Source organism: Aulonocara sp. 'chitande type north' Nkhata Bay, linkage group LG11 (assembly GCF_057382095.1).
Source record: "Aulonocara sp. 'chitande type north' Nkhata Bay isolate Kocher_YH1m ecotype deep benthic linkage group LG11, A_spYH_male_GT1.1, whole genome shotgun sequence".
Lineage (NCBI taxonomy): Eukaryota > Metazoa > Chordata > Actinopteri > Cichliformes > Cichlidae > Aulonocara > Aulonocara sp. 'chitande type north' Nkhata Bay.
Genome location: NC_141354.1, coordinates 29,387,492 through 29,657,978, shown reverse-complemented (window position 1 = coordinate 29,657,978; position 270,487 = coordinate 29,387,492). Strand labels below are relative to the sequence as shown.

The window sequence follows — 270,487 nt, the reverse complement described above, 5'->3', positions numbered from 1 at the left end:
CAGTGGTCAGAAGAGGTGCACCCTGATTCATGGAGTTTGTAGGCAAACCCACCAATTACAGTCTAAGCTGCACTCATGTGTTGTCCCAGTGAGTAATTAATGTTCTTAGCCTCATAACTTAAGCTGGCCTCTGAGTGCAGCCCTTCCTATTTTCCCAGAGGTCCAAAATAGCTCCACCGTTCAGGGCTGAGGTGAACCTCAGGCCTAGTGACCTGTCCTAATCTGTAATTACTCCCTCTGCTGTGCTGCATCACTAAGTGGTTGGCGTGTGGATGTATTGTGCACAAATATAACTATACTTTACTAATGCAAACAGACACACACACACACACACACACACACGAGTATATATGCATATATGCACAAAGAAACAAAAAAAGTAATGAAATTTGTTGCTGATCTGGGTTCTTGGCCCATAATTAGCCAGAGACCTTAACTGCAATTAATCTCCTACTTGGTAAACAATTACTCACTTGCTCTTCCTCCCACAAGATACCAAGGTCAGAGGAAAAGCAGTGTTCAAGAGAAAGCATCTGGCTTGATCAGATCAGTAAATACAGTAAGAAGAAAAGTAAACAAATGAATGTCTGCTGGGTGAAAAAAATAGTTAAAGTTTATGTAAATCTAGCAGGTCAGTGTTATTTATATGATACAGTGTTTGTTTTTTCCCATATCAAGCGGTCAGTTATAACTAACCAGGAGTCCCTTAGCCTCTTAGACAAAAGTTCAGAGTTCAATCAGTAAAAGCCCAGGCACAAAAGCGCAGAGCTAGACCTCAGTGAGCACAAGAGCTGCACTTAAGTACTTCTGAGCTCTATGCACCAAACAATCTAGCTTAAAACAGTGTGGGTGGATTTCTGATGATCAAAACAAAACTGAATGGAAGCGGCAATCACATATCAAATGTCAAGTCTGAAAAAAGGCACTCTCAGGCTGATGATTGGGCCTTCCAGTATTCCCAGGCTAAAGCCATTACCATGATTGGCTTTACACTCTGCAATATATGAGTGTCTAAGCAAAAGCCAGACTGCATTACAGCCCCATAGTATGTCAATAGATTTTTCTGCGTGAAATGAGGCTTATAGAGAGAGTAACATCCAGCTTTCTTTGGTGTTATAGTGAAAAAGAGAGACTTTTAGTCACGCTGTTCAAGGTTTCGGTGCATACATACATGAAGAACGTTGATCGCAGAAGAACTTAGACCGTGATCATGTGTTACTGGATGAGATGGACACCAGGTTATAGATTATCTGAGTGTGATGGTCGGTTGTAGTGATAGTGACACACAGCAGAAAAATTTCCTGTAGATTGTGATTGGATGTCTAAAATCAAGGTCGATAATACAAAGAGGTGGTTGGTTTGTTAGAAGTCATTCTAGATAATGGTTCCACAATATTGTAGAGGTTTGACGGGTAGAGGTCATTGGATCTGAGGTGTGACCAAGCAAACAAGCTCCTGTGCCACTGGGCAAAAGAGAAGGGCAAAAAAACATCCTGGTCTGAGGCTAGTTTAGTACAGTGACTTTTCCCTCTTCTCGCTTCACCTCCTCTACATGACACATCTGCTGTTTGTGTTTACCTTAAGGCGCTGAATGTCCTCATGTGAACCTCCTTAGCTATCTTTTTGAAGTAATGTTTTGGGTTGCAGGCTATGACCCAACACAGCCAGAGACCACATCTAAAAACACCCTAGGACCTGGCGTCCACATATGTGGACATCACATTTTGGGTTATTTAGACCAAAATACTCAATTTTGCTCTACACAAAATTACTATACTATTACTATCACTGTGATCCAAAATACTCAATTTTGCTCTACACAAGGGCCTGATATCCACTTGAGGACATTATACTGCCACTGTTCTAATGAAATTTTAAACAAATATCCTCATATCGTTAGCTTCATAGCATAATTGCCTAAGTCATTTGACTAAGTCAATGACTTAGGCACTTATGCTATGAAGCTAACGATATGTGGCTCTCGTTTTTCTTAGAAACAAAAATAAGGCTAAAAAAAAAAAATCGGGTAATTCTTTGTTTTTATAATTCATCGGGTGCCAATATGCCCAAATATCAAAGAGGAATTAAAAAAGCATGCTTTGGAAGAGTTCGGGTCTTAGGAGGTTAAGGCAGAAATATGAGAGACCCAGAAGGAAAAATAACCCAGGGCTAGTTGCAAGAAAATGTTTTTGAACATTCACCAGGATTTGTGCATTGATTGTACATAAAATCTGATTCAAAATTACAGACAAACAGAGTTTGAAAAAACTAATAAGACAAAGTTTGTGTTTGTGTGACAAACTTTGAAAAAATAATCACTGTGCTCTGTACTAATGACTTCATCAAAACTTTAAAAATAAGATTTGATTTGTGGGCTCCAGATCAGTACCGGCTTAAAACAATATGGTGTATTTAAGCTGATTAGGAACAAAATCAGCTCTCGTAAAAGGTTGGATCACAGTGATAGTAATAGTATAGTAATAAGCTACAAAACCTTTATGAAATTTTGGGGGTTCACCAGTCCTCAATAAGGGAAACTTTCAATACATGGAGAAAATTCAGAACTGCTGCTGCAGCGGGCTCCCTACAAAAATTCCATCTGCAGCACAATGTGGAGTGCCGAAAATAGGTGAAAATAACCTGTGTGCAGCAGAAAAACACCAGCAGCCAACACCTATCAAAGACCATCCAGAAACCATTTGTGGACAGATGGGACAAAAGTTGAAGTTTTTGGCAAAAAAAAGCAAAAAAAAAAAAAAAAGCACAATATGTGTGAAGGAAAAGCGCAACTCTGAAATATGATGAGGAATATGTCACTGGCTGAGGGATGTTTTTCTGCCTGACCCAGTATTTGTTTGTGAGAAAACCCAACTCAGAACCCAACCTTAACCCACCCATGATGATTTAATATGAACTGCAGAGAACTGTTGATCAAGATGTCCTGGAAATGTTGAGAACCAGACACAGTTACATAAGTGTCCAAAATCCCTCCTCCTCTTCCTCCTCAACGTCCAAATCTCACAAACAAAAACATGTGAGGAATGTCGCTGCCGCAATAAGCTGTTTTTTTAGACACAACCCAACACAGTTTGCAGTTACTTGATTAAATGTGCTCAATAAACAGACGAGAAGTACAACTGTTTGTGCATTACTAGTTTAGTCTGATTAGGTTTGCCTAATCCTCATAATTCAGGAGGGTTTATGAACTCTTTTATTTTTTTGCCAAAGGTACTTTTTCACCATTTACACTGAAAATAGCAAAGCTGTCAAAACCTCCCTTTTGCAAATTGTTTACACGAGTAACAGAGGAAAATAAAGTCCAGCTGGCTGTTTTGGACGCAGATGACATCCATAGTGAAACTTATCTTGGCTTTGGACAGAGTCAGAAACATTGCTGCAAGCTGTGCTTGCTCGTTGCTCTGCTACTCTCCCTCTCTTTCTCCCTCCCTCCCTCTCGCTGTCCCTCAGCTCTCTGGTCTATCATTTTGATCGTTTTAGAGATTTACAGTGAAATCTCCCTCCTGACCCCTAGTGCTCTGGAGCTCAATGAGTGATCTGTAAAGTTAATGGGTCAGATCCAATCTTTCCTTGTAACACACTTCACTCCACACGCACATCCGCACACACACATGTGCTCCCTCGCCTCCGCTCATATATCTGTCTCTCTATCTCTTACAATGCAGAACAACATCAGGCTATGGTCTCAGCTTTATGAGCCCTAATCACAGTGGTTATAAAACCTGACTAAAAGATTGAACGGTTGTCTTGGTAACACTGATGTATGCAATACTGGAGGGGACCTGAGACTCTGGATATTGGGTCTACTTAGTGTGTGCTGTTGACTCGGCCCATTCTGCCCCCTCAAAATAACACTAAAATTATGTGGAGACGTTGGGCCCCTAAAGCTTCTACAAACACTCACAGGTATCTGCTTGCCTGGTTAGACCTTTACTCGGGACTGCTTGTCCAAACTGGTTTGGGTTGGAGGCAGTGCAGTTCCTTCTGTTATCATTCATCATGTAGTATCCTGCATAAAACCACCAAAGTGAAGCTTACTATACCAAAAATCCAGAGTAATTGAAAACATGTTGGTGGGGAACATTTCCTCGTGGCCTGCCGTGAACAGTCAGCTTGATCAGTGATAACATAGCAAGCAAGAACGTGATGGACTGTCCCAGCGCAGTGTCTGCAAAACAAGGGTACATGTGCTTCAAACGTCTGCTGCTCTTTTACGGGTATTATGTAGATTAGTCATCCTATAATAAGGGAAAAGTGAAAGGTTTAAAAGTAAATACAACTATAGAACCGCAGATGGAGCCACCACAGATGTAGCTACAACCTACTTTGGTGTAACCTCTGTTTTATTTCAATTAATGTGTGTGCAAAGTTATTTAATAACTTTAATATCCTTGAATACAAAGGTTAGAGAGCCAAAGTTAGAGAGACACAAATATGGGGAGCAGCAGAGAGCTCACACAATCAATGAAGTATTTATGCCCCAAATTCTGACATTAAGCAATTTGACAACTTGTAAAACCTTTACATATAAAATGATAACCTTAATGGAATCTGGTCATTCTGGAACATTCTGTTTAAACCAAGCTCATTTTCCTTCATGATTAATTATCTGAATAAATAAACCTTTGATTTTGTATGTTTCAGTTGCATTTTACTCAAAATTATTACTCCATGTTTACTGGAGTAAACTATTTTTTGAGTGCACACTACCAAGTACACTTTAGTGCACACCATTTGACCTAACTAAATCTATTTCTTTCTGTTTAGGACTAATTGTATGTCTGTTGTGGTACTACACCTGTACGTTTGTATGTGCGGGGATTAGTGTATTACGTTTTTGCACTTTTGTAACTCAGTTTTCAGTCTTTTCCATTAGTTCCTTTTTGTGTGTTTTGTAATACGGACTTTCCCGGCAGAAGAACACAGTGACCAAATTAATTTGTAATCTGGTACTTTCTATATCAACACATAGCCAGTGTGTGTTTTGTAATACGGACTTTCCCGGCAGAAGAACACAGTGACCAAATTCATTTGTAATCTGGTACTTTCTATATCAACACATAGCCAGTATTATCTCTCTGGTGCTTTGCACAAATAGGTGGACTTGCATGGAATCGGATTTTGGGATTGATTTATTATTTTGGTCCAGGCATGACAACACTAACCACATACTTAACTCACAAGTGAAAATGAAATATGAAATGTTTTAGCTTCTGTCTTTGCTCTTGTAAAGTAAATGACTTCTAAGAGGATTTGTTTGTTTGTTTTTTGCCAATTCTCTTAGCTGGCTCCTTCATCGCTCTGCTCAAAGATATTTTAGGCATTGAATTTCTATTTTTTTTTTATGAGCAATGGAGCCCAGTTAAATGATCTGATGTTTCAAATGTTTATGTACAGAATCTGACAACAGCCACTGGGTTTTAGTCAGCTGGATTAAATCACATTTTGGAGTTAAGATCTTAATAAATAATGCCTGCATTTGAAAGCCTCATATGTGATAATAAATATTACAATAGCAAGGTTTTTAGGCATGCAGTTTGAATGATGCGGTGTATAAATCCGGGAGCAACATCAGAGGCAGACACGTCTGTCATATGTGCTGTATTATGCGGGACTTTTTCCGTCATCTTTGACTATTTTACGACCTTGAGCAACCATCTCCCAAGATAAACTTCTATCTTATGAGCCCTGTGTGTGGGTCAGGTACCAGCTGTTGATGAAATTTAGCAGCAGCAGAAGCAGCGGTAACCGTGGCAGCACGAGTTGCAAAGTGAGCCATAAAAGCAGCTACACTGGCAGAGCAGGAGTGTAACCGGGGCTTTTGACAGCTTAAATACACCACCTTATTACAAAGACTCAGTTGGATGTTGCAGCAAATACTGTGTCACATGAGAGTCTGGAAGTGCTGTGCAAATTGTCTGCCTGAACTAGCTTTGTAGGCTTTGCTCCATTTATGCCATTTAGGATTTATTCTTTGTGTATTCTGACAAACATGCTATAGGGAGTGAAAAGCAACCTATTCTAAAATTTTACTGCTATTGCAATAAGTTTTATGATTTGCCAAAAACACCTCTTTCCCAACACACTAAAAACAAGAAGTGAAACGGTATAAAGTGGAAGCAGAATGAACCGCTCATCACTTTTGTAAATATGTATGTATTATGCTTCAGTGAATTATCTCTAACTACAAATGACCAGAAGGACGTTTACTCAGTGTTTAAACTGCAAGTTTGTGAACAGCATATGTTAGAGTGAAAACAACAATAAAAAAAAAAAACTGTGTAAGGCTCTAAGTTGCTTGTGCCTGGCATACATGTTTCATGCACCTAGAGTATTGCAGAGATCTGCGAGCTGTTGAGTAAAACTTCACTTCCTCCACATCTGACCTAATGTGGCCACCCTTCATGTCTTTTAATCACACCGCTCACTCCGTTTCTGTGTTTTTCCCCTCCATTTGACTCCAGAAGCCGTTCCTTCTCAGCACCTACAACATCAAATCCCACTCTGGAACAGAAGTCCTCACAGTAGTGAATATATAATTCATCCCCATGACCACACGCTGCTGAATATTTCACTCTGACAGTCATGTATAATTATGACTCTGTGTCAAGCTGTCACTCTACTGCCCCCTCTCTGGTAGTTTCTCCACACAGCCCTTCAGGCCTCAAAAAAAACCCCCAAAAAACTGTTTCCTTGGCCGTGTGGGCTGCCTTCTCGTCTTTGGGAGGAAGTGGATTGCTCAATTACTGTCAATCGCAGGCTTACAAACCACCATTCATACCTGGTCCTACCGCCAATGAAACACATAAGGAGTCGCAGTTACTTGCAAAAATTATGTGGCACTGAGCAGAAATCCACAGAATGCATACTGTGGTGTTTAGGTAATGAGATAAAGGAAGCTGTAACGACCCTCACGAGGGAAGTAATGAGACTTAATGGGAGTTAATGGGGTTACACTGATCAGGAGAGCAGAGAGACCCCAGGTTAATACCGCTACTAACAGGACAGAGACTGAGTGAGGGGGGTATACACACACACACACACACACACACACACACACACACACACACACACACACACACACACACACCCACCCAATATAAAGGCCTATCTCAGCATTCGCACCTCAGCCTGAAATCATTAGATTGTTATAACACTTCTCAGTTTAAGAATTATACATGAGCCCTCTGGAAGGTTCCAGCTTTGATTTTCTTGTCCTATGCAACTGTTAGGGTTATACAAGCTGTGTGTGTGTGTGTGTCTGTGCACATGTATGTGTGTTTGTGTGCACGTGTGTGTGTTTGAAACAGTGTGCTCTTTCAAGTCTTGCGCGCTTAGCAGCAGTTAATGAGATCAGGGTGAGTGTTACCTGTGTGCAGGGCCTTTGATGAAATATGTTCAGAAAGAGAGAGAGAGGGGGGGTCTCAGAGAATGAGATGGGAAGAGAGAGCTACGAGGAGCAAGGAGGGAAGAAAGTGTCACTGTGTGTGTGCACGCATGTGTGCGCGGAGTGATATATAGAGATAGCTTGAAGAAAATAGAGAGGATATAGAGGGGATAATAGTGAAAAAGAGAGGGAGTGGGTGCAGAAGCAGGGAAAAGTGACAGAGAGCAGAAGGGGAGGCATTCATTTTTAATCGAGAAGAAAAGTCACCGCAAAAAAGAAGAAGAAAGGCAGACGGATGAGACCCATTCACTTATAGCCACTCACAAAGAGACACACTTTATCCACACACCTACAAACACTCAAACATTTTCATGCACACCCAGAGAAAACATGCACAAACCCGCTGACAGCTTTACTTAAAAGCAAATCATGTTTGGTCTGTTTAGCTCTGTTCACTTGAAAGGTGGTATTGCACTGAATTTTTTTTTCTTTTCAATAAGGGAGAGTTTGGATTATTTTTTCCTTCATCATAATCAGACTGAAATCCTCCTTTTTAACTCTAATACTTTAATTCTAATTACTAAACACACGCACAACGAGCTCTAGGCTGGGAGGGTCTTTATCCCTTGGGACAGAAAGAAGGAGAGACTGTAGGAAACAAAGCCAGACGGAGCCAGAAAATGAGAGCGAAAAAAGAAACAGACAGTTGAAAGTGAAAAAATGTGGGGATAAGAGTACTACTTTGCGCTCCACTATTTCATTGAAGGCTGGCTCTGCCATCACGTAATGTCGCATACTGCTGTTTCTGATGTCATTTAAGAAAAAAAAAAAAAAAGAAGGCTGGCTTAAAACCACTTCGATTTATAAATGGCAGGGCCAGCCCACAGCACTCCAACAACGACTTAAAGGTATATTTTATTTGATGAGGTAAATGGCAGCAAAAATACAAATGTGCCATTTAAGAACGAGTAGGTGAGCCCAAAGAAAGGTTCTGTAATATTGAAGAAGTTTTTAATCCGAACCTACCTGGAGACAGTATATATTCAAATGCATTAAAAAAATGATTTCTTGCTGATTTGCAAAGGAGCGCCTAAAGCCAGGTTTTGCCACTGCTTCTGCAGAATTTTTTCTCCTGCTTCACTGATAGTGTTTTTGGTGCGTATGTTCCCGAGAGGGCGTCGTTATATCTGCCAAAGAGCACTTATTTAATAACACAAAAGTCAGTCATGGTCCAAAATGTGGCAGAAAGATGAGAAAAAGCTTCATTTTGGTCAATTGCCTGATTAAAAATGTATTCACCAGCAACTTTATTTAGACTCCCTTTTGCCTTCAGAATTGCCTCAATTCTTCACGTCATAAACATTATCGTTCATGATAACATGAAACATTGTTGCGGATTTCTCGGCAGTGCATCATTGATGTGATTTACCTGTTCCACCACATCCCAAAGGTCCTCTATCAGATTGCAATCTGGTGACCATGGAGGCCATTTGATTACTGTCAATTCATTGTCATGGTCAAGAAACTAGTTTAAGATGATTTGACCTTTTTGACATGGCGTATTATCCTACTGGAAACAGCAATCAGAAGATGGATACGCTGTACAGTGTGGTCATAAAGGTAGGCTGAGTGTCTTACTCTCCTTACCCCCAGCTGGTCACAGCAGATGGCTGCCTCTCCCTAAGCCTGGTTCTCCCAGAGGTTTCTTCCTGTTAAAACTCAGTTTTTCTGTCCCACTTTCGCCAACAGATTGCTCATTCTGTCTGGTTATTGAAGTTTCCTCTGTATTATTGTAGGGTCTTTACCTTACAGTATAAAGTGGCTTGAGGCAAATGTTGGCATCTGTTTATTGCCATAATAAAGAAATTTGAATGGAATTGAATTGATGTGTAAATGCCTAAATGCATTGTATTTCTGCCATTTGATTGGCTGATTAGATATTTGTGTTAATGAGACGTTTAGACATTATATCTACCAAATTAGTCAGTGATTGGTGAATTTAAATGCTGTGCATAATTAAGTCACTGTTCTTTTGGCACTGTTAAAAAACGAGCAGCAGAAGGTTAAAGTGTTCTTATCTGCCAGGCTAACCATTAGGATTGTTTTCTCGCTCTTTTATAAATACAAATGCCTTTCGATTGACCCAAACCTGTCCCAGAATGCACTAAATACCTACCACATTTACAACTATGTCCTTTGTACCTTAAAGCAACAACATTTAAAGGATTATCTGCTGTATTGCCAATCCAAAAGACAGATTCTCTGTGGGATCTAATAACACTTTACTGACCACTGGCCCGATGGGATTTCCGTTCAAACCAGATCTGAACATAAAAACGAAACAGTAAGGCTGTTTCATCTTCCCCCAGGGGGCTATCTCCCTCTTTTAGCTCATTCCCTACTGTTATCTCTCCTCACATTGGCTGCTTTCATCCTGTTTCCAGAACTGAGATGATACACAACACAGGGAGACACACAAAATTAAAATAAATAAATAAATAAATAAAAAACCATACACACAGCAAGAGGAGGAAGCATATAGAAAAGAGAGATGCTCACACACAAACATACACAGACACACACGGTCACTTATATACAGACACAGCGGGCCCTATTTCAGGATGCTGTCAGCAGGGGGACAGAGGCTAGAGGAAACACAGGATGAATTCTCCTTTGCCTCATTCCATCACACTGCCATGACACCCCTATTTACCTCTTCCATCTATCTCCACACTGGCTGTCTACTACCTTGGCTTGTTTGTGTGTGTGTGTGTGTGTGTGTGTGTGTGTGTGTGTGTGTGTGTGTGTGTGTGTGTGTGTGTGTGGGTGCTTGTTGTGTGGGTATAGCTGTACATGTGCCACCCTAAGCACATTCACAGTGATAGAGTGAGTGAGTTGAGTTGAGCTGGATACTGTATATTGTGCACTGCGGTGTTAAAACATGCTGTACAGCCCATCAGCGTTTGTTTCTCAGGCTGAAACACTGACGCTCGCTCTCGCAGGAAGTTTCCTTATCAGCGTTTGCATTGGTACAATTCTGGATGTTTCCCAAGCAATTTCTCCAAATGATGAGCTCTTAATTCTGCTGCAGTACTTTTTTTTTCTTATCAAGTCTTCGAGATGCTTGGGAACCCGGTCGTGATCCAATGCCTTTGCTTCACACCTCATACGTCCTCCTGCGATATGAGAAAGCCCCTTTCATTGGAGGGGTGGAGGAGCGTTCTATCCAATTCCCCAATCTCATTTTTGCTCTGAGAGAAATGTTCCTTTTCTTGATGCCTCTCGCACATGCACGTATACAGACACATTCTCACAAATGGTCTCTACCCTGCTGTTCTTCTATTCCCCAAGGCTACGGTCATGCATTTTCACTTCATATTAATTTTTTTTATTTGTACTTCCTGGCCTTCTGTGATTCATGACCACAAGAAGAGAGAATGAGCAGTGAGGGCAAACAAAATGAATATTAGCGGTACAGACATGCAGGATTGAGCTGTCCAGTGGCCTTATCGCTCACTGAAATATTTGCTTGCACTTCTCAAGGCAAACAAAAATGCTTTCTGAACTTTTGAGTTTTCTCCGTATCGACAGTAACTTACATTTATACTCACATATTTGCACTATAAGATTAGCCGATTTTGAGCGGTAGAAGTAGATTCTTGCACTTGTCACAAGAATTTCTGACTTCAGCATCCTTAGGCTAAATTAGTTTCCGAAGATGCATGTAGTTGAAGTTGACTATTTATTGGTAAATCCCACAGATACAGATACCTGAGAAGAGGTATGCAAATAAATTAGAATTACACTAGTGAAAGCTGGACAGTGCGTGCAAAAGCTCCTGTTACAGGCTTCTTCTTCTTCTTTCAGCTGCTCCTTTCAGGGCACAGCCTCAGGTATCTCCATCTCACTCCATCTCTTGCATCCTTTGCTGTCACGCCAACTGTCTGCATGTCCTCCTTACATCCATGAATCTTTTCTGTGGCCTTCCTCTTTTCCTCCAGCTTTGGCAGCGCCATCTTCAACATCCGATTCGTAGTAAATCCACCATCTCAACCTTGCCTCTTTTATTTAGTCTCCAACTCGCTCAACCTGAGTGGTCACTGATGGGTTTGTCTGGCACAGACCCACCGCTGGAACAAGACAATTCTACTACAATGGCAAAAGCAAGACGCAAGTCACCAAAGTTCTTTGGTAATCATGTGCACGAGGGACAGAACTGTGACGAGTGCTGTTCCTGATGCTCGAACCCCAGTCACTCTCAGTCAGCCCCCCCGTAGCACTGTTGTTTATTGAGGTTACATGAATATGCATAGTCTCATTAAGATATGACATCTTACATAGGTGTACATGTGAACAAAGAGTACCATCTGTGTGTATGTGTAAGTATGCGTGTGTGTGTATGTGGGGGGGGGGGTGACCCCATGAACGAGTCACCTGCTAAACAAAAGGCACTTATACCTAAACGGACATAGATGTGATTCCAGAGCACTCTGGAATGCATACAGTCTTTGCAGACCACTAAGGATCACACATCCTATCACTACACAATCGATTATACACCTCTAAGAATATATGGTTATATATTTCTAAGCATAAATGACAATCCACAATATAAACCTAACAGTCACTCTGATGTACTCTTTTCTAATCACAAAGCAAGCCATACTATTTGTCAGATAATTGTTCAGGTTTAGTGAGTGGAATTAGCAGAGGTGAAGACCAGCATACAGCTACTGTCCACATGTGTTACAAGTGTCAGTCCAGGCTGTCAGACTCTTAATTATACAGCCTTTAAGTAATATAATTTAAACATCTTATAAAAGCTGGGAAACTTGGACACATCATCTCTACCACATTATAACCATGTTTATTTCTGCTGTAAAGTTGCACATTTTAATATGGGAGTCTAATCAAATTCTCATTTGGAGCCAGCTTCAAGTGGCCACTCATGTTAGTGCGGTTTTTGCCACTTTGAGGCTGTTTTAATTTTCCAGACATGGAGGCTGTTGCTTGTACGCACTGCATCTCTATCGAACATGACCTTCGTAAAAGTTAATGAAATTAGACTGCAATGGGCTGGATGCATTAATTCCAATCATGACTTACAGCCATGTGTGACAGTCAGGAAGACTATGCTTATATTTGTATTTGAGAGGGGCACAATGGTGCCAAATATCTTATTCTATGTGTAGTAATGCAACAATGCTCATTCACATTCAACTCTTCAGTGCAGTGAGGAGGCAATCAGTTCACAGCACTGGAGGAGCAGCAGATTGAAGCACAGATACAGTTCTGCATGTACTGATTAATATCATAATTTCCTATCTGCTAACACACTGAGAAAGTTCCTTAAATCTGCTCTAAAGCATGTTTGAAAATCTAGTCCGCTCAGGAGTTACTATTTTTATCATGAAATATTCATTAACATGTGATAGTCAAATACCCCAAGGACGTATGTATGAATATTTGAAGAGTGCTTACTTGCTGTAATGTGGTTTAAGATGTAATTCCTGCTGGGTTTGCAGCAGTTGGTTTGATTAAATTCCATGCACGAACTCAGTTCATAATACTCACACTCTGTTCATTGTGTCAGCTTAAACACAGCAGGGTGACAAATTGTTGCTCATATGAAAAGGCCTGCATATCCATATGCATAAGCAGTTCTTGGATATGCATGCCTACTGGTGGATGCAACAGACTGCAGGTGACCACTGGCAAAAAATATCCTTCCTATCGTTCAAGAGTTGATGGCTGAATATTATTCATGTCTCTCTCCCTCTCTCTCTTTCTTTCTATGTTTTTCTATGTGTGTGTGTGTGTGGGGGGTGGGGGGGGGGGGGGGGGGGTGTGGTTGACAGTCTGCTGATGGACTAACACCTTTTTTCCTCTCACTAGAGCTTTGGAGACCCATTCAGCATAATAAATGTCCCTCAGATCCATCTATCTCTATATTCACAAGCATGCAATTAAGTCTGTAAGTATTCGGACAATCCAAAAATTGTCCTAGTAGTTTTCGTCCTCTGTCCATCACAATGATCAACATGTGATTGAAGTGCAAATTTTCAGCTTAATTCAAGCGGTTTTAACAACATTTTGGGATTAACTGTTTGGGAATTACATACATTTTATACACAGGACCAAATTTTAAATATGAAGATAAATGATGAAAATCATTTTCCCTCGATGCCTGCATAGCCATGAGCCAGTGGACATCACTAAATGCCATGTCCCCTTTGCTGAAATGATTTGGTAGGCTTTTACTGCAGCCGGCTTAAGGTGTTATTTGTTTGTGGGTGTCTCATGCTTTTGTTTTGTCCTTCATAACTGAAAATCATTCTCTGTTGGGTTGACACAAGGTGACTGACTTTTTCATTAAAAATATGCCAATTCTTTGGTTTGACAAACTCTTTGGTTGCTTTTGTAGTATGCTTTGGGTCATTATCCACTTGTCAGTTTTTCAGCATTTGGCTGAATCTGAGCAGAGAGCATAGCCCTGTACGCTTCAGATCCTGCTACTTCCATCTCCACTCACATTATCAATAAAAGCTAGTGACCTGGTTCCACTGGCATCCATACATGCCCATGCGTAACACTGACAATCTTTCCTTCTTGTTCTTAAATGTAACCAGGGGTTTGCATCTTGTTGTAAACCAAAGATGTCAAACTCGTTTCACATCAGGGGGCACACACAGCCCTCTTTGATGGTAAGTGAGTCATTCCAGTGAAACTTTGCTTTCTACAAGTGTGAAGAAGTGTAATTACACATTTGATGTCTGTGATATTTAATATAAGAAGAAGAAAAACAAAGCACACAATTTCAACAGCAAATCTCAATTTTCTTTCAGTGTGATTAAAAAAAATGCTGTCAGTGTGACTCCTGGGGCTTAAAATGCAAGAAATAAAACATAAATGTGAAAAATTACAAAAAAGACTGTCCTTTAAATATAATGCAGGCTGTTAATTTTAATTCACAGGTATTATCATTAATTTTTATTATTATTTTAAATTGTGGGCTCATTGTAAAAACAAATGATATTTTTAGAGAAACGATGAAAGAATTTTAATTTCACTGTTTGTCTATTGCTTGTTTATTTTAGTGTAGCGTAATTGCTAATAGGGGAGGACTTTGTCAGCAGGAAAAGCTGTTAAAATGATCCAAATATAGCTCAAGGTCAACAAATTTTCCAACACTGTCCAGTGGACTAGATTGGAGTCTTTGTCGGGCCCCGGGGCCTCGTTTTTGACACCCCTGTTGTAAACGTTCTGTATTCCATTCAGCAAGAAATCACTTGACAAGCTCTAGACTTTGACAATAATACACTTACCTCCCCCAGATTTTGACAATGATACACCTACCTCCCCCAGAGTGTTCTTGAGTTGGCTAGACATTTAGAGGCTAGAACAGGGGTGGGCAATCTCAGTCCACAAGGGCCGGTGTCCCTGCAGGTTTTAGATCTCACCTTGGGTCAACACACCTGAATCACATGATTAGTTCATTACCAGGCCTCTGGAGAACTTCAGGACATGTTGAGGAGCTAATTTAGCCATTTAAATCAGCTGTGTTGGTTCGAGGACACATCTAAAACCTGCAGAGACACCAGCCCTCGTGGACTGAGATTGCCCACCCCTGGGCTAGAAGATTTTCTTCTTCTTCACCAAGGAAAGAATTTCACGATCATCCACTTTAGTCATATTCTGTGGACCTTAAGGGTTTTTTTTTTTGGTGTTGCTGACCTGGTAAGTGCATTCATTCTTTTTTAAAATGTACCGGATTTTCAATTTGGCCACTTCAAGTTTTTTGCTAGTTCTCTGATTGGTTCATACATGTATCCGTTCTCTTTGACTTATTCTTATCAGGGATGGGGCGTCTAGAGCCTGTCACAGCTACCATAGCGCAAAGGCAGGTTACACCACGGTCCAGGCCTTCATATTAAGAGTTCCAGTGACCAGCTACCAAATGAAAGTTTAATATGCATTTTTTTTATCTGCTTAATTTGTCATAAAATAGAGAAAAAGACTCATCTTTCTGCGAAACTGCTTGTCAGTCAATTGTCTAATTAACTTTGAGATTCTGAAAATGAGGGGATATGTATGAAAATGATTTTAACTCCTAAACAGCTGAGGTGATGCTTTTGTTTACCCCTTGTATTAAAGCTGAAATCATGCACTGCAGTGCTGTACTGAGGCAAAACTACAACAATTGTGTCGCTGTGCAAATACGTGCAAACCTAATTGTGGCGTTTAAGGGAACTTTATTTAACGCTAACCTGAAGAAACACCTTAGCATTCCCAAAGCAAGGTCATGAAAAAGTACTTAATGATACAAGCACAGCCCAAAATAAACCAAAGAGGCACCATCTAGAAATACAAAATTAGCAAGCCGCCAAGCCCAGCCACAAAAGCTGTCCTAGCTGGGATTTCCAGGGGAGTGGGGGTGAGTGATTGAGGGGGTGGGGGAGTGGAGTGTTTCAGTTTGCCATCTTAGGGAGAAATCAACACATGTCCTTTGTATGTCCTTTGTTGCTGACATTTATTGATGAAAACAGTACAAAAAACCAACCATTTGTACACATATTTACAAATAATGATAAAAAGTGAGTGAGTACATTTCAACATTTTCAGCAATCACTCACAATCCTGGCACTGCCACGGTATCTGTCGTCTGCATTTACCACATGTGTACCTGTAGCAGTGAACACATCGCACAGTGGCCTGATTTTTTTTGCATCTGTGTTTGACCTGACACGTGGCCCTTTTTCCAGGGCTCGGTGTGGAGGGTTGTGTCCGAAGCAACTGATCTTTTCTTGCCTTCTTCGCAGCTACATGAGAGCGAGCCAACTCCCTTGCAAGCTCCACCAGGAAGTCCACCCGTCTTTCCTTCGTCCCGGTGCATGCTTGATACAGCACATGTGCATTCAGTGCTGCCGTGTCAATCATGTTATAAAACACGGCGACTGGCCAGCGCCGTGTTCCTTTGCGGACAGTGTACTCCCGAACCATCTGGTCCATCACATCCACGCCACACTTTGTTTTGTTGTAAAGGGTGACAGTGTTTGGCTTCCTTTTGGTAGTGTTATCAGTCTGAACCACGCTGTGCATGCTGCTAAGAATATAGACTGTCTTCTTCCGTTTGGCCGCATATGCCGTCAGCGTGGCAGCAGAGGTTGAAAACACCTAAGAAATAAGAAATTGTTATTTCCATAGCCCTTTTACACACAATGAAACACATAAACATAGAACCACAAAAGACCTGCAACATACCTGAGTGGTGAATTCATTGCGATCTGTCTGTCTAGTGGATTGAGGAATTTCCCTGCGAATCTTGTTGACTGTGCCGAGGATGGTGGTTTTCCGTCCAAGAAGTTTTTGCGCAAGTGAAAGCGATGTGAAGCCAAACACTGTCACCCTTTACAACAAAACAAAGTGTGGCGTGGATGTGATGGACCAGATGGTTCGGGAGTACACTGTCCGCAAAGGAACACGGCGCTGGCCAGTCGCCGTGTTTTATAACATGATTGACATGGCAGCACTGAATGCACATGTGCTGTATCAAGCATGCACCGGGACGAAGGAAAGACGGGTGGACTTCCTGGTGGAGCTTGCAAGGGAGTTGGCTCGCTTCTTGGGCTGATTTAATGCCATTTAATAGTTGTCATACAAAATAATATTTGCAGAGCCAGGGAGAATTCTTGACACTACAGACCCTAATTATTGCCTCTGAAAATAACAACCCAGCCTTAAGCATTCTGCATGGGCTCCCGAAGGCGCTTTTCTCAGCATCTAGCTAGCACTTAGACTCCCGGAGAGCAGTCATTTTGGTTTTCTACCTTAGACCCCCGCGGAGTCATCATTTTGCGTTTCTACCTTTAAAAGCCGGAGAGCAGTCAGTCAAATGCTGGAGTCATTCATATGTATATTAGGTCGTTACCTAGGAATTCTGGAGGGAGGGGAGTGGGGGTGAGTGATTGAGGGGGTGGGGGAGTGGAGTGTTTCAGTTTGCCATCTTAGGGAGAAATCAACACATGTCCTTTGTATGTCCTTTGTTGCTGACATTTATTGATGAAAACAGTACAAAAAACCAACCATTTGTACACATATTTACAAATAACATGGGCTCGCCTTCGGGAGCCCATGCAGAATGCTTAAGGCTGGGTTGTTATTTTCAGAGGCAATAATTAGGGTCTGTAGTGTCAAGAATTCTCCCTGGCTCTGCAAATATTATTTTGTATGACAACTATTAAATGGCATTAAATCAGCCCAAGAAGCATATTAGCTATGTTACTTGGGCATAACTATTTAAACTTGAATATGCATAATGCCGGGTGAAAAGAAGCAGAGCAGAAGGAACGGGCAGCAGATCCAAATGCTAAAAAGAGTTAGAAAGCCTCTTTAAACACTAAGAGCTAGAAGGAAATTGAAATTATGCACAAACAGATGGACGAGTGGGAAAAAGTTGATTGAATTCACTTTCTTCCTTGATATCAATTAGTCATGACCCCCTTAGACTTAATACTAAATTATAAATACCTTTGCTGGAACCTGTCAATTATTACACACATCACTTTTAAATGGAACTAAAGGGCCCTTGAAATAAGTAATTACTGAAGATTATTATATGCTGTCGGAGACATCACCGACCCGTCGACTGACAATTGATGCGTGAGAGCCTGCAGTTTTCTGAGAGACTGGCAGTCTCCTTGTTTTAATCAAAACATGACACATCAATCAATGTCAAGGTCAAATAATACTTGTTAGTGCTGCTCCCATAGATCCACATCATAATCAGCCTGTTACTTTCTCCTCTTTTCACAGTTCAAGGTATCAGCTGACACACAGTTCTCCACACACTTCCTGTGAACATGCATAAATGAATGCACGCTTGCTGAAGTGTGTGGTTTGAGTGCGTGCATGTGTGTCTGTATGAGAATGAGGATGTGAGGATAATTTAATTATGGTCCAGATAGAGTGGGTTACTGGGGTTAATATCCTGCATGCACTCTGTTCCTCTCCGGACACAGTAATTGCTTTAAGCACATTAGGAACTTTATTGACTGTGATGGCCTTTTAAGACATTACATTTCTGCTGCTTAGTGTCAGACAAGCGTCGTCCAGCTCTTACTGTCTCCCACTATCTCGTTTTCTTTCTTTCCCACTCCAAGCCTTCCCTCTCCTACCCCTGTCACTCTCTTCTTTATGCATGTGTCTCCTTGCCTGTATCGGCTTAATTGAGGCTCCATAAATATGATGAGATTTGTATAGCGCCTCATCCGTAGAGGCGGCTTGATGAGGTTTGACTGGCAGGTGATTAACTCCTCTTAACCCACAGAATCATTTGTCCTCCATGGAACAGTTGCACTAATGACACCATAAAAGACTTCTTCATGTGTCAAATTCTGGAGCGGAGCTCTGGAGAGAGAGAATCCAACAACTGCCTGGAAAAAAAAAAGTGCAGCCCCCTCACTTTCTTTTTTTTTTTTTTTTTCTCAGCCGAGATCAATCCTCTCAACACCCCCTCAGTAGATGTCTCCATTTTCACTCAACTAGACCCCTTAATAAGGATGGAGGTGAATGGAAGGAGTTATTAAAAAGTCCTCACCTTCCTCCTGGGACCGCTAAAGAGGAATTATATGAAACTAAGTGCACTTACAGCCCCAGTATGAGTTATTTCATATTTCTGTTCTCATAAATCCACATCCACTGCAGTCATGACAGGAGTGGAAAACCTGTTCTGTTCAAGAAAGAATTTGTTTTTTTCTTCTCTTTAGGACAAGACCTGCGGGAAGATTCCTCGGAGGTTTCAAGTGGAAAAAAAAAAGAAAATTACAGGTTGACGGTGTGGTGGTCCGGGATACGAGACCTGGAGAAAGAGATAGGGATGGGGAGAGAAGTTAAGGAATGATGTCACAGCTGACAGGGAGGAGAGCCAAGCAATATCTACAGCAGATAAGGACAGTGTGCAGAGATAAATGATCTAATATCTGCATGGATCAATGTCTGTACTGTCCCTCTAAAAGGGGCTCTCCTTATAAATTGTGCTATCCCTGTTACCACATGCATACAAACACACACTTTCGCACTGCGTATACTCTTTGATATTACACACTCAACAACTATCTCAATTAGTACGAATTAAGATATATTGCTGTAAAGTTCCGGCGTGTCGAGAGCACTACGTAAATGTCTTCTTCCAGCTGTCCAGTCCCATCACTCTGCAGATGGTAGCAGGGAGGAAATCTATTTGTTAAGATAGCACTATCCAGCTAATGAGAAATCAAGTGGCTTGACTTTTCACATGAATCCCATCATGTCCACTCGTATTATGAAACCAGGATGCCATTAGTTGCACTTAGTGTGACTAATGGCCACACTGAGTACCTTTGCTAACAGACCCACCTTGTGGCAAATGAAATAATTACAATTCAAAGCATCACAGAGTTTGTCAGTAAAGTCTTATTTTCATTTATTAAAGATGAGTGGATGATTGCCTCAGTAGGATATATAACTAACTTTAGCTATGTCTCACACTTATTTAACCACCATTTCTGGATTTGTTCTTGAATTTTTGGCCCAGAGAACAGCACATACGTCGTCTGACAAAACAAGGACCCATTTTCCCCACTTTTCCAAATTTCACATTTTTAAATGCTGAATCATTTCGTTTTCATTGCATCTCATTAGAGACCAACACCTGAAGCCTATACTGCAAATTAACATTCAGCTGACTCATTTACGAAGTTGTCTTTGGGATTACCATGTATTGTATTCACGGCATGAACTGCTGCATCAGTTGCCAGAACAGCAAAAATTACAAACCGTTGCAGAGAGCATAGCCTCAGTACAGAGCTACTTTCATCTACCCCCTTATTCACAAGGGGTCGCCTCTGCAGGTAGTTCAACATATTTGATTTAGCAGATTTTTACACCAGATGTCCTTCCTGACACAACCCCAAAGGGATTTGTGTATCCGTCTGGGATCAAAACAGGGATCTTTCACTTGTTAGGCAAGTGTGTAAACCGCTGCCCTACGTAGTCAAATATAAATCCTTTTAAGTCTAGAGGACCGCTGTAAAACCTCTCAAACTACACGATAACACTAGCACAGCAGTAGGCTCACGAAATATACAACTGTTTATTCTGTTCAGTTGTTGAGCATGTCAGCATTACTGCCAAATGCAAAATACAGCTGAAGACATGATTAGTTTTGTATTTATGTCATTATAAATAGACTGTCAAGATTTTATGGCGTGCATCCATCAGTCTTTAAAATATCTGCATATTTGCAAGACGTTTAAATATCTTGATCCTACGTGCATTCATATTCCGTGCTGCGTGTCCTCATTGGCCTTGATTTATTCAAGCCCAGCAAACTGTGGCTGAACAACTGGGAAATTAGCCAGTAAAGACTCTGCATCATCTGCTTTTAAACATTAAGCAGTTTCCTCAGAGCACTTTGGTGCTGACACAATGAAATCCTATTGATGGCAGTAAGAAAGCTGTAAGAGTGTTTTGTTTTCTAAAGTATTCTTTACACAAGCTGTAACATGAAGAAAATACTCCAGACACGATTTCCAAAGCAGAGTCAGACAGATGTGTGATAAAATATGAGGTAATTCTATGTGAGGTTTTGCTGCAAGCCAGCCCTGCTTTTATTATTTATTTTGAAATGACAAATATCTTTGGTAGAAGACATGGATAAAGTGTGGTGGGTAACATAGCAAAAGCTCTGCAGCTTTTCTGTAGCATGATGAATATTGAATCACTTTGTTTCAAGGGGAAATTTGTCAGTTACTAATTTCAATCCAGGGAGGGAATTAAGGAATCGCTCGTTTTCATTTGGGTGCACTGGGAATAACAATGGAACATATTGATCCTCGGGGTATTAAACGAGTTCCCAGTAGTGAAAGTGAAAGACATTTATTGTCCTTAGTGCACACTATTTAGCTTAATTCTTCATCATGAACATGTAGATTGTGAGAAAAGAAGTACAGGGCTACCAGGGGCAATGTTTTCCTGAATATTAGGAGTTCAGAGCCATATATGGGCATGTGTCTCACAGAGATGATGTCACCAGTGACTGCAGGGGCTCCCCTGCTTGGGTGTGTGCTTCTCTAGGCCAGAAAGGAAGAAGTAGGGCATGCAGATAGTATGGTGTGTGGCCAAAGGAGGGACAAATGAAAAAGAGGAATAGTTGAGCAATAATTGTTACATCCCGATCGAGCTAAAGGGGAAGACTGCAAAAGTTTATGTGAGTTCACGGTAGAATGAGACAGGAAAAACCAAGAAATAAATGCATTAGAAGCACTGTCAGAGTGCCAGCATTACACTGCACTTAAGAAAGAGAAAGTAACAGTGAGAGAGTTGAGTCTGAAAACAGCACAGAGGAGAGGCTGCTTCTAGTTTGCTCTAAGCTTGTTCCTGATCTTACTTGAAGGCTTCCTGTGTCAGCAACATGGGAAAATCAGGTAAGCAGATATTACACCCTGAAGCTTTTGATGTTTATTGTTGGCTGAACTTTGTCCCCATGTAGCTGTACAAAAGCCATGTTTGTTTACTGTCTGCATTTGTGGGCAATGCTCTTTTAAAATTAGAACAGACCACATACAGAAGTCTAAATCTAATTTCTGTCCGATGTCCTTTTCCGTTATTAATTTACTGTCCTCTTTGATGGCACTAAATTGTAAGGTAAGATTAATAGTGGTGCTGCATGCTTTCTCTCAGCCTTGTTGTTTCTGCGGGGCTGTTTCAATGTGCCTATTGTGTGAGTGCTCAAGAGACTGTGAGACTCATGAAAAGCCCCATGAGTGATAGGCACCAGTGGTGGTGGTGGTGGTATGGGGGAGGGGGCTGATCCAGATGATGTTTTCTACTTCATCACCTGTCACCAAGTTGGTACTCGCTATCTGAGGTCACTCAGGCTGTAGGTTTCAGCTTGAGTTTGTATTCTACAACCTTCCCCGAGTCTTCATGTTGCATCATTACGTCTGTTTTGTCAGAGGCTGACTTAGTCTTCCTGTCTGTCCTGTTTGTCTCCCAGCCTCAAAGCAGTTTGCTGAGGAGGTGCTGCGGTGCCACAACGACTACAGGATGAAGCACCAGGCTCCTCCGCTAAAGTTGAGCAGCAAGTTGAGCAAAGAGGCTGCCCGGTGGGTTAATGCACAAACAGATCAAATTAGAAACCTAATTAGCAAGGACTGCACATACTAGTCACTGTCAAACTGCTCCAGATAACAGTGACAGTTCCAGCATAGCCTGTCAGATGCAATAACCACAAATTATAAAAAATATATCTTGGGTGTTTGGTTTGTTTTCATTGTGATTACAGGTTTTGTTGACAATTTGTTGTCACTAATTGCAGCTGCATTAGCATTTTATTCAAATGAAGTTTGAATAAAGCTTCATTTCCACTAGACTCTTAGAGAAGCTCCACAAGAGAGTTAAATCTCTCGAGTATGTCAGCTTGTCCACCGCTGTCAGGAAGGACCGAGGCAGCTGTCATAAAAGTCTTTCTCCATTTTCTTGAACATGTGTGATGGTGCAAAGCAACAATAACATGGCGCTAAAAACCTCTTCAGTTGTGTGATCCCTCACAGGAACATTTGAAGCACAATTAAAATGACAGTATTATTTTAAAAGCCATGTATGAACTTAACTGTAATATCTATCAGTATTCCAATATCAGTATTGGAATTTTGAGATAATCTGATGCTTGCATGGAAAACTCAGTTCACTGGAACTCGACGAATGGGGTCTGTCTCACTCTTTGTGTAAACTGACTGGGCACACAGCTCTTACACGCTGTGTGTCTTGGACATGATTTGTGTATGAAAAACATAAATAAACTAAGTTTAAAGCACAGTTCAGCCAAAATGGATAACAGATCTCACTGCTTCCACAACATATGTTTTTCTTTTCATCCAAAAACCCCAAATGACCTCGACAAGGAAGAATTTAACATGTATTCTGGATCCACAGCACATTGTGTGGGTCAATCAGGCCACTGCACACCTATATGAACAGCTATGCTAACATGTGAAAACTGTAGAAACTACCTTGGAATTGATTATAAATTAGAATAATCTGGACACTACTCCTGAATTATATCACTACAAAGTTCATAGGACAGCAGTTACTCCTATATGTTTGTAGTGAGTTAACTTTATGACTTTACAACATCAAATTAGTCTATGAAAATTTATTTTGACCCCTTGAAATGATCCAAGGGTTGGGCTAACCCAGATTGTTTACAGAGGAAATGGTTTCTGTTTCTGCCCCACAGGTTTAAGGTTGTTGTTCTGTTTCTTGTAGAAGTGGAGAGCAGGATATTGCAGCAAGCTTTAAAAATGTGAAAGCTCTTGAAATTATTCTTGATGAAATATGTCTGTATAAGTTCCCAATCATCCAGGTAGTCCTTTGAGCTTTTCAAAAAGAAAGAAACTAGACTTGTTTAAGAAGAAAACATCTCGTCTAAGACCTTTCATCCAACAGGCTCCTTCAGCTAGGAAGAGACTGATAGTCCAGTCTTGAGATCCCTTACCAGGTGCTTCAACCCCCACTCACACCTTGCCTGACAACGGCCATCTCCAAAATATCTGGAGACTGTTCACTGTTTGTTTTTAGAACTGAAGAAGTCTCTGACATGACAAGCGAAATTTCTTTCCTTTTTTCCTAGCTCTTCAATTTACTGATGAAGACTTGGACTTTTTAAAGTGTGCATCCACACATGCATCACCCAAAGTATAAATGGGAATTAACTCAAGCAGTACACTGTACAATTTTCTTTGTCTCTCTTTACAGTTATGCTGAAAGTCTGGCCAGCACACGGATCCTAAAACACAGCGTGGAGTCCAGTAGAGGGAGCTGTGGCGAAAACCTGGCTTGGGCCTCGTATGACCAGACAGGTTATTTTCTGCATTTGAATTTGTCTAAACTTTACAGTAATTCAGATGTCCTGTACATGTAGGTTTCTGTGAGAATGTGGCAGGAAAATCTAATAAGACACCTTCTTCCACAGATGCATTATTTTAGCCTGTGAAGCCTAAATTAGATCCTCTGTGGTGTCTGCCAAACCCTGCAAGTGAACAGCTGGGATCCATTTCCCTTCCACTTCAGATACTATGACTCAGTGCAGAAATATGTCAGCACAGACCGGTGTATTTCACAAGATACACACACAGTGAGGCACAGCGTGACAAAAAGTGCAGCACTGTAAGCAGGAGCTTAAGGAGGATTTGTAGAGTGCTTTCTGCTTACTGTGTAACACAAGGCTAATTTGATTTTCCTTTAAGTTCAAGCCAGTTGTTTGCATGTGCAGGTAAGGATGTGGCAGACCGCTGGTATGATGAAGTGAAACAGTACAACTTCAACCGTCCCGGTTTCTCCTCTGGCACCGGTGAGATTCATGCACATCTATCTCTAACTGTCTTTTTTCATCTTCTTTTTTTCCAGTTTGTTGTTTTCTCTGTTTCTTTGTCGTTTTTTTGTTTACTCGATGTCAGTTTCTCCCTCTCAGTGTCACATTTATTCAGGCATGGAGAAGGTTGTTGTTATTCTTGTGCTGATGTCACACCTCAGACAACGTGCAACTGCTTGACTGTGACCAGCCAAGGAGAAACTGAGGGGAAATTACAATCCTATGCATCACTTCTAACCCTGCATGTCACATCCACTGTGCCTTAATTCCTCCAGATGGTTTCCCATAGCCTCAGACACCAGTGTACATGAGCTGGTGTAACTTAATCACACATGAAGCAGATCACTAGTAGGCCATCGCAGTGATTCACACTGAGTCATGCAAAGTTCCCTTAAGAAAGGACTAAAGCGGTCGAGGCAAGAGGAGAGATTTCGAAGCGATGAATGAGAGAGGAATTAAAATTCCTGTGTCTGCAAATATTTGGATAAACTGAAGAGCGTGTGAACTTAGCCTCAACTGTTCACTACAGTAAAAGCACGTTTCTCTCTCTCTTACGTGGTCCAGATTTTGCCTTTCTAATTTCTTTCTATTCATCATTTCTCCTTTTATATGTCGCCTAGGCCATTTCACAGCAATGGTGTGGAAGAGCACTAAACAGCTGGGTGTCGGTAAAGCCATTGCATCAGATGGTTCTTCCTTTGTGGTGGCCAGATACTACCCAGCAGGGAACATCACCAACCAGGGACACTTTGAGAATAATGTCCTCCCAGCCAAAAGCAGCTCTTAAAGAGATATTGATCTCCTGGCCTGACTCGGGCCAGAAAAGGTATTTATTCAGTTTTCCAGAAGAGAAGTTGCTGCTCGAACTGCTGTGGAGCACATTGAGGTGATAACCACTTTTTGCTGTACTACAATTTTGGATGAATTTTGATGATACAAAGCAGGCTTTAAGTCCTATGTTTATATTTTGGAAGGAACTGTGTGTGTTCATAATGAAAGATTTACCACTGTTTGATGTTTGCTAACAGTACATTTCCACTGACCATGGTGACTAATCTTATTTTATAGTTGTTGGGGTTTTTCCCCCCCTATGGCATCATTTTCCTTTTAATACGATCACAGACTGAAACAGACATACTGTCCTTCACATCTGCTTTTGATGCTGCTTTTACATGTGGGAGTTAATTCAGTCAAAGGAACAGGCAATACTCATTAACAGTGGTCATTGCTTGTAATTTGATGATTCATCTGGATCAGTGTGCAGGCTTTTTTTTTTTTAACAAAGCACCCAGTAAATGTCAAATGTAGGTAGATCACCCACACTAGCAAGTAGATATTTGTACCAAAAATGTTATGCAACAGAACACTGCACTTTAGTGTCAGTGACACATATACATAGTACGTATTATTTTCCCTTATTTTTTTTATAGTTGTGTTTAAGTTTAAATGATTAACCAGTGATCAGTCATTGTGCTCTTGCCTCTACTTGTCAAAACAGACCCAGCATTTCCTCATCTATGCCTTGTATTTTAACCACTTTTGTACAATAAAAAAAATCATTTGGCATCTCTCTGTGATTGTTTTTTTTTTTTTTTTTTCTTTTTTGTGGCATTGTTATATGTAAGTTGTGAGGGTGAATTTTCAGTTTAGGTCACATACACTTAAGATTGCCTTCCAAAAACATTAAAACAATTACTTGTAATGTTTGTTTAAGATACAACCTGCGGCCAGTTAAATAAAGGTCATCGATATACAATATATTGTGCCAAGCATATTTTATACAGTCTTCATTTATCTCACACATTTAGACCACAAGACAAGACAGTTTTTTGCAGTTTTGCCTTTGTACATGACCACAGCGCATTGGAAATTGACTGATCATAAATATGTATGCGTGCAGACTTTCAGCTGTAATTCAAGGGGTTTTAGAAAAAAACTGCATTAACTATTTTGGAATTAGGGGAGACCGGGGATAGTTGTAACATTTTTGACATTTCTATCTGTAAATTGAAGCTCTTTTAAGATAGTGGATTCAAAATGTAATGCAAAGTATTTACATGTCTCGGCTATTAAATAGTGCAGCTATTTTCTCTGCAGTACAATTACCCATTGCATGGTATGGCCTCAAACACAAAGAGTGAAATGTTACAATTAACCCCATAGTCTGGGTTAGTTGTAACATATCCTGGGGTGAAATGTAACACAATGAAATAAGGGTACTAACAAAACATTAACATGTAATCTTTGTTTATTCAACACATGAATGCACTTAGAGCCATTTATGTAGCTGTGTGTGTGTGTGTGTGTGTGTGTGTGTGTGTGTGTGTGTGTGTGTGTGTGTGTGTGACAGAATACAGAAATCTAACTTTTGAACATATTCCAACCCCCCCAAAAAAGACAAATTATGGAATTTTCTGCAACTGAATATTTCATTAATTTTGGTTGGTCTTCCTTGCGTTTGGCCTCATTGGTCCAGTGGGCATTATAACCTACAACTCTTGCACCAATTTTGAACATAACAATGAAGCTGAAAAAATGTAGTTGTTCACCAGCATCGCAATTCCATTACTTTTTATCATGGCTTACCTTGGTGTGGTTTGCAAAGTGCTTCAGAAAGATGAGGAAATCTGTTTCTTGCACCCATCCTGATTTATTTCCACTACCAGTACTTCTTATTGGTCCATCTCTGACACAGAGGTCTGCATAATGTATGTGTGGGAACACAAACAGTGGAGGAATTGTGTTGCCAATGGCATTAACCGCATATACAAAGGTGACCAGTGAACCTCTCTCTGCTGATGTCGTTGCCCCAACTTGTTTAATATAAGTTAAAGTAATAGTGTGGTAAGTTGTAACATCTGCATTATTGTTACAACTAACCCAGACTCCTATAGCCATGAACTAGCTAACATTACAGCCAACGGCTAAAACATTAGCACTAAAGACCTACACAGAATATATCCCCATAGACATACAAATAACATAATTTAAGTTTGATGAGTTTAACTGCAAAGCAGATAATGCTATTAGAAATTGAAATAAAGTAGAAAAACTTACTTTTTGGCATACAAATTACTTTTTTTCATGTTAAATTGTCTGTGTTTGACAAAATGTGCTGATTTTTTACATGTGATAGCAGAACTGAATTGGGCGTGCACAGGATGAGTCACATCATTTGAAACTTAGCCCTGATTGGAGAAATTGGAAGTGTTACAACTGACCCACGTTACAACTATCCCCGGTCTCCCCTACTGACATTTTTATACATCCACCTCACTCATTTTCATAGGCTCAAATCAATTAACATTAACATGGTTTTTAATATTTGGATAAATTTTGTTTGCGCCCAATGACTGCCTGATATCTAGACCAAATGAAAGTCAATAAATGCTCTGTTCTTCAGAGCCTTTACTGCAACCACCTTCTTTGTGGGTCTTTCTGCATTAAGTTTTATCTTCAATAACTGAAAGGCTGCTCTGCTGAACTAAGATTAGGCAACTGACTTTTTACAGAACATCCCATTTGTTTGCTTCTTGGGCTGCCTTTGCTGTTTGCTTTTGCTTCTTACCTAATCGCTTTGTCTGGGTCAGTCAGAGTACAGCCCTGTACACTGCACAGTTCATCCTGCTGCTTCTATCAGCAGTCACATCATCATTCTCTTCTGTTTTTTTTCTCCATACAGGTGATCCAGGTGTTTTGTTTGTTTTTCTTTTTTTTTCTTTCTCCCCCCCCCCCCCCCCCCCCTTCTCACCATCTCTTCTCCCCTTTGGTTTTCTTTCTCTCCCTCTCTTTCTTTCATTCTTTCTCCCTGTCCTGTCCCCCAGTCATGTCTGTCCCATTTGTAGCAACTGAAAATAAAATAAATTCATAATTATAATAAAGGTCAATCAAATGGACCAATATGGCAAGGCCATGATGATCCACTTGGTAAAATAAATTGCTTGGCATCTTTCTTGGCCTCAAGACAACAATTCTGATGGCTAAAGATCCAAACGGGACACAAAAAGTAAAAAAAAAAAAAAAAGCAGTCACATCATCAATAAACAGGCATTATATCCATATTTGACAGATGATGTGGTATGCTTTGGATCATGAGCTGTTTCTTTCCTTCTTCATACTTATTTCTTCCACCATTCTAGTACTATATATTGGAGATAAAATATCTGAATTCCAGGAGCAGGACCACGACTCCAAACATGCCCCTTCTGGGTCTTATCTATATATGACACCCCCAGTTCTAAGGGCTGTTCGTTCTTATTTCCGTGCCCCACCCTCCTTGCCCTTTTTTCAATTCCTTCACTTCTTCACTTTTCATTAGTTCATGTGCCTTTATTCACCTTTATCTACTAAATAACGCTGCAAAACCTAAACTGAGGATGTGGGCCCAGCTAATGAATCCTCTTTCATCTGTTTTCTGGAAAAGTCTAATTTGGATTTCTTGTTCTTGCTTGTAACTGGTCTTTTGCACCTTGTTGTAAAATGTCTGTATTCATATTTTCTGCATTTGTGACGGCATCTCTTGATTATAGACTTTGGCAATAAACCTTTTCAATATAATTCTTGCCTTAGTTAAATTCTGTGAAGTGGTTTTTCTTAACCATGGAAATAATTCTGCAATCATTTACTTGTCGTCTGTGATCTGTCAGACTCTTTGCTGTTGCTTAGCTGGTCAGCGCATTCTTTCTTTTTAATAATCTAACAAATTGTTGATTTAGTCACTTGGTGGATTTGGTTTTTCAGCCAACTGACGACCTTCCTCACTTGCACTGATATCGTTTAACTTCATATTTTTAAATTACAGTAAAATGCTATAAAACACTGCTTCATTCCTGCTTCATTTGTAATGAAATTACAAGAGACTGAGCCTCAACTGGCTATGAAACTGTTTTCCACTCGATTTTTCTCATTATTTTTGAGCTTTTCAAACATGGGATTTAAAATTGTTTGATTTAAAATCCCCTGTGGTGGTGTACAGATGCAAAACTGCAAGAATGATGTTTTTGTCCAATAAATTAAGGACGTAACTCTAGCATGGAATCGAATAGCACAGATTTTGCTTCCAATAACCAATCAGAAACATTTCGCCTCTTCTTTCATTTAAATATTTTCAACTTCTCCTGAAGTGAAAGTTGGCGTAAAGGATCAATATAGCATGTTTGATTTAATGAATGTGAAAGACTAATCTTTTCAGTAAGATCAGTTTCAGGGTCCAGTCAGAGCCCACGTTGGAACAGACTTTATTTAGCAGATATTGGGGATGCAACATATAGTAGCAGCGATATAGAAGAGTCAGGTGTTTAGGCTTTATAGGCTGGAATAAAGGGGTCAGGAGTTGAATCGTCTTCACCGCTCACATGGTCAGCTCCTGTGGAAATGCAGGGGAGAAAAGTGAAGGTGAGAAAGAGAAAAGGTGGAAAATTGAATTCAAGATAAATGAAAACAACAAAAATACTATCTTCACTTCTACCCAATGAAAAAGATGTGCCACTGTGGAACATATCTCTCTTTGTATATAATTAAAAGGGATACTCATTATGTGAGGCTTCATTTCCCAGTTATCTTAATAGTATTTTATCCTGCATCAAGAAACAAAACATCTGCGTCACTTGAACAGCTCCAGTTCTTATGAGAGCACTTGCTGCCATCTAGTGGCCATGAGACTGTACTGATGACCTACAGAACAGTGGAGGTTATTCAGTTACTGGGGAGAAATTCTACTTGTCATTTGTCCTCTGCTCTTTCATCTCACCCCCTCCCTGCTCACTGGCTGTGACTCATTATTTTATTCACCATCTGCCCTCCCTCCACACTCTCTGTCTTCCCCTCTCTTTCCCGCCTTCAGCCTCATCGTTTCTCACCATGATAGCATTCACAATGTCATTCTTGTTGTGTTTCAGCGCACGGACGGCTTTGGCTCGTGACACATTGGCCTGAGCCATCACCAGCTCAATGTCTCTCTGCTCAAGGCCTCCCTCATCCACCTGATGTATAGAAAGAAAGAAAGAAGCAAGGATAAAGAGAGATTTCAGAACATACGTTTTAACGGTTGTTGAAATAGGTATTCAGAAACAATAGTTCAGAAAATACCTCTTCTTCTTCCTCTTCACTCTCCTCCTTGATGGTGAGGCTGGGTGGGACAGGTGGGGCTAAGGGAGAAGAGGTCACAGGCACCTTGAATTTCTCTGCGGCTGCTTTGTGAGCCTGCTGAGACAGGTCCTCAATCTGAGGAGAGAAAAGGACCGGATAAGTAAGCTAAAACTGAAAGCTGAAACTTGAGTAACCAAATAGACAAACAGTACTCACCTTTGCCTCTCCGAACACAATATAAATGTCTGATACGGGGCTTTTGAATACATCTGGTCTGCTGATGACAAACAAGATGCTCTTGGACTTCCTAATAGTGATTCTGGTCACACCGTGGACTGGCTTCAAACCCAGCTTAGACATGGCCTAAATGCACAATAGAGAAAACAAGAATTAGGGATTGAAATGAAAGAAAAAGAATCGTATCACTTTTAATATTATATTTGACCACTTATTAAGTTTATGTAGTAGCATATAGTAGTCCAACCTTGCGGGCCTTCTTTTCACTACGGCTCTGCTTTGGCCTGTTTAACCCTTCATCCGCAGAGGAGATAGACTAGAGAAAAAACAGTTAAGTTTATGAAATAATCCATTATGCTTTTAATATGCAAATGTTGCTAATATGTTTATGCTAATATACCTAAATATAACTCATGATGCTTCTGTTTTGTTTTGTTTTTTTGCTTTTTGCAATAGCAGCAACATTTTGATTAAAGTTTGCCTTAAAGAGTAGCTGGAAATCAGGGCTGCCACTGCTACTGGCTAAATAGCAAAAAGGCTAACATCTGATGAATATTAGATTTTATGAGTTTAAAATGCAATGCTAGTTGAACAACATGTTAAACAACATGCTTGGCCAGAAGTACATTGTGTAAAATATATATACTATATATATATGTATATATACTATATACTATATACTATACATATACATATATATGGAAAGATGGTCACCTTTAAAATCCCATAGACAAACTCACCTGTGGCTCTGATGGTCTCAGTGGTTCCAGTTCTTCCAGCTCAGGAACTGAACCCTCACTCTCAGACTCATTACATGAAGCCAGCACTGAACCTTCACAAAAACAAATTCAAAGCACACATATATAAAATAAGTCCATAGGAAAACTAGAGTAAAAATAATTTGTCTATCTATCGAATGATCTTCCTAATTAGTACATAATTAGCCTATTTTAATGATAGATAGATTAATTATGTACCAATTATGTACATGAATAATCTATATCTGATATCTAATCAGTACCAGAGACTTTAATTAGCTTATTTTGATTAAAAATATAATAAAAAATCACTATGTGATATTCACGTCTTTTGCAATGTGGCTTCACAATAGTATGTAACACAACGTAGCAGTGTGCTCAACTCCAGCCTGAATAAACATGAAAATGACAGAATGCTGGCACACATTGATAAGTGCACTTTCCTTGCTGGGTAATAACACTTCATCCATAATTTAGGTTACAAACTTTGAAACAGTTTAAAATATCCTCTCTGTCAGTAAACTTATAAATGTAAGATGGAGAGAGCGTTATCACGTTGCATAACCTCAAAGAGAGAATCAAAGAGAAAGAGAAAGAGAAAGAGAGAAGGGTGGGTTGTATAACACATAGCTAAAGAAATTTTGGGGGATTTCAGTGCCCCAGAGGAGGTATGAAACCACTTACAATTGCTCTGGAATGATAGGTCAGTCTCTTCACAAATGTTGTGGCTGTGTTTCATAGGACAGCTGGGCCGCCTGCCTGTAAGTTGGTGGGTAGAGAAGGGCTGAATTTCCCTTTGATTGGCTGAACCAGAGTTTTTCTGTAGTGATCCATTTCTGCTTCCTTGAACTCCTTTGGGCTGGGATGTTTTACCTCCATCGCCCTCACTGTCTGTCTCTTCCTCAGCCAAACTAGGACCTTACAAAACACACAATGATTATCACAGCTTTTATGATAACAGTGTTAGGAAGTGTTTACCTTTTCTTTGACAAACTCGCTAACTCAAATGTTTGGATTAGAGAGGGAATGTTTGGTTTGAGGTAATCATGACTTTACTCACCTTTGCACCTGTCTTGTGTGCTCCATGTGTGACCTTGACTGACTTGTTTGTGAGACTGTACTCTTGCGTTAGCATGAGACTGGGAGTATGACTGAGACTGGGGATGGGAACTAGAGTCTGGAATACAGACTGCATCTAAATTCCCCAGCTCGGGTAAAGATGACTCCTGGGCAGACTGAAACAGACTTAATGGCATGGCAGTGGAGAATAAGGGTGAAGAGACAGTTGTGGCAGACACAGTTGATGTACTGAGGACATCAGTAATCTCTTGGAGGTTAGTGGTAGGAAGGAACTGGGAATTAGGGGTGTTCTGTGTTGTAGGGGAGGTTGACAAACGGACAGGGGTGGTGTGGCACGTGAACAGTGAAGGTTTTTGCCGTTGTTGGGCTGAGAGGTCAGGTTGGGATTCCTGCACTGGTGTGGAAAGATCATGCTCTGGGTCTGTTGAGGCACAAGGTAGAGAGCAGGAGGAAGAGGAAGAGGAAACAGGAGATGCTGAGAAGCAAAGTGGATTCAGAGAGTATGGTATGGTATTGTGGGTAATATCTATGTTGTTATCATTAATGTCCACTGTAAGTCCTCTCTGATTATCAGGTAGCGGTCTATTATCAAGAACTTCCTGCTGTACGTCTTGGTTCATCGCCACAACAATATTTAGGTTGTCTGTTGTGTGTGTGGTAGAGACATCAGGACTCGGATTGTTTTCTACCTGGAGCTGTGAACCAGATTCAACCTTGTCTGTCCCAGGCGTCTTCTGTTGACAATCCAGTGATGAAAACTTGTTGCTTGCATTATGTCCTGTCTTAGATTTGGATGTTTCTGCATTCCCCTTTGACCGTACCCCTGGTGTGTTATTTAAAGGAACAGCAGGTTTCTCTGGATCAACAACAGATTCGGGGCTAGAGGCACCTTGACTGTCTGTCAGAGGTGCCCTCTGTTTCTGCCTTCCTCTCCTTCCTTTCTTTGCATCAAATGATGTATCTGTGCAATGTCCCTCCTTGGGGCTGTCACAGGGAAAGTGCTCTGAGTCATTTTGTGCAGAACGGGATTTCCTTTCCTGTTTCTTCTTCTTATCTTTTTTTGCACCTCTCTCTTTTGCTTTCTCTTCCACTTTGTCTTCTTCATTGTCTTCCCCTGAGTTATAAACAACATGCTGTTGTTCTCTAAAGGCATCTTTAGTCTTTGGTTCATCGACAACTTTGTCCATGAGGGGACTGCCATCACATTTTCTTTGGCTTTCTGTCTGAGACTCCATTATCTCTGTTTCTGACAAAGAACCAGTATTGACCTTTTCTTGACAAGCTTTACTTGGTTTGGAATCATCGGATTTGCATTTAGGAGTGAATGATCCAAAGGAGCCCTGTACCAAAGAAAATGATGTGTCACTCTCTGGAGTGATTGTCTGACACTCTGGGCCTGTATGACTTCTTAAGTTGGTTTCATTTTTTAAATCAAAGTGTTTGTTTGTTGCAGCTGCATCTGAGTGAGTTTCAGTTAATGGCACAGAGATGCTGGAGCCACCTTTCTCGGGGAATGGTGTCTGTGTTGTTTCTGGTGTCTGGTTTATCAAACTATCTGTTGATTTCCTGTCTCCATCAGGAATCATGTCCGAAACCTGAGGTGGCATCTCCTCAAGTGGAATATTAGAGACAGAGTCTCTAATACTGACACTCACACTCTGGTGTCTGACTTCCTCTGACAGAGCATTGAGACTCCCATGAGCAGAGCCAAATGCAGACTCACTGTTATTGTTACAATTCTTCCAAGTGTTTTGTATTTGTGTTTCTGTGTTATCGCCGTCATTGTGTGGATTTAGATTACTGATATCATCCTCCAGGAAGCTGGCGTTCCCGTCTTCTCCCCCTCCTTCTACTGAAATCTCCTCAGTGGACTTACAGCGTGCCAAGTTGGACTCAGAAACTCCCTCTCCAACCAGTTCTTCGGTATCTGTTTGGCGCTTCTCTCCATGCAAACTGTTGTTATCGTCTTCATCTAGCATAGACCCGAGAACATTATCATAATTTCTGCATTCTTCACTGTTCATGTTAGAAACCATGGCCGTCTGCTTGCTTTGGCCTTCTGCATCACACATGAGCAAACTTTCCGCCTCTAACTCATACCTCTTCCCCAGAGACAATGATAGAGATTCCCCTGCTCCCCAGACACCAAACTCAGCCTCTGCTCCTAATCCAAGACTGAACCCCATTCCCACCCTGGTGTCACACCATGCCCCTGCTACAGAACCCATCTCTCTGCTTGTGTCCATTTCTGAATTTTCCCTTTTCGGAGAGATGGCAAAAGGTGAGTGTGGGGAACCAACAGCTCCCAGTACTCCCTCATCAGTACTGAGGGTGTTTTCCCTTAGGTTCTCCTGGGAAGAGTCACCAGGGCAGTGTTCAGGTGTTAGGGCCAGATTGTCAGCTAGTTCTGAGATGACTTCTGGAGAGGTCGAAACAGGGATATTACTGGGATTGGGACTAGGGTCTTTAGGACAAGATAGAAGAGGAACACCTTTATTCAAGTCATTAGTAGCAATGACATTGTTCAGAGACGGACCAGAATCACTGATTCTACACTCCACACTCACTGACTCTGCTGAAGCATTCCCATTCTTCTGGTCAAGGTCAATATCAGACTCACTGTGAATACTGGTTCTGCACATGGCCTCTGCCCCTACAGGCACATCATATTTACTGCAGAAAGACTTTGACAACACACGTCTACTTGCTCCCACAGTCCTTTGGCTTTCAGAGTGATAGTGGCGAGGCTTGATGAGCAATTTGAAAGAATCTCTTTCTGGCCCATTTATGGGCTCAGTTACTGAGTTATCACTGTGTAATTTCAAAGAGTCTCTTTCTGGTTCTTTTTCCACTGTGCCACTATTACTGGGCAATTTGAAATCAACATCTTTGCCCTGGTGATCTTCTTCTGGAAAAACTGAAATGTTCTGGTCTGTTGTTTCCTGCACAGAAGTAGCAGAGGGAGGAATGTGGGACATGTGGGACTCTGTTGCAAAAGAAGGTGACACATGGCTGGTATCAGGAGTGGAGGAAGGGTTAAAAAAGGGACTGGGCTTAGGCCCCTCAAGAGGATTGGAGAAAAAATCAAGATAAGTCATTTCACTCTCATTTGCACTCTTATTCGGGTCGTCGGAGTCTGACAGAGAAGAATTCGCTTCTGCAGGACAGGATAGTTTCTGGTGATCCAGTGGTTTGTCTGTGCTTGCTTGTAGAGGGAAATGTTTTGCCTGACCTGTTTCGCTGGTAGATTCTAGTTCAGGGTCTGATTGGGTCTCAGGGATTTTACATGCATCCACAGGACTGGGATCTACATTGTTTCCTTTAGGGTGGGCAGTGGCTTCAGACAGACAGGTGGTTTTGCAGCGATCCGCTAGTTCATCCATGCTCTGCTGTGAGGGCAAAGGTTCATTTTGTACTGTGTCACTGACAGTTGCCCGTTCAGGTTCTGATTGTATTTGACCTGGATCAGGTCCATCTGCTGATGTGGGCTCTAATGATTGTGCATGCCTCTCAGTGCTGTACAGACGTTCGTCTTCCTCCCCGTTGTAGGAGGCAGAATCTGATGACTCCTCTGTATCGTCTTGGAAACAAAAAGACTCATCCAACCCCTCATTAAGAGAAGTTTCTGAAAGCGAATGAAGGAAGGATGCTGAGCTATCCTCATCTGTGGGATCCTCCACTGCTCTGCTATGACATTCATCATCGTCGTCCTCATCTTCTTCTTCTTCCTCCTCCTCCTCTTCGTCCTCTTCTACCACTTTCACTTCCACCTTAGCTTCCTCGCCTGACTCTTTACGGTCATCACTGCCATCATCTTTATTAGTTTTCTCATATTCATCACAGCTGACAGCACCATTAGCATTACCATCAAAATCATCATCATAATCATAATCGTCATCCTCTTCGTCTTCATCGTCATCTTCTACATCTGCCTCCTCTTCTCCCGCTGCATAGGCATCAACGTCCTTTTCTTCGTTTCTGTCATTAACTTCTATTTCATTCTCTTCTTCAGTGGGGAAGAGAGTGATTTCCATTGAATCAGCCTTAAAGATAAGGCTGGTGTGAAGGGGAAAGGAGATGAGGGAGGCAGGGATCATCCTCTCCTCCTCTGGTATATCATCAGCACAGGCTGCCTGGGATAGTATGAAGGAACTGGGACCAAGCCTATCAAACGCTCCAGGAAAGAAGGCATCCAGGGAGAGGACAGGTGAGTCAGGGCTAAGGCTTGATGAGGCCATGGTCATGTTCTCTGTGTCAGGAGTCAAGGCGGTTGAAGGAGGCTCTTGGTGGACATCCATCTGTCCATAATGTTCCTCTGATACGCATGCCTCAAGTTGCAGTCTCAGTCCCGACTGGATAGGTCTAGACGACTCAGCTCTTTCTATACTGTCCTCATCTAGAGGGCAGAGTGAACTTTCATAACCCCCTCCATCCTCCTGGGAGTCACTACTGCTACTGCTCCTCAGAGGGGATGTGTCCTCAGTTACCCAGCAGGGGCGACAGCTTTCTCTAGAAACACTGACCTCGTCCCCTTTTAAAATTTCTTCCTCCTCAACTATGACTGTGTCTGTTATACCTGTTGGGGAATTCAAAACAAAATCCCCCTCATGGTACAGACAGAAGTCCCCTGCCCTTTCTTCCTCGCGTTCTGGAACTATTCTTCCCTTTTCCTCCCCAACTTCATCTCCAATTTCAGACAAGGACCCCACAAAACAAGCAGGAGCCTCCTGTGTTTCTTCTGTGAGGAGTGGATTTGGAGATGTGGAGGGGGAGGTGGAAGATGTGTAAGAGGAGGTCCAGCTGCCTCCCTCTGCTGTGATGTAAGAGCCAGAAGGAGAAGTGAGAGGGGAACAGAGGTCCTCACTGTCAGAGGGAGAACCAGGGGACAGTGGAGAGACAGGGGAGCCAGGATATGAATGATGTTTCAGGTGTGAAGAGCGAGATGCCATTTTAATTGGGGTAGAAGGAGCAGTGTAGTAAAGGTCAGGGTCAAGACGTGAGGGGACACCCACTCGTAGTGGGTCAACAGCACAGACTGGCTCAGAAAAGGACAAAGCAACTGGACAGGAAGGCTCAGAAAAAGAGTGGGAAGGCACTTCATCTTGAGAGAGGCTTTGACACTCTTCTTTTTTCTCCATCAAGCTGTCATCTGTCGTGAGTGACCCTGGGGAGGTAGAGGGAGGAAGCAGGGGGTTGTGAAAAGGCATAGGGAGAGTCGCTGAGGGGTCTGCACGGTCTTTTTGCTGAGCCTCCTGTTTTGGGGATTGATTTTCCTCTTTTCTTGTTTCCAACTGAGTCTCTTTTGCCTGTGCCTGAGGATCTGAAAAGCTTTGAATATCTGGTAAAGGTACAGCCTGATCACTTGGGGCAGTAAAGGGATTCCCTTTCTTGATCTCTGTTGTTTTCAGCAGTGTTTCTTCACCCATCACCACCCTTGTATCAATAGTTTGTGGCTCCTGGTAGTCACTCTCCACCTCAGAACCAGTTAAGACCTGGGAATAAAACATTTTACATACACAATTACAAATGTTCATAATGGTATCCTAAGTGCTATGAAGCTACAACATGATCAAACACACATACATGCACGCACACACAAGACACGCACCTTGATTCGCTCCATCTTAACAGGGACATGGCGGCCACATGGTCCATGGCCACCTAATTTTCCAGACAGTCTGGGTGTGCTGTTGTTGCGATGATCAGAGCCTTCAGGTTGAGGTCTTGGGGTACCAGAAGAGCTAGGGGACACATGAAATAGTCGTGGTCCAAATGGAGAAGTGCATGCTGGGAGCAGCTTTTGTGGAGTACTGGGAGAGGCACTAGAACCACTGTCACTCGGGGATGAACCACTGTCACTTGGTGTGGAGTCAGTAGATGGGTGTCTGGTCATGTCTGAAAAAGAGAAATGAAAATAAATCAACTTCATAAGTAAAAGAAAAAAAGATCAAAACAAATATTAACCTCCTATGACCCGAACTCTTCCACGACATGCATTTTTAATTTCTCTTTGATATTTGGGCTGACTGGGGCCAGATGAATGTAAAAACAAAGAATTACCAGATTTTTTTTTACCTGATTTTTGTTTCTAAAAAAAATGAGAGACGCATATACGGATATTTGTTTAAAATTTCAATAGCACAGTAGAAGTATAATGTCCTCATAAGTGGATATCAGACCCTTGTTGAGCAAAATTGAATATTTTGGTCTAAATAACCCAAAATGTGATGTCCACATATGTGGACACCAGGTCCTAGGAGGTTAAGAGTTCGGATATTAATACATTTGAACTCTGAGGAATTAACAAAAATATCATATAAGCAAGCTGACTAAATCACCTTAGTACCACGGCACTAGACGTGATGTGGAAAGTCATGCCTCTTTTATTGTATAATATTAGACTTTAGATTTCTGTGTTTGAGTTTCACTTATCTTAGCCCACACATTAGTTCAGAAAGAGCAAAAGAAAATTACACCAAAATGCCAGTCAGTAAACAAATACCCCTCAGCTCTCATGACACAGCAAATGGCTTTCAGTAGAAAAAAAAGAGTACTGAGACTTAAAACAAGACTGTTTTAATGTATTTATTATTATTATTTTTGTAATGCGTGCGGCAATCCTCCAAAAGCTTGGTCTCTATAGATGGAAGTCAGAAACAATGTTTCTTCACATACACAAGAATCTTTACCTCTGCACGTCTCTTTCACAATTAGCACAATTAGCCAGAGGCAAAATAAGCTGTTATTCTATTACAGCGTTCTCTGTCCTCTTGTCCTTCTGGACCTTGTTATCATTTTGTATCCTCACCTGTCATTGGGAATGGAGAAATCACTGAGATGAAATGTCAGGCTGAATGAAGGAAATGAATCAAGAGGGAGTAGAAGAAGTCTTGGGTATGAGTAAGAAAGTAAAAAGCAAGAAGATAAAAAAAATGTAAAATTCTATTTGTCATCTTAAATCAGTTCTTTGATGCTCTTTGATTACTACAATGCAAAATTGTACTTTTTTCAAAATATCCCTCAGAAGATATGCTCTAAGCTCTTTGTCATCCACACACCGAGAACAGAAACCTCATTTAACTGGGCCATTTGTAGGGTGACCTCAATTCACATGCTGATTGGTCATTACAACACACAAGTGGCTCAGCTCAGTGCCAGCCACATATACACCCTCACTGACACATGCACGTGTTTTGTTCTCCATGGAGCATAGATATCACATTCACTTACTGTTATGTAGCTCATTCTTTCTATCACTCCCTTATATTACTCCTTAGCCTTTTCCTAGCTGATCCTCGCTTTGGCTCTGCTTTGTACGCAGATGTATCTAGCAGGGCGTAGTAGTAACTAAGCACATGCTCTTTTCTTCTCCTCCCTCGCTACTGTCCTGCCCTCCCTGGGGAGGTGGCAGATGCAAGCATCAGCACTTAGATGCTCTTCCCGATCACTGCTCCAATATTAAGATGAAGGTGTGTTTGTGTGTGTGCTGAGTCACGCCACATAGACTAAAAGCTGCTGTTAGGTCAGAGAGATGCACAATACATAATACACAAAAGACAACTCTTCTGCTACAGCACAGCCTAGTCTCAACGGAACATAAACAGGCTGATTCTGATTGTCTTCTCCTGCAGGAGCTCAACAAAACCTCACTATGCTACGGTGACAAAGGCTAATATAGCACTGGTTTTCAACAGCATATCTGAGTTCAAGAAAATCAAGCAATATATACCTTGAAAACACATCTAGAAATGCTCTATCGTGCTTTAGTGACAATCATAGGAAGTACATAAAAACTGTTTGGCTAGGCTGCTAAATAAGTCAGTGACATAATACGACTGCCTGGCCTTGGAGCCTGGTCTCAGGGAATGCAGTTAATCTGAGCACCTAGCTTGCTGTATGAAGAACAGGCCGCAGTTGAGCAGACTAAAGCTGCGTCACAGTGGATGCAGTGCTGGATTTGCCACCCCCAAGAGCGAGTCTCTGATCTATCTATCTATCTATCTATCTATCTATCTATCTATCTATCTATCTATCTATCTATCTATCTATCTATCTATCTATCTATACTCTAATAAGATCAAAGTAATTTATAATTATAATATATAACAATATAATGTATAATATAATACAATAGAATGATTATAAAGTTTAAGGTAAAACTTTCACTATAACCTATAACCATATTTAATGATCTTATATAGTAAACAATAAACAACAAAAATAATGAAAGCTCTTGTACCTGTGAGGTTGTGTTTTTGTGTTAAACTGTGCTCTGCCATGCTGCTGTGTCATGTTCCTGTTGAAGCTGGGGGGTAGGGAGGAGCTACGCCACACTGCTCTGCACTTACAGCTTGCATAAAACTGATGTAGAGATGGGGATGCGGATGTGGCATGAACATGGGGCAGTGGGAGGAGTGATAGAGACTACGGGGGCCAGATTTAGGGTGGGGGTAAGAGCACTGGGAATCCGATGAGGACTGAGGCTGGATGCTGGGGGGGGGCAGTTACACAATGAAATTAGTCGGTACATACAATACTGTGGTAGCTGAAAGGAACAGATTGCTAATTTGGATTCTGTAATGGGGAGTAAAAGGAGATGAGGTAAGAGTTGATGTCTAGGGGTGGAATCTCTTGGGAGGCTGCTAATAGCTGCAAGGGGGAAGGAGAGGCAACATGCAGTTTACCGAGGAAGCAAACATGCAACTGAATCACAGCTTACTCAGCCTGCACATGTCAGACACACAGAAATCACCCAGGTCTAAAGTGAGATCTCCCAGGTACTTTTGAGCAGTTAGTGCTTGTCAAATAATCCTTTACCTTTGCTTTTCTTCCTGCTAATACTTCAGTCCTTCCTATCCTATCTGTTAAATACTACTTGCTCAACACAGTCTTGAGCCTTTCTTCTCGATTACGCCCTGGTCTCTGTCTCAATTAGTATCAATGGAAACCCTCTCCTTTCCCAGTGCTCAAGCCCAGTGGTCCTACCTGGTCCAGGGAGCCCTGTTTCCTCAGGTTCCTGCCCTGGATGCTTGTCGCTGGGCACGGATCTGTGAGTGCTCTCCCCCGGCATGCTTCTCGCTGGCTGTCTTTGACTCTGACGCAACGATAAACCATACAGCCAGAACAGACAAGGTGAACGAGGAGAGAGAGTGAGAGTGAGAAAGAAGAAGAAGGGGAGGGGGATATGAATGCTCAGCGACCCAACACTCAGATCTTCCCTGCAGCACGTGTCTGCCTCTATGTGTGTGTGTGTGTGTGTTTGTGTGTGAAAGAGAATGAGGCAAACAGAGAATGAAAGAGGGAGAGTCAGAGATGGGAGTATAGGCTGGTCTCTCTCTGTGGTGCAGCACAGTGATGCTGCTGTTGTGGGCGTGTGCTTCAGAGCCTCATGATCCAGTTCATCGGTGTGTGCGTGGTGTGTGTGTGTGTGTGTGTGTAGAATCTGAGAGGGAGCTGCAGTATTCTCTCTTGATGCCCAGTTCCTGCTTTCCTCCCTCCTCCTCTTCCTCGCATCTTCCATCCTCCGTGTATCTCTCTCCCTCCTCTCCTCCCTGGTCCCCCACCCTTCCCTTCACGCCCATCCAAGCTATGACTGGATCTTTGGAGATGATGTCAGCACATTTCTGCTGATCTCTCAGTGCTGCCCCCAACCTTAAAGGAAAGAAGCGGTACTGCAAAAACAAGAGTGAAATGGATAAATCAAATGGAAAACAAAACAGACAGTGGAAAGAGAAACCTGGAACACAGAGAATCGAATGCGCAGAAATGAATCCTGAAAGTATACTGCTGATTACACCCTCTGCCTCCTGCTCTGATTTGATCCAACAGGAATCAGGAAGGAGATATTTGCCCCAAGGGCCACTAAAACATCTGCTTCTGCCCTCCATCTTCATCTCTCATTAAGACAGCATCATTTAAAAAGCCAATTCAAAGTGCCTTACAAAGACTAAGTGGGTAATAGATGGTGTTAATCTTTGAGCAAAGGATTTTGGGACCTCAAGCTATGCTTATAGCGGCTCACTCTGATAGTTAGATGAGGAACATGCACATGAGTATTCTGTTGGGGTCATTTTGTAGGGCTCTAGGAGCACTCCTCCTGTTCCTCCTCCTACAAAGGCGCAGATACAAGTCCTGCTGCCAGGCTGATTCCCTCCTAAGGCCCTATCCTTGTGTAACAGCCATTCTCCTGGTATCTCTCTTCAGACTCTGCTGGGAGATACAGAAAACCTTCTTGCAAGGAGTTGGTTTAGCTGTAACTTGAATGGGCTGCAGGTACAATATCATACGACATGCAGTGGACACTTGCAACAAGCAAAACTGGAGTAAAATCAGTCAGGGGGGATAAGGAGATAGCAATGACCCGTAGCCACCACCTGCAAAACCATCAATTTTCAGGAGGGTCGTCTTGTTCACCTGGCTTACAGTGGTTTATGCCTCCATTCTGAATGGACTGATATTGCTTAAGTTGAGGTGACTTTGTGTTATACTGTGATGATCAAGTATCACACTCTTTTGAGCTTTTGTACTTTATAATGCTCAAGTAATCTAGTTCTAAGATACCTGATAGACCAAAGTCTGTTGTTGATATGGTTGATGGGCTAATTCTTTTGTATATTTAAGTGATATGCCAAATATTTCTCATCTAAAGGGGAAAAATAAAATAACAGCAGGCCAGAAACAGAGTGGCAATACTGTTTCAGTGAAGCTATAATTGATAATAACAGCCTCAAATTGCAACAAGAAACAAAGTAACAGTAGAACAAAGAAACTCATCAATCAAAACCACAGAAGAAGAATAAAGATTTTCATTGGGACTGAAGCTGCTATAATTAGATCAGATGTGAATAATCATGGAGGTGATTTCATGTGTGTGCAGTTAAAAAAGCTTCTGTTTGTTTGCTTCAGACTCCATAATGACCTAAGAGCTCTCGATACTAGGTTTATTCTTCATGAGAAATGTGTTTAGAGCCAAGACTGCTTAAATGGTAAATGGACTGATTCTTATATAGCGCTTTTCTACTCTCCCAGAGTACTCAAAGCACTGTATACAACATGCCTCATTCACACCCAGTTCTAAACACAAGTGCAAACTAATCTACATTCACACTCTGATGAACACATCAGAGAGCAACTTGGGGTTAGTATCTCGCTCAAGGATACTTGACATGCAGACTGGGGAAGCAAAGGATCGAACCACCAACCTTCCAATCAGTAGCTGATCTACCACCTGAGCCACAGCCACCCCTGCTTATTAACATTACATTAATATACAGCAGCACTTTAGCATAAGCTAATGCTGTGTTACACTCTTGGGGTATTAAAGTATTAAAATAGTTACTCCTGAAAATGAAACCACGAATGAGCTCCTCTTGGCAGGATACGTGACCTTTAATGTCTTTCTTCGAGATAATAGAGCTTGAGCGTGTCATGCAAAGCTGTGATTAAAATTATTCTCAGATAAGATTTTTACCAATGAAAGCATTAAAACCTGGAAAACTCCAAAATGTTGTAGTAGTCTGCTTAGATTTCAGGACTGTGAAAGATAATATCTGTCAGTTTTCCAGTCTGCCCAGAAGTTTTTCTCACCTAAATGGTAGGGATTATACCCATCCCCAGCTACATGGTCATGTTATCTCCCTTTACCCTGCCTTTAGGCCAACTTTGTTACTTGATTGGCTGCTCCTTACAAACAGCAGGACCAAAAAGAAGATAAGTTTATGGCTAGAACCTCTCACATATGCATCTGCACTTTCCTCATTTCATTCAACATGAATATGATCCAACGGTATGCGCAAAGACGATATTAGGACCAATCAGTACCATAAAAGATGTTTTATGTCAATATTTTTTTTAAACAGCCAAACAGCATTCTCAGTGTCATTTTCAATCACTCTGGCTGAAATGTGACCAAAAGGGCATTTGCATTTTCCTTTAGGAAAACATGTTGAGAAAGCTATTTTGAATAACTTGCCTCCAGAAATGCAAATGCCCTTTTGGTCACATTTCAGCCAGAGGATTTAATAATGGGTCTGTATTAAATTAATAATTCAAGAAACAATGGCGTCAAGGTCAGAACAGCAGGTGGATGAATTAAAATGCTCCATTATGTCCTCCAGAGTTTCGACTTTGTTGGCTGTACAGTGTAGCCAGTTCATTTTCTGCACACCTAGAGCAGGAACCCTTGTTCCATTGTTCAACATGGAGCAATTTATGGCCACTGTCATGTTTTCAATTAAAAAATGGTGCAAACTCATTACATTTACTGAGAGATAAGAAGTCAAGGGTAACTGTGTTGGGGATTAGTCAGAGCCCAAGCAGTGATAAACAATAATTTATTCCTGCTGACCGTGTCAAAAAAACTCTTGTTTTTCCTCATTTATGTCAAACTAATGTCTTCTTGTGTCATACTCAATCTGAATGCGTTTTCCTCTTCAGTGGAGCTGCTTCCTGATTTTCAAAAATGTTCTTTTACCTTTTCTCATAAAATTGCAAGAGTAAAAATTTGGTGTCTCATTGATGTAAGTGCCACAGAAAGAACTCTAGCATAACCATTATAACAGCAGAAAACAGCAAACTACTGAAAACACTGAAGCTGTCAGAAAGGCGTTAACAACATTGCTTAAAATATCTTCTTTTTTCCCCAAAAAGAAAACCACCCTGTGGCCTTGAGTGCATGTGTGGGTTCCAACAGCTCGGCTTACCTCAGAAGTCCTCAGCAGTTTTCTCTTTATTGTTGTGAATAAATAAATAAATAAATAAAAATGTGAGACAAAAGATGAAAGCCTCTCAGTGATTTTTGTCAATCATTTGTCTCAGATTATGACTCTTTAAATAATCAACTGCCTATCAATCACTGGGTTTTTTCCCTCCTCTTTTATAGACAACTAGCGAAGGAAATCTAGCCAGAAATAGAAAGCACGAGAGGGGGTGGCAGCAGTGAGCAAAATAAACAGCAGTGGTAGTTTCCATGGCAACCCAAAACTTCCCATGATGGAGTGCCAGCTCAGCACAAGTAATTAATGCTTCACTGGTCCGATAAAGTCTGATAGACTCTGTGCAAAACAGTTTACCTCAACCTTCAAAGCTTAAAAAACTGAAAGAAAAATGTATTTCTGGGTTTTCAGCTCCCAGATTGTCCTCTCAGATTGTGAGTTTCATGTGAAAGTGCTGCTGTGCCCATTAAATCTGCACCTGAAGCCATGTGCTAGGAGCAAAGGGGATTTAAAAAACAAAAGCAAAAAACATATATAACAAATAATATGGCTTGCTTTGTGGTTCAATACACTAACAGCTGGAGCGGGAGAAGCTGACAACAGACAGAATATTTTGGATGAATTTTTCACCAAGCATGTAACGGTTTTTCTTGTCTCTGTGCTGTGCCTGATATCATACTATATAATACTAAATTAATGACTTCTCTTAATCTGCATTTGGACATTGCATCATATATTATGACGTGCTTTGAGGGATGGTGGAAACTCAGCTTTCCCTCATCAGTGACGTGAGGCCAACAGATCTAATCTCATTTTACGTCAGTGCTTGTGTGAAGCTCTGTTAACTTCCTGGTCTTGATGGAGGTTAAAGAGTGGAGCTGAGCAAAATAGAAATGTAGCAGATTTCCAGAGTACATGCTGTCAGCATAGCCATCACCAGTGTTCCCATTACACTTCTTCTGTTCTGTTATTACTCCTTGATTCAGGTACAGAGCTTGAAAATGCCTGCAGTCCTGCCCAAGTCACTGATTGACCATCAGAGAAAGTGTTCTTTAATATCAAGATGCCACACTTTTCCTTATTTGATTTCACTTACTTTAACATCAGCAATCCCACTAAGCAGTCACAGGAAGGTGTTATCAGCTAATTTTGTCAAATCTGCCAATATTTGTGATTAATAACATGCAGAAAGTGGGAGTCAAAAGCGTGGACCATAAACACACATTTAATTTTGTGTATTGTCACAGTGCCACCATAGCTTGTTCATGTGAGACACGCAACACAAAAAGTTACACATTTCATGTTTTTGTTTTTTTACCAGAAATACTGTTCAGGTCATGATTTAACTTTAACCCTATCTTACTTTTATCATGAAATTTAGCTTAACACCACTAAGCTGCAACTTTTAAACAGCAGGAAACAAAGGAGAGAAGAAGCAGCAATCTCAAATCGATTTCTTTGGAAAGTGCATTCGAGTTAAGTAATATTTTCTTTCTTGCTGCCTCATTCTTGGCTCTGGTTTTATCCACGCAGTGCTTTAACCATCGTTAAGTTCTCTCCTCTGCCCTGGTTTGCAGTTGTCAGTCTTCCTTTATACGCCACAACTGAGAGCTGCTGCAGCTGTCCATGATGATGTGTAAGCAGTTTCAAGTGAGCAACGTGTTTTATCAGTGAAGTTTACCCTAGCATGTTTCATCGTGGCAGTACTGCTGGGCTTCAGTAAACATGCACATTAATGCACATGCATATGAAGTTTGGAAAAATTACTTCAAATGCGGTGGAGTTATTTAAGAGATAACGCATTCACAAAATTCATGTTGCCGCTCAATACAGAAAATCTGGGCATCAAATGACTCGTCATTTTATCTGACATAGCAGTGAGAAGATCCACACACACACACACACACACACACACACACACACACACACACACACACACACACACACACACACACACACACACACACACACACACACACACACACACACACACACACACACACACACACACACGATGTGCAAACCAGTTGCGAAACACAGAATTGAGCATCTTGTATCTGAGTGCCACTCAAAGCAAACGAATGCAACAGCATTAAAACACAAAGGGAGGTAAAAGAAAATTAAATAAAACAATTTATTCCATCACAAGATGACACACATTCAGAGATAAGTTATTTCAGTATATTCACACCCTGACGCTGAGCACATTAGGAACAAATTGAAACACAGCCGTGCTGCTTCGGTTTTGCCTTGTCACCACTGATGACTTAGTCCTCGATCATAAAATTTCTGCAGAAGCCTTGTGTTCATTTCAGCCTCTCTCTGGCTCCAAAACTCTATCACTGTCACCATGGAAACAGGGAAAGCCCCACACGTTTCCAAGGGAACCAGATGGAAATTATATGCTTTTTTTTTTTCCTTTTCTTTTTTTCGTGCCAGTATATGAGAGCTTCTCTGCAATGCTGCTCTGTTCTGAGTGTGTGAACGTGGGTGTGTGTATTCCCGGTGGTCCCACATTTGATTGGGAAAGCTCCGATTTAGCTGAGCCTGCAAATGTTGCCCAGTTCACTTGGCCATGTCCTCGGCCACAGCCTTCCCCATTTTATCTTTGAGGTAGGCTAATTTCTGCCACTCTGTCTTGAGCTCCAGCCACTCGTAATACGGCACCTGAAAGAAAATAAAACAGACAAAGCATGTGTTTACAGAGCTGATGACCATCTGTCACCATTAAAGATGTATATTTAAAATAAAATGTTGGTTTTCACTCTTAGATTCATATAGTTGGTCAGTTAATACAGTCTGAAACACTGCAACCCGACAAGCAAGTGAGTATACAGTTGGCTAAGGAGATTGTCCTAGATGAGAGAAGAGACAGAGCTTGGATTGGCCTAGATGAGGCAGAGCTGCGGCTGGAGCTCTATTTATACCACAGACTGCAGCGGGGCCCACCTGACTCTCAGCTCTACAAGTATTAGCTCCATTGTTTGCACACAATCAGCCTGACAGAAACAGCAGCAGCGGCGGTGCTGGTTCTCTGCTTCTTTTCTTTGAAATATTGCTCACGAGCAGAGAACAAAAACAGAAGATCTCTATTTCAGTTGGCTTTAGTGTGTGTTTGAGTTTGGGCAATAAAAAAAACTAATCTAAAGAACAAACAGAGCTGTTCAGCCTATATAGAGAAAATTATTCAGTCACTGTGGGGGGGGGGAAACAACACCATCTCAGGCACTGCTACAACGCTGGCTTCTACTCACCTCTACTGTGATGAAGCCAGCCAACTGAAGATGTTGCTTCATCATGACAAAACGTCCCAGAAGGTCTTTACTCTTTGAGCCAAAGTTGGGAAATTCCCAAGATAGGAAAGCTACCCTAAAAAAAAAAAAAAAAACATATGTGGGGAAACAGGAGGACAAATATATTTAGATTCCTGGAGCAAAAGATGCTGCAACATTAAAAAGCTCAAAATAAATCTTTAAGTACCCAAACCCACATGACTCTTCCCTATGACTCACCGTCGTGCTCCTGTGGGTAAAGCCTGATCTCCTCCTCCGCTTGGTAGATGAGGGGCTTTTATTGTTACCATGTCAACTGGTTTGTTGTCAGCATCCACGACGAGCTCACCATCTGAGAACATAAAAAACAAAACCGCTCTAGTAGTGATGAAGCATGTAATCTCATATTATATCTCCAGGCTTATTATATCTCCTTACCAATAGTCCATCCATACACTGTGTCAACACCAATGCGAAGGGCTTCTGACCTCCCGCCCACAAACTTCAGTAATGTTTCTCTCAGGGTTCTCTGCAGAGGGGACAGGGGGGAGCTGCTGGCCGGGAAAGACGGGACACTCTGAGAGGACAGAGTATCCAAAGAACCAGGATGCTCCAAGCTGAGAGTAGCAGCGATATGCAAGAGCTTCAGTTTGTAGTTCTCTGCTCGAGCTGGACTTCCTTCTATAGTGAGGGAAAAAAAAAAAAACAACACAAAGGAAAGAGAAGGAGTGACGACAACTCACTGGCAACAGGGCTTCCAAAACCCTTACAAGAAGGTTTGAGGAAACAAAGCAATTTTTTGTCTCTACAGGAAAATGGGACTGATGATCAATCTTGTCCAGTCAGAAGTATAGTGGTGTGGTACTGCCATCTGCTGAGCAGGAATGGTATTTAGGTAGTTAACCATAAATGCCCAGAAAGACACTACAACACAACGTTAAAAAAAGAGAAAAAAAGATGGGAATCAGAGAAATCTGAGGTCTTTTATATATATATTTTTTTCTTTTTTTCCTTAAAAGTTTCCTTCCTGTCTTGCTTATATAGCCCAGACAGTTTCGTGGTTAGCATCCCTGCATTGCAGTTACATTGATTCAGTCACTCAGCTCTACTTCACCAGCTACTGTGAGTGGTAAGAGGTCTATACAATTGTCTTTGTTTGTGCACACCAACCACAGTTAGGGCTAAAACCTGTGATTAAGAAAACTACGGGGCCAATTTATTTTCATTTATCTATTCCCTTTATTTAACAAGGAAGTGCCACTGAGATCAAATCTGGTTTTACACGGGAGACCTTGCAAAGGTAGCAACCGAACAAACTCAAAATCTCTCAAAAACTGAACAAATACAACATAAAATGCAAGAGACACTCAGAGAACGCAGACCACCACCAAGGCAGCTCAGTATTTATTTTAAAGGGAACAGTATCATATTTTGTATCTAAATTCCATTTTCTTTTAAATATACTTTAAGAAGTTTGCACTAAAGGTAAAACAAGCATTAGATTATTGTAATGCACATAAAGTCAGAATAAAATGAATCAACTGCACTAAAAAAGTATCCCATGCCAACATGTTCCTGTCAGCTCTTTATTCTGGTATGACTATTTAGTTTACAATCTTTGAGCTGCTTTATGTATCGGTCTCCATGACAACTGTGGTGAACATTTCCTCCATGTTTCAGCTTGTAAAACTTTCAGCCTGTGGTATCACATAGGTGCTGTGTGGGGATTCAGCTCTGAATTGTGGGAGGGATGTTTTTCCAAGTCTTTTATTTTATTTGGCAAAACAATCTTTGTGCTGGTTTTCTGGGTCTGATTGGATGTCCTGCTGTTATCATCTGTTGTTTCTGCCTCAACGCATACCAGGAATTTTGGTAATGTGCTAGGGGCTTCCTTATCAGTTACCTGAAGCACATTCACCAGCCTCTCCTACTTTAAAGGAGCAGGCCGTGTATTTCACCCTGAACGTCTGACAATTTAGAGGAAACCTGATTTACTTGTGTGAGCCTGCTGTGTCACATAAAGCGCATATCTGCAGAACTGAGAATTGAGGATAAACGCACACACAGTACCGATTCTTACCTGAAAGTTTGGAAACATGATTTTGCTGTATGAGGGGAATGAGATAGTGGGGTTTGGCCTGCTGTAGCACACACAGAGACCAAACCACATCCGTTTTCAGAAAGGGTTCCAGGCCTGAGACAGCCTTCTCCAACACAGAGTGCACCTTTAATCAAAACAGCACAGAGAGCAATCGTTTCAGTTAGGAAGAAGAACGAAATGTGCACAATCAACAAAAAGCCTTTAATGACATTAGCACCTTGTTAAAGAACTCTTCTCCTTTGCTGGGCTGAAAGCCCAGTCTGGCAAAAGTCATGAGCAGATTACACAGCTGAGAAGTAGTATACTTGTCGCTGTTTGCTGTGTAGTGCTGATAAAACAAAATGTATAGAGAGAGAATTTGAAATCACAGATGCACAATGTTTTGAAAATGACTTTTATCAGGGGCTGATTACTCACCTCAGCAAAGGCTTCAAATAGAGGCATATGGAGCCATTTGAGAAAACCAAGTGACTTAGCACAGCGTGTGATGTCAGCAGAACTGAGCTCAGGGACTCTGGGTAATAACTCCGAGGCCATTCGCTGAAATACCTGAGAATGGTGGAAACTCAGCTTCCCTAAAAGCAATGATAAAGGTTCTGTTGTTAGCAGCGCAGAGCGTGTGAGCAGACAGTCATATACAAAACACAACAAAACCTCATTCATCAGGTTTATCAAACCTAATATAAAGACTTGTGATGATAACACATACATAGCCTATTATTTATGGTGTTATTACCGTATGCAAAGGCCATGTCCATTATCAAAGGTGTGGTGAACTCTGCCGAGGGTTTCTGGAGAAGGTGGTAGGACAGAGCCCTGAGAAGTGGGACGCTTCTGCGACTCTGAGCTGCCAAAGATACACAGACTTTGCGAATATCTTCTCCTGAAAAGCCCTCTGCAAGCTCCAAAGCCTAAAAGTGGAGAAAGAGGATCCTTCATATGATTTCAATATATGTCAAGTCAAATCAGTGTATTCATATAGCACATTAAACACAACTGATCTTGCCCAGCTGCATAAGCAATTAAAATTAACAAAGAAACAACACAAGTAATTAAAGAAGAATAAAAACAATAATAATAATAATAATTAGGGAATGGAGTAATAATATAAAAATGATAATAGTGAGTTACGGTAGATGAAAACAGTAAAATGATATTAGAATAAATGCACAGAGGAAAATGACAGTAAGCTTAGGTTATATTTATACTCCAAAAGAAGAAGATGACTGTATCGCTGCCTTAAATACTAGGTAAAATCTCTGTACAGAGTTTTATGTATATGGACACAGTGTCTAACTCTAAGTTACTTTCACTGTGCTGCCACTACAGACACAATCATTTTTATCATTTCTAATCAACACATTAATATTTCAACTTTTTCTATAATATATATATAAAATTTCACACGTGCTTTCTCCATTTAGCAATCTCAAGGGATTGCATGTAAATGACTTTAACCCAGTGAGAAGGGCCAAACTTTTAAACACAGAAATCTGCCTAAAACACTGACATTAAAACTTTAAACTTCAAAACTGGAACTTTAACTGTGTTTTAAAGGTGACCGTTGTTTGAAGTCTGTTACCTTGTCCTCCAGTCTGTCCATCAAGCTTGGCGACATGCGTTCTCCTTTGGATATCAGCGCACTGACAGTTTTCGTATCATCAATCTCAGTCCAGCGCAGTTCAAGTTGTTTAAGCATAGCGTTCACTAGTTCCACATCCTGCTGAGCTTTCCTGCCTGCTCCCCAGTCTACCAAGTAGCCCAGCTGTCTGTACGTCAGCCTTCGAATTCTCCACAGGACTTCTGTCTGGACAGAACTGAGCACCGGATCACCGGGGGAAACACCCATAATCCAGAGAGTTCGCAAGACAGACACTAGACTGCTGTTCCACACAGAGGCCACCTTGAATACACAAAGATAAATGAGATATTTATCTCAACAGACAAGCTTAAAGTTCTTTTGAATGTTGATAACTTTAATAGATGAGGGCAGAGCTAGTGCACTTCACTCATGTACCTGCCGAGATAAAGTATTCATCATATCCAGGAGCCTTGAATCCATCATCAGTTCTGGTTGTTGTTCCTTAAACTTTCCCTTGGTTTTTAGTACCAGCTGGGCCCACTTCATGAGGGCGGTGGCAGCTTGATTACCATTACCTCCATACTTTTCCCAAGCAGACAGGATGTCCTCTGGCACTGTTGCCTTGTCCACCGATTCGTCCAGCTGTGTGCGAGTAGGGCTCACTGAATAGTGGTCTTCTTTGGTAACTGCTGTTCTTTCACACATTGACCTCTCTGTGAGCCATGGCCAGCCCTTGGCTCTTTGATACTCTGCAGGCCCAGCAGCAGATAGAGGTAGGCGAGCAGCAGCAGCAGCTGAGGCCTGAGAGGACGACCTGCAGAGCAGACGGGCACATCTGCCCAGGAGGCGGCCAGCCATGGAGTCTGAGAGACAGAGAGTGGCTAAAGACAGGAAAGAAGGGCTTTCTCACGGCTCAGCAGCTGGTGTCACCATCCCACTTTAAACCTGAGGGGGCAGTAAAGAATTCAACATTAAGTGTGGCTATAAGAAAAGGGTCGCCTTTTAAATCTCACTACAAGTTAACACATTTTCAAGTCCGCCAAATGCTTTAGCCATGTTTCATCTTCTACTTGTGATACAGATTTCCTGAACAGCGTCGCTAATGGTGATAAAAGTGGTTGTGTAACCAGTGGTACGCAGTTTTTCTTCGTCAATAATGCATCTAAGCCTAGCTCTGCAGTACATGCCACTGTAACGCTGATTAAAACCCATCTTCTTTACACGGAACCCGGCAGCAAGAGAGAACACGCTGGTCTTGTCATGTAACGTTGAATCCTGACCTTGTAGAGAGGAAGAGGCGCAGTGAAACGCCGGTCTGCCATCTACCTCCCCTCATAATACTCGTGTCTGTGCGTCGGAGAGCAGACTCACTGCACGGTTTCACCGGCTACCCAAATAACCAAAGGCTTACCTTTAATTTACGATCATTTTGGCGAAAGTTGTTCACATGGAAAGTGTCTAGGAGAGGTGGTCGCAGAAAATTGACGTCGTCGGACGCTGTCACGTGATCAGCGGATGTCGCTGTCATTGGCTGGAGTCGCCCGACAAGAATCGAGAGTCCAGGTCGCGTTCAATAGTGTGTGTTTGAATCTATTTTATAATGTAATGCATTTCTATATAAACCAAATCCAAACGTTCGCCAGTTCATGAATGAAATGAAGCTCACATTCAGGGCAAATCTGTCTTATTTGCAAGCTACTTAGTTTACCGTCACAGTTGGTGTGAACGCTCTCATCACACTTGACAGGAGAAAGCACTGTGCAAAACTCTTGAACCACCCATTGCATTACTTTGTTATATTTTGCTTACATTTTTTTTTCTTCTTGAGCAATAGTTCTACAGATTTTCTGAGGGTCAGTCAATCTTTCGACATTGGCTGCTTTTTCATTCGTCAGCACTGTCCTTGTACCTGGCCATTTTCACAGGAATTGGGCTTTCTCTTTTTCTTCTTCTTCTTCTTTTTTTGTTTTTGATCAGCCACTTAACATTGACCAAAGAATCATTAAAAAAGGGGCGAACCAGTGCTGTGTCTACACATAACAGACAACTTAGCAAAGAACTAATTTTAAATTCTATCTTTAGGCACAAAAACCCATCACTAGTTCCCATTTTATTTTCCATATTATTGTAGGTTACCATTTTGACAGGCAAAGTGATTTCCAAAGAGCTACAGCAAAAACAAAAACTTGGGGAAACCAGAGCGGTGGAGGCAGGGCTGGACTGTCTGAATGTGGCATACCTGGATTTAATGGGCCAATGGAAAGTCTAATGAAAGTGGTGAAAAGGTAGAGCTGAAAAGCTGAGAGAGAGAAAAAAACAAACAAACAAACACACAAACACACACACACACACACACACACACACACACAGTACCAGCAAAATCAAACAAAATACAAACCTTTTATGGTGACTTTCTCACAGTCACAGGAGGCTGCTGTTGTTAGCATTAGTCATGGAGAAGTGCAGGAGGCGGGACAGCAGCCCCAACAACAGAGTGAGGAAGAGACAAAGGAGGGGTTAAATTAACTCGGTAAGAAAATAGATGGAGGGACATAATAAGGAAGGGAGAAGTTCAAGGGTTCAGGCAAAATGAATGGCTACTTGACCAGTGAATGGCCACTGCTTATAGTACCAACTGACTAAAACTTGTGTCAGTTTCAATAACAAATATATACTGAGTAATCATGGTGAGCCACCTCGACTAAGAGTTCAGCCCTGGATGGAGGACAAAAGAATAAGTAGCAGCCCAAAACACTATTTACAACAGATGAATAGTATCTGAAAGTCATGTTTTCATGAAATTGGAAACAATTAAGCAAAGTCCTGATACAGAACATGAGATATGCATCTGGACCTTTATTCTACCCATCTACTGTTTGCTTGAGCCTCATCAGAAATGGTCTCTGTGCAAGGTTGGCTGTAATGAAGACATGCTTAAGGAAGAGAAACGGGGAGAAAAGGCTGATATATGTCAAATTACATAAACTGAACAAAAATCAGTGGCGAGAGGTCTGATGGAGCAATATTTAAAAATTTGAAATTTTGCGTTCAAGCCATTGTCAGTATGTATAAATGAGGAAGGGAGAGTGGTTACAACAATGAGTGTCTGCAGACATCTGTAAAAACACGGCAGAGGCTCTGTCATGTTTGGGCCCTGCAGACGACAATCTGAGCAGAGAGTTTCCCCTCACCTATCCACCCTCCAGCACTGCGTTCTTAGAGCTGATAAAAGTACTTTGATTATCTAACCACTGTACAGACTATTATACAGTGTGGTATAATATTGACTCTCACAGCTTATCATACCTGCTATTTATCTTTTTATTTACACAGCATGCAAAGAGTTCTACGTAGGAACAGGTAAGGGACAGTATGACCTTAACTCCGTTTGGTACATAACCACAGGCTATTATAGTTAAAGTATATGTTGATACATAAATCAACTCTGAACTGTCCATTTATTATTTTTAAATGTATTTCTAAAAATTACATATTTTTTCTTCTTTGCGTCTTTCCAATCTAATATCTGATAAGCAAAGTCCAAACTGAGTCAAAACTACTAAACGTTTTGTCCCTCAACACGACGGTCTCTATACAAGCTAAATCTTTTTTTGTACTTATTAACCAAATAGCCTATTCATCATTACAGTTTTTTGATTTGGATTAAATCGATTGATTTGCAATTGCTAATGTTTAAAAATCAAATAGCCAGTAAAGGTGGAGATTCAGAATAAGGTAGAAGGAACTGGTAAAATTAATTTGTAGTTTGGGGTTAATGCTGTAAACGGAGGAGGATATGGGCTTAGACCGAACGAGTATGAGCTGTCACAGTGCCAGTCTCTGCGACACTCAGCTTGCAGCGGGAGGCAAGCGACATCAGTGAACACGCTGACACCATTAACCTTCCTCTGTGGTCGAGGTAACCTGCTCCAGCACCGCGGATAAGCTGAGATTGGCAGCAGGTGTGACAGCTGATTAACACAAGCTGCAGGCAATTTCCCCTCTGATGTTTTTGTTTGTATTTTGCTTTGTGGAGCTGCAGGCCGTCATTGGCTGTCTGGTCCTGTGGCACAGCTGTTAGGGTGTGAATTTTAGTTATGTCTGTTTTTTCACATCTTTTCCATCAGAACTACATTTTATTATATACTTATATAATTAGTAATAATCAGTGAATTATTTTCAATAATTCAGTCAATTAGATGTCTGAATTTATCAGAATCTATCAATGTAAAGTAGATTGTTGTTCAATATTGAGAGGTAGTGGGTGCACTGCAATGTTAAGATTATGTGGTTGGAATGACATTGGTCTCTATTAACCTTCACTGTTCCTTGCTTTTAATTTCATTCAGTTTATCAGGAAAAACATGCTAAGGTTAGATAAGAGATACACAATACAGTTTCACTCGTATCATAAGCTTGTGTGTGTGTGTGTGTGTGTGTGTGTGTGTGTGTGTGTTCCGTGTAACCTGACTAGAGGTGACATTTTACGCAGGCTGCTTGATAAACACGAGTCTGTTTCCAGCAGTGGGAGTGCGCATGTGCAAATTAAAAGGACTTTTTGAGGTATAAAAACCTTTCCCAGAAAATTTGTTGTGTCTCAGACCATTGTGTGTGTGTGTGTAAGATCGCGTGTGTGTGAGAGAGAGAGTGAGAAACAGGGCGCGTGTTCGGGACTGTACCTTAAGTGACAAAATTTCGGGGGCAAAGAAGGACAGAGTGGTGTGGACCTCCATTGATTTGGGAGAACCTTCCCGTGTCACACCTGCAACCATGAAAGTAGGTGACACAGAATATTATGAATTAAGCGTGAAAAAGAGCAGCAGGTCGATCTAATATAAAAATAAAATGGACCTGTTTTGTAGTTTCTGGTATATTTGGGAATGGGTTCAAAAAAGCGTATATGTTTATAGATGTCTATAAATAACTGTGCAGTATACAGAAATGCCTCAGTTGAAATAGCAATACATAATTTCAGATATATACATAAATACATAAGTATTATTTATCTAACTGTACAGTTCATCTGTGGGTTTTGTAATGAAGTGGTAAAAAAATAATTTAACAAAAAACTCATTTAAGAAGCATTTAATGTTAGCAATACAAAGGTCACATTGAAGGGTGCTGTGTATACCAAATGTATGAAATTATTTTTGTTTTGGTCTCTTCACCATCAAAAATATATGGACTTAAGTATTGTTTCCATATCTACCTGCATTCAGGACTCATACGACATGTTCGAAATGAATGGCGACATGGACAAGAAGAAGAAGAAAAAGATGAAGAAGAAGGAAAAGCTGGAGGGCATGAAAAAAGAAATGGATATAGTGAGTGATTTTAAGAAAGCTCTGTTCTTTTATCACCTTTAATCATGTAGAAAGGATTGGGCATTAGTTGAATAAAGGCTCTATCACTTTCCACGTTACTTTTATGACTTATTCCAGCTGCTGTTGAGATCTGACCAAATGCATCAATTTAGATATGAGTACATAACCTTAGCTCACTCCCCTTTGGAAGATTTCTGAATCTGTAATTTTGTCTGTCTCCTTCTGCAGGATGACCATGAAATAACAATTGAAGAGCTTGAAATGAGGTACACCACCAGTGTCGATAAAGTAAGACATTTCTCATCTTTTATTTCAGTCTTGTTTATTTATTCTTTATTATGCAACATTAAACAAGACAAAGGCAGTGCCTCTGTCCTTTTTTAAAGTTCACTTTTTTTCATGTGTCTTGCTCTGTACTCCATCCACAGGGCTTGACCTCCTCATTCGCCCGAGAGGTCTTGGAGAGAGATGGTCTTAATGAGCTGAAGCCTCCTAAAGGAACTCCTGAGTATGTGAAGTTTGCCAGGCAGCTGGCTGGAGGCCTTCAGTGTCTCATGTGGGTTGCCGCTGTTATCTGCTTCATCGCCTTTGGAATTGAACTTGGAAGAGGGAACCTCACAAGCTTTGATGATGTGAGTCAGCACTCTTCCCTTTCTCTTGCTTCTCCTTTAGTGTACAACTGAACCGAATGCATTATGGCTCATGTAAATTGATTTGAGCAGGAAGTATCGGAGAGAACTGGGAGGCAAATGAAGAGAGACTGTGGGAAGGAGGGCAACGACGTCCTATTTTAACATCCTCTGTCTCTCTCTCTCTCACTCCAGCTGTACTTGGCCATTGTCCTTATTGCTGTTGTCGTGGTAACCGGTTGTTTTGGTTACTACCAAGAATTCAAGAGTACTAACATCATTGCCAGCTTCAAAAACCTAGTTCCACAAGTAAGTTGCACAAATGCAGGTGTCAAAATGTTACCAAATGTTGGCCTATATTATTAATGACGTCTGTTATATCTCTCTGGCCTTCATGTTTTAATCCTCTTTCATCTTGTCTAATCTGGCAACCCACTCTCCAACATTAGCAAGCCCTAGTAATCCGTGATGGTCAGAAGAACCAGATCAATGCTAACGAACTAGTGGTGGGGGATCTGGTGGAGATCAAAGGAGGAGACAGAGTCCCTGCTGATATTCGCATCATCACTAGTCAGGGCTGCAAGGTAAAATACACACATACTGCAGTGCACTGTGGACAGGATACTGTCCTATAGCATTGGATACTTTATTAGAAATGTTATAATGCTATGTTATAATGCAGGCCTATGGTCAAAGTTTAAAAAGTAAAATTTCTTTAAATAACACGAGTTGATGATTTGAATAATGGAGGGACACTAAAAGGTTCACATTTACTTGGCTAATGGAATTAAAAACATGAAAGAGCTCGGTCCATTATCGCACACCTCTGTTTCTTATCTCGATTTCAACATGCAGATATGTAGGAAATCTTTTGTAAATATACTTTGTGTGCCAGGTTGACAACTCGTCCTTGACTGGGGAGTCTGAACCACAAACCAGGAGCCCCGAATGTACTCACGAGAATCCCCTGGAGACCAGGAACATTGCTTTCTTCTCCACAACCTGTCTGGAAGGTACATTAGATAACAGGGTTGGCTTTTGTACTCTTTAACACATTATCTTTGCCTAAAATAGGTCTATGATGGCTTCTGCTAATATTTTTCAGTTTGTTGTGAAGCAGAAGCAGTAACTAAACACGGTAAACAAACATACAGTATCTCCTCTCCCCTCCAGGTGTGGCCACTGGCGTGATCATTAACACAGGCGATCGTACTATCATCGGTCGGATTGCCAGCTTAGCAAGTGGTGTAGGAAACGAGAAGACGCCTATCGCTATCGAGATTGAGCATTTTGTGGACATCATTGCTGGTCTTGCGATCTTTTTTGGGTTTACCTTCTTTGTGGTTGCCATGTTTATTGGATATGCCTTCCTGGAAGCCATGATCTTCTTCATGGCTATTGTGGTGGCTTATGTGCCAGAAGGGCTACTTGCTACAGTAACCGTAAGTTTCACATCTACTATAACATCTGTGTGTGTCAAATACCTGTCTGTCTTATAATAAGAGAACCCAGCTTTACAAGTGCTCATTTTGAAGAATCACGTGTTGTGTATTAGTACACAGTTACTCGTTTTCTCTGTGGTTCTTCTTTGTAGTAACACACCAGCCCATAACAAACTGTTTCTTTTGGACAGGTTTGTCTGTCTCTCACTGCTAAGCGACTTGCCAGGAAGAACTGTGTTGTGAAGAACCTGGAGGCCGTGGAGACATTAGGTCAGCATATCAGACTGTTACTCAGCGGAGACAGCTTATTATAAAATCACTTCATGATGAAAGGGATCATTTTATTTATAATTAGATTATTTAAAGTCTCACTGAGTTCAATTGTGGTGATAAAATCATTGCAAGTTTGGCAATATTTAGATATTAGTTAATAATAATGTGCTGAGTGGTTTTCCACAGGCTTGACAGTTTATATCTGTCTGTGTGTTAAATTGTTTTGGGTTTTTTTGGCTGTTTTATTGTCTCAAGTTATAATAAACCTACATTTTTTATGTTTTCTCTTTCATATGAAGCTTATGTAATGAAATGTCTTATGAATAAAAGCTGTCATTGCCATTCATCAAAAAGTTTATCACGTATGCAATTCATAACATCGTAAAAATGTCCTCATAAAATCCAGTCTCTCGTACGTTTAGAAGACGCGTGTGTAACCTTTGACCCTTGTGTGCTTAGGCTCCACTTCAGTGATCTGTTCGGATAAGACGGGCACACTGACCCAGAACAGGATGACTGTAGCTCACCTTTGGTTTGACAACCACGTTCACGCTGCTGATACCACAGAAGATCAGTCTGGTAAATAAGCACATTTAAAGCAGTGCCTTTTGAAATCACCCAGTTGTATTGCTGTAAACAGTTCTATAACAATAATCAAATATGCATAGGTCAAAGTTTCGATCAGTCATCAGAGACATGGCGTTCCCTGGCGAGAGTTGCAGCCCTCTGCAACAGAGCTATATTCAAACCGGACCAGGAAGGAATACCCATTCCTAAGGTACAGGATGATCTCTGGTGTTACTGTCTCATATGTACATAATTACGTGAACTCTGTGCTATTTAATTAAACTTGGTTTGACTTGATTTGGAGTCAGCTTGCATATAGTGCAACTCTGGCCCTGCAAAATGTTGCATTTAGTCTTGCTTTATTATAAACATTATATAAAGTTATAGTAGCTCGGTGGCCCATTATCTAACTCTTTCATGAAAAGATTTGTTCTCATCACATTGCTTTTACCGCCTCTCATAGCGGATTGTGGTTGGAGATGCATCTGAGACCGCTCTGCTCAAGTTCACTGAGCTCACTGTAGGAAACACCATGGACTACCGAAACCGCTTTAAGAAAATTGTGGAAGTGCCTTTCAACTCTACCAACAAGTTTCAGGTAGCAACAGAGATATTTTGTCATGCTTGATGAATCCCTGCATTCTTAATGATAAAAAAAAAGATCATTTTGTGGTCACCTGGAGCTTTACATTACTTAATTGTCTTGTCTGATCCTTAGCTGTCTATCCATGAACTAGAGGATCCGCTGGACCTGCGTTATCTGCTGGTGATGAAGGGAGCACCAGAACGTATTTTGGAACGCTGCTCCACCATTTTGGTAAAAGGCCAGGAGCTGCCGCTGGACGAGCAGTGGAGCGAATCCTTTCAGACGGCTTACATGGACCTGGGAGGGCTGGGAGAAAGAGTACTGGGTTAGAGTGCTTCTCATTAAAATGTTGCTAGAGTTGTTTGTTTTTCCCGCCACACACTGTTGGAGGTTTGAGCAAATCTTTCAAAACATTTTCACTGTAATCAGCTTTGTTTTATGGCCCGTAATAATTGATAGTACATAATTAATTTTGGTGGCGCTTTGGGTTTTGTGTTTTTAACCATCCTTCCCTGCGCTCCCAGGTTTCTGTCACCTTTATCTAAATGAGAAAGAGTTTCCTCGTGGCTATCAATTTGAAACGGATGACATGAATTTCCCCACATCTGGATTGTGCTTTGCTGGCCTCATCTCAATGATTGACCCACCAAGAGCCACTGTACCCGATGCAGTGATGAAATGCCGTACTGCTGGTATCAGGGTGCGTTACTATGGCCACACTTAAACGGCTTGTTTTTTTAGATGGTTTGAGTTCTAAAAAATAGTTTTTACTCACGTAATGCAATTTTTTTTCTCATAACTTTAGGTTATCATGGTAACTGGAGACCATCCAATTACTGCAAAGGCAATAGCAGCTAATGTTGGCATCATCTCAGAAGGCAGTGAAACAGTTGAGGATATTGCCCAGAGGAAGCGCATACCTGTGGAACAAGTCAACAAGAGGTGACTGCATCGCTTCAGACCACAGTTTAAACAATTCCCATTTCAGTGGCTTATACATTTGACTGTCTGTACATTTGAGTCTAATGTTTATTTCTCACAATCATTCAGCATATGTTGTGACAAATAAATAAACGATGTATATGTATGTGTCTGCACAGTGAAGCTCGTGCTTGTGTGATCAGCGGTGGCCAGCTGAAAGACATGAGCAGCGACGAATTGGACGAGGCGCTGCGCAACCATCCTGAGATGGTGTTTGCAAGAACATCCCCTCAGCAGAAACTGATTATTGTGGAGAGCTGTCAGCGTTTGGTAAATACAAATACACTGTGATCTCTCACTACCCTGCCTCCACCTCATAACTCGCGGCCTGACTTTTAAACTTGTTGTGCACATGCTTCATAAAAGCATATGCTAATATCTTACGGTCCCCTTACAGTAAGATATTAGATATTAGACCTTACTATGGCCCCCCTGTGAGGACAGTGAATGAAGAAGCAGCAGGGGAAGAGATTGGTTTGCTCATATCATTTTACCCAGTGTGTTCAGGTTAATGACTGTTTTCATCTTTCACCACCCCAGGGCTCCATTGTGGCTGTGACAGGTGATGGCGTGAACGACTCTCCCGCTCTTAAGAAGGCCGATATTGGCGTCGCCATGGGGATCGCTGGCTCAGATGCTGCGAAGAACGCAGCAGACATGATCTTACTGGACGACAACTTTGCTTCTATTGTCACCGGAGTGGAGCAGGGTGAGACTTGAGAAGAAACTCTGCTGTGTATTAAAAGTGGTCGTATGTAGAGTGAATTTATATTTTCCTATTTAAAGTACTATTGATTTTGAGGTAAAACCTGTGGTAATTATAAACATCCTGCAGTTGCTTGTACTAAGCAATGAACAGTTAAAGCTAAAGCACATTGAGTCCTTTTGTTGTCACACCTGTGTATGTGTGTCTGTAGGCCGTCTTATCTTTGACAACCTGAAGAAGTCTATTGCCTACACGCTAACAAAGAACATTCCTGAGCTGACTCCATATCTGGTCTACATCACCGTCAGCGTGCCTCTTCCTCTCGGCTGCATCACCATCCTGTTCATTGAACTGGCCACTGACATTGTGAGTAACTATGTCATTAGTACCAGTTCCTTAAGGAAGAAAATTGCTTAATTACAGTCATTACGCTGATAATTTGGTTTAACTAGTGATGATTGCTGTTATCCTATATTTGCTTGCACCACTCACACACAGTTTAGCCCTTAACAGTGGGTGATTTAGTGATATTAATATATTCTTCACTCTCATATGTGCTTTGGACTGATATCTCGTATGTTTATTTCTCTCTGGTGTAGTTCCCCTCGGTTTCTCTGGCATACGAGAAAGCAGAGAGTGACATCATGCACCTTAAACCTAGGAACCCCCGGCGTGATCGCCTAGTGAACGAAGCCCTGGCTGTGTATTCGTACTTCCAGATAGGTGTGGCTATAAGTGTTTGTGTCATTAAAATATACATGCAGTACAGTTTTACTATTGGAATTGCTTATCCCAGTTACCCTTAACTGAATGACAAACACAAAACTATCTCAGTCCATCCTGTAAAGTGCAGCAGATGAGATGGTACTGCTAATACTTAGAATATCTATTTTTGTCTCTCTGCATCTACATACTGTTTAGAAACTTCTGACCCTTTTTATTCTATGTATGTTTTAGGAGCCATTCAGTCTTACGCAGGTTTTACTGATTATTTCACCGCCATGGCTCAGGAGGGTTGGTTTCCACTCTTATGCGTTGGCCTGCGGGGTCAGTGGGAAGACGTCAAACTTCAAGACTTACAAGACAGCTATGGACAAGAATGGGTTAGCTTAGACCTTCTGTTTTACTTTCAGTGTTACTATAAGTGTTTTTGGTAATAGGGATATTTGTAATTTCTTTATGGAAGGACTTACTCTCTCATTTCCTCTTCTCTGTGTGCAGACCTACAGTCAGAGGCTGTATCAAGAATATACGTGCTACACCGTGTTTTTCGTCAGTATAGAGATTTGCCAGATCTCAGATGTGCTCATCAGGAAAACACGACGTCTCTCTGCATTCCAGCAAGGCTTCTTCAGGTCAGCAAAGACCCGTCTATACCATGACTTGCTACTAGCTAAATGTGAAGCGGAAACATTTCTAGTTTGTCAATAACTGTGAAACCAGGATAAAGTAGAAAACCAGCATAATTCCTGTCTGAGTGTTTAACTGTTATCCAAGATGGCTAACCCTGCTGATTGTCTTGAAATTAAGCAAAAAGAGCTTAAAGTGCAACACATGAAACTAGAGTCAGAAAAGTGGCAACATTAGATGCTTGTATAGCCACTTTTCTTAAGAGCTACAGCTGACTACAGAGTCTTTGTTAAACACTAATTTTGCAATTCCTAAACACAAAACACAAGTTTGATACATTTATCTGGGAAATTTCCCATGTGTTTGGTCTAATAAGTGACTGTAACAAGATCCAACTGGGAGATTTTATGTTTTCGTGTGCAGGAACCGAGTCCTGGTGTCCGCCATAGTCTTCCAGCTCTGCCTGGGTAATCTGCTTTGCTACTGCCCTGGAATGCCCAACATCTTCAATTTTATGCCCATCAGGTAAAAACACAGGTCCTCATTTACATGGTCACCATCTTAAAATCATAGTTCAGACTGGATTGGAAAACAAATTGTCAGTAATCTACAGAACACATTTTTTATTAAAACATAATATTGAGACAATAGGTAGAAAATGTTTAATATTATACTTACTAACTTACACAATCATTTTTGCTTGTTAAAAACCAAAAGGTTCTTTAAATGTTAACACATTGGGTTATTTTCTCTTCAGGGTTCAGTGGTGGTTTGTTCCAGTTCCATTTGGTATTTTAATCTTTGTCTATGATGAGATCAGGAAGTTGGGAGTGAGAAGACACCCAGGAAGTAAGTTTAAAAATCTTCTTCTTCTTCAATCATCATTAAATTAACCATTCTCATTCCATGACGATGAATCTATCTCTTGCTTTTTCACAGGTTGGTGGGATCAGGAATTATACTACTGAGATCATAGAAGAAATTTCAGCCTTTTGTCCAGTGACATGCATGAAAGCATCCTTTATTCACAGAACATGACAAACCAGGAGAATGTCACCCAATTCAACAATTATCTACATTTCACTGAGATTTATGTATTTAATTTAATTTCAGAAATTTATGAATTTTCAAAACTTCCTAAATGCTTTTGACAAAATAAAAAAGGGTTAATCGCTATTTCAAAACTTCACAGATGTGTGTTTTTGCAAATCTTTGACTGATTGCATTGTATTTATATTAATAATGAATTTTATGACTGTCAAATCAATTACGTGTCTTTTTAATAAAATATGCTTCATGTGTGCTGACCTTTTCCAACCTACAATGTGTTTCACAAATGTTAACACTGCACATGTGATTCAGATTTTGGGTTATCAGTTTTAATGGTTAAGGATAACCTTTTTAAATTAATTTGGCAGAGGTCTTTATAGCTAATATGCAGTGCAACTGTCATAAATACAAACACACACAGATATTTTAGAAATTTGTCAAAAAATTATTTAAACTAAAATTATATCGTTTATTAAACAAATAATAAACAATTTGGATTTTTACACCCAAATTTGAGCTGGCACATTGGACTTCTATTCAAATTAAAATAATTTTTTGATTTAGGATCTTAATCAAAAAACAAAATTAATGATTTTTTGCAAAACAGTACATTTGCAAATTTTTGACTAACAATGATATTTTGGCATTACAAATATAACTTTGATTAAAGACCTTGCACACATTGGTGTATTGACGATTAAAAACATAAAAAAATGATTTTGATAACTACGAATACTGTTAATTTGCAGCAGCTGTGACATAAACCTTACACTGGGAGGTGGTCTAATACATTTGTTAAGCACTGTGTGCAAAAGAATTTCTCCAAGAGAAATTTGATTTCAGTTGTTTTTGAAAAACACCAATAAACTGACAACAATTCCATGTAGAACTGATATTTAAAGGATGGGAAGCATATGAATTAAAGTTTAAAATCACACAATCATGTGGCAGATTGAATCTTTTTACATGTTGTGAATATGCAAAAATTAAAATCTCAAAATGCCATGTTTAAGGGCTTTTTGAGATTAGGGGTTTTTTGTTCTTAGATATCATTTACATTTGAAATATTGGTACAAATGTTTTCCCCTTTTTTAGTCTTCAGCCTTTTCAACTTTGTTGTATTACTATCACAAATGATCTGTGTACAGTAACAGATAATGTGTCTTCAAACATGAGATATGAATTCATTTCCTGTGATATTTTGCTGTTTCATTAAAAAAGAAAAGTGTTGCAGCTCTTTTGAGGACTCCTTTTAGGAGTTTCCACTTTTTCCTTTCACAGAGGTAAACTTTGCATTAAAGTCTATTTTGCCATTATTTAGTGAACGTCACGCTTAAATACGACTTGAGTAACGACTTAAACCATAAATATTTTAGACAAGTGTTTACTGATGGTGTGAATAAATGAGACGTAGGGTCATTTTTCTTCCACACATTCTTTTTTCAGCCAGATGAGTTGCACCCTGCTTTTTCGTTTTCTTTTTTTTTTTACAAAAACAAATGTAATAATAATGCTGGTTTAAGACATGCATTGGCTTTCAGACTAACAAAACTGTTCAAAAATAGTAATTCTAGTAGTTCTTTTATTCTCTTCTTCTTCCATCTCTTTGGATCCTTCTTCTTTTTTGGACTCTATTCGACCTTCCAGATGGCGATCTTGCCGTCACGACACGCAGAGCCACTGAGGACATATCGATCCTCGGCAGAGCAGAGCGTCTGAATGCTGTCTGAATGGGCCTGCAGCTCCTTTGCTACCGTGTGGCTCTCTATGTCCACTACCAACACTTGGCTACTCAGCTGACCATTACACTGACCCCCAGCATCACTCCTTCCAACCCAGATCTAAGAATACAAAAGGACATCAATGAAAGGTTTCATTGGATAAATGAAAATGTTTTGAATGATTAAAACAACTGAATGGTTGACATGTTTGTGTAAACCTCACAAGACATGCTGACAACAATAGTAAAAATATCAATACAAAGCAGCAAACATAAGATCATTTCGTGACCTGACATGCTAATCACAGCTCACCTGGTCTTTGACACGAATCATACATGTGACCCCTGAACTTCCAGGCAGGGAGATTATTTTAAACGGATGCCTGTGATTGTTTGTGTGCCAGAGACACAACTCTACTGAGTCTGCACAGCCTGTCCACAGCTGTCCTCGCTGAAACAAACACACAAAACACATGAACAATCCTGTAACTGTAGGAGTTCAGAGTTAAGAGGTCAAGAGTTAATGTTTCCATTGTAACCCCTCCAGATTTGACAGAGAAACACTCATTTTTAACACTCGATTTTAACTACTATCATTTTACACCTCAGAGTTACATTAAAAGAATGTGACTCTGCTTAGAGTAAAATTAACTCTACTTTTGCAAGAAGACTATTAACACCAAAACATTTAACACTTTTGAATTTGCTGTGTACACTGTGACTGCATGCCACCTACTGACTGAGACATGGATTGACACAATGAATCACCACTAGCGTTCTTAATTAACAGACATATAAGCAAGGATTGTAAAGTCACCTCTGGTATATAAATGAAGCTGCTGAAACTACTGGGCATGCTCTGTAGGTCCTTATGAAGTGTTATCTTTCTTTGTGGTGTCCCACTCTTTTTCACTTCCACAATGCCATCACCACAACCTGCACGAACACACATCCTCAAATCATCATCCAAACACATTTGGCTTAAGGTGGCTTAATGTGTAGACATAATTGATCTACTTAGACCACCAAGAAAAAAATGTTAGGCATTGTCCCAGATACCTCTGGGCAATGTATGTAAGCAATGAGAACAAGTGGACTGTCATGCTCCTGGGCCTCCAGCCCAGTGTTTTGTTTTGTTTTTTCTGCACTTATTATAAACTTCCTTGGATTTAAGAAATATGCAAATTCAAGCTCTGTATTACTGAGTCTGGAGTTCAGTATTCCCTAGTACCACTGCACTTTTGTTATTTATATAGTTAATTCTTGGTTCTTGTTTATGTTAGTTCCCTTTTGTGTCCACTTCACCCTAGTCTCGTCTCCGTGTCTTGTCTCTGTGTTTTGTTACCCTTTTTTCTCCCCGGTCTGGTCTCCCTGTGTCCTGTCTCTGTGGCTGTATGGTTTCCCTGTCTTGCCAAGTTGTTACATCTTAAGCCCTGATCCCCGTGTTTGTCCCATCCTGTCCCTGTAGTCATCTCTCTGTGTTTCATCCTGTGTTCATCCTTTTTGTGTCCCCTTAAAGTCTGTTAAGTCTCTGTTTTTATAAGCCTTTCGTCTTGATCAAGCAGGTATGTCTTAGTCTCTGCCTCAGTGCTTATGCTTCCTGTTTTATTTTGACACTCCGTCGTCTCTTGTGCAATATGTTTGGTTTAACTTGCCATGTCTTTGATTGGCAGCTGTGCTCCCACCTGTTTCCTCTTCACCTGTATGTATTGTCAGCATCGCCCTCATTGTGTGTAAGCTTTTCTCAGTCTGCTTTTGCGTTTGTAAATTACCATCAACTCTGCTCTGTTATTGCCTGTCTCACGCCCGCTCTGTGACATGAAGCTCTTGAGAGAGAACTCATTACTCCGAAACACATAATCAGAAACATTGATTAAATGAGGGAGAAAGAGGAGAGAGCGTGTACTCACAGCACCACAGAGCACTGTTGTGGATCTGTATGGAGGAGAGATAATCACAGCTGAGTAAAAACTGCCGCTTCACTTTAAGACTGGATGAGTCCCATTGCAGGATCATCCCATCGCGGCTGCAGGAGTATGTCAGCAGGCTGGGAAAGAAGGCTCATTTAATACAGCATCACAACATGTTCATTAACACATTGAGACTCACTGTAATAAGACTGCTCTCATTTATGCGCGTGTGTTGGTTTTTGTGCTTTGTACGAACTACAGATTAACACGTCTCTACCTGTTGGCTTGGTTGCTGGAGTCCACTGTGAGGCCAGTCACTTCATGTCTGTGTTCGGTCAGCTGTTTGTTGCTGGACATGCTGTGAGTGTCGATAATGTAGATTACAGAGTCCTGAGAACCAATCCACACCTGCTCCTGGACCAGTCCTATCATACAGTTCTACACAAAGGATAAGATAAGATGTATTTTATTCATCACAAAGCTGCCAAATTTCTATTTTTTACAACAGTTAAGCAGAACAAACAAATAACAAATAGTTTAAATAAGAAGATGAGTATGTAGCTCAATCAAATACACTACATATGTCTAAAGGTAAAAACTAATAAGAAATTAGAGAAGAAACAAATGTTCAAATTAAGTATGAATTTAAATTAGAATCTTAAATAATAATAGATAAAAGTAAAAATGTGATGGGAACTTGATGTATGTAGCTTAATGTAGCTTAATGAAAATCACTATATCTTAGAACACAAAGGCAATACAATGTTGAAATATTGGTATCTGTTTTACTAAACCTGCTCTTTTTGAATAATAAATACAGAGAACAACACAGAGAACAACAATACTGAAAACAACTGAATGTTGCACGAAAGCCCTCGACCAAAACAAATGTGTCCATCGACCACGCTTCCTGTGTCCCTTCACATCCTCTGCATGGTGTGGTAAACATAGACTGTGGATAAACAATTGGATGTAGCCTCTGGGTCTGAAAAGTGAAACTAATGTGGAAATGTCCCAGACCCCCTCTCAGCAGAAGGGACAGACATGACCCAGCTTTACACTTGCCATGTATTTGTAACTCAGCATGATATTTCTGGCTACACCTGTGGTCTAAAAACTGGCAGCTTGTGCGATAATATTGCAAGATGGTCTAAAGTTTGAATCACTGAGTACTGTAACAATCTAGCAATGCAAAAACTTATTGCATTTTCAGTATACGAATAACTAAGTCAAACAGCCATGACACTTTATACACATGTTGTTTGAGATCTATAAGCATGTTTCATTTTCATGGACAAAATCAGTGGAGAGATACATTAAATAGCTCATAGCTCAAATAGTAAAAGCACGCTTCCTCTCACCAGCTGCGACTGTCCAAGCTGGATACAGTCCTGCAGCATTGACCAACTCGCCGCATCAAATACAACCACTTTACCCCCACTGAGAGCCACCCACAGCTTTGGGTTCATATCACCCACTTTGCCAGTACCAGTCAGCTGACCTGAAATGAGAAAGAAATGTGCAAAAAATAAGAAAAAGTGTTCTAAATACATAAAAAAAAGGATAACAGCAGTCAGTTAACACTGATTTTAAATTCATTAATTAACGCTTATTTCACATTTTCCATACATAGTTTTTTTACATAACTATATCACGTGGTAATAGCTGTTTTATATAGTTGTACAAATATCAGATCCTCTTCAAAATAGTGTGTATGGATAACCAATGTTGATATTGACAAAATATAAATAGGTTTAGTGATATTCTGTTGTAAAGGTAAGTAGCCTCCCCCTCATTTCAATGATACCTGGAGTGTAAAGCAGCACATGTACGGTCTGTGGCTCAGCCAGGTCCAATGATGGGTTGATCTTGTGTTTGAGAGTCTCTGAGGTAGTTTTAGGCACTATCATAGGCACTGGCCAGAAACAAGAACACGATAAACAAATATAAACAGCATATACTGAACATACTCTTCTATATTTATTTATTTTTTCTTTTATCAAAATTACACGATTTGACAGAAACAGTCAAAAACAAAACAAAACAACAAACTCTGAGCCCAGACCTTCTTGTCTGATTTTATCAAAGTAAGCCAGCTTTGAAGCAGCAGTGATGGATCTCTGATTCTGCAGGCAGCCTGTGACAGCATCTATTAGCAGAACGTTGGTCAGAGCCTGAGTCATGTACTGAGGGTCCTAGAGACACAAAGTGAGATTAAAAACCTAAAATAATAACAAAAGGATTAAAAGAAGGGGTAAGGCAGGTTGTACTTAAGAACAGAAAAGTTATGGCAAACCAACAGAGTAGCTAAATCAGTAACACTGCAGCAAAAGCTATAAAAATACTGGTGACCAGTGGTACCCATCAGCCTCCTAGTAGATACACCTATGGTATAAATTTTAAAATGTTAGGCGACCTATTTCTTGAGTTGTTACAAGATTTTTAGAAAAGTTTGAGGTCAGCGTCACTGAGATTCAAACTCATGAGAGATTTTTTAGTAGATACAGGTGTGGAATCAAATTCAAAGTCCTACCCCACTTTGTTCTTGAGTTATCAAACTAACAAACTTGGGTGTCCACATCGCCTGCCCACTCACCAGGCATGGTGATGACAATACCCCATCAGCCTTTTATGGCTGACAGGTAAAAAGTATAATTTAGACGCAGCATGCAAGCAGCAGCCAAACGTCTACGGCTGACAACTTGAAGGACAGTAAATCCTCGATCCTCAGCATTACATAGATGTGGACTGGGAAGGTACGTCTAATAAAATCACATCTGTTAAACTGTTTTAAGATCATTTGAGTTTTCTGCACCTTGTGTTGATCTGCCATCTTGCGTCCAGCCCACATCTCTTTGATCACGAGGTTCCAAAGCTCAGTCTCTGTTTTTAGGTTGGCCTCAAACACTTCAGGCCTGCGGGATGTCTGGATACGAAGGGATGGAATACGAACGAGCAGAAAGGGAACTGAGGTAATTTTTACCTCCTGTAAGAGATTGTTTATTTATTAACAGACGAGAATGAGAACACACAAGGCACAATTATCAAAAATAGTCTTAAAGATGCTACTTGACCTGTATATCTCTGAACTTTGTGATTTCCAAGAAACCGGGCCGTCCTTCAGTGAGCAAAAACAGCCGTTTCTGCGTCATGGCGATTTTACCAACGCCGTGGGAAGTCTTGACACAGGAGGACAACTTGTAGACACACTCATTATTGTCAAGTCGGTCAATGACATCAGAGGGCAGGTTGACATCTTGTGCTTCAGCTTCCATCTCTTTCCAGAATGTGTAGAAGACTCTGAAAAGTTCAGGGTCCACCTGCTTTGGCTGACCTCGGACAGAGGGGTGTGCATACGCAACTAGATGCAAACAGACAGAGATATAGAAGACAAAGACACCCAATCTTACAATCTTAAAGTGATCCAAACCAAAATGTCAGTGGTTTTTCCTTTGTCCATTTATCCACAGCTTTACCAAGAGCTGTGGATAAATGAGGCAGACCAAAAACATACCCATGCTAAGGTCCACTGCTTTGGTGCACAGCTGAAAACAGCTGTTCTAAAGACGACCGGCATAATACTACACCATGAGCAATAAATTTTCACACTCAGCACTGAAACAGTTAGCATTTGGAGTCATGTTCTTCCACCACAGAGTGAATTAAAGGCCAATATTTACTGCCCTTTTAGCTATTTTGTTGTTTTTGTTGTTGTTGTTTGCTAGCCCCCTGGGTTTTGCTAGCATTGCTTCTTGCCCAGCATCCAGCTGCCCACAACCCTGAAATCACTAAGCAGTTAAAAAACTGATAAATGGGAAGCTTTGGTTTGTTCACAGAGTTTCTTTTTATATGCATTAGCGTACAGTTTTTAATTTCAGCAGTTGATAAGAGTAAAGAGAATGATCTTAAACTATTAGTCTTGGTTGTACAAACCCAAACTATGGCCTGAAAGACTCAATCTGAGACAGATATGCAAATCAGAAATTATAATTTCTTCGTTAAGCTGTAATCTATAGATAAAGGATTATACTAGATCATCTGATAGCTGCTTAAGTTAATCATAATGGCAACTCTGGAGCGTTAATGGAGAAAATAATTAGTGTAAGTAACTTCTGTGTCCATCTTATCAGGTCATCTAATAAAATGACTTGAAAAATGTCTTGGACATTCACAAGCCAATTGTGCACCGCAGCATTTTAGTGAGTTCCCTTGGCTTGCACTCCTGATTACAAATACACACGTAACAGTTTTAATTCTGAGGGATCTTGAGGTTACACACAGCTCATAAGAGAAAGCTTCAAAAAGTAGAAGACAGCTTTTCTGTTTGACTTACTGTCAGTGAGAGCATCAAATAAACGCTGTATGGTCGCCACATCTCTAACAATCCTACACTCTTGAACGCATCGCATAAACTCCTCCTGATACAGAGGCTTACAGGGAAGCTGAAACTTCTTTACATGGTCATCAGGCTCCACCAGCGGCTTCTCATTGTCTGTCTTAACCTAAGGCAGAAAAAAAAGACAACATCACTGCTTCATCACCAGCAGGTGCAGAACTTCAACCACGATGAAAACGTGCGTGAACCAACCTTGAGGATGAGTCTCTTGAGATCAGGCCGCCTTTGAGCTTGTTGTCTCTCATCTCTTTGCAGCGAGTCTACGAGCCATGTGACCAAGCTAGTGGGAAAAATTGCAGTGTCGGTCTTATTGAGGTTTTGGAAGTCGCTCAGTGCGTCCAGTCGCCGCGAACACAGTGTGTTGATTAAACCACGCAAGTAGTAGTATCTGCAGGAGAAAACTTATTTTATTCATGTCTCAGGTCACTGGTGTCAGCAACAGCACTGAAAAGCTTTATAAAAGAATAAAGCGCAGGGAAAGCTGATTCTAAGCAGCGGGAAGCACATAAATATAGATATAGGTGTATATAATATAATATATAGGTGCGTATAAAGAATAACAAGAGAATACCTGGCCAGCATGGCAGGGTTCTCACTTTGGACAGAGAAAATGGCTTTTCCGAGCTGCTGGATGAGCTCAATGTAATAACTTTGGACAGAGTGGAAGGACAGAGATGCTGGGAAGTCTGGAAGCTTGAACACCTTTATAGGTTTTGGAGTTGTGCTTGGTGCTGGTAGAGACAAAAAACACAAAGGGGAGGAAGGCAGATTAGACAGATTTTCTTTGTCTTGACAGTGTTTCCTTCATTAAATCAGTCAATCAAGTATTATATCTAACTGGGTATTAACCCCTGGGGTCTCACCGGGGTCAGATAGGAGGATCTTGGAGAGCGGTGTGTTTCTTTGGAAGCCGATAATCTTATCTTCTCTCAAGTTAGGGAGACTCATGCCCAGTCTCTTACTCAGCCTCGTCTCTGTGATGGAGCCCTTTCTCCTGGCTTGAATCTGCTGCATGGTGGGTCTGTGTGGGGCTTCAACCATGGCCTTCATCCTAAAGGATGGAGGATAGAGACAAAAGAGTGCTGCAGAAAAAGTGTTCACCTGAACATTTACCAGCAGCGTAGTTGTCATATACCAACATAAGCATATCCATCATAACTTTATATCTGAATATATTTTTACTTTCCGGCTTAACAGGTACATGTAAGTAAAGCTGATACAGCCAAACGCGACATCCCTGTAACAGATCCTAACTTGATGAAGGTTGTGGTGCTTCTGAGTTTTTCCAAGAGCGGTTTGACCACCAGATTTGTGCCTCTTTTAATATTATCAGTTACCTCGAGCTCATTAGGTTAAAAAAATGGACATACTTTTGCATCTCAGAACGAGTGCTGAGCTCCATTCGTGCAAAGCTATCCATTTTCCTGTTGAGACGATCCTTGAGAAATGAATGGAAGATATGCGTCTCCAGCACCTGCAACACAGTCCTGTCAGTTCTTTTTATTATGCGTAACCTCTCCAGCATCAGTGTCTGTTGAAAGATGCCGGCTGATCTGTCGCCCTTCTAAGCAAAGCCGCACCGAGTCAGCCTTTACCTTCTTATAAAAAAGTTGCTCAGCTGGCTCTCTGGTTTTCAGGAACTCTTCACTGTGAAACACTCGATGTTCATAATTCAGATGACTGCTCACATCCCTGTTACACACACACACACACACACATCAGCAAAATATTAACACATATCTAAAAGAAGCATCCCACTAATAGTGGACTGATTAGTAAATTCAGAACCTGAAAATGTTGACAATTAATTCCAGTGCAATCCTCTGGATGTCGTTGTTAAGGCTGCGTTGCCATGTTCGCCTCTGTGCCCGCTGTTCACTGATGTCAGTGCAACTTGCATGGTGGCACTGATCCAAGTCTAAATGTATTCGTAATAACTTACACCTGCAAAATAAATTCAAGTTAAGTGAAAGTACGCCCTCAAACCCTCATCAGGTTCTTATCAAGGTCTACACCATGTTGCTACTTATTTACCTAATCCAGAATGCAGAAGCAGTGTGTGAAAAACTAAGTACACCCTTACTTCTTAAGTAGCAGCCAGTTGCTGCTAATCTAATGCACTTCCAAGATCATCAACAAATATGAGCATCTCTATAAAAGCAGATGTTTTGGCAGTTTGCAGGTCTGGAGTACTCAGCTGTATGTTATTAAAATGCTAAAGGAAAGGCTACAGTAATGATCTTAAAGAAGCGCCTGCTACTACCCATCAGTCACAGAAGGGTTTAAAGCAATTTCCAAACAATTTAAAGTCCATCATCCTACAGGAAGAAAGATTATTTATAAGTGAAAAACTTTCAAGACAGTTGCCAATCTTCTCAGGAGTTGACATCCCAGCAAATTCACCCCATTGTCACATGAGCAGTGCTCAAAGAAAGTGCCAATAACTCAAGCGCTGCATCTCAAACTCAGGTTAGATGTTAAAGTTCATGACAGCAAAATTAGAAAAAGACTGAACAGAGGTTTCAATATAAAGACTCTTTTTCTATTTAGAAAAATAAGGCAGCACAGTCTCCACAAGGTTTCTGGCACAGTGTCCTTTGGACAAATTACCAAAGAGGAAATGTTTGACCATAATGCAGATTAATATTTGATGAAAACCAAATTGAGCATATTAGCACAAACACCCTAAAACAACGATCAAGCACGGTGGTGGAGGGGTGATGCTTTGGGCTTATTTTGCACCCACAGGAACTGAGCATCTTGCAGTCACTGAGCTGAACTCCTCTGTATACCGAAGCATTCGAGCGTCAAATGTGAGGCCAACCTTTAGCTGCCCAATAGCTAAAGATGGTTCTACAAGTTTTTGAATCATAAGGTGTACTTAGCTTTTACTCACTGCTTCTGGATCTTGGCTTAGTTTGTAATAAACGATGACACAGTGTAATATGTTCTTGTTCATCTGAGGTTGTAACTAAATAACTGTAAGACCTACTTAGGATGAGATGATTTGTTTTTTAATGATGTATTTAAATTTAAAGTGTTACAATAAAAAGAGGGTGTACTTTGGTTTTCACATGACTGTAAGACTCTGACTTTTTAATCATTACCTGGTATTACAGCATAGTATTTACTTTAACAGTTTTTTGGCAGTAAAATAAAGTACCTCTGTGTGAAGCAGTGTGCAGCAACTGGAGGAATGTCCGGCAGGTTAACAGTATCAAAAGTAGAAGTGCTGAGACTTCCATTATCAATGTTAATTAAGATCAGATCATCTGTTTCCTGTAGAACACAGTAACATGAACCAGGTTCAAACAATTATAGAACTACTAACTTATATTTGAGCTTGGGGGGTAACTCCATTTCTTAACCTTATCCTTTACAAGAGGTGGGCGAATTAATGGGAAATTTAAAGTAGAAGGTTATGTACTTACAGCTGATACGTCTGCAAAATGACTGAGATGGCAGCCCATAAGAAAGGCTGTAGGAGCCATTAGAAAGTCCAGCATGCCTTTAGCCAGGACAGGAACATATGGGTGCTGCCACAGCAGAGGCTGGAAGAGTTATTAGACAGGCAAGGAAGAAATGAATGGACCAAAGATTAAGGAGCGGATGGCTTTATTGTGGACTGAGGGGGTCCATCGCCCACTAGTGTTGGCACTTTTTAGATATAATAATTTAGGTTTTCTATACAGAAGCTCTAAAGTTTAATATATGTGACTTTTTTAATGCTTAAAGGGAAATTAATAATTGAGTTATCCATTTTTATATCCCTTACTGTAATTTGGTGTAACATTAATACCAATTAACATCCATCATCCAGACACACTCATTTACATAAGAGGAATTTCATTTTGGCAAATTTTATGAAATACCCATATTCCCAAGGTTTCCAGCTGCACCCTTCCTTTTAACTGTGGCACTGACCCTTTAAGACTTTGATTGTAACTCTCAATACTTTTTTTTTTTTAAAGGATGGAATTAATAAGTATTGCATGCTTATACTAACTCTAGACCCTTGAAGATATGCTGTGGATTTTGATCTAACCTGCAGAAACAACAACAAGCTCTCTGCCATCAGCGTGAGTCTTGCCCAGTCAGCAGAAAATAACACCACCCGCTGCTCCTGCAAGAGACAAGACAGCACCTACAGGGCGGGAGACAGAAGAACAGAAACAGAGGGAGGGAAGTGGAAATGAATGTGAGTCTCCACTCGTTCGATTAACACAAACACAAAACAATGTGTGTGTTACCTGCAGCAGCTGCTGTGGCCTGAAGCAAAGGAAGGGCAGGTGGAGGTCTAAATCTATAACCGGGTGGTCCTTGTCTTCTCTGGAGGGCAGTATGATGGTCAGAGGACGTATTGTAAACATCTGTAAAACATGTGGATATGAATGTAGTGCACTGTGCTGGATACACTGGCCTACTCTGAGCTCCAGATTTTGAAGTCTCTTAAAGACAAATTTCAAAGTCTTTATTTAAGCCGATTACAAACACACACAAACCAAGTGCAGCTGTCCAGGAGGTGGAATTGGCACAAGTGTCAGTTTGGCCGCAAACTCCTTCACTCTCTCTTCCATGTCTGACAATCGACAGGTTCTCAGCTGGATTAAAAGACTAGCAAATCAACAGAAAGAGTCAGACGAGAAGAAGGCTCTCTAACCTGCCATAACCACACTTCTGAAAGTCAGATTTCTTACAGCTATTTTTAAACTCAAGAGTCAAAAATGTCACAAAAACCCCTTTTTGATCTTAGCAATTTAATTTGCTGAGTAATTAGGTTCAGTTCTCGGGTTTCTTACCATGAAAGACAGTCTTTGAGTGCAGTGAAGTAAGGATGCTTGGATATGACACAGATGCTGTAGGCACAGAAGAGTTTAGGACACTTTGAAGACCCTCTACCATTTCGATAGAGAGACATCCCTTCCTGTGGAAACACAGATAATCCAACAGGGACTTATTTTCTTTTAAGGGTTTTGTTAGTTTCATGAAACATTACAGTACACTGCACACATGCTGACTGCTTATCTTATTATTATACTATCATATGCAGTATTATGTGTAAGTAATTCGTACCAGTATTGGACGGTAGCACTGCATTACTACTCCATGGGTCTTGTTGCCAAGGATGTCTGTGAAAACCAGGAAGTGGAATTGTTCCTCTTTCTGTTCACTGGTTACTTGGAGGCCACCTGGTTAAAAAATGAAAATGCACATGTGCATTGTGTTTTATGAACACAATGTGTCATTATAGTACCGCTACAGCACACACAGCCAGAAGGCACATGTACAAAATCTCTGAAAAACTCTATAATTAAAATATATTTAAGAGAAGACTGTTGGTGTTTTTTGATGGTATTTAGGTGCAGTATATACAGTACAGTGCAAAAGTCTTGAGCCACCCATATTTCTTCATTCCTTATATTTTGCTAGAAAAACAGGGAACAGGTGCAGAAATATATTGAAACATGCAAACATGAATGGACATACAGTATATAAGGCAAAAACAGAGTTTGCACTATTCTAATGATCTGGTGTTGCATGGTGGCTCAAAATAACATGCAGTTAGAAACAACGAAAGCACCTCCACCATTTTTACCGATGCCTGTAGACACTCACTGTTGTACTTCTCTCCTGTTCTCCTCTGTAGATTCACTCTATCAGGGCGGTTGCCACTGATTTTCGCTCCAGTTCTTGAGTAATTTGACATACTTGAGGCTTTTCTCCCTGTTTCCTTTCCTGAAGAAAGGCTTCATAACAGCCACCCTTCCACGGAGACCATTTCTGATGAGGCTTCAGTGAACAGTAGATGGACCAGCTGAAAGGTCAGATGCATCTCTGAGTCCGTGTGTCAGGTCTTTGGTGGATTTTTTCTTATTTCATAAGGATGTGACTTTCATATGCTGTAGATTGTTTTTAGGTCTACCGCTTCTTTTGTACTCCACTTGTCCATCCATCCAGCCATTCATTCATTCACTTCCACTTATCCTTTTCAGGGTCGCGGGGGGCACTGGAGCCTATCCCAGCTGTCATAGGGCGAGAGGCAGGGTACACCCTGGGTAGGTTCGGTGAGATAGATACCACGGTGGCCTTGTCAGAGGGGTAGGTAAACCCAGAGTTTGCTCCCCCAAAGTCAACGGGGCTCTGTCTGGCAAACACGGTTTCTCAAACCCTCACCACGGTCCATATTTGCATCCAGAAAGCCTCACCCTGGTCAACAGGACTCAGTAGCCCCGAGCGAGCACTCTCGCACGCACGCAGCGGTACCGCCGCCGCCCGAGGGGCTACCTGGTTGATCCTGCCAGTAGCATATGCTCAACACCATATACAAATGTTTGTTGTAAGTTTGCCAATGTCCGCCATCTGAATGTTTCATCCCCATTAAAAGAACCATTACCATGTTCCAGTGGACGTCAGTAACATGAGCTTTCATCGTGCATTGTGCATGTGTACATGTACTATACGTGTGAGTGAGTTGTCTTAGTGTGTCTTTGTGTCTGACGTTGTGTGTGCTATGGAAAACCTTTTACCGGGGAAGCAGAGCTGAGGTAAAGCCATGAGATCGATGTTTTTAGGTACACTGACATCTTCTATTCCTCCTCTTCGACCTGCCTCATCTCCACCTGCAAAAAGGCAGCTGGTTGGAGAGACATAAAAACTCCAAGACACAAAAAATCTATGGTAAGATAGGTAAAATGAAGAAATACGATATTAAAGATCAATAACTGTTTTGTATTTAATAATAAAGTGTTTTTTTCTCATGTTCCAACTGGTGTATTTATGGGTCAAATGTACCAGACCTTGACTGGGTGTTGGTGCAGCTGAAGGAGGCAGTTCTCTCTTTTTCCTGATAAAAGAGCGCCGCAGCTTCCCATGTGATCTCAGCATTTCACTTTCAGCCTGTGTTCTGCTAACAAAAGGTGGCGCCAAGACTGAAAGAACCTCCGGCTCCAACAGGAGGTGTTTGAGAGTTTCATCATCGTTAATGGTCTGAGTGGGGCAGAAGATGGGAAAGATTTAAGAGGGTGGGAAGGGGGAGGAGAGTCCTTTCTCATACTGTACCTAAACTGGAACTTTGCTGATATAACCAGTAAAGGTTTCTGTTTATCATTACCATCACCCTTTTATCAGTTTATAGTAAATTACTTATGTCAAACATTTGTGTATCGGAGTGTATTTTAAGGCAAAAACCTGGCAGATTTCCTGGAGTTTGTCACTGGATGCTCCAACCACCACGCAGGCTTCCAGCAGAGCAGGCAGCAAAGAGTCTGCCATCTCTGAAACCAATCCACGACCTGGGTGAATACACCTGACCAAGGGTCTACTCAGATGTGCTGGATCTAGAGAAATAGAGAGGCAGGCTAGAGTAAAATGAGCCAGAAATTAGATACACATTAGGAGGTAAAGATAGAAGACAAAAAATACACTTAAACTTGTTTGTGTAGTAATAAATCAGACAGTTGTCTAAGCTCTCTGATCGTCATCCTTCTCTTTAAAAACAACACTTCTCAGCTAAATAAAGCTATAACACATGACCGAGCGGCTGTTCCAGCTCATTATTAGAGTCGCTGTTTTTGTTAGCATCATAAGAAAAATGGCTCAGATGAAAACTTCTCAGAAACCAGTGAGACAACACCACGCATTTTATTTGCATAAAACATGCTGAATGATTCTGTTGTGCACTTGTTTTTGCACTTCCCTCCATAGTCGGTTGAAATTAATTCAAAGAGAAAAGTATCGATACAGAGCAAAGCATCTCTTGTTACTCTTGTTAAATGCACAGGGCTTTAACTTCATATAAAATTATATCACAACATTTCTCCCTTTCATACTTTAACATGTGAAACCATCACTGTCTGACTGATTTTACATATTGATACCACTAAAGAATGGTAGGATTTGCCAAATAAAAGCATAATTTTTCCATTTTCGTGACAAAAAACAAAACTCCTGAGACATGGTGTTGACATCATAAGTTTAAAGCTGCTGACTGAGTGCTCAAAGAGCTCTGTGAGAATATAAAATGAACCTCGCCATGATGACTAACAGCCCTCTGGTTGTCACAGCACCGTACATCACTTTGTAAGTGCGTTATAAACACAGTTGATGTGGACAGTCCAAATTTTTCACTACAATTTATTCATCAGCTAAACCTTTAATGTTTGTTGTTTAACTCTCAGACTTGTTAATGAAACAAGCATATTAATATGTTGTGGCCTGTAAAATGAACAACAATAAATGGCCAATAATATTGAGAAAATGTTGCCTTGCAGCTTTAATCTGAAGGCAACCATAAAGCAAATCCAAAGTGAGGCCATACTTTACACGATTACATGTGGAAAGTATGGACAGTATATGTCATTGCACCGCATATATTTCCTGTAGCACAGTTTCCACAATTCTGTCTACGTTGTATTATTATCTTTGGCTGTACAGAGCATTATTATTATTAGTAGTATTAGTAGTAGTAGTATTAGTATTGTAAATCCTATCAATAGGCATCCTATTCCCTTTATCATCTGCTTCTTTTTCCTTAGAGCTTAATCACCACATCACATTTCCCTGATGGTCCAGACAGTCTAGTCTTTTCCTGGAAAATTGGGATCATGTGTGCAGAGGAAGATGGAAACATGCACAGAAAGCAGAGATTACTTAGAAGTAGGCCACAAGTTCTACATGAGGGCTACATGAGTTGATATACTACCAGCTGGCTTTGATATAGTTAAAAGACTAAAAGGACTTTCTTAGAATCTGAGCGGCACGAAAGTACTTTAAATGCTCTCACAGGGACATGAGCACTTCAATCAACTCATTCTAACAATATCTTAACCTTGACCAAGTAACCATGGGAACAGGGTGAGACTCCCCTTGTTTAGTCTAAATTAACAGCTACTGGACAACACCAAGAATGTTAAGAATAAATAAAGTATTATTGCAAAAGCATGCTGCATACACATGCAGACGGCTTCTTTCAGTGATGTGATTATCATTTTATGCAGTACAGTCACATGACCCCTGGAGAAAAAAGGGTAAATTCCATACAAAACCACCACAGCACATATCAAGGCAAGTGTAACATGTTCTGATACCGCCACAACACAATCGTTTACATGAACACTTGTATCTTTGATACAAGTGCTTGATAGCAGCCAGACGTAAACATGATATAAAAAGGAACATTGTGATTTTTACTATCAGTTTAGTGGAAAATGCCCTGAAGTTGCCTGATGCCTAAAATATGATGTCTCCTTTGATCTGCTCCCATACTAATTGTGAAAAGTGCATCAAACAGGGTTCAGCTTGAACAGTGGCACTGTTACCAACGATCGAGATGAGGTTAAAGTGCAGTCAAAACGGCTCACTGAGATCTAACAATGATTCTTTTTACTGTTTTAATTTTTACTGTTCTTTTTATTGTTTTACTGCTGGGGCCATCCTAAGCTGCCTTAAAACTATGCAGCCCCTGAAACATAATGTCCAAGTCAGATCATTGCCACTGTTATGATGGAAGGTAGCATATGCTTTTTTCTGTATAAAGGTCACAATGTATAGTTGTATATCGACACTTGCATTCCTAGAGAACATTAAAGTGCCACACTTTAAGTTTAGCAATAACTGTTGTATAGATGTTGTGACATGTGATTCCGAGTCACACGCTAAACGGGTGAGACGCTTCTTTTTGCACAGCACACACACACACACACACACACACACACACACACACACACACACACACACACACACACACACACACACACAAATGTGTTTTAAAGTTTCTTTGACTTGTCACTAACCTCCTCACTCACAGGCTTCGCAGCTCCTTCTTATTTTTCCGCTCTCACATTAATAACGCCGATGCGGAGCTGAGCAGTGCGCAGCACGGACTGCGCAACCATGTCCTGAGCTGCTGAATGAAACAAACTCATCCCAGATAGTTCCCTTTAACGCGGTCTGTTTCCCGTTTCGCTATTGTAGCGGTTCAACCATGCGCACTGAATATTTGAGGAAGCGCAAAAAGCTTTTATGGACTTCAACACACGTTAGGTTTAAAGAGTGCATAAAGCGTAACTGGGCTCTGTATGAATGACTGGAACAATCTTTAACAATTAACGAAACACGTGTTTATTCTAATGTATTATATTTACAAAACGCTCATATTAAACACAAATACAATCTTGGGACTTACTGTGGTGATTTTTTATTACATGAATTCAATGTAAAAGGTTACACCCATTACAAAGAGCCCTATCTGAGTGGATTAACCGCTCAGGAGATATCTACGTGTCTGACTTTTCACGGAAAATTTATGATTTTCGATAAATAGTAAGTTTCCTTTTTTCAGCATCCTGTCCGCATCTGTCAACGGAATGAGGTCCCCCCCCCCCCCAAAAAAGAAAAAAAATTACTCTCGCAAAGATAAAAAAAAAAAAATACATATCTCTATATAACAAAATGGAGCCCGAAAGGAAAGAAAAAGAAACGTTTCTGCTGTGTGGGATCATTTCGATATTTTAACTGTTTGTCTGTCTTTGTTTCAGTGTAATCTATCAGAATAGAAAAACAACAGTGTGACCTGCAGTGTAAATTATGTTTTTCATTTTATGCAGGTTAAATGTCGCATCTGTTCTGCGGAGCTTTCTTACACAAACAAAAGCACCTCCTCAATGTTTAGGCATTACAGAGCCAAACATGAAAAGGAAGAGACAAACACAGGTAGGCTTATATAGACATTGAGCAGCTTTATCATAATTTTTTTTATTAATTAATATGTTTTATTATTTTGAAATCAAGCATCTAGGAAGACTGTTCTGGGCCAGGCAGTCCTGAATTTTATTATAAAGGCCTGCCAACCCCTTAGTATTGTGGAGAGTGAGGGGTTCAGGGGGCTGGTTCAGGTGATCCATCATACGTTTTGCCAACCAGAAAGGTTTGTATAGACAACGTCTCATCAGGTAGCTGATGTTAAGTACTGCATACTGATTTAATTTTGTTTCATCTTCAGACCATCAAGGAATTGATAGCCAAAAAACATGCGGAGAAACTCGAACGAGTGAAAATGGAAGTAAAGCAAGCTGTGGCAGTGAGTATAACAGCTGACATGTGGACCTCTTTGAACATGGAGGCTTACTTGGCTCTTACCTGTCACTACATTAATGAGAATATGCAGTTGTGTACATCTGTGTTGGGTGTGAAACACTTTCCACAAAGTCACACTGCAGACAATTTGGCCCAATTCAAAACAGGCATGATGGATGACTGGGCCATCACAAATAAGGTAAGATGTCCACTGACCGACAGCACCAAACATGATTGCAGCAACAAGAACTCTCCAAAGTCGACATTCAGTTTGCATTGCACACAAAATAAATTTATTAGTCAAGAAATCATGTGATCAAATCCCTGAACTTTCATCCATAAGAGACAAATCTAGACAAATCGTATCATTCTTCAGATCCAGCACTACAGCCAAAGAAAAGCTTGCCAAAGTGCAGCAGCAGATGGGACGGCCCATCTTGAAACTTATCAACGAGGTACCAACACATTGGAACAGCACATATCAGATGCTGTCACGGCTACATGATGAGAAAGAACCAGTCTGGGTATCTGTTGCTTCTCTTCAACAGATTTAACTCCACTTACGGCTGATGAGTGTAACATCATAAGGGAAGCACTTCTTGTGCTGGCCCCTTTCCATCAGGCCACAGTGGAGTTGTCTGAGGAGAGTTTCAGGATCAAAGATCATCCCGATGATGAAAATGCTTTATTGTGCACTTGACCGGAACTCTTTACATCTACGCACACAAACAGCCACCCATCTCCATGACCAACTTAGGCGTCATGTCACAGACACTGCTTCTAACCTGGAGTCATTAAGTGTGTTGACCCTATCAACCCTTTTAGACCCCAGATTTAAAACACTCGGATTTCGTAGTTCCTCCAAGTGTAGTGAGGCAGTCAGTCGCCTGAAAATGGAGTGTGCTGCAGTCCCGCACAGCATCTGAGCCACAGCCTGGACCTTCATCAGAGCAGTCACCTGTTCCAGACAAGTTCAGTATTATCAGCTTATTCTTACATTTATTTTGATGCTAATGTGTACTAATTTGGGGTAGATGACAAAAACGAAAATGGCCATGCATTTTTTATTATTTCAGAAAACCTGCAGCTCGATGAAGAAGTTGGCAGACAAACCAACAATGCAACAGCGGACTCCATCACTGAGGTCCAGCTACTTGGCAGAGAGAAACATTCCAAGATCAGAGGATCCTTTAACGTACTGGGGGAATAGGAAGACGTCTTATCCGAACCTTTTCCACCTGGCTTTACAGTTTTTGTGTACCCCAGTTTCATCTGTGCCCCGTGAGCGTGTGTTTTCCAAAGCTGGGGAAATGGTGTCAAAAAAACACAATAGACTGAATGGAAAAACATTGGATAAACGTATTTTTCTGAATAGAAATTTATAATAAACGCTGAGTCAATTACATTTAAATGGGTAATATTACATTCACAATACTTTCATTTTAATTTTCACTTAATGTCATTCACAATATATTTTAAAGATGCCTACAATATTTGAAATGTAAAAGATATAAAATGATTCCATGGAAAGTACAATACCTTACAGAGTATACAAGTATGAGTAGGTCATTGAATCAGTGTCTGTTGTGAGTCTCAAGTAAGTTGCCTGCAATGATATTTAAGGTCCAGCAGGTGTCAGTATGGAGCAAAACAACAACACTGTGTCGACATAGTATCGATACAGTTTGGGGAATGTGCTGAAACGCTTCACGAGGCCTCGTCTACCCATCACTAGTAGGATGTTCTCAGATGAGGAGTTTATCAAAGAGTATTTGGTGGACTCTGCCTGGCTAATTAGCCCTGAGATAAAAGAAGTATTTGAAAATATGCAAATAGTAACAAGACAGATCAAGGACACTGTGAAAAATGTGAGGCTTTAGCCAGACAATTTTAACTTTTCACTTCAGTTCGGGATGAGCGCTGTTAGGTCCGCAACACAGCCCAGTTTCTCATCTTTGTACGTGGGATAACAAAAGAGTGTGAGATTACAAAGGAGCTGGCAGAAATGCACTCTATGAAAGGGACTGTGACAGGGAGTTACTTGTTCACGGAGGTAACTGCATGAATTGATAAGCTGGGGGCTAAATTGGGACAAACTGGCAGGTGTTAAAAGCGATGGCTGTCCAAATCTGAAAGGAAAAAACATCTGACTTTTGAATCAGATACAGTATAAAGTGAGAGAAATGAACCTAGAACTGAAATTGGCATTTTTTGCACTATTAAATACACCAGAAGGTGTTGTGTAAGTTACTGCTAAAAATTAACTATGCTGTTGATGTTTCGGCTAAAATAGCTAACTTCATCAGGGTAAGAGCGCTGACTCACTTTGTTACACTTTCACTTGAAGTCAGTGTGACTGCTGGATTTTTATTCTTTTATTCTTCAAAGAGGATAGCCTTCCACACATAAAGAGATGTTTTTTACAAACATTCTCAGTCCTGACATTTAACAAATAAAGATAAACAACCTCTTTCAGCAATGATCACTTGTCTGCTTTCCTTCACATTTTTAACTCTGCCACAGAACCTGATTTTCATGAACTTACTCAAGTTCAAAACAGCCTAGATTTCGTTTGCAGAATTGAAAAACTGAGGATAAAATCTCAATGGTGCGACTAAAAAAAATGCTTTCGTTCAAGTAAACACAAAAAAGTCTCCACAACTCTGAAAGTCTCTGTGTGGTCAACAACAGACACACATTATGCATTATGGAACCTCTCAGATGCCCAAAGAGAATTCCAATTATCTGCCAGAGACAATACTGACAACAACAGTTTTCACAAATGCAACAAACCTTATGCACACATGACAAAATACTGAGTGAGCTAAAGTGACCTATGTCTAAATGACAGAATCCCATTGCATTAAAGCCAGCAACATTAATATCTCAAGGCACTTCAGCAAGAAATTGGAAAATGTTTTCTGCATCTGTATTTAGCCTGCAGGTAATGCAGGAATACACATAATTTTTACAGCATCGTGATTGTCTATTAAGCAGTTATAGAACAGCTTCTATGATGTAAAGTGTCAGACATTACTTTACTCTGCAGCATCAGCATTCAGAAGAGAGACAGAAAGTGCCCTGTGTGCTTCTTAAATCCATTTTTCAATAAAGTTTGTTTCAGTAGTACCATCTAATTTACTTTCAACAGTCACAACAGATAGCTGTCATTTGTCTTTTGGTATTCTAATGGCTTCTTTAAATCTAAGCAGCTGGAAATTTATTTGCATTAGAGCTGAGGTAGTACGACAAATGAAACATATCAAAACTGAAATACTTATTTCTGTTAGTACACAAAGCAAATAATTGTTCCAGCTCAGCTCCACCTTGATATCTTAATATGGACCTAACTTTCCGCCATGTCTTTTTTTTCTTTTTCTGATCTTTCCTTCAGAAAGGTCCAGAATGTAAAATCTGTAAATCAGGTAGATGCATTTGGTAAAAACCTCACATCCTGTGATTTCTGCTTGATGAGCATAATCCTAAGCAAGTCTTTGTATGGTCATGCTCAGGTAGAAGAGTGGTTTTCCATCTTATTCAAACTCTCCGTTTCTGTATCTGTGTTTGTGAGTTTCAGCAGAGCCTGTGTCTGCTCACTGGTATTTTCTGCATTCTGGTCTTCTACTCCAGGAAAACCCACCGAATCCTCGTCCTGCTCTGAGCTGCTGGGCTCCAAATCAGGATAAATGAGAAGGAAACAAGCTGCAAGAAAGCCAAGGAAAGAACCCCCAGAGGCCACAATGGGAATGACACGCACACTGCCAACTGCCTCTACCACAGATCCAAGTGCTGATGCAACCAAAATCTGGCTGATGTAAACCTGAAAGAGGAAATACTGTAACCAGACTATTTACAAAAACTTAAACATGCCGTTTCACTTTTGAACGTTTCTCATTTTGCTCAGTGTAACCTGAATTTATGCATCAGGGTCAGCTTAATTTGGTACAGTACTTACCTGGCAGGTTAAAATAGCGCAATCAATCCCAAAACCTCTTCGAGTGTTTTCTGGGCTGTGGTTAATGTACTGAGAAAAGAAGCATGACAGGAAAGACTGTAACTATACTGAAACGACAGATGTTTCTAATTGAATAAATGGGGAAGAGGCTCAAAACAAATAGTAATTAATTAAAGTGGTTTAATTGAATTATTGCATTAACTGTTTAGAAACTATAAAAACTGGAGCCATTTATAGACACATCAATCATTTTCAAAAGTAATTGGGGATATTAACATAATTTTAAATATAAGGATTGTTTTTAATTTTTGTGATTTGACACTATATAAATAAAACTGAATTGAACTGAATTACAGCACATTTGGTCAAACAACCTCAGACTTGACCATAATGGTTTTAGTATGCACCAGGAACATAAGTGTGATCATACCTCTTTTATTTCATGGTACTGGCCAAGTAATGCATAGGGACAGTAGGAGATACTCATGGAGATGATGCCCATGGTACTGATCATCACCATCGCAACATAAACATTAGGGATGATTGCCATGACTGCAGTACCTAAGATGAGAGGGAATCCAATCCGTAAGTAACTTTACAGAGGCTAACAACATTTATACTCATATTTCAACTATTCTAATAAGTCAGCTCACCTACTGAGAATCCCAGAGTCCCAAGAATGTAGATGACCCTAATGCTGAGATCAAAATGATCCAGATACTTCTGAAGGATGGCTGGGTGGAGAAAAACTGTCATTCACTGAGTAGTTAGCTGAATAGTTCTATAAAAAAATGAAGCTGTTTGAGTTTTACCAGAGCAGACAGCAGCAGTAGCAGCATAAACCACCAGTCCCCAGCAGCCCATCTGTACTCCTTTGTGATAATTTTGTAGCTCTGTGGAATTGGCTGGTGCCTTAAAGAAAAAAGAAAAAAAGTAGAAACACTGACGATTTGACTTCCACTGACATTTTAGTGCCTCATACTCATAAATTGTAAAATGTGCTAAGTCCACTGCACTACTGTGTGGTTTCCAAGGAATACAAAATACCAAATGATGTCAGGTAGTGCTTCAACAACAATACAGATGGGATTTGGAAGGTATCTGTATGTGTGTGCTTGTGTGTATACCTTGGGGTCTCCTTGGAAAATAACCTGCCCCATGAAATCTGTATAAAACACAGCTTCAGCTATAATGGAGAACCATGTGAGCAGGTGACACACACATAATCTCCAGAGCTGACTGGGCATCTAGAGTGAAAGTAATACAGGCAGTATTTATTACTGGAACATCAATCATCTCTGTTGACATAATCCAGTGCTGTAGTAGGAGAATGAAGAAGAAATTCACCTTCAACATGGACAACCACAGCAGCCGTACACTCCCACCCTTGTCTGTTCCTCCCTCACTGCTTGAGCCCTCAGATGACACACTGCTGGCTGAAAGCTGCAACCGTCGTCTGTCTGTATGCCGCTGGATGATGCTTAAATCATTCAAACTTTGGGACGTGGTGATTGGCCGAGGGGTGAAATGTCCTGTGTGTCGCATTCGATGCCGTTGTGCTCCAACTCGACCATAATATGAAAAGGTAAATGAGGGCTGAAGAGAAAAAACCCACCAAAATCAGTTTTTATACATCTGCAAAATAACCTATGTTGTCAATTAAAGATTAAACAATAAATTAAACCATACTTGTCTGTAGTAGGTGGGTCTGCCTGGCCGTGTACTGGATGTATGGTTTCCCGGCTTGGTGCCATGGGTTTTCATAACACTGGGGAACTCAGAACCATTGGCAGGTTTGGCCTGCTAGGACAGAAGAGAGAGGCAGTGTGGTACAAATTACTGAAGGAACACTGTTTGTCTCAAAGTTACCATAAGCTAAAAAACAAACAAAAACCATATTTGATCACAGCAGCCATTTTACCAGTTTCAACTGGGAATCCTCTGAGCCCCAGTTGGTCTGCTGGAAGGACGGATGACCATTTGCTGAATCTTTAAGTTCAGATAAAACTGAACTTATAGGCGTCACGTCGGCCATCCCATCAGGAGGGGGTTGTGGTCCGAAAGAAGGTGGGGCTTCAGCACTGGAATCTGATAGTTTGAAAACATCTTCAAGCTCTTCTTGCATTTCAGGTTGAAAGTGTGTCTCTGGCAAGAAATTTTGTGTGTCTGGGTCAAGGTCTGCATCTAACTCAATTGTAGCATCTGGCATGGCTAAGACTGAATCACTTTTACTCCTTACTCGCTCCACAGCAAGAAAGTCAATTTCCACTTCCTTAGGATCTGATTCAGGGTCGTCTCTGGATCGAGCTCGAGCAGAAGCATCCTCTTCTGTAATTACATCCAGTGTGCGGCCAGCTGGCTTCAAAGATACCTGGCCAGTAGAATCCCCATTTTCTGTGTCTTTAACCTGGTTTGATGGACTGAAGGGCTGCTCAGGGATACTGAACATGTGCAGTGTGACAGAGATAATAAAGACGATGGCTGCAAACATGAAGAGAACCTGCTCCTGTGATTGAAATGCTTGGCCCAGAGCTGTGCCAGTCCAGTCTAGACCTCCAAGCATGTATCCTATTGCTCCACCAAGCCCTAAAGAGACAGGTATAAGGGGATTAGTGTAGCATTATTATTTGTAAATATGTATGGAGGGTTGTGCAACTGTAATCCTAACATTATGCATGTATTCAGATTTGATAATGTTCAGAACATTCGCTTTCTGCATCCATGTGAACATTCAAATTACACGGTCCATGTCTTTCCTCCACTGTGTCAAAGAGGTGAGCCTTCAACTTAAATTTCATTCTGGGAAAGAGGACGAAGTAGCTGTAGTATGCGTGGTGAACTGTGTGTTGGTGTCCAGATATCTAAGAATGTTGACAGTCTGATCCCCGCTGAATGAATTCCTGGTTCACAGTCTTGTGAATGTTGAGAACGAAACCTCCAAAAATCTACATAGACTTACCAGCAGAGAATGCATGAATGTTCAGCGCAATATCTTGCTCATCTGTGTCTGCAACATCCAGCAGATAAGCTCTGATTGGTCCCTCTGAGGCATCAGCGCAGAAGTCCAGCACCACCACGCCCAGCACAGTAAGAACGATGCCGATAGTATGCTTATTGGGAGTGTCGCCGACGGAAAGGCCTGAAGAGAATACCACAAAATATACACAGACCGGATTTGCTGAACTGCATTTTTTATGATTTGTTAGCAGATTATCTCCCTTGAAGCCTTGCACTCACCTATTAATGAACCATTTAAAAACAGTGCCACTCCCAGCAGTACACCTACACAAAGACCCAGAATGAACGGTCTTCTCCTGCCCCATCGCAGGCTACAGCGGTCACTGGCTGTGCCAATCAGAGGTGTGAAGAGGAGACCCAGGATAGGACTGAGAAACCAGGTTAAACTGTAATACTTTTCAGGAAGACCTGGAAAATAAACACAATTGATTCATTCAAGTATTTTCAATTACACTAAAGCTAATATAAGAATTAAAAAACAACCACAGCATAGTGAAGTGTGTATATATATATATATATATATATATATATATATATATATATATATATATATATATATATATATATATATATATATATGCCCACCGATGCCTTCTTGTTCCAGTAGCCCGACATGGTTCACGCCTACTGGCTGAAGAAGCTGACTGCACTCCACGAGCGTCTGGCAGCACAAATGAACCAGCTGCTAGTTAATGAGAGACACCCGGAATGGCTAACCGAAGGTCGGACGGTCCTGATCCCCAAGGACCCCAAGAAGGGAGCGGTCCCCTCCAACTACCGACCAATAACCTGCCTCAGTACTACATGGAAGCTCCTGTCAGGCATCATATCGGCTAAGATGAACAGGCACATGGGTCAATACATGAGCGGGACACAGAAAGGAATTGGCAAGAATACCAGAGGTGCAAAACACCAGCTACTGGTAGACAGAACAATCAGCCGAGACTGCAAGACCAGACTGACCAACCTGTGCACTGCCTGGATTGATTACAAGAAGGCCTATGACTCAATGCCCCACAGCTGGATACTGGAATGCCTAGAATTGTACAAGATCAATGGGACCCTAAGAGCCTTCATCAGGAACTCAATGGGGATGTGGCGTACAACACTAGAGGCCAACTCCAAGCCCATAGCACAAGTTACCATCAAGTGCGGGATCTACCAAGGAGATGCTCTGTCCCCACTGCTGTTCTGCATAGGCCTGAACCCCCTCAGTGAGATCATTAACAAGACTGGCTACGGATACCGACTACGGAACGGAGCAGTTGTCAGCCACCTCCTGTACATGGATGACATCAAGCTGTATGCCAAGAGTGAACGAGACATCGATTCACTGATCCACACTACCAGGCTATACAGCAATGACATTGGAATGTCGTTCGGACTGGAGAAGTGTAGTCGGATGGTAACAAAGAGAGGGAAGGTAGTCAGAACTGAGGGGATTGAACTACCAGAAGGCAACATTGCAGACATAGAGGACAGTTACAAGTACCTGGGGATCCCGCAGGCAAATGGGAACCATGAAGAGGCCGCTAGAAAGGCTGCAACCACCAAGTACCTGCAGAGGGTCAGGCAAGTCCTGAGGAGTCAGCTGAATGGTAAGAACAAGATCCGGGCCATCAACACGTACGCCCTGCCCGTGATCAGGTACCCTGCTGGGGTAATAGGCTGGCCAAAGGAGGAGATAGAAGCCACTGACATAAAGACAAGAAAGCTCCTTACCATGCATGGAGGGTTTCACCCCAAGTCCAGCACCCTGAGGCTGTACGCTAAGCGGAAGGAAGGGGGCCGGGGACTGGTGAGTGTCAGCACCACAGTCCAGGATGAGACAAGGAACATCCAAGAATACATTGGGAAGATGGCCCCAACTGACCGAGTGCTCAGTGAATACCTCAGGCAGCAGAAACCCAAGAAAGAGGAGGGAGACGAGGAACCATCATGGAAGGACAGGCCCCTGCACGGTATGTACCACCGGCAGATAGAGGAGGTGGCTGATATCCAGAAATCCTACCAGTGGCTGGACAAAGCTGGACTGAAAGACAGCACAGAGGCACTAATCATGGCAGCACAAGAACAAGCTCTGAGCACAAGATCCATAGAGGCTGGGGTCTATCACACCAGGCAAGACCCCAGGTGCAGGCTGTGTAAAGATGCCCCAGAGACAATCCAGCACATAACAGCAGGGTGCAAGATGCTAGCAGGCAAGGCATACATGGAACGCCATAACCAAGTGGCCGGCATAGTGTACAGGAACATCTGTGCCGAGTATAACCTAGAAGTCCCGAGGTCAAAATGGGAGATGCCCCCAAGGGTGGTGGAGAATGACCGAGCTAAGATCCTGTGGGACTTCCAGATACAGACGGACAAAATGGTGGTGGCTAACCAACCGGACATAGTGGTGGTAGACAAACAGAAGAAGACGGCCGTAGTGATCGATGTAGCGGTTCCGAATGACAGCAATATCAGGAAGAAGGAACACGAGAAGCTGGAGAAATACCAAGGGCTCAGAGAAGAGCTCGAGAGGATGTGGAGGGTGAAGGTAACGGTGGTCCCCGTGGTAATCGGAGCACTAGGTGCGGTGACTCCCAAGCTAGGCGAGTGGCTCCAGCAGATCCCGGGAATAACATCGGAGATCTCTGTCCAGAAGAGCGCAGTCCTGGGAACAGCTAAGATACTGCGCAGGACCCTCAAGCTCCCAGGCCTCTGGTAGAGGACCCGAGCTTGAAGGATAAACCGCCCGCAGGGGCGCGCTGGGTGTTTTTTTTATATATATATATATATATATATATATATATATATATATATATATATATATATAGAGATAGGCGAGTGGCTCCAGCAGATCCCGGGAACAACATCGGAGATCTCTGTCCAGAAGAGCGCAGTCCTGGGAACAGCTAAGATACTGCGCAGGTCCCTCAAGCTCCCAGGCCTCTGGTAGAGGACCCGAGCTTGAAGGATAAACCGCCTGCAGGGGCGTGCTGGGTGTTTTTTATATATATATATATATATATATATATATATATATATATATATATATATATATATATATATATATATATATATATATGTATATATACACACACACACACTAACACACACACACGCATACATCATCAAATAACATAAAAAAACAAAATAAATGAGACGGAATAGACTGTGTGTTTCCAAGTGATCTAAAAGCCTGTGAAAATAGGTAGGTCTTCAAGTTGAGTTGAAGATTTCCAATGAGAAGGAGAACTATATAAAAGAGGGAAGACTTGCAGAGTCTTGGAGCAGCAACAGAGAAAGCCCTGTCACCTTTAGATTTTAAATGGGAGCATGGGACCCACATAAGTATTTGACTGGAGGACGCAGAGTTGGAGTGGTTAGGTGCAGGCTAAGGAGATCTGAAATGTAACCTGGAGCAAAGCCACAGAGAGCTTTAAAGACAAATTGCAAAACAGCAATCTGATCTGATCTGATCTAAGAGCAAGTGTTTTTGTTTTCTGACAGGCCACAAAACTTAATACTTAATGTATTACAACCAAATGTAAGTAAATGTCTCATATTTGTCATTTTATTTAGGCGGTGGTGGGAATAAAATATACTCTGCAGAATTTAATACCTTTATCTGTTATTTTTATTTTGATGCAAGGCAGTATTTGTCCATTGTCTATTCTTTTAAATATTGAGATCTATCAGGCTTTGGCATTAGATATTTGTATTTTGACTCTTTTGCATTAGATATTTGTATTTTGACTCTTTTGCATTAGATATTTGTATTTTGACTCTTTTGCATTAGATATTTGTATTTTGACTCATTTGCAAACCAGTTTTTAGCTTTCACTAAAATAAAATAAAAATGCTGACAAAAAGCTGATGATTGTTTTGTAATAAGTTACTTATCTACCAGGCTCTGTTTTGAATAAGTTAAGTCAAAGTTAAGCCAAATTTAGATGCAGGAACAGGCACAGAACGTTTTCATTATGATTTCAATACACAAAGGGCAAGTTTTCCCATGTTTTAATAATATCACATGACTTGCATTCCACAGCTGAAGAACCACTAGTGCTTTTCCATTATCAGTGGTTTTTAACTTAGCAGAAGCATTTTTGGTAATATGGCGGCCAGTTACATCAACACAGTCAAAAATATGCTACAAACAGGAAAGTGGTGAAACCTGTAGTTGTGCATGTCGAAGACAAAACTATGTTACAGCATGTCTGCAAATCTCAAAACACTACTCTTCAGTTGTTTTTACCCATTTCCAAACCGGAGAGGCATTTCCATTTTTAGTGTACATCAACTCTAAAAGAAGTGGACTTTTAGGTTTAAAATCTGATGAATTATGTCAGCAGGCTGACTGAGCTGGATAATTCTCAAGGGAACATTATGTTCTGTTCCTGCCTTCCTTCTCCCTTAAGTCAACAAAAGCGAATATAACTTTCTCACAGCATGAAAAATATCTCTCTCTCCATCTGTCTTTTCCATTACTGCTTATTTCCTCTTCAACAGACTTATGCAGCAAAGCTCAGAGATGCTTTATACACTTTTCACTAATGAAGTAGTTATACATGAGTGTGTCTCTGTGTGTCCAATACAAGTACATGGGGAAGAAAACTCTAAATGTTTGTCTGAGCTAAAGAATACACATACGGTAAGTAAAAGCATGATAAACCCATGAGACAAGAAAAATCGTGTCTATACTTCACTTGAGTTTTAGGTTACAAACATACCTTGTGCACTGTGAACAAAGAAACATGAACAAAGTTGTGTATCTGCAACAAGTTAATAAAACACATTTACTGTGCTTAAAGGCAATGTCAAACAGTTTTCTAAACACATGTTCAGTCAAGAACCCTGGAATTTCAACAAGCTATGGATGCATTTATTTGGCAATAATCAAAGGTAAGTTCAAAATTACAACCTGTCCCAGCATAAAATGAACTGCACTGCACTTGCTGAATGTTTGTTTTAAAGGTGTTGGCTATGGCAAAGTAAGCAAGAGTATGAGTGGTAAGACAAAACAAATCCTGATGTTTCACCAGCTCAGCAGTGTCTTTCAGTCTTAACACAATCGTTTGCAAGTCCTGAAGCTTTAAAAAGCAAAGAAAAAGCATAAAGATTTCTCCTTTTCTAATGTAATTAGCTTAAAACGTATCCATTCCAAAAAATAAGTGAGGCTGATTCAGTTCAATAACTTTAAAAAAAATCCTATGTCAATAATCCGTTGTCATCTATAACCAATATCACTTGGTAGATCATTTCAGAGGTGTGGACTCGAGTCACATGACTTGGACTCGAGTCAGACTCGAGTCATTAATTTTATGACTTTAGACTTGACTTGAAAAAATGTTCTAAGACTTGTGGCTTGACTTGGACTTTTACACCAATGACCTGGGACTTGAATTGGACTTGAACCGGTTTACTTGAAAAGACTTGATATTTTACCCCAAATATAAAATTTAACATGCATATTATATAGAGATTGAAAATGTGACGTCATTCACGGGTAGAACCGCAAAGGATTCTGGGAACTCGTGGCAAGCGGTACTAGCTCACGCAGGCTTTCAATTAAAATCAGTTATACAGCGATAAAAAGAAACACAAAAATGTCAAGAAGCTGTTGTATTATTAACTGCAATAGCCGGTCGCATGACAGCCACGGGAAGCCGACGGGTAAAGAGATCGGTTGTTATCGGATTACGTCGTTGAAGAGAAATTGTTCGAGCCATGTTTCCGAAGTAACAAAGAGGCGACGGATGGCCTGAATTGCAGCCATTCAAAGATCAAATATAACGTCCCAGAACACTCCAGCTCACAGGTTAGTCTGCTCCAAGCATTTACACGAAGGTCAGTGTTTTTTAGTAGTTAATACGTCATTTTCATAACATAATTAGTGATATAGGTTACAAGCAAGTCTGGCGCTGAACAGAAATTGTCGCGCTATGCTCCTTTGTTTATTGTGCATAAATAGTGAATTGTCCTGACACAATATTGCGTTTCGCTTCTGTTATTATGGTACATTGACAAAAACATATACTTTTATTCACAGGATAAAACAGGTTTTTTGTATCACTAATTGCCCAGTACGATTACAGCATACAATATTATTGTCACTGCTACATTTCTGTGATGGGTACCAGAAATTATTTCCACTGCTAATTAATTACCGTTGAGCTCAAAGGTCCTATTAATAAACGGTTAACGAATGTGTATTTATGAAGACGATTTGTGAGACTGGTAAACTTATGATACGTACGATGGTCTTTCGTTCTACACGGTGCATTTCATGGTCCCTGTACCCATCCGTCGGTAAACTGTACCTGGGCTTGTTGCAGTGACCTGAAGTTACTAAACTTCATGAGTGTATGCACTCACTCCAAGAACCGTATGATTATAACTATGCATATAAATATGCTAAGATGAGATAGCTGACTTCATCTAACTAGCAAATGTTGTACAGGCTACGTTGGTGATACAGTTTTTTTTAATGTGTATGATATTTTTGTCATGCGATTTTAAAGCCGGTCCTACAACCGCATCCAAGAATAACATGCAGCTTATCTCAGAACTGTCGGTGAAAATTATTCTTGGAGCTAGGTTTAATTGAGCTGCATTTTAAAGAGGTGCAATTTCACAATTTGTGTATATTTTCTAAGTTCACTATTTTGTCATGTGTTGAGAAAAACACAGATTTTAAAATTACATGGTCTAATATTTACATTTAGCATATAACTGCAACATTATTTTTTCGTTTTTTTTTTTTTAAAGACTCGAAAGGACTTGAAATTCAAAGTTTCAGACTTGTGACTTGACTCGGACTTTTACACCAGTGACTTGAGACTCGACTCTGACTTGCCTGACATTACTTGAGACTTGACTTGAGACTTGAGGATAAAGACTTGAGACTTACTTGAGACTTGCAAAACAATGACTTGGTCCCACCTCTGGATCATTTACATTCAACAGGTTTAGCAATAAACTTTATTGGCATATGAAAAAATAACTACCCAATCAGACACGTTAATTAGAATCAGTCAGTCTTATCATGTTGTTAATGGAGCAGAAAAGTGAAATGTGCTGTGTTAAACATTCTTCTCATACCTAACCAGTAAAAAATGCTTTTGTTCCAGGTCTGTTATGGTTGCTAACTTGACATCAAACCACAAAGCTCCCCGCTTGAGTAGAGACACGGGCTACATGATACAGAAGAGCAGCCCTGAAACCAATGAATTGTGACAACAATCAAATTCCACAAAGTCACCACTGTTACCTGACTACTACCACAACCACAGACTGATGTGCATCTGGTTTGGATAACAGTGGTTAGCTTCACTGCAAATCAAATCCAGCTATTGTTATATAGATAGTGAACCAAACACAGCATAATCGCTGCTACACTGCAACCAATCTTCAAGTTTTTTGACAGTGATTAGGAGAATGCTGCCACAAATGTGTCACTAAGATAACTAACTAGTGGATAAGGAAAAAACTGTGTTGTGTCTCCTACCTATTTGCAGCAGAACTGGTGTTACCAGAGCGGTTTCCATGGCATAGCAAAACTCACGTCCAAACATCACTGTCCCGTGCATTACCCAGCGATGCAGAGGGATTCGTACTCCTCTGCCTTCCTCGTCCATGTCTGTCTCACTCTCACTGTCATATGCTTCTTCTTCTTTGGGTCTTCTGATCTCTGGAAGACGAGAAGCATCTCCACCCTCAGCTGCCATCTCCATTTCAGTCTGGTTTGACTTCAGGGGAACCATTTGTTGTGGCTGTTATAGATCAGTATATATGTCTTTGTGCCACAGTTTTTCCTATAAATGCAAGCACAATCTTACCATCTTATCACTGTCAAAAAGTGTAATAGGCATAGTTTTCACCTTGATTTTTTATAGCTCATGAGAAGATAAAGCTATTTCAGAAGACTAACAAGTCACTACTAAGGTCAAAGCAAAAGAAACACAGAGGCGAGAACAATCACAGTTTTAGCACATCTCCAAAAGTATTTAATGGTGATGGGTAGGGAAGAGTGTAAGAGAGGCGAGGTGGGGTGATAAGTGTTTTATGGTCTCCAGCAGATGTTTGTGGTGGTGACCTGCAGTGAACTCCTGAATAGAAGTGGCTGTGTGCATGAAGTTTGGGCAAGTCCAACTAAGAAAGTTAGTGCTAGTCAGGCAAGTCCGGGTTAAAATATCTTGAGATTTCTCAGTAAACTCCTACTAATAATGTTACAAATTAACCTGCAAAAACAAAACAAACAAGAAAAACAGATACCAGCTGTGCAAAAAGCTAAAGCTATGACAACACAGGATGTAGCTTTGCCTTGATTTAAACAGGGAAACCTGTTAGTGCATTTTCCAGAAAATCTGTTCAGTCTCCAAATGCTGATACAGAAGTCTTATTATTATTAAGCAGATTTTTTAATGAACTGTTATTTCTGCAAGTAAATTCTAGTGTGAATGAAAAAACAAAACAAAATACACCACTGTCCTAGAAGGGTGCTGTAGCAACATCTTCCCCCAGAATTGCTTTATTCCCTCCTTATAAGATAAGATAACCTTTATTAGTCCCACACGTGGGAAATTTGTTTTGTCACAGCAGGAAGTGGACAAAACAAAAGTTATGTAGCAAAAATTAGAATACAATACATTATATTAATTGTATAACTCCCAGAGCCACTACTCAAAGAGATAATACCTCCCTTAATGATAAGATGATGTTGATGGAGAGAGTGGTCAATCAGATCAACCCATACCAATGCACAGGTATCCAGTTTGGTTCAGATCTGGTGACAGTGAAGGTCATAGACTCCTAGCACTCTCATATCTATCATCATCCTGGAAGAGATCAGTGCCCTTAGGATTTAATTTTCTTATCTTACAACTCTCTTTTCAAGGGAAATAAGTGGAACCAGACACTGCCAACAAAAGGCCTAAGAGTTCGAACAGAGACACCTGATTCCCTTAGTCTAGGGTTTGAGAGGTTCACCCCATAATGGGTTTGTATAAATTAAGCCGTAAGACATAACAAATAATTTACAATAAGTATAAGCATCATAGACTCAAATAAAGGGCCAAACGATCAAAAAAATTAGACTGAATTAACCCAAGATTGCTCTGTTAAATCCAGTGACATCGCCACTATCTAGAACCTTGAAGTCATAATAGCAAAATCAGACTCATAGACAAGAGCCGCATTAAAAAATAAACCATTATTACACCACTATTGCTGTTGCGTAAGTGGAGCAGAAAGCAAGCAGATCCTATTGACACATACCTTACAAGAGAGCATGGCAAAGACCATTCTTCTATTCTTTACTTATTCATTTTCTGCCTGGCTCTTCTGAGTTGAGCAATATGAAAAAAAAGCTTAGATCATGTATAAGTTGATGTTTAATGAGAGCTTTGTGCAGTTTTCTGTCATTTTCACAAAGAGACAGATCAAAGTGTTTTTGTGTTTAGTTAGTAATCCGAACAAATTAATGTAGAAAGGTAACTGTTTTTTAAACTTCATCGAGGTGTGTGAGCTGAATTCTCACAGGACTGTGTGTACACGTGAAGGTCCGAGGGGCTCGTTGGACCAGTTATGACATGTTTTGCCTCACCTGAACTACCTGCCAGTCTATAAATAATAAATTAATATATTAAAAATTATTTGCCGTTTTATGCGAATAAGGCGCACAGCGATAAAAGTGTATTCTCGTCTGGACTGAGAGGAAAAACACCAGAATTCAGGCGCATTACCGTTAACCTGACTTTGACTGACGCAAAAAGTTACCTTAGCAAGCTAGGCTTGGCTGATATTAAGCAGCTTACGTTAGCGAGTTAATAGCGGAGAAACCCACTTTCATGACAGACAGGAACGTGTAACGTACCTGAGATTTTACAGCGCTGTGGTAAAGCTCAGCCAGTTCCGCGTTGTGGAAAACTTCTATGACGTGTTAGCACAAAAAAAATAATAATAATAAGAAAAAAAAACCTCTCACTTCTTTAGGTTTGCAAAACCTTTGCAAGCTAACTGGGTGACCATAGGGTTTACTACACTCACCAATTTCAATGGTTTCCACATTAACACAGCGGGGCGTGGCCATCAGAAAACCTTCGTGACGTCAGCGAACGCCTCACCTATGGACGACGGTGAAAGGGCAACTAGCTAGCATGATATAAGTGGAACCAACTGCATGGAAAATTGCATGGATTGATAACATAAAGAAATGAAAATATGTCAACAATAATGGACCTCAAGAACTGGAAAAAAAAGACAATTCACAAAGTCATAATGGAGGATATTTATTTATTTATTCATAATTCATTAATTCATTTACTCTTTTGTTTATTAGCTAGCACGCTTTCGACTCTTCCTAGAACTTGGTCCTATAGCTCTATATATGTTCCTATATGTTGTTCCTAAATCATTGACTTTGACTAACTTGACCATTAATTCGGTTAATTTCCTCCCTGCTCCAATATACATTTATTGCGATCTAGAGCTTCAAAAACAGGCTCTGAAGATTGATTAATTAGAAGCCATCAGTTCTTCAGGCTATTTAAAAATCGCATAATATTATACTCTGTTGTAAAAAATAAATAAATACATAAACAAACAAACAACCCTGTGCTTACATTCACAGAATCATTCGTCCAAGCGGTTTCCAATGCGCTGAAGTTTCCTTCGGGCTCGTTCTCCATTGGTTTTTTCAAAGAATAGGCAATGCTGCTCCCTGGTGTACATCAGTAGTTATTATTCTCTAATATGTTCTGATTATATTACTTGTTTGGGGATTGAGGAGGAAAATGCCCTCACTATTAAAGAAAGACAAGAAGAGAAAACGTATTTAATATACTTTTTAAATTCACATCTCAGTTTCTGAGCTGGTTAAAGATTGCATGGGATTAGAAATTAGTATGTATCAGAGGAACAGCACAAGTTGAGCTGTTTGGGGACAAAGTTAGAGAGGCAAGGCTGAGATGATTTGGACACATGGCGGGCAGAAATGATGGATATACTGGACAAACAATGCTGAAAATGGAGCTGCCAGCAGGAGGAAAAGAGGAAGACATCAGAAGAGTTTCGTGGATGTAGTGAAGGAGGAAATGCAGACAGAAGAGGATGTTAGATATAGGGTGAGATGGAGGCAGATGATCCACTTTGTCAACCTATAAAGTGAACAGTCAAGAGAACAAGTGTTTAAAATGAGCTCCACCTTAAATATCAGGAGCAGCAATACTGATCCATATATCACTGATGGGGAATTTTTTTGGTGCAGGATGAGTACTTTTACTTTTGACACACCTAATGTACAGTTTTCCATTGATACAGTTTAATGGGCAGTCAGGTATTTTCTAAGTGTTTTATTGCTTCATTTGCTAAACTAATAGTTCTATAAATGGTAACGACACTGCTCAAAAGTTTGCCTGTACTGATGTGGACTGGGTAATGTGTTAGGAAAGAAAGGATCCCACATTGTTTGACAGAAATGAAAACGATCAACCAACAGAGAACTGAATTTAAAGACGCCCTGAAAACCAAATTGAAAAAATGATATAGCAGCCTAGTCCGTTTTTCAGAAATTTCATTGCAACAATTTCAAATGTTACTCAGTATGTTGTATGGCTTTATGTATGGCCTGTTTGCATGCATGCCTAACAAGGATGAGGAAACTTATGGTGCTTTGGAGGATCTCCTCCCAGATCTGGACGAAGGCATCACTGAGCTACTCGACAGGACAGGACAACTTGGATGGACATAATATCCCAGAGGCGTTCCATTGAATTTAAGTCAGGTGAGCGTAAGATTTCATTTTGATACCAAATATCAGTCAGGGTGGGTAACCTAGCCTGTAGAGGTCTGTGCATCCCTCCATAAGCCTTTTCATCCCAGACCCATCCCCAAACCAGTCGTGCTGAACAATGTTAAAGCCAGTATAACGTTCTCCATGGCTTTTCGAGAACCTTTCATGCCTCAGGGTTAATCCTCAAGGTGACCCTGCACGAAAAGTTCAGGGCCGCAGTGGCAAATTTTGATATTATACAGTAAACATCAATTAGGCTCCAATGTCCTGACAGTAAGCACAGGGCCCACTGAGTAAAGCTACCCTCATTAAGTTTGTCTGTGAATGATTGGTCAGAGACATTCATACTGGACGCCTGCTAGTGGTCATTTTGTAGGGCTCTGGCAGTCTTCTTCCTGATATCTGCTTTTTGCACAAAGGAGCAGATACCAGTTCTGCTGATGGGTTAAATACTTTTTAAAACACTTTCCAGCTCTTCTAATGTAACTGTCTGTCTCCTAGAATCTACTCCATGCTCTTGAGTCTCTGCTGGAAGACACAGCAAACCTTCTGGCATCCTGGAGGATTGGACTACCCGTGCAACCTCTGTAGGGTCCAGGTATTGTCGTATGCTACCAGCAATGACACTGAGTCTAGTCACATGCAAAACTGATGAAAAAAAAAACCAGCCAGAAAAGATAAGGAGGGAAAAATGTCAGAGGCCAAACACATTTTGTTTAGCAGTGTATTTAAATGAAAACTATAGAAAGAATAACATTTTACAATTTTTCAGCCAGGAAGAGTCCAGCAAGAGGCTGCGAGCACACTGTTTTAATCTGGTCCAGTTCGTCTTGTTAAAGAGTCTCACCTTTCTGTAAGAGTGACACCGCGCCACTGATGAATATGCATCTTATTTCTGCCAAATTGAATGGCAGAAATAAAAGGAAAACAGACAACACTGGAATATTTACCATTTTATTGAGACATTTTCTTGTGTAGTTTCTAATAATATCCAGAGGGCAGTTGGCTAAATTGACCAAGTGTCTATAGACATTGACAAATGAAAAGTCAGTCCAGAGTGATGGCAATGTTTCTTGGTGTGAATATCATATCATATACATGTGAATATCTGCATGTTATTGTGTTGGCGCTCATCATTGAAAAAAACAATGGCAGCACTGAGTGTCTGTGTTGAGTTCTGCTGGTCAGCAAGTTGCAGAACTCAGAACTTTAACTGTGCCATCCCTATAACTTATAGTTTTATGCACCCTTTGTAAAATATTTTACAGTGTGCGGTCCTTTCCTGTGTTGCTGCTCTGCAGTGATCTGAGAATCTTGGTCATCAATATAACATTATTAGTCATGGCGTTGTCCGTCCCTGCTGAGGCTTTAGAGCTGTGCTGCATACTGACAATGTCACCACTGGTCTGCTTGGGCTCTGCGCGGCGGAAAAGATGTCTCATAGTGGCCTGGAGACAGCAGGAGAAGTAAATTATTTGGAGAATCAATGAGTAAAAAAATGATGATGGGCATATCACACCTGAAGGGACAGGTGGATGTGGAGAAAAGAAGAAAAATGTCAAGTTAAGTTAAAGAATGTGGAGGAAGAGAATAGGAAAAGTGCTTCAGTCTTACCTGGAAATTATTTGTAACAAAACAGTAGACAACAGGATCCATACAGCTATTCAAACTGCTGAGGGTGACAGTTAGATGGTACACTATCACATGGTGAGGCATGTCAGGGTAGAAGTATACCACCACCTGCAGCACAAACAGGCAATGCCAAATGTTCCCATAAAAGCAAATACATTTTTCTCATTAAGTCAAACAAAAACGTTCATTTCATTAATATGTTTATTGTGTTTCACTGTTTACTGTTTTTATCTTTGTTGTATTTTATTAAAATTATAACTTTGAGATCCTTACTATTTTCCCTACTTTTGTATTCAGCTTTTTTAAAATAACATTCTATTGTATTTTAGTTTAGTATTTTATGTTAACTTTGCAGTCAATGACTGCCTGAAATCTAGAAGCCATTTATATCCGAATGCTCAGTTTTCTCCTCTGCCAGGACTTTACTGCAGTCATCTTCAGTAGCTGTCTGTTTGTGGATCTTTCTGAATTCAGTTTTGTCTTTGGTAACTGAAAAGCCTGCTCTACTGGGTTGACTGACTTGGGCATTGAACATTGTCCGATTTCTTTGTCTTGGGAAACGCTCTGGTTGCTTCTGCAGTAAGGTTTTTGTCACCATGAAGTGTTTGGTGCTGCTTCTGTTAGCAGTTGCATCATCAATAAATACTAATGACCCTGTTATACTGGCAGCCATACATGCCCATGCGATATCACTGGCTCCAACCATGTTTGACGTATAACGTGGTATGCTTTGGATCATGAGCTTTTTCTTTGCTTCTCCATACTTTTCTCTTCCCACAATTCAGGTACAAGTTAATCTTTGTGTCATCTGTCCAAATAATCTTTTCCTGCACTGTTCAGGCTCTTTTAGATGGTTTCTGACAAAGTCTAATCTGCCCTTCCTGTCCTTAAGTTTAACCAGTGGATTTGCACCTTGCTGTAAACCCTTTGTGTTTACATTGATTGCAGACTCTGACAATGATACATGAACCTCCTGGAGAGTGTTAGTGAGGAAACAGGCTTCATCTGACCATAAAATTATTTATCAGGAAGTTGTCCAATTATATTTGAGCTGCTGAAAATGGAGGACTGTGTACTGTGTGTATACTGTATGTGTGTGTATACATAAACTTTCTGTCTTTTTAATACATGTCAATATTGGTTTGAAATATTGTACATGTATTTTTGTCTATATATTTATGTTATATATATATAGATTTTTCTTTTGTTGCTTTATCACCTGGTAATATTGTCTAATCAAAATTGTCCTGAACCTACCGGTGACCCACAATGCAGGGTCAAGGTTCACCCAAGCATGGACATAATTTATGAGCAGTTCAAGCAAAGGCTGGTTTTCTGCCTCACATTTGTTCATTTGTAATCCTTTTAGAGGATAAAGTTGAAAGCATCCACAGTTTCATAAGGGAGAATACAATCATTAATACTACTTGGCCTTTTACTTGTTCAAATACTTGTTGCTCACCTGTCTAACATGAAAGGGTGTGAAACAGACTGTGAAGATGATCAGCACAGTTGTCAACAGCTGGACAGCTTTCCTTCTCCTATCCCTGAGAAAATAAAGTTAAAGATACCATTATCTGCATATTTTTATGGGATATAAACTATCCTATGTGTCAGTGAGTCAAAGACAGACAGACGGCTCACATACACACATGGAACAAAGAGGCTCACATTCAAACCCAATTTCAGTTCAGAATCAACATTTAACAAACCCCCTGCACATCTTAGGACTGTACGGTGAAGCTGGAATAACTGGAGAGAATCCATGTAAACAGTTAATGCAGTGCATCCTAAAAGTATTCAGAGCGCTTCACTTGTTCCACATTTTGTCATGTTACAACCTTATTCCAAAATCGATTTATTTACATTTCACTCGAGATTCTGCACACAATGCCCCATAATGACAATGTGAAAAAGGTTTGCTTGAAATTCTTGCAAATTTAAAACAAAAAACAAAAACATAACATGTATATAAGTATTCAGAGCCAGTGTGTGATTTCCTCTGAATATTTTGTGGATGCACTTTATTTTCTTCAATACAAGAAAAACAACTTTAGTTTTCTTTCCCGCCATCTGTCAGTGTAATATTAGTTCTACCTACCTGCTCTGTTGCATCAGACGACGGTCTGTTAAGGCCCACATAATGCGCAAAGTGAAGACCACAATGATGACAAGTGGTAGAAAGAACTCAGTGATGGTGAGAAAGAGGAGCTTTGAGAGACAGCAGCCTGTGTGCTGAAAAGCGGTGGAAAGAAAGGAGTAGGTAACCACAATGGCAAACAGCCATACAGAAATGCAAACACATTTGGCCACACTGGAGTTCCTCCAGCGACGAGAGGCTTCAGCCTACAAAGACAGAGCAGAATGTGCAGCCTTGTAAGTGTCTAGCATTTTCAAAAGCACGACTGTGTAACCAAGCTACAGACGACACTCACCTGCACAATGGCAAGGTACCGGTCGACGCATATGCAGGTTAGAAACAGGATACTGCAGTACATGTTGACAAAGTAGCTGAAGATGTGCAGATATGAGCAGGTGATACAAGCTCCTCCACTGTAGTAGAGCAGGATGCGAGTCGGTAGAGAGAGATTCACCAAGAGGTCACTCACGGCCAGGTTGATGGTGTAGATGACTGAGGTGGTCTTTTGCTTGGTGCGGAAACAGAAAACATAAAGTGCAACTATGTTGAGCACCATGCCCACCTGAAAAACCAAAAGAGTTAAAAGATAGATGCGAGGAAAATTAGTAAGAGGTACTAAATTTCAACATAGAAATTATGTGCAACATTAAAAAGCCTTCGTCAAAACACCTTACCAGGAAAATAAGGGAGTTTATGACCACCAGTGCAATCCAAAGGCCATAGAAGTCATTGTAGAGCCCCTCATCTAAATGTGCCAGTCTTTGAAGATATCTTTCCATACCACTTGTGTTTGCTGGACCCGATATTTGAGGTGTATTAAAGGAAGTGTTGATGAAAAGCCAGGACTCTGTACCATTAATGTTCATCATCATGATGATGTGCGATGAGGTGATAAGCCGCCTTAATGATGCTGATGAGGATTGTGAGGATGACACGGATGATAAAGTGGAAACTGTCAGAGAGAATAATACAAGTTTTATAGAGAGATATATACACCACATTTACTGACAGATCCACGCATTAGTTGCATTAGTTTTCATGTTTAAACAGAAACCTGCAGTTTTACAGTTACATCATCTCTAAAGGCCTGCCTTGCTGTACTATGTTACTTCCTCTTTTCTATGTTTGACTTCAGCATCTACAGAGAAACATAGGGACACACACTGTCCTCCTTTTCTCTGATGCTCACTCTCTCTGTCTCTGACCTCATACTGGCTGTTGCTGTTGTCACAGATACACTGGCATGGCTATTTTAAACCAATATCTGGCTTGTTGAACCCATATATTTATAATGTAACTATATTTATTTATCACTACAGCAATACTCCCTGAGGGGCTAGGATTAATTCTCATTCCAGCTATTATTACAAATAAAAAATAAATACTTTTGCTCTTATTGGCCAAGATATAACCCTCTCACAAAGTACAGAAACAACATGTCATTACTCTGGACATCCAGGGACCTTTTCATTTAATCATAATAAAAAAGAGATAGATCATTTGTTTTCTTTTCCATTTAAATAGCTCACAAAAGCTTAGGTTACAGAATCAATCTCATGGAGAATCTACTGGCATTTAAAGCACTAAAAAAGGCCAAAGTCGCGTGATGTTTCGCATAAATTAGCTGGATTTCACTCCTGCATCCTTTGTCTTCCATGACAAATGCAGTTTAATTGCTCCTGTGAGTGCCACACTGGGAAGGTTTAAGAAGCCCAGTGTATGTGATGCCCGGAGTTTGTGTTTTGTGCTCCTTGCTTACAACAAATCTCTTAGCAAAATAATCATCCGGCTGATGAAAAATGTAGTCTATTCATGCTAATGGGAATAACATGCTCAACTGAGGGTGAGGCATGAATAATGTGATTCATCTACATGAACCGGAGCAGTCTAGCCACACAACATTAAGAGCACTGAAGGAAATAAATGAGTGTTTTCACAGTGACACCCTCTGATATTAGTCAGCTTATTTGACCTAGTTCATCATTATTAACAGTGCTTACAAGCGTTATAGTGGAGCACTCTGAGGAAAGTTTTTATTTAGGCACTTGCTTCTTTCTCTCTCTTTTATGATATATGCACAAATATGAATGTTATTCATCCTAAGCAACCCATGAACTATGTGTAAGTTTCAGCAGAATGGCAAAAAAGTTAGCCCTGTTGTCATTTCTTCTTTATTTCTAATAACTTGTGCATTTAAGAGTTACTTAAAAACTGTTCCCAAACATTCTTTGAGAATTTTTCTTTTCAGTTTGTTAAAGTTTTTCCACTTAGATTTCACTCTTAGAAATGTAGTCAGACATTTTCCTGTGACACCCGTAACTACAGCCAGTTGCATTTAGTTTGCCCTTACACACTGTTCATAAACCGTGTCTTCACAGGATCCAAATGAAATGCTTTAAACTTTATAAATAGCCTATGAGACAATATTAAATTAAATAATATTTCACAGAGCATGAGAAAGTGTATATTTTTGGGTTTTGTAAAAAAAACCTCTACTATCACACAACATCATGCCCTGTTTAATCTAAATAATAAAAACATTGCAGCTATAATTGTTTAAATATATTTTATTGAAAGTAAAAATGGCGAGATCACGCTGGAACTGTTGGGATTTATTATACATTATAACCATTAAACATCATGTCTACTGCTTATTGTATAACTGCAAACTAGTCTGTGTATCCAAAACAGCAATAAGATATCACCTAGCACTGATCTACCCACTCCCTATTCCTCTTCTGAGTTCTATTTTAATCTAATTTAGCTGTCACCTAATTTAATCTCAGAAGTTCAGAATACAGGGATTCTACTGTCTTCATTTTTAGATTATTTAGTTACATTGTTGCTTCTCGCTCTTGCACATCTTGTGTCTGTATCAAGGCACCATCTGACCTCTGTTCTTTATGTGCATCATACATATGATCACTTCTATGTTTGTTTGTTTTTACTATTTCCAGACCAGCAAGTGCCTACCTCTGTGGGAACCTGGGCAGCTGTGGTGGGAACACAGTGTCAAGGTCACCCTCGAACTCTGTCACCACTATCCCATAGAAAATACACACATAGTTTCAAGATTCCCTAAATCCACAATTTTCTGTGATTTGACTCACACGAGTGGATCTAGAATGCATCTCAACAGACGCGGCTCAAAATTAACCTGAAACAGCCTCAATGTACAAAATCTAGTAGCACCTGCAATCGTATAAATTGACTGACCCTCTCAAGTCATCACTTTTCAGGCTAAACGAATGACATTTAGGATATTTTTACTGATGTCAAATGTCAAATAAAGCATGTAAGAGTTAATACATGTGATACAGCTATAACATGATTGGAATCCTTAGGCAACCCTAACAGCACGACGAGCTCATGTTTGTTCTTCTATTGCCATCATGGGCCATCAAGTAAAGATTTATGATAGGAAAATTAAAATGCTATTAATTTAAAATAAAATTTACAGTAGGGCTCGCACTCTCTATCTGCTATAAACTGTAAATACTGCCTAGTGTAACTGTACTGTAATACCGCAACATTTGGCAACCCAGATGTAATCTAATGCATCGCTGTTTCCATTTTATTGTTGCTCCTCTTCTTCCGAAATCAAAGACAGTCATGATGCAATAACTGTAAAATGATACTGGGAGGAAAAGAGAGGGCTCAGAGGAAGATCCAAAATAACACTGTGCAAATAAATCCTAGCAGCGTGGGAGTCTGGCTTTATGTGTGTGTGTTTGTGTGTGTGTGTGCTACTGATCATCTAAAAGACAGCATTCAAGAAAACAAATAAGGCAAAATTATGGAGTGTGACAGTGATATATTATGTTTTTTCCTAGTTTTACTTAAACCCTTCAAGACAACTCTGATTTTAGAGACATATGTACTCGCGATTGGACTAAAAGCTTGCCGTTGGTGTTTCAGCACACCCTGATTAAGAAACAGTTCACAAAAATCTAACTTGGTGAAACACTTCATTAAGTTTTCAATTTTTTAATAAAATAGAAATTTTATATGACATACCTGCTGAGAAAAAGGAGATCAGTCAAATGAGTAACTCTGAAGTCAACTATGATGAAACTGGGGTGTCTTTAAATCCTAATCCAAAATTCCTTCATCGTTGTCCAAGGATACTTCAGCTTTCAGTGACCTTTGCAACTTTGTATCTTCATCCCCGTTTCTGGAAGTCGTCTTTCTGCGTTAAGCAGTTCATCATCAGGTAGAATTCCATTTCTGTTTTGTGCGTAAATCTGTGAACGAGATGTACTTGCCCATTCTGAATATCTCCAAATTTTTCAAACACCCTCCTGTCTATTGGCCTCTCCATCTGTGTTTGTAAATCTCACCTGTGTCAGTGTGTTCTTATTTTTCTCTTTTCCTATTTCTCCTTCTTTTTCCATCATTTTTAGTCTCTCTCTTCATTCAGCGGCTCGGGCTTAATACCTTCCTCCCTCACTCTCTAAAGCTCTCTTCAGTTTCATCCCCGGACAGGAAGTCTTAAAATGTGTTTACATTCCCGGGAACATGCATGTGCCCATATACACTATGCACACACACACCAGTGTAAAGCACAAGCATGCACACATAAAACATATTCTGTAACAAATGTTGTGCATTTTCTAGGGGTTTTTCTTTCTGATTTTGTGACTTTCTTTCATATAAACAGAGTGCGCAGTGATGGATTCTTATATCAAACATGGCCAAAGTTTCAAAAGCTTAGTCAGTGTTTGAAGTAATTCCTGTGAACCAAAAGCTCAGGCTTCAGACTTGGCTCTCCATGATGTCAAACAGAAGGAGTATCTTTAACATAGTCCTCTCAAGCACAAGAGTTACATACATCTGCTGTTCAAACCCTTTGTTTGAGCTGAGTGGCCAATCAGGAAAGGCAGATGTTTCAGAAAAATGAACTAAGGGCATGCAAAGAGACATAGTGTAAGATACATATAAATTTGGCTCATCTGCACTTTACTACAATCGAAATAAAAAAATATTGGTGAACTTGTATGAAGGAAAATTAGAGGCTAAATATTGTTTGCTGTTTTTCTTCACTGGATTTTTTAAAAATGTGTGAAAATTTGTGTGGATATGCACACGCACATGTGTGTGTTAGACACATCTACTGTATTTTGTAGACATTTCTTAAATGTGTTGATAAATGTATAAAGACATGATTAGATTGCTTTAAATGTATTTACAAGCAACAATTACATTACAAACTTTGAAAAACTCATGTAATGTAATGTACTCAAATTGATGGATGCTTAATTATTGTCATCATGTCTCCTGTAATGTGCAGCATTTAGCATATCTTGTATTTTTTATCCATAACCTAAATACAGGAAGTAAATACACTGGTCTGACTAAAAATCACATTCAAATGTAAAACTCGGGCTGTCTCTTGATAACTAGTCCTGGTTCAAGCATCCATCAGTCTTGCAGAATGGGACAGGTTTAGGTCTCCTGGTTTCCTGGCAGGAGAATCATCATCACTCATAACTTGTCAGGCTAGCTAGAAAAGATCCGGAATAACGGATGCCAAGAGAAGCGCCATGGATCAACCTGTTAGAACGAGCAGGGTAAGAACAGAATGGAAAGAAGTGCATGGAGCAAGGGCACGGGAACATTTTAGAGAAATACTCAGAGAAAAACATGGAGTAAATATATATGTCTGCACATGTGGGTAAACAGAAGACAGACCGTTACAGTATATAATGTCTTTGTGAATGAAGGCTGTTATAGAGATGGTGCATCAATCTGTGGGTAAGAGGATCTGGAAGGTGTGGTTTATATCATTCTGAACACCGATGATTCGTAACAGATGTTGACATTTTTTGCATTTCTTACATTGGTGCAGCCATCTGCAGCAAAAAAGTAAAGTCTCCTGCCTTCCTTGTTTAACGGGAATGAGGAGATTTTTTAAATTATTCTGTAAACAACTACATGTATCCCTCATGACAACAAGCACAAGAGGAAAACGTGAACTTACTTGTGGAGTCTCTACAGAAACAATAATATCCTTAAAGACAGGAACCAAACTAGCCTTGTACAATTTCCTACCAAGTCCTTAAAGAAAAAATTATACCTGTTTATTTTTGTTTTGAAGGGATTGCCTCACATATCCAAAGTCCCCTGTCTTATCTACAGTCTAATCACCCGTGATGATTGTTTAACCAAATGTCACACTTGAGAAACTTTATGATTTGTCCCAGACTTCATGTTTAACTCTCTGTCAACCTGACAAAATGCAGGTTCACAGCCCTGTCCTCACACCTATGGATGACTAATCTACTAGCACATGGAGAGAAAGTGAGAATGTGATCTGGTTTTGTGCCCTTGGATAAAATAAAAAACTAAAATAAACTCTCACTGTCTTACACTGAATATTTAGCCAGGTAGGCAGTGAGCCTGATCATCATGACTATCAGTCCTTAAACCCTGGTTTGGTAAATGTCTGTGACTAAAGATTGAAGTGTATGAGTATTAATGACTGTGTCTGGATGTATTATTATATCTTTGCAGTTTCTGCTTTTACCTTGCTATCATCCAAACACACATTAAATAGTAACCATTAAAAATAAACTGGTAAAAGAAATAGGAGAGTAAGATTTGAGGTTATTTTGGAAAATACATGATGTATATGACTCTCACTGTAATTTGGGATGCAGGTGAAGTGAAGCATTAACCCATCATCCAAGGATGGAAGTAAATTTGCTTTTCTGAATGCATCACACGATCGTTCTAATCTTGATAAAGGAGCTGAAAGAAGAGCTAAGTGGTGAGTGTCACAGACATCATCATCATCATCTTGATTACAGATTTATACCACTGCCTGGAGGTATTAATATTTGATTACTTCAGAGCCTCAGACAACAGGGTCTTGAATTTAATGACAGGAGCCACTGGCGGTACATACAGGTGTAAAATTACTATGCACTGCTGTACATCGAACACTGTTAAGGGGTGAAAGGAGTGCTTAGGAGAAAGCTGGAAGGAAACTGCAGTAGTTGTCTTTTTCCTCAATGTTCTTTGAGGTATGATTCTCTGAATGGTGAAGTCTCGGTAGGGTGGTAGTTTGAGAAAAAAGTAATCCTTTAATAGAGTAACTTTTATCAGCAGTGTGATCTTATACAGTGGCAATTATGGGAAATGGCCTGTATTTGTATAGTCCCTAGTCCCTAAGGACCCCAAAAGCCATTCACACACTGGTGATGGCAAGCTACATTGTAGCCACAGCCTGGGCGAGGCGAGGCTGCTGGACACTGGCGCCACCGGGCCCTCTGACCACCACCAGTAGGCAACGGATGAAGTGTCTTACCCAAGGACACAATGACCAAGACTGTCCAAGCCGGGGCTCGAACCGGCAACCTTCCGATTACAAGACGAACTCCCAACTCGTGAGCCATGTGAGCCATTAGATACAGTGGGGCAAAAGAGTATTTAGTGAGCCACCGATTGTGCAAGTTCCCCCACCTAAAATGATGACAGAGGTCAGTAATTTGCACCAGAGGTACACTTCAACTGTGAGAGACAGAATGTGAAAAAAAAATCCATGAATTCACATGGTAGGATTTGTAAAGAATTTATTCGTAAATTAGGGTGGAAAATAAGTATTTGGTCACCTCAAACAAGGAAAATCTCTGGCTCTCACAGACCTGTAACGTCTTTTGTAAGAAGCTTTTCTGTCCCCCACTTGTTACCTGTATGAATGGCACCTGTTTGAACTCATCATCTGTATAAAAGACACCTGTCCACAGCCTCAAACAGTCAGACTCCAAACTCCGCCATGGCCAAGACCAAAGAGCTTTCGAAGGACACCAGGAAAAGTATTGTAGACCTGCACCAGACTGGGAAGAGTGAATCTACAATAGGCAAGCAGCTTGGTGTGAAAAAATCAACTGTGGGAGCAATCATCAGAAAATGGAAGACATACAAGACCACTGATAATCTCCCTCGATCTGGGGCTCCACGCAAGATCTCATCCCGTGGGGTCAAAATGATCATGAGAACGGTGAGCAAAGATCCCAGAACCACACGGGGGGACCTGGTGAATGACCTGCAGAGAGCTGGGACCAAAGTAACAAAGGTCACCATCAGTAACACACTACAACGGCAGGGAATCAAATCCCGCAGTGCCAGACGTGTTCCGCTGCTGAAGCCAGTGCATGTCCAGGCCCGTCTGAAGTTTGCCAGAGAGCACATGGATGATACAGCAGAGGATTGGGAGAATGTCATGTGGTCAGATGAAACCAAAGTAGAACTTTTTGGTATAAACTCAACTCGTCGTGTTTGGAGGAAGAAGAATACTGAGTTGCATCCCAAGAACACCATACCTACTGTGAAGCATGGGGGTGGAAACATCATGCTATGGGGCTGTTTTTGTGCCAAGGGGACAGGACGACTGATCCGTGTTAAGGACAGAATGAATGGGGCCATGTATCGTGAGATTTTGAGCCAAAACCTCCTTCCATCAGTGAGAACTTTGAAGATGAAACGAGGCTGGGTCTTCCAACATGACAATGATCCAAAACACACCGCCCGGGCAACAAAGGAGTGTCTCCGTAAGAAGCATTTGAAAGTCCTGGAGTGGCCTAGCCAGTCTCCAGACCTCAACCCCATAGAAAATCTGTGGCGGGAGTTGAAAGTCCGTGTTGCTCGGCGACAGCCCCAAAACATCACTGCTCTCGAGAAGATCTGCATGGAGGAATGGGCCAAAATACCAGCTACTGTGTGTGCAAACCTGGTAAAGACCTATAGTAAACGTTTGACCTCTGTTATTGCCAACAAAGGTTATGTTACAAAGTATTGAGTTGTATTTTTGTTATTGACCAAATACTTATTTTCCACCCTGATTTACGAATAAATTCTTTACAAATCCTACCATGTGGATTCATGGATTTTTTTTCTTCACATTCTGTCTCTCACAGTTGAAGTGTACCTCTGGTGCAAATTACTGACCTCTGTCATCATTTTAAGTGGGGGAACTTGCACAATCGGTGGCTGACTGAATACTTTTTTGCCCCACTGTATGCCTTCTAATTTGGTAAATGTTAAATTACTGTCTCCTAATCTAATTATTACAAACCTTTAAATTATACACTAACAGGTGAAAGAGAAATTAGTCACCAACTCGGAGATTGTCTTTTCTCATAGACTTAAATATCTGCCTAGTCTACAGAAATCTAAGGAGATAAGGCAATACAGTTCCACAGTAAATTAGTACAGCTCTGAAACATCGTCTTCCAAAAGCTGCTTCAAGTTCAGATATTTGCAAAAATTTCCACCATTGTGGAAAGTTTAACAGCGAGAAGCTGAGTGAAAGTTATAATTGATCTTAAATGATCTACTTTGAGTTGGGCCTCTAAAATATACACTCACTTTGTTACATACAACCATTCAACTGAAGATGAATGCAAGTATGTATGAGTCAACACACAGCAGCACATTTAGGCTTGACATAGTTAAAACAACCTTAACAAAACTGAAAGCAGATGGGCTACAGCAGCAGCAGATCACACTAGGTATCACTCCAGTCACCTAAAAATAGGAAACTGAGGCTGTAATTCAAGTCTGGATTTCCGATTTCCATGTGGATGACAGTCAGAATTTGGGCTTTAACAATATGAAAGCATGGATCCCTCATATTTTGTATTAAAGGTTCAGGCTGCTGGTGGTGTAATGACATGGGATAAATTTTCTCTGCACACTTTGGACGCCTTAGTACAAGGCAAGCACCATTTAAATACCACAGCCTACCTAAGCATTGTTGACTATACAACCAAATTATGAGAACAGTGCACACAGATACCGAAGGCTGCTTTTAGCAGGTAACGCACCCTTGACACAAAGCTCCTGTCACCTCAGACTGTTTTTTAAAAATTACAATCAGTTCACTCATTTGGCCTCCAGTTAGCAACAGAGCACCTCTGGATTGTGGAGGAACAGGAGATTCACATCATTGATGTGCAGCTGACAAATCTGTGTCAAAAATCTCTGAGCACCTTGTTGAGTATTTGCCACAAAGAATGAAAGCAGCTCTGAGTGCAAAAAGGAGTCCAAACCAATGCTATCAAGGCTTTTCGAGTGTAAACAGGATGTGCAAAAGAAATTTTTTACAAAGTTAAAATCTCAACTTCCCTTTCTAGCAATATATTTACATATGGCCGCACGGAGGAAAGAAAATACATGAAGGCTATGAGAACGCTGCACTTGTCTTCTTGTTTTCTGTATATTTCACTTTCAATACCAAATATTGTCTATTTACTTTTAATCTTTTTTTTTTACTTTTAAACTAAAATGAGAAAGACCATGTTCATGCCAAAATGGGAAAAAAAATCTAAATAACACACACTTCATAAGACTTAAATTAAAACTTTATTTTCAGACACAAAATGTAGTTTGAATTATCATTAGACGTTACTTGGCACTAGTCTGGTGTTTAATACAGCACATTCTGTAATTGTTTTTACCACATTAGTCGTTTTTGTTGTCATACAAAATTTTAAAAAAGTCAGTACAAAAAAAAGTGGTGCCGCAATTGATACATGGCAGCTTCTCAGTTAAAAAACACCCCAAACATACACACACAGACTTTATAACCAATAACCACAATTTGAAAGAGAAAGTTACATTAATAAAATCCTAGAAGTATACATTCTTCTTATGATCCTCCCCTCACAGTAAAACCAAACAGTTTAAGGCCCCTTCGGTCACAAAGTGAAAAATGATTGGATCATAGATCTCTTTCCTAACCAACAACAACCCTTTGAATCATGGTTTCATATTAGCATTTCATAGTGTTCAAGCACAGCGTCTCCACTGTGATTCACATGCTAAAGATAAGTAAACCCTTTATGGAAATAGAGTAAAGAAGACCCTGTGTCTGCTGTTCTCACAGTACCAATAACGACAAACTCACCATAAACATGAATCCCCAAACTAACCATCAGGTTTTTACAAGGCACTGAAATAAAAAAATCCCCTGAGTATGATGCTGTATGCTACATCACCTTTCTCCTTATGTTACAGTAGTGTTTCAAGATGGACATTTAACTATTTCTGCTTTTTCCCCCACTGTATTCTCAGCTTTTCCAGCAGGAAGACACAAAAGTCAGTGTGTCTAATGTAAACACACTACAACCACAACACAGTCGATGTGACCCGCTCATCCTGACATGTAGGAGTAGCGGACAATATGTGTTACCAGTGCTTTAGTTTAGTGGTATTTACACTTGAGTAAGAAAGATGTGTTGCAAGTTGTGTGAATATACATGTGTATTAGTCTCCCTCCTGTCTGTAGTGAATGACATAGTAGTCGTGGACGTACATGAGGACAGCAAACGGCTGACCGATAATGATGGAAATCCAAACTGCAGCGTTGCCGTAGTTACCACGCAGGAAACAGCCAACGAACCAGGCTAACGGAAGCTGGTGAGCGAGTAAAACATCATTAAAAAAAGCCCACAAGGAGTAATCATGACATATCACTAATGACAGCCCTAATTAACCTAACTTTAATTTATTTAACTTCTTATTTCTTTTTGTTTGTAAATATTAAACCCAGAGAGACAGCCCATGATAGCCGATTATCATTGGTACATCAAACATCCCCCGCTACATTAATAAGGCTATTTATTAAGTTAATTATTTCGGGGTCAAACACTGACAACACCGCAAGATGTCCATCAACAGTTCAAAGAAATATCATAAAAACGTCTGTATTTTGACCCTCTGTATGACTTAGTTATATACAATGATGACATCTGGTCTCCATATAGCTTTGTTTTTCTTTTAGCATTTTTAAACACTGAGCAGGAATTCGCACCCATGTTACATTAAAAATTTCAGTACACGGCAGTTTGTGTCAACTGTAGCTGTATATTTATCGTCTTACCTGTGCCATCATGCCCATAAAAGCCCATAACCTGAACATCCTGAGGGGAACACTCACTAAGTACTGGCAGATAGGGAAACACACAGGGAAAGAAATCAGATCAGAATCATCAATATTCAGCTATAATTTCTAGAAATATGCTTGACAACTTGCACCACACTGATAAAGAGGTACAACACTGTGTACATTGTATTTTTTCCAGGTCAACGTGCGGCCATGTAAGAAAGAATGTTTTTCACAGCACTGTATGCAATCCTGTGAAAAACAAAACACACCCAATGATTCATAACTTGAAGCAGATAATTTCTGTATGACTTTATCAGTCATGGAGGCATTTTGAGCCACACTTATTTACAACATTGTTTCAGTTCATTGAGGTCTGGACTTTGACACCTTCATTCATTTCTTTTTCAGCCATTCTGTTGTAGATTTGCTGCTGTGCTTGGGACCATTGTCCTGTTGCATGACCCAGACACTGGTCACGGTCAGGTCACTGAATGCAAGCGCTCATGTCCTGTGGCTGCAAAACAAGCCCAAATCATCACCCCTCCACCACTGTGCTTTATATTTAGTATGAAGAGTTTGTGCTGATATGCTGTGTTCTTGTTCTGGTCACTTTGGTCTCATCTGTCTAAACAACATTGTTCCAAAAGTTTTGTGGTCTGAACCACAAAACTTCTGTAATGTCCTGAACATCAGTAAATGCTCCGGATGAGCGAAGAGGAAAAATTTCTGCTCTCATAGAGGTGCTAACACTTCTTTACTAGTTAACCAATCAGTGCATTTGATTAGCAGCACCTGGTTGCTACTTTTTTCCCTTTTTGAATGACAGTGAAAGCTCAGTAGAAAAAGCAGTTCTGGTCTCTATTCTTACCTCATGGAAAAAGGCTGACAAGAAGAAGACAGCTGATTGGCTGAACATTTTGCTGAATCCTCTCCTCAGAAGCGGCTTGTAAAAGTGGCTGCAAGACACAGAAGAACAGATATAAAAATGTGTGAATACCTACATTCAAATCAGAGAGATTATTCTGAGAACAAATTATATTTTTTCAGTAAACTAGAATTTGTTTACCGTGTGTACTACAGTAGACCTGCTGTAATTCTGTCTCTCTAAGAGAATATACACTTTAGAAAGCACCACGTTCACTTCATCTTGTTTAATAGAAATGTATTTGCTCCTGTTGCTGTATTTACCACCGCTGCTTATTCAATTATAGCCAGATGAATCCACTTCCTAAATACATCAGTGTGCCTTGTTAAGCGCATCCCGCTGCATCAAATTCACCGCCGTCTCCTGTGCCGAGTCCTATAATTTAATTCCTCCCTTCTAATGTCCAACTGTGTGAATAATTCACTTTACCGTAGACACCACTTGTGCACTGGGATGTTCCAGTTCTGCCAGAAATATGTCACCGACTCCGAATTCCTATAAAAAAAATAAAATAATAATAAAAAGCCATCAAACAGTGTGCTGGATTACAGCCTCTAAATAATGAATTTAAAGCAGCTTGATTAATATTGATAGACATAAGGAAATCTGTTTTCATGAGAAAGGAGGAAATAAAAGCAATTATTCCACAGTCCACTGACTGACACCTATTTACAAATATTAGAAATACACAAACTGATTCATAAGTTTACTGCTTTGATTATACAAATGGCATTGATATAAACCAAATACATTCATGAGAATGCACATAAATCCGCTCTCTTATGCACACATGCAGTTATTAGCGCATGGAGCTACTCTGAAAAAGTGTTTGAGCACAGTCCACCACACCTCATAAAAATCACAAACAACACAGACAAAAACTTACCACCAGTCTTTGTAAAACTGTCTGTCACCAAAGCGCAGCAGCTCAGCTGTGAAGTTCAAAGATGAGTGGAAGAACCAATAGAAAAACATCAGCCAAAGCAAGTGATTAGGAACCTGGAAAGACAAGTTCAAGTCTCGTGAACAAGAACAACACATGACCCTCACCCAACATGCTGCTGCATGCTCAGTATACGCAGTAACTGTTTACAGCTTAAATATAAATTGGCATATGCGCGCACACTACATGCATGTATTTGCTTTAATGATGACTGAGAAGTTGCACTACAGTTGTAGCATGATCTCTGGTCATAAATAAACTGTAGCTTTATACTGCAAGTCCAAAACACTGACAAGTACAAGAACTGGAAATTAACAGTTCTGATCTCTTGCTTCACATTTTTATCAAAACTGGAGCTCTGTTTTGATGTCACGGTGCTTAATGTTATAGTGTTTACGCACAGCCAGTCGCAGGAGTCTCTCAGTCATCCTGGACAGATCCATGTCCTACAGGAGAGAAAACACGAGGCGTGAATTGACAAACACACAGTAAAGGTCGTTACACACCAAGCACATTCCTAAAAAGTGAGAAGAAATTCATGCATTTTTAAATCCGAACTTGTTGCATAACTTCAATTTCATGCAATTATCACGAGAATGCAGCAGCAAGGAGGATTTCCTCCACTGAGCCGACTGATCTGGAACGTTGTCTGAGGTAAAAATAATAATATATTATAGTTTACTATTTACATGTTTTTGTAAATTCAACACTTGTGGGAGCTTTGAGCCTAGAGCGCACTTGTTGCCAAATGCTGTGGTCTGATTGGTCAGATCTGAGCGGAAAATTGAGCTTGGTTGCAAATAAGGTTGAAAATTTGCAAAATTATGCAGCTGGTGTGAACGTTACAGAATTTATTTTTAAGGCACAAAATACTTGAACAGATTTTACACATCTGGTTTAAAACCACTTCACCCTTGTAGCGTCTGTCTCATTTTGCCTGACTTACCTCTAGTGGTTTCATTGAGCTCTGAATGATGGGAATCATCCACTGACAGAAAGAGAAAAAAATACTCAAGCTACTTTAAGACATGAGCTGCAATGTACACATTTTAAACGGTGATGTTTAGGTTTATCCGACTGTACCTGCTGAGTGAGTCCAACTAACAGCTGGGTGAAAAAAAGCTGAGGAGAAAGGCACAAATTGATAGAGTGACATTATTTCAGTGATATAAATGGCCTTTTTTCAGTTTCACTCTTAAAGGATGCACCTGTTTGTGTGACATGTTGGGATTGTGCCCTGTGTTGTTGATCAAACTTGTACATACACTGCATCGTATCCATAACCCAATATTTCTGCAGAAATATGCCACCTTTATACTGTGATCTAGCACTTAAGCACTTTTAGGTGATACTTCTAATCGTCTGAGTGTGTGTCTGTGCTTACTTTGAACACACAGCTACACTAAAGGTGTTTAATGGGTGATGCTGACATGAGATATTTCCTCACCATCTCAAAGAGTCTCCTTAGCAGGAAGCTCATGCGAATGTTTGGAGAGCGGGGGAAGTTGAGCTCATAGCACAGAGTTGGCGCAAAGATGAAGTAGTACATGTCTACAGAGGTGGAGAGAAAGTCAGTGTGTTAACCAGAACATGTGACACAGTAAAACAGAAACAGTGGTCCATCACAGAAACACGATCAACTCACATCCCAGCAAACAGTAATGATAATAAAAGCTCTGAGTACCTCGGAGGGTGAGGTTGCCAGGATAGCACACTTTGCGTTCACCTTCATAGAAACGCTGTTCTGACGGGCCTGTACCAGACATAAATAAAATTTACACCATTCATGTAAGTTTCATCAGAAAGCTGTGATGTCAACTATCTGCCAGTAGATGTCACCATAACAGCACGAGCGATATACTGAAACCTCTTTCTGGGTAGAAACTAAATCACATTAAAAGCCATTTCGAGTATAAAAACAAAATGATAATGTATATTGCTTACTTTCTTATGATGTCAGTGAGTGTAAAATATAAATCTAAATAAGCATGCGTATGTGTGACTTACAAGACAGTGACCTGGACAGTTTCTTTGCCTTCATAGTGCTCAGCTCTCTGCACCACAAGTTGACATCCTTATAGGAGTACAGTTTAAGTAAGATAATGGTGTAAGTACCAAGTACGAATAAACCACCAACTGTCATGGGGAGAGGGAGAAAAAGAGGTAAGGATTAGCACTGTGGATAAACTAATGCAGAAACATGTAATTAGCTCATATGTGATCTAAGAAGAAGATGAGGAGGAAGATATGAGGGGATGCTAACAGTAAGGAAAAATTAGCGAAGAAGAATGGATGAGGACATAAAAACTAAAAGAACAATGCGAGGAAAAAAAAATTATGGGATGTACGTTAGAAGCAGAGCCAGGGACAGGATGGAAAACAGAGCAGAGAGGTAGGAGAGTGAAAAAGGAAAGGAGACAGACAATGAGAGGCTGTCATTTGATCTGGAACAAACAGCTGAATAAATCATCTCAACACAAAGTATAAAAGCAGTCTAACTATGCCAAGGACATTATTACATAGTCACCATGTTGTTGTTGTTTTTTTGAGAGAATGTGCACTCAGAAACCCGTGCCAAAGTTTGTGCTAATTGGCCAATGAGGAAAAGCTGATTTGAAAGGAGATCAATAAACATATTTAGTAAATTGCAAGCGCACGCTTACACCAGCTTGCCTACCAGGGCTTTATCAATAGTCACCATATGCTTGATAGAAAGGGATCAAGCCGGACAGAGAACAAACACGCACACGTATATGTGCACAAACACTCAGAAACGCACAAACAAAAACTGCCTGTTGTGCCAGCAGGGTGAGGAGGAGGTCAGCACACCTGGCAGCAAACCATACCAGATCTTATCCATTAACCATCTGTCTCTCTGGCTCAGTGTGGCTCCTAAACTGCTAGATTTTCTTCAAGACAGTGACTCAAGAGATAGGAATCGTAAAAAAATAAATAAATAATAAGCACACAGAGGCGAGCCTGAGTGGGGAAAAACATGCCAAAACCAGCCCCCTCTCAGATGTGGTGTCGCCTAACGCTGTACTACACTATGCAAAGAAAGCTTTGACAGCTTTATGCATGCAGTTTCTGAGTCGTCGTTTGATAAGCTGAGTAAGAGCGTGCTTTAGAATATTAGAGGGTGGTTTACACCTGCTTATAAAAATACACAATGTATGTGGCACTGCACTTTACACCATCTATGTGGACGTCTGAATATCTGTGTGATTTTTATTTTTCAGTTTTTCAAATTCGCACTGTTATCAGAAACACTGCTGTAAGGACACTCAAACCCAGGTGCACACACTTAAAGCCATGATGCATTAAAGGACCAATCCAAAGCTTTGGAAATAATGAAATGATGTCAGCAGATAACAGTAAAGTTTAGTAGTATGTTACCAAATTTGATTGAATATCTATAAATGTGTTCTTTTTCTCCGTCTGTCACACAGACACACAAAATTAGCTGTGTTTTGTAACAGGACGTTGCATTTACATGATAATTGACAATGTGACTATGAAAACATCCCTAATATATGCCCCCAAAACCTAATATCAGTACGCACACATATTCGTACATACACACACACACCTGCCCTCTGTCAATTGTCCTTCCTGTGCGAACAGCAGTGCAGAGAAAACAGACAGACAGATGGACCGACTCCTTTACTTCTACACCTCCCAGTGAGAGAACAGATGAGATGAGGGAGGAGAAGAGGAGAGAAAAAAATAACCCAAAAGGGGAAACAATGACTTTCTGGGATAAAATAAACCAGCCTTACATAGGAAACTCCCAACATGGATGTCCTTTGATTGATTTAAAGTCAGAGGTGTGCTTACTAAAGCTTGAAGAGTAAAGGACTGGTGCTGTGCCAAAACAACTGAACTAAATACATTTATCAAGTCCATGACATAAAACACTCCTACCGTGGAACATTTGTGGATTAAGTGACAAATGTGACCTTGTCGGTGAAATATTTGTCAAGTTCGTTACGTGTTCCAGCTAAAACTCTACACCCCGGTACAGGCTAAGATTTTACCGTAGTATAAACCAGTCAGTCGGCGGAAACAGTGAAATTTGGATAACCACCACCACCATCAAGAAATTTGCGATGACACAGCAAATTATTGTCATCAAGCAATAACATTTCAGTAGATGCAATAATCTATTGTTTTTATACAGAGTAATGCACATTAATGTGATTGTTTCATGGTAAAAGAAAAAAAAAAAAAAAAAGGTGCTTAAAGAGTATTTCTCATTAAATTTATGAGGACTTCTGTCTACTTGTCTTTCCTGTAAAAATACGGCATGCTGTATTCCCAGTTCATCATGGGTCAATCATGTTGCGTGTATGATGAAGACAGAAGGTAGTGAACCTTGAATAACCCTGCACAGCAAGCCACACCCCTTTCCATTCCTTTCCTATCCTTTCTTCTCCTTTCCTCCCCTCTCCTCTCCTCAGAGCCAGCTGGAAACAATCCAGTCATGACCAACTGGTCCATTACCACTAACCGACTCCAATTATGACTCTGTATCAGAGATGCCTTTTACTGCACTGCCAAACTGGCTGCGTGTTTCTGTGAAGGGCAAGGAAGTGGATGTTCTCTTAATCTTTATTACCCTTAAATTATTTTCTACATTGTAAACTACGAGTGAACGGATAATGTTTTGGCTGCATAAGAGATGAGACCATTTTATGTAAAGCGCTTTGGGGTCCTTAGGGACTAGAAAAGCGCTATATAAATACAGGCCATTTACCATTTATTTTTAGTAAATTATTTGTCGCAGTAATGTACAGTTGTTAGGAACAAGATTGCAGGGAGGACAGTTGAATAATAGGGAAACACATTTTACCTGAGGTCATGGAGGGAACCAATAGGACCACTGCTGCAGGGAACGTTAGCAGAACAGCCATGTTAATGAAATGGACCAGAAATCCCACAAGTTCACTGAATGAACCCTGTGTCCAAAAAACAAACAAACATAGGAACAGCAGGAGTTTTTTATCTTAACAATGTATCCATTTCTACAAAACTGCCTCCGTTTTGGTCGCATGCTTTTAGCCTTGGGTATTTACTGGTGACCTAATTCTAAAACACTGCCAATTATTACAGAAACTAAATGTTTTAACCATTTTTTACTTCTCACCCCACCACAGATCACATTTTAAGTTATTCTGGCCTAGTTAAGTTAAAAAACAACAAAAAACTGTTCCAATTCGTGCCAAACAGGCAGAGCATAACTGAATGTGGCCCAAATGTAGATGGTGAAACTAATTTCTCATTTTACCATTTCACATTTGCAGATGCAACTGGGGAGGGTCAGCTCCACAGTCAGCTTTAGAGAACAGTTTTAGGAAAATAATCCCACCCGAGACTTGGGAAAGTGCTCTGAATTCAGCAGTCCGGTTAAAATTCACACTGCTCTCACGTTTTAGTGCAAGCAGGGTTTCTCTCCTCACCTTCGACAGCTGCCTTTCGGTATAGAGAGCCACCAGAATGAACACATTGGACACTGTCGGACAAAATGAACCATGTCAGTGCTGATGCTCAGTGATCATTTTTTCAGCCTGTATTTACACTAGGGAGCTCATGAACTGAAGACATTTTGGCTCCGAAAACACTGGTATTCAGCAGAACTCCATCATTTTAGTCAGTGACTTCTACGTTTTAAAAGCAGTGCTGAGAGAATATACCAATTTCATGTTTTGACTGAAAATTTCCTGAAACCTGAGCAACATGGTGTCTCTCACACACAGACACACACAGACTTTCACATGATTAAATAGCAACACCTGATGAAAGAAATGAACCGGCAATAACAGAGCATATGTGTTTCACAGCATATACCAACTGCTAGACAGCTGAGTGACTAGACCAGTCGATGTGTGTGGAAAAGCTCTCTCTCACACACACACACACACACACACACACACACACACACACACACACACACACACACACACACACACACACACACACACACACAAAGAATCACATCATTTTTTATTCTTTATCTTTTGTTTCCTGCACAGTATATCCATCTCCATATTCAGTGTCTGCTGCTCTTTTGACAACTTGTATGATGTGGAGGTTATCAAATAAATGAGTGTACTTTAAACTGTTTACTTGAATATGTAAGATCAAAAAGGCCATGGAGCAAATGACTGTGACAGAAAAATCCCAAGTGAATCAATCAAGTAACATAATCAAGAAGATTCTTTAGTGAAGCTTTAGAAAATAAAATAAAATAAAAAAGAAGATATTCTACAGTATGATTTCATATCAACACTTCAGAAAGACAGGTCTAATTTTGGGATGTATGGTACTGTGCAAAAGTCTTGAGCAACACCTCATTTCTTTTTTACTTTGCTTCCAAGGAACTAGACTTCTTGTAATTTTTAAAGTGGTGTTGAGCAATAGTTCTCAAGGCTTTCTGAGAGTCTTTGAAAGTTTTCCTTTGGATACTGTCTGCTTTTTCACTCCTTTTCAGTCCATCAGAGGAAGGTTATTCTTTTTTTGTTTATACCGTAAAAAAGCACCTAACTCAAGGGCTAAACCAGTGTTGTTTCAACATAGAAAAATTATATCTTTAGGCCTTTTATTACTTGCAGCCTCTCACAAAAATTACACCATTTGTTCCAATTTTATTAGGTGAAACTATGCAAAATTACAAGGATAACATGGTTTAACAGGCATAACATAATATTTTTGCAGCAACGAGGTGATTCCCAAAGAGCTACCAACCAAAACCTTGGATGATATACAGTGTTTCATATCACTTACATCAGATGAAAATCTACTTCTGTCTCTGCATCTACCTGTATCAATATCTGTTTCAGTATCTAAAAGTTATGTTACGAAATGGGGAAAAAAAAACATCCAGCAAAGACTTGACAGAGGACCTGCGAGGTACATCTGGACCTTCAGATAATCCATCTGTTTGTTGAAGCCTCAGAAATGGTTTCAGTGGGAGGGTGACCATCAAGAAGACATTTTTAAGGAGGGAAATGGGGAGAAATGGCTGAGGTATGACAAATTACACAAGAACTGGACTGAAAATTGGTGACAATGGGGTTTACGGAGCGATGAGTCCAAATGTAAATTTTCTGGTTCAAATTGTTGTCAGTATGTACAGATCAGGACCAAGGTACATCACTGACTGTCTATAGCAGGGGTAGGCAACTCCAGGCCTCAAGTGCCAGTGTCCTGCAGGTTTTAGATCACACCCTGGGTTAACACACCTGAATCAAATGATTAGTTCATTACCAGGCCTCTGGAGAACTTCAAGAAATGCTGAGGAGTCATTTAGCCCTTTAAATCAGCTGTGATGGATCATGGACACATCTAAAACGTCCAGGACACCCGAACTCGAGGCCTGGAGTTGCCTACCCCTGGTCTATAGTCATAATACAGAGGAGGCTCTGTCATGGTTTGGGGCTGCATTTCAGCCAGTGGTGGAGACAATGATCCAAAACACAAAATGAAACAATATCAATCATGGACTGGCCTCCTCAGAGCTCAGACCTCAACATTACTGAAGCAGTGTGGGATCATCTTGACAGAAAACTGAATAAAGGGCAGCCAACATCCACAGACGAGCTCTGAATGGACTTCAACAAATCTGGAGAACTATTCCTGAAGACTACTTAAAGAAATGACAAGAAATCTTGTCTAAGAGAGTTCAGGCAGTGATGAAGATCACGTTGGTCATGCTAAAATATTGACTTTCAAGCTTGTTAGAATTGTATAAACTCTGTTTTTGGGGGGGTTCATCATGTGATCATCAACAGTGTCACCCTTGATAACTGCCATTACGAATCAATGTCTTTAGTCATTCAGTCACATGGTTGTTTTCGAGTTCGTGGTATACACGGCACATCAAAGACAGGAAGGAGGAAATGCACTGCAGGCACAGCAGAGTCTATACAGTAAGATTACTGTGCACAAACGAAAGCAATTAATCAGCCTGTAGGCATCACTTCATCAGACCTCACAATACACTCCCATTATACTCATCTTTAAATGCACCTATAGGAAGGAAAAAGAAAAGTATGGAGTCAGGAAACCTGTCTTCTAACTAGGCTGCGTTTAACATAAGGACAACTCACGCTTTCAGCAAATATGCAAAGGAGAGTGTCGCAAAGGATAACACAGCAAATTTTACAAAGTACTGTGAGTGTATCAAGATCATTGGTGCTAAATTATAAAAAAGTTAAACAATTTAATACATTTAAATAAGGATCTTTATTGCTAGGACAGTTTTCTTTGACAATTTTATTATTGCCATCGTTGTCGTTGTATAATAATAAGAACAATTCACAGAATAAGAGACTTTTAAATGCAAAGAAGAGAAACCAGACAAAAGAACATCTGAGAAGAGCCCAAATCTTATTCCCTACTGCTTTTTCTTTTGCAAAGCATCTGTTGAGCCTCTTTGCCAAATACCAACTACTGTATTGTGCCCAAACTGCATGAAACTGGAACAAACAACTCAATTTAGCACCTGTTAGACACACAAACCTTTTATCTGGTGCCTTCAGGTATATATTGTAGAAGCAATGCACTTACTACAGCAAAGTAAAATAACATTTATCACTCACAATAGAGTTTTCTTAATGTCTAACTTTCTTTCCAAAGTTTGCCCATTTTGCTGGTAGGCTTCATGAAGTGTAGACTGTGTTTGTGTGTGTGGGAGTGTGCGTAAGTTACTGCAGTGACTCTCTGAATGCCCTCGGGGGATAGGCTGCTTTACAGTCCATGCCACTGTAAACAGACTCCCATCCTCACCTGCCTCTTACCTATTGTCTGTGCAGTCATTTGCCTTAACTCCATCCATTTCTCTCCTCCTCCCTCCCTTTCCCTTCTCCGGTCCCGAGTTGATGCGGCACTTTACTCCACCACTCTCCTGCTCTTTCTACCCCGTCTCTCTCTGCCTGTTCTTGTCCTGTTTTCCAACCATCTATACAAATTTACTTACTTAACTTGGCTTCCATTAAATCCTTCCTCCTTACTTCTCTTCTTCATCCCTCTCTCTTACTCCCTCCTCCTCTCTGCAGGAGAACACCAGTATGCAGTATATAGGGCAGGTGAGTGTCCCTCTAGAGACACTGAAAGCTGCACTACTGCAGACCTTCACTGCAATATACTATAAAAGTAAGTACTCGGAAAACAAAAAAACTGCATGTGTTCGTCTTATAGCAGGGTAGGCCTTAAAGGAAGTGGCTCTATAATCAGTTTTAAATGTTTTTTCCACCTAGTTTTCTGAAACGTTCTTGCTAGGTTGGTCCGCAAATCGCAACGAATTACTGAAACATAAAAGAAAATACAGTACATAAGGCAAAAACAGAGTCTGTATAATTCTAACAAGCTTGAAAGTCAATATTTTGTTTATTCTTTATCATTTTTATTCCTCTCTTAAACAAGAGTCCTTTCAATTTCTTTAAGCAGTCATTCAGGAATAGTTCTCCAGGCTTCTTGAGGACATTCAAAGCTCTTGAACGTTAGCTGCCTTTTGTTTTAAAATTGTTCCGTTGTGTGTTTGACTGCTCTGGCAGTGGGTTTGGAATCATTCTCATGGTGAAAACAATGAAGCTGTTGCCAATCAGACACTTTCACGATGGTACTGCATGGTGGATGATAATCTGGTGGTACGGTACTCTTCTGTATACAGAAATCCATCAAGATCCCCAACACCACTGACTGAATTCAGCCCCAAACAATCACAGAGCCTCTACTGTGTTTTACAGATGGCTGCAGACACTCGCTGTTGTACCACTCTCCTTACCTTCTGCACACATAGTGATGATAATTTAAGCCAATCCATTAGTTCGTTGCCACTGATTTTCTATCCAGTTCTTGTGCAATGTGGCGTGCCACAGCCTTGTCTCCCAGTTTCTCCTCCTTATGACTGACTTCTTGGCAGACACCCTTCCCGTGAGACCTTTTCTAATAAGCAGTAGATCAATAAACTTAAGGTCCAGATGGATCTATCAGTTTCTGTTTTTGTCCTATAGCTTAAGGGCAAGACTTTCAAACATTGTTCATTTACTGTAGGTAACTTTTTTTGCATGACCTGACATTTACACTTACATATCACACTTTTGTCCCCCACTTGTTTTGGTGATAGGATGTTAGCAAGTTTCTAAGGATTTTATTTTAAAACTGGTTCTTTGCTAAATTAAAACTTTCCCCAGAACATTTTCAGGTACAAGGAGTGGACTGAAAATGAGTGAAAAAAGTCACCAACCTTCATACAACCTGGAATACTACTGCTTAAGATCACTTAAAATTGGTCATCCTGGTCTTGGTTATACAAGCATTTCGTGCACGTTTTGTAGCTGAGATTTTTATGTTTTTTTAAACCCAGAAATAATATAATCAGTGTAAAATAATATTGAATCATTTCCATTATTTTGAAGTGTTACACAGAAAATATACCTACCAATCACTAGGCAAGCTGCTGGCCAGCTGTAGGGATCATTCAGAAACAAGGAAACCACCTGAACAGGATCGACCAAAACACCGTACCTAAAAAAACAAAACAAAGAACGATGGCCAAAAGAAAAGCCAGGATCCAAATTAAGACAGGTGTGTTTTTACAGATCTGAGCTTCAATGTAAGTAACAACTGATGCAGCAGAAAACTGAGCGCTGGCTCAGTTTTCTGCTTCATATATAATATTTTCCACAGCGGTTATTTTAACTTCTGAGAGGAAAAAACCCCCACAAGTGTAACAAATGACATTATGACGAGATGAGTTACATGAACCTCGTGTCACATTTAAAACACCATCCTCATTAATGTTAAGAATGGCACATTGGGTAAAAGTAGTCCATGAAGCCTTTTGAAATAATAGCTAATAAAACATTCTCACCGTAAGAGGTTTTCTAAGAAGAGGCGCGCGTTGCTCAGTACCTGTAACAAAAAGACAGACAATGATAAATATTTCTTGCACAACAATCCTCCTTACACTGTTCTCCACATGTACATTTATTTCATGGTTCTCATTTTAAAGCCTTCAGCTTTAATTGAATTGCCTCATCGTTCTGTATCACTCTCTCCTCCATGGTCGTCTCCTTCTCTTGCTCCCCTCTTTTGCACTCCTTGCTGTATCCTGTCCGTTTGCTCTCCTCAGCTAAATGGATTGTAATATCTTATTACCAAACACAAAATCTCTGGGTCTGTCAGAATGAAGGAAAAACCTCCTATAATGAACACAATGATTTGTTGGATTAGCGGGGTTCACCACCTGAATCTCCTCGTTTCCTGCTATAATTGGCCCATTCTCCCAAGCACGGGCGAGAAAGAACTGCAAAATGTGCTAAGCTTGACACTAACAGGTCAGTTATTTTATGGTGGATGTACACTATTCGACATCTCTAGAAAATACACATTAGCTAGTTAGCTCATCTGTTCACACTTCATCACAATGCAGTTAGCGTTGCAACGCAAAATAACAAATGTGATCTTCATCTTGTGAACAGTTTCAATGAAGAACTGTTTGAGGTTTCACTAAAAATCTGACCAATACTCTTGGAGAAGCAGCCATTCTTGTGAATGGGGAATAGATGAACAACAGATTCCTGACTATGGCTAAAGCTCATAGGGTTTTTTTTATTGATGAGTGAAAAATTATCTGCCTGAACTATTTAACTTGAACAAAATACTTTAGAGTCTTGTGTGTCTGTGTGTGTGTCTGTGGTAAAGCTGCTGAGCCCCGCCTGAGAGGAAACTCTGCACAAAGAGGAAATGAGTGGACAGAAGCAGCACAACAGTAATGACAGCAAAACGTGACTCTGCATATTTTTTTCCTCTTCACTTGGATGAAATGCAGTGAAAACTCTGCATTTTATCAGGATGAATGTTGGCTGAAACGCTGGTGACATTTTTATACAATCACCATTAGTACAAACAAGGGTCAGCAGAAGTGTCGGAGGTCATGCCCATATATCAGAAGATAAGTTAATCAGGGTCTTAATCCGGACAATCGTTTTGTTTACTATTTAATGCAATATTGAATTATCTCAGTGTGTTAGTCTATGACAGTGGATGGTCTGTATCACAAAAGTCCATTACTATCTATACTAATTGCTAAACTGATATTAAGTCATATGCAATAAAATAAGATTTATCTTACTGAAAAAAATCAATAATCAAAAAGTCTAATTACAGGAAGTGTGGTTAGACAGATTGTTCTACTAATAGCTTGGAGGTGTCCACTTGACAGGCCTGTACTGCGAAGCAGGATATCATTGTATACAGGTCAGTTGGGGGCTAACACTGGGTTTTTGTATTATGAAGGTGGTTCCCATCTTACTGGGGTACATCACCGTGGTAACTTATGCTGCAACCCTAACACCATCGGGGCTGCAGCTGAAAGCAAGCTGATAACCAGTTTTCTTTCGACTGCTTATCCTGACTTCCATTTACTTCCATGTACATTGTAATCATAAAAATCATAATTTCATACAATACATCTGTCAAAAACACAAAAACTGACAATTACACCCACACTAAGAGCTGCTGGAATTAAAATTAAAGAAAAAACATGAGTGGGAAATAGAGATGGGAAAGACGCTTGGCTTTATGTCACTGGATACATGTTGGCCATGTTTGGAAATTCATTGAAATATCAACAAAAATATCATCTTATGTGCTCAAACAACAAAACAAGATTGTCAAATGCTTTTTTTTTTAGGATTTTCATGGGAACACATGTTTCCTTTTGTCTGTGTCTTACCAGCATTACCACACACCAGTTGAGGACTCCTCTGTAGTTTTTATAACCACTGGCTGAACTCAGCAGGGACTCCTGTGTCTTGTGACAGTTACTGAAATAAATCAGATGGATACAGTAAATGAGTGAGACAATTAAAAATGAATGTATTTATGTTGCATTGATTTTCATTCGAACTCTAGCTGCAACAATAGGACAAAGTTAAATACACAGTGAGATGCGCTAGGAGCTCTGTGAAGGTTTTTATAGTCCTGCAACAAACATGTCCTGTGTAAAACTAAGTAAAACCCAATCAACAGCTTGTAGAACCACCTTTAGAAACAAGAGCTTTAAGTAATCACTTCCTGTCTGTTTTTATTATTATCTCACATCACTGTGGGGAAATTTTGTCCCACTCTTCTTTACAGCACTGCTTCAATTGCTTGAGGTTTGTAGACATTCATATGTGCACAGATCTCTTTTACCGATGGCTGTAGACACTCACTGTTGTGCATCTCTCCTGACCTCCTCTGTACATACTGGTGATAATTTGAATTTCAAATTTGGATTCATCACTTAATTGAAACTGTTGCCACTGATTTTCAATGGAGTTCTTGTGTAGTTTGGCATTCCTCAGACTTTTATCCTCCCTGTTTCCCTATATTAAAAACTGCTTTTTGACTACACCCTTCCACCCAGGCCATTTCTGATGAGGCTTCAGCAATCAGCAATATAAACGAATATGCGAAACTTTTGCAAACCAAACAGTGTTATATCGGCTGTTTGTGTTACATAACTGGTCTGAGAAGATTAAGTTAATTCACGCCTATTCATAGGGTTCCCCTTTACACAGCCTCCCACGAAACAACCCACATTGTGCATTTTATTTATTGGAGACACATATACCCGATCTTAAAGTTCCTGGAACTCGGCCCAGCAGCACTAAAGAAGAGCGGGAGTGTAAGTATGAATGAATGAGTGACAACTGTGGAAAAATAAACAGGCTCTGGTCCAGATCGTCCCCCCACGACCCTGAACCAAGTCGTTACCGACAATGAATAACAAGGACACGTATCTAGCATTAAGAAACGCTAGATACAACATTAGCCGTTAGCTACGGGCAGCATGTTGTCATATCTTTCCTGAAGGAAAAACAAAAAACTCTTCCCACTTTCCTCAAACTGGGCAACACTTCAGTAAGTTTATCCAGCTCACCTCAACATGTCACTTATATCATTCCTGCGTTTCTTCTTATCGTTCTTCGTTTTATTCCGGCTTATTTCCAGTGAATGGTCATGTTTGTTATGTTCATTTTCAAAGCTAATGTCTGCGGCCACCAAGCTCTGACGATCCCCTTCAAACCTCCTGTTCATCGGCTGGAGAGTCGCAGCTCTCGCCACTGCGAGAGTCGCTCTTCTCCTGTGGGTTAATGCTTCGGCTGGCTTGTAGTCACCCATGATGACAGAGAGACAGCGATGGTATAGAAAAACCAAGTAATAACTCACAGAAGTCCACTTCAACCGTTCACTGCGGATAATAGCATGCTTGTAGCAACGGTGACACCCAGGCGTAGTAGTACAGAGAAGGGGAAGTAAAAGGATTGCAAAACAATCCGCCCAAAGCTCAGATTTCAGTACAGTTCACACACACACACAGAGGTAGGAGTGTATTCATAACGCTGATGGTGAAAGCACTGTAACTTGTTTGACTGTTGCACACTGTGTGGCAGGTGAGTCAGAGTCTACTCTGAGGGCTTAGGCGGTTCATGGAAGAGGCGTAATGAGCTATTATCCGGGTCCCAAACAGCATGTAAGCATGTTAGAGACAACACAGCGCAGAAATGCGGGGTTTGAGCAATAATAAAGACATGTGATGCATACTAAACGCCAGCAAGACGGAAGACCAGCAGAATAACAAGTTGACAAAATAGTCCATCAGTTCATTCCCATTCACCACTCTCGAGGCTTTATTATTAGAAGATGTTAATTAGAGGATCAGTGTAATTTTCTTGTAGTTCATGTTGGGCAATTAAAAGTTGAGTTCCAAAATAATTAAGTATCAGCTAAAGATGTAAATGAACTTTTATTGCAAGTTTAAGTGCCAAACACGCGGCTGAGGTTGATTAATTTCAAGCCAGGGGTGTCATGTTTTGATGGGCATTTGGATTAAGAGTAGACTAAGCAAGTGTCTAGAAATTCATTTTGAGAAGGGGCTGGCGAGGTGGGACAATAGCATCCACATCTATCTATCTATCTATCTATCTATCTATCTATCTATCTATCTATCTATCTATCTATCTATCTATCTATCTATCTATCTATCTTTAATTATAGTTATTTAGTCTTCTGTTTATTATGGTGATTTTTTGCTTTCTGCTAGCTATGTCTTGCTTGATCCCGTTCTATCCCCATGTTGGTCTGTGCCCTCTTTTAAGTGTATTCAGTTTCTTGCCAGATGTTTCCACTTTGCCCTATTCCCTTTTGTTTAGACAACCGTTTGATTGTCTGTATTCCTTGTTGCGTTGTCCCCTCATACCCGTTGTGTATGTGGTAGCTCTGACCTGGCTCTGTGTTTATTTTTGTGTCTTTGTAAATTAGCAGTAATAAAAGTCAAATGCTTTCATGTCCTGTCTCCTGCATCCTGTACCATGAGTCCAAATCCTTCCTTCAGCACAGCGATACATGCTAAGAGTTAGACTGTATGATGAACAGAAAACAGAGAATCAGCACTGGTTCTGGTAAATGGACTGGTTCTTATATAGTGCTTTTCTACTCTACTTGAGCACTCACTTTATACAACATGCCTCATAAACCGATCCATATGAGTACTTTTTTCTACACCTGAGTGCTTTCTAACTAACATTTACACACATTCATACTCCAAAGCTGTGCCTGTATGGTGTCCATCTGTGTGATGAACTAAACTACTTCTGCCAAGGACAGACCCATGTGAAGGCTGAATGCTGAGTTTACCGCTAAAATCATCAATGTCAATGGGGAACTACAACAGTAAAATTAAACAATACTTCAGCGCAGTTGTTTCTGTGGTAAACTAGGATTGAGTAACTTCAAAGAAACACAGCTTGCAACATGTACAAGCTCAGCTGTGAAACCAGAGTGCACAAGACCCCTAATGCAACTTTTAAGAACCAAAGAAAGAGCGAGTGAAAATCAAAGGCATTAACCAATTTAATTGGACTGTGGAGAACAGTTCATTTAACCATGTCTGTGCCATATGGGTGAAAAAAGTGCTGTGATTGACTATAAAATGAAGAAGCACTGAATAAGTGCAGCCATGCTTTCTTTTATTAAATACAGTGGCTAGATGATTCCTTTGGGTGTCCAAGGCCTATCCATAGGCATGCCATTGTTTCAAGCTGTGGTTGTTAAAGTGATGAATATCTCTTTTCAGTGATGTGGCACTGATGCCTAATCTAGAACTGGTTTCACGCATTCCCACTGGGAAAAAAATGCCAAAAGGCTGCAACTTGCCACCGACACCACAAAATAGCTGGGCCAGAAGTTGTAGCCACTTATATCAGGGTGCAAGTGATCAAGTGCTTCTGTCCACACTGATTTTTTTATGTCATGGAAACTGCACCAACTTTTCTTGTACCCTGTAAGTTACTGTACTCTTGGTGTAAAAGACTGTTTGAAAGCTTTTTTTTTAATGAGAATGCCCTTTCTGTCTGTTCTAGTTCAGTGTGTTTATCCATACTAAGGTGAGAGCTGATCAGTGGCATTGATTCGGCTTTATCAGTCCTTAAGGTTGTCTTTTAGAGTAATGAGCCCGCCTGCAGTTGGCGGGATAAGAGACCTTGGGGAAAGATCAATAAGAAACTTATGACTAATTGTTTTAACTCTCAAACTCCTGGACGAATTTGTCATAGACCTTTTTTTTTTCCCTTGGAGTGACTGTAAAAATATCAAAAGCTGCCCTGTTTGTGGATTATAAGCACAAATCCCCATTGCTTCCACTGAGTGTCTTTCCTAATGACTTGTAATAATCTTCCACGGGGAATGCTCTTTCTAAGGGGACATCTCAACAGTCTTAGAAAGTCCACAGCCTTTTCTATCAGCCTGTCATATAAACCAGTAGAGGGAGTCCAAGGCTTTAATCCTGTCTCTGTACTGTGGTGAGTCAGAAGCTTATTTGAGGGTTCCAGTTTAAGGCTGAGATTTGTGAAAACGTACATGTTAAACTCAGCACTAAAATATCAATTTTATGCTGTGTTAGTGAGTCAAACAGTATTTGTTTATTCAAAATGCATGAATGATTGTAAGAGAGATGATTTTTTTTCCCCTTCTTGAAACATCACAAGGAGGGCTTTGTAAGCATGGTGAGAAATATGGAACTTGTTTAGCTTGGACCCAATGCCCTCTCTTTCCTGTAGTGCACTGAAGCCACTCTGTTGCGTGCAAGTTGACTAATGCTACACAGATCAAGTTATTTTTGATAACAGCCAGCCATTTAAAATTTAGAGAATAAGAGGTTTTATCCATGAATTATTCATGGTTTCTGTAGGGCCCTGAAAAACTCAGAGCTGAGAGAGGCAGGTAGAAACACAACAAATTTCTCCTCTCAATGACTCTCTTCTTGTTCTTGTCTTGCTATAGAAGCATGATTATTTTTAATCTCTTATCTATCTGAATATGAAAAATAAACCCATGTGCAACATTTTGGACTCCAAAAAAAACCAAGCAAGGGCTTTAATGTGCTTCTGGGAGTTGGGGCTCTTTGCAGATTTTTCGTCAACATGAACTTCACTCCTTCATGGGCATTGCACAGGGGAATTATACTGAATCAGAAAAAAGCATTTTCTAAATTGTTGCAAGCAAGTTGGAGGCACACTATAATCTAAAGTGTTGTTTGTTGCTGCTTCAACGTTTCCTTAACTGGACAAGGTAGAATGAGCCTTTCCAAGACCATTAAAGTGCCCCAAAGTAGAAATAGCAGGAAAATGGAGTCCACATGCTCTTGGTTATATCTACCTAGACATGCTCTCTCTTGCATCACATCCATCAAATGTTTACATCAAGCTCTTTAACCATTCTGGTGCTTGCTTAAAGGTACATGGAAAAGGAAGAGTGAAACACTGTGTGACTTGGAGGGGAAAAAAGAAACGGTATAAGGTGATAGGTATGGAGATAGATGATAAATTTAGAGACAAGGGAACAAGAGAGAAAGGAGATGGGTGGATATAAAGAGAGAGAAGAATTTCACTTACTACATACTGTATCTCTCGTTCTCTCTCTCCCTTCATCTGGAGAGGCAGAGCGAGCAAAAGATAGTGTTTGCCCTTGCAGGTTGTAATGAAGCTGTGGAAGGATAGATGACTCACTTTAACACAGGCAGAAGAGAAATACACAATCCAACATCACTCAGCTGACCTGAGAGTGTTTGTGTGTGGGTGCATTTAATATGAGATCCTGTGTATTTGTGGTGGTGATGGTAGGAGTGTGGCCAGATTGTGTGCGTGTGTGTGACAATAGAGACTAATGCTGATTGCATGGGAGACTGAATGGAGTGATAAAGGTGTCATTAGATAGACAGACAAAGATAGAGAGTGGATGTGTTCCACGGTTGGAGTGTGCACATAGCCCTTGTGTGTGTGAGTTGTTTTTTTTTTTTACCATGCAGTATAACTCTGTGTGCCGATACAACACGGGCATTTTTCTGCGTGTAAGTTCAGTGTTTTTTGCAAGTGCCAGCATAAGCATGCACCTGCAAGTGTGTTTCTGTATGAACGCGCTTGTGTGTCTGTACGAGCGACTGCATCATAGAGAGACAGATAGAGGCGTCACCACGCAGTTAGAGGGCTTGGCGCCACGTCAGCACTTCTGCAGTTCAGCCAAGGACTCGTGCACACTTTGTCCATCCGTCTCCACAATTCTGATGGAGGGAAAGGGAGAGGGGGAGAGAGAGGAAGAGAGAAAAGATGAATGCACTGTCTAATAGATGGCTGGAATCGGGAAGAGAATATGAAATGGGTGGATGAAGGAATGACTGATTCCAAACTTTGTTTGCTCAAATACCTTGCAATAGATCCGCTTGTACCACTGCCAAACAAGCCGCGCCCTTTTCTGACCCAATCATAGTCCAGCTTAATTTTTTTAGCCATTGAAGGATGCTGAGTTACTGAGTACTTAGTTCACCTTTTCCTGTAGAAAAATGAACCCTTCTTGCTGACAGAGTCTTTGCTTTTTGGGGTTTTCTATAGTTTCATAACCTTGCTATGATAGTCAGAACCACAGAGTAAGAGCTCTTGTTCTTTAAAGAAGCCTTCTTCATAGAGTCACAACACACTAACAGTTGTTTCGTCTTTAGATAGCTACTGTATTTTATTCTTAGTACATACTAGCTTATGTTACTATTACTGCAGAAACATGAAATCTCCTACCTGAGAACTGTGACCCTGACTCTTTGGATGTTTATTCAGTTCACTTCAATTTTATTTAAATAGCGGCAAATCACAACAAGGGGCTTTATATTGTAAGATAAAGACCCTGCAATAATACATTTGTGTGAGTTATTGGTAGTGGATGGGATGCAATCCTGATCAGTCTTAGGTGTAACAGGGATTTAAACTGTGTGAAATATCATAACTAATCATAACTGCAAATCCCTCTGAAACGCGGGACAGTAACCTATGCCGTAACCTGATGTGTGCCTTCCTGGATGTAGGCCATATTGTGTAGTTACTCAACCTAGCTTTTTTGCATCTTTACTTTTTTACATCATTATTTAATATTCATTATATTGATGTCCACGATGGATTTTCTATTATTCAACTGTCCTTTGTTACTTATCCCCCCCTCCTTGCTAAAGATGTCCTTTTCCTGTGCGCTTATTCCCACAGAGACAAGAGAAATATAGCAGAGCAATCAACAATATTTGAGGAGCAGATACATGAACATGGATTACATTTTTATTCCACAAAAAGCACACAAAAATGACAGTAAAGTGTAAACTGCACCCAGGCCACAACCAGCTACCATGCAGCGACTGCACAGACAGCATGTGAGTACAAAGCTCGCAGTGAAGTACCCAGAGTGATGTTAAAGCTGAGTGTCTGCCAAGCCCAACCGAGCAGCCAAAGCTTGATTTTCAGCAGGTAACAAAAGCAGAGATGGGCAGTCAGCTAGTAGCGGTTTCTACAGTTAAGTGGTCTTTTGGCTTTCTATTAATGCTGAAGCTAAAATAAGAGTTTTGTGTTGATAGGAAATTGTATCAGTGTGCAGTACTGTAGCCTGAGGTTTATGTTGTTATCTGGTAATTAAGTAACAGTGCATCTTAGACCTTAGTGCAGAGTAATGCAAAGGTAATGTGAGGAATTATTTTCTACAGGGAGCAAATAAGTAAAATAACGCATTATGTTTAAAAAAAAACGTTACAAGCAATGTGTAATGCATTACTTTTCTCAAAATATATTTAATTTTTACCTTTTACCATAATCAGCAGTGCATTTTGATGTTTTGATGAGTACCTGTGTATTTTTGTCTGCAAACACATGCTTCATGTTGACATAGTTGTCACTTTTACTCTGAATCAAGGCCTGTCAGATGCCACGTTCATTCAGCCTTCTGTGTTATGGAAAAAGATTTCAAAATATTGAATCTAAACTCAAAGATAATTATATCATGTGGAAGGTTACCGTCAGAGCAGTTTTCTCCTGTTGTGATATGCATCAAAAACACAAGCAGCAGGAAGAGTTTAATGCCGCCTAACACGGTTTGACTTGCCTATTAAAGGGCACAAGTGGGAGTTAGATTGCGAGAAAAAGCTGAGAGGCACAAGACAGTTTGTTTTCATAAGCATCCATTTTATCTGTGCGTGTGAATGTGAAGCAGACCATGTTTAACAGTTGGCCCGGGGAAATGTCATTCACCACTTGCTACATGAGGTGATGTAAAAGGGAAGTTATTTTAGATGGGACTGATGGAACAGCATTTTATCTGTTTTCTTTGTAGCCTCAGTGTTTGCCCTACTGTGAAACAGGTAATTTTGTTGTTCTTGCCTTAAAAAATATCTTTAGATCAGAACTCATTGGAAGGGCATTAAAGCCTGTTGGGAGCAGCTGGGAGCAATCTTTGGTGAGTTGCAGTTATCAGCAAATTATTCATAGCCTATAATTCATTTACAGAAACACAATATCAAATGTTGGCACCAAAAAAACTGGCTTTTCTTGAATAGGTGCTACTTTTGAATGCCAGAAAAGGTTGGGGACAGACGCATGTTTACAATGGTGTTGCATCACATCTTTTAACAAAATTCTGTCAGCTTTTAAGAACTGAGGAGACCAATTGCTGTAGGTTTGAAATCAAAGTTTTTTTCTCCTGCTGGATTTATCTCTACTCCATATCAAAGTTTAGCTGCTCGATAGTTCAGTCTTGACATATTTTTCATTCAGTAGTGTCTCAAATGTTTTCAGTAGGTGACAGGTCTGTTGTCATCTATTGTATTAATTTGAATTGGTGGAAGTGGCGTCAACCCATGTTGAAACAGTCGTCAGAAATGTTACTGAGAGCTTTTTAGTGTCTCCTGCCACAGAATCGTGCCTGTTTTTATTGCAGTGCCACTCGAGGGCCCAAAGGTGCCCAGTGAGTGCACTGAATTTTTTTTACAGTCGGGGACAGATTGCAAGTTGTTACAGAGACCCCTTTAGACCACTAGGTGATTGGTGGAAGGCAGACTGTCTCCAAACAGGTGTGACTGATTCTGGCTGACTGCAGTCACATTCAGATTGATTGGGAAAGGTTTGCAAATAACTGCTGTCTACTTTTTAAACGCAGGCAAAACGTCAACATGTTGCAATCAATCTGAGTCAGTCTGCAACGATGAACGCAGCTCATCTACGATGCATCTCTTTGGAATAGGGGACTCAACTCAGCTGCTTTCCAACTGGCACTTTTCTGACTATATTGGTTATGTCAGTGTTTCCCAACCTTTTGGAGCCACAGCACATATTTCACATTTGAAAAATCGCACCACCAAACAGAAATGTCACAAAAAGCATATTGATAATTTGCTTTTTGTGATGCATCAGGCATAGCAGAATTGGCGCAGTTTGTCCCCAGTATACCTTTTTTGCATTTTTCCGATCACTACTCATGCTAGGGGCTTCATCCGCGTTGGCATTTTCTTCAGGACCCAGATCAGATTGACAACTTTTTCTTTTCAACAATTTATCTATTGCTATTACGCGCTGCGCCGTCTCACAGCTTGACTATTATGTAATTTTTTCTTCATCTTCTTTTGTTTTACTGACAGTTGGCAACCCATTTAATTAGAGAAGGTAGCTGCACTGCCCTCTAATGGAAGAGAATGTAATTGAGAGTACTAATCAGGTGGAACCAGATAATCTTCCGCGGCACACCTGATCATTTCTCGCGGCACATAGTGGTTGGGAAACACTGGGTTATATATTAATACAAAAGCAAGGATACCGCGTGCCTATGTCATGTTGCAACTGCAAATTTCTCTTTTAGATTTATATGTTTTGGCCAGATCCTGAATGTATGTTAGTAGTTAATGCAAATTTCTGTGTATGTAGATTGCAACAGTGATTCATCACAAACAGTTTGTATGCAATTATCAGCTTGATGCCACTCATTCACAACTCATAGCAGACTGACTCCATCTTATTGCTGTTTTGTAGCCCATCTTGATGCAACAAAGTTGCCTTGACTCACAGTCCCTGTGTTCACAATTCACAAGATCACAATTTCATTTCTCACAGTGACAGTAACTTTGGTCATGCCGTGGTCTCTAACCACTGTTTTCCCCAGCACTGTGCATAGTAGGTGATGGAATTCACGTCTTCTTTTGAAGTTTGCTTAGTTGTGTTACTGAACTGTTGCCAGTTAACCTAATTAGCTGTAAGGTGTTCCAGGGTTTCACACAGCATCCCAAGCTTTATCAAAAAGTTTTCTAATAAGGAAAATGCCATTTGTATATCAGTAGGATAAGAGAGCTCCAACACTCCAGCCAGCTTGTATGTGCAGTCTTTGTTTCGCATGGCCGTTAAAATATCCCTCCAGTTGGTCTGATTTTTTTGTCACCCCTCCAGTCATAAAACAGCAGTAGCTGTTTTATGACTGGAAATGAATAATATTCATCTCACACATGCTACCCAGAAATATGTCAGCATGATGATTTGTTGGAGGTGACACTCTCTGCACTCATTAATTCTTACTCATGAATTTTCAATACAGCATGACATTATGGTATCATAATAAAGTAGGCACAAAAGTCTAAACAGCAAGCAACAGATTTGATTAATTTATGTCATTTTTTTCGATTTTACTTTTAACTGTAGAAGTTTTTAAAACATGCACATCACAAAAGTGTGTTTTTTTTAATCTGTCGCTGTGATCAACACTCTTTTCTGGAAAAATATTCACCAAATTAGATTTAGTATCCATGAATAAAAATACAGTAAGTAAGTATTCTGCAGGTAGACGCAAGCAAATGAATCGTGTTTAATGCAGCTAGACAGCTGGAAAAAAAAAGTTTGAGGTGATGAAAACAGATTTGAATTCAAAATGTCAAGATACCCATTTGAGGTTTCAAGAATTTTCATTCAGGGTGGAAAACCAGCTTAAGTCTGTGTGCATATACTCCAGCTCACAGAGACATTTGAGGAATGTATGCACGAATATATTTAACGTGATTTGATAAATGCATGGAAAACTGTGTTAATTTTAGATGCCCCTTTTTAATAGTGTATGAACTTAATTTATATTAAAATGTAAGTTCAGCTTTGAGCTAGTTTAACATTTGCTTCAGAGCTTCTTAGAAACTATCAGGGAACAAACAACACTCCAACGAATTTGTCAACTTGAGATAATTGTCAATGGAAAAGTCATTAGCAACACCAAATTCCACACAACATATTAATTTGTTTGTTTAGGAAAGCAGTAGGAAAACTCCAAATAGCTTCAGCTTAAATAATTTCCCCGAATCTTCATGTTTAAATGTGCTCAGTGTAAAAAATGAGATGTTCATGCTAAATTGAGCCTCTGTAAAGGTATAGCAGTATAACATAGCACCCTTTAGCTCCAGAGCTCTCTCTGATCTCCTGTTACTTCTAAACAGGGCAGTAATACAACTGTTTTCTTACCTTAGAGCGTGCACAAGGGTAAACGGTTGAAATGGGAAAGATGGAGATTTGAAGGGTTACAAGAAGAGAGGCGAGGTGTCCTTTAGTCACGGGGTTATGAAGCATTTTATCACAGCTTTTTTCTGACTCTGCAGCTCCTCTGACATTATCAACTTCACACTTTGTGACAGCAAAACTCTGTGAAAAAACAGCAACACTGCAGTCTTCAAACAAATGCCTCAAACATTAATAGATCCCCAAGCATTTTGTAGCCAAATTATCTTTTTATGCAAATCTGGGATCAATTCTCTTTTGATGAGGGGAAAAGCACCGGTTCAGTCTGGCGGTCTGCTGTTGTTTACATTGTGTTCTAGTTTTTAACAGCTTCATAATCAAAGGCTTTTCTCTTCCTGCACCGTGTTGAACTCTGAGCTGTGATAGAGGAATAAATTGAAGTGCTGAGATTTCAGCATACAATTTTGTTTTATCTCCTGCTCATTATCTTACACACAGATCTACACATGCAGACACAGAGTATGGATGCAGAAGGACATAAAGAGCACAACACAAATGCTGTCTAGAAACACAGTTTTAAACATGTGCATCCTTTCCTTAAGACACTCTAAAGCATTTTGTTCAAGCAGTTCTGATGCAATTTTCCCCAATGTGATGATTTCTCCACACTCAGCTCTTCTGTTATTACACACGTTTAACTGCAGACTCCAATTAATTAATCTAGATCTTCAGTTGTTGTCTGCCCTCTTGCCGGCTGGTGATAAATCACATAACCATCCAGTATTCTCCTCTGATGCAGTAAAGGAGGTGGATATTTTGTGACTCTTTCATTATCCATACAGTGAGTAAGCGGTCATGGAGTTAATAAATGGGTTTAGGGCAGCTTTATCTTCCAATAAAGAAGAGCGTAGTGGGTTGTTACTGTGGCTCTAACTGCATTTATTCATTATAGTAACAAACTCTACCTCAAAAAAAATGTCTGCCTACTAAAATTTAATGATTAGTTAATCCCCAGATTGTGTGGTTGTTTAATTTACCCTTAAATTTCTCAAATAACTGTACCAAATGTTTATTTAGTTGTTTTTCTTTTTTGCTGAATTGTTTGTATTTAGATTAGATGAAACTTTATTAATCCTGCAGGGTTCCTGCAGGATTAATAAAGTATGGGGATACTTAATAAAGTATGGGGATTTAGAGAAGAGTAAAAAGGGACATCTGTGACTGATCATCATTGAACAGAAGTCTGAAAATGACATGAAGATGAAGATGTTTCATCTGAGGACCACGTCTAGGGAGGCATCCACACTAGGACTTCAATATTTGGACTTTCTATCTGCTGTTTTAGAACTGAAGAAGTTTTTTGGATGAAATATCTTTATGAAACAAAAAGAAGTGCACTCAAGAAGTGCATAACACACGCTATCAGCTCCCCAACCAATCGGGGCAGATGGCCACCCCCGCCTGAGCCTGGTTCTGCGGCAGGTTTCTTCCTGTTAAAAGGGAGTTTTTCCTTTCCACTGTCACCAAAATGAGCTACATAAACAAAAGTCAACTGTATTAAAACTGAACATTGTCCAAACAGCTCCAATAAACACAAACTCTATTTATGTGTTGTGTTAATAGGGAAAATTCTCATTGCAATAAAAATAATTTAAACAGTCAAGCAATTATCAGACCAGACTTAAACTGGTTCAAAGTTATTATTAGCAATTTTTTCAATAGAATCATTCTAATAAAAAGGCAAAATAGTTCAAATCTTTTCACTGTTGCATATTTTATTTTAATTAATTGTATGTTTTTAAACTTGTTTACAGTTTTACTAAACCGATTCATATTCCACAAATTCAAATCAGCAAATGTCTGGCAACCACATTAAGCTAGTAGCCATATACTACTAACAAGTGAGACAGTGCAAAAAAAGTCAATGTGTACACACAGGAATTGTATATCATATTATATGATATAATACTAATTGTCTACACTATTAACAGCGTGCCATGTAGTTCCATACTTCTCCATATCAGGAACAACAAATGCATCCAGTTTAAGCATGTGATGATTCTGCTGTGTTTGTGTTAATGAAGGCAGAAGATGGTGTTTATTTGGAGCTGCTTAATTAGCAGCAACCGTAATGAAGCCACATGGGACACAGTGTTGGTATCTGGACAGCCAGGATATGATGATTATTTAGACTGGATTTGTCCAAGAAGCCGTTCTTTTGAGTCTCCATACAAGCAAATACACAATACAGAGAAGCACACGGCCTCACACACACACACACACACAGATACACAAGCTTTCTTCTGCTGCCAGAAAAGGTGCATGCATGAAATCTTCTATGTGTGTTTTATGTGCGTGTTTGTTTATCCCTTTATATTCAAATGTATGTATTTATCTGCACTGTATGTGTGTGTGCACGTGTGCGTGCATGTGTGTTTCAGCTATTTGAAGAAGAGCTACCAGGGACATTGCAGGGATTAGCCTGATTAAGACGGGTTAGTTGATTGTAGTGACAGTATAGCTAACTGTTTTATATCTGCAGGAATTTAATTTCTTTCTGACTTTCATTAGCTTGTGTGGCATTAAATATAACCCAGTTACAAAAGGAAATATAAACCGAATAAAGTAATTATGGTAATATACATTAGATTTTTTTTTTAAATAATAGCCATTGAAAAATTTATGTAAGACCTCAGTCATTTAAATTTGTCCTGGGAGGGGCAGGAAATTAATATGTAAATGGAAGAATCACACTTTATGTCAATGTGGGTGTTCAGAATAATGAGGACTCAAACTGGCATAGGTGCATGTATTATTGCAGAAGAAAAGGAAAGGAGACGAGCAACAGTGAAAATGCAGCTGTATGTTTGCAAGCCCTGTTTTATAGAGAGAAAACATGGAGATTTTCAGTGTGCATTCATGGCTTTCTTTTCTTCTTTGTGTGCTTTTGTGTTTGTAAGCCCAAATAGTTTTGTATATGCGTGCGTTGTCCCAGGGACAATGCTAGTTGTTTGTGTTTTAACGATGCTGGGCAGTAGTTGAGCAGAAACAGCAATAAGACTGACAAAAGTCATGTATTCCTCATCACTCCAGTCATTTCCTCTTTTACTCAGTTCTCTTCCCGTCTCCTCTTCATCCTCCCACTGTCCCCTTCCATTATTGCTTCTCATTTCTCTTATCTCTAACACCTCCCTTCTAAGCCTCACCGATAGAAGCGACAACAATGCTACATGCCCAGTTGTTAAAGGTCTACATCGATGCCTTATTTATAGGTTTGAAAGCATTTTCTTACCTTTTCATTTGTCTCTGTGATTTTTTTTAACCTCTAAGTCATTTACGTTGCAACCACTAATATGTAAGTATATATTAAACCGACAGTTATCCTCTTTAAGGCTCCACTTTCTTTTTCATGTCTGTTTCATTATAGTCTTAAACTACCTGCAGGATAAAACTGCATCGCATTCAAGCTCTATATTGAAAATAATAGCTTGAGTAACATGTTTTAAAGTTCCCTTCAAAGTGTTCAGGTGAACAACGGGGACTCATGAAAACAGCACCCCATCGCTATACATCTCTGTCTGCATAGGGATGATGATTCTCTGCCAGAGTTTATGAGGACAATTTCTTAAAGTGATTTACAGCCCTCTAAAGCACTGCTGTAAAAATCCACAAATCATCAGGGTTTGATTTTATTACAGTCAACGCAGTGCAAACAAAAGTTCACTTCATCACCTGAGGGTGGAGGTATTGAGCTCTACAATGCCTTCTCTCCATCTGTCTCTGCAACCTGAAGAAACTGCGCTACAAGGTTAACATCTGTAGGAGTCAGGAAGAGAGGGAAGGCGGCAGAGGAAAAGTGCAATGAGGAAAAGAGGATGGAGGGTAAAAAAATTGGGGAGAATATCAGAAAAGAGCAGAGAAATAGAAAAGAAGGCGAAGATACAATGATATCGGTAGAAAATATCAGGAAAAAAAGCTGAGTAAATGCTAATTATATAGAAGAAATAAAATACATAAAAAGTATACATATGCGTTTAAAAAATATGCTGACAATGAAATGGTTGGAAAGAGCTAGAGAGTGAAAAAAGGAAGGACCAGGAAGACTGATGATGGGGATAGAAAAGAGAGCCACAGAAATAAGAGATCAATACTTTACTGCTGGGTGCTGAAACGGTGGTGGCAACTGTCTCCCTGAGTTTCCTTCTTTGCTAGACACACACACTCACACATACATTCACAGACACACACACACTGAGTTGTGTATCCATGAATTGAGAGTACCTTCCACTGGCTGACATCAGTTTCCTGGGGATTTATCCTCACCTTTACCATAACATCTTCTAATTGTAACCTTAACCTAACCTTGTAACACGTGTCTAATGATTTGCTTTCTCTCCCTGTAAGGAAGCCATCATCCCATAATGTGATTGTGTCCCCACAATATGAGTAATACCTGGACCACACACACAGATGCAGACTCAGACTCAGCTCCCACAACCCATTCCCAATAGACGTATGCTGAAGCCAACATACGCAGGCACACAGAAGCTAACTTCAAGCCTGAGTGGCAGAGTGTCTCTAACAGTTAGAATGATAGAAATGCAGGGCGTCTCCTGAATTGTAAGGAATATCTGTTAAGAGTGCTGTTTTAACTGTAGTGAACGAGCATGAAACAGTGTCCTTTACATGCAGCATATGCCAGGACTGGTCAAACGTTATTATATTATACATATATAATATACATTATACATATATTTCTTGAAAAGTGAGCAAAGTCCATGTGGTGAGGTGAAATGAGATGGGAATTTTTTTTCATAAGATAGGCCTTAAAGGAGTAAGTATACATATATATGTAAGTATACATATTCCCTCTGAATGTTCTGATTGAGAATTCAATCCTCATCCTCATCACTTCTCTCCTCTGTCAGTCTCTTTACCAGGAAATATGCTGGTGGTAATGCCCTGGGCAAGAAATGTTTGCAATATTCTTCAAAAAGCACTTTTCTATATGTATTATCCATTTATAAGTGTTTGGGGAGAAACAGTCCAGTCTGAAACTCATAATACAATTTGTGTTGCCAAAGCTGCAAGGTCTCTACATACGATACTGTACTGTATGTCACATTTTCCTCACTGAATTCCTCCTGCATGGGTGTCAGTGTAGAGCTTTGTGGCAGCTTATCACAGCAATCTCCACTTACCACCCACCCTTGCAGATTTTTCTTGACGTGACATTGTTGAAGCGTTTCTCCACTTCTTTAGTTTTTGTTCCTACACACAACAATATACTGTTCTTGGATTTATCAGAGGGTCAGACTCCTGTGTACATATTTGAACCATGTCTGTGTCAAGAACCGAAGTTCAACACACAAGCTGGACCCAGGAGCAGAACACACACACAGCGGTACGAGAGAAAAAATAAACTTTATTATAACTGAGAGTGTCCCGGGAGAGTAGAAGGGAGAAAACGCACGGAACCAGAGAAACCGAGGGACCGGGAGAAGAATCGCGCAGGAAACGCCGAGAGCGGGACCGTGGGAGGGATGATAGCGGGGCCAAGGGAACCGGAGGGAGGGGTGAGGGTCCGTGGGGAGAAGCTCCAGAAAGGGCGAGGCGGCTGGGGTTGATCGTGATCCAAATTCTGGACAGGCAGGTGGACAGGCTGGTGACTCAAAACACGCCGAGCAGTGATCTGGGTATACAAGGCAGAGTTAGTACTAGTTCACACGGATAGGATTGCCTAAGGACTTTCCCGTAGGTGTGCGTTACCGCTGAAGGACGATTACGGACTGGCGTGGAGCAGCAGGCTGGGCAGGATTAAATGGTCCACCTGGCGATCGCCTGGGATGGGATGCAGGTGTGGAGTCAGCGGCCACGCCCACGGGAGTGGGCATCCCATCAGCACCTCAGACGCCAGGCCGCGGACCATGACAGTCTGCTTTTTTTGACACTCGAGTACCAAAGATAACTGTTCTTAATAAGTCATGCGGTACCATCTTGCAGTTCTGTCCAAAGAGGAATGTCGATGTGTTGATCCACATCTGCTGTCATTGTAGGGACTAATACACTGATCCAATTTTAAAGGTCCTGGTAGGCCCTCTGTGCTGCTGACTCCTAGCTCATCAGCAATTAGGCGAGAGAGTGTTTAAGCTGAGGGAGAGTAGAGCTACTGTGCCAAAGTTGCCAATCTCTTGACAGCGTCTGAACTATGTGTTTGTGGCCTCCTAGTTTTTAGGTAGAAGCATTTATTGCATTAACCTTTTGACTCACTCTTCTGTTTGTGACCAACTTTTTCTTTGAAGTTATAACATTGGCTTTTCTGTGTCTTTAAGCTTTTTGATAAAAAGAAAAAAAAACTTCATTCCCAATTTTGCCTCCCAGTCTACTTTTTCACACAGACACTTTTATTGTTACCTCCTCACATCCTCTGAACTTACTTGGGAATGTAACACTAATCCTATCAAAAAGTCAATCCTACCAGTTAATTGTGTCCCTTCAGTGTGGCTTTGGCGGCGTTATTGATCTTAGACCAGTTTGGAGTTAATCAGAGCCCATTATAGTATCTTAGTTCATCCAATTATTATTTCTTACGAAAAAATGTTTGCTATGAAGAGGGGTTAAAAGAGAAATTAAAATTAATTCTTCACCGTTTATAAGCACACGCTATTCTTGCTATTCCAGTGTGTGGAAAAAAAGCTCTTTAGCAAGAATTCCACAAATATTTTATATCATTAGTTTGTGGAATAACACAAGGCTGCAGTTGTTTTTCCAAGTTAGAGATGTATGGAGATGTCCACATCCTTTTCAAGTAAAAGGTGCTTAAAGCCAAGACGACACAAGAATCAAAACAACCGTATCACTGCACACTGAGAACTGAGTACCGTATTTTTCAGACCATTGTGCGCACTGAATTATTAGACGCACTGTCGATTAACTGGTCTGTTTTCATTAGGGCTGGGTATCGTCACTGATTTCTAGAATCGATTCAATTCCGATTCACAAGGTCCCGAATCGATTCGATCCACGATTCGATTTAATTCGATTCGATTCGATTTGAATCTGGGAAATTTTGACAGTCAGAAATATTATAATTCAGATCAGTACATTTACATATTTTTGTATCTATTAAAAGGAAGCTGACACACGCAAGACTTTATCAAAGGTGTGAGCATCACAGCAGAGGCCTTTGTGTCAAAGTAGCTGAAGATAAAACACAGAAAAACATGAAGGTGATTTTTCCTGGCCTGGGATTTTATAAAAATAATCTGCAGTACATCAAAAACGAAAGAAAACCATTAATCAACACATGAACATTACCTCTGAAGTTACAGCGGTTTTATTAGAGACACGGCTAAGCGTTTTGCATTTTACTTACTTTTAACACCCAAAGAGCCACTTGGACCGGGTTTCCACGCAAAAGAAAACACTGGGAGCCGCAAATACTTTTTGACATCTAAAATGAAGAAAACACTGTATATATTGTTTTTTTTTATCTTTATGCTTTGTGTGAACAACTAAAGTAAGTAAGTAAAGTTTATTTATTAAGCGCTTTTCACAGACAGGCAGTCACAAAGCGCAGTATACAAAGATTAAAATAAACAATACAATCAATAGACATTATACACAATGTAAAAGATTTCACTGTGTGTTATACTTGTATAACTATGCATGTGACAAATAATAAAGAACCTAGAACCTAGAACCTAGATGTAAATAATGTAAAGAATATAAAATACGTAGATCAACAAAAGGTTTGTTTGAACAGAAAAGTTTTTAACTGCTTTTTAAAAGAATCCACAGAGCAACTAAGGTGTGTTGCTTGTGAAATCCATGAAGTGCTACAGAGAAAATTGCATTTTATTTATGTAATTAACACATTTTGAACTCTTAAAGAAATATAACAAAAGGAAAGACACCCAGCTGAACTAAAATGATCCATGTAGCAAACAAAAACTGTTGTGAGCCGCCACCCTTATATCGCCTTTGGGCTTTTGGAGCCTTGACCTGACTTTTAAAAAATAATTGGAAAAAAAACCACTATGCTGCTAAAAAAAAATATAGATATTTTGCAAAATTCTGCCTAAATATGTATTTTACCTAGTTAATGTGTGTGGCGGGGCGTGGTCTGCAGCGCCGCTGCATAATCACGCCTCGCCGCCTTAAAGTCTGTGCTCTCTCTACTGTTGTGTTGTCGGGCTGTGAGCTGAAAAGCTCAACAACTTTTAACTAACTAACAATTAGCTAACTGCAGCCATAACACTTGACAGGATTGAATAGTATCTCACTGCTGTATTTAGAGCTCATGTTATTTACTCATAATCACTACAGAAAACTGTGGCATCATGAGGTTTTTGTAGCTAAGCTAGCAAGCATTTTAATCGATAAGTGATTTGATTTGAGGAGTTTGGGTTGCTAAATGTCAGAGAAAATGTTTCTGAGTGCTTGAAGAGCCTAACAGAGTGTACATTTATTACCAGTGCTGATATATGATAAAAACTATATTTCACGTTTTAAGTAAAAAAAAGGACAAAATACTAGTTGGAGATGTTGCCAGTTAATTTGTATTAGAGCACTGTACTACTACCACTACTACTGCTTCTGCTACTACCCCTGCAGTGTTATATATGTGTGACAATGGCTTCTACTTTCCTGTGTCATGTAAATCATAACAGTGGGACTGCTTTAACAACATTAGGATCCCAAAACTGAAGATAAACACATTTCAGCTGTGACTGTATTGCTGTGATTGATTGTATTACTTATTATACCTGTGATTTCCCCACCGTGTTGTGTCAGAATGTTTGCTGTGAAAAACAACTTTGTGATTCTCTTTTTGGGGCTTTTATGTTTGCTGTTGCTTTACTACTGGCCTTCATTGAAAATGTCATTGCTTCATCTGACTTTACAAACCGTGTAGTCTTTCTTCTACTTACTATAAGATACACAAGAACATGAGTGGTCAAACCACTCTATTGATTTGCTGGCAAGGGGGGCCTTGACAGTTCTTGCAGACTAGTTGATCATGGTCTCAACCAAACTGCCCCAAACTCATGCAACACAACATGAAATGTGTAAGACATGAAGTTATGTTCAGACCCTCAGAGATAGCCCTCTCTGAATCACGTATCTTGCAAACTTCAAAATTTTATTGCCTCTGAATTGGAGAAGGAGCCAGTGTTAATGGTTACAGCTGTTACAGGATTCATAACACAAAGTCTGGGAAGCACAAAACCAGTCTGTTTTGTTACAGGCTTGTACTGCTCCCCTTTGCATCCAAACCTTGATGGGCAAGGAGATATACAGCTGGTTGCTGCATACTGAAAATCAGTGATATAAAAGATTTTACCGAAGAAAAACATACAAGAAAGACACTAAGTGGTGCAAACAAGGCTTAAATGAATGCAGGATACAGTTTTATTTGTTCCCTTGATAGTTTCAAGTTAGAGTACATCACCATTTTGAGCGTTTGTCAGTTTAATTATAACAGTGAAGGAATGTAATCTGTCAAAGACAGTGTAAAAAATGTAAAAAAAAAAAAAAAAAATTATTCCCATATCTGCAATATTATCTCTCACAGCTGTCATGATAAACTTTAATAAGATGTACATCACTGCCTCCGGGCCAGTGCAAAAATGTTATGTTACATATCGCACTTGTAGTTTCTTGGGCTTGCTGAATGGTAAACCTTCACCGCTGTCTTCTTTTTAATACAGCCTTGTGTAATATCTGGTGTATCTCAGCTTATGTGAGCATCTAGGCTGAGAGCATCTGTGCATGGTTTTATATGAACCGGCATTGTTTTGGTGTTTTTGGTCAGGCAAAACAGGAAAATGAGCTGAAAAAGTAGCTTAAGGCAAAATGGGATGTTGATTCGGGGAGCCATCTGATTCAATGTTCATGTAAAAAATATTGCTTAATGTAGCTTTAATGATCTTGGCTGCAACAATAGTAGACTCCATTTTTCACTTATTTCCTGAACTGAACAAGCTGTTGAGCTCCTGCATTAATTTTCAGTATGTATTTGTTCCTCATCTCCCCACTGCACGTCTATTATTTTGCTCCCTTTTCTCTTTAAACATAACGACCCTTGAGAAAGGCTTGCTACCCTCCCCGAGACAACATTTTCTGCTGCAGCCTTATCAATTAAAAAAGACAAAATAACGTACACCACCCGCAGTTATTTGCTGTTTCGTAATTCCACGCCATTTATCAATACAAGCTTCTTGCGGGGTGCATTTACATAAACCTGTACAGCGCTGCTTTATCATTTAATTGGTCCCAAGTGAGAGAGACACCTTAACATGCAAATAATACCGAAACTGTGAATTAGAAGCAGGGAACACGGAGAAGCTATTGAATGCACAAGTGGCTGACAACTGTGGTACTCTTGCTTCAAGAGTTTTCAATTTTCTTCAAGTCAGCAGGAAGCCAGAAGTCTGCTATGTGAGAAAAGGTGTGTGTGTCTGTGTGTCCGTGTGTTTTTTTCCTCGTGGTGTTGATGATTCCTGCCAAATTCGTACAAATGTTTCATCAGCTGGAGACAGCTTGACAACAAAGAGCAGAAACAACAGTCACGATGAAAAGGAGCAACATGCTAAAGTTAAATAAATACTTGGCTTTACGTTTAATTTGCAGTTAATTTGCAACTAGCTAAAACAGATAGCTCTTCTGATTGTTATATATATATATTTACAGTTACCTTCCCACCAGCCAGAGCTTCTGAATGTGATAGTGTGATGATGATACTAAAAAATAACCTCAAGTTTTCCAGAACTTGAACAGAAATAAGACACATATGCTGTCTAAAAACCTGTTGTTATATCACAGAAAGCAAACTTCACAACGTTTCATATGCAGCCTAAGGTCATGATCACCTTTTGCTACATGCTTTCACTGCAGTGCGCCTAATGACTGTATTTCCGCTCCGTGCAACCTGTGACTTACTATCTCTGAAATGACAGTGACTGGTAGGGTCTAGGTTGGATGACTTTGTTGTTTACTCTCGAGGGAAAAGTCCATTTATCATACTGAGAGTCGAAGCTGTGAGTGGGAGTAGTTTGATGACACGAGCTGCTGCACCGTAGAGAACTGCTGCTGTATGTGTGCTGCTGACAGGATGTGCAAAATATGTCTAAAATTAACGATTTTGCTGAAATAAATTTGTGGATTTATTTTTTAAGTTGGCGGTATGTGTCACATGAATGCCAGGATGTAAGGTCTCCCAGCATGATGATCAATATTAAATGAATATTCCCTGTCCAGTTAGCTTGGTGTTTCTGGAAGTTGCTGGCTATTGCCAGGTGAAATCTGTCACCTTCAATTTGCATGAAAGTTGCACACTTTTCTGCGAACTCTTGCTAACTAGCAGTAGTGAACTTCAAAAAGTGCAATGGAGACTGTTAATGGTGGATGTTCATATTTGAAATAAAAGTTGTGCCACACCACTGCAACCAATACTTTTTTAAAAGGCACAACTGTTACTTATTTACTTCTTTGGTTGGCTTTCCTAATAGCACCCTCAAACCAAAGGTTCAGGGAAGACATGTTTTTCACTAGCGACCAGTGGTCGGAATTGCATCACTAGCTGGTCACTAGGTCTGCATGACTGAGGCTTGCTGAGCAACCTCCAGCAACCACTCGAAACCTTGCCAGGCTTTACGCATTTCTCCTAACAACCTGTGGTTACCAAGTGGTTTCAAGCCGGCCTCCAGTCCTGTGTGACTGTGTCCGGCTTTTCCTGTTGAAGTTTTATTCCTGCATTTTTTGTTTCTCAAGCATTTTTCAGACATTTAGCATAGAAAGCAAAATAAAAAGTGTCAGAGAGAGGAAACAACATTGTGCGACATTTTTCTTATTCTTCTTTGTCACATTTTGTTGCTCAGATTAGCTGTAGATATGTCAAATTGTATCCAGGAACATTTTGCGTTGTATCTCTTAATAATGCCCCTTGGAAATTGAAACTGAACGGGGAACACTGGTCTATTGATGCCTCGGTATTATTTAGCATATGTAGGATAAGGAAGGACTTTATTTATCCGAGAACTTTAGGGAAAGCCAGTTTCTGAGGTATAATGAAATACTTGTAGTTCAGGAATTAGTAATTATAGCTAATAGATTCTGCATTGGCTTTTTAGTCCTAACAAAACAAGTTAGAATACCTCAGCTGATGGCAGCTGCCTTGCAAACAGAGGCTAAACTAGGCAGCAACTTAGTTTTACAGAGTGAAAAACGCTGTGGGTTAAGAGCCTGTGAAGAGTGATTTACAATGGTAAGGGTTTAACAGTAACTCTGATTACATGTGTGGACAAGGACGTGCTGACTAAGTTCTTTGGTGCTCTGGCTGATTGGTCCCTTTGGACAAACGGATTCACTGAGTGGCCTACAGCATGCAGCGGGCAGCATGCAGGAAGTCCTCATAAAGAGAGCGGGTGTTCAATCTTCAAGCTCCCCAGACAACTGCATCCTGACTTCTGCTGAGCCTCATCTATTTCTACAGGCATTGCTTTCTCTTCCTGTCTCTTTTTGTTCTTGTTTGTTTTACTGTTTAAGCTCACTCTTCTCTCTTTTCCACCCTCTGTCTTTCTCCTCTTAAATTGTCTTTTTGTATTTCTTTCTGCCTCCATAACATTCTCTCTTCTTCTCTCTAACGCTGTCTCGGACCTCACACTGTCTTATATCTTCTTTTCCTTATCTCCCTGCAGTCTCCGTCTGCACTGCTGTCCCTTCTCTTTTCCTCACTGCTCTCTTTCTTTTCCCTAAAGCAACTCTCACAAAATTGTCTTCTGTGTGAAATGAGACAGCAGAGATTGACTAGCTGTATTAGAGTGAGAGAGAGACCCTAGAACGAGGTTGTAAAAATTAGTCCTCCATGGGGAAATACCCACAGCTGTATTAAGATCTCCCTGTCTTTTAAACGGCTCCCATTCTCCAGCTAATTGTTTTGAAGCCAGGCCTGCAGATCCCCAGCGAGATCTGGCATTACTCATTGAATTAGCCTGGAGTTACAGAAATATCTCTTTTATCAATCTTGGAGAGAGAAATATGTCCCTCCTCCCCCCTTTTCTCCCTCAATCTGTTTGCAGCGCCTCTGAATTTCTCCCTTCTTTTCCTGTCTCATGAAAGCATTTCTGCTTAATTCATTTCACTGAGCAACGGGAAAAAAGGACAATGTGACAGTGATTGTGAGGATTCACATCATGTCACATTTCTTAATCCACTGAACATTATGCATTGCTCCTAATACTACAGGATCAAAATATGCTTACTCAGAACATATTATATCAGGAGGTAAAGACCCTAAATGGCAGATACCTTCCCTCCTTTCAGACAGTTTGTTATCTGTACCTGACAATTTATTAACGGGGGTATAGCTTCCCACTGAGGCTGGGGTTTGAAGGAGACTTTGACTGAAGTTAAAGCCCAAGCACTGCAAGCAATATACTGAAATGTGTCATTTGTAGCTGCTAATCTGAGGCCTGTACGATGCACTGCAGGTGGCAGATTTGAAGGGCCACCAGCTGCTGTATTTTAACACAATACCAGGTACCACCACAGAAAACTTTAAATAGACAGACTTTTGTAACCATTTTTGCATACTGATTTGACTGTTTTGACGTCAGTCATAAAATGTCTCGCAAACTACACATGTGATTTGTCCTTTTTCCAATGTTCAAGGACATTTCCCTGCTTTTACTTAGTTAAAACCAGGCCTCCTTGCTAGAATAGGTTGCAGCCTTTCTTGTGACGTGTGACTCATTGGGGATAGATGCAACCAGCTGTGGCCGGTATCATCCTTTGGAGAAAGTAATTTTTGAAATCATATTTTTCAAACACTAAGCTTTTTTCCTTGAGGACAGCGCAGACTGGGGACAAAGCGGCCGTGCTAGCTTAGTTTGCAGCCATCAGTTAGCATGTGACCTAGCTCAAAGAGCTGTCTGTAGTGTGTAATATAGTTATAGTTTGCCAAATAAAAAGCTACTACATTGCTTTACAGACACAACAGATGTACTTACTTTATAAAAAAAAATGACAGGACACCTGCATGGATCCTTGTAATCACAGTCTGATGACAAAATTCACAGCAGTGGACCTGTCATACTTACAGACACATAAACTGTAACAGTCTTGTAAAAGTACATTTGAGATTAGAATAAGTGTTCGTACATGACACCAAAAGTTTTCTGTTTTTACAGGTTAACATTTACACAACAGTGGCTACATGTTTATGCTGACACAGCCTACATGGTAAATGGGCCTGATTGTCATATAGCGCTTTAAACAACATGCCACAGTCAGCCATTCACACCACCACTTTCTTCTATGCTTTTAAGTACTTTCTAACTAACATTCACACAACTTGGTGTTAGTATCTTGCCCAAGGATATTTGGCATGCAGACTGGGGGAGGCAGGGGTGGAACCACTACCTTCTGGTAGTGATCAGTAGATGACCTGCTCGAGATCCTGAGCTTCAGCCACCCAAAAAAAAGAACAACTGCTTCGCGCCAGCCAGGAGTCAAACCTAGAATCTTCTGATCCGTAGTCAGACGCTTAATCCATTGCGCCACTGGCCCCATGCCTCACATCTAAACAAACATTTGTCCAGCCAACCATTACAGAATTATTTTTGTTTAGACAGCTATGATTTGCCATTTGGGGGAATACTTACTTAATTACCCCTGTGAATTTATAAGTTGGCTCACTTCACTTTCGAGAAATGAGCAGTCCAGTCTAGTACAGGTCTGTCTCACGTTTGCCACTGGACAATAAATAATACAGAGAGGGCTTGGGGGAAAGTGCTGTAGTCAGATGAAACCAAAAACAAGCTCTTTTGCAACAACTCAACCTGACATGTTTAAAGGAATTGAAATGCTGATTATGACCCAAAGATCACCATCTCAGCACAGAGGTGGAAACATTATGCTTTGGGTTGCTCAATCCTGGAGGAAGCTGAACCTTCAAGTTTCCAAGCGGCAATGAAGAAACCTAAAAAATTTAAAGAGAGCATGTCATTCACTCAATGACATGCAGATCAGTTTATAACTTTTCTGTTCTTTCCCCCCCTGAATCTCTCTCCATTAAGAAGCTACTATTAAAAAGTTAATTTCTTTGAAAGTGAGCAAACTTATTAATCCAGCAGTGGATCAAACTATTATTTACCCAATTGTACATTCCCTCCTGTCATAGGTAAAGAGAGGGTTGGCATTATTGACCAATGCTTAGCTTCCTGTTCCTTGAGTGGCTGCATAACATCTTAGAGCCAGTTGTTGTATTTTAATAAAATATGAACAATTACTCTAACTGGTATTTACTAGTCAGGGCAGCAATGTTTAATAATCGATTCAACTTACTGTGCAAGCCCCAAAGGTTTGCTAATTAAGTGGTTGCCATTCATTTGCTGCTGTAGGTGCATGTTTATTTTATTCATTTAATTATTCAAATGTGTAATTTTGAGGAGTATCAAAAAATGGTTTGTGCTCCAGGACTGCGAATAATAACAGTTTGTGGTGCACCGCAAGGAAATAAACGACTGTAGTAACAAACATTTAAAATAGGAACATATATCACTGTATCTGAAGAAGTGGTAGCAACCAGCAGGCAGACTATTGGTTGAGCAAGTGTCCATGCTATGGTGCTACTGTTAGGCTACTGAATTGGCCAAAGTTCATCCTAACCCCACACTTTGGATTTCCTGCCTCATATATGTATATGATATAAGCTATGTAGTTTTCCTATAACCATAGTAACCAGCCATTAAAACCACGACTGTCCATGATTTTAGCTACTGTGGAGTTTTTATTTATTTTCCACATAACATCTATTACTTTGACTCTGATGTATTTTCTGTTCACTCTTTAGGTGAAGGATCTTTAAAAACTTACAGCCTTTCACCACTCTGTCTTACTCCAACCAGCCATTAACAGTTAATTAGCATGCACAACATGAGCACTAATCAAGATTTCATTATGTAGGTATATTACCAAAGGTATTTCTCAACTCCAACCTATTTACACATATGCTGTTTACACCAATACAATATGTGCTTCTAATTTAAAAAAGGCTTAACAGACACTCTCTTAATGGTAATGTATGAGATCACCCTGACACAGAGAACATGGATGTCTTGAAGGACGTTTAAGTACGGAGTTTAGTACCAATGCAACCATTTAATAACAATTTGCTCAAATAGGACTTTTCTCATCTATTTTGAAAACCATTAGCCCTGGGTTTTAATGCTGTGCATGTAAAACCAAAAACCTGAGGACGGAAGACTAGTCTCATTCAACCTCACTGTAAAATTAGAATTGGGGGCCTCGTTGAAGACCCTTGTGAAAACAACCACCAACAACCTTGAATACTGGTAGTGTATGGAGAAGTCAAACAAAGATGAGTATTTACATCAGTAAGTGGCTCTGGTGCCAAGAAAACAGCAGAAATGAAGTAAATTGTTGCTTTCTGAACACAAGTCAATTTCAGCAACTTGCCAACAACCTTGACAAGTTGGTATATTTATATCGTAAGTCAAAGGCAGTGTTTACAATGTGACTCTAAGCCAAGGGGACTTTGGAGTAAAGTGTTGCCATCCGTTTATATGTAAGTCAAATTAAGCCAAGTTAGTTTGACTGATATGGATATTACTGGGCTGGATATTACCATAGAAGCAGGTTTTTCCATATTCATGCTGATTATTTTGGTCTCTTCACACAAAGCAAGATAAAATACTGCCTGCTGAACAGTTAGGAACCAATCATCAGCTTTGATGTGAAGCCTGGCAGACAGCGAGGGTGAGAGCAGCGAGAGAGGAGGAAGCACAGCGAGTTTAGGCAAAGAGTCGAGAGGAAAAAAGTGGTACACAGATGAAGGGAAATAGAAAGTCACAGAAACATGTGTGCATACTTGAGAGGGCCCCAGTCACAGAGTAAGACAGAGCATCCGTTTTGGTCAAGATGAGATGGTTGAATGTGTGTGGACGGCATCCAGGAAGTATCTGGAGTGAATTGGAAGAGCTTTCCATCCTTTGAGAGCGTCTCTTTTAATCATGGCCGTTGGGGCTGTGGGAACCGTCACCACCACAGAGAGGACACTGTTAATTAGACAGCATGTTACTGCACATCCCTGTAGAGTCAACACCCTACATGGCAAGATTATACTCGGTTTCTGTCTCACACACACAAACAAATCTAACAGCGGTGCTTGCGGTCTCCGACCTCTTTGTAGATGCATAAACATGCAAATGTACAAATTGGACAGAGCTGGTTTCGTGCACGCACACAAAGAGGGGGTTGGCTCATTTTCTCAACTGGTTTCAATGCAACAAATGTTTCCTGTTCAAGAATTTTTGGGGGTATTTTCTATTGCCACATTGCATAATATTTCATTTTGGCAAAATAAACCAGCATTTGAGACAGCAGCTATGTGACCTTATTTTAATGTCTTTTCTTGCTGTTGAAAACACACCAGCCTCTACTACACCTGCTCACACAAATGTCTAATTAGTCAGTCACATAACAGCAGCTCACTGCACCAAGTCAAGAAATGTGCTAAAGATCAAGCCAATTGTTAGAATGGTAAAGAAAAGCAATTTACGTGACTTTGAGTGTGACATGGTTGATGGCTCCAGATAAGCGAGTCTATTTCAGAAACTGCTGATCTCCTGGGAGTTTGCAACACAGCCATCTCTAGGGTTTACAGGGAATGGAAATATTACACTAATGGCAGAGGTCAGAGGAGAATGACCAGACTGCTTTGAGCTGACAGGAAGGAAGCTGACAGTAACTAAAATAACCACTTGTTACAACCAAGGTATGAAGAATCGGATCTCTGAATGCAAAAAACGTGGAACATTGTCCCAGATCATCAGCAGAAGACCACTCCTACAGTGAGATCCCTGCACTCAAATGTCCTCCGAAGTCACCAGATCTCAATCCAATAGAGCACCTTTGACACATAGTGGTATTATTTTAAAAAATCAAATCAAATCAAATTCCTAAATGCTTCTACTTGATTGGAAGCTGTAGGGAATAAACTCATATTCAGCCGTATCTAGCTAGTATTTCACTTTATTACATTGGTAATAAAGTGAAATACTGAGGTTGGAACTCTACTCATACTATTTCTGCTCTGACTTTGTATTGACATCTGGAAACTCTTAAGGGTCATACAAAGTCTTTACCCAAGGAAGTTGAAATTTGTTTCTACTGTTACTGTGTTATTGTTTTTTGGATTATTATATATTGCTTAATTTGAGCAGTCACAAACTTGCAGGGTCTCAGCTCCCTGTCAGAGCACATACCCGCTGACATACATTTCTTGAAGTCCTTTGCTCACGTGTTATATGTTATACTCAATGGAGTAGCAACAATAGACAATAGTAACAGCTGTCAGTGACTGCTCCATTCAGCATCTCTCTCTGTCCACTCTGCAGTGTAGCTTTTTGCCATCTGTGTGTGAATTATGAGGCACTTTGAATTAAAAAAAGAAAATTCTAAGAAGAAATGATCTGCAAAACAACAGGTGTCAAAAATTATGATCGTAGAAATGAAAAACATCTTTGCAGTTTGTTGAAGCTGACAAACATTATGACCTCTCCGTGGTGTTAACTGCAAAATGTGATTTATGTAAGGTGTTCATTTTCCTAAACACACAAAAAAACACATAAACGTCTGATTTTTCTTCCCCTCCTTGTTTCGTCTCTATTTCAGCAAGTTGATCTTTTCCATACTCTGCATCTGTTTTTCTCTCTCGCCTCCATCTTCTCGTGAGGTACACACATACTCCTCCTCTCTCAGCTGCTGTGATGAAGCCATCACTGTCTGTCTGCATCCTAAATCAGCTGTCTGAACACTGCTTAGCTAAGGCTCAGTGAATTACATTCATCTACTGCAGTAATTCACATCGTTACTTTTGTCTTTCTATCTCACCATCTTTCCATGTGTATGTGTGTGTGTGTTCTCTTCCATTACTTTGCCTCGAAACGTCTTTTGCAGCAGAACAGTTTATTTATAGGGCCAATTAAATCTGGAGGAGACTCAGTGGGCTTTGGTGGAAAACATCTAAAAAAGCAGAATAGTTTTACATGTCTTAATCTTGGAGGTCTGCAAGAGATATAAACTGCTTGTCATGTCGGGTAGATAGGTTGTATTTTTGATCTTGGAGAAATAAGAAAAAGAGAGAAAGAAAAATTGAAGAAGGCAAAGACAACCTGAGATGGTGATGGAGTGAATCTTTTCTTAATTTTGCAAAAGTCTGGAGTCCCTGGAGAGCAGACAGAAGGTAAATGACATCTGCTGGAAAGAAAAAAATGAGAGGAGGAGAGGAGTGAGATTATCCAGCGAAAAATAGAGAGAGACAGAAGAGAGGGCTTAAAAAAATACTAAGTACACAGCTCGACTGCTCTTACACAGCCAAAATCTCCTTTTATCTTAATGTGGCTTAAATCTTTGCAGCAGAGGACATGATGTCAGTTCAGGTTAGACGTTCAAGAAGCATCTTTTCTATCCTATGAATCTGAGAAGACTGACACCTGTTTGCCAAGCATACAGTACTAACGCACAAATCAAGATGATGAGCATCTCAGGCAATAAAAGGAAGCTCAGGCTTTTCAGAGAATTATCACTGACTGCGCCTTTATGAACCTGAAACAGCTGTTCATGCTGTGCATTACCATAAAGGCCACATCAGCAAAAACAAGCTTTTCTCCTCTTAGATTAACCAACCACTCAAGTAACAAAGTATTGGACAAGAAAAACTGCAAAAAGTGCTTAAAACATTTTTAGTGAAAGGTAATAAATGTTCTGATTCAGCATCGTCGAAAAAAATCAAAATAACAACAGAAAATCCAGAAATGCCAACACTTCAGCCAGGTTTAATTCATGGTGCAGATTTTTGTGATGTGGTCAGTCCGGGTGCTTTTGTTATACCTGCAACCATGGCACCATGTACTGCTACACCTTTAAATCTTATAAGTCTATGTTAGCCAGGTGAAGCACATCGTCATCACGATCCTTGTCATTAATAATTGAGAGGTTCTTCCAACAACTGCTCACACATACGTCTCTGTTTTCAGAATGAAGGGCAATGATGGAAGCCTACTAAAAACATTATAGTAATTGCTTACTTTAGAGTAAACCACATAATAGTAGCTTTATACCAATGTATTATGAAAAAGTTTTTCAATATTAATTCTATGGACAGATCTATATGATTATCTTTGGGGTGCTTAAGTCCACACAAGAAGTGGAACAAGTGAAATAATCCCTCACAAGGTAAAGTGTGCTGGTCTAGACTTAAACTTTTCTCACCTTCATGTGATTGAAGTTCTAGTGACAGTACAAGTTACTTGACATGGTAATTAATACATTAGAGGGTTGCCTGGGCAACCTGACCAACCATCAGTGACAAAACGATGCGTTAGGACAGCCCTTCAGGTAGGCCTGATTTAGTTAACGTCTTTCTTTCAAAATTCTTTTTAAATTGTAATTCTTTGTGCTGTCTACCAACCCAACTTGCTGCCACCATGTCCCTGACACATTAACTGCTAGTCTGTCAATGTGTACGTTTCATAAATAGTAAAGAAGTATCATGTTTTTTGGAGCCAATTATGAAATACCACCGATGGACAGCAAACTGTGGTGCAGTGCTACACATGCTACTGCTACACAGCATCATTTACTTATCTGCTGTTGTGAAGTTTTACAAAGTTTAGAGTATTTTGATTACTCTAAATGCGCCAACCAGCGTGCAGCCTGTTACAGTCGCTCCTGCTTTTCTCTTAGTTTAGCTCTTTTTTCTTACGTATTCTTTTTTTTTTCTGACTTGTATTTTCCTCCGTTTTCTATCTCTTACTCAATCATGTGGATTGAGAGAGTTTTTGTTCTTCTGGTGGCCGTGGAACTGTTACTTTTATCATGGAACGGGACCGCGGCACATCTCCTACACGCACGGACTGTTTACTCCAGAGATCAGCTGATCGCCCTGATGCCGGCCGGCTCGCTGGCCAGGCCCGCAGAAGTGCCCGCAGAAGTACCAGCTGAAATTTGGAGGAAAACACATCGGGGATGCAGAGGTCAAGGACAGAAGAGAAGAAAAAAGGTGACGGTGAGACAGCGGAGGCTCGAAGCGAGGAGGAGGTTTAAACCGTGTCTGCCGTCTATCGTGATGGGAAATGTGCGATCGTTGGCAAGTAAAATCGACGAGCTCTCAGCACTGGTACGGAGTCAGAGGGAATACCGAGAGTGTAGCCTGATGTGTTTCACCGAATCATGGCTGCACCAGGTCATTCCCGATGAGAATGCTTCCGTGGAAGGCTTCCACACTGTTCGGGCGGACAGGGACAGCATCGCTAGCGGTAAGCGTAAAGGAGGTGGGCTTGCTGTTTTAGTTAACAACCGGTGGTGTAACCCTGCCAACATAACAATCAAAGAAAGGATTTGTTGCCCGGACACTGAACTGTGTGCTGTTGGACTCAGGCCGTATTATTTACCCAGGGAATTCTCTCACGTCATCTTGGTGGCTGTTTATGTTCCCCCCTCTGCTAACCCCACAGCTGCATGTGACACTATCCACTCTGCCATAGCTCGGCTACAGACTCAGCACCCGAGTGCCTTTATTGTGATCTCGGGTGACTTCAACCATGTATCACTGGACAATACACTACCAACATTCAAACAATATGTGGACTGTCCCACCAGGGGAGAGAAAACTTTACTTACTGTATGCTAAAGTCAAGGATGCATACAGCTCCTCCTCCCTCCCCCCACTTGGTAGGTCAGATCATAACCTGATTCACCTCACCCCCCGCTATGTGCCAATTGTGAGGAGGGAACCTGTGACCACCAGGACTGTTAGGAGGTGGTCAGAGGAGGCAATAGCGGAACTACAGGGCTGTTTCGAGGTGACCGACTGGGAAACACTCTGTGAGCCTCACGCCGAGGACATCAATGGGCTTACTGAGTGTATCACAGACTACATAACTTTCTGCACCGACTCCATTGTTCCAGCTCAGACTGTTCATTGTTACCCAAATAACAAGCCGTGGGTGACTAAGGACATCAAAGCCCTCCTCAACAACAAGAAGAGGGCTTTCAGAGGGGGCAACAAAGAGGAGGTGAGGAAGGTCCAGGTGTTACTAAAGGACAAGATCAGAGAGGCTAAGGACAATTACAGGAGGAAGCTGGAGTGGAAACTCCAGCAGAACAGCATGAGAGAGGTGTGGAGGGGCATGAAGACCATCACTGGATTCAGGCCAACCAACAGCAGGGGAGCTGAGGGAGGTGAGAATAGAGCCGACGAGTTGAATCTGTTTTTCAATAGATTCGACACCACAGAGTCTGCTCCCACCCCCACAACCTCACCTGCAGTCAGCCTGGAATCCAGAGCCACACCACTGTGCCAGCCTCTCTCTTCACATGTTGCCTCCTGTGAGATTCCTGACACCCCTCCCCCACCCATCACCTTCACTCAATACCAGGTTGAGATGCAAATGAGGAGACTTCACTCAGGCAAGTCTGCTGGACCAGACGGAGTGAGTCCCCTTGTCCTCAAGACCTGTGCCCCCCAGCTGTGTGGAGTCTTTCATAAACTGTTTATGCTGAGTCTGAGTCTGCAGAGGGTCCCGGTGATGTGGAAGACATCATGCCTCGTCCCTGTACCAAAGACGCCTCGTCCCAGTGGCCCCCAGGATTACAGGCCCGTGGCACTGACCTCCCACATCATGAAGACCCTGGAAAGGCTCATCCTGGACCAGCTGCGACCCATAGTAAGACCACATCTGGATCCCCTTCAGTTCGCTTATCAGCCTCGTCTCGGAACAGAGGACGCCATCATCTACCTGCTCAATCGTGTCTACACCCATCTGGACCAGCCGGCGAGCACTGTGAGGGTCATGTTTTTTGACTTTTCCAGTGCTTTCAACACCATCAGGCCGACCCTCCTGGGTGATAAGTTAGCAGCGATGCAGGTGGATGCTTCTCTGGTGTCCTGGATTGTTGATTACCTGACAGGAAGACCACAATATGTACGTCTCCCACAGTGTGTGTCTGACAAGGTGATTAGCAACACAGGGGCACCACAGGGGACTGTCCTCTCCCCCTTCCTCTTCACCCTCTACACCACAGACTTCAGCCACTGCACAGAGACCTGCCATCTTCAGAAGTTTTCTGATGACTCTGCGGTGGTTGGATGCATCAGCAGGGATGATGAGACAGAGTACCGGGCTGTGGTCGACTCCTTTGTCACGTGGTGTGAGCAGAATCATCTGCAGCTCAACGTGGCAAAGACCAAGGAACTGATCGTGGACTTCAGGAAGACCAGGAAACACTTGACCCCTGTTTCAATCCAGGGGGTCAGTGTTGACATTGTGGAGGACTATAAATACCTTGGAGTACACATTGACAATAAACTGGACTGGGCTAAAAACACCACAGCACTTTACAGGAAGGGCCAGAGTCGTCTCTATTTTTTGAGGAGACTGAGGTCCTTCAACATCTGCCAGAAAATGCTGAGGATTTTCTATGAGTCTGTGGTGGCCAGTGCGATCCTCTATGCTGTTGCATGCTGGGGGAGCAGGCTGAGGGTCGCAGATGCCAACAGACTTAATAAACTGATCCGTAAGGCCAGCAATGTTGTGGGGATGGAGCTGGACTCCCTCAAGGTGGTGTCGGAGAGGCGGATGCTGTCCAAGATAAAGACAATGTTGGATAACACCTCCCACCCACTCCATGACATGCTGGTCAGTCACAGGAGCTCGTTCAGTGAGAGACTGAGATTACCGAAAAGCACCACTGAACGACACAGGAAATCATTCCTGCCTGTGGCCATCTCCCTGTACAACGCATCCACTTAACACACTGTTTGCTGCTACAACTACACATGTTTCTTTTCCAAATATTTATTTATAAGTGACTTATGTATGTATGTATGTATATATATGTATATATTGTACTATTCTTAGTTAGCGTATTGTCTGTCTTGTCTTAATGTTGGTTTAAAATGGAGCACTGTAACAAAAAATAATTTCCCCCAGGGATCAATAAAGTATTCTGATTCTGATTCTGATTCTGATTACATTGTCTTCGTAATTTCCTATAATCTGTTTACAAAGACATTTATTACAAAGACACTTATCTCTAGTTTTATTTATGGTTTCTTAATTATAATTTGCTAAAGTTAAGATGTGCATCCTATTGTTTGCAGAGTTCACACTTTACCAAAAGAAATAACAGCAACTTGTCTTATTAGACATTTTGTCCTGTTTTGCAGAATAATACAGATTTTTCCATTAGAACCCCTTTTTCTTTTAAAAAGGTGCGGTAGTCATCCTTAAACAGTTTAGTTTTTCTTGTATTGTCTTGATGCAGGTTTTTCTTGTAGTCTTTAGCCAGGGAATATTATTGTTGGAATAAATGTCCAATTTCTACTTCTATTCCCACCGTGCACAACCTGGAATAGTCTTTCAGGTTGTGCTTGCCATCAGTACATCAGTGTTGTTTAGGGACAGAGCTGAAGAGAAACTATTGCCCTCAAAGCCAACAGCAGCTCCAGAGCCAGACCCTGACAACATGACTGATGCTAGCTGGCAGCTGGCTACACACTCCTACTGTTAGAGAGACATGAAGATAGAGAGAGACAGCAGGAAGAGATGAATGATTTGGGTCAGTGTCAGAACAGGATTGATTTGGATCAGAACCAAAACCACTGATGGCTTATTGAGACAGAGAGATTGATGGAGCGACAGAGAAAGAATGAGTAATGGATTTTAGATACAGAATGTCAAGCTGCCAGTTGGCTTCTATTGGGTGAAGGAGGTCATTGGAGGGGGAGAGGGAATGTATAGCATGATACACATACACATCCTTCCTCTATCCTTGGATGCTAGTCATATTTAGACCTGATGCTATTTAAGCACCACAATATACTGCATAATTAATTCGCTTTTATTGCTTGCCATGATTAGGATATTGCATTGTGTGCACAATAGAGAATGGCAGAAAGGTTTTGCGAGATGGTATGTAAGAACATATTATCACGTGCACTCCAACTGCTGGTCCTACACATACATGGTAGGTGTCTCATCCCACTGATCCACAGGGTATCCCTGCTATTGTTTGACTATTGTCTATTCTGCATTGTTCTCTGTAGTGGCCAAATGCCCAGGGCCACTGAACACAACACTGGACACAATGGACAGACACAGAGAGGAGCTGGGTCTTGGCAAAAAGGAGCTGCCCACAGTCTCACAAACACACACACACATAAACACATGGTATGCAAATGCACATGTACGCCTGCAAGTACTGTGCATGAGCACGCTTTCATGGGTACAAACACACACATACATACACACTCACAGATGCTCCAAGGCACAAAGCTGGCATAACAATGCCAAGGCAGAGAGGGCCAGACTCATATACAAGCCCCTATAGGGTTTGAGGGAATACACACACACACACACACACACACACACACACACACACACACATACGTGTTTTCGTGATATATCAGTACGTATGACAAAAATGTGACAAATGGGAACGTGCCTTTCCGAAGGTCCTAGAGGCATGGGGATCTCAAAAAATTTGACCCATGCTTCCAGGAACACACCCATCTGTTGAGATTTTGGCTAGGGCTAAATTTTGGTCAAACCTGAATTTAATGCTACTTGTGAGGACACTGTCAGGTTTATGTGACTTATGAGTACCATAAGGTCACACACAGATATTTCATGTTTAGGTGAATTGTGAAGCCCATGGAAACACATAATTTTCAAGTATACATGACTTATAAGGACCAGGTAACGGTAGGTTCTGCATTTTTAGCTTGGCTCCTTTTGAGATTACAATATAATAGACATGGATGCACAATAGTAATGCTCATCAGTTGGGTAACTTCTGACAGAAATATCAGACATTTATGTGTTAATAAAACAGTAAATCTGAGCTGTGTAAAGACTTTAAAAAAAAAAAAAGACATGGGTCAAATGTGGTCAGTCTACTTTTTAAGTCTTGATATTGTAATGCATTAATTCATTTTGTAGTGAATGTTCATGTGAATAAAAACGTGGAACATTATCTGCCTTTTTTATCATTTAATTGCAAAAAGCACCCAGCATAAACCACAGATTTATGAGTAAGAACAATGCAATACAGAAAACTGCAATACTGACATAACTGTGGAAGTAACAAAGTATCTCTCTTGCTTGTTTCTTTTTTTCTTGCATCTTTCTTTTAATGCTATGATCCTGTTGTGGCTGTAGTACCTTATGACAACCCAGTCTCTGCCTTTCAGAGCTGCCGGCTCTGCTTGGAGGCAGCAGTCACATTCCTTTTTACCTGGTACTTTGCAGCTTTTTATGAAGTGAAACATGCCGCTCAGCAACCTTCACTTCATCATTTGTCCACTTGCTTCTCACCGTCCCAGCTGTCATAAATGGAAACAAAAGAAAATATCTTAATGTGAATGCAAGAAAAGATAGAAAATATTCTAGTTTATAATGTGAATACAAAATGTTCTTAAACCTTGCTTTCTACTGGAGCACTTTAAAGGAGCAATAAGCACAATTCATCATACTTAGGTTGAAGGAATTAAAAATGACTATGTGAAGAACTAGAGGTGTAATTACATCTGGAGTACAGCATGAAGTCACAATCCCTCTCTCTGTGTTGATCTCCAGCCATAGACTTTGGTTTGGTTCACAGGCAGTGCAAAACAGCACACCTAGCAGTGAAAAGATATTGCTTATTGCTCCTTTAAGGATGCTTGGAATGAACCATTTGAAGTGCTGTGTTCTGCTGGGAATCAAATAAGATGAAATGATTTATGATAAAAGCTCTGAATAGTGTCATGTCTGAAAACAAACTTGTTCTTTGATCACAAGTATATTAACCTAAAACATTTTGTATTTTGGTGCCTTTACCCCTTCTTGGTGAAGTGTTGCTAATGTTTTTGTTGTCCAGGGTGATTGAGGCAGAGGTGCCCTTCATGTTGTCCAGGGCAGCTGAGTAAAGCGTGTGGCTTGGAACCCCCGGAATACTTGGTCCTTGAGCCTTTGAAAAGTAACAGTGAAATATGAGAATCAATGCATGCAATAGGTCTGTTTGCTTTTTTCTCTGCATTGTAGGCAAAGTCAGCGTTGGGCAGTGTGTAATTCTACATTAAGGGGCGATCGTGGCTCAAGAGTTGTAATCAGAAGGTTGCCGGTTTGAGCCCCAGCTCCGACAGTCTCGGTCGTTGTGTCCTTGGGAAAGACACTTCACCTGTTGCCTACTGGTGGTGGTCAGAGGGCCCGGTGGCGCCAGTGTCCGGCAGCCTCGCCTCTGTCAGTGCGCCCCAGGGTGGCTGTGGCTACAATGTAGCTGCCATCACCAGTGTGTGAATGTCTGTGTGAATGGGTGGATGACTGGATGTGTAAAGTGCTTTGGGGTCCTTAGGGACTAGTAAAGCGCTATATAAATATAGGATATTTACCATTTGATATGAATATTTTACATGTGAACATAATCTACTAATAATACTCATCACAGTGTGATTGTTTGAAATCGGATAGAGTGTTATTATCTTCATGACAAACATCCCTGCTGTTCAGTTTCAATGTAACACAAACTAGAGTTGTTGGTTCTACCAACTGAGAAAGGCTAAAAACAAAAAAACAAATTCATGTCCTTCACAGCTTAAAACAATCTGAGGACAATGTAACACAGAAATATCAAATTTAGTAGGAATAAAGATCAAGCTGATGCTTTAAAGGGAAAGTTAGGACTAACAAATGATATGCCAATTTCTTTCTCCTAAGATGTTCACAAACAAGTAATGCTAATGTTGAATATGGGAAACTTTCAATCAAACTGATTATTTTAATATAATCAAAGGGCACTTAATTTATGCACTAGGCCCAACTGACACATATACTTGATGCCAAATACAAAAAAATAATGTGTAACCTGTTGGAAGAATGAAGTGGGTGTGTCACTCACCAATTGGTCTGAAGGAGGTTGAGACAGGACCTCGGCACTTGGTGTCTGCAACAAAAGACAACAATATAACGTCAGAAACATTCTCTAGTATAAATCCCGACTATTTAATTAACTACAGATCATATTTGTATCAGTGAATATTATTACAGAAGGATCTGACTTCCTTATACCAGATTCTATAGAAACTTAACACTGTACGGTTCTGCTACCCAACGATATGAGGACAGTGTAACACACACTAGAGTTGTTGGTCCTACCACATGAGGAAGGCAACTGAAACACACTCCTGTCCTTCACAGCTTAAAACAATATGAGGACAGTGTAACACACACACTACAATCACTGGTCCTACCATATGAGGACTTCTACTTAAACACACTCCTGTCCTTCACAGCTTAAAACAATATGAGGACAGTGTAACACACACACTACAATCACTGGTCCTACCATATGAGGACTTCTACTTAAACACACTCCTGTCCTTCACAGCTTAAAACAATATGAGGACATGACGACTGAACACATGTAGAGTTCACATTCCTGACCTCTAACTTCTCCTGCTGTTGTCAATAAAAGCTCTAAACCCAACACTGATGTACAGCCATCTATTTCCCCAGAAATTAAATCATGTAAACTGATCAGCGGGAGCTTATTTTGACAAAAACATGTGTAAAACGACAAAAATATCAAATTTTGTCAGAATAAAGATCAAGCTGATGCTTTAAGGGAAAGTTTGGACTAACAAATGGTATAGACAATTACTTTATCCTAATGCTAATGTTGGTTTTGGTTAACTTCGACTAAAACTGATTGTTTTAGTACAATTAAAGTGCATTTCATTTATGCACTAGGCCCAACTGACACATATACTTGATGCCAAATACAAAAAAAATAATGTGTAACCTGTTGGAAGAATGAAGTGGGTGTGTCACTCACCAATTGGTCTGAAGGAGGTTGAGACAGGACCTCGGCACTTGGTGTCTGCAACAAAAGACAACAATATAACGTCAGAAACATTCTCTAGTATAAATCCCGACTATTTAATTAACTACAGATCATATTTGTATCAGTGAATATTATTACAGAAGGATCTGACTTCCTTATACCAGATTCTATAGAAACTTAACACTGTACGGTTCTGCTACCCAACGATATGAGGACATTGTAACACACACTAGAGTTGTTGGTCCTACCACATGAGGAAGGCAACTGAAACACACTCCTGTCCTTCACAGCTTAAAACAATATGAGGTCAGTGTAACACACACACTACAATCACTGGTCCTACCATATGAGGACTTCTACTTAAACACACTCCTGTCCTTCACAGCTTAAAACAATATGAGGACATGACGACTGAACACATGTAGAGTTCACATTCCTGACTTCTAACTTCTCCTGCTGTTGTCAATAAAAGCTCTAAACCCAACACTGATATACAGCCATCTATTTCCCCAGAAATTAAATCATGTAAACTGATCAGCGGGAGCTTATTTTGACAAAAACATGTGTAAAACGACAAAAATATCAAATTTTGTCAGAATAAAGATCAAGCTGATGCTTTAAGAGAAAGTTTGGACTAACAAATGGTATAGACAATTACTTTATCCTAATGCTAATGTTGGTTTTGGTTAACTTCGACTAAAACTGATTGTTTTAGTACAATTAAAGTGCATTTCATTTATGCACTAGGCCCAACTGACACATATACTTGATGCCAAATACAAAAAAATAATGTGTAACCTGTTGGAAGAATGAAGTGGGTGTGTCACTCACCAATTGGTCTGAAGGAGGTTGAGGTAGGACCTCGGCACCTGGTGTCTGCAACAAAAGACAACAATATAACGTCAGAAACATTCTCTAGTATAAATCCCGACTATTTAATTAACTACAGATCATATTTGTATCAGTGAATATTATTACAGAAGGATCTGACTTCCTTATACCAGATTCTATAGAAACTTAACACTGTACGGTTCTGCTACCCAACGATATGAGGACAGTGTAACACACACTAGAGTTGTTGGTCCTACCACATGAGGAAGGCAACTGAAACACACTCCTGTCCTTCACAGCTTAAAACAATATGAGGACAGTGTAACACACACACTACAATCACTGGTCCTACCATATGAGGACTTCTACTTAAACACACTCCTGTCCTTCACAGCTTAAAACAATATGAGGACATGACGACTGAACACATGTAGAGTTCACATTCCTGACTTCTAACTTCTCCTGCTGTTGTCAATAAAAGCTCTAAACCCAACACTGATATACAGCCATCTATTTCCCCAGAAATTAAATCATGTAAACTGATCAGCGGGAGCTTATTTTGACAAAAACATGTGTAAAACGACAAAAATATCAAATTTTGTCAGAATAAAGATCAAGCTGATGCTTTAAGGGAAAGTTTGGACTAACAAATGGTATAGACAATTACTTTATCCTAATGCTAATGTTGGTTTTGGTTAACTTCGACTAAAACTGATTGTTTTAGTACAATTAAAGTGCATTTCATTTATGCACTAGGCCCAACTGACACATATACTTGATGCCAAATACAAAAAAATAATGTGTAACCTGTTGGAAGAATGAAGTGGGTGTGTCACTCACCAATTGGTCTGAAGGAGGTTGAGGTAGGACCTCGGCACCTGGTGTCTGCAACAAAAGACAACAATATAACGTCAGAAACATTCTCTAGTATAAATCCCGACTATTTAATTAACTACAGATCATATTTGTATCAGTGAATATTATTACAGAAGGATCTGACTTCCTTATACCAGATTCTATAGAAACTTAACACTGTACGGTTCTGCTACCCAACGATATGAGGACAGTGTAACACACACTAGAGTTGTTGGTCCTACCACATGAGGAAGGCAACTGAAACACACTCCTGTCCTTCACAGCTTAAAACAATATGAGGACAGTGTAACACACACACACTACAATCACTGGTCCTACCATATGAGGACTTCTACTTAAACACACTCCTGTCCTTCACAGCTTAAAACAATATGAGGACATGACGACTGAACACATGTAGAGTTCACATTCCTGACCTCTAACTTCTCCTGCTGTTGTCAATAAAAGCTCTAAACCCAACACTGATGTACAGCCATCTATTTCCCCAGAAATTAAATCATGTAAACTGATCAGCGGGAGCTTATTTTGACAAAAACATGTGTAAAACGACAAAAATATCAAATTTTGTCAGAATAAAGATCAAGCTGATGCTTTAAGGGAAAGTTTGGACTAACAAATGGTATAGACAATTACTTTATCCTAATGCTAATGTTGGTTTTGGTTAACTTCGACTAAAACTGATTGTTTTAGTACAATTAAAGTGCATTTCATTTATGCACTAGGCCCAACTGACACATATACTTGATGCCAAATACAAAAAAATAATGTGTAACCTGTTGGAAGAATGAAGTGGGTGTGTCACTCACCAATTGGTCTGAAGGAGGTTGAGGTAGGACCTCGGCACCTGGTGTCTGCAACAAAAGACAACAATATAACGTCAGAAACATTCTCTAGTATAAATCCCGACTATTTAATTAACTACAGATCATATTTGTATCAGTGAATATTATTACAGAAGGATCTGACTTCCTTATACCAGATTCTATAGAAACTTAACACTGTACGGTTCTGCTACCCAACGATATGAGGACAGTGTAACACACACTAGAGTTGTTGGTCCTACCACATGAGGAAGGCAACTGAAACACACTCCTGTCCTTCACAGCTTAAAACAATATGAGGACAGTGTAACACACACACACTACAATCACTGGTCCTACCATATGAGGACTTCTACTTAAACACACTCCTGTCCTTCACAGCTTAAAACAATATGAGGACATGACGACTGAACACATGTAGAGTTCACATTCCTGACCTCTAACTTCTCCTGCTGTTGTCAATAAAAGCTCTAAACCCAACACTGATGTACAGCCATCTATTTCCCCAGAAATTAAATCATGTAAACTGATCAGCGGGAGCTTATTTTGACAAAAACATGTGTAAAACGACAAAAATATCAAATTTTGTCAGAATAAAGATCAAGCTGATGCTTTAAGGGAAAGTTTGGACTAACAAATGGTATAGACAATTACTTTATCCTAATGCTAATGTTGGTTTTGGTTAACTTCGACTAAAACTGATTGTTTTAGTACAATTAAAGTGCATTTCATTTATGCACTAGGCCCAACTGACACATATACTTGATGCCAAATACAAAAAAATAATGTGTAACCTGTTGGAAGAATGAAGTGGGTGTGTCACTCACCAATTGGTCTGAAGGAGGTTGAGGTAGGACCTCGGCACCTGGTGTCTGCAACAAAAGACAACAATATAACGTCAGAAACATTCTCTAGTATAAATCCCGACTATTTAATTAACTACAGATCATATTTGTATCAGTGAATATTATTACAGAAGGATCTGACTTCCTTATACCAGATTCTATAGAAACTTAACACTGTACGGTTCTGCTACCCAACGATATGAGGACAGTGTAACACACACTAGAGTTGTTGGTCCTACCACATGAGGAAGGCAACTGAAACACACTCCTGTCCTTCACAGCTTAAAACAATATGAGGACAGTGTAACACACACTACAATCACTGGTCCTACCATATGAGGACTTCTACTTAAACACACTCCTGTCCTTCACAGCTTAAAACAATATGAGGACATGACGACTGAACACATGTAGAGTTCACATTCCTGACTTCTAACTTCTCCTGCTGTTGTCAATAAAAGCTCTAAACCCAACACTGATGTACAGCCATCTATTTCCCCAGAAATTAAATCATGTAAACTGATCAGCGGGAGCTTATTTTGACAAAAACATGTGTAAAACGACAAAAATATCAAATTTTGTCAGAATAAAGATCAAGCTGATGCTTTAAGGGAAAGTTTGGACTAACAAATGGTATAGACAATTACTTTATCCTAATGCTAATGTTGGTTTTGGTTAACTTCGACTAAAACTGATTGTTTTAGTACAATTAAAGTGCATTTCATTTATGCACTAGGCCCAACTGACACATATACTTGATGCCAAATACAAAAAAATAATGTGTAACCTGTTGGAAGAATGAAGTGGGTGTGTCACTCACCAATTGGTCTGAAGGAGGTTGAGGTAGGACCTCGGCACCTGGTGTCTGCAACAAAAGACAACAATATAACGTCAGAAACATTCTCTAGTATAAATCCCGACTATTTAATTAACTACAGATCATATTTGTATCAGTGAATATTATTACAGAAGGATCTGACTTCCTTATACCAGATTCTATAGAAACTTAACACTGTACGGTTCTGCTACCCAACGATATGAGGACAGTGTAACACACACTAGAGTTGTTGGTCCTACCACATGAGGAAGGCAACTGAAACACACTCCTGTCCTTCACAGCTTAAAACAATATGAGGACAGTGTAACACACACTACAATCACTGGTCCTACCATATGAGGACTTCTACTTAAACACACTCCTGTCCTTCACAGCTTAAAACAATATGAGGACAGTGTAACACACACTACAATCACTGGTCCTACCATATGAGGACTTCTACTTAAACACACTCCTGTCCTTCACAGCTTAAAACAATATGAGGACATGACGACTGAACACATGTAGAGTTCACATTCCTGACTTCTAACTTCTCCTGCTGTTGTCAATAAAAGCTCTAAACCCAACACTGATGTACAGCCATCTATTTCCCCAGAAATTAAATCATGTAAACTGATCAGCGGGAGCTTATTTTGACAAAAACATGTGTAAAACGACAAAAATATCAAATTTTGTCAGAATAAAGATCAAGCTGATGCTTTAAGGGAAAGTTTGGACTAACAAATGGTATAGACAATTACTTTATCCTAATGCTAATGTTGGTTTTGGTTAACTTCGACTAAAACTGATTGTTTTAGTACAATTAAAGTGCATTTCATTTATGCACTAGGCCCAACTGACACATATACTTGATGCCAAATACAAAAAAATAATGTGTAACCTGTTGGAAGAATGAAGTGGGTGTGTCACTCACCAATTGGTCTGAAGGAGGTTGAGGCAGGACCTCGGCACCTGGTGTCTGCAACAAAAGACAACAATATAACGTCAGAAACATTCTCTAGTATAAATCCCGACTATTTAACCCTCGTTTTACCCTAGCGAAAAAAGGGACCCGCTTGGGTAACTTTGGATTTTTGATTCTCAATATATCAGTCATTTTAAAGACTAGTTGCATGAAACTTGGCCAGGATGTGTGTTTTAGGATTATTTTTGAAATTCAATGATCCCCTCTATGGTGTGGTGTATAGTAAAGAAGATTCACATATGTACTACCTCCTTTTACCCTTGTATCCGTTTGGGCCCCATTGACTCCCATTATAATCACATATTTTCGATATACTGTAATCCTGACATGCGATAATGCCTTTCTCGTGAATACCTAATGGATCTAAGCCTCAGCCTTCAAAATAAAGGAAAAATAGGTTTTGGATCAAATGAGCACAATATTAGGTACAGCACCACCATAGACATTTTCAGTGCTTTTGAATGGAGGACATGGTTATCTTACTATGCAAAATACATGACAATAAAACAGCTGACCACCATAAAATAGTCTTGATGTAGTGGAACTGATATAAGAGAGTGGTGTGAATGTGATTGAGAATATATATATATATACTGTGTGTGTCGGTCACAAACAAAACGGCCCGTAGAGCCGCCTCCTTGAAGTGAACAACGGGAGCCTGCTCCGTTTTTTTCTCCTTTCTCTGAACCTCTGTCAATGTTATTTTGCTTCACTTTGCACATGAGCCTTGTTTTTGCCCTCAGCAGAGAGGGGAGGGGTGCAAAAGCAGCCACGTGTTTGTTGAGCAGAGGGGGGAGGGGTGCAAAAGCAGCCACGTGTTTGCAGAGCAGAGGGGGAGGGGTGCAAAAGCAGCCACGTGTTTGTTGAGCAGAGGGGGGAGGGGTGCAAAAGCAGCCACGTGTTTGCAGAGCAGAGGGGGAGGGGTGCAAAAACAGCCACCTGTTTGCTGAGCAGAGGGGGGGAGGGGCAGTCGTTACTCTCCCAGTGGCATCTCAACAGAGCCGGAGGGAGAGAGAGAGATCGTTTTGGATTCAAGTGCACACTTGAAGTCTGTGAGAATAGTTTGCAGCCTTGTCTTACTAGTCATTTCTGCACAGACGCCACTAAATGCACAGACTCACGCACACACAACACGAAGCGCACGGTCAATTTAGGGGAGCTTGGAAGCTGTGCTCATCGTGCAAACAGCGCGTTATTATCGTAACGGCTGCAAAAGTTAGGATATGTCCTGTCTGCAACATCCATCTTCACCTGTTGGAAGAATGAAGTGGGTGTGTCACTCACCAATTGGTCTGAAGGAGGTTGAGGCAGGACCTCGGCACCTGGTGTCTGCAACAAAAGACAACAATATAACGTCAGAAACATTCTCTAGTATAAATCCCGACTATTTAATTAACTACAGATCATATTTGTATCAGTGAATATTATTACAGAAGGATCTGACTTCCTTATACCAGATTCTATAGAAACTTAACACTGTACGGTTCTGCTACCCAACGATATGAGGACAGTGTAACACACACTAGAGTTGTTGGTCCTACCACATGAGGAAGGCAACTGAAACACACTCCTGTCCTTCACAGCTTAAAACAATATGAGGACATGACGACTGAACACATGTAGAGTTCACATTCCTGACTTCTAACTTCTCCTGCTGTTGTCAATAAAAGCTCTAAACCCAACACTGATGTACAGCCATCTATTTCCCCAGAAATTAAATCATGTAAACTGATCAGCGGGAGCTTATTTTGACAAAAACATGTGTAAAACGACAAAAATATCAAATTTTGTCAGAATAAAGATCAAGCTGATGCTTTAAGGGAAAGTTTGGACTAACAAATGGTATAGACAATTACTTTATCCTAATGCTAATGTTGGTTTTGGTTAACTTCGACTAAAACTGATTGTTTTAGTACAATTAAAGTGCATTTCATTTATGCACTAGGCCCAACTGACACATATACTTGATGCCAAATACAAAAAAATAATGTGTAACCTGTTGGAAGAATGAAGTGGGTGTGTCACTCACCAATTGGTCTGAAGGAGGTTGAGACAGGACCTCGGCACCTGGTGTCTGCAACAAAAGACAACAATATAACGTCAGAAACATTCTCTAGTATAAATCCCGACTATTTAATTAACTACAGATCATATTTGTATCAGTGAATATTATTACAGAAGGATCTGACTTCCTTATACCAGATTCTATAGAAACTTAACACTTACACCCCCGGAGAGCAGTCATTTCGGGGTAGTACCTTAGACCCCCGCGGAGTCATCATTTTGCGTTTCTACCTTTAAAAGCCGGAGAGCAGTCAAATGCTGGAAGTGGAAGCTAAATTGGCTAGTCATTCATATGTATATTGGGTCGTTACCTAGGAATTCTGGAGGGAGGGGATTGGGGGAGAAATCAACACACATGAAGACATTGCAAATGTACTTGGATTTTAGGTTGCAAGCCACCCAAAACTTGATCCCAAACTTGTCAGGTTTACTTGCAAACACTTGGAGTGTTTCAGTATGCCATCTTAGGGAGAACTCAACACACATGTAGGTCCTTTGTTGCTGACATTTATTGATGAAAATAGAAAAAAAACCAACCGTTTGTACACATGTTTACAAATAATAACAAAAATTGAGTGAGTACATTACAACATTTTCAGCAATCACTCACAATCCTGGCACTGCCACGGTATCTGTCGCCTGCATTTACCACATGTGTACCTGTAGCAGTGAACACATCGCACAGTGGCCTGATTTTTTTTGCATCTGTGTTTGACCTGACACGTGGCCCTTTTTCCAGGGCTCGGTGTGGAGGGTTGTGTCCGAAGCAACTGTTCTTTTCTTTCCTTCTTCGCAGCTACATGAGAGTGAGCCAATTCGGTTGCAAGGGCTACCAGGAAGTCCACCCGTCTTTCCTTCGTCCCGGTGCATTCTTGATACAGCACATGTGCATTCAGTGCTGCCATGTCAATCATGTTATAAAACACGGCAACTGGCCAGCGCCGTGTTCCTTTGCGGACAGTGTACTCCCGAACCATCTGGTCCATCACATCCACGCCACACTTTGTCTTGTTGTAAAGGGTGACAGTGTTTGGCTTCCTTTTGGTAGTGTTTTCGGTCTGAACCACGCTGTGCATGCTGCTAAGAATATATACTGTCTTCTTCCGTTTGGCCGCATACGCCGTCAGCGTGGCAGCAGAGGTTGAAAACACCTAAGAAATAAGATAAATTGTTAATTCCATAGCCCTTTTACACACAATGAAACACATAAACATAGAACCACAAAAGACCTGCAACATACCTGAGTGGTGAATTCATTGCGATCTGTCTGTCTAGTGGATTGAGGAATTTCCCTGCGAATCTTGTTGACTGTGCCGAGGATGGTGGTTTTCCGTCTAAGAAGTTTTTGCGCAAGTGAAAGCGATGTGAAAAAATTGTCAGTGGTAACATTTCTGCCCTTGTCCAGGAATGGTTCCATCAGCCTCATAACTACATTTTCGGAAAGTCTCTCCCCAGTGGGACGATTGGGGTCCTTGCCAAGATATGGGAAGACATTGCAAATGTACTTGGATTTTAGGTCGCAAGCCACCCAAAACTTGATCCCAAACTTGTCCGGTTTACTGGCAATATACTGCAGGAAACTGCACCGAGTTTTTGATGGGAAAAGCTGTTCATCAACGGTGATATGTAGACCAGGGTTGTAGCACGTGATGCAGTTGGTGACAAATGATCCCCACACACTGGAAATTGCTGCGAACTTATCAGTCTTTGCTCGATCACAGCGGGTGGACTTGTCATCAAAGCGTAGGTGTTGCATGATGTCTTGGAAGCGGTTTCGTGCCATAGTTCCAATTATCTGTGGGTTTCCCAGGTTTGCTGACCAGCAGTCATTTACAGATGGAACCCTGTAAACCCCCCGCAAGATGACAATAGCAATAAATGCCATTAGTTCAGGGAGGTCCATGAACCAACAAACATGCTCCGTTTGCTGTGCATGTTGAATAGTCCATTCTTGAATGCTACGAAGCATGTCAAGAGTGATGAAACACAGGAAGCTCTGAAGGCGACTCAAGATACTTCTCCTGGCCTTAGCCGTTGGCTCTCCATCTGCAGCGTACGGTTCTATAGGGGTGAAAGGGAGACGGGTCCCCACATGTTCTTCACGCCACACTGTGCCATCTTTCGCTGTCTCAGTCCCCAAACAAGCTCTCTTTTTCGGTGGAGAAGCAGTCTCCTCATCTGCAGTGTGAACAAATTCAAATTGTGAGCAATGGGAAGGTCAAACAAAATCACAAATGCATGCATAGATACTAATTATAATTCCAGTATCTCCTCCTCTGTGTCAGAATAATGTCTGAAATATCTTACTTACTAACTACATCCACTTCCTTGCTTGAAATGAAAAAGGAAATAACATGAAATGAAACGATGAAATGATGGACCAGATGGTTCGGGAGTACACTGTCCGCAAAGGAACACGGCGCTGGCCAGTTGCCGTGTTTTATAACATGATTGACATGGCAGCACTGAATGCACATGTGCTGTATCAAGAATGCACCGGGACGAAGGAAAGACGGGTGGACTTCCTGGTAGCCCTTGCAACCGAATTGGCTCACTCTCATGTAGCTGCGAAGAAGGAAAGAAAAGAACAGTTGCTTCGGACACAACCCTCCACACCGAGCCCTGGAAAAAGGGCCACGTGTCAGGTCAAACACAGATGCAAAAAAAATCAGGCCACTGTGCGATGTGTTCACTGCTACAGGTACACATGTGGTAAATGCAGGCGACAGATACCGTGGCAGTGCCAGGATTGTGAGTGATTGCTGAAAATGTTGTAATGTACTCACTCAATTTTTGTTATTATTTGTAAACATGTGTACAAACGGTTGGTTTTTTTTCTATTTTCATCAATAAATGTCAGCAACAAAGGACCTACATGTGTGTTGAGTTCTCCCTAAGATGGCATACTGAAACACTCCAAGTGTTTGCAAGTAAACCTGACAAGTTTGGGATCAAGTTTTGGGTGGCTTGCAACCTAAAATCCAAGTACATTTGCAATGTCTTCATGTGTGTTGATTTCTCCCCCAATCCCCTCCCTCCAGAATTCCTAGGTAACGACCCAATATACATATGAATGACTAGCCAATTTAGCTTCCACTTCCAGCATTTGACTGCTCTCCGGCTTTTAAAGGTAGAAACGCAAAATGATGACTCCGCGGGGGTCTCAGGTAGAAGCCTTCTTGACTTGACTGCTCTCCGGCTTTTAAAGGTAGAACGGTAGAAGCTGGGAATTCCAGTGTTAACACTGTACGGTTCTGCTACCCAACGATATGACGACAGTGTAACACACACTAGAGTTGTTGGTCCTACCACATGAGGAAGGCAACTGAAACACACTCCTGTCCTTCACAGCTTAAAACAATATGAGGACAGTGTAACACACACTACAATCACTGGTCCTACCATATGAGGACTTCTACTTTCCTGTTGGAGGTTGAGACACGACAGAGGGACAGCAGGGTAGTAGCTTGCACAAATGATTCTATTGACACAACAGGGAAGTGAGATTAATGAACTGAACGCAACAGACTCTTTCAAAATAAAACAGGAAACATGGCATGAAAATACAAACGTGGTAATATACAGCCCTAACATAAACTCCTTAAAACGATATTAATAACGTTAAGCCAAACTCAACTAACCCGCCATTAAACATAAGAAACTCAAAAACCTTAGAATAACATCAGAAACGCTGGGCCAGAGACCCAGACCGTGAGCAAATAACTATAATATTATTGATTTGTGCTGAATAAGAAAACATTAATATTATCATTTAAATCTCCCCAAGCATATCTTGTGTTGAAAAAAAAAAGTGTGTTGCAGTTAGCTACACTGAGCTTAGACTGACTGTCTCTGCAGTTGAAGATGCAGAGCACATGCAAGGCCGCAGGTCCCTTTAACTCCGGTGGGAATTTAAAAACAGTTAAATTTAACTTCTAATATCTATTGTTAAAGATAAATCTTAAGTAATTTTTTAGCATTTATCATCATTCACCACTTTCAATTTGTTCAAATCGGTTGTGTATTGTTTTAATTCCGTTTAACTAACCTTAATTAGCTTGTTAAACATACAACTTTACCTCGCGGAGCTTTCGTCGACGCATGGATATCAAAGGTAAATACATACCTCAAGATAAATCTCTCCTGAGTGCTGAAGGTCCCGGATGTGCCGTTCACGCAGAGCTCCGGCGAGTTTGTATCTTGCCGTGACCAGCAGCTCTTTGGTTGACGCTTTCGAACAATCAGATGCATCTTTACTCACTTTTTGACCAATCAGAGACGTCGTTCTATGCTCCACTGACGAAATGCTGCATCCTCTCACCAGCCACGGTCTCTCCTCGTCCATTTAACAACAAAAACACAGCAACACGTGCTGGATTTGAGGTAGGAACACTTGAGAACTGTCACAATGTTTTGCAAACTGCTGTTACAGTTAATTTCGTTCCGTTAATTTGTTTGGTTCCTATTCTGAAGTAACACTTAATACACATGGGGTTAGCTTGCTGGTCTAGTTTAAGTTAGCATGGGCATGCTGTTCACTGATAGAGTAAGGCTAAAATTGTCCTGATATTGTCAGTGTGTTATCATAAACATGCAGCACCCCTAGACCCCCAAGTTAAAATACAGATAATAGATAAGCAATTTAAGAAAATAAGTATAATGTGTATAATGATTTTACTGTCACTTTCCTGGGTCTGTTGACCCAGCGTTTTAAGTTTTAGTTTGTTTAGATGTCGATGTTTATTTATAAGTTCTTTAGGTTTGCTAAGTTCATTTGTTTATTAGATTACCCTTGTGATGTCTGTTTTATTGGGAAAGTCTTTGTCCTAAATGCAGTGAGTCTAGTTTTGTTTCCCCTTGTCCCAGCTGTTCCTCATCCCCTCATTATCTCTCTGTGTACTTGCAGTGGCTTGCAAAAGTATTCGTCCCTCTTTTCCACATTTTGTCACATTACTGCCACAAACACAAATTGTCATGGTCCTGGGTCGGTGACCCAGCGCTTTTAGTTTATTATTATGATGATGATGATGATTATTATTGTTTGAGTTCTATGTGTTATATTTGGTCTGCCTCTGAGTCTGTGTCTCTGTCTATGCTGTCACCCCGTCTGTTTGTGAATCTGTCTGTTTAGTTCTGTGTCTTGTTTGGTTCCCCGTGTCTGAGTTTCCTGTTTTATTGTGAAGGTCTCTGTCTGATGTGAGTGTGTTCAGTTTACGTTTCCCCTGTCCCGTCAGCTCTGATTCCTCCCAGCCGTGTTGCCCTCCTGTCTCTCATCCCCTGATTACTGGTGTGTGTATTTAAGCCCTGTGTGTTCTCCTGCCTGTTACTCGGTGTCCTGCTCGGCGGCTGCCGCACATCCCTTTGTCGTATGCACCCAGGTCTGTTATTTTAGTTCTTCCCAGTTTAGGTGTCTTCAGTTATTTGTCATGCCCCACTGCTTGTTTGCCACTACACCTTGTAAATAAACTTCACTAGCATTTTCATCCACTGCTTGCATCTTGGGTCCTCCTTCCTCCACACCACACGGCTCGCCTTCCCAGCCGTGACACAAATCAATTTTAATGGAATCCAATTGCAGCAAAAGGTGGTTCTACAAAGTATTGACTCAGGGGGCTGAATAATTGCGCACACCCCACTTTTCAGTTATTTATTTGTAAAAAATGTTTGGAATCATGTATGATTTTTGTTCCACTTCTCACGTGTACACCACTTTGTATTGGTCTTTCACGTGGAATTCCAATAAAATTGATTCATGTTTGTGGCTGTAATGTGCCAAAATGTGGGAAAGTTAAAGGGGGCCGAATACTTTTGCAAGCCACTGTAAGTCCTGTCCTCATTTGTTCAGTGTCAGGTCATCTGTTGTCTTTGGTGCCACGTTTCCATGTTCCAGGTATCTTTGTATCCATGTCAGGTTTCATGGTTTGTTTGTTTTTTTTAATAAAAAAATATTTTCCCCAGGTTAGGTTATTGTTTAGCTTCACCTCTGCCTTTTGTTTTGTAATCTTTTAATTTCAATTCAATTTTATTTATATAGCGCCAAATCACAACAACAATCGCCTGAAGGCGCTTTATATTGTACAGTAGATCACACAATAATAGATACAGAGAAAAACCCAACAATCATAGGACCACCTATGAGCAAGCGCTTTGGCGACAGTGGGAAGGAAAAACTCCCTTTTAACAGGAAGAAACCTCCAGCAGAACCAGGCTCAGGGAGCGGCGGGCATCTGCTGTGACCAGTTGGGGTGAGAAAAGGAAGACAGGACAAAGACATGCTGTGGATTAATAACAAGTATGATTCAGTGCAGAGAGGTCTATTAACACACAGTGAGTGAGAAAGGTGACTGGAAAGGAAAAAACTCAGTGCTTCATGGGAATCCCCCGGCTGCCTACGTCTATTGCAGCACAACTAAGGGAGGATCCAGGGTCACCTGATCCAGCCCTAACTATATGCTTTAGCAAAAAGGAAAGTTTGAAGCCTAATCTTAAAAGTAGAGATTAATAAACGGCTTGCTTTCTGTTAATATTCAAATTTTCTTTCACGTTCCTTTGTGTCAGCATTTTGGGTCCACTCCTCAAATTCATACATATGTCTAACCGTTTTTCCCCACTCGGCGACACACCCGTCGGGGGTCAAACTCTGGTAATTGGCAATTCTGTTCTCAGACATGTGAAGCTAGAGACACCGGAAACCATAGTCAATTGTCTTCCAGGGGCCAGAGCAGGCGACATTGAGGGAAATTTAAAACTGCTGGCTAAGGGTAAACGTAAATTCAGTAAAATCATAATTCACGTCGGCAGTAATGACACCCGGTTACGCCAATCGGAGGTCACTAAAATCAATATTGAATCGGTGTGTAACTTTGCCAAAACAATGTGGGACTCTGTAGTTTTCTCTGGTCCCCTCCCCAATCAGACCAAGAGTGACATGTTTAGCCGCATGTTCTCCTTAAATTGCTGGCTGTCTGAGTGGTGTCCCAGAAACGATGTGGGCTTCATAGATAATTGGCAAACCTTCTGGAGGAAACCTGGTCTTATAAGGAGAGACGGCAGCTCTCATTTCTAGAAATATGGACAAATTAATTAAACCCCCCATAATATGACTATCCAGAGTTGGGACCAGGAAGCAGAGTTGCAGTCTTACACGCCTCTCTGCAGCTTCTCTCCTCCTGCTACCCCCCCAAAAACCCATCTCCATAGAGACTGTGTCAGCTTCCAAAAAGACAAAAAACAAACTAAAAACCAGCAACAAACAACTTAAACATAAACAATTACAAAGAAAGAACAATACAGTATCCACATCCTAACTAAAGAGTAAAACAGTGAAATGTGGATTATTAAATATTAGGTCTCTCTCCTCCAAGTCTCTGTTAGTACATGACTTAATAATTGATCAACAAATTGATTTACTCTGCCTTACAGAAACCTGGTTGCAGCAGGATGATTATGTTAGTTTAAATGAATCAACACCCCCGAGTCATTCTAACTACCAGAAACCTCGAAGCACAGGCCGAGGGGGCGGTGTGGCAGCAATTTTTCACACCAGCCTATTAATTAATGAAAGACCAAGACAGACTTTTAATTCATTTGAAAGCCTGATGCTTAGCATTGTCCACCCCAGCTGAAAATTTTTAGAAACCAGTCTTATTTGTTATCATCTAATTGTCCACCTGGGCCTTACACAGAGTTTCTCTCTGATTTCTCAGACTTTTTATCTGATTTAGTGCTCAGCTCAGATAAAATAATTATTGTGGGTGATTTTAACATCCATGTAGATGCTAAGAATGACAGCCTCAACATGGCATTTAATCTGTTATTAGACTCAATTGGCTTCTCTCAACATGTAAAAGAACCCACCCACCACTTTAATCACACTCTAGATCTTGTTTTTAACATATGGCATAGAAACTGAACATTTAACAGTGTTTCCTGAAAACCCTCTCCTGTCTGATCATTTCCTGATAACATTTACATTTACAATAATTGATTACACAGCAGTGGAGAGTAGACTTTATCACAGATGTCTTTCTGAAAGCGCTGTAACTATGTTTAAGAATGTAATCCACCCACTGTTATCATCTTCAATGACCTGTACCAACACAGAGCAGAGCAGCTATCTGAACGCTACCCCAACAGAGGTCAATTATCTTGTTAATAATAATTTTACCTCCTCACTACATATGACTCTGGATACTGTAGCTCCTGTGAAAACTAAGGTCTCAGATCAGAAGTACCTGACTCTGTGGTATAATTCTCAAACACGTAGCCTAAAGCAGATGACTCGTAAGCTGGAGAGGAAATGGCGTGTCACAAATTTAGAGGATCATCATAATTGGAGAAATATTTTGCTGATTTATAAGAAAGCCCCCCGCAAAGCCAGAACATCTTACTATTTGTCACTGATTGAAGACAATAAGAACAACCCCAGGTTTCTCTTCAGCACTGTAGCCAGGCTGACAAACAGTCAGAGCTCTTTTGAGCCAACCATCGTTAACTAGTAATGACTTCATGAACTTCTTCACAAATAAAATTCTTATCATTAGAGAAAAAAATTACCAATAATCATCCCACAGATGTAACATTATCTACAGCTACTTTTAGTACCGTTGATGTTAAGTTAGACTCTTTTTCTCCAATTGATCTTTCTGAGTTAACTTCAATAATTACTTCCTCCAATCCTCCGTGTCTTTTAGACCCCATTCCTACAAAACTGCTCAAAGAAGTCCTGCCATTAATTAATGCTTCAATCTTAAATATGATCAACCTATCTCTAATAATCGGCTATGTACCACAGGCCTTCAAGCTGGCTGTAGTTAAACCTTTACTCAAAAAGCCATCTCTAGACCCAGCAGTCTTAGCTAATTATAGGCCAATCTCCAACCTTCCTTTCATATCAAAAATCCTTGAAAGAGTAGTTGTCAAACAGCTAACAGATCATCTGCAGAGGAATGGCTTATTTGAAGAGTTTCAGTCAGGTTTCAGAGTTCATCACAGCACAGAAACCGCTTTAGCGAAGGTTACAAATGATCTTCTTATGGCCTCTGACAGTGGACTCATCTCTGTGCTTGTCCTGCTAGGCCTTAGTGCAGCGTTCGATACTGTTGACCATAATATCCTATTAGAGCGATTAGAGCATGCTGTAGATATTACAGGTACTGCACTCCAGTGGTTTGTATCATATCTGTCTAATAGACTACAATTTGTTCATGTAAATGGAGAGTCCTCTTCACCCACTAAGGTCAATTATGGAGTTCCACAGGGTTCAGTGCTAGGACCAATTCTGTTTACATTATACATGCTTCCCCTAGGCAGTATCATTAGAAGACATAGCATACATTTTCACTGCTATGCAGATGACACCCAGCTCTATCTGTCCATGAAGCCAGATAACACACACCAATTAGTTAAAGTGCAGGAATGTCTTAAAGACATAAAGACCTGGATGGCCGCTAACTTTCTGCTTCTTAATTCAGATCAAACTGAGGTTATTGTACTCGGCCCTGAAAATCTTAGAAATATGGTATCTAACCAGATTCTTACTCTGGATGGCATTACCTTGGCCTCCAGTTATACTGTGAGGAACCTTGGAGTCATTTTTGACCAAGACATGTCCTTCAATGCACATATTAAACAAATATGTAAGACTGCTTTCTTTCATTTGTGCAACATCTCTAAAGTTAGAAATATCCTGTCTCTTAGTGACGCTGAAAAACTAGTTCATGCATTTGTTACTTCCAGGCTGGACTACTGTAATTCATTATTATCAGAATGTCCTAAAAACTCCCTGAAAAGCCTTCAGCTAATCCAAAATGCTGCAGCAAGAGTACTGACAGGGACTAGAAACAGAGCAGATTTCTCCTGTTTTGGCTTCCCTTCATTGGCTTCCTGTTAAATCCAGAATTAAATTCAAAATTCTACTCCTCACATACAAGGTCTTAAATAATCAGGCCCCATCTTATCTTAATGACCTTGTAGTACCATATCACCCTATTAGAGCACTTCGCTCTCACACTGCAGGCTTACTTGTTGTTCCTAGAGTATTTAAAAGTAGAATGGGAGGCAGAGCCTTCAGTTTTCAGGCCCCTTTTCTGTGGAACCAGCTTCCAGTTTGGATTCGGGAGACAGACACTATCTCTACTTTCAAGATTAGGCTTAAAACGTTCCTTTTAGCTGAAGCATATAGTTAGGGCTGGACCAGGTGACCCTGAATCCTCCCTTAGTTATGCTGCAATAGACGTAGGCAGCCGGGGATTCCCATGATGCATTGAGTTTTTCCTTTCCAGTCACCTTTCTCATTCAGTATGTGTTAATAGACCTCTCTGCATTGAATCATATCTGTTATTAACCTCTGTCTCTCTTCCACAGCATGTCTTTCATCCTGTTTTCCTTCTCTCACCCCAACCAGTCGCAACAGATGGCCGCCCCTCCCTGAGCCTGGTTCTGCCAGAGGTTTCTTCCTGTTAAAAGGGAGTTTTTCCTTCCCACTGTCGCCAAAGCGCTTGCTCATAGGTGGTCATATGATTGTTGGGTTTTTCTCTGTATCTATGAAGCGCCTTGAGGCGACTTTTTTTGTGATTTGGTGCTATATAAATAAAATTGAATTGAAATTGAATTGTACTTCTGTGACATTTACAGTTGCTTAGTTAATTAAGTGACTTAATTACTCACTTTTATTTACTAATTGAATTACTAAATGAAGCTGGAATTGTGCATTCTGCAGTTTTTAATAGTGTGTTATTAGTTTTTAAAGAAACAATATGCATTTTATACTATATTGTAAAAAGTATAAGGTAAGTTGAATTTAAAATATAATTAATAAAGTGTTGACTTTTTTCATCAATTCTTGTAGATACACAGAGTCGAGACTGAGCCTGATGATCATACTGAATCAGATGACAGCGGCAGGAATCTCCAAGTTCAACTGCAGATTGCAGATGCAATTATATTAATGTAGATTAATATAAACTCTTCAAGGGTCAAAATCTGCACACACATCATTCTGCATAGTGAAGGTCAGACAATTTGTGCATTGATCTTGAGAAGTAAGACTCATTAATTAATAGTAATATAATTAGACAAATGTTGAAACTTTATATTTCGATACATTTTGTCAACAACAAAAGAAACCAAGCTGTGCAGGTACTGATAACTGAATCTAAAGACCTTCATTTTTGTCAAGATTTGCCTGATTTAACTGTTGTTACCCTTGCTTATAGCTCACCTTAATATGTATAAAAATGTGAAAAGTTTTTGATGTGTGTTAGAATGATTGTTTAATTGGCAAGGTTTGAACGAACAATTTTCAGAAGCCTCAAAATTCATCTGTTACTATTCCACGAATGATTGAAATAAAGTTCACCTCCATTTCAACATTGAATACGACTTTGGACATAAGAACTAAAAGGTGCTGTCCACGCATGTGTCCGCTAAGCCCCAGAAGGGTATAACCTGGGTCAAATGTGTTATTGTGTCTGACACACCTACAATATGAGGACTCGCAGAGTGACGTCACTGAAAGTGTGTTTAAAGTGTGTTAAGTTCCAAAACTGGCCAGTAGGCGGCGAAACTGAAAGTGAGCAAAAACGCTAAACACACTTAAACACACTTTTTCATAAAATTGTGATGTTTCAGGACTTTCGAGATTTTTGGTTTGGGAGCATGTTGGGAGCCTCTAGAACACTTTAGAAGGCTCAGAAAAATGAGGACCTCAAAAATGTCCTCATTTTTCTGAGCGTCCTCATTTTGTGAGTGTGTTATCATAAAATTGTCCTAAGATGTCATGAAAACAAGTACACACACACACACACACACACACACACACACACACACACACACACACATCCCAGAGGCAGAGGGGGACAGTGCAGTCAGAGGATCACTATATAAAAGACAGACACAAGAGAGAGAATGACAAAAAAAAGATTTTGATGTGGGAAAAAAGAGGAAGAATGATATCAGCTCCATTGAGAGCAAGCAGCGATGTCTGATGGGACAGTATTCTTCCAATATGTTGACTACTGTTGCTCAGAAAGTGTCAGGACAGAAAACACTGGTGTCAAGTGAATTAAGTCATGAAAGAAAGGAAAGTTGTACCCTCGTGGGACATGTCTGAGTGTCCTGTCTGATAGGAAGCTGTAAAAGAAGGCAAGCTGTACAAAAAACATTTCTTAGTGCTACCAGTTTCTGACACTGGAGGTGTGCCTGAATGCCCGCCTCCATTTTTTGCAGGAGAATCAACAGTGGCACCCACAGTTGTGTCCATTCAGGTGCTGTAAGAGCTTATTGCATATATCAAAGTCAAATTACATTTTAAAGATAAACAACTGCCCTCCCTCGCATAGATGAGCTAGACATGAATAAATGTGAAAGGCAGGTGAATGAGTAATACTGGCCAACAGCCTCAGCAGGTGATCTCACTATGTAAAATAACCTTTGTCACGACAGCTGGCGTATACAAACATGTCTGACACTGGTTGGTCTGTTGGTCTGGCATAATTCAAGGTGGCACCAACCCCCTTTTTTAAAACATTATTATAACAGGGAGAAAATGTAAAGAGACATGTATGCTACAGTGACAACTGGTGAGATCTTGTCTGTCCTTTGAGGCTTAAAAATGTGCAGAGATCAGCGTGTACAGCTCTGTGACTGTGTCCCTACACATCTCTGATGAGTGGAAATACAAGAGATATCACTTAATAAACCTCTTTTTTTGCGTTCTTGAAGAATACCATACGTCTCTGCTCACGTCCAAAATGAGTAATGAATAATTAAAGTAAATGCAAGGCTGAACTGAACAGTGTGACTGATGTGTAATTGCATGGCATCTGTAACACAAAGTGTGCGACTTGCGCTTGTTTTTGTGCGACAGAGGAAGTACTCACATGTGTAGTCAGGTGTGCACTCATCAAGGAAACTGGCAGTGCTAAGATAGATGCTCACACAAGGGAAACACAGAGAGATGCATTAAAGATGTGTTGTGGATATGCAACAAATGTGAAACGCCAATTTTCACCAGGCTGGATCGCTGTTCCCCATCATCAATCATCAGAAAGGACACCGGGAAATTTATTAGCCGAGATACAGACTGAGGCATTAAAGTAAGAGTCTGAACAGAAAGCAAAGCTTTTGGCTTCACTTTATCATGTATTTGTAACCGTATGATTTATTTCCTAAAACAAGGTGTCATTGAGGGTTTTACTTTATATTCTGTCATATGCTGTATACACTGTTTGTTGTGTGTCAGGGAAACCCTGAGAGGCAAAAAGCTGAGACAACAGACAACTCTAAGTGCCAGGCCCAGATTTATTTCTTTTACCTTGGCTCTGTATGATATCTGATGATGCGAGAGCTGACATCATTTCTTATATATACCAAACATGGTTATGTCATAAGGTCCACCCACCTGCTGGTCCTTGTGTTTATTTGGGGCAGTCAGTCTAAAGGATGTTGGCTTAATGGGAGTCACAAGGACCTAAAACAGCTTTTTTCCAGTGTTACAAAGTACAAAGTAACCAAGTACTGTTATCACATTTTTTGTTGTCACAGTTATGTTATTATTTTGGTCAGATAGAAAAAGAAATACGCTGCCTGTTTTTTCTTGTGTGTGCTAAATCAGCTGACTTCATTTGAGGGAGGAGGAAATTCTTGCAGCAGACTACAACTCTTGAGGAATGGACACATAAGCATTGCTGTTAATTTTATTTTATTGCATTATAGTGCTAACAGAACATCGGCTCTTTGCAGACATCTGCACAGACAGCATGCTAACACAAAACTAGAGAAGAACCCAGTGAAGCTGAGTGTATGCCGACCCCAGCATAACAGCCAGACCCTGATCTTTTTCAACAAGCAGTGATGAGTAGTCAGGGTTGTAGCATTGTCGACTCCATTGCATGTTTCTACAGTGGAATCACTGCGGTGATCACTCTGAAGTCTCTTCCTGCTGGTTCTTTTTTCTTTGTGATGTTAGCTTTGTGTTTAAACTTTAACACTAAAAGAAAGTGTGTGTGTGTGTGTGTGTGTGTGTGTGTGTGTGTTTGTGTGTGTGTGTCCCTATGTAGGATAAGGATTCATGTTGGTATGTGGGACTGTAACCAGACAATTCATTTATATGACAGTTCGTTTCAGGCTTATGTAACAAGTATTGCAATGGTAATCTAAACAGTATTGTAATTAACTACTCTCTCCAGGAAGTAATTACATAACATAATAAATCACTTAAAGAAAAGAAGAACAACGTAATGTGTAATACATTACTTTTATTGAGTAAAGACCCCAACACTGCTTAGACCTAGGATGAACTGAAGGGCTGCACTAACACCAGTATAATATAAATAAGCGTTATTTTATGCTCAGGCAAAGGGACTCTGGTGAAGTCTAGAAATGGAAATATGAAGTTGTAAGTGGAAGAGGCTGCCTTTATACTATTGAGTAAGGTTTGCAGTGAAACCTTTTAATGGTTCACTGGATGAATGGTGATTGTGTTAAGGAGTGCCCAAGCTAAGTTCGTAAAGTTATTATTACATACCTGTCGGTCCATTTTCTTCCACTTATTTTTACGGTTTATGAAGAGCTTGGACCCAAAATGCAGACCCCGAGACCTGAACCATTATTCAGGTCAGGAAGCAAATCCAGGTAGCTGAAAAAACGCAGGGCTCAAGAGTAATCCAAACCTGAAAACAAGTCGCAGGTGAACAGAATCGATTAACAAAGCAAAATTGAAGATAATGCACTTGAAATGAGAGACTATCAAAATAAAGCAGGAAGCCTAAATACTGAGATGGAGATTAAGACACACACTTGACAGACCAAAGTAAAGATAAGGAAAAATTGGACTAAACATGGGAGACCTAACAGAAACACAGACTAGCCATGAAGAATATAGGAGGAAAAGAAAATCAGCAGGAGAATGAAAACTACTGAAAACAGAAAATATCAAACTGAAGACTAAAAACACTGGGTACAAAACCCAGGATCATGACACGTATCCAATTCAGGGTTGTGGGGGGGATGAAAGCCTATCCCAGCTTTCATAGGGGGAGAGGTAGGTACACCCTGGACAGGTTTCCAATTGTTTGCATGGTAAAGTAAACTGTATTAAAATAAATAGACAATTTAACAAATCTCTGAAGCCTCAAATTCAGAGTAATGGTAAATGGACTGATTCTTATATAGGGCTTTTCTACTCTCTCAGAACACTCAAAGCACTGTATACAACGTGCCTCATTCATACAAGCACTTCCTTCTATACTTAAGTGCAATCTAAGCATTCACACACATTCACATTCCGATGGACGCATCGGAGAACAGCTTGGGGTTAGTATCTTGCCCAAGGATACTTAGCATGCAGACTGGGGAAGCCAAGGATCGAACCACCAACCTTCCAGTCAGTAGCTGATCTGCTCTACCACCTGAGCTACAGCCACCTCGAAGTCAAATCTAATATTTAGGGGAGAGCTCTGTTCAAGTGTTATAATATTTATTTAATTATTTAGATACACATTTTGAGTAGCTTCAGAAAGTGGTTTGAGTTCCAGGGCTAAAAATGAATGTTTTCAGTAGCATAATTAACAGTGTGCTACAGTACAGAGAATATCCCTCTTGATGTCGTCCTACAGTTTGCACACTCCCCTGCCTGACATTCATTATTACTATCTAATAACTGCGGGAACCAGCCATGCAAACGATAATGTGCCTACGAGGATAACCACTTCCTGTGGTTATTTATTTATTTTTTTCCTGCTACGAAGCAAACTCTCAAAGCTGCCTCGACTATTTTCAGACTAACGTCTAGTCGACCCAATGCACTCCCGTATTTTTCCAAATAAGGATTAGAACGGCTTCAAATATAAACCCAGGGATGTTGAATAGAGAAACTAAAGCGCAATTCACCTCCAACATTTGATGCTGGCCTTCACCAGACCACCGGCCATCTGTGTGCTTATGAACATTTCTTGCTCCCAGTCCATCATCTATCTGCTCAGAGAAGCTGAGAATTTGAGAGACTTTTCCCAAAGATAAAACTAACATACTGAAAGACAACAAGCTTGAGGCCAGGGCTTCAAAAGATAGTGTCAGAGAAGAAATGTGTGTGCGAGTGTCAGTACCTTATGTATTTGTTTAAACCACCAGACAACACAGTAAAAAAGGACACAAAAAGACATACTTTCTGTCACTTAAAGGAAATGTGCATGCATTTGTGCAATTCCTTTTAGGGTAGCATCTCTCAGTGGAATAGTGAAACATCATTAGTATATTCTCATGTTTTATTATTCATTTTTTTTCTTTGCATATGAAACACAAACTTGTCTGCATTTTTTCCAAAGAGTCCAGAGTGAACGTCTGCGTGATCGTCTTTTGTTGCGTCTTTTTCTACCTGTCTGCATTGCTGCTCGCTGGTCTTTCTGCCTCTGAATCTGTCCGTCTGTCTCTCTCCTCCTTTTTTTTCCCTCTGCCTGTCTGCCTGTTAGCGACAGCAGCTGTGCAGGGATACATCTAGCAGGAAATTCTCTCTCTTGAATAGCTGTCTTCGTGCCTGACAGCAGAGAAGCTGAGAGCTGAAGAATCAGGAAGCAGCTTTTATCTTGTCTGTCTCCTGCCTTTTGCTCCCAACTCCCAACTCTGCTTCTGAGAGAAGAAGGGGGTGTGGGGGGTACAGAGCGATAAAAGCAGGACAGAGTGGGGAAATGATATTACACAGTCAGAAATGAAGGAAAGAGAAAGCGAGACAGAAAGCTGATGCTGGAGTCTCTCTAAGAAAATGCTCTTTCTTCCTCCCTCTGTCTTTCTCTCACTCTCTGTTTTTCTGGCTGTTTTGATGTATTCAGACAAACCCACAGTGCTTCGATGGTGAAACAGACGTGCAGACACAACACAACAGATGAAGAGTGTCAGCTGGTGGTTAGAGGCTCGCACATGCTGCTTGTGTCTTTCTTTCTTCTTTCTTCTTCTTACACTCTCCCTCCTTGCCGACTTCGCCATTGGAGCGAACAAGGATCAATCATCTCCGAAACACTTGATTGGCAATGGCAAATTAACACATGTGTACACTGGACTCTTTAACGCAGAGCATCTCCAGACCTTATTCAGGCTGTAAAGAAACCTCTTCTCAAGTGGTCTTACAACACTTGACTTATTATCTAATCATGCTGTAGTAGTGTGGCGCGGAAACACATTAAGTCGAGCTTCTGTTGTATTGCAAATGGTTGCATGAGTGCATTTATCCTGGACAGTCATAGTTTATAGCGGGACATTACTTATTCAATGCATTTACAGTGGGCACGATGCTCGGGAGACCACATAAGCTGTTTTTCAAAACAGGATGTTTTGCCATTTTGAAAATTTGAATAATCACTCAATTCGACAGTGATTAACAGCTACAGTGTTGGCCAAAGATGACATTTGGTCATTGGCACAAGTCTCACAAAATGTCATTGCAGCTTGACTGAAAGCATGGATCCATGTAGCCCCATATTAGATTTAGGCAGTATTTGTAGTACGGTTCTAGTAGGCCTTATTCACTGAAAGGGAAATTCACTTCATGGATGTCTAGATAACAAATCTGCAGCGTCTGCTTGATGCTCGATTATGTCAGAATTGAAAATCTTTGAAAAATGTTTTCCACACTGGCAACATGCATCTAATAAAGTGGCCACTGAGTGTAGTTGAAGTGCATGGATCCATGATTTTCTATTGGAAAAAAACCCCAAACATTCTCCTCTGTTGCTCTCTGACTTTGTCAAATATTCTATATTTTTGCTTGTTTAAAACAAATAGAATAGAATAGAATAGAATAATCCTTTAATTGTCCCACAAGGGGAAATTTGGTTGTAACAGCAGCCAAAAAGACACATATACAAACAAACAGTACACAGGACATGGAAAAGAAACATACATAATTTTTCTTACATATTTACATTAAGGACAGTGGTTACTATATACAGAGAGTACTGTACAGTTATTAAATTAAATAAAAATCAAACCTGCCGTCTTCTGTTTGGCATCAGATTTAAACAATTAACACTTTGTATGATTCCATTCACAAATGTTTACTGTGTACTACAAGATGCTGCTTGTTGTGGGTATTTGTTGCTACATTTATGGGCTGTTCAGAATGACATATACTGTAGTTATGTAGAGCAAAGTGGCTTCATAATGCCAAGCTCAGATTTAGAGCCTCTGTAATCTACAGTCAGCACCTCTGTCAGACACTTAATGGTTTTACTACACTCTGGTATAGCTGCAAATGGCTGCATTATTATATTCGCTACACACACACACACACACACACACACACACACACACACACACACACACAGATATGCACGTATGCAAGAACACACTCACACATGCACAGACTCAGTACAATAATGACCTTGACTAAGTAGCTCTCCAAATTCTAAGTGATTTTTTTTTAGAGCTCTTTGCTTCACTGCGTTTGCCTCTGCCACATTCTCTCTCCACACAATATCTCCCCGTACAATATCTTTCACAGTGGCTTGTGTGTGTTGTTTTATGCAAACACAAGTTTTATTCAAGCATTGCTTGGACAAAACAGAAAGCAGGTGAGATCTCATGGTGTATCCTCTAAAGAAGCTGCTCACAGGCAAAAATGTTTGACTCACTAACAATAAATTTGAAAAATAGCAGATTTTTTTAAATTTGCTTGATAACTGAAAGGCTGCTGGCTTCATTCTTCAATCCCCTATGGGGTTTGGGTTAGCCAGGGCTTCCAGCAGAAAACTGTGCTAAATCAAAGACGTGGAGCTAAACACTGTAGCAACCCCGTGCAACAAGGGATCAGCTGAAAATAGCTTTTATTTAATCATTAGAAATTAAAAGGTGCTGAGCCATGTAAAAAAAATAATAGAATACGCACAGTATGCATGCAGAAAGAGCTGGGCTATATAGACACTCCTGTAACACTGCTTCTAGTTTTAAGTGTTAAATCTGTGAGAGAAAAAAAACTGTGAACATGAGTCTGAAATATGTTTTTTGCCTCTATAATTTCCATCCTTTTGCTATACCCAGGTCACCAAAAATAGTATAAATATTTGCCAAGTAGCTCAGTGCTTAACTGCAAAAGAATAAACAATACACAATAAAGTAAAAACAATTTATTGTTCTTATGTGATAAGATTTTCTGAGCTCAACCTGTAATTAAGTTGCATTTGAAAATAGAACTTTGAAAATAGGTGTTTTTTTCAGCAACGTTTAGCATGTAAGGTGTTGTATCAACAATGCAGATATATCTGACCTGTGATTGGTCAGGCTCTATTTTGTGGATTATGACATACACACCTTATGGACCAAAATACAGGGACATCTACATAATACACCAATGACCTTAACCATGGAAAACCGTGCCATGAAGCTCCTGGCAGACAGTATTTGTGCTAAAGTGAATGAGGTTTGGAACTCTGCAGTTATGGAGTCAGTAGAGCGCTGGCGACGTTTATGCATACTTCAGGACTCGATGACCCTGATCAGTACCTTTTTTCCTAAGCACTTCCACTTTGCAGTTATTAATGCCACTTAAGGTGATCATGGAACATCAAGGAGGGGGAAAAATGTCACAAATCAACTTGTGACATTGTATTAAATTGCAATGCTTGAATCTTTAGAATGACCCATTCTTTCACAAATGTTTCCAAAGACACACTGCATGATGAGGTGATCGATTTTTTTTAAACCTGTGGGACTGAAAGCACCCAAATTAAAAGATTAAGAGGCGTGGCTCAATTTTCTTGTCCATATAGTGTCTTTGCTACAAGAGTAAAAGCACAAAAGTGTAGGGTTGTGTTTTGAGGCAGGGGCACATGTGTCGGTGTGTCCATCTGTGCATGCGCATGTGTGCATCAGCATGTACTCTTTGTGCATCTGTTCATTTACTGTGCCTCCCTATGTCATTGTATGGGTGTGTGATTATGTCTTTTGCATGTATGTATGTGTATGTGTGTGAGTGTGTGTGTAGGTGTTTGTGTACATGCGTGCCTACATCAGGGTCACCGGTAATTTGAAGTGTGAACGCTTGGGTTCTCCGCAGCTTGATGATTTCCTCTGTCAGCAAACTGTGAGCTGGAAAATAGACTCATATTATGATGAGATTAATTTTAACGGTCAAGGATTCCAGATCTTTCCAACAAAGTCACTGAAGATTAGGGGGTTCAATGCTGCTTTTCTCTGTTCTCTGCTGTGCTAAATTTCCTTGTCCTCGCTTCTCCTCATCTCTCCTCTCCTCAGATTAACTTCAGGAGACAAATAACCCCCCCTAAAAAAAGTGCAGGCCAGCTTTATTAAGTGTCAGCACCAGTTCAGAACCTTCTTTTGGCATTAGATGAAAGAGGGGTATTTAAATGAATTATACACACTGATTTTTGAAGGTTTGTGGCAGGCAATTTACTGTAAATCATCATAAAATGTCAAAAAAAAGAAGCATGTCTTATTTTGCACCTGATGTGGTTGTGATAGTTGTTGCTATTTTATTTGGCATGCCAGTGGGAGATGTTAGCAGAATGCATGTGTAATTACTGTGGGTAGATGGCTCATTGTGAGCACAGTGCCAGTGTTGGCTCTGTTCAGTAGCTTCTCACAGTAAATGTTTAGAGCTGAGGCCCATATATTTCTGGTTCTCAATCTGCTATTTTAATGTAACTTAAAATTCTAGTAGAAATGAATGTGTAGTGCAAAAACAAGGGGATAATAGTTGCCCAATACCACAGCTGAATCTTACAATTTGTAATTTGTGTGTGTTGGACAGATGTTGTTCAGCTTGTTGTCAAGTATAAATAAAAACAGAATAAAAAGATTTGCAAATCTTATAAACCAACATTTTATTTACAGTACAATGCAGAAAACAGCTCCAACGTTTGACATTTTGCTGTTTCATGAAAAATGTTGCTTCATTTTGAATTTGATGACAGCATCACATCTCAAAACAGTTGGGATGGGAGCAACTAGGTTGCAAAGACTGGAAAAGTAAGTGGTGCTTGAAAGAAACAGCTGGAGGAACATTTTGCTACTTGATTGGATTGGAAACAGGTCAGTAACATGATTTAATATAAAAAGAGCATCTTAGAGAGGCAGAGTTTCTCAGAAGTAGAGATGAAAAGAGGTTCACCAATCTGCACAAGACTGCGTCTACAAATTGCAGATTTCAGAATAATGTTCCTCAATGTAAAACATCTACAGTACACACTATCATCAAAAGATTCAGAGAATCTGGAGAAACCTCTGTGCACAAGGGAAAAGGCCAAAATTCAATATTGCAATAATCAGTATTCTGGCCCTCAGGCTGCACCGCATTAAAACCGGCATGATTCTGTCCTCACAATCATTTCATGGGCTCAACACAGTTCACCGTGACCTCACCATGAGTTTACAATGAGTAGGTTAAAGCTATATCATGCTAAGAGGAAGCCATAAGTAAACATTTATTTATTTAGACAGGTTTTAGAGCAGCATATGCTTGTAGCCAAATAATATGTTTTTCAGTTAAACCATATACTGCATCTATTACAACAACACGGCTTCATAGTAGAAGAGTCAGGGTGCTAAAACTGATCCGGCCAGCCCAGGGTTTTTTTTTACCAACTGAAAACATTCAGAGTATCATGAAAAAAAAATGCCAAAGAAGAACCAGAACTGTTGAGCCGCTATCCTGTAACAGACAAGAACAGGACAGCATTCCTCACCGAAAAGACCAACAGCTGGTCTTCTCAGTTTCCAGATGTTTGCAGACTGCTGTTCAAAATGACCTTATTGCTTCTCTTTAAACATGGGACATGTTTTCTATTTCTACTGCAAGTAAAATATGGCTTTATAAGATTTGCAAATCATTGCAATTTGTGAAATTTACAGTTTATAAATTATGCCAACTTTTTGGAATTGGACATTGTGGAGATCAGGGAAATCATTTTACTGCTATTGGTAATAATCATCATCATTACCATTGCACTAATAATATAATCTACAGTATTGATATTGCATTCAGATGTTTAAACAGTGTGTGTGTTTCAGAAAGCCACAGGCTAACAGGAAATTGCAGGTTTGCAGAGTGTGCCTTTTGCAGAACCAAAACCGAAAGCAGTCTAAGTGCAGGTTATTCTGAGGATGAGGATGTACAGGGAGTGCAGAATTATTAGGCAAGTTGTATTTTTGAGGAATAATTTTATTATTGAACAACAACCATGTTCTCAATGAACCAAAAAAACTCATTAATATCAAAGCTGAATGTTTCTGGAAGTAGTTTTTAGTTTGTTTTTAGTTTTAGCTATTTTAGGGGGATATCTGTGTGTGCAGGTGACTATTACTGTGCATAATTATTAGGCAACTTAACAAAAAACAAATATATACCCATTTCAATTATTTATTTTTACCAGTGAAACCAATATAACATCTCCACATTCACAAATATACATTTCTGACATTCAAAAACAAAACAAAAACAAATCAGCGACCAATATAGCCACCTTTCTTTGCAAGGACACTCAAAAGCCTGCCATCCATGGATTCTGTCAGTGTTTTGATCTGTTCACCATCAACATTGCATGCAGCAGCAACCACAGCCTCCCAGACACTGTTCAGAGAGGTGTACTGTTTTCCCTCCTTGTAAATCTCACATTTGATGATGGACCACAGGTTCTCAATGGGGTTCAGATCAGGTGAACAAGGAGGCCATGTCATTAGTTTTTCTTCTTTTATACCCTTTCTTGCCAGCCACGCTGTGGAGTACTTGGACGCGTGTGATGGAGCATTGTCCTGCATGAAAATCATGTTTTTCTTGAAGGATGCAGACTTCTTCCTGTACCACTGCTTGAAGAAGGTGTCTTCCAGGAACTGGCAGTAGGACTGGGAGTTGAGCTTGACTCCATCCTCAACCCGAAAGGCCCCACAAGCTCATCTTTGATGATACCAGCCCAAACCAGTACTCCACCTCCACCTTGCTGGCGTCTGAGTCGGACTGGAGCTCTTTGCCCTTTACCAATCCAGCCATGGGCCCATCCATCTGGCCCATCAAGACTCACTCTCATTACATCAGTCCATAAAACCTTAGAAAAATCAGTCTCAAGATATTTCTTGGCCCAGTCTTGACGTTTCAGCTTGTGTGTCTTGTTCAGTGGTGGTCGTCTTTCAGCCTTTCTTACCTTGGCCATGTCTCTGAGTATTGCACACCTTGTGCTTTTGGGCACTCCAGTGATGTTGCAGCTCTGAAATATGGCCAAACTGGTGGCAAGTGGCATGTTGGCAGCTGCACGCTTGACTTTTCTCAGTTCATGGGCAGTTATTTTGCGCCTTGGTTTTTCCACACGCTTCTTGCGACCCTGTTGACTATTTTGAATGAAACTCTTGATTGTTCGATGATCACGCTTCAGAAGCTTTGCAATTTTGAGACTGCTGCATCCCTCTGCAAGATATCTCACTATTTTTGACTTTTCTGAGCCTGTCAAGTCCTTCTTTTGACCCATTTTGCCAAAGGAAAGGACGTTGCCTAATAATTATGCACACCTGATATAGGGTGTTGATGTCATTAGACCACACCCCTTCTCATTACAGAGATGCACATCACCTAATATGCTTAATTGGTAGTAGGCTTTCGAGCCTATACAGCTTGGAGTAAGACAACATGCATGAAGAGGATGATGTGGACAAAATACTCATTTGCCTAATAATTCTGCACTCCCTGTATGGATGAGCCTCTGTTCTGATGAAAAGGTTGACAGGAAACATCTGCCATGAAGATAGAGACAATGTTCCTTTTCAAACTGTGTTAAAAGTCATTGTGGTTTTGAATTGACGTATGCATATATTGTATCTGATGACGCATGAGGGGGCGTCATTAAATTCAAATCCTGATGTTATAAAAAATCTGTTTACGCTTTGATTGGTCGGAGATCAGCCCTGTCTGCCCCCACGCGTGTATTTCATTAAAATCAATTGTTTGACCAAGCTCTTGTTGGACCATGGTTATTTGTACTAGAGATGGACCGATCCGATATTACGTATCGGTATCGGTCCGATACTGACCTAAATTACTGGATCGGATATCGGAGAAAAATAAAAAATGTAATCCGATCCATTAAATATCACGAAAGCACCTCACAAAACTTGCAACAAGCCGTAACTCGCCTCAGAACGTTAGCACGTCGGAGCAGTATGCATCACGTGATAGAGCGGCTGTGGCATGCGGGACCTGTCGGTGGTCTGGATAGCATGTGGAGCTTTGCTAGCAACCTGGCATTTCATCTCCGACAAAGTTATCCCCGAGAGAAGTAAAGCAAGTGTGTAAGTCCATCTCTGAATGTTTGTAAAGCATTCCCACGTTAAGCTTAACGAGCGACTGCCTCTTCTTGCTGCTACTTCAATCGTGAAACTGCTTAAATGATCAGCTGATCGGCTTTTCTGTCGCGAGTCCGTCTCTCATTTGTTTTTGGCCCACTTTGCGCCAGAAAGAGGAAACCAGCGGCTGAACAACAGCAGCATGTTTAAGCTTGATAAGCTGTTGTTACAATTTATTTAAATATTACTTTCTACGCCAGGATCTTTTTCTACGTAGCTGACGGCTGGTAACTGTGCAGGGGCGGATCTAGCAAAGTTTAGCCAGGGGGGCCGATAGGGCATTAACTGGGAAAAGGGGGCACAAAGACATACTTTTCTTTCTTATTCTCATTTAAAATGTCTAGCTTTTAATAAATAATTATCTGACACCCAAAGTTTTAATTTGATGTAAAATGAATAGAAGTCAATTACTGTATATAGTGATTAAGTCTAATATATATATATATACCTTAGTAAGCTATAGTACTTTTTCCTTTGGGAAGGTACCATCTGTGCAGTCTGCAATTTTGTTGAAGAAAGATGTTGAATCTATTTAATATTTCTTGAAAAATAATTGATTTCTGTGCATTTTTTTTCACACTGCATCAAATTAAGGTTGATTACGTCGATTAAGCATCATGAGGTGGCGCGTGAGGGGTGGTTCCCTATTTTTTATTTATTTATTTTTGTTCTTGCTGGGAGTTGGAACCCTATTAGTTAGGTTGCTTAATATTTCCGCTAAGTACTCTTTAAAATACCAGAATAGGGAGGATGGTGTAGGTTTAAGTTTATTAGATTGATCAGTATTGCTGAACTATGAAATATTTTTTTTGTATACAGGTATAACAGAATAGCTTTAGTGTAGTTGTTGTTTTAAACTTGAGTATGAACTTGCAGACTTGCAAAATGCAGCAAGATATTTTAAAAAGCAGTTTTGTTGATTAAAAAACACTATATCGGATTCATATCGGTATCGGCAGATATCCAAATTTATGATATCGGTATCGGTATCGGACATAAAAAAGTGGTATCGTGCCATCTCTAATTTGTACTCTCCTTCCTCAATAATTGAACCTTAACAACATGTACATAGACTCGAAGTTTATGGAAACAGAATGGACTGCCATTTAAATTGTGCTTTTCTAGTCTTGCTTACCACTCAAAGTGCTTTAGACTGCGGTCACATTTTATCATACCTTTATATATGAATAAAACACTGTATACCTTAAGCCCTTTATCTACCTTTATACAGTGGTAAAGCCACCTTAGCTATCAGATTTATCCAGAGAGCAGCTGCCCCTAACCTCCAAGACCCCTCTCCATCAATTCTAATGGAAGACTGCACCCTAATATCAGAACATATTGATTTTCCTTGCCTGGTAAATCTGGTCCTAAACGTTTAATGTTTCATGCTGACAGAGTGGTGTATTCTAACTGGTACAAAGAAGCTCCTTTCATCCTTTCAGCTCTGCAACATTAACAAAGTAGCTCATGACTTTTGTGGTGTGTTTATCATCGTTTACAGTAAATTTCAATTATGTGTAAGAAAAAAGCTTTCTGACAGTTATTCCATAAGAATCCAAAACTGCAACTGATTTTAACGATCTCTCTTTATGCTGGTCACCTGAGGGCTCAGAGAGCTGGCTCTTGATTTTGCAACGTCTAAGCCTGGAGGTGGGTCAGGTCCAGAGTGCTACCAGGAGCACGCTTTAATATTCAAAACATTGTGCGGCATGATTATTCCCTAATGTGGACTTTTATGAAGTTCCTGAGGCATCTGTAAGAGACGATTCAGCAGAAATAACCTGAACTGTGGCACGTACTGGTGAGCCAGTGTGTGCTGGCACACAGTGCGCTGAAAATGCAGGAGTGTTTTTGGCCACACCTCCCTGCAAGTTCCTCCATTTTCTGAAAGTGTTGCTCTTTTGACACACTGATGATCCTTTGCAGGGGGACATATGCAGGGACAGAACAGGACTTCCATTGAACAATTTAATAATATTTTGGAAGTTATCTAGAGAAGACAAGACGATGACCATGAAGAGTAGATTCAAACTAGATATGATCCTTGATTTAATGGGCCAGTGACCACACCTTGTGTAGCTGAAATATAATGTAGCGAGATACAGGTAACTGCTTTAAAATGGCATCATATTCTGTTTTTTGTTTAAATGGGATTTCTTTGTAATATCAACTTTACATGTGCTGCTTTTGTATTGAACCATGTCCACCAGAAGTGGACATATTGCACATGTGGGGGTTCCCAGCCAGAGCTGCATGGACCCCACACTGGTAAGACGCACTACATGTAAATTCTAATTCTTATTATTTTTGGAAATGTATTTTTGTATGAATATGAGGTTGTTAACTGTGATTTCAATAAAGACAGATCACTAGAAGGAACCGAACGTAACTTATTAATGTACAGAATTTGATTTAAGGTATTTGGCAGTTTGACCTCGATGGCCCAGCACAGCAGAATGGAGTCCCAGGGGTGATAGGGACTGTGGCAGGACTCCCCTGGAGTCTACATGCTGGTGGTGGAGATAAAGATGGAGGCTTGAATGGAGCCTGAGTGATGAGAGGCAGCGATGGGGAGGAGGTGGGTTGTACGTTGCACGAAGGCAACTGCAAGGAAGAATGACAGATTCACAGTGAGATTTAAAGTATGGGGCATAAAGGTTGGTTGGCCTGAAGAAGGCTGGCAGAAAGCTGATTGGACTAAACCCGTGATGTCACAAATAGCTTGACAGCGTGGGAAAGTGGAAGTGATGTAAAGATTAGATTAGCCACCAACACCTGGGAAGCAGACAGATGAGTGACTACAGACTCCCTTGTTGAACTTGTACATAAGCTTCATTTATCTTAGTTGGGATTTAAATATTTTAAGTAATTATCAGATTCATTTGTTTTTTGTGTCTGCCTTTAATCATACTTGTTGTCTTTTTAACCTGCTTTTGAATTTGATTTTGAAACGGTATTTATAGGGAACCACACCAAAGCTTTGATCATTTTTATGTTTTTTATATTGTTGCATGGACCCCACACTGGGATGGGAAGAGAGGCCTACTGCCGCGCATCCACCGATTTTGCTCCTGCATTTTTGTCTTTTGGAAAATAAACCCATCTTTGCAATACCAACCAGTTGGTATCTAGAAGTGGTTTTAATATACTGAAATGGAGAAATTAATCCAGACTCTGATTGGTCATTAAATATAGTTTTAACTCTATAATCTAAAGGAGAAATACTTTGTTTTTAGCAATCTTAGTGATAGTAATTTGACCGCAATCTGTGTGGGACTGAGAAGTTTAGGTCATTCAACTCAAACACCTTTAATTGTGGAACCTAACATATCTGCTCGTACAACTAAAGCTCTGAATTTTTTTTATCATCTGCTCTAACAAACAGGATATATCCAAGTAACTTATTGGGATATGGATAGAGCTAGCATGTTCATCCTATTGTGAGAGAAGAGGGGGAGGGGGGGGGGGGGGGGGGGGGTTGGTATTTGTCTTCCCTTTGCTGATATTCTGGATAAAGCAGATTAAAGACATCTCAGAAAATCTGAGAGAACAATCTGTCAAGATTTAACAAAAAACACCATCGCCGAAAAGGAGAACTTCAAACAGAATCAAAACTGTAGACGGTGGTGGAGAGATGCAAACACACCACCCCAGGCTGTGCCTGTCTCTCTACCTGCTTGTCTCTCTCTCTCCCTCTCTCTCTGTCTTCTGACTGTCTGTCAATCTGTCCACCTTTCACTCTACCTGCTTTACAGGAGCATCCGCCCTGCATCACCAATGCTGCAGCAACTGCAGTCAGTTTTCATGTTGTTCATCCTGCAAATTGGAGATCAGCTGTCACACTGGCATTAAAAACTTGTTTCTCATTCAGATACTCCAACACAACAATTCTCATATCGCAGCAGCATGCAACACAAATAAAAATATCTTTAAACAGTTGTTTGACATTGGATCACATATAAGGTTTGATTATCATCAGTGTATCTGCTAAGTGTGTGTGTGTGTGTGTGTGTGTGTGTGCGTGCATATGTGTGTTTGTGTAACTGACAGTTAGCTGGCGGACAAGCTGTCACAGCTCTCTGCTCTGCCATTCCCTATGGACTGATTATTATAGAGCTGTTATGTCTCTCTCACTCTCACTCTCACTCTGTGTCTCTCTCTCTCAAACACACACACACACACACACACACACACACACACACACACACACACACACACACACACACACATCATTGTGAATGTGATACTGAGTGCTGTGTAATACTGTACATCACACTCTGAGCTCTCATCACAGCCATTTTAATTAGAACTGTGGAGAAATGTGTGTTTGTGTGTGTGTTTATGTGGCCTACTCAAACTTGTACTAATCAAGTTTGTTGCTGACAATAGGGAAGACAACTTTTATATGGGCATCTGTTGGGGACATGCTTGTACAAAGTCTACATTTTGGCCTTATACTACATTTCTAACAAGTTTAGAGCAGAGCCCCATTCTGGAGTATAAGGCCAGACACTTCGTAAACTATCAACAAACAGCAAAAAGCATTATTTTTTTAACAGATGATAATGGTTCTATTGCTTACTCAGGGGATCCTTTTACAAGAACCTAATGACAAAGTATTGTTTTTTTTGTCACTGCCTATTGACACTTGACATCAAACATACCCATAATTAATTTTATAACCTGCAGCTATTGTTGCTATGCTGTGACACTGCTAAAACATTTTGTTGGAGGGAGTTGAGCGAGAATAGTAACTAAGCACTGAATCTTGATTGGTTGTATCCCCGGGCAGTTCACCTCTGAAATTTCAGCTTTTTAGAGGTGCCCACGGTGAGTAGCTGTGAATTAATGTGAATAGGCCTCCTGCAGTATATGCAAAGGATATAGTGCTAACAAGCTGCAGGAACAGAACCAGCCTGAGTTTTAGACTTGCTTTAAGTAAATGTTAAATGCGTTAAATAATTTACAGTCACCAAATGATGATGGCTGTAAAATTAAGATTAACAAATGAAATATAGCTATAGGTAGCATAGCTAACGTCAAACTCTCACCGGCCTCTGATAAATGTCAAGTTTACTAGAACTGAGTTGGACCTGATTTTGCCTTGAGAACTGCATTAACTCTTCATGGCATAGGTTCAACAAGGTGAAAACATTCCTCAGAGAGTTGGGTCCAGCTTGACATGATAGCTTCACACAGTTGCTGCAGATTTGTACAGATCTGTACACCCATCTTGCAAATCTCTCATTTCACAACATCCCAAATGTGCTCAATTGGACTGAGATCTGGAGGCTAGTTTGAGACTATTTAAATTTTGTGACATGGTGTGTTATTTTGTTGAAACGATCAGGCGATGGGTCATAAACATTTATGATTAGTATAGCTATAAGTATGAGTATGATTTAAATGATAGTTGGTGCTATCATGAAAGTGCCAAGAACATATCCCCTACACCGTTACACCAGCAGCAGCCTGACTGTTTAAACAAGGCAGGATGGATCCATGCTTTCATGTTGTTTACCCCAAATTCTGACTCTGCCATGTGAATGCCACATCAGAAACTGAGACCCATCAGACCAGGCAGCATTTTCCAGTCTTCTCTCGTGCAATTTTGGTGAGCTCATCTGAATTGTAGCATCAGTTTCCTGTTCTTAGCTGACAGGAGTGGAATGTGGTGTGATTTTCTGCTGCTGTTGCCCCTCTGTTTTAAAGTTTAACATTCACAGTTTAGCATTCAGAAATACTTTCTTGAATACTGCAGTTGTAATAAGTGGTTATTTGAGTTACTGTCAGCTTCCTAGCAGCTCAAAGCAGTCTCACCGTTCTATTTGAGGCTCTATATAAATAAAACTGCATTGAAAAGGGAAAATAAATGGGCAGTCGGTGTGTTATACCATAAATGCCAACATATTCTTGGTCTTAAGAGAAATACTTAGAAGCACAAACTAGTTGGCCAAGTAAATTTTGGCTACCTAACTGTACTACACTCCCAGCAGTGACCAGTTAAAAAGTTACTCCATTGAAACTGTACAGTTTGAGAATATTGTCCAACACTTTGTCAGTGCAAAATGTTAAGTGTAGCAGAAATACATTCGAAGTAAAATCAGCTGTAGCTGTTTTTGATAGCAGGTACCAACAGGTGTTGTACTCAGCAAATCGGCAAAAGTTGTCATTTTTAAAACATCCCAGGGTCCTCGGTTAACTGTAAAAATATGCAGATATGAAACATATTAATAGAATCCTGTTTCTTGGCTGCGTGTACTGGTTCTTTGCCCTACTAAGCTGCTTTGCGTAAGTTTTTGTTTAATCTTTGAATTTCTTAAATTCACTATTTATTTTTTGTTTAGTAGAGTATTTCTCGGATCCTCTATGAATGTTTGCCTTTCAACATTAACAACCAAAAAGCTAAGCAAATGAGGATTAGGAGAAATCAACCGAGCTATAACCTGAAGTTTTCTTACAGATCACTTATACAAATAATTTTGTTTCACATAGTTTATGATAAAATAGTACCTTTTACCTTTTCTTTGCAAAACATCTCTTGGCAGGGGTAATGTTTGAAATGTAGTGTAACAGATTTCTATTTAGACACCTTACATCTTTCGCTGCCTCGTTCAGTCTCCAGCATCAGAAGCCAGAGCACAGCCTTGCATGTTGCGCTATGTGTCTGTAATTCCCACTGACAACTGTGTTAATGGATGACAATAGCAGAGAGCAGAGTGCCATATGTCTGAGCCTGGGGCAGCACGGAGAATGGCAGGGCATACAAAGACGAACAGGGGGGACCAAAAAAGAGGGGCTTAGATGGGAGCTAGAGGAGGATTGAGGGGTTCACAGGAGAAAAGGATGTGAAATGGGGAATCCCATGAAAAAGGGAAAAAGAGGAGAAAAAATGGAAGGAGTAAATGCAAAAATGGAAGGGAAGCAATCAGACAGGATGCATAGAAGAAGAGGCTGTAGTAAGTAAAGACAGAAGATTCAGATAAAGAACAACTGATGAGGAGGAATTTAAACAAAGAGAGAGGAAGAAATTACAGTACTTCAGGAACAGGAAGAATGGAAAAACTTACCCTGTCCTGTTTTCATGTGTTTCACATTCTTATCCTTACTATTTCCCCCGTGTCCTCTTAATCTGATTCTTAATATCAATGATCAAACTGGGAATTAGTTCAGTTCTGGCTGCAGGATTAAGACCTACCATAGAACCAAGTCCGCCAGAGTTATCCTTATATTTTTACATGCTGTAGTGCCATTTTTGAGAGAATTTCAAGTTGCTATACATCAATACAACCGTTATAGTATGCATTAAGTCCATAATAACTACATAAATTGCAAAAAAGTGCAATAAACGACAAAAAATTTAAAATCGTTTTTGTTTTGTTTTTTTACTAGTTAGAGAGATTTAAGAGGTTTATCCCTCAAAACTGTAAATACAAAAAAGTTGCACAAAATAGTTTCTAACAACAGGAAATTTATTTTGAGTGTCTTCATAGTTTTATTTTTGAGATACAACAATTTTTATCTCCTGCTGGAAAAACGAAAATAAATGGCCTGTAATTGTATAGCGCTTTACCAGTCCCTAAGGACCCCAAGGCGCTTTACACATCCACCCATTCACACACAGGTGATGGCAAGCTACATTGTAGCCACAGCCACCCTTGGACACACTGACAGAGGCGAGGCTGCCAGACACTGGTGCCACCGGGCCCTCTGACCACCACCAGTAGGCAACAGGTGAAGTGTCTTGCCCAAGGACACAACGAGCGAGACTATCCAAGCCGGGGCTCAAACCGGCAACCTTCCGATTACAAGGCGAACTCCCAACTTTTGAGCCACGATCGCCCCATAAATATTATAATGCAAATTTGCAAAGAAAACCCAGCATGTGCATCAAAATAAACTATGTCCAGCAGTGCAATTTGAGTTCTAAGCATCCTAGAAACTATTCAGAAAAGCATGAAGTCAAACATGACTTCTAAAAACACCAGTATAGGCTTTCAAGGCCCCGAAGGTAAAAAACTACATTTTCCGCGAAAATGATGCCACTTCCAGTTTCGGGCAGGTAATGGCGGACATGCGATAGTTTGCGCTGACGTCTATTCCAACTTAAGAAGTGTTATGAACAGCTGATCAGATCGGCAAAGCGTGTTTTTGTTGCTGCAAGTGCTTTTTATGCTGTTTCTCCAAAGCTATTAGTGGAAGGAAACTGTGACCTAGGACAAGCTGATGGCATAAGATGTAAGTACAACTCCTCCGGTTTCATGTGCAAACAAAAGTATTGTGCTAGCTTACGTGGTTCCGGTTCTACAGGGATTTTAAAATAATTGCAAAAGGGAGTGTACCCGCTCAGACCGGTTTTAAATCATCATCATCATCATCATCAACTTTATTTATAAAGCACTTTAAAACAACCACAGCTGACACAAAGTGCTGTACATTGGAACTGTAAAATAAAATTACATGAGATATAAATAAAAAACAAATAAAAGAAGAGTGAAATCATTAATTAAATAACTACTGCATTAAAAAAGAAACTAAGTCTCACTGAGGTTAAAAGCCAAGGAATAAAAGTGGTTAAGGAGTTGATTGTTGAAGCTAATACTACTATTGTATCATTGAAGCTTCCAGACTTGAGTGCTGTTGTAGTGTTGTCATTCATGGATTCCAGTGTGAAACATTGTTACTTGTGAACATGTCCCCTTTAGATGAACAAGTGTTTCATAATAGTTTGCAGAAGGTTTGTTGGACATTCTAACTTTTGCAGTTTGTGTCATTTATTTAATAAAATAAAATGTCTTTCTCATTTTTATTCAGTTATACTTTAATGGACATTCCCTTTCAGTGGTTGCTTTCACTGTAACACATTTACCTATGAAATTATAGCAACATCCTGGCAGATAATTTTCTAGAATACATTTGCAACAACAGGTTCGTACTGTGAAGCAGTTGTGCCACCATACTGCTCTCACAGTGTTCCTACTATATTCTCATTACTGTGATGTATTAAGTAGCATGTTTAAAATAACCATCACGGCACTCCTGCTGGTGCTGATCTGATCAAAACTAAACAACCACCTACTCAGTTTTCTAAAGAAATTTTAGACCAACTTTTTATACATTTTTTAATTTATGCAGTTTACATTTGTTTTTTATGTTGACTGCCTGCTAAATGATATAGTGGGATCTGATAAAATGTGATTTGACATAGATGAGTTACAGGTAGACAGAGCAAGGCTTAAAGTTAAAGTTATTACATCTTAAATGGCAACAGTTTGCAATTTTTTTACACAAAAAAATATAGTATTTAAAGAGCGTCAAAGTACTTTATACATGACTGCATGTAATATTAAATCACGTGGTGGCATTACAAATTATAGTATCACACTAGTCTAAAATAGATTTAGATTTGAATATGTTCTTTTTCTGAATAACTGTCGATTGCAGTTTTAGTGGTGTCAGTTTGTGATGACTTCTGAGAAGAAGCTGAGTTGCCAGAGCTCCACTTGTAGTGTTCGTGAAATCTAAACTTTCTCTCTCCGTTCCATCCCTTTTCATGTCTTTCCTTTCATCTTCCCATCCTTTCCTCTTTCAACTTCCTGTGTTAGTTTAGTCCTGCAGCATCCAATTGCACACAAACTCACATATTCACATACACTTGTCTCTATCTCCTCACATACAGCTCCAAATTATGGAGTTAACCGATCCATTAACAGGAAGGAGAGAGGGAGCCAGCATGTCAAATATCAGACAGGACAGCTTGAGAGAAGTGGAGAGGACAAAAGAGGAGAGGAGGGGACCTCTTATTGAAATGGAAATAGAACAGGCCAATTAAAGCATTTCACTGGGAGCTTGTTTGCATCTCCAGCTCAGCACTCACAGATTATATATACAGCACATTATGGAGTAATGAATATGAATAAATTGAACTCCTCAATTATCATGCCACCACTGGGTCTCAATTAATACAATGTACTTCTTAGTCATAATCTAAATAAATATATTTTTCACTCACCATATAAAAGCATTCACCTTTAAATCCCATCTCATTGAGACTAAAAGCTGATACAGCACAGGCCTTGTTTATCCATTTAACCATATTTAAGTACACTACATAGGCCAGCTAATGATAATATATACTAAAAGACTTATTGTTTAAAATCCACGTGGAAGCAAAGATACATGGAAGCCATAATATGAATTAATTCAAATGCATGAGGTTATTTATAATGCGCTCTATGTGAATATACCTTTGGAGTCATTACTTACTGGTAATGAGTCTTAATCCTCAGTTATTTTAGACATCGGAAGTTAAACTGCTGCTTAACCATTGCAAACACTGGAAATACTTTTCTGGCTGAAGCGGAAAACCCAACTTTTTTTTTTAAAATCCATCTTAAATCCATGTGGAATATTTGGACTCCACTATTCTCGCCGATCTATTCAGAGTTAAAAATCTCTCTGTTACTGTGGATCACTGTAACAGAGAGCTCTGTAGCAGGTATTTCAGGTTTTTGCTAGGACAAAACACAGAATCCAAGTGCCTTCTCCACTGCTAAACAATGATGCTCCACTTTCCTGTCCACACTCAAACATGAAGTTAAGATTATGATCCTCAGCTCTGCTACCTGAGCGCTTGCTGAGCAAGCCTGGTCCAGCCTTTAATTCACTGCAGCATACCTCCACTGCTGGGATAGCAAATAGTGCCGTTGCCCTTTTCACCTCAGCCTTTATTTTAGACATTAAAGGTCAGGAAGTATCTGAAGACCTAATTTACAGTCAGAAAAAGTATCCGTCTTACTTACACTATCAAAAATAAATAAATAAATGCACATGGATAAATTTACACATGACATTTGTAAAGTTCTCAGCAAACAGTGTATCTCTTTCTCCTCTCCCTCAAATGCGCTCTGTGAGCCTGCCACTGCCCTTTGGAGTGATGAAACTATGAGTTTCATGACTGCAAACAAGCTTGAAACTTGTGCAAAAGCATCCAGAATCACTGAACTCTGCTGCCCAGTAGAATCAGCCAGAAGCTCAGCCTTTGAATCGGGTGGTTATATTGCCTTCGCTGCAACAAAAATAAAAGGAATCTTGGGACTTGTTGCATTGAAGGCACATTCCAACACTTTGCTAATCAGAGTTTAAGACAGCCAGTGCTTTCTAGTTTGTTTTTGCAGACTGAGACAAATGAGCCAGACCTTGAAAACTATCTGGCAGTGACCAGCAAGGGAAATTAACTTTGAGGGTTTTTACAGAAGATATTTCCTCCGAATGAAGAAACTGCACCTTAAAAAAAGCACTATAAATATCTGCATTTTCAAGTGGCACAAGTTAAAACTGCTTGTATATGTGATAGACGATGTGGTGGCTCAGTGCTTAACCGCTTAACAGAAATGTCTGGGCTCTTTCACCGAGGAAGTTTCAGCTTTTTCTCTGTGACACTTTGTTGTGATCCAGCTTTTACTTGGAGGATTTGCAATGTCACATTTACTATAGATTCAAGGGTGTCTGTTTGTGTACTATAATACTGTGATAAACTGGCAAGCAGTCTAGTGTGGACCAAGCTTTTTAATAGATCCAAGCCTCTGGAACCCAACAAATATGCTATGCTATGTAATAGATGCACGTATAGAAATGCTCCCTCAAACACATATTGCATATGGTTTCTTGCTTGGATAACTGTGCTTGTAGTTCATCTTTTTTTTCAGTGATAAATTTTTGTGTCATGCTACTGCTGCTTTTTCAAATTTGCCCTAACGCAATAGTATCTTAGAAAGGTTATGATCTTGTTTCAATAAATTCTTAATAGACTTGTAACTGAACAAACACGAAGAGAGCACATAGCAGGGTTTGTTTAGGTCCTGATGCTAACAAAGATCCCAACAAACACCAGTTTGAAATAGATAAACAAAGCTTTCTGGCACTTGTAGAAGTGATAATTGAAATTGTTAACATTCGTTATGACAACTCTTAATTGGGGCTCAAATGAACAGTGATAATGCGTGAAATGGCATATAAACTGAGCCGCTCTTACAGACTCTAATGCAGCCTTGAGTTTCTGTTAGTGCTGAGACCTCTGCTCTCTGTCTCCCACTTTGACAGCCTCTTAGATGAATGCTCCCTGCTTTGTGGAGCTGACTTTGTTGTTTTCCCAGGCAGCCATGTGCAACTAGGCTAATGAGTACATTTAGCTGGAAAATGCTGAGGTAACAATTTCATCAGTTGGTGTGTGTGCGTGAATGAGTGTGTGCACAAAGGAATGGATGTGCGTGCATGTGTGAGTGTGTGTGCGCGCGCGCATATCATCTGTTTATTAAGGTCACAGCGAGAGGCTGAAGTTTGATATGAAAAAACTAATTAGAGACTTATCCTGCTCTTTGCATCACACCTTTCCACTCACAACAACCTCGTCTTCCATGCATCCGTGTCTCTCTGACTCATTTGTGCTATATGTCTGTATCTGTCTCACCTCCCCACTGTCACTTTGCAGCTCCCTCTCACCTTCTTAAACTGTCTAATGTAATCCCTCCATAACATCCTTTCTTTCATGCCTCAGTTCATTTAACCGTTCATGTGAGATTTTATTTATCGTCTTCTTAACAGATATAGTGCAGTTCTGAAGGATAAGGGGGATCCAAAAAGATGCTAAATAAGTGGTCACTGAGTGTATAAAGATAAATAGATAATGTTGGATGCCTCAAATGATTTAAGGGGCTTATTTGTTGTTGTTTATGTTGTTGTCTGACAATCCATCCACGATTCTCAGTAGTTTGAGTTCAGCTTTTTGCAAACCAAAGTTCTGCAACTATTCTTGTTCCACAGCGAGAACAAAAAAAGTTTATTTGCAGCAGTGTTGAGTAGTTACACCCTGAAGATTTAATTCCCTCCCTGTAGTAATATATTGCTTTCAAGTCTTATACAGATTATATTTTGGGGCATTTTGTATGCAGTAGCTTGAGTTAGGCAGCTCTTTTTTAAAAAAATGACTAAACCTAAAGAAATAAAATGTAAGTATAGCAGTGACTTTGTCTCCCCCTCCTCCAGTGAGCTTTTTTTGTCCTCCATAAGTCTCCTTAAATTTAAACCATAAATTAACGATTTTGAATAGAAGAAGTCTTTGCAGGCTAACTTGATGTCCAGATGTTAACTTATTTAACAGAAGAGTTTTGCTGTATATCGAGGCTGAGTATCATTAGGCATTTAACGGACCCTGCTGAGAGAGAGAGAGAAAAAACTTAATTGAAACGTTGCTGGTTTCTTTCATTAGACTCAAAGGGTAAAGGTAAATAGTTTAATGGTTTAATAGTAAATAGTTATAAATAGTTTGTTCTGATTGTTCTGTGAGTGTAGTAGTGGTAGACGGGAAAAATAGGAACTTAGATGACTTTTCTGTCATATTCTGCTTCAGAGTTATGCTAATCCCTCTGTTTTTATATAAATAATGATAAATAATTGATGACAAAAATATGAATGAGGGTGAAATATATAAAAAATTAGAGTAGGAGGTTGGAGAACAACTATAAAAGAGGAAAAAATAGATTGTTATTTCTTGTTTAGCATAAATGAGACCAGTTCTGTACTTTTCCTCGTCCTAGTAAGTCTGCATGTCTGTTCTGCTGATGCCTGTCCTCTGAGCATCTGTTCTGTACTGCAGTAATGTTGCTTCTCCATTTGTGCTACACTTTCACAAACTACAACTTTTCGCAGGGTCACTGAATGCAAGGATATAAGTTACACTACCAAGCACAGCTTTTTGTTTCTCATCATTTATAATTAGCATGTCCTGTAGTATGTGTTAAAACAATTTACTGTGCATATTAATTTCATATTCCTGAGCGTCGGTAGTTTTAAACTTATCCACTATAATATTATTCCTAATACAAATGTAGATCAGTTGTTTTGCAAATGGTAGCATCTTGTCTCACAAGGATTTGTGTAGGCAGTCGCCATCAACAGGGGTCACTGCATTTGATAGGAAGAAAGCTGAGCAATTACATGGCAGTTTGTGCTCAGCAAACCATGAAAATGCCATATCATATCATGCAAACAGAAGGAACAGATGCTGTTTTACCCCAGAAGAACCACTTCTTTGAGACGTATGATTGAGTGTTACTTTGCATCACTGACCCCTTGTACACAAAAAATGTTGTAACAATTGAAACAGAGGTTTAAGTGTGATTTTTCAGGTGATGGGACCCCAGCTTCTGATGTAGCTGTGCAAAGACTCCATTAGAAATAAATCAGATAGTATTTTTTGTTGTAAGCTCCAACAGATTCTCTTTAAAGATGGGCTGTGGTCTGCTGACCTGGTCTTTGTGGATTTACAGCTAACTTAAAGTTACACTTAAGCCCATAATGGCTGCTTTCTAACTTCCAGCCACTATAAAAGTGAAATTTAGCAAGTGTTACTCAAGAATACCATCAGCTGAAAATAAAATTGATGACTTCAAGTACTTAGCTACCATATTGAAATTAATTTGAGCAGTTATGTGTTGTGAAATTGGACATTGAACACTGGAGGTGTACGGTACATATTGTACTCAGAAAGAAATGAACACAAGTAGACTCCAACTTTTTATCATCATCATCCATTGAAAACTGTTTCTAGTACTCAACTGAAGTATGTACATCAACCAACTAAACTAAAAGAACATGCTCCTGGATTGTTGTCTCGATGTGGCATTATTAATCAAAAGCTGCCAAAAATAAAGGAACTAAAAGACTAAACACTGCATATACAATGGTTGTCATCACTGCTGATTCAGCAATAATTTGTATAATTTTTCAAACCCCTTGACGTGAATATTTTTATCTTTTCTGCCTGCGTTCACGTTCATTCTTGCTTTGTTCCAGTATGAGGCAGATTTGGGGTGAAAAGCTTGTTCGTCATTTATTTGGTCTAAAAATTAAAAGACAGCGTAGCTGCTGTATACGGTTTGAAAAGACATCAATCAGTTAAATAAGGATTCTCACATCCACTGCAACCCACATCATTTTTGCGTTGTTAGTTTTGTCAGCCATTCCCCATCTCCAGTCTTTCCTTTCCATCTTGTCCCACCCTCTATTTTCTACACTATTCCTCTTTCGTCTCATTTCTACTGCTCTAATCGGATACTTGTATCTCTCTTGTGTGCATTTGAGGAGGAGGGAGGGCCAGCTATAGTAATAAGACCATTAATCATTGTGAATAATTCACAGAAAAATCAGCCAACCTTGTTGAATTTGACAACCGCTACATTGGCTCTATATGCTGGAACATAATATATGGTCAGATAAGAAGCTTTGCGTGTGACCCATGAGGTATTTTTCCAGGATTCTGTTCATTTTTATTGGCCTTTGCCTGAATGTATTAGGTTTCTCATTCAAATATATGCATTTGTCACTGCTTTTTCCCACAAAGTGTTAATATTCTGTACACGCTGAATATTAATCAGAGCAACATGGCTCCTAGCTAGTTAGTTCCCTCCTTAGCAAACATATCATATGCAACCATAGGGTGGATGCAGCAATTTATGTAGGATCTCAGAAAGTGGGAACCTTTTTATATATGTATATATATATTTTTTTGCTTAAAGTCAACCTTAATCAGGCCTGTGAAGGAGATGCTTTGTTGTTCATATAGCATCTTTCTTCATATGGAAACTGATACATAAGAGAAAAAACTGTTTAAATTTTTAGGCTGTTAGCAGCTGCTTTGGTAAATTCATGAACGATCTTCAAGAATTTACCAACTGTATTAAGGTCCCAGTCACATAGGCCTAGAAAAAAGTTGGCAACTGCTTAGTAACCACAGGTTGCAAGGGAAAAATGTGTATTCCCCAACTGGTTGGCAAGTGGTTGCCGGGGGTTTCTTGCTGGTACCAGGTGAAATTGGTCACAAAGAGTTATACTTTGCTATATTAGGAATACCCGTCTTTTTTGCCGAGGTTGGCTGTAATTTGTGTAAAAGATACCATCTTTCCTGCAAACATTCACTAATTACTCGCTAAGCAGTAGTAGAGCAGGAGCAAAGCTGAAACAGAACCTTCAGTGTAAAAGTTGCACAATTTGAAACATGTTACTTTCACAAATAATGGACAAATTTTAGTCTGAAGCTGAATTTTCTACATTTACATCATACATATTCAGTTTTTCAAATTTCACTTTCTTGAGTTAGCTAGTGATCGTTTGGAGACAAGTTGGTACCTCCCATGCAATCTACGAGAGACCTTAGCAATCTGCCAGCAACCAAAGGAATCAAAAGGACATTACTTGTGCAGCACCCTCTTTGGGAGTGATTTTGCCTACAGCCATGGTCAGGGAATAAACATTTTTCCCTAGCAACTGGAGGATGCCAGGCATTCCCAAAGGCCTAAGAAAATCCCTAAAAGAAACAAAACGCTGCTTGTGCTGTATAATTTCTTCAGTCTATAGCTCTTAAAGCTTAATGGCTAGTTTTGTGCTATGCTCTTCATCAAACATTCATAAAAGGCCACGTCCACCCTCCCCCAATATTTATCAGTCATTAACAAAGTGGCTGTGGGCCCTCCCCAGAGTTTGACAGCACTGTGTTAGACTAACAGGTAGTGATTAGAGATTAACAGAATAGTATCATTACCCTATACAATCATTAAGGTCATCATAAAGGCTGTTTTTCCTGGTTTTGATTTATAGAGGAGTGTAACTGCCCTCCAGATGACGGTCGGTATTGGCAAACTTGCTATTGATTTACATAATCGTAGCAGAGCCCACCCACTGCAGCCCTCAGAGGCAGTTGAGCAGATGCTCCTCATCCACATTAAATGTGTTTAATGAAAGCAAATAATGTTTTTTAGACATCCAAACCGTGGTGTTGGTTTAAAACTTTGTGTGTGTGTGAGGAGAAATGAAAAGCAAATGTAGAGACCATACTAACTTTTCTTCTGGTTTAAGCCATGAATGGAATCACAGATTGTTTCAGAGGGCTTTTTTTCTGGTCAGTACCCACATGAATGCAGTTTTAATGAGTTTGGCTTCTAGACAGAGATGTTTCAAACCCCCTGATGTAGGGGATTAATAACCTTAGAGAGAGGAGCTGCAATAATAAGAATAGAATATTTCTGGAAAGTAAGTGTGTGTGTGTGTGTGTGTGTGTGTGTGTGTGTGTGTGTGTGTGTGTGTGTGTGTGTGTGTGTGTGTGTGTGTGTGTGTGTGGCAGCAGGTTTAAGTACTAAGAGCATATAGCTGTTTATTGTTTTTTATGTGTGTATGTGTGTGTGTGTGTGTGTGTGTGTGTGTGTGTGTGTGTGTGTGTGTGTGTGTGTGTGTGTGTGTGTGTGTCTGCTATGCACTTCTGATAATATTATTGTTGCTCGGGAAAGGGCAATGTCACGCATGTATACAGACACACACACACACACACACACACACACACACACACACACAGCTCAGTAATGTTACACATGAAGGGTGTCAGTAATAGGATTCTGGTCAGGCCAGTGTGACCACGCTGTACTGAACTAAGGTCATTGATACCGTATCAGGAGCTGGGAGAGAGTGAATTTGGGCAGAGGAGGGGGCAAAACTGAAAGGGTGAGAGAGGAAAACAAAGGACCACACTGGCAGGAAAAGACTGAGATTGACGAAAAGAAAGAAAGGCTGGCCGTTTTGATGAAACTGTCATTTAACTGTGAGCTTTTCCAGGGGACTCTATATTTTTTTTTAACAGAAAAAACACTGCGCCTCTCAGCTATCACCTATTACACACAATTTCTTTTGCCTCTCTTTTTATTCTCTCGTCTTTTTTCTATTCTGTCTTCTCAACTCCTCTTCTTTCGTCCCCATGCTCCCCCTACACTGTTTTCTCACACTGCTGCTTCTGTCTCTCCTCATCTTCCAACCTCTCCTCTTCTCTTCTCTTCTCTTCTCTTCTCTTCTCTTCTCTTCTCTTCTCTTCTCTTCTCTTCTCTTCTCTTCTCTTCTCTTCTCTCCTCTCCTCTCCTCTCCTCTCCTCTCCTCTTCTCTTCTCTTCTCTTCTCACTCCTCTCCTCTTCTCTCCCCTCACACCTCCTTAGCCAGGTCTATTTTCTGCCTGTCAGGCAGTTTGCAGACAAGGACTGTTTTCTACCCTGGTGAGACTCTTTTCACCGTGTGTGCATGTGTCTGTGTACACATATTGTACAAGTGGCCTTTTGATTTATGTTTACATTTGTGTCCGACTGTGCACGTATGTGTTTGAGAGACGAAAACTGACCATATTTTGTGAGCGACCATTTGCTTCCTGTGCTGTATACCTACATTTGTGTGTGTGTGTGTGTGTGTGTGTGTGTGTGTGTGTTCTCCTGTTGTGACAGTGTTGAAATCCAAGCTGACATCCCCTTCTCCCTGCAGTAGCATATGCCCCTCAGCAAGACCACTGGGAGACTACAGAGAGAGAGAAAGAGGGAGGGGGATAGAGAAGCAAGGGGTGAGAGTTAGGGAGGGCAAAAATAGAGAGAGCAGGGCAGATGATGGGTAATGAGTTGCAAGGGAGGGAGGAGGATGGATGGAAAATGAGATGGGATGGAAGGAAAGTGAAAGGGGAAATAGCCAAAGAGGAAGAGAGAGGAATAGGAAGAGAGCCACTGACTGAGACCAAGACAGAGGGAGAGAAAGCACCCCCACTGCGTTCCTTTTCAGTCCTGCTAGCGTTGGCATGTGTTAAATGTAAAGCTGCTGGCTGACTCACCATGCTACCAGCTGATATTCAGCACTCTCTACTGCTCTTGTCTGACAGAGAGACAGAGGGAGAGAGAAAGGCTAGCAGCTTAGATTCAACACTGTCTAGTTCGACAGCGGGGAACAAAACTGAGGCAGAGGCCACCAGCAAATTACCGAAACTATGTCCTTTGCTTAGCCATCTGAAAAGTTTGGTTTTTTAAAAAGATATTGTCCGGTTCATGAACACTGTTGAAATGCTGCAATCCTCTGAATTGAAAGGACTAAATTACTTGTGTCACTGACCAGATCAGTAGCTTTATGCCAGCAAGTCCTCTAAACTAAGAAGCTTTTATTACAGCCTTGGGAAGGATGGCTCCTCTTCTCAGAGCCATTGAAAGCTTTTTCAATAAGGAGAAATCATTTGAAAGATGCAACTGTGATTTTCTGAAATAAGGAATTTTAATTATACACTATCTGGCCATTAGACATGGATGAAACTATACATCAGAGGAGATTCTAACAGTGGTAGGAAGTAGGACAGGACCCCCCAGAGTCTAGACACTGGTGGTGCCAGAGAGGAAGCAGGTGGAGACTTGGATGAGGATCTTTATCTAGCCAGGATTAGGTGGAGATGGTGGGGAGGTGGGTCGCATGAATGGGAGTCCAAAAGGCAGAGTGACAAAAGAACACTGAGATTTAAAGAAAATAGAATAGAGGCTCACTGGTTTGTGGAGGGTGGGCAAAAAAGGACTGGGCCAGACTGATGATGACAGAAATGAGTCTGACAGTGTGGGAAAGCGGAAGTGAGGTGCAGTATAGAATTACAGGCAGATGAATGAACACAGATCCTCCTTATTGAACTTACATGTAACATTTATTTAGAATCACTTAATTTGAATTTTAAAAAAACTTAAACTAAGGGAAAATGTGTGTTTGGGGTGTGAAAAACCTTAAGGTAATATTATTAATATGTGTTTCTCCCAGATTCTTATTCTGTATTGGCTCCTTGCTAAATTTAACATTTAATTTAAAATCCTTTTCACATTTCTGAATGTTTATGACCCATCATAGTGTTAAATTATCCCAGCAGAGCACTTCACTCTCAGACTGCAGGCTTATTTGTGGGCGCTAGAGTACAATAGGAGGCAGAGACTTCAGCTATGAGGTTCCTCTCCTGTGGAACAAGCTAGAAGTTTGGATTTTGATTTCAAGCTTAGACTTAAAACTATAAACTGTTTGATAAAGCTGTTATTAAGCTTGGGTTAGGTGATCCTGAGTCATCACTTAGCTATGTTGCTAGCCTCAGGCTGATGCACTGAGCATTTCTTTTCTACTCCCCTTGTTTTCATTCCTCATGTTTTTATATAACACTGTTGCATATCATACATCAACCGTTGTCTCCACTCTCCTGTAGTTTGTGTTCTGTCATTTTGTCTGTGGTATCGTTACACTCCTCTTCTCTGTTGTATCTTTTGGTCATGTGTTTCAGGACTACATAACAGTGATCACGCTGTCCTTTAAATCTCAGCAGTAGGACACACTGTCAGCCTGCAGTGTGTCCTACATAATGGTGCTGTTGGGTTAGTTCAATAATATAAGATGTAGCATTTCAGATTAAAATGAGCTTTTGAGAGTGATTCCCCCTCTCACTGCAGAATTTTTTGTCTCTGGCTCTTCTTTCTGTTTTTTTGTTTTTTTTTGTTTGTTTGTTTGTTTGTTTTATTAGATGAAATTTTATTATCATACAAATAAGCTCTACCTTTGCTCAAAAGTCCAGTAAGTACATTCTGCTGAATTTTGTCTTTTTAACACAACATACATTATTGAATGAATGTTCAGCCAGTGGTCATTACACTTTATGTGTCCCATTATGTGGTTGTGTTAGGCCTCAGTAACACAGGCCTAGAGACCTGTCAGCACCTCCTGTGGGAACCTCTGGTTACCAGGTGAACAATTGTATTGCCCAATCACTGGAGAGCAGTTGATGGAGGTTTATGGATGGATGGTTAATAATGATAATAGCGCTTTTCTAGACACCCAAAGCGCTTTACAATTCCACTATTCATTCACACACTGGTGGAGGCAAACCACAGTTGTAGCCACAGCTATCCTGGGCAGACTGACAGAAGTGAAGCTTCCATATCGCACCATCAGCCCCTCTGGCCAACACCAGTAGGCGGTAGGGTAGGTGAAGTGTCTTGCCCAAGTACACAATGACCAAGACAGACAAAGCTGGGAATCAAACCGGCAACCTTCCGCTTACAAGATGAGCTTCCCAACCCCCAGAACCACGGTCGCCCCTAAATGAGCGGTTAATGAGTGGAACTGGTTGAAGACAATTCCTCTATTTTGGTGGCTAGCAGGCTGCTGTAGTCACCCATGGATAGCATGCTAACTAACCCCTGAGCAATAGTGAAACTTGAAAAAGTTGTGACTAGCAACTTAAGTCAAAGCCTTTCAAAAGGTGCAACTCTTATACAACATCTCGGAGAATGGTTGGCAAGTGTTTGCAGGAAATTCGGTGTATTCCAAACTACGGTTGACTGCGGCAAGTGACCAAAGCAATTGCTTTTCACTGCTGCACCATATACCTCTTTGAATGAATTTTGCCTGGTAACAGCAATCAATCCTCCAACCAATCAGAAAAACACATTTTCCCCAGCATCTGGCGCTCACTAGGGGGTCACTTACCAGTTTCTGGTATGCATGACTGGGGTGTTAGAAATTCATATAACAGTTACTACCAGCAACCTCTAGCAATCCTCGAGGTCAGGAAATATTTATTTTTCCAAAGTGACCAGTGGTTGCCAGCCAGTTGCCAAACTGTCTCTAAGCCTGTGTGACTGGGACCTAAATATTTTGAAAGAGCCATCCCACAATTGAAAATTGTATTTTATTTGATTGTGTACAAGTCTTTGACTGTCTTGTAGAGTAAAAAATCTAAAATGTCTCTTGGGCATGTTTGAAGGATCATAATAAAGCTGTGTGAAAGGAGAAAGGAAGAGAAAAAAAGGTATGTGCGTGGGGATGTGGGGGCTGGGTTTATAGTCACTTTGCATGAAACTCAGATTAATATCGTTGGTTCAGTTCCCACTGGAGACATCCTTGTGAAAGAAGAACAGGATGCTTTTCTGGTATGTTAAGGCTATTTTTATGAAAATCATTTACAATATACAGTACTACATCAGGAAAGGAGACTTATGGGGGAGATGAGTTACTTATCAATCACGTATCACAGTTTTTAAGACATCATATATCAGTGCTTTTCATATTTTTATATACAGCTGTGACTGAGTGTGTGTTTGCTTTTTCAGTCTCCACACTGATGTTGGCCTGACAGAAGCCAAGGGCTTTGTTTAAGGGCATCTCTACATTAGGTAATTTCGCTTTGGCCAATGATTTTTATTACAAGCTCGTCATCTAGATAGTGCAAACCCCAAATTCATTTTTTTAGAAAATGTTTCTGCACCAAGAAAGCTTGCAGGATTTAAAATGTATTCTATTTCTTTATCCAGCAACAGTGGGATTTTTATATCAGCAATAGACAGAATTTAGAAATTTTAGAGGATCTTTTTTTTCTGCAGGCAAAACCATTTTAATAAAGTACAATTTAATGTTGCAGTGAAATGTCTTTGGTGGAGGTGAAGAAAAGGAGGTTTGAAGGAGAGAAAGATTCTGAGGGGGCTGGTTTACAGTGTACATAATTATATAGTGTGCATATGTGCATGAAGGTGATCCAGTCATGTTGTAATGTATTCTGTGGCCTTGGACAGGTTACATGAATAGTACGGAAACTGAATTTGATTTTAATTGGATTAGAAACATCCCCCAATAATAATAACAACTGTAAGTGTATCAGCAACTTAAAAATCCAAAAATATGTGGTTCTTAAACCTCTGTCTTCTCTCACCTCCTCCTCTCGTCCGCCTGTTCCGTTTTAGTTGTTTCAGCACATCAACACACTTTTCACTACAGTACCTGCTGATCGGGAGCCTTGATGACCGTACTGAAATCTAAAATGATTTCCTTTGCAATTTTTTCTCCAACATCAGTAAAATGCCATAATGATAGTGTATGCAGTTTTCTGGGGCTGATTGTGTAGGCAAGCTAACAAAATTACTCTACTGTGCCTATACCGTGATTGATGATGAAACGGTACAGCTGCAGAAGACAATATGAGAGTGATACCATGGGAACAGACATTAAAATGGTGATATTGTATCTTGAGAAGAATTTTTAAAGATGTAATTTTACTCAAATAATTAAAAAAAACAACAACTTCCCATTCAGATACTATTTGATACTAAAAAATTAAATCTGATTAAATACGCATTTGCAATGGTATCAGTACCAATAATGTCGTCTTTGCATCCTCTGGATGAACTTCACACAGCTTCACCACTGTAGGCAGCGAGCCAGAAAGCCCCTCCCTTCACTAGCAGCTGAACACATGAAGAGTAGCACAACGAACTTGGGGAAACATTTTAAAAGCTGACAGCCCATAAGTATTGAACATCTATCATAAATGTCATGGTTAGCTGTTTAACTATTAGCAGTTACTCACATTAGCTACTTGTTAATTTTACATTAAGATAGCAGCTGGCACTTATGGCTGCAAAAACACTGGATTTCCAATACTGAAACGGTAACACCGATGTAAGAGCTACACAGCAAAGGTTAACAGTCCCGCGTGTCTGTAACATTAACCAGCAGTCTTAATCTAACAGGATAACACACTTATTTGTGGCTAAAGAGCGTTGAGCTTCTCTTAACCTCCCAGACTGAAGCAGAGGACAAACAGAAACAGCAGCAGCCTATTTTGACAACTATATGAAAATAAGTGAGTGACGATAAGTGACCAGAGGCTCAGGAAATAAACAGAGTACATATTTGCACAGACAATATTATCCTAACCTTTGCTTAGAAAACATTTATGTCTCCTAGTTTTTCTCAAAAGTAGTTTCACGCTTCATATTTTCCAGGGTATTGGTATTAAGTTTGAAAACCACAAACTTGGGATCGCCTTTGCCATGATTGTCATGACTGAATACTGGGCTTTCTCAAAGGATCGGCTGCTATTTATAGATTTATATATATAAACACCCAGCACGCCCCTGCGGGTGGTTTATCCTTCAAGCTCGGGTCCTCTACCAGAGGCCTGGGAGCTTGAGGGTCCTGCGCAGTATCTTAGCTGTTCCCAGGACTGCGCTCTTCTGGACAGAGATCTCTGATGTTATTCCCGGGATCTGCTGGAGCTACTCGCCTAGCTTGGGAGTCACCGCACCTAGTGCTCCGATTACCACGGGGACCACCATTACCTTCACCCTCCACATCCTCTCGAGCTCTTCTCTGAGCCCTTGGTATTTCTCCAGCTTCTCGTGTTCCTTCTTCCTGATATTGCTGTCATTCGGAACCGCTACATCGATCACTACGGCCGTCTTCTTCTGTTTGTCTACCACCACTATGTCCGGTTGGTTAGCCACCACCATTTTGTCCGTCTGTATCTGGAAGTCCCACAGGATCTTAGCTCGGTCATTCTCCACCACCCTTGGGGGCATCTCCCATTTTGACCTCGGGACTTCCAGGTTATACTCGGCACAGATGTTCCTGTACACTATGCCGGCCACTTGGTTATGGCGTTCCATGTATGCCTTGCCTGCTAGCATCTTGCACCCTGCTGTTATGTGCTGGATTGTCTCTGGGGCATCTTTACACAGCCTGCACCTGGGGTCTTGCCTGGTGTGATAGACCCCAGCCTCTATGGATCTTGTGCTCAGAGCTTGTTCTTGTGCTGCCATGATTAGTGCCTCTGTGCTGTCTTTCAGTCCAGCTTTGTCCAGCCACTGGTAGGATTTCTGGATATCAGCCACCTCCTCTATCTGCCGGTGGTACATACCATGCAGGGGCCTGTCCTTCCATGATGGCTCCTCGTCTCCCTCCTCTTTCTTGGGTTTCTGCTGCCTGAGGTATTCACTGAGCACTCGGTCAGTTGGGGCCATCTTCCCAATGTATTCTTGGATGTTCGTTGTCTCATCCTGGACTGTGGTGCTGACACTCACCAGTCCCCGGCCCCCTTCCTTCCGCTTAGCGTACAGCCTCAGGGTGCTGGACTTGGGGTGAAACCCTCCATGCATGGTGAGGAGCTTTCTTGTCTTTATGTCAGTGGCTTCTATCTCCTCCTTTGGCCAGCCTATTACCCCAGCAGGGTACCTGATGGCCCGGATCTTGTTCTTACCATTCAGCTGACTCCTCAGGACTTGCCTGACCCTCTGCAGGTACTTGGTAGTTGCAGCTTTTCTAGCGGCCTCTTCATTGTTCCCATTTGCCTGCGGGATCCCCAGGTACTTGTAACTGTCCTCTATGTCTATAGAGTATATATATATATATATATATATATATATATATATATATATATATATATATATATCTTTGCGGGATCACTTATAATTGCATTGGCCAGACAGAAATCTGAAAACTTCAATGAAACTAAAAACTATTGTAAAACTATGGTTAGACAGCACAAATAGATCAGTGAGAGCAGCTGTGGCTCAGGAGGTCAAGGTGGCAGACGCCTAATTGGAAGTATATAGAATAAAGCACTGTAGGAACGTGTGTGAATATGGCTTCAAGTAGAAAGAGCTTTGAGTGGTCAGTCAGAAGAGAAAAGGACCAGATAAATATCAGTCTGCTTACCACACCTATGGGATCTTATGTGAAGCATGCAAACATAAACAGCATCGTCAGCTATTAGATTTAACGTGGCTGGACTGAACAGTTTTTGGACACACCATTTCTCCTTCCCCTCTCACTGTGTGACAAAGCTGCTCATGATCTTCAAACCTCCTTCAACAAAGCTCTGTTCTCGTGAGGCCTGATCCCTCCTAACCTTCTGTCTTTCTCTCTCTGTCCCCCATAAGCTCTTTCTCCAACACCTCTCTTCTTTTCCATCTTTTGGTGTCTTTTTTCTCTGTTGCTCTCTTTTTGCCCTCCCCTCAATCTTTGTTGCAGGGATCAAACGAGTATCTCTCTGGTCCGTGCCCCGTCACCTGGGAGAACACACACACACCACCTCTCTCACACACACACACACACACACACACACACACACACACACACACACACACACACACACACTCATTCTGGCTTTCTCCGGTTTGTAGTCATCTTAATGTTTCTGATCGGGGTTTTAGAGTAGGACTCACCTATTGCTTTGCATCAAAGAAGAGAGAAATAGGTAGAGAAAGAAAAAGACCAAAGACACAAAGAGCAAAGAGTAACATGGTCGAACAGGACAGATTTTAAAAAAAAAAAAAAAAAGTCTTTCTTTGAATTGAACTAAAATGACCATGATAAAGATCAGAGCCAACCCTAACGGGGAGAAAAATCAAAAATCAAGCTAATGTTAAAACCCAAGTGGGTTTCTTCCATAAGATGCAACTCTTCTAAAAAAAACCTATTTCATTTCATTTTAAAGGAAAAGGACAGTAGTACAAAACAAAACCAGTACTTTTCTTTTCTTGGAGAAGGTGAAGTGTGTGGTTTGTAGCTTGCTGTAACCAGGGTTCTTCTCAATTTAATGCAAATCTTTTGCATTACATTTGATTACGATGGGTTTCAAGAGGACAGCATGGCACAAAGAAGGGGTTCTTGAGCAATAGTCCTCCAGGTTTCTGAAAGTGTTTCAAAGGTTTTCTTTGGACATTGGCTGCTTTTTTACCCATTTTCATTCCAGTCCCATTATCTTGCCATTATCAGAGGATTTTTTTTTTTATCATTTTCTTTTTCGTTAAGCCCCAACGCTGATAAAAATGACACCACCCAACTCTAGGAATGCACCAGTACTGTTTCTACACTACACACTACATTTTCAGTAACACAAGTGAATTTAATCCAAAGCACAGTAAACACAAAAGGTAAATCCAAACAATATTTTGGGGTGTGTATCTGTGAATTTATAGCAGTATCAATTATCAATTCTCCCACATACACTAGTTCCTAGTTTTCAAGGTACTCATAGAATTTACTCCAGTCCTTCTTCAGATTCAGTGCGTCTCATTTTCTTCTGTCTCCTCAAGTTATCCCAGACTGACTCTGTGATATTGATATCAGAGCACTGCAGGGGTCAGAGCAGGTTTTTTTTTTACAGAGCTCATCTTTCTTCTGGTCATTGAAGATGGTTCTCTGTGATGCTGACTGTATGTATAGGGATGTTGTCATGTTGGAGAATGAATTTGGACACCTGGCTGATGGTATTGTAAGATAAGAATGTGTCCAATAAGCATATGGTGTTTTTAGTTGTTTGGTCGAGGTAGGAAAAAAACTAATTTTAAAATATTTTTTAGTGGTGGGTTGGGATTATTCAAAACTGGATTTCGATGCAAAAAGAAAGCCTTACTTACCGTTTTGTGTCAGAAAACCTCTTTATTTATTTTTTTCAAAAGCCGAGTTTGGTCACTAAAGGATAAACAGCATCTGGCTGTGTCCTATTCTGAATTCCCTTATTGTTAAATTCCAGTCTTTATCTTCCCAGTCGTTTTTTAGACTGGCCCAGTTCAGTCCAGTCCTGTCCAGTTCGACTGAAAACTGAACAGGTGGTATGTGACAGCAGGTATGAGCTGACATCAAAGGATCCAAGGAGAGAAAGCATGAGAGAGGGAAGGAGAGAAAGGCGAGAAAAGCAGATCTGTAGATAAAAAGAAGGATAAAGAGAAGAAAACAATGAAAAGTATCGTGCACTAAACTGATGTGATGTGTGCTACGTGTAAAATAGCCGGTACTGTCTCCCTGCGGATACGTTTGGTGGTGTTAGGCAGGTGCGGATAACACGGGTCTGGATGTTTGTCTCTAGACCAACAGCTTGCGTGCTTAACTCTTGTGAATACCAATTGTTCTGCGGTGATAAAACTCGACTGCAAAATACCAAAAACAAGAAGAGAAAGTATCTCCATCTTTCCCTTTTCTTCATCTCTCGCTTACTTTCAGAAGTTTTGCTTGAAATCACCAACTTTTTATGTATGCGTTAAAACAAACTTTGCCCGTGCTTTCCTTGGATCTCTGCATGTACTTTCTTTTTTAAAAGTCAATGAATGCAAACTTACATTTGCTTTTAAATTCACAGCATACATATTTCGCTTTCACATACACACTGTCGCCCATATAGGAGGCACTCTGTGGTTGGTGTCAGGTGAATGTGGACATTGTTTAACGAGCCCTGGGACACGGAGAGATCCAGGCAAGGGAGGGGACAATAGAGAGGAGGAGGGTGGAGGACAGCAGCAGGGAAAGGAGTAGGAGGGAGGAAGGGAATGAAAGAGAGCAGGGGTGGGGGGACTCGAGAGAGGACATAATAAATGGAGAAAGGCAGAAAACCACAGGCTGGATGAGGAGAAAGGGAAGTGATGCAGGATGGAAATCTTTCACAGAGAAGAATAGCAAGATGGGGATAATGAAAAGACAAAAAGTGGAGAGGAAAGTGGAGGACGCCCGGTCATGGGAGGGAGGTGGAAGAGGGGGAGAAAGTCACAAGGGAAGGCATAGGAAGAGTATATAGAGGTGAAACATAGGGGGGATGTATGTGATACGTAGCCTGAGGAAAAGAGGAAGGGATGAAAAGAGAGGAGAGGAAGGATGAGTGAGTGAAGGAGACAAAGGAGAAAGAGACTAAACACTGAGTACATAAAAACCTTCGAACAAGGTGAGAATCAGATGTGCAGGAGGTGAAGGGTGGAGGATGTGATCCCTCCTCTCTCCGACCTCTTCTTCCACTCTTCTTCTCCCACTTTTCTGTTTTACAACCTCCCTCTCTTCCCCCTTCGCTGTGTAACATTAGACTACTGGAAGGGAAAAACACCAAAGTCAGCTCTTCTCGTGGCTTTTGCTGTTCTTTCTCTTTTTGCATTATGTCATGTTATTCCTTATTCATTCTAATTAAACATACAATCAGGTCTATAGGGTGTTTTTTTTGTATTGTTTTGCCTCTGTACACCAACACAGTGGTGAAACAATCAAGGTGTGACTGAATTTCAGACCTTTTCTTGGGAATTATAGCTCTGTAGTTCTTTCATTTTCAAATGCTTAAATGTTATTGGACAAATTAACTTAATTTTAAATATAAGAATTGTTCTTAATATTTGGATGAAAATCCTTTTCAGTCAGTCACTGAACTTTAAAACCCACGGACATCACCAGATGCTGTGTTTCCTCTCTTGAGATGCTCTGCCAGGTCTTTAATGCTGCCATCACCTGTTTATGCTTTTTTGTGTTCTCTCTGTCTTTAGCTTTGCATTTAATAAATAAAAGCGACTGTACTGGGTTTAGACTATATATATTAAAAATACCTTGTGAAATTCTTGGTTTCCATTTACAGTTTGCTTTAGGTCATTATCTGTTTGCGACATGAGGACCTGCCCAAACAGTTTTGCAGCGTTTTGCTAAATCTGAGCCATGAGTACAGCTCTGTATACTTCAGAGTTCATCCTGCTACAGTCACATCATCAATAAACACAAGCAACACAGTTCCACATATTTCACAGATGATGTGGGACGTGTCAGATCATGAGTTGTTTATCATCTCCAGACTTTTCTCTTCCCATCATTCTTGTACAAGTTCATCTTGGTTTCATCTGCCCAAAGATTTTTTATCTGGAACCTTGTAGGCTCTTTTTGATATTCTATGTGTCAGAGTCTTATGTGGTCTACTTGTTATAAGCAATGGTTTGCACCTTGTTGCAAACGTTTTATATTTCTGGATTGTAAGTTGGTTTTCTTGATCATGGAAATAATTCTGTGCTCATGCAGTTGCCTTTTGTGGTGGATTGTTGATTTGGCGTCTCCTAAAGCGCTTGCTTTCTCTCTGATAGATTTTTTTTTTCAGACTAATGATTGCCTCCTTCCCTTGCATCAGCATCTCTTCATGCTGAGAGTATAAAACTTTTATCTCATCTCTTTCATCTACTTAATTTGCCATGGAATAATAAGGAGAACCTCACATGTCTAGAAAAAAAGGGTTGCTAGTCAACTGTCCAATTACTTTTGAACCTCTAAAAATGGGTGACTGTGTATAAAAATGTCTGTCACTCCTAAACAGCTGATGCAACAGTTTTGTTAAAACCCCTTGAAATGAAAAGCTGAAAGTCTGTACCGTAGTGACGTACAGAGGCAATCTGCTAGAGCAAATGTCTATTCTCTTCAAACTGTCTAAAACTAGTGCCATAATCACAGTCACTCTTTTTTTTCTCTTGCCCTGTTGATCCACGCTCAGTGGTGATTTGTGAAACATTTGCATTTTTTTTTTTTTTTTTTTTTGCCTTTTCACATTTCAATTCAGGAAGGGTCTGACATCCAATTCTGTGAGAGAAAGGTCTTTTTAATACAATAGATCCAATTATCCACTGTTACAGTGTGGCTTTCAAGATGAATCCTCTGCAAAAGCTGTCGCAAATCTTCTACAGCGGTGAAGTCAAAAAGATGTGTGGGATGACCACCATATCTGCGTATCTATATCCTCCCTTTGTTCAGTTGCTCTGCATGCCTCTCTCAGCTACTCTGTCAGAAATGGTCATTGAGTCCAATATGTAGAGACAGTTGCATGGCAGGGACAACGGCCCCTGTGTTTGTGTGTGTGTGTGTAGGTGTGTGTGTAGTCTAATTTCGAAATCTATCCACCCTCGGGCAGTAATAGCGGTTCATATTCTTCTGCTTACGCTGCTCTCCTTTGCCTCAGAGCATCAGGTCTGTCCCCCTGTTCATTTAAGTCCTGAAAATAAACTGTCACTCAGTCCATCTATGACAGGCTCTGTTTCTGTCTGTATACATATATATATGTTTATGTGTGTGTGTGTGTGTGTGTGTGTGTGTGTGTGGGGGGGGGGGGGGGGGGGGGCATGTGTGTGTCTGAGTGGGCATTTGTGCGTATTTGTGTGAAGCTGTCAATTTGTCTTCTCCAGCTCCATCCAAAAAGACAGACAGCCCATTGAGGCGTATGCTGCAGAGAAAAATAACAACTCCAGCTGACAAACATACTTTAGTCAGCGTGCAAACACAGACCCTGAGACAGAAGGACGCGCTTTTGCATTTAAATCGAAACTATAGTCTACTCTTTACACTTACTGTAATGTGTGAAATTGTTACTTTATGTTTCTTTTCTATTGCTGTTAACTGAAAGTATTGATTACTGCTGCACTGGATGGGAAACAGGCTCTCCCTGAGGGGGAGAGTGTGGTTGCACTAGCATGAGTGAATGTGGAGTGGACCACATTCAGCTGCAGAAGGCAGTATTTAGTACCCATAAATACTGCCTTGTCTGCTTATCACGCTGCTGTAAAGGGGGCTGGGGAGTCAATCAGAGAAGTTAAAGTCATGCAAAGTCATGCAGTGTGACAGCATGTTGCTGCGTGTACGTGTGTGTGCATGTCAATATTTTAACAGAAGGGTAAAATCTATATTTAAGGAGGTCACTGTGCTCCTTCACCGTGGTCACCGTGGATAACGTGCAATGACGTTCCTTGGTTATACGTTGGCTTAATTATTTAAGGAGTCTGATATGAGATTTTGTTTTTGTTGTTAATTCATCAAGTTCTCCTTAGTATCTATAGACCCTGACTATTTTCCCAAAGGTTTCACAAAACTAATTCTGAAAAAAAAAATCCCACATAAATTACAATTGTAATATAGCCATACATAAAACTGACTTTTGACATTTTAATGCATGGCTAATCTTTTCCTTTAGTTGAATGTAAAACAGTCAAGGAGTGGAACGTGAAGGCCAAAGATCATTAAGTTACGATGCATTTCCTTCACAGCATCAAAGAAAGCATAGCCTAGAGTGGTGCGGTTTGTTCTGCAGTAGCAGCGTGGGAATGTTTCAAGAGCACAAAGATGACTGCATGTAGGCAATATCAAAGGCCTAATGCACAGTTGTATTATGTATGCGAAGCAGCACACTGCATATTGTATGCGAAGCAGCACACTGCATATTGTGCTCTGAGAAAGGAAAAGTGAGAAATGTAACCTTAGGTCGTGGTCAATATGTGTTTCCAGTCACCTGAAACATGAACATATTAAATCACATAATTTAGCGTAGTGCTACTGTGACTTCATTCATCTTTATTTATTGCTTTGGGCATTTCCTAGAAGCTAATATGTGCGTATATAATACTGTATTTTATGTTGCATGCATGCATTTTTTTAAATTACCGCACTTCCTTGGAAAAATAGTCGCTACTACTATGAAAAAACGTTTTCTTTTTGTATGCATATGCGTGTCTTTGCCTATAATCTTAATCAACATCTTCCTTTTCTCACTTCTTTCAATTATTTTTTTTACATCACGTCGTCCCGCTCGCCCTCTCTGCTTTCTTTTCTCCCATTGCTACTCTCCACCTTATCTGCTGCAACAGGGAAAAAATAAAATAAGCTGCAAACATGAAATAAATTATGAATCATTTCTATAGGCAGCTACACCTGTAGTGAACTACACTGCAGAGAATGATGAAAACAAAAGCAATAAATCAAGGCAGATCCACAAGTCAGAGGCAATAGTCCTGCAGAAATATTCTATAGTCATCTCTCTAGAGAGCAGTGAAACAACCGTAATCCCTCATGTTTTTGATAGGTTTAACAATCTAATGTTAGCAGCTAGAAAGGATAATTTGGCATATATTGTTTGGAGGAAGCTAAATGCTGAAGACACTGTAGTTGCAGAACTCCCACTATTCGAATATTAAATGCAACACATTGTGAAATGTTCCACCTGCTTCTTCTTTTATGTCTTATAGAAGTTTGTGATGATGATTTTCTTTTTTTTTTGGGGGGGGGGGGGGGGGGGGGGGGGGTACAATCTATATGGCAAAAAAGGAAAGAAATGTGCAACCTGCACTTTTATTTCACTCCATTAAGGTCATTCTCCCCACCAGCAGTCTAAAAATATCTGAAGGTTTTCATTTCTTGTCTTAAAAGTTTTATTTTACAAAATCAGTGTTGTCGACATTGATCAGACTCAGCATTTTTATTTCTACATCAATAATTTTTATATTAAAATATATACGGGCACTCTGTGGATTGAATTGGGTGTACTTAGTAAGTGTATGCTTCATGATGTTTTTATGTCATTATGCAAATGTACTGTTTATAAGGTCGTGGAAACCTGCAGCCAGCTAAGACTAGGATTTACTTACCTGGATGATTGAGCATGCATCAAGAGGATGTTGTGTTGCTCTTTTAAGTGTTAAAATTCTGTTTTTAAGCATTCTAAATGCATTTCTCTCCCTTGTGTCTGAGGTTTTTTTGGGAGAGCTCAGGTATAAATATTAAAATCATCAGAGGCTGGCTGTGTTTGTGGATTGTAAACACATCTGTCACTACTGTTTAATAGGTAAACAAGTCTGACCGCTTTCTGTTTGTTTGTAAACAACCATGTCCCTGTGTGATATGAAAGGTCATTAAAACAACCTGATTGCCACTTTCTACTCTAGCTGAACTGTCTGCACCTCTGTGTGCTGATTCGGGGGCACATTTCATTTACATTTAAATTACTGGGCCATAGATGATGGTCTACACATTGCAATTTGCAGTGAATCAAAACTTATTTTGTTAACTCATCAGCACTGTGAGCGTAAAGCTCAGTCAGTTGACCTCAGAAACAAGTGCTGAGGAAAAGGGATGGAAGTCAAGGGAGCGGAGGAGGACGGTATACGACATGCAGATGTGCTTCCACTTTAGTAAAACCTTTTCTGAATGCCTTTCAATTAACCCACACAAAAGGAGTCAACCTTCTGCTTTTTAAGGTAATAAGACGGGTCTAAATATCAGTAATGTTTATTTTAGTCAGACTTTTTCTGCTGTTGTAGCTTTGCTAATAGAATTTCAAAATCAGACATCAAGTTGTTTGGAGTGAGAAAAACCTATTAATCCAGGTCTCTTATAAAATAATTGCTCTTCTGATACATGGGAAGCCAAGCAGGAAATTTTAGTTTGTTATTGCAGGGCTCAGGCCAATTTAAAGCATACATTTTTTATATGGGCATCCAAACTGAGACAATAATATAAAGACTAGTAAAAGTTTCCTGAAAGAAACATTTTTATGAAGCATTTATGAAGCAGTGAAATTTGTTTTATTCCTAGCAGTTGTCTTTAGTCTTGGAATACTTTTTGTATCCTTACAGTAAATATGCTCAACCTTGAACTGCTGTTATTTAAATCCAGTGTCAGTTATAATCCAGTTCAGTGGATGCAAAGAAGTACTTTAAATGTGTTTGTATTTGTGTTTGCATATCAATCCCCTGGGAAGACTCAATAATGAAGAACAGAATAGAAGCAGCACGGGACTCTGTCAACATTGAACCATTGTGTGTGTTTGAGTTTTACTGTGTGTGCACAGGCAAAATGGCAGCATATTTGATAAGCTGATGTATTGTCTCAGTGTGTGTGTGTGTGTGTGTGTGTGTGTGTGTGTGTGTGTGTGTGTGTGTCAGAGTGGCAGTGATCCATTGACCTGACAGCTCTTCCTGAGGGAGTGCACACATCCCTGTCATTACTGCAGTACCGACTGCTGATTGACTGCTTTCAGCACTGCTCAGGAGATGTCTGTCAGTCAGGCAGTCACACTGTTGATTTCAAACCAAAGTCAACACACTTGAGCGCCGCTGACAGAATAGACTGATCATTGATGAATTTCAAAGTACATTTGATAAACAGTTTTATTTCTCAAAGTTGGTCAGCAAATGCACTGATTTAGCTGACGAAGAAGAACAGCACTGTTATCTTGGCATCGGTATTTTTTTGTGCTTTTGTAGAAAAAAACCCTATAACAGTTATCTAGAAACTGTGTGGCTTGTTGTATTGTAGTTGTTCTAGTAGTAAATGTGAAACTCGTTTATCAGATTCTTTTTTTGCCATGTGGAGATGACACAGCACAGAAGTAGTTTAATTAATTAATAATAATAATAATAATAATAATAATAATAATAATAATAATAATAATAATAATAATAATAATAATAATAATAATAATAATAATAATGAATTACTAAAGTTATAACTTACTGGTTGCTTATGTATTTGTTCATCAGCTATAAATAAAAGAGTGAAAAGTAACCAGTTAGAAATCACCCTATGGAGTACTTTGTTAAAGTGTGTCTTTCTTGTACCACATGACACCATCTCTTATATACATGTGTAGCTGTTATGTTTAGCAATATAGACAAAGCAGTGTGAAGGAAAGAACTTCATACACACATTTATATGTTTGTTTAGTTGTTTTGTGTTTGTCAACCCTCTATGAAAAAAAACTCCAGGATTTTGTTTATTTCCAACTAATCATTTGTTACTATTGATTAAACAATTAAACTTGTTAAAGGGATGGACTCGAGATTTTGTGTTTATTTTGTGTTTAAGGCCACACACACACACACACACACACACACACACACACACACACACACACACATATATATATATGTATATATATGTATGTATATATATATATATATGTATGTATGTATGTATGTTGACTGGCATCTTGATGGTTAGTATAGTAGGATGCTACAAAAAACAAATAGCTAGCATATCAGCCATGCTGTGGCATTCTGTTAGAGCAGCGGTCCCCAACCTTTTTTGCGCCACGGACCGGGAAAACCGAGTAAACAATAAAAACGATAACAAAATAATGCTGAAAACCGATAAAACCCTGAAAACTATACATTTCACACGTGAGCCTCAACTGTCGCGGCCCGATACCAAATGACTCACGGACCAGTACCGGTCCGAGGCCCGGGGGTTGGGGACCGCTGTGTTAGAGCATGCAAGGCGCAAGGCAGGCAGTGCTTGCCCTATGAAACATAAAAATAGACATCATCAATTAAAACCTACCCAGGTGAAAACAAACTCTTTCCTTACATCTTAGACAATATTCAGTTGCTTAAAGGATCTCTTATTGCCATCCAGTAGATGATGCCATCTTGAGGCCACAAATGGCAATTATCTCTGGAAGCTAGATTGACTCTGCTTGCCACTGGAATCTATAAGATTTTCTCTTACTAACCACCTCGGCCAACATGTATTGTAGAAGAGTTAGTGTGGTAAGAAGAAACATCCAATAACTCCTTTTGCACATAAGCAAGGAAGCCCTAATAAACAAGAGGGGGCATCCAATCCTAGCATGTCCAGTTTATTAAAACAGGTGCCGGCTGTTTTATTGAACAGGTGGAGGCTCAGATTTACATCTGTGAGAAATCATTGATTGACTGAATGTACTAAGTTTAACCAGCTGTTTTGCTAATAAACCACCTTAATTTTTCATTAGCATTTTAAATCCCCCTGTAGATATTGTCAGTAAACATCATCATCATCTAACTAAACAACTAATAATACCTTAAATTGCTTTAGACAGGACGGAGCCCAGAAAAGGGAAAAGAGTCCAGAAAGACTGTAGCTATGTGGTCATCATCTCTGCTTGTAAAAGTCACTACATGTCACTCCAGATAAGCTCAATTTTTTTGTCTTTAGGACTTCAGCAGCTACCATTATACCATTTGAGGGCAACAAGGGCTGCCGTTCATCTGCTTTGCTTTGTTTTCTTTCTCAACAGTTTAGTAAAATAGGTAGAAAAGGCTGGCAATGAAACTATTTGATAAAGGATTTCTATTTTTCAGTATAACACATATACTGTATCTAAGCTATCTCTATTCACCATGATCACCAGTATACTGTAAGTGAAGGAACATGGAGGTCACGGAAGGTTGCAGAAGGCAACTTTAAACAGATGTAATTTAGCTTATGTATGTATGTAGCCCAAGTCTCAAAATACCACAAAGCTAAGGAAATAATGTTAACACAGATACTCTGAGGAAAAATGAAAAATGAAAGCATGATATAGCCTTGAAACATACGAAGCACCCATGCAGTGTTTTGGTATATAAAACCTGTAAGTAATCTATTAACCTTTAAAGACCTGCTTCAAGTATTTTAATTCAAACTTACTTGTTTGTTTTTTGGGCTTTATTTGTTGTTGTTGTTGTTGTTTTTTAATGAATGGATGTTGGTAGTCACATTTAAATCATATGCATACTTTTGCCATGATTGCATGTATATATAAAATGTAGTTTAGCCTGAGGGGAGCGTAGGTTTATTCAACAAGGAAAAATTAAAACACACATACATGTACAAAGTACTTAATAAAACATTTTAACTGTTTTTTGTGGGTGTATGGAGTCTATATTTTTACATTATACACCGACATGGTGAATTAAATATGTGATTTCTTTCATCATACTAAAGGAAAATAAACAGGAACAAAACCAGAGAGAATGATAAGTCGAAAATAGTGCAGCTCCCATTTGACACACGCACAAAGAAAGAGAAAAAACAATTTAGCAGTTTCAATTTATTTCTTCAAAATGTTCTGATCAACAGCTTATGACACAGGTTATTAAGCACAGAAACTACACACACACACACACACACACACACACACACACACACACACACACACACACACACAGTGTTTTTGAACTCCAGCCTTTTAAAGGATTGTTCTGCTCAGCACCTTCACATCTATTTAATTGACTTGTCAGCACAGTATTTTTATCCTGCTCCCCTGTGTAAGTGTGTGTGTGTGTGTGTGTGTGTGTGTGTGTGTGTGTGTGTGTGTGTGTGTGTGTGTGTGTGTGTGTGTGTGTGAGAGAGAGAGAGAGAGAGAGAGAGAGCGAATTGGTATGTGTGTCTGTGTCTGCAGTCCTTCCCAGTGTCCTCTGTACTGGTGTTACTCCCTAGGCACTATGGCAAACAAACCTATAGGAGTGTGTGTGTGTGTGTGTGTGTGTGTGTGTGTGTGTGTGTGTGTGTGTGTGTGTGTGTACAATTGTGCTGGGCAGGCCTGGGGGGTATTTTCCTGCTGTGTGCTGCCCTCTGATAGGCTGAAGCCTGTGGGCACTTCCTGGTCTCTTCCTGTCCCAAAGCTTTTTGTGTGTACTTGTATTTCAGATGTTGTGGGGACATAAATATGTTTACAAATTCAGGGTTTGTTTTTAATTTATTTATTTATTTTGGTGCTAAAAGTAAACCTCCACAATTAAATCTTATGTTGAAGTTATAAAATGCAGTAAATGAATCTAGATGGAATGCTGATCTTAACCTGTTACTACAGTTAATCTGGCTAAACAAATATGAGGCTTGAGAGCTCACAGAATTGAAAAAGGCTTCACAGACAGATAGACACAGAGGTTTAAAGAAAATGACAGTATATCAGAGGAAAAATTGCTGAACTTGAGAATATATTGTAAAATTGAAAATATTGTACATGCTGCAATGTTGCACCTGCGTATACAAAAAGATTGTATTTCTCTCATTTGCTGTGGTTCCTGTTGCTTTTTTCAAAAATTATTTAAAGGCAAAAATATATCACAATTTTAAGAATTATGTTCAGTATCATAGACGACCCCCGTTTGGGCAACCATTTGGTGACAGGACGAAACCTCCAGCAGAACCACGCTCAGCGACGGGAAAACAGTTGGACATGAGGGAAAGAAGACAGGGCAAAAGACACGCTGTGGAAGAGAGATTAATAATAATTAATGTTTAGATACAGAGTGGTGTATAATCACATAGTGAGTGAAAAAAGGTGAGTGAAGAAGAAACACTCGTCATGGGAAGTGCTCAACAACCTAGGCTTATTGCAGCGTAACAAAAGGAGGATTCAGAGGCACCCGATTCAGCTCTAACTAAAAGCCTCATCAAACTGGAAAGTTAAGAGGGTGTCTGTCTCCCAAATTCAAACTGGAAGCTAGTTTCACAGAAGAGCGATCTGAAAGCTGAAGGTTCTGCCTCTGATTCTACTTTTAAATATCTAGAAACAATAAGTAAACTAGCAGTTTGAGAGCAAAGTATTCTGTTGAGGTGGATATGGTACTGTGAATGTCCTTAGGATAAGATGGGTCCTGATTATTTAAGACCTTGTATGTGAGGAGAAAGGTCATAAATTCAGTTTGGGATTTTGTAGGGAACCAATGAAGAGAAGCCAATGTGGGAGAAATATGCTCTCTCTTTCTTGTCCCTTCAGTACTCTCGCTACAGCATTCTGGATCAACTGAAAGTAATGAATTACAATAGCCTAGCCTAAAAGTAATAAATGCAATGAACTAGTTCTTCATCGTCACTCTGAGACACAGCATATCAGCACAAACACCTCAAATCAACTGTCAAGCATGGTGATGGAGAGGTGATAAATATGCTTTTTCTTGCAACCACAGGAGTTGGGCACTTTGCAATCATTGACTCGATGATGAACTCCTCTGCATACAAAAGTATTCTAGAGTCAAATGTGAGGACATCCATCTGACATCTAAAGCATGGACGAAATTAGGTCATACAACTCTAGGACAATGATTTGGGATCCAAATCCAACAAATGATACAAACACAACAGCAAATCTACAACAGAATGACTGAAAAAGAAACGGATCAAGCTGACTGACTGAAAAGCTGTGGTGGGACCTAAAGAGATTTGCATAAATGAATGCCCACAAACCTCAATGATCTGAAGCAATAAAGTATTCTTCCAGAAAAGAAGTAATTCAACTTATTGTTGCTGAAGGAAATTCTACAAGCTGTTTAATCCTGTGTACTTAGTTTTTCCACATATTTCTTCTGGAGTTTGGCTTAGCTTTTTTTTTTAAAAAACAAAAAACTAATAGCTGTATCAATTTTTATAACACCCTGATATGTAAAACATTGTAATCGACCAAAGGTGTACTTTCTTAGTTTGCCAAAGCCATGATGAATTTATTTCTTTTAATAACACGTATCGTTATTGACTAGCAGTTGCGGTTTACCCAATCTGAAACCTAATTATGAGAGTGATGACAACCGACAACAGCTATTTCATGAGGTGAGAACGTTTGACAACACGTACAATAGATAGAAGAATTGACTCTTCTGTTGTGATTTATAATTGTATCTCCATCTGCCTGGTAGAAATTGTTTTGCTTTATTTGCAGCTCCAGTGTAGAGTTTAAATTACTTCCTCGCTAAGAAAAGAACTGTATTGTTAGTCCTTCAAACCTGCTGCCTATTTGCTTTGTTGGCCTTTTGTTTCTCATCCAGTTCTGTAATTATTTCTATGCAGTAACTGTTGTTCCCACCTCAAAAGATTCACCTCAAATGTGTAATAGTTAATTGAAAATCCTTTCTAAGGCAAAGTAGAGGCACAGATCAATTTTCTAGTCATTTATTAGGTATTATCAGGCTATATGGAGCATGGCTGTGCTGATCAGCACTAATCATTTCTGATTTGACTCATAAGTTTGTGGCATTTCAAGTTTCATATGTTGTAAGGATAATATAAACCAGGAAAAACTTTTTCCGTTGCCTCTTGCTAAACAATATCCTGCAGTTTAGGTGATTTAAATCAGTGAAATTTGCCATCTTGCACCACATGGATAAGGAGGAAAATGTGTTTGCCCTTCATCTTGTTTAGTTACTCTCACTGGGATCATTATGGATATCTGTCTCTTTGCCTTTATCCTCACAGTGGAATTCAAAAATTGGGAGCTGCTTCTTTCTTCAGGCTTTGGCTACAGACACCGTAGCTACTCAACACTGACAGAGATCACAGTCATTAATCTGTTAAAAACAATAAACATCTGGCTTTCTGTCTTCCACATATTGCACCAATATGGTGCAACATGAGCCAATTAAAAACTTTTATACACACAGACACAAGCTTTTGTTCAAACACTCTTGATTACACTCTGTAATTCAGAGGACTGCATACACACTTACTGGAATCGGCATGCGCATACACACACACACATGTTCACGCATTAAAAATAGACAAACATTAAAGAGTTTGAGGAAATTAAGAGAAACACATAAAGAACTTCAGAACTCCAATTCCCAACCTCCCACTGGGGCAATCCCAGTGCTTTTCTTGCCTTTAGAACCAATCGGGAAAGAGCTAAATGAGCCTCAGTCATCAGAGGACTGAGTGATTGGTTTGGGGCTTTGAGGACGAGATAGGGACTCTCAGAGAAACACATTCATTCCAAAATCCCAAGCAAGACTTAGTCAGGCACCACATGTTGAAGACAAATTTGTTTACAGAGGCTGATTTTCACAGTGACGTGGCTAAATCTCAGATGAGTCACATGAGTGAATATTACAGATAATGTTAAAAAATGTGGGATTAAACCTAACAGTGCAGCCTCAGATTGTTATTTTTACAGCACTGACATTAGCTGTTGCAGTTTGTGTCCCTCAGGATGCTGCAACGTCGTCATAGGTTAGTTGGGTGTCACATGCTTCTTTTCTTGAGATCACAGCTTCATTTAAAGATTTCATTATGCTGTGCTGTAAAATGGCCTTCATAAATTGCCAAGTTAGTGCGATGAAGGGGTTTGTGTGATCCCAGGAGCTATGTTGTCCAGGGCAATTTGCGCATGGTAGGATCTCCACAGGAGGGAGATAGGCCTGTGATTGACAGACAGATTGGTGCTGAGCTGAGCAGGAAAGCAAAACTGTAACTATATCAGTCAGTCTACATTGTCACTGTCACCTACGGCCACAAGCTGTGGGAAGTGACCGAAAGAAAAAGGTTGTGAATACAAGCTGCAGAAATGAGCTTCCACAGAAATGGGGAGAAGAGCTTGGTCATTCAGAAGAAGGAGCTCAAAGAAGAGATGCTCTTCCTCCACACTGAAAGGAAAGAGTGGAGAAGGTCCAGGTTCTGACTAGGATGGCCTTTTAGGTGAGGTGTTTAAGGAATGTTTAACTGGTAGAGACCTCAGGGGTAAACCCAGGATGCACTGAATGGATTAGCTCTTGGCTGGTTTGGTATGTCTCGAAAAGAGTTTTAGGAAGTGGCTGGTAAGAAGGAGTTCTGGGCATCTCTGCTGAAACTGCTGCTCCCAGATAGGATACTTTTGTGTTCTTCTTCCTGACCAAGAAGAACACAAAGGCTCATCTAACATTTGTCAGAAAACATCTTGATGATCCCTAAGACTTTGGAGGAAATATTCTGTGGACTGATGATACAAAAGCTGAAGTTTTTGCAAGGTTTGAGTCCCGTTACATCTGCATAAACTTAATACAGCATTTTATAAACAGAACATGATACCAAGAGCCAAACATGGTGGTCTTTGGCTGCTTTGCTACCACAGGATCTGGTGAACTTGTTGTTATTAACTCAAACTTACTTGGTTTCTGCAGCAGGACCCAAAACACACCAGCAAGTGTGTTTAATGGCTCTGAAAGGCACAAGGAAATAAAATATAGGTTTTTGTGTGCCCTAGTCAAACTCCAGACTTAAATCCAATTAAGATAGTGGACCTTAACTGTTCATGCTTGAAACCCTCCAATGTGAATTAAATTCTGGAACAAAGTGTGGGCCACAATTCTTCCACAGCATTGTGAAAGACTCCAGTTACCTGTTATTGCAAACTCTTTACTGCATTTCTTGGTGCCAAGGGTGGCACAACAAGTTATTAGGTTTGGGGGCAATTACTTTTTTACACAGGTAGGTTTGGATAGCTTTCTTCACTTATTAAAGGAATTCATCTTTTAAAAACTGCTTTTGTATTTATTAGAGTTGTCTTTGTTTAGTCTTAGAAATTGTTCAGTGATCTGAAACATGTAAATGTTATACATGAAAAAACAAAATAACAAGAAGAAATCAAACAGGAGGCAAATACTTTTCAAATCAAATCAAATCACTTTTATTGTCACATCACATGTGCAGGTACATTGGTACAGCACATGCGAGTGAAATTCTTGTGTGCGAGCTTCACAAGCAACAGAGTTGTACAAAATACAATAATGTAAACAAGCAAAATACAAGAATGGCTACATCTGAAACTAATAAATGTATGTACAATATATAATAGTATATGCAAAAAAATAAATAAATTCTGGATGTGTATACTAAATGTTTTTCTACGTGTGTGTGTGTGTACACATATTTTACAAATTAAATAGAGTCAATAAATAAAATATATAAAAATATACAGAGTTGAGACATGTGCAAAACAGTGGCATTACTGTACAGTATGGAGTGCATAATGTTAAAGTTCCAGTAGTGAAGCTGAGGTGTCTATGACGTGTTCATCAGTCTGATGGCCTGGTGGAAGAAGCTGTCTCTCAGTCTGCTGGTACGGGACCGGATGCTGCAGAACCTCCTTCCTGATGGAAGTAGTCTGAACAGTTTATGGCTGGGGTGACTGGAGTCCTTGATGATCCTCCCCGCTTTCCTCAGGCAGCGCTTCCTATAGATGTCTTGGAGGGAGGGAAGCTCACCTCCAATTATCCGTTCAGAGCACCGCACTACTCGCTGGAGAGCTTTGCAGTTGTAGGCGGTGCTGTTGCCATACCAGGTGGTGATGCATCCAGTGAGGATGCTCTCAATGGCACAGTGATAGAAGGTCCTGAGGATGTGGGGGCTCATGCCGAATCTTTTCAGTCTCCTGAGAAAGAAGAGGCGCTGCTGCGCCTTCTTCACTGTGTTGTTTGTGTGTACTGACCACGTAAGATCCTCAGCCAGATGTACTCCAAGGAACCGGAAGCTGCTCACTCTCCACAGCAGCGCCGTTGATGGTGATGGGGGTGTGTACTTCTCTGCACCTCCGGAAGTCCACTATCAACTCCTTTGTCTTTGCGACGTTGAGGGTGAGATGGTTGTCTTGACACCAGTGGGTCAGGGCGCTGACCTCCTCCCTGTAAGCCGTCTCATCACCATTGGTGATAAGACCCACCACTGTAGTGTCGTCACAATGATGTTGGAGTTGTTAGTGGCCGTGCAGTCGTGGGTGTAGAGTGAGTATAGGAGAGGGCTCAGTACACACCCCTGTGGAGCACCAGTGTTCAGTGTGATGGGGGATGAGGTGATGCTGCCCAGTCTGACCACTTGGCGTCTGTCAGACAGGAAGCTAAGGATCCAGCTGCAGAGGGAGCTGCTCAGTCCTAGATCCTGCAGTTTCCTGTCCAGCTTCGAGGGAACGATGGTATTGAATGCTGAGCTGTAATCTACAAACAGCATTCTCACATACGTGTCTCTCTTCTCCAGGTGTGACAGGGCAGTGTGTAGTGTCAGGGCTATGGCATCATCAGTGGACCTGTTGTGGCGGTATGCGAACTGTAGAGGGTCCAGTGAGTCGGGTAGTGCAGAGCGGATGAAGTCCCTGACCAGCTTCTCGAAGCATTTGCTCACGATGGGGGTCAGGGCTACAGGTCGCCAGTCGTTCAATGAGGAGATGGTGGAGGATTTGGGTACAGGGACGACGGTGGCCATTTTGAAGCAGGCTGGGACTACAGACAGAGAGAGGGAAAGGTTGAAGATGTGCGTGAACACTCCAGCCAGCTGAGCCGCGCATGACTTGAGGACGCGGCCGGGAATCCCGTCCGGACCTGTAGCTTTGCGTGCATTCACCTTCCTGAAGCACTTCCGCACATCCTCCTCAGACACAGTGTGCGCACTGATGTCATCCGCGGTGCGCACACTGTCTCACTCTCTCATGGTGTTCGCTGTGTCGAATCTAGCGTAGAATACGTTTAGATCCTCACACAGACAGATGCTTTTTCATAGCATTATAATATTAACAAATTTAATAAGAAGAAACTGATATAGATATCAACAAGGAAACAACCTAAAGCAAGCATACTGAACATGGAGACAATAAGACTTGCAGTAAACATAAAGATAGATACAAGGGAACATGTGAGGACAAAAACATGGACAGGATGAGAAAGATGAGCCAGAGGTCGGAGCAGATAAGAAAACACAGAAGAAACTTAAACTACTACTGATACAAATCAGAAGTCAAAGATGTCAGAGGAAATAAAGCTTCCAATATACTAGAATTAAAAACATCAAACCAAGAACCCAAAAATCTAACAAGCACAGGAATCAAAACTTCGAATACCTGGAATTTAAAAAATAAATAAATAAATAAAAACATCATAAACAGAGAAAAATTCTCCCAAACTCCCAAATGACAAAAACCCTTCTGATAATAACAACAGATGTTTAGTACATGGACTCCAAATAAAAGAGTGTTTTGTTTAGTGTGCGTACACTGAGCATTGGGCTAGTAGGGTTCTTACTCTGAGCTGTTAGCTAACAGAATCAGTGCATGGACTCCTGTCATATTATTACATTTGAGGCGTTAGCTGGCGAAGTTAGAATGGATATTTTCCCTCCCTGGGTGCTCCTGGGAGGATAAACAGGCCATCCATAATTAACAGCCGCTCCGCCTGCATTCTGATCCACTCTGCTTTAAAAAGAACAACTGTCACCATCAGTTAGAGAGGGGGAGAGGGGGATGAGTAGCAGTAGAGTGGGTGAAACACAGACACACACACACAGAGAGATGGGGAGATCATGCTCAGGAAAAGATTTGCTTCCTGTATATTAAAAGCACCGTTACACATTCTCTCTCCTAGTTTGATGTGCTTTGCATTTCTTGGAAAAAGCTGATCCAGTCAACATCACTGCTGTTTGGTTTACAGCTGGAGAACCTAGGAAGAGTAGTGTGAGTTAAGTGCAGTTGTTTGGGTGATCTTCATACTGTGTTGTGAGTATGATATGTGTTGTGCTTAGCCTGCAGTGTGACTTTAATAACTGGATGATCGTAGGCTCTCTAAGGACAGTGTCTCCACAGCAGCTCACGAACTCCATCTCATTCTAAACTCAAACTGTAGGAAACCTGCCACAGCTTAGTGAGGTCGTGTTTTGGATGTTTTCTTTAGTTAATATCTGCTGCCTCACTGTCACCGCAGTGGTTTTGTCACAGCTAATAACGGCTGCGTTTCCTCTTTGATTTACCAGTGGCTGGCTCTGTTACTATAGTTCCTTTCATTAGAACCTACTTGGATCGACTCGCCACGGCTCACCACAGCCTGACTCCAATCAACTGGTTTTCCATTGGAATCGAGTACCACCTAATGTGCGTAGTTGTTGTTATAACAATGCATTCCAGCATCCGTGACGCAATAAGTATGCGCCACAAACGGCACAACAAAGGTGGATGTCGAGGCGACGATATACCTGCTGCTCAGTCTGTGGCTTTTCATCAGACTCAGTGGAACATGGCATTGTTTTTGTAGCCATTTCCCTCGTTGCCAGGTTTCAAAAATGGTAGTTTTGATTTTTGTGAACAAGACGCTCTCATGACTCATCGAGTGACACCACTAACTGCTCAGATTTTTTTTAATTAAAGCAACACACAGAGAGCATATTGCACTAACTGTAAACTTCCATGGACCTGGATTACAGTCCAAGACAAACACTGAATCACTGCAGCTAAATTTTGGCAATAGGTGACTTGCAGTTCTTGATTTTTATATCCTTTTTGTTGTTGTTGTATTGTGATAACGGTGTTTCCTCTCATTTAACATGGCAAAACACCACCAAAGCCTCTGGCATAAATAAAGTTAAAGATGTGTTTGTCTTATATTATGACAGCATTAGTAGGCAACTAAAATCAGCTGTTTGCTCTAGTCATTATTTCTTGGATTGACGAACGACTTCAGCCACAAACCCATGCCAACTTTCCATACAGACATATTTTAAACAGATTAGAGATGATGTCACTGATCAAGTTCTTACAATGACTCACTGATGACGATGACTCCTCTGGGTCCTCAGAATGATGTCATCAGTTTAAATAACATGCCGGTGATAACCTACAGCGTTACTAATTAAAAAAAAGACACATGTTTAATTCAAAACATGCACACATCAGGCTCACATATGTGGGAAAGGTACACATAGTTCCATGTAAGTGCTTGCATATGACACACACATTCACACGCACGAGCCCAAACACAGGGAGAAACATGTATATTCTTACTCACCCAGAACACATTTTGCCTCTGGCTCTCAAATGAACAATCTGTGACTTTATAATGTATTTAGTCAGAACATATTCAACATGAAAGCAGGAAGCTTCTACTGTGCTTCTCCGAATGAAAGGATGCAATTATCCAGAGCTTTTACAAAACAGAATATTTCCACCTGCTGAACCTGCCAGCTAATTCAAACCGTAAACAACAACAATGCAATATTTTATACCTCCACCAAGGCTGACAAGTTCCCTCAACACTATACATGGACTGAGTTTGAAGATCCAGAAGTATTTCTGAATCTGTATTAGTTTGTGATATTACCTTAAGAAGATCGAGACAATATATGCCAGTTTTGGATATTTCAATTTGACAAGCATATAAAGATATGATATGAAATCTACAATTTCAGTGTGAATTGCAATGTAAACTGAATCCTTCCAGTCCTTACTAGATCCAGATCTGAAGTCAGATTGATGTTCAAATAAGGCAAAGCCCCACCTTCGGTAAAGTTTTAATCCAAATCAGTGGTTAACACCAAATCGTGTTTATAGTTAAGGTAAACCCCCCAAAAAATAGTTTAAAAAAGAAAAAGGTACAGGCAAATCTAGATATTGTACTAAAGATATTGTTCTGCAGCATCCGGTCCCGTACCAGCAGACTGAGAGACAGCTTTTTCCATCAGGCCATCAGACTGCTGAACACTTTTGTGCAATACTTTTGTAAATAGTCAACGGTGCAATAGACTCAATACTTGAAATGTGCAATTCACTTGTATTTTTATTTTTATTCCTATTTATTCTATTTATCCCCTTCGTATATTTTATTTATATTGTCTCTGTATTTATATATATGTGTGTGTGTATAACTCTGTAACTTCTGTCGGTGCTGTGCTTTTTTTGGAAATCGAATTTCCCAGAGGAACCCACCCGAGGGATTAATAAAGTTCTATCTTATCTTATCTTATCTTATCTTACTTCATAGACACCTCAGCTTCACTACTGGAACTTTAACATTATGCACTCCATACTGTACAGTAATGCCACTGTTTTGCACATGTCTCACTCTGTATATTTTATTTTATTTATTTTATATATTTTATTTATTGTTTACTCTATTTAATTTGTAAAATATGTGTACACACACACACACACACACACACACACACACACACGTAGAAAAGTATTTAGTATACACATCCAGAAATGCATATACTATTATATATTGTACATATATTTATTAGTTTCAGATGTAGCCATTCTTGTATTTTGCTTGTTTACATTATTGTATTTTGCACAACTCTGTTGCTTGTGAAGCTCGCACACAAGAATTTCACTCACATGTGCTGTACCAATGTACCTGCACATGTGATGTAACAATAAAAGTGATTTGATTTGATTTGATTTAAAGTAGTTGTACTTTTCATTTTGCATTTTTCATTTTGATTCATAATTACAAATAATATTTAACTTAAGTAATTGAAATAATAACCTCTTGTGAATCACCACTCTACCATGATGAATGGATTTTTGTGTTCCAGTGATTCCAGGAGCTCTGAGTTGTTGTTGTTGTTGTTGTTGGGTTCAGTTTCCCCATCACCAAATTGCTCCTGGGTGAGGACTTGGAGTAGAGCTGCTACTCCACATTGAAAGTGCCAGTTGAGGTGGTTTGGGTATCTGAATAAATGCCTCCTAGGTGAGGTTTTTTAGATATGTCTTAACAGGAGAAGAACAAGGCAGACCCAGGGTATGCTGGCTATCCTTTCCAGCTCACTCTGAGCTCAAATGGATTGCCAGGAAGGTGGGTCGGTGGATGGATGGATGGATGGATGGATGGATGGTTATTTACCTTATACTGGGCCTTGGTTCAGCACCTATGTTCAAGCACGAACCATTTTAGTACTCTCTCTGTCCATTTGAGCAAACTTTCTTCTGATTGTCCGAAAACATGTGAACAAAAGGTTTGGACTGCAGGACATTATTGGGAATGCTTGCTATCACTGGCACCATACAAAGCTGAGACAGAATAAACAAAAAGCACCAGTGTGGTATTTCTTAACTACTCTGCCTACTGTGTCCTGCATTTGAGTTGTTAACCTGTTGCTCTGTGTTTATATCGATAATGTTCTGGATTTTAAATGAATGAGCACATTTGCATACTTTTTTGGCAGTTTTACACATTATGTCTGATTTGCAGCTTATTTATAATAAATGTGTGTTATTGTGTAAGATGCTTGCATCAGAATCCAGGACAGTTGTCATGGGGACCAGACGGATGGTGAAACAACAGTTGATTGTACTGAATGTTACTGGCACGAAAAAGTAGCACTGTTCCTTTGTGTCTTCTCTCCTTTGTACCATCACTCCTCCTTTGTCCCCCCTTCTTCTTCACTCTCCTCTCCTGTCTTCCCTTGAGTTTCCTCTCCTCTCTCTTCCTTTCTTTTTGCCCCTTGTCTCCCCCTATATTCTCCCCTCTCTTGCCTTACTTGTGCTCCCATTCTCTACAAATCTATATGCAATCATCCTACTGCAGCAGCCGAATTTAAATGTGGAACAAATGTTGTGACAGACTAAAGCTGGATAGAAGTCCTTATCCGCAGAGTGAGAACTGAATTATCCTGCTTGAGTGAGCTGCTGACACACACATATTGAGAGGAAGAGAGAGAGAGAGGGCAAGTCTCAACGGAATTAAAACAACCTTTCTGTCTGTCTACCAGTAACCCTGGAAGTCAGTAATTCCTTAATTCCACTGTGGAGACATTCAAACATTTTCTTTGACTTAAAGTTGTCAGGTTTTGCCTTTCCTCAGCGGTAGCCGTGAGCCACCAGGACACCTGTGGAAGGAAACTTAAATAGTTATTCCAGCAATGTAGCATTAGCCCTGGATAGAGTTGGGCGGCTTTAAATGAAAGGACCAGTGTTGGTCAAGTTACTTGAAAAAAGTAATCAGTAACTAATTACTGATTACTCCCCCCAAAAAGTAATCCCGTTACTTTACTGATTACTTATTTTCAAAAGTAATTAATTACTTAGTTACTTAGTTACTTAGTTACTTTTTAAAAACACGATTTACAACCTGAAGAGGTGATAAAGCGATAGATCTTTCAGCCCAATTCTACTTTTTCTACATAATCCATCATACAAAATGTAATCAAATGGAAAAGTCTCTTTTTTAACTTGTTTTATCAGTTTTAATCTTTTAACTTTATGCATCAAGCAAAACATTTAATTATATGCAACATTCTCTGACTTGAATAAATTAGTTTAACATTTAAACCTATTTTCTACACATTCCAGCACATAAAATAAAATATTTTTTGTGTTTTCACTCACTCTTTCAAACAGATGCAAGTAAAACACAGCAGAAAATAAATAAAGTCAAAGACTCAGCGGTCCTTTTGCTCTATTTTCACCTGTAAAGCAGGAGCAGGGTAGGCGGAGGGTTACCCTGGTGCAGGTGTGCTGCGGTCAGTTGAAGAATCCGCGCGAGTGTCTCTGTGAGTTTCCCATTACGTCGTAGGTACTCGGTGCTTGCTCGGAAGTTTAGGGGTTTTTTTCGCTGTAAAAAGAAGTTTTCTTCCCACGCACGATGGACGCTAATGTTTTTGTCACTTTTTATGGAATCAAACTCAAAGTAAGGTCAGTACTTCCACACTTTAAACGCTGCACGGTCATACTCTCTCTGCACTCGATATATTATCCATTGTTGATCTGTACACAGCTGCTGTCACCAACGTCGCACTTGCTTACGTCACTGTCATGAGACATTCTCGCAAAAAAATCACGGTTTTAGTAACGCAGTAACGCAGCGTTCCTACGGGAAAGTAACGGTAATCTAATACCGATTTTGCAATAGTAATCCCTTACTTTACTCGTTACTTGAAAAAAGTAATCAGATTACAGTAACGCGTTACAAGTAACGCGTTACTGCCCATCTCTGGAAAGGACTGCATTCGTCAGACCTTGTCTGAAACTCAATCAATGAAAATCCATATTGGAGGACTAAAATAATCTGAGATAACCTGAGATAACTAAAATAATCTGAGATGTGGCTCTTTGATTTTTTCTCTTTATTCTGCTAATCTTGTAAAAACAATAGAGTGTGCCTGGTGTCACAAACAACTTAAAATAAACCACAAAGGGAGTGATCAGGTAGTTTATCCTGGGTAAGTACAAAGTGACTACAAAGTTACTTAAGTTGGAGTTAAGCATCATCTCATGCTAGAGGTGCATGTTTTTCCCATGTTTTTTCTTATTCCCAATATTGTCATGGCTACTGAACGGACCCACGCGCAGACAGTTCTTTCAAGGAAACAAAAGGGGATTTATTTACAATAGGGATCACCTTAGTGCAAAATATATGTACAGTGAGTTGGGAGGGGGTCCAGGGCTCCAGGGAGAGAAGGGGGGGGGAATCCACACACACGCTTCCTCTTCCACTCAGTCACCGCCACCGCTCCTCCGCACACACGCACTCCTCTTCAGCCGCACTCGCTCCAACACTCCACACACTGCCCCACTTGGACAGGTCCGGTGATTCGGTCCAGAATCTACAGACAGAAGATCAAAGGTTAGTTCCACAACATAAAACACGTGTAAGCGATTCTTCTTTGAATATGCCGCGAGCACGAACTCAGGTGGTTCGACGTTCCAGCGGTGAGCTGCTCTGTGCCACTGCCTTAAATAGCAGCTGGGGAAATCAGCCAGATCAGCCGCAGGTGGACACCATCCACAGGGGTGCGTGGGCCAAGAGTGAGAGCCCGTAATGAGCTCCACCCAGGCAGAGAGGAGGAGGAGAGACAAAAAACTAAAACTAACAACAACAAAACCTGTAGCCAGCGTGGGCCAACCAGAGAGACACGGGGACCGTGACAAATATGGAATCAAATATTATTAACACGTTAATGTGGATACAAATGCTGTGGGAAAAAGTTATGCTGCATAAGAATTTTAACTTTCTGTGGGTTGCATTTCATAACTTGCTGTACCAGGATGTCATCTGGGAAATACTGCAACATTTCACATACTTAGGTATTAGAAAGAAAGGATCAGGTTGCAGGACAGCTGATTTAAATTCATTTTATTATAGTGCATGGAAGTGAAATCACTCTCTGATGATTAAATGAGAAAGAAATAGAAAGAAATACAACACAGCTTTCCTCTTGTTTTATTTCTTATTATCTTAACAGAGATTTATAAAGATATCTTAAGTAATCAGGTAATTCTTGGATCTTTTACAGTTTTGTCTACATTTTCATTCAAATAATGCAAACTGGTTCCAACCCCCCAAAAAAGCTTCTAAAATTAATAACGTCCCAAAAAGATTATTTTGCACCAAAATGGGTCCCAGCAAAGCTTGCTCTAATTGTTCACTGCAGACAAAACAGTTGTTTATTAGAGACTTTGTGTTGTTGCAATCCAAAATGTTTTTATTTTGGGTCATTCAGCCTGGATGATCCAGATTGCTGCTGTTACAATAACATCACATCAATGTTTAATAGTCTGCAATGCAGAGATAACGCCTCTGATAGTCAGTGTGTGTGTGTGTGTGTGTGTGTGTGTGTGTGTGTGTGTGTGTGTGTGTGTGTGTGTGTGTGTGTGTAGGTGTGTGTGTGAGAGAGGGAGAGAGGTTTTGCATGTCACTGACAAAAAAGAAAGAGAAACAAAAATGATGAGTGTGAGGGATAACACATAAATACATTCAAGTGTAACCATATAACTCAGTTTCCATTAACATTTTTTGAGTCTCACAATCATCCTCAAAGTTGAACTGTTATTTTTGGTCATCCCAGAACGGCGCGCCAATCCTGTTTCATAACAATTTGATTTATTCTGCCAACAGGGACAACGATAAGAAAGCTGATAGTGCTGCCAAGTCCTCAAAGAGCAGAGTACAGAAGACAAAACATGAAACATTCAGCAGAATTTGGCAGCTGCTTTTTGAGCGTAAATAAATCAATTAGATGTACAGTGCCTAGAATAAAACACATTTTCCATTGCTATGGGCCCATTTTCTGGTCCAGAGCTGCTGGTGTTCTTATGAAATGGAGCTCATTTAGTAGAAAAAAAACCCCTCAAAAGAAACCAGGAGCAATAATAATCACAAATATTTTCACTGCACCACAGTAACTCAAGAATATGCAGCTTACCATTTAATACACTGGGTTAACAAAAATCTGAAAAATTATCTTGTATTTTGCTTTAAATACTTTTTCCCACTTGTCAGGAGAGCAAGCTGCGGAAGTCAGACGTCAGCCAGGGGTGAAGTGAAACTATAATTCAAGGCTCAAATTTGACCAGGTGCTAATTATAAGTGTGTTGATATAGTCAGGTTTTTTAAATGAGACTTTTTATATATAATTTCCCTGTGTGCACCACAACGTTAGATTTGAAATCAAAGTCCAGACGTCAGTGTCATTTCAAGAGGTTTGAATGAAATATTTAACTGTTCAGGAATTATAGCCACTTTTGTACACTGTTCCTCGTTTTCAGACCCACAAGAATAGCTGGGCAAACTAACATTAAAAAAGAACGGCTTGGTCATTGAAGAATATCTCATTTCTTTGCCTCAGTTTTGCAGCATTTGGCTGAATCTGAGCACAAGGTGTAGCCGTGTACATCTAAATTTATCCTTCTACTTCTATCAGCAGGCACGTCATCAATAAACACTAGTGACCTGGTTCCACTGGCAGCCATACATGTCCATGCCATACACTGCCTCCACCATGTGAGACAGATGAGGAGGTATGTTTAGGATCATGAACTGTTTCTGTCCTTCTCCTTACTTTTCCCCTTCCTATCATTCTGTTCCAAGCACTTGTATCATCCTTTCTTGTCACACCAAACCACTGCAGGTCCTCCTTCAACACATCCACTAATCAAAAACACTTAAGATCTTATTTGGTGGCAAAATGTATTTTGCTGCTCATTATATACAGGCAGTTTTTATGTCCAGGTGATCATTGCAGTAAAAGTTTATTTTGTTAACGCTTTAAAATAACTGCTCACATAAGTGCCTGGAGGCATTGCAAGGTGGCAGCAGCAGGTCTCAGCGAGTCTGCATATGTGCACTTGAAAAGCAGATGTGTTGTTTTCAGACCTAAGTTATGTTTGCAAAATTATTCCAAAGTCTGTGACTGGTTTTGTTACTGTGTTTTCACCATTGTATGCCCGAAGGCACATACACGCAAACACGCACACAGGTGGCTGTTGCTTTATGCCACGTTGTGTTCTCCACGGCAACCATGCAGCGGTCTCACACGTACACGCACACACCATCCACTTCTTCTATAGAGGCTTCTTCCCTCCTCACATAACCGTCTGACAGACAGCTTAGAGTATCTGTTATCTTCCTGTACATGAAGCACCACATACCCCAGTGGTTTTCAGCATTTTGGTGGCACATTTACAAAAAACAACATGATTCTCAAGCAAACTGGAATGACCCAAATTTGTTTAGCTTGGAGGAGGAAAAAAAACATAAGCTCATTAGATTTAATGTTAGACATGTGGTGTTGATGTGGACTACATTTCAAACAAAAATGTAAACTTCCTACATTAATGTGGCATCTTTTACTCTTTCTGGAAAATAGTACACTTGAAAGAAAAGTAGACTCGTAATTCAAGCTCGATTCCTGCTTGTTTCCATCGCTTGGTTTTTTCCACCTCTTGGGCCATCCATTATATTGTTGTCATCTCGGTTTTGCCAGTCACTTCATTTTTATTTTATCTTCTCTTATTTGTTTGTGTGCTTGTGTATGTGACCATGACTAACAGGTCACTGCTGTTCAGCACTGCAGCCAATCCCTTTAGGTCCTTGTTTCTGCTGCTTGTTTAGTGACCTTGACAGCTTTTTCCTGTCCCTTTGAGTCTCACTATTCCCACTCTTTGTTCCTGCTCTTTCCCTACATCTTTCTCACAAATTTCTTGAAAATCCCATTCTCTTCTATTCCCTCTTTTCCTCTAATCCACCTCTTTTTTTTTTTTTTTTTTTTTGCGCTTGTCCTGGTCTTTCTTCTCCTCTTTGCTCTATGTTTAGCTACCTTCTTAGGGTTTTCCATCCCTCTAGGTCAAATCTTTCCTAATCACTTATAGTACCCTCATACCCTCATCTCTCTCTTTCCTTCTTTCCTTCTTTCCTTCTTTCTTTCTTTCTTTCTTTCTTTCTTTCTTTCTTTCCATCTTCTGCCATCATTTGCTTCTCCTCTATTCAGCCAGGGTGAAAAGTATCATTACAGCATAAACTCTAATGGATTCTGTCAGTATTAAGTGAATGTTGGTGGTTACATAGCGAGTGATGTCAAGCAAATACATATATTAAGACCTTTGGTCATGACAGCCTAGAGACTCTACCACCAAATATATAATTATTTGCTAGGTTCGGCATTCAGTTCGGTTTTGGTTATGGTTTTGTCTTATAATAGTCCATCCATCCTTGCATCCTTTTCTTTCTACTTATCCATCTCATTCAGACTATCCCAGGTGTCATAGGGCAAGAGGATCACAGATAGAGGAAGTGGCTGATATTGAGAAATCTTACCAATGGCTGGACAAATCTGGACTGAAAGACAGTGCAAAAGCACTAATCATGGCAACACAAAGTACTGTCAACATCAAGTAGGCATGGCGTAGATGACCTCTGGGGTTATTTCCAAGGCTTCTGCAGTGGTTATTCATTGTCAAGGTTGCACAGATTGTTTTTGTCTTTTATGAGATGAATACAGACTGTTTTATCCATTGCACCTGCAGCTACACATCTCCTACAATGTAATGTGTTTGATTTTGTCATTATGTGTGGGACGGAGAGATTTCGCAGGTCTTTCCTCCCCACTGCTGTCAGACTCCACAACAATGACTTTAACTGAACAAACACACACATCCACACATGTGCAATAACACTAAGTGCAATAATCTTTTCTGGCATCGTTGTATTTTTACTCAGTTGTATATAGCATTCGTATTCTATTTTTATCTTATTGTATATTTTTATTCTATTTTATTCTACTGTATATAGTATATTATTTTATTCTATTCTGTACAGCTGTGTACTGTATTTATTCTTATTGTATTCTAATTTTTGCGTCATAACTTTTGCACTGTCCACTTCCTGCTGTGACAAAACAAATTTCCCACGTGTGGGACTAATAAAGGTTATCTTATCTTATCTTATCTTATCTTATGAGAAAAGACAGTATTAAGGCTGCGGTGACTGAGTTTTATTTCTTGTGAGTGTTGTAACTCCCACTTGGAAATAAACTCTGAAATCATTTCAAACAGATCAGTTAAGATCAGCATGAGCCAGCAGACTCTTTGACTTGCTTCCTCCCATTCGTCTCTCTCCTCCCCCCATGTCCTCTCCATCCCTCCTCTTTCCAACCTCCCCAACATCCTTTTTCTCTAATTTTCTCCTCTTTCTATTTGTACCTCTATTTTCCCCTTCTTCCTCCTTCTCTGTGTCTCCCGCCTTTCTTCTCACTTACCCGCTCTTCCTCTGCATCTACCCTCCTCTTTCTCTCACTCCTCTCCTAATCCCTCCTCTCCACCCTAATTTAAACTCTTTGAAGTCTTCAATAAGGCTCCATAATAAGCTTCTCCCTCTCCAGGCAAGGCAAGGGAGCAGCCTCTCAGTTCCCTTCTGCCTCTCTGTGAGTGGAGGCATGTTTGTGTGTGTGTGTTCGCTGTTTATTAGCATTTCTGCTTGTGAGCTTTCATGCCTGTGTTTGTGGATGTAGCGTACAAGCATGTGTGTGTGCACACTTGTGTCTGTGACAGAGAGAGTAGTGTGAAGCTAAATGCTTAGCAGAGAGCCCTGAGGGGAACTGAGGAGCATATTGTGAGCAGATCAAAATACGACTCAGCTACAGATTAAACTGTATAAGTAGGTTATTGATGCAAAATGTTCTGCAAAAGCTAGAATTCACTTAGAAATTAATGAATTGAAATTAATTGAATTCAACTGAGTTTAAATTTTGAACACTTAATAAAACAAATAATCAAACAAGAGGCGCTTTCATCTTCTCTCAGTAACTACTACAAGTCACATAATGCAGGCTATCAAACAAAACACAGTCAGTATCAAAAAGATTTTTTTCATTTGAGCAGGTGCAGGTTTTCATAAAGGAAATCTCTGTACTTTCCTAAGTGCAACTCCCTTAACCCCCACCTGTCCACAACCCTCATAGCATGATTCTGCCACCACCGTGCTTCACAACTGGGATGGTGTTTCGTAGGGAGAACCTGGTTCCCCCTATGCATGATCCAAGATTAAGGTCAAACAGTTGAATGTTCGTTTCATCAACCATAGAACCTGCAAATGGGCTTTTAAGTGGCTTTCACTAATACATAGGTGTGTCTGGCTATTTGGCCTTAAAGTCCAGATGGGTGTAGTGGCACCTATGGTTGTCCCTGTGGAAGTTTTTCCCTCAACCCCTGTGTCTGCCTCGTGTGTCAGTCTACGTGTTCCCTGTTTTATTGAGACAGTCTCACATCCTGTGTTAGTGTGTTCGGTTTTGCTTCCTGTCTCATTTTGTTAGATTAGCTCCAGCTGTGTTCCCACCTGTTCCCCATCCTCTTGCTACCCCTCTGTGTATTTAAGACCTTTGTCTTCCTTTGTTTGTTGCTTCTGCATATCTCCCCTTGTGTTTCCCATGGTCCAGGTTTCTGGTTGCTATTTTCTGTGAGCTTATGTTTTAGTTTCTTCCCAGTTTAGGTTTTGTTAGTTTAGTCATTGTCTCTTTTCACATTTAGTTTGTGTTTTTGTGCCTGCCGCTAATAAAGGCTCACTTTCAGTTTAAGTCCGTTGTCAGTGTCTGCATTTGGGTCCACACTCTCTCTCATCTCCACGGCGTATGTCACAGCAGACGTGACAAGTACAGTTTTGTGAATAGCTTGCAAAATCTTCTGTAACATTTTCACTTTGTCATTATCTTGGATTTTTTTCAAACATGACAAAAGGTGAAAAAAATAAAAGGCTCCAAATGCTCTCAAGCTTTCATTTTATCTTAAAATCTGATCATGATGTCTGGTCGACTTTTCGACGGGTCGAGCATTTTCACAGAGTTTCTGCAATCGCATTCTCCTTTCAAATGGATCTTGGCAGTTTTGAAGGAAGTTAAAACTCTTAGTCTTGGTCACCCATTTATTCAAGACTAAAAGCTGAAGAAGATGGAAGATGCTAACTGGCTATGTTCATGTGGCTGTGTGTGTATGTTCAGTCTTGATAAATGAGCGCATTTACGTAGTGATATTACAATTTAAAAACTGGCAACAAACAGAAAACTGCTGTGCACATCCACACCAGAACAGCTTAGGATTTTAGTGATGCTGAAGGGTGCTGTGGAGATTTGATACCTCTGACTGCATCTAAGCAAAAAATATTCTGACATAATTTAGGCATTTATGTCTCCAGAGAGAACTCACTTCACTGGTGATGGACAACGTGTCAGTGTTTGGTTCATTATGGGAGTCCGTGGCAAGGGTTTGGCTGGTTATCTTTGTCCACTGTACAGTACATCTCTTTGAGCTATGATAGATTAGGGAATGGTTTCAGCACACACACACACACAAACTTGCGCACATGCACATACACACACACACACAAATCTCTCAGCACTTGTTTGACACACACATATAAGTACAAAAATAAGCAAACACACAGTATATGCGCACATCCACACAAATATTCAGATGGCACACAAATACACATTGCCTATTGGCTAACTGTCCGCACACACACACACACACACATACACACACACACACACACACACACACTGCTCCATGGGTTTATCTTCATGATGATAGTAATCAGTATGAAGCCCACTGGCTACAGCAGCAGGCTGCTTGGTAGTCATTACCGTTAGCTTAACTGTTTACACTCGTTAATCAAATTAGCAAGTCACACACAAGCCCCGCACACACTCACACACAAAACTGCACACACACACAAACATGCTTTGCATACACTTTGCTGAAACACACTGGTAAACACACACGCAAACAGGAGATGTAAACATGAAGAAGGGCTCTGAGTTCCATGTGAGATTAATTATCTCTGTCCTAAAGCAGAGACAGTCAGAGACGGGGGGGTGGAAGGGAGGAGGAAAACAGATCTCCACACTTCTGCAGGTAGAGAGATAAAAATGAGATAAATACAGCGAGAGATGGTGAAGAAGAGAAACAGACACCGGGAGCCGGTGGGTGGTAGACAGATGGGAACAAAGATGTACACAGGAGCTGAGGTCACACCTCTACTTCTGATCTTAAAACTGAAATCTCAGAGTACTCTAAGTATCCAAAAACACAAACAAAAAAAAAAAAAACAGGCAGAACAACAGTGACAACCAGAGCAGGGAGCCCCGAGGCTATAAGAGAGTTTTTAGTGTCTAGTGGTGTCTGCATGTTTTGTCTTGAGGCCAACTTGTTGAGGCAGTGGTGAAGTTTTGATTCCAATGAGGATGGTGAGCAGCAGTGAGACAAGATATGATATAGCCACACTGAGGATCAGTGTATAGATAAAATAGGTATAATTGTAGGTTAAATAGTCAATGAACATTACCTTAAAATCTATAGCTGCCGCTATCAACCTCTCTTTCAGCCATTATGTTAGAACATGTCTGTGAAACACCATACCCCATAAATTTGCTGTATGCAACACTCCCAAAGGCAGCAGTCATAATCAAATCATCAAGCATGAGTATAGAAGGATTTTCTTCTTTTAAATTACAGTCTGAGCTCAGCATGAACATCAGCCTTAAAGCGCTTGGTCATTATTGTCCAGTGACAGTTCTAATAAAGTTTATTTGACCTATGCCCTGACTGTTTACCAAATGACAACAGGCAAGGGGGTTATGAGCTTGATTTGTACAACATTTACAGGAAAAGAAAGAGGCTTGCTCTGGTTCTGAAGCACAACTTCCATTGTTGTGGGGAAGCAAGGAGGCTAATCGCTGGTAGAAAGGTTAGTTTCAGAAATAGAAAGTGGAGAAAGACACAAACTGACAGTTTTAGTGCAGTTAAATTACTGTGGGGGCTACCTGTAATAACCCAAAGATGTGTTAGACTTTACAAAACACAAAGGCATCAGCATAATGGGAGAAAGAAAAAATATGGAAACATTTGTCAGAGCTTTGTAGCACTCACTCACAGGGGAAAAAATAAACTTGGCAAGAAACTCAATCCAATAACAAAAACAGAAATGACTCTGTTTTTTTCCACAGCTTTCCATAAGCACTGAAATGAGAAATGGATTTTAATTGTTTTATGTTTTTTTTTGTTTTTTTGGGGGGTTTTTTTTGGGGGGGGGGGGGCAAAAAAAACAATCAGACCAGTGACGTCACTGCCTCAGAGATTTGATGCATCAGTTTACACTGCATGTTGGAAAATGTTCAGCAGAGGACGATGGTGTCCCCTCGCTCAGTAAAGATTAATGGAGAATAGGACACACTGTGCATGTGTATGTGGTTGTATTTTTGTGCCTGGTAGCTGCCCTGTATTTGGTTTCTTTATAAAGACGCAGAAAAAGGATAAGACTAACTAAAGCAGCTAAAGCGCAGATTAGCAGGCAGCAAGCTACTTTGTGATCCCATCTTGCAACAGACACGCACCATTTTTATCATGGCCATACATTATATAAATGAACATTTTACCATTTGCACACACACACATGCACATACACAGACAGATTAGCAGGCAACCATTTATTTGCAATATAATCTTTCAATCCAGGACTCGCTGCAGTGAATTTTAGTGACGTTACCATAATGACTGCAAAATCAATTCCCATAGCAGTGCATTATGTGCACATTATACGGCAAGCATTCATTTACAAGTAAATGACTAACTCGGGTCCTGAGGAAAGGGATGCTTCAAAAAAGAGTTAATGTATTTACATACATATTTCACAATACAGTAGATCTTTTTATACATACAGTATACCGGTAAACTTCACTTGAACAATTTGTTTCTATGGTTATCAAGACGCTAATTGAACCTACTCTGCATATAAACAGTGCTTTCTTTTAAGCTCAATATAAAAATGGGAGTTTCTAAGGCACTCTTCTGATTCTGTTCTTAAACACCTGATCCTTCTCTGGTATTTTACAAAGTTATATAGCATGCACTCGCTGCCCTCTTTATTAGATGAACTCTTTTACTTTAAGACCTATCTTCATGGCACAGATTCAACAAGGTGCTGGAAACATTCCTCAGAGATTTTGGGTCCATATTGACATGATAACATCGCATGATGCACATCCATGACATGAATCTCCTGTTCCGCCACATCCCAGTGATGCTCTACTCGATTTAAATCTGGTCACTGTGCAGGCCATCTGAGTACAGTGAACTCATTGTTTTTGAAACCAGTTTGAGATGATTTGAACTCTGTGACATGGCTCGTTATCCTGTTGGAAGCAATGGTCAGAAGATCGGTGCACTGTGGGATGGACATGGTCAGCAACAAAATCCACGTAGGCTGTGGTATTTTCATGACGCTCAGTTGTTCCGGAGCGTTACAGAGTAACAGTGACAGAGTTACTTTTGCCTTCCTATCAGCTTGAAGCAGCCTGGTGATTCGCCTCTGACCTCTGACAGCAACAAGGCATTTTCACCCAGAGAACTGCTGCTCACTGAATATTAAAGATAAAACTATCTTTTTCAGACTATTCTCTGTAAACCCTAGAGATGTTTGTGTGAGAAAATCCCAGTAGATCAGCAGTTCTTGAAATACTCAGACCTCAATCATGCCATCACTTTCTAGATTGTAACCCAAACATCACTGACATCTCTGAAAAATATATATATTTAATATAGTTACACGCCTCATAATTATGCCAGATTATCCTGATTTTTTCATTAATCCTCAAGTAATGAGGTTGATTTGCTGCGTCGCATTTTGCAGAGTTCCTTGTTATCCTTTTCAAAATCCAGCACTTAACTTCTATTCTGTGCAGCATTCTGGGTTTTTTCTTTTATTATTCCAATAAAAATGTATATTCTTTAATAAATGGTTTAATTTATACCATTTTCGGAAGCAAATACTTGCAGGATGTTTTTTTTTTATATTGACGTACTATTTTATATTATCAGTGGCTGTGAAATGTGGGGCAAACATCCCCCTTTTCGGCATGTAGTGGCGTTGTTTATTGCATGTTTACAGCTATGACACATTCATATATGCATGAATGCACTCAAACATAAGCACACAGATGAGTGTAGACACAGAGACCATAAACTCACCCAGACACAGAAACACACGCAGACTGCAAAAAACATAGACGGAAACCCTGCCAGGCGCTGAGAAAACAGATAGTGAAAGAAAGGTAGCGAGGAGATAATGAAACAAGACAAGAAGAGCTGGATAAAACACAAGTGGAGGAAAGTGGAGGTTAAAAAAAATGCGCGCGCACACACACACACACACACACACACACATACACACACACACACACACACACATACACACAGACAGCAAGAGGAAGGTAATTCCAACGTAGAGAGAGAAGAGAGAAATGTTAAATAGGTGGAAAGAATAAGAAAGTTATACAATTAGAAGGTAAAACTTGAAGTAAATAAAAGAGATAAAAGGACATCATCAACAGAGAGAAGATAGGTGTTGTAAGAACACTTAGTTCTTACAACAGTTTTATGCTTCCAATCTGAGGCTATTCATTCATTCATTTATTTATTTATATAAATACATCCTTTTTAAATAGCTATCAGATTTATTGACCAAATAAATAAGTTAGAAATGGGTAATCTATTTGATGATGATACTTAATATTACAATCTGCTTTCTGTGAAACAGCAACACGCTATGCAGCCAACACTTGTTAAATTAATAATGCCACCTATTGACCCACAGTGGTTTAGACAAAAGCATGACAAACTTTTTATAGCATACTGTTTGTTTAAACTGTTTTTCTTTGATGCTATATTTTTCCTAATAAACACACACATGCCAGATATTGTTAGTAATATGGCTACATTTAGTTTTCTCCTAAATTCCAATGTATTTTAAATACTAATGAAAAGGTGCAGTTCATGGCTAAATTGATCATGTTGTTTCTCAGGGCAATATGTTAGGAGTGGATAAAAAGCCTGACGGACTTTTTAGAGTGGAGCTCAAACATTGTATGTTTTCTTGCATGGATCCGTAACATGGTATATACAGCCTTAAAGTCTTAAGATATGCTTAATTTCTGTATATTTTGTTACAAAATTAGAGTTTATTGAAATGTGCAAACATACATGGATTACAGTATATATGATAAAGAGTTTGTATAATTCTACTGAGCTTGAAAGTCGAGATTTGGTGTAACTATCTTTAGTCTTCATCACAGCCTGAACTCTCATAGGCAAACTTTCTGGTAATTCCTTTAAGTAGTCTTCGGGAATAGTTCTCCAGGATTCATGAAGGACATTCAAATCTCTTTTTTGGATGTTGGCTGCCTTTTTGTTCCCTTATCTGTCAAGATGTCAAAGTAAGTTTTTTGCTGCATTGGCAGTCTGTTTGGGATCTTTGAAAAATGATGGAGTTGCTTTAGATGAATATATTCCAGATGGTACAGCAAGATGGATCAAAATCTGAAGATACATTTCTGTGTTCACATTTCCATCAATTTTGACAAGCTCTCTAACACCACTGGCTGAAATCCAGCCCCAAACCATGACAAAGCCTCCACCGTTAAACCTGTTGCCACTAATTTTCAGTTCAGTTCTTGTGTAACTTAGCACACCTCAGCCTTTTCTCCCTGATTCCCTTCCTTAAGAACTGCTTCTTGACAGCCACCCCTCCACTGAGACCATTTCTGATGAGGCTTCAGTGAACAATAGATAGATCACCTGAAATGCCTTCAGGTCCTGTGTCAAGTCTTTGATGATTTTTTTTTCCTGACAGGACAAGATACTGTTCATCTAATGTAGATAGTTTTGTTTAAGCGTGTCACTTTTTTTGTCCTCCACTTTTCCTGTTTGTCAAAAAATTGAGGAAACACTGCACACCATGCTAAGTTATGCCAAGCTTTCAACAAATACCTGTTATAAGAAATGAGGCGTAACAGTAAAATCAATTAATGAGGACAGGTTGTTTATTTTTAAACCCTTAAAGGTGACATTCCCTCTTTATCTTGTGGTAATAATGCAGGTCAGAAATACAGTGTAACAAATTTGTCTGATTTCAGTCCATTTTAACATATGCAGTTTTGTTGAATTACGATTTTGGATGTATGTTTTCAAAGGAAATGGGGTTTTTTTGCACAGGGAAAAAAGCTACAGTGATTAACAGTATTGGTTTTTCACTCAATTGCATATTACAACCAGAGTGAATAGTCAAAACGAGGCAGGTAGCGGCGGATCAGTAGGAAGCAGTCAGAAGAGACAGAGTTGTTGTGCTAATTGTAGTCTACCCCTGGTGTGGGTGGAAATGAGATCCTGAAATAACTACTTCCTGGTTCTATTTGCAGCTGAGGTCAGCAGCGGAGGAGTACATCATGCTGATAGGTGTGATGTGGCTCTGTCGGTTTGACCCTCACCTGCCGCGTATCCTTTACTCAAACCCTGGAGGGCGAGTGTGTCAGTGTGTGTAAGCAGACATGCATACATGCAACACATGTGTCCAAATACAAACAAGTAACTGTTACAATGTGTCCACGGTTCGAGTGGGCGACCTTGACTGAGAACAGAAGGAGACACAACCACACACACACACACAGACACACAGACGTGCCTCACTAGAAATATATAGTTCTTTGTGTTTAGTTTTTGAGGAGTTTTTTTTTAAATGCAAACGCACAGAAATTCTCTCATACGTAGGATTTGGTAAACTTCCAAGACACACCAACATACGCTTGCACACACACCTCACCTATTACCAAATCATTATGTACAAATAGCTAAAAGAGTACAGACATAACTTAACCTTGCAAGCTGACACACACAAACATATTCTGTCGCTCTCTCTCTCAATTTGCATCTGACACACACACACACACACACACACAGTATAGGCTTTAGCGTGGCATTGAGTCATCAACCCTCTGCTGTTAGTCTTCCTCTTCCCTTCACTGCAGGGTCTTTGGTGCTGTGAAGGTCATGCAGACTAATGAACCTACATGAACACGTGCACACCTACACAGTGCACATACAGTACTGTGCAAAAGACGCACAGATACCACCTGGAAGGCATCTGATTGGTTCAAAAATGCACTACAACAACCCTAAACATGCAGCCAATACCAGCTTCAGTGGCAAGAAGAACAAAAAGTTCTGCAGCAGATGGTCCAACTTCTTCAGAGTCCAGATTGCAACATCATGACTTCAATCTGGGATTAGAGCAGCTTGAAGACCAGAATAACTGTGGCAGGTTCTCCAAGTACCTGGAAATACTGAGTGCATGTTCTCACCACTAAATTTTGGTTTTGTAAAAGTTTCACTTAAAGTCACTGAAATAATAAGTAAAACCTATTTATAACATTGTTTTTGAAATCCTCCTTGCTCTGCTTTTAGAGATCTGAACCTTTGCTCTCCACTCTGCCTGCCTACGTCACATGTGCCGCATGTACCTCATTCAGCTCTTAACATGTTGTGTGAGTTCAAATTTATATTTTCTTTATGTAATTATACAGACTGTGCAAAAGCCTTTAGCACTGGGATTAAAGTGAGCCTGCTTTAAGAAATAATTAGATTTTCTTGTTCCTGAAGGTACTGTGGTTCTTTGGCACTCTTGTATTATCGGGAGTCTTTATCAAAGTACTA

General features: G+C 40.2%; 10 protein-coding genes and 1 long non-coding RNA gene across 15 annotated transcripts in view; 3 read left to right on the top strand and 8 right to left on the bottom strand.

Moving 5' to 3' along the window:
* Positions 1–15,970: 15,970 nt before the first annotated feature.
* Positions 15,971–18,604, bottom strand: LOC147319359 (uncharacterized). The gene is made up of 3 exons (XM_086309800.1): positions 18,525–18,604; positions 16,667–16,811; positions 15,971–16,579 (listed from the first exon to the last, which is right to left on the bottom strand). The coding sequence occupies exons 1-3, from the start codon at positions 18,602–18,604 to the stop codon at positions 16,031–16,033; spliced, it is 774 nt and encodes a 257-aa protein (XP_086165926.1). The 3' UTR covers positions 15,971–16,030.
* A 2,904-nt stretch (positions 18,605–21,508) lies between these two features.
* glipr2l (GLI pathogenesis-related 2, like) lies at positions 21,509–26,092 on the top strand. Its single transcript, XM_086311919.1, has 5 exons — positions 21,509–21,867; positions 22,440–22,548; positions 24,200–24,303; positions 24,717–24,794; positions 25,436–26,092. The coding sequence occupies exons 1-5, from the start codon at positions 21,855–21,857 to the stop codon at positions 25,600–25,602; spliced, it is 471 nt and encodes a 156-aa protein (XP_086168045.1). The 5' UTR covers positions 21,509–21,854; the 3' UTR covers positions 25,603–26,092.
* A 2,493-nt stretch (positions 26,093–28,585) lies between these two features.
* Positions 28,586–42,514, bottom strand: nacad (NAC alpha domain containing). The gene is made up of 10 exons (XM_086311918.1): positions 41,963–42,514; positions 38,586–38,872; positions 32,958–38,469; positions 32,582–32,815; positions 31,880–31,971; positions 31,387–31,455; positions 31,119–31,265; positions 30,903–31,037; positions 30,674–30,796; positions 28,586–30,180 (listed from the first exon to the last, which is right to left on the bottom strand). Exons 1-10 carry the CDS (start codon positions 42,495–42,497, stop codon positions 30,166–30,168), a joined length of 7,149 nt encoding a protein of 2,382 aa, XP_086168044.1. The 5' UTR covers positions 42,498–42,514; the 3' UTR covers positions 28,586–30,165.
* Positions 42,515–47,805: 5,291 nt separating this feature from the next.
* On the bottom strand, positions 47,806–54,191 carry tbrg4 (transforming growth factor beta regulator 4). The gene is made up of 11 exons (XM_086311917.1): positions 54,057–54,191; positions 53,081–53,590; positions 52,646–52,966; positions 51,800–51,974; positions 51,481–51,638; positions 51,281–51,391; positions 51,043–51,187; positions 49,401–49,643; positions 49,203–49,314; positions 48,945–49,059; positions 47,806–48,357 (listed from the first exon to the last, which is right to left on the bottom strand). Exons 2-11 carry the CDS (start codon positions 53,501–53,503, stop codon positions 48,256–48,258), a joined length of 1,905 nt encoding a protein of 634 aa, XP_086168043.1. The 5' UTR covers positions 53,504–53,590; positions 54,057–54,191; the 3' UTR covers positions 47,806–48,255.
* Positions 54,192–57,273: 3,082 nt separating this feature from the next.
* LOC147319355 (potassium-transporting ATPase alpha chain 1) lies at positions 57,274–66,730 on the top strand. Its single transcript, XM_086311916.1, has 24 exons — positions 57,274–57,421; positions 57,865–57,969; positions 58,198–58,257; positions 58,398–58,601; positions 58,794–58,907; positions 59,048–59,182; positions 59,494–59,611; positions 59,772–60,040; positions 60,232–60,310; positions 60,773–60,892; positions 60,982–61,091; positions 61,344–61,478; positions 61,599–61,791; positions 61,991–62,166; positions 62,272–62,408; positions 62,567–62,717; positions 62,988–63,156; positions 63,365–63,519; positions 63,753–63,876; positions 64,111–64,256; positions 64,375–64,508; positions 64,927–65,028; positions 65,261–65,352; positions 65,443–66,730. Exons 1-24 carry the CDS (start codon positions 57,416–57,418, stop codon positions 65,469–65,471), a joined length of 3,063 nt encoding a protein of 1,020 aa, XP_086168042.1. The 5' UTR covers positions 57,274–57,415; the 3' UTR covers positions 65,472–66,730.
* Positions 65,460–80,858, bottom strand: LOC147319354 (DENN domain-containing protein 3-like). Its single transcript, XM_086311914.1, has 27 exons — positions 80,768–80,858; positions 80,377–80,566; positions 80,107–80,199; positions 78,653–78,768; positions 78,379–78,503; positions 78,082–78,193; positions 77,830–77,949; positions 77,625–77,723; positions 77,011–77,130; positions 76,743–76,858; positions 75,368–75,523; positions 75,175–75,271; positions 74,950–75,053; positions 74,443–74,630; positions 74,151–74,310; positions 73,772–73,967; positions 73,517–73,685; positions 72,258–72,544; positions 71,999–72,169; positions 71,249–71,378; positions 70,991–71,098; positions 70,545–70,684; positions 69,461–69,621; positions 69,184–69,320; positions 68,091–68,209; positions 67,587–67,724; positions 65,460–67,394 (listed from the first exon to the last, which is right to left on the bottom strand). The coding sequence occupies exons 1-27, from the start codon at positions 80,849–80,851 to the stop codon at positions 67,185–67,187; spliced, it is 3,846 nt and encodes a 1,281-aa protein (XP_086168040.1). The 5' UTR covers positions 80,852–80,858; the 3' UTR covers positions 65,460–67,184.
* A 4,930-nt stretch (positions 80,859–85,788) lies between these two features.
* LOC147319353 (polyamine-transporter SLC45A4-like) lies at positions 85,789–101,953 on the bottom strand. 2 transcript variants are annotated; one of them, XM_086311911.1, is made up of 13 exons: positions 101,488–101,953; positions 99,121–99,427; positions 91,845–92,033; positions 91,567–91,746; positions 90,529–91,193; positions 90,297–90,410; positions 89,955–90,203; positions 89,735–89,854; positions 89,420–89,519; positions 89,261–89,341; positions 89,038–89,168; positions 88,608–88,676; positions 85,789–88,472 (listed from the first exon to the last, which is right to left on the bottom strand). In XM_086311911.1, the coding sequence occupies exons 2-13, from the start codon at positions 99,374–99,376 to the stop codon at positions 88,161–88,163; spliced, it is 2,466 nt and encodes an 821-aa protein (XP_086168037.1). In that variant the 5' UTR covers positions 99,377–99,427; positions 101,488–101,953; the 3' UTR covers positions 85,789–88,160. The 2 variants fall into 2 exon arrangements, with proteins under 2 accessions (XP_086168037.1, XP_086168038.1); XM_086311912.1 differs by having other exon boundaries at positions 90,297–90,407.
* A 2,320-nt stretch (positions 101,954–104,273) lies between these two features.
* Positions 104,274–111,647, bottom strand: LOC147319352 (G protein-coupled receptor 20-like). The gene is made up of 7 exons (XM_086311913.1): positions 111,194–111,647; positions 107,851–108,128; positions 107,472–107,738; positions 107,138–107,382; positions 106,499–106,583; positions 105,019–105,144; positions 104,274–104,852 (listed from the first exon to the last, which is right to left on the bottom strand). The coding sequence occupies exons 2-7, from the start codon at positions 108,046–108,048 to the stop codon at positions 104,667–104,669; spliced, it is 1,107 nt and encodes a 368-aa protein (XP_086168039.1). The 5' UTR covers positions 108,049–108,128; positions 111,194–111,647; the 3' UTR covers positions 104,274–104,666.
* A 5,875-nt stretch (positions 111,648–117,522) lies between these two features.
* Positions 117,523–135,320, bottom strand: LOC147319351 (diacylglycerol O-acyltransferase 1-like). 2 transcript variants are annotated; one of them, XM_086311909.1, is made up of 17 exons: positions 134,865–135,318; positions 133,674–133,764; positions 131,808–131,848; positions 131,376–131,461; positions 126,394–126,446; positions 125,787–125,892; positions 122,942–123,070; positions 122,619–122,687; positions 122,382–122,485; positions 122,018–122,056; positions 121,881–121,922; positions 121,336–121,380; positions 120,878–120,990; positions 120,421–120,486; positions 119,935–120,022; positions 119,061–119,123; positions 117,523–118,594 (listed from the first exon to the last, which is right to left on the bottom strand). In XM_086311909.1, the coding sequence occupies exons 1-17, from the start codon at positions 135,104–135,106 to the stop codon at positions 118,445–118,447; spliced, it is 1,527 nt and encodes a 508-aa protein (XP_086168035.1). In that variant the 5' UTR covers positions 135,107–135,318; the 3' UTR covers positions 117,523–118,444. The 2 variants fall into 2 exon arrangements, with proteins under 2 accessions (XP_086168035.1, XP_086168036.1); XM_086311910.1 differs by lacking the exons at positions 125,787–125,892; positions 126,394–126,446 and having other exon boundaries at positions 134,865–135,320.
* Positions 135,321–170,223: 34,903 nt separating this feature from the next.
* Positions 170,224–186,829, bottom strand: LOC147319350 (uncharacterized). Of its 3 annotated transcripts, XM_086311908.1 has the most exons (15): positions 185,042–186,829; positions 184,318–184,396; positions 180,881–180,925; positions 180,136–180,180; positions 178,801–178,845; positions 177,870–177,914; positions 177,032–177,076; positions 176,642–176,647; positions 176,190–176,234; positions 175,348–175,392; positions 174,508–174,552; positions 173,668–173,712; positions 171,675–171,804; positions 171,381–171,475; positions 170,224–171,178 (listed from the first exon to the last, which is right to left on the bottom strand). In XM_086311908.1, the coding sequence occupies exons 1-15, from the start codon at positions 185,164–185,166 to the stop codon at positions 171,167–171,169; spliced, it is 852 nt and encodes a 283-aa protein (XP_086168034.1). In that variant the 5' UTR covers positions 185,167–186,829; the 3' UTR covers positions 170,224–171,166. The 3 variants fall into 3 exon arrangements, 1 of the variants encoding a protein (XP_086168034.1); XR_015131541.1 differs by lacking the exons at positions 171,381–171,475; positions 173,668–173,712; positions 174,508–174,552; ... (8 more) ...; positions 184,318–184,396; positions 185,042–186,829 and adding an exon at positions 172,732–172,777; XR_015131542.1 differs by lacking the exons at positions 170,224–171,178; positions 171,381–171,475; positions 171,675–171,804; ... (8 more) ...; positions 180,136–180,180; positions 180,881–180,925 and having other exon boundaries at positions 183,957–184,396; positions 184,964–186,829.
* Positions 186,830–255,231: 68,402 nt separating this feature from the next.
* LOC147319349 (uncharacterized) overlaps positions 255,232–270,487 on the top strand; it is a 17,272-nt gene continuing 2,016 nt past the window's right edge. Inside the window, exons 1-3 of the long non-coding RNA XR_015131540.1 lie at positions 255,232–255,373; positions 258,385–258,478; positions 269,197–270,318. This is a non-coding gene — a long non-coding RNA (uncharacterized LOC147319349). The remainder of the gene's footprint in view (positions 255,374–258,384; positions 258,479–269,196; positions 270,319–270,487) is intronic.

Bases quoted from the DNA above. Each gene is read 5' to 3' on its own strand.
- LOC147319359 (XM_086309800.1), bottom strand. From the start codon at position 18,604: ATGCATAAAGAAGAGAGTGACAGGGGTAGGAGAGGGAAGGCTTGGAGT. The intron at 16,812-18,524 runs GTAAGAGCTGGA...TTTGTTGTAAAG, and splicing joins AAACGAGATAGTGGGAGACA to GGTGACAGTGTTTGGCTTCA. The intron at 16,580-16,666 runs GTATGTTGCAGG...CTTATTTCTTAG, and splicing joins GCAATGAATTCACCACTCAG to GTGTTTTCAACCTCTGCTGC.
- glipr2l (XM_086311919.1), top strand. The intron at 22,549-24,199 runs GTGGGTTAATGC...CTCTCTTTACAG, and splicing joins TTGAGCAAAGAGGCTGCCCG to TTATGCTGAAAGTCTGGCCA. The intron at 24,304-24,716 runs GTTATTTTCTGC...TTGCATGTGCAG, and splicing joins GGCCTCGTATGACCAGACAG to GTAAGGATGTGGCAGACCGC.
- nacad (XM_086311918.1), bottom strand. From the start codon at position 42,497: ATGGAAGATGCGAGGAAGAGGAGGAGGGAGGAAAGCAGGAACTGGGCA. The intron at 38,470-38,585 runs GTGCGTGTCTTG...TTTTATTCCCAG, and splicing joins TTAAGATGGAGCGAATCAAG to GTCTTAACTGGTTCTGAGGT. The intron at 30,797-30,902 runs GTATTTTCTGAA...TCTATACATCAG, and splicing joins GTGAAGAGGAAGAAGAAGAG to GTGGATGAGGGAGGCCTTGA.
- tbrg4 (XM_086311917.1), bottom strand. From the start codon at position 53,503: ATGGCTGGCCGCCTCCTGGGCAGATGTGCCCGTCTGCTCTGCAGGTCG. The intron at 52,967-53,080 runs GTACATGAGTGA...TGTGTATTCAAG, and splicing joins TGAATACTTTATCTCGGCAG to GTGGCCTCTGTGTGGAACAG. The intron at 49,644-51,042 runs GTAAGAATCGGT...CCCTCACTATAG, and splicing joins TCATGTTTCCAAACTTTCAG to AAGGAAGTCCAGCTCGAGCA.
- LOC147319355 (XM_086311916.1), top strand. The intron at 58,602-58,793 runs GTGAGTCAGCAC...CTCTCACTCCAG, and splicing joins ACCTCACAAGCTTTGATGAT to CTGTACTTGGCCATTGTCCT. The intron at 65,029-65,260 runs GTAAAAACACAG...TTTTCTCTTCAG, and splicing joins TTCAATTTTATGCCCATCAG to GGTTCAGTGGTGGTTTGTTC.
- LOC147319354 (XM_086311914.1), bottom strand. From the start codon at position 80,851: ATGGCAGACTCTTTGCTGCCTGCTCTGCTGGAAGCCTGCGTGGTGGTT. The intron at 78,769-80,106 runs GTAAAAGGTTTT...TTTTTTAACCAG, and splicing joins ACCTCAGCTCTGCTTCCCCG to GTGGCCTCCAAGTAACCAGT. The intron at 69,622-70,544 runs GTGAGAGGAAGC...TCCTTTGTGTAG, and splicing joins AGCTTGGACAGTCGCAGCTG to AACTGTATGATAGGACTGGT.
- LOC147319353 (XM_086311911.1), bottom strand. From the start codon at position 99,376: ATGGTTCCCCTGAAGTCAAACCAGACTGAAATGGAGATGGCAGCTGAG. The intron at 91,747-91,844 runs GTGAGTGCAAGG...TATTCTCTTCAG, and splicing joins TTTAAATGGTTCATTAATAG to GCCTTTCCGTCGGCGACACT. The intron at 91,194-91,566 runs GTAAGTCTATGT...CTGTCTCTTTAG, and splicing joins CATTCATGCATTCTCTGCTG to GGCTTGGTGGAGCAATAGGA.
- LOC147319352 (XM_086311913.1), bottom strand. From the start codon at position 108,048: ATGATGATGAACATTAATGGTACAGAGTCCTGGCTTTTCATCAACACT. The intron at 107,383-107,471 runs GTGAGTGTCGTC...CTGTCTTTGTAG, and splicing joins GGTACCTTGCCATTGTGCAG to GCTGAAGCCTCTCGTCGCTG. The intron at 104,853-105,018 runs GTAAGACTGAAG...TGCTGTCTCCAG, and splicing joins TTGTTACAAATAATTTCCAG to GCCACTATGAGACATCTTTT.
- LOC147319351 (XM_086311909.1), bottom strand. From the start codon at position 135,106: ATGGGTGACTACAAGCCAGCCGAAGCATTAACCCACAGGAGAAGAGCG. The intron at 122,688-122,941 runs GTAAGTCACACA...TGTCTGGTACAG, and splicing joins ACTGTCCAGGTCACTGTCTT to GCCCGTCAGAACAGCGTTTC. The intron at 119,124-119,934 runs GTAAGAATAGAG...CCTATCTGCCAG, and splicing joins TGTCAGCCTTTTTCCATGAG to TACTTAGTGAGTGTTCCCCT.
- LOC147319350 (XM_086311908.1), bottom strand. From the start codon at position 185,166: ATGCATCTGATTGTTCGAAAGCGTCAACCAAAGAGCTGCTGGTCACGG. The intron at 184,397-185,041 runs GTATGTATTTAC...TTGTGTCAATAG, and splicing joins CAGGAGAGATTTATCTTGAG to AATCATTTGTGCAAGCTACT. The intron at 171,805-173,667 runs GTGAGTGACACA...TACTTTTCAAAG, and splicing joins AACCTCCTTCAGACCAATTG to GCTCAAGGACCAAGTATTCC.